This window comes from Acanthochromis polyacanthus, chromosome 4 (assembly GCF_021347895.1).
Source record: "Acanthochromis polyacanthus isolate Apoly-LR-REF ecotype Palm Island chromosome 4, KAUST_Apoly_ChrSc, whole genome shotgun sequence".
Classification (NCBI taxonomy): Eukaryota; Metazoa; Chordata; class Actinopteri; family Pomacentridae; genus Acanthochromis; species Acanthochromis polyacanthus.
In genome coordinates, this window is record NC_067116.1 from 40520137 (window position 1) to 40806709 (window position 286573).

The 286573-nt window shown below is 40.3% G+C and overlaps 14 protein-coding genes across 33 annotated transcripts; 10 read left to right on the forward strand and 4 right to left on the reverse strand.

Moving 5' to 3' along the window:
• Positions 1 to 1673: 1673 nt before the first annotated feature.
• ssbp3b (single stranded DNA binding protein 3b) lies at positions 1674 to 18032 on the reverse strand. Its single transcript, XM_022216667.2, is given in 19 exon segments — positions 1674 to 3120; positions 3341 to 3442; positions 3533 to 3561; positions 3745 to 3823; positions 4900 to 4964; positions 5056 to 5110; positions 5223 to 5258; positions 5527 to 5575; positions 5669 to 5733; positions 5911 to 5984; positions 6085 to 6148; positions 6249 to 6311; positions 6559 to 6633; positions 7805 to 7894; positions 16700 to 16784; positions 16874 to 16925; positions 16928 to 16934; positions 17075 to 17147; positions 17847 to 18032. Coding segments are annotated over 19 exon segments (1149 nt in total). The 5' UTR covers positions 17903 to 18032; the 3' UTR covers positions 1674 to 3090.
• An 83-nt stretch (positions 18033 to 18115) lies between these two features.
• Positions 18116 to 30331, forward strand: acot11b (acyl-CoA thioesterase 11b). Its single transcript, XM_022216666.2, has 16 exons — positions 18116 to 19694; positions 20765 to 20976; positions 22781 to 22850; positions 23254 to 23314; positions 23407 to 23508; positions 23600 to 23735; positions 23820 to 23973; positions 25433 to 25552; positions 25669 to 25807; positions 25953 to 26008; positions 26532 to 26598; positions 26708 to 26791; positions 27134 to 27267; positions 27842 to 27973; positions 29207 to 29333; positions 29467 to 30331. Exons 2-16 carry the CDS (start codon positions 20787 to 20789, stop codon positions 29662 to 29664), a joined length of 1770 nt encoding a protein of 589 aa, XP_022072358.2. The 5' UTR covers positions 18116 to 19694; positions 20765 to 20786; the 3' UTR covers positions 29665 to 30331.
• Positions 30332 to 33290: 2959 nt separating this feature from the next.
• Positions 33291 to 63787, forward strand: tnni3k (TNNI3 interacting kinase). 3 transcript variants are annotated; one of them, XM_022210110.2, is made up of 27 exons: positions 33291 to 33496; positions 33571 to 33738; positions 33820 to 33912; positions 43941 to 44049; positions 44167 to 44252; positions 44530 to 44627; positions 44906 to 45016; positions 45095 to 45193; positions 45284 to 45422; positions 46646 to 46790; positions 46876 to 46980; positions 47085 to 47179; positions 47286 to 47435; positions 47520 to 47603; positions 47679 to 47735; positions 48503 to 48595; positions 48673 to 48730; positions 48824 to 49018; positions 51101 to 51205; positions 51293 to 51345; positions 53536 to 53588; positions 54140 to 54272; positions 55702 to 55811; positions 60582 to 60641; positions 60743 to 60912; positions 62249 to 62328; positions 63388 to 63787. In XM_022210110.2, exons 1-27 carry the CDS (start codon positions 33424 to 33426, stop codon positions 63465 to 63467), a joined length of 2802 nt encoding a protein of 933 aa, XP_022065802.1. In that variant the 5' UTR covers positions 33291 to 33423; the 3' UTR covers positions 63468 to 63787. The 3 variants fall into 3 exon arrangements, with proteins under 3 accessions (XP_022065802.1, XP_022065801.1, XP_051803588.1); XM_051947628.1 differs by lacking the exons at positions 33291 to 33496; positions 33571 to 33738; positions 33820 to 33912 and adding an exon at positions 37233 to 37406; XM_022210109.2 differs by lacking the exons at positions 43941 to 44049; positions 44167 to 44252; positions 44530 to 44627; ... (19 more) ...; positions 62249 to 62328; positions 63388 to 63787 and adding an exon at positions 34614 to 36869.
• Positions 63788 to 63900: 113 nt separating this feature from the next.
• On the reverse strand, positions 63901 to 98905 carry erich3 (glutamate-rich 3). 4 transcript variants are annotated; one of them, XM_022210103.2, is made up of 17 exons: positions 98775 to 98905; positions 92060 to 92125; positions 91766 to 91838; positions 82545 to 82788; positions 80026 to 80119; positions 78185 to 78310; positions 78015 to 78086; positions 77662 to 77790; positions 74002 to 74160; positions 73718 to 73924; positions 72906 to 73086; positions 72598 to 72784; positions 70835 to 71067; positions 70593 to 70736; positions 70095 to 70466; positions 68113 to 68244; positions 63901 to 68021 (listed from the first exon to the last, which is right to left on the reverse strand). In XM_022210103.2, exons 4-17 carry the CDS (start codon positions 82562 to 82564, stop codon positions 64690 to 64692), a joined length of 5388 nt encoding a protein of 1795 aa, XP_022065795.2. In that variant the 5' UTR covers positions 82565 to 82788; positions 91766 to 91838; positions 92060 to 92125; positions 98775 to 98905; the 3' UTR covers positions 63901 to 64689. The 4 variants fall into 4 exon arrangements, with proteins under 4 accessions (XP_022065795.2, XP_022065793.2, XP_022065792.2 ...); XM_022210101.2 differs by having other exon boundaries at positions 98757 to 98899; XM_051946700.1 differs by lacking the exons at positions 63901 to 68021; positions 68113 to 68244 and having other exon boundaries at positions 68382 to 70466; positions 98757 to 98899.
• On the forward strand, positions 96354 to 103451 carry LOC110962205 (LIM/homeobox protein Lhx8). Of its 4 annotated transcripts, XM_022210113.2 has the most exons (9): positions 96354 to 96571; positions 97224 to 97301; positions 97737 to 97862; positions 98041 to 98162; positions 98763 to 98983; positions 99134 to 99237; positions 100123 to 100218; positions 101332 to 101521; positions 102892 to 103451. In XM_022210113.2, the coding sequence occupies exons 1-9, from the start codon at positions 96488 to 96490 to the stop codon at positions 102966 to 102968; spliced, it is 1098 nt and encodes a 365-aa protein (XP_022065805.1). In that variant the 5' UTR covers positions 96354 to 96487; the 3' UTR covers positions 102969 to 103451. The 4 variants fall into 4 exon arrangements, with proteins under 4 accessions (XP_022065805.1, XP_051802661.1, XP_022065803.1 ...); XM_051946701.1 differs by lacking the exon at positions 97224 to 97301 and having other exon boundaries at positions 96355 to 96571; positions 98766 to 98983; XM_022210111.2 differs by lacking the exon at positions 97224 to 97301 and having other exon boundaries at positions 96357 to 96571.
• slc44a5b (solute carrier family 44 member 5b) lies at positions 102874 to 142836 on the reverse strand. Of its 5 annotated transcripts, XM_022210106.2 has the most exons (24): positions 142577 to 142836; positions 128350 to 128398; positions 120973 to 121046; positions 119164 to 119248; positions 118800 to 118884; positions 118552 to 118665; positions 117530 to 117590; positions 117303 to 117426; positions 116745 to 116777; positions 115569 to 115652; positions 114110 to 114222; positions 113840 to 113971; positions 113512 to 113611; positions 113333 to 113425; positions 112948 to 113035; positions 112024 to 112286; positions 111159 to 111253; positions 110956 to 111059; positions 110763 to 110836; positions 110391 to 110461; positions 108824 to 108912; positions 108195 to 108279; positions 106332 to 106443; positions 102874 to 102969 (listed from the first exon to the last, which is right to left on the reverse strand). In XM_022210106.2, the coding sequence occupies exons 1-23, from the start codon at positions 142611 to 142613 to the stop codon at positions 106346 to 106348; spliced, it is 2151 nt and encodes a 716-aa protein (XP_022065798.1). In that variant the 5' UTR covers positions 142614 to 142836; the 3' UTR covers positions 102874 to 102969; positions 106332 to 106345. The 5 variants fall into 5 exon arrangements, with proteins under 5 accessions (XP_022065798.1, XP_022065797.1, XP_022065800.1 ...); XM_022210105.2 differs by lacking the exon at positions 102874 to 102969 and having other exon boundaries at positions 103541 to 106443; XM_022210104.2 differs by lacking the exons at positions 102874 to 102969; positions 106332 to 106443 and adding an exon at positions 106549 to 107891 and having other exon boundaries at positions 142577 to 142829.
• Positions 142837 to 143226: 390 nt separating this feature from the next.
• LOC110962213 (alpha-N-acetylgalactosaminide alpha-2,6-sialyltransferase 5-like) lies at positions 143227 to 177645 on the forward strand. Of its 2 annotated transcripts, none has more exons than XM_022210128.2 (5): positions 143227 to 143477; positions 158136 to 158336; positions 169630 to 170039; positions 175268 to 175375; positions 176789 to 177645. In XM_022210128.2, the coding sequence occupies exons 1-5, from the start codon at positions 143469 to 143471 to the stop codon at positions 177030 to 177032; spliced, it is 972 nt and encodes a 323-aa protein (XP_022065820.1). In that variant the 5' UTR covers positions 143227 to 143468; the 3' UTR covers positions 177033 to 177645. The 2 variants fall into 2 exon arrangements, with proteins under 2 accessions (XP_022065820.1, XP_022065819.1); XM_022210127.2 differs by lacking the exon at positions 143227 to 143477 and adding an exon at positions 157417 to 157619.
• Positions 177646 to 196339: 18694 nt separating this feature from the next.
• ptgfr (prostaglandin F receptor (FP)) lies at positions 196340 to 203743 on the forward strand. The gene is made up of 3 exons (XM_022210122.2): positions 196340 to 196885; positions 197236 to 198044; positions 199393 to 203743. Exons 2-3 carry the CDS (start codon positions 197250 to 197252, stop codon positions 199693 to 199695), a joined length of 1098 nt encoding a protein of 365 aa, XP_022065814.1. The 5' UTR covers positions 196340 to 196885; positions 197236 to 197249; the 3' UTR covers positions 199696 to 203743.
• A 122-nt stretch (positions 203744 to 203865) lies between these two features.
• On the forward strand, positions 203866 to 210642 carry btf3l4 (basic transcription factor 3-like 4). Of its 2 annotated transcripts, none has more exons than XM_022210120.2 (6): positions 203866 to 203990; positions 204411 to 204472; positions 205951 to 206064; positions 206192 to 206393; positions 210003 to 210062; positions 210286 to 210642. In XM_022210120.2, the coding sequence occupies exons 2-6, from the start codon at positions 204419 to 204421 to the stop codon at positions 210330 to 210332; spliced, it is 477 nt and encodes a 158-aa protein (XP_022065812.1). In that variant the 5' UTR covers positions 203866 to 203990; positions 204411 to 204418; the 3' UTR covers positions 210333 to 210642. The 2 variants fall into 2 exon arrangements, with proteins under 2 accessions (XP_022065812.1, XP_022065813.1); XM_022210121.2 differs by lacking the exon at positions 203866 to 203990 and adding an exon at positions 204059 to 204176.
• A 132-nt stretch (positions 210643 to 210774) lies between these two features.
• zfyve9b (zinc finger, FYVE domain containing 9b) lies at positions 210775 to 222129 on the forward strand. Of its 3 annotated transcripts, XM_022210114.2 has the most exons (16): positions 210779 to 211112; positions 212582 to 213318; positions 213426 to 213525; positions 213632 to 213834; positions 215121 to 215232; positions 216019 to 216141; positions 216378 to 216533; positions 216684 to 216908; positions 216994 to 217076; positions 217191 to 217295; positions 217376 to 217526; positions 218472 to 218552; positions 218803 to 218965; positions 219743 to 219848; positions 220467 to 220646; positions 221449 to 222129. In XM_022210114.2, exons 1-16 carry the CDS (start codon positions 211049 to 211051, stop codon positions 221608 to 221610), a joined length of 2751 nt encoding a protein of 916 aa, XP_022065806.2. In that variant the 5' UTR covers positions 210779 to 211048; the 3' UTR covers positions 221611 to 222129. The 3 variants fall into 3 exon arrangements, 2 of the variants coding, with proteins under 2 accessions (XP_022065806.2, XP_051802656.1); XR_007941254.1 differs by lacking the exon at positions 221449 to 222129 and having other exon boundaries at positions 210775 to 211112; positions 218712 to 218965; positions 220467 to 220486; XM_051946696.1 differs by lacking the exons at positions 210779 to 211112; positions 213426 to 213525 and having other exon boundaries at positions 213199 to 213318.
• A 1536-nt stretch (positions 222130 to 223665) lies between these two features.
• Positions 223666 to 242402, reverse strand: elovl1b (ELOVL fatty acid elongase 1b). 3 transcript variants are annotated; one of them, XM_022210117.2, is made up of 9 exons: positions 242263 to 242402; positions 230339 to 230413; positions 226992 to 227092; positions 226707 to 226897; positions 225787 to 225867; positions 225618 to 225674; positions 225416 to 225521; positions 224905 to 225041; positions 223666 to 224525 (listed from the first exon to the last, which is right to left on the reverse strand). In XM_022210117.2, the coding sequence occupies exons 3-9, from the start codon at positions 227059 to 227061 to the stop codon at positions 224190 to 224192; spliced, it is 978 nt and encodes a 325-aa protein (XP_022065809.1). In that variant the 5' UTR covers positions 227062 to 227092; positions 230339 to 230413; positions 242263 to 242402; the 3' UTR covers positions 223666 to 224189. The 3 variants fall into 3 exon arrangements, with proteins under 3 accessions (XP_022065809.1, XP_022065810.1, XP_022065811.1); XM_022210118.2 differs by lacking the exon at positions 242263 to 242402 and adding an exon at positions 230618 to 230773; XM_022210119.2 differs by lacking the exon at positions 230339 to 230413 and having other exon boundaries at positions 242263 to 242401.
• A 6372-nt stretch (positions 242403 to 248774) lies between these two features.
• mob3c (MOB kinase activator 3C) lies at positions 248775 to 255857 on the forward strand. Of its 2 annotated transcripts, XM_022210124.2 has the most exons (5): positions 248775 to 248913; positions 249378 to 249561; positions 252385 to 252960; positions 254422 to 254624; positions 255452 to 255857. In XM_022210124.2, exons 3-5 carry the CDS (start codon positions 252543 to 252545, stop codon positions 255479 to 255481), a joined length of 651 nt encoding a protein of 216 aa, XP_022065816.1. In that variant the 5' UTR covers positions 248775 to 248913; positions 249378 to 249561; positions 252385 to 252542; the 3' UTR covers positions 255482 to 255857. The 2 variants fall into 2 exon arrangements, with proteins under 2 accessions (XP_022065816.1, XP_022065818.1); XM_022210126.2 differs by lacking the exons at positions 248775 to 248913; positions 255452 to 255857 and having other exon boundaries at positions 249204 to 249561; positions 252385 to 252956; positions 254422 to 254603.
• A 1586-nt stretch (positions 255858 to 257443) lies between these two features.
• On the forward strand, positions 257444 to 268224 carry mknk1 (MAPK interacting serine/threonine kinase 1). The gene is made up of 14 exons (XM_022210123.2): positions 257444 to 257566; positions 258202 to 258264; positions 258811 to 258913; positions 259016 to 259114; positions 259223 to 259320; positions 259720 to 259799; positions 259895 to 259968; positions 260089 to 260193; positions 260292 to 260347; positions 260459 to 260554; positions 261219 to 261413; positions 263883 to 264047; positions 265817 to 265860; positions 266335 to 268224. Exons 2-14 carry the CDS (start codon positions 258211 to 258213, stop codon positions 266552 to 266554), a joined length of 1389 nt encoding a protein of 462 aa, XP_022065815.2. The 5' UTR covers positions 257444 to 257566; positions 258202 to 258210; the 3' UTR covers positions 266555 to 268224.
• Positions 268225 to 268293: 69 nt separating this feature from the next.
• Positions 268294 to 272186, forward strand: LOC127533695 (transmembrane protein 275-like). Its single transcript, XM_051947396.1, has 2 exons — positions 268294 to 268715; positions 269557 to 272186. Exon 2 carries the CDS (start codon positions 269607 to 269609, stop codon positions 270198 to 270200), a length of 594 nt encoding a protein of 197 aa, XP_051803356.1. The 5' UTR covers positions 268294 to 268715; positions 269557 to 269606; the 3' UTR covers positions 270201 to 272186.
• Positions 272187 to 286573: the final 14387 nt, after the last annotated feature.

The window sequence follows — 286573 nt, forward strand, 5'->3', positions numbered from 1 at the left end:
ACTTTACATTTTACTGTTTCCTGTAATGAAGTATTGTTACACTGCTGTATTGGTACTTGTACTTAAGTGTATAAATGTGTAAAATCTTGTAAATCCAGTTCTATTTTCTTTCCTTTTAGGTTGTAAAGTTCATTTGTAAAGTTAGTGTCTTGAATACTTTGCATTTTCAGACACACACTCCTATGACACGGACAAATTCGCAAACCTGTCTCAAGTCAGACAGTCAGGACAAGGCCACGCTGGGGAAAATATGAAGTTTTGGCCTAGCTTTTGCAGTGGAGTAGAGATCCATAAGGTTACATTACCCAAAGAAGCCCCATGTGACCACCAGTTATCCCCCCGAAGCCTCTCGGATCTATTCTGCCGTTCAGATGTCTGTGACTGTTCTACCTGCCAAGTATGGATTTGTTGTCATCCAGTCAGTGTGCAGTCGATGCAGGTGAAGGAAAATACAACACGTTCCCTGACAAGAAGCCGCATGTAGTAGAAGAGGAGGTCCTAAACAGAGTAATATGCATTTGCAGATGTCTTTTGATTGTGCATTTTTGCAGATATATAACAAAATAGCCCCTAGGAAAGTAGAAAAGAATCTCAAAAACACTGTAAGTGCAGAACTAAATATTTTGTGGAGCAGAAATTGGACATGTGAAACGCTGAATCCGTTTCCTCTGTTTTAAAGGATCCCTCATGCTCCAGGATTTCCTCTTGTTATGTCGTGACTGTGGGCTACAGCTCCCCCTGGCTTCACCGTAGGAACTAAGTGATTCCATCAGAGGTCTGGTGAGGCTTTGAAACCTCCGTTCAACAGTCGAATTATTTAGAGATTCTGTGCTGGTAGCAAGTTCGCTGTATATTTTCAGTTTCAGATGGATCAATGTGGAATTTTGATATTATACTCTCAGAATGGACTGATACTGTTGCTAATTATTGCCAATCGTGAAAGGTGGATAGCCGATATTTGACCCAGTATACGTTAAGTGTAAAGTTTTAACAGCATGTGACAACAGAGAACTTGTCATTCATAACTAGGCTTCTTCAATAAAAAGGGTGGCTACAAGTGACTGTGAAATGGAAACAGGAGCGAATAAATTAGGATGTTCTTGACCGAGTTGATCGGTTTGTCTCCTGCAGTTACATCTGCTGTTCTTCTCTATTTTCCTAATTATTCAATGCTCAATCACTTCATTGTCCAGTAAGGTTCATATCCTTAAGCATTATTATTGTTTATTAGATTGTTTCAGATTAATCTGTGGCTGCCTTCTAACTTAGCCGCTAGCCGTTAGCATTGCCTTAGCCACTGTGAAAGTGGCTAATTTCCTGGTTTGTGGCAACGGCTTGTGTTTGTTGTTCAGTTTTTGCTGCTTGAGAGACATTTCTGAGACTACAGAGTGACGCACCGCATTTAACTTATCTATGATCGGCCAATAAAAACGATACTTACTAAAAGAAAGTATAGCGCAACGGCGTGGAATGTACCACTCCAAATGGAGGGGTGCAACAGTCAAGAAATGTTCGCCTTTGTTACACTTACATTCAGGAAAAAGCCAACTATCGGCCACGGTAATCGACCAGGTGGACAATCAATCTTTAAAGATTAATTTGACAATACAACCCGAATCACTCTAATGTACAAAGAATCTACAGTGAGAATAAAAACGAGCCACACAGTGAGGTAAGTTATTGTAAAATTATATTAACAAGCAATCTTTCCTCAATTTGAAATAAAAAAATATCAGCAAATAAAGGCAACATAGGACAGATGTGTATAATGCGTAATGTTCACAGGAGAAAAAAAATAAATGAAACAAAAAAAATTCTCATCACATTTACAAGACTGCTGCTAAGTTTATAATGATGCCTACTAAAATCAGTTTAGAAAGCTTTGACTAACTCTGAATAACTGGGGCAATATACGTAGTCAAAGTTTGTATCAAAATATAAAAAATATGCGGGCGGGCAAGGGAGGGGGGAGCAGGGCCAAAAGGGACGACCAATGACTCGGGGAGGGAAATATGAACAACCAATATGTATGAGAGATTAAAATGGACAACTCATCCCACGGCCGTTTCATCATAAATCAACCAAATCGGAAAGAACACAGAAGGCTACGACGATGATGAGCACAGAGTGTTAAGCACAGGCAGGTAAAGAGATATACACCACATCTTAAAGCAGGTGTTCACACAGAGAAGAGCAGCACTAGGTAGTATGTTGTACACAGATTCTCAGCACTCATGCACTCACTTCTTATGCCGAAGTCTGGCTTTCCCCCTTGACAGCGCGCAGCAACAGCAGTCCAGCTGTTTAAATGGAAACAGCCGAGAGTGCAGAGTAGCATAGCCGTCAACAATAAGAGATTGGGATTGATCAAATGGGATCATTATGACATTGTAAGAACCGTCAGAGGTCGCCACAATAAAAGCCATATTACTTTCACATATTTTTGACTCTAAAAAATCTCTTTAAATAGAAGGGTGGGCGTTGGGAAGGATGGTACATTAGTCGTAAAGGTGGCCACGGAGTAAAAGGCAAAATCTGGAGTCCCGTGTCGACTGACTTTCGTGACACAGTATGCATGGCGATGAGTAAAATGACAAAGACAAAGACTTTCCAAGCTCACAATGCATATGCACACTCTCCAGTGTTTTTAAGTGACAGAAGCGGATATTTCCTGCGCGTCTTGCACCACAAAGCAATCATTAAAAAGTACAAGAGGTAAACTTCAACCATTTTTTTTTTCTCGTCGCTCTAGGGCTGAGGAGGTTGAGGGGGACAGAGGGGTTAAAGGGAGGAGGGAGATTCTGCTAAGAACATAAAACGTGTCATGTATGCATTTCAGTAGCTGGTTTCGTCACACTTGGGGCTGTGATAAAATGGAGAAATTGTCCTTCATTTTTTTTTTTTTTTTTTGAGCAAGGAGCAGTAGTCGCCAGCCGTTTTGAGTTTTCTCCAATCAGCATTCTGGCATTAGTGTGTGGAACCAAAATGGCGCCTGTCCCTGATTCGGTGCTGATGTGTTTTGGCCATGTCCTACAGCGAGTTCAGATCCTCGGAATGATGGCAAATAATGTCGGGCGGGTTGGAAGGGGGTCACACGCTCATCGTCATGGTTGGAGAGTACTACGGGAGCACAGAGAAGAGAAGATTAAAGCTCATATCAACACCTTTTCCACACCGGCCGCTCCTCGGTCAAACGGCCAGCTTTCTCTCCACAGTGCTACTGTAGCCGGCAACGCTAATGCGCTGCGACTGTGGTTTCACTGTGCGGTCAGCTACTTCCGGATTCATCACAGCGCTGCTACAGCCACTGCGATGTTAGACGAGGAGAAAAAGGACTTACGTTCTCGCTCTGAAAGGAGTGGAGGAAGTTTCCACTCAGCTCCCCGTCATCCCTCGGGGTCCCAGGAGGATTGCTAATGCCACTTAAATTGTTTGGGGAATTCTGGAAACATGAAACGCAGAGTGTTTTCTTTCAGATGTCTCACTTTATCTGCGATAAAGCTCTAAATGCAAAAGACACTCAGCAATTTACCTTGTTCATGCCATCCATATCGCCAGAGCCTGCAAATGAAATAAGAGTGTTTGTACTCCGTGATCAACAGAAACCTATTTTTATCCGGTGGCTCTTTCTAAAAATCGAACAACGGAGTGCAATGTGAGGATATAGTGTCAAGGCTTTAATGTGCGTTTCTGTTTAATTTCTGTGTTGTGTTAGCTGAATGTATCGTAAGTGGGTAGTGTTACCTAGTGATCCATTCATGTGGTGTGGTTCCATCCCCGCCATGGCCCCCAGGGGCCCATCAGAGCCGGGGCCCATAGGGAACTGGACAGGAAAAAAGTCACATGGACTCATTTATCAAAGCGCCACAGTAGAGTTGGTGCAGGATAACATTAAGGACCACAGAACTGACAATAAAAATTCCCAGAAATCTAATTACTAAACAGTACATCTATTTATTCGTGCTATTATAAAACTCAGCCTCTCTGTCTACGGAAAATTCTTGCTCTGATCATTTTAGTTCCAAGAGTGTGACTGAAACCAAAGCTTCTGGTATCAAATAACACAAACAGAATCCGGCATAACAAGTGGATTTGTTGTGCTTCTGTAAAAACCTTTCCTCCACATTCCCAGGTGAAAAGTGCAACCAGGGAATGGTGCTTTAGAAAATCGAGACATACCACATTTGCATGTTTGAAATTGTTTTCATGCAGTCACACTCCATCCGTGCAACAAGGAGTCAAATGTCCCCACATTAACAATTTCATAAGTCCTAAAAAATTACACAAGCTTTTTGAGGCTGTTTTTGAAAAAGAAGGCGCCTCGTGTTTTCGGTGGCAGTTTTCTTCCCCTCAGCAGCAGCTTTAAAGAGCATGCACTGATCAGCTTCATGTCTATTGGATTTTACACGCAGCAACTGTGAGGAAAACACATTCATCATTTAATAGGCAGTTCAGAGGAATAAAAATACAAAGCCAAATCTGTTCCTGTTCTCACCAGGTCCAGTAACTTTATCATGTGGTCGACACCAGTGTGCACAGAGAAATTATAATAAATTTGTTTTACAAAAAAGCAGCAAAAAAACAAACAAAGGCACGTATTAAGAAGAGGAAAATTCAGTTGTTTGGCTACTCACAGAAGCTTTTCAGAATGATACGCTGAGCTCACAACACAGACCACAGCCAAGGAACCGCATTCAATTCACACCGATTCTTAGGTGCATTATTAACACAACATGCTTGAAACAGAACCATAGGCTGTGGACTAGCTGCATTGTAACTACCATAGAAATATTCTAACTTTATTTTAAGTGCATTAATAGTACTTCTGCTTAACCGAATCACTGCAACAGCCACCACTGAATTCCAGCAGCATGAAGAGAAACACGAAGCAGCACTCACATTATTTCTGTTGCCGGGTCCAGTGTTGATCATGGTGTACAAATTGTCACCAGAGTTGTTTGAGTCTAGAAAACACAGCAAATATGCATATAACTGGTACAGGCTAATGCATGAGAAGGCTGATTTTAAACATTTTTAGGTTAGGGGAGCACTAACCTGCAGGGCTGGGCATGATGGGAGTTCCTGGAGGACCTCCACCTCCGGATGCCCCCTTTGGAGATGCAAAATAAAGACATATTAGAAATGTGCATACACAGTTTTCCATTTTCTAAGCTGAAATTTCTGCAGTTTGTGTAAGTTAAGACACCAGGGTTTGTTCTCACCCCGTACGCGCCAGGAGAGGGTGATGAGTAAGGCATCTGAAACCAAACACACAAACATTACAGACCAGAAATGGAAGCGCAAACCCTTTCTACACCTCAAACTGTCATCATTCATCATTTGATCACCCTAATACCATTATGGCAGTCTGTCCAGCTGACTGTGGAAACCATGACACATAATACTACAATTACATCCCAGTCTAGAACCGTGGAACTCAGCAGACCTCTGCAGCTCTTAACAGGAGATCTGGCTGCAACCTGAACCAGGATTTCTCTGGTGTGTTTTTTGTGCTTTAGTACTCACAGAGTTGGCATTGTTGGGATTGGGCCATGGCCGACCTGTCCCCGGGCCCCTGGATAGTAAGAGCAGTGGAAATCTTACTTAGCTTTTACGTTTTAGTTGAAATCAATGAAAGAGAAAATGTATAAATGAACAGAAGGCTCACATGTTCACTCCTGGCATACCAGGACCCATGGTGTTGTGTGGAGGCCTCATCCCACCACCAAAGTTCTGAGAAGGAAACCAAACATCAGAAACTCACAAACAGATTTTGAAGACTTCAGGGTAAAAAGGGAAATCCTGTAAACAACTAATGCAAAATTAACTTAGCTTTCATAAATAAGACCTGTTGATCATCAGAATCATGAATCCAACAGTGACTTATTCTGTATAAATGAATCAGCCTACCTGAGGACCAGGCCCCATCGGCCCCATGCCTCGAGGGCCACTCATTCTCTGCATCGGCCCCAAGTTAGGATGGCCTGGAGGGACAAAGACAATATACATGAGCACAAAAGCAGATAATTTGTATAATGTCTTATTTATAAAGACAGTTAAAGTGATTTTAGTGCTGAAATGCACCCTGTGGTCGTGTGGGGTCCATGTTGGGCAGCATGGGATGAGGACCCGGTCCTCCACCTGGTGGCTGCAGGGAATAAAACACAAACATCCAATTAAACTGCATTTCTAAACTACATTCAGTGTATTCTGCATCTCTTTGCTGTGCATATGAGTGTGAGCTTTACCTGGTTGGCCATCCTTATTGGGGGACCTCTGGGGCCTCCAGCGAACCGAGGCGACATGAAGGACTACAACATAAACACAGTTACACCATGAAATTTCAATAAAAGTACAACATACATCTCTTAAAGTGCAGTGCTTTTTTCAGTTTCATGTTGTGTGAATATTCAAAGCAGCATAAAGCAGACGAATGCCAAAGCATGAAGCATCAGCACTGAGAACCAGAGTTCCCAAATGATCGCAGATAGCAAAACCAGAGAGAAAGAGACAGAGAGAGAGAGAGAAGAGAAGAGAGAGAGAGAGAGACAGTGTTACCTGACTGTGAGGTCCCATCATACTGTTAGGGGGAGGAGGCTGAGGGTGAGGAGAGCCCTGGGGACCAGGAGGACCCTGTGGCATCACACAAAATGAAGAGGCAAGAAGGAGGATATAAGAGGGACAGAGGGGAGGATGAGACAGAGAGAAAGAGGGAGCAAGAAGTGACAAGAGAAAGAAGCAGGGTTACTGCAGGGCAGAGGAGGAGGCAGTCGGAGAGCAAGAACCAAAGTGTGGCGCCAAAAAAAAAAAAAGTAAAAATCTACACAAATATGACAGATCATTTTCCATCTACCGAACAGTAAAAGAGTGAGACTGAGCAGAGAAGAATAAGCAAATGACAGCCTTGAATGAGAGAAAAGAGACAGAGAGATGGAGAGGATGTGTGCTCTTTTGCCTGTCAGTCAAGACATTAAGAAGCCTGCTGCATGCAGCATGTTATCAGTGCTAATTTCCCTGAATTAACAGCATCAATTAAGCTCTATGCAATTAGCTTTATAACAACACTAAACACCGGCACTGTGCCGCTAATGTTGCTGATCTGACAGAGAGAGAGAGGGGTCTAATTGAGCCTCCTCAAACAGCTTCTGGTATGGAAAGTATGAGTGTGTGCGCATAAATGTCAAAATATCTTTTCTGATATTAACATGACTACACAATGAGTCACGGCTCTGTGGCTTCTGCTTCATAATAAACTGGCGGACTTGTGGTGAATATTTTGGTCTAATGGAGGCAGAGCAGCATCACAATTGTACGTCATTTGTAACGAGTCTGGTCCACACAGTTTCCTGCGAGGAGTTTATCATCACAAGATATTGATTTACAGTAGGTGCTGCACCTTTCGATTTCTCCATTAGGGAAAATGGCCGGGCCACGCCTGCCTGTTTACAGCACAGGAGGGGCCCAGGCAGACACAATGTCTGTGATGTTTACTACAAGTTACTGAGCAGAGCAGAGAACAACACACACACAAAAGCAATACAGACACCAATGACGAGACCTGCAGCTCCAGAACACACAAAACCTCACAGCATTATCAAAAACTAAAGCCTACAGCAGTGCAGGTAGTAAAATATGATACTGGTTAATTTATCCGTCCAGAGGAAATGAGTTTATTAAATTTGATATGATAATGAAATAACTGTTGACATTACTGATCATGTGAAAATAATAAATGTCAGCTGGAGCTAATTTTAGAGTATTTCCTAATAAAAACAGACAGTTAGGAGTGTAGAGGTAAACTAACCTGGAAAAAGCCAGGCGGCATTGGTCCTCCTGGCATGCCCTCACCTGGGGGTATCCCACCCATCACAGGGCTGGGGGCAGCTGCTGCACTCTGAGAGAGAAGAAAAGGCAAAAGAGCAACATTATAACCTCTCACTGTGCTGCACAACACAAACTGACTGCGAATACTTTCAGCCTCTTTCAAAACACAAATGCAAGGAACAGGAAGAGAATCTTGTTAAACATTTACTTTGTCACTTCTTGACCAACAAGAAGAGCAGATGAGGAATCGGATTCTGAAACTAAGCCTGTGTGTCTGTCAATCAGAATGGGATAATGTGTGCTACATGATCTGGTTTCATGACCTGTGTCCAGACCCATGATGTTTAAACATCATTTAAACAACTGAAACGCCCCCTCTAAGACCTCCACAGGGCATTAACATGGTCCTTATTGAAGTCTGAGCCCTGCTGATCCAGGATCCAGTGGATCAGATAAGTATCAGTTGGATGCACTGAGTCAGTGGCTCCAAAGTGCTGCTGCACAGCAGGGGCTAGCTGGGCAGATTTCCTGCTCAAACCGCAGCCCTAATTCACTAATGTGCCATTTGCTTCGGTCACACGCTCCTAATTGACTGCGTTTTTCTTCCCTGTAGCAGAGGCAATCTGAGATGAGCTAATGTCTTCGGAGCTGTGGGGTGTTAAGCTTCCACACAACAGCCACAGAAAAGAGAGAAGCGCCTTTCGTCCCATTTGTTGCCAACGGGACTAAATGCTCACACGGTGGTGTTCGTGCAGGCAAACAATCATGACTACAAGAATAAATGCATCTGCATCCGCACTTGCACACAGCTCCAGAGCCCCACTGTTCCAGACATCACTGGTCAATAGCCGACACACTCCCTTTTATCGACTGCACCTTCCCTAATTATATCTGCTCGGGCTGCCACTGCAGGGCCACCGTGAAATACCTCAGCGAGGAGAGAAGTGAGACCACAGGGAACGGTCACATCTCATCAGGCCTCACCACACCACCAGGACACAGGCTGCATAAATCCCACTTCTTTACTGGGCGGTGTCATAGGATGGTGTCGAAAATTCAGCTAGGTGCAAAGACTGAGAAATCACCAAGCGTTCCTAGCATCTGGGGTTTCCTTAAACCGTCAGTAGCTACAGAAATCTAAGTATAGACCTGCTCTCAGCAGCTCCTCAGACCACAGAAATGCATCCTCCCTTGTCTTGATCGGCTACTCTCACTACCAAGTCCATTCCATTAGAAATGTTTCCTCTCAGAAGCTGTACAACAACCTTAAATTGGGCCCTTAAAGGCATCACTTAGTCTGGTTAATCCCTGATTAACAACACATGCGAATGTATACAGAATTGTTTTTAACACAGACTCAGAGTTAACATAAATCCCACAGTTTACTGTTAATACTACATTTCCCAGCTTTGTGAGGATTTAACAGAAACAATTCTCAAATTTACATAGACGTAAAAGAGAGATTTTATGAATTTCCCCACTTTTTGCCTCATTTCTTTGAGCAGCGATTCAACAAGGTGACAAACTATTTCCTCCATGTTTCTTGACCATACTGGCATGATAATATGACACAGTTACTGCAGATCTGTAGGCAGGGACTTCAGGATGCCTCATAATAATATAGACACCCTTTGAGTACAGTGAATTCATTGTCATGTTCAGAAACCAGTTTGTGATGATAAAAGCTTTGCGACATGTTATCCTGCTGAAAGGAGCAGAGTGGCCATAAAGGGACGGACATGGTCAGGAACAAGACTGAGGTACGCTTTGCTTATAAAGTAATAACGTTCCTGAAATGTGGCAACAAAATATCACCCACATCAACCTGGATTGTTCATGCAAGGCAGGGTGGATCCATATTTTCATGTTGAAGCCACATTCTGACATCTAAATGTCGCAGCAGACATCGAGGCCAGGCAGCAGATTTCCAATCTTCCACTACTTTTTAACAAAAACAGCGCACATACCCAGAAACCATAAAATGTGAGCTCACAAATCGGCATGCAGTAATACTGGTCTGCCATGCTGTTTAGCAAAGGACAAGAGGCACAGTGCTCGCTCAGTGATGACAGTTTGCACTTCTCTCTCACATTTCACCTCATGTAGGTGCAGAAGCGTCCAAAGCAAACACCAGCATTTTGTTTTAGTAAAACCTACACGTCCTCTTTGGTCATTCTTACTGATAAAAACCAGTGTTTCTACATTGTATTATAAAGCGTGTGTCCATATTTAAGCTTTCAAATATGTAGCATCATGATGATGCTGTGAAGATAGATGTCGCATTTTTACATATATTCATTAGGCTTCTTATCTCCGCTTGACATATGTAAATATTTGTGCTGCTGATCATATGACCAGCGATCGAATACATACACACTCGGTAACATTCGCATGATGCAAATGACTGCATCTCTGACTGCTGTCGTTCTATATTTATCTGCATATTGTCAACAGCACAGGTGAGCAGTTTACAGAGCTCTGAACAGAAAGAATCTATGCTTAGAATCTAAGATTTATTAATAGAATTTACAGGATTTCTATCATCTGCTAAATTATCTCATCAAGATATTTAAAAACACCAAAGCAGAAAAGGGTAAATATAAAATTTGCATAGTCTTTGCCTCAAAATATTGCTGAATATTTTCTTTGCGTTTAGTCTGGTGCCAAAATTGGCCCCAAGACTGAGAGCTTATACTGAGCAAAACTATTGTTGCACAGAAAAATATAACAGAATCAAGCTTTGTTTTCAAACACATGGATATAAATGGATAAAATGCAGCTTTTTCTATGATTTTGGCCGTTTATCCACCTGCAAATGCAGATTTTCTTTGTTTAAATGAGATAAATTTGTGCAATGGCAGATGTGGTCCAAACTGTACTGCAATTATTTGTGTATTCATTCATTTAATTTTTACAAATTTCCACCTAAATGTAATTTATTTTGCACTATATCATGTCAGAATAAGGCCACACAAACGATTCTCAGCTTCTGTAGCCTACCAGAACTTGATTGGCCAACAGGGCTTTAGGGTGAGTGTTACATCATCACCGACTGGTGGTTTGGCACGCTCTACAAATATCTTCAATTGTGTTTTTGCATTTTCATGTGGACAGAGATGTGTTTAAAACTCGGCCCAAGTGCACCAGAGCTTCATGAGAGATTCTTTACGAGAACGCTTTTAAAACACACCGTGCACGTGGGGACTAGGCCTCCCTGCACACATAAAACACAACCCGTTTTGCAAGATTCTAACTGCTCGGACGAGTCATCCATGAGCAAGTCAAACAAGAATGATGTCAGGATCCCACCCTGTCTGACACCATTTTTGACAAGAGCCATCAGCTGACCTAACCTGCATGGCCTGACGGGTGAATATCATGCAAGTCCTCTTACATTTATTTAATAAAAAAAATGCAACTGATTCCATCAAAAGTGTAACAGAGGAAGCACATGAACACAGTCAAACTATGAGTGATAAAAACCGGAAGGGGTTTCTTCAATAGAAGTAATGAACTGTATTGGTGCTATGCTTGCATATTTTAACCCTTTCTACTCTGCAGGTCCCTGAGCTGGGACCAGACTGATATTAAAGCGCAATCCATTTTTAGAAGGTTTCCGAGTGCGTCACATTCAATGAAGAGACCGCCTGCTACTACCGCGATTAAAATGGAGGCTGCATTGTTGAGCTTTATTTATGTCGCATGGAGGAGAATTTTTAGAGCAGGTTTAGCAACATCAGTATTTCCTGACTCGTTATAAGGTTAGTATTCACTCTCAAATTTACAGTTTTGACTAGTCAGAAGTAAAAATTCAAATTTCTGCAGGAGTTTTCCCACATCTCGGTCTTTCTGAATTACGGACAAATAAAAACTTACTGTATTTAAACATTCTTGCAAGTGTTTCTTATCATAGAGATAAAGGCTGATCACTTTTGCACAGCTGTAAAGTCGTGTCTGGATTTGGACATTTCAAAAGTTTACTAGCTTGAGATGCATGCTCTGTATTATCATTCCTATTTTACTGTTTTGTGCTATTTGCTGTATTTTGGTTTATGACAGGAAATAACTGCGCTCAGACCGCTCAGGCACAGTACCACGAACTAGGAAGCCAGTAAAATGAGTTACAAGAAGAGGAACGACTTTTGTTTAGCTTATTTAGATTCAAGCATTGTGGTCAGCTCTCTTTGTGTTTTTACATAGTTTTCTTAAAACACTGCACGCTTCACCAGACATCAAATAAAGTAACCGCTTTCTGTAAACTTTTTTTCATTTGTTTTGCTTTGAAGCACATTTTGGTCATTGGGTAACACTTCTATTTATACTGCTGACCTCTTTTCAAAATTCTAGATAACTACTCCTTTGCATCTTCCTGGAAAGCAAACTCGCCTCAAAATGATCCATTTTCTTTAAACAAAGAAGATCATTTATGCATACTTGAATTTTCATGTCTTAAAGTTCAAAGAATGCCTCTGAAAATTATAGTCTTTGATTATATATTCATAAAATGTCATCATACAACATCTGAAAGTCACAGTTGTGATTTACATGTTTTGAAGTTGGCATTTTCAGCATATGCAGGATTTCTAGTCCTAATCAAAAGTCAATCTGCTTGATGTACCTAATTATTGAATATTCACAAAGCCTGCATCTGATTATATTGTGCCGTGTAGTTGTTGTTGTTGTTTTTTGTCCTTGCTTGCTATGAGCAGATGATGCAAGAAAGGTCTAAAAAATGTACAATCACAATACAAATGAATTACAAACAGAGCTCCATTACAACCTTAAAACTACATGCGCCAGAGATACAGATACACTAATAAAGCTGTGTTTCTGACTTCACTGTTATGTGCTACCAGTGATTTAAAAACAAGTTGCGTTATTATTCTCAATTAGTGCATTAACTAAAATAAATCCAGAAAGACATTGATGCTCATTCTAATAGCAAACATGATATGAATTGCAAGAAAGTCCGTGTTGTATTTTCATTGCAAAAAACTGGAGGCAGGTGTTACTCGGTTTATTACAGACAAAGGCTGATCTACAGTCAGATTGGTTTATGCTCATACAATCCCGCTGTCTGGCCCCTTCATACTGAAATAGCAACTGCAGTTTGTTGTGTTCCTCTACACTTCAGCAGCCCATTCCTGGAATGAAGCCTGCAAAGAAATAATGAAGTAAAACAAAGCCGTATTTAAGGCATTGACTCCAAAGCTGTAAAATGTTGTCAGCGATCTTGTAGAAGAGCAGAAACTGTTTGCCAGACTGAAAAGCTACGTGCATGGCGAGTTCACAGGCATGCTGTCTCAGATCTTTATCATGTCCCTCTAAAGCCCACAGCTGTGCTTGCTGGACTGTCCCAAAACAGCCTGATGCTGCTTTTAAAATGAGCCACGTCTCTCCACAGATTCTCTGGTACCGGAAAGGGGCAGATGTCTCAGCGCTGCCCCAGGCTACGAGGCTCTTGTCTGGGGCCTTCCCTACAACTTCCCAGGGGACCTTCTTTAAGGCAGACTACCACCAACCCCCCTCACTCATCATGAATCAGCACGTGTACATGCGCATATTCAAAAGCGCACAAGAAAACCCAGCCAAACTATCCCCCCTCCACCCCGAATGCTTGAATAACGAAAGGTTACAAAAGGCCAGAGCAGCAGCGGATGTGCTTCTTCTACACAAACAAAGAAAGCAAGGGGAACAAGGGGAGACGAGGGTGAGGATGACCAAGAGGTTGACTGGGGTGACTGTTGGGAGAGAGATGCAAACAAAAAAAGAAGAGAAAAACATTTTAAAGTGGATGAAGGAGGAATGATGTAGGTGTTTAGGCCGACGCTCGGACCACCCAACTGCTGCTCTTAACAGCCTCACTTCTTCCACTGAAACCGACGCTCAAAAGAAACCAACCTCTATGTTTAGCTTGTAAATGTTTAACCATCAATCAACATCATAAAACTGGCTCTGGATCCTGATTGGACGCTCTCTCCCTCTTCCAGTTACTTCTAGCAGGTCTCTTCCACATCTCCCCAACCCCCTCCTCTTTATATTCCCTCGGCGGTGGTGGATGCTGGGCATATGCCACAGTGCCACTCCCCTTTTCCCCCTCTATTTCTTCCAACCTGCCCCCTCAGATCCATGACAGCCATCAATCAGCCGCTGACGCCATAGCGACAGGGCCCTCAGGGAGTGTTCGTCAAGGCCCGGTTTGAATACGCCGGGGCTTTACGAGCGCTGCCGGCTAACAGGGCGGCACTCACCTCCCCCACACCTAGACAAAAGGCTGGGGTCTGAGGACTAGCACTGTCCACACACTTCTCTGACCCCCAGTAAACACAAAAGAGAGCCAACATTAGCGCGAAAGGCGACTACAAGATGTCAGGGAGAGCCAACCGCACTGAAACTCTCAACAACAGCAGCACACTGCCCAGACTGACATTTCACTGTTCCCTCATTTGCTTAATGTTTTCCATGTAAAAGAAAATGGCCTCAGTCAAAGCAGAGGATGCAATTTAACAGCCTGTTTTGTGTTCTTTTCATTCTCTCAAAACCAGTCCGTAGGCGGTTTGTTGCCCAACCTAATACGATGAGAAATCAGGAAAATGATTACACGTCTTTGTTTAAAAAATAAGACATTTTTAAGACCTGCTTGCAAAGTCTTTCTAAAACTGATTTGCAAACCTGTGACCGTTTCACACAACCACACAATACAGAAACACAGCCCACCTAAACAAGCAATCAGTTACTACGAAGTAGGTGAGTTGAGGCTGGTCGTCACACAAAATGTGCTCTTCCTTTGTCTGGATGAGTTGGAATAATAAGGAATGTGTTTAGTGAAAGGGCAGAGCCTCGCTGTAGCCGCTCTCCTGGCTCCCAGGTCACCTGCCGGATCAGGAGGCCCGTTACCCTGACAACCCTATCTGCCAAGAGCAGGACCAACATCTCCGTTTTAACCCTGTCCTGCCTGACGCACAAGAAACCCGCCAACAAACTGGGCATCAAAAATTCCAAAAAGGACTCCTTAACCTCTTATGCCTTTCCTGCGCTGATACAGCAAAACCTAAATAGTCTTTTATTCCTTTATTTCCATCAGCTACATAAAAGGTTTGTCTAATCTTTTCAGATGAGGCCAGAAAACACTGCTGGCTTCATCAATTCTGTCATTCAGACAAAGCTTACTTTTATGTTCATGTTTCTTGTGGCTTCATTCAGACATTCCCCTAAAATTAAGAGTCAAGATACGTGTGATCTGTGCCAAACCTGCAAGCTTAGACAGTGTGTCATAATTCATATTGACGCATCAATAAACAAACAATTATGTCTAAGCTAATAGCAAGTTTATCAAATTGTCCAAATAACTAATAGCTTGGCTTATCTATGATTTCTTAAAAACATTCTGTCCACGTCTGGCAATATTTTAACTACAAGTTTAAGAAGATCAAAATAAAAAGATCCCAACAGCTTTGACCCAGTTCAAGATTTAAACCTACGGAAGGCTGCTATCTAACAAATGATTTAACTCAGATGAATTAAAGAAAAGTACACAGTGTTACTTGCTGTTTCATCCTGTCTCCATGTTGGGATAATTTGTGACTAAATAATGAAGTTAAGCTGCTGTGATACGTGCGTAAATGCATGCAACACTCTCACTGAGTGGCATTACACTCACCTCTTAGTCTCTGTCCTTTATCGCAGGAAAGTTTTATTTGATATGGAAATTTCAGATGGCATGCATGTGAAAATGCAGAGCAAAACGAACGAGAAAAGTGTGCGTATCTGTTACTGCAACGACATAAACTTCAGACTTGTGCGGACTTGAAAGTGACACTAAAATGTTACTACAATCTGACATGGTACGATCACGGTCTCGAGTTTTATAGAAAAGTCAGCGGGGTGCTCATTCATGAAGCCGACACGTTTCCAAATTGGCAAATTAAAGGAAACGAGTGCATGTCTGAAAGGGGCTAAAGAGACAAAAGAATGCAAACAGCAGAAGCCACTGACACTTTCTTTGATTTACATGAGGTTCTTTTTGAATGCTGACTGGAATGAAAATGCCACTATCTCCAAAATCATCATCAAGATGCAAAACACCTCACACTATGCAAATAAGGAAGCGCTATCAACGAGAGGAGCAACGCACATTCAAACGACACACATGTCCTGAGTGACATTTCATAAATTCGGGACGCAAAGCTTCCTCCACACTCCGTCAGTTTTAAATCCATTAGGATTATGTCACTGCAGGTAATACGTTCCAACATGTACTCGAGCTGCCCCACATTCGGGCAGCGGAAGATCTTTGTCAAAAATCAAGCTGTGCGTAAAAACTCCCTGATATCGTGCAGAAAACACAGTCGGTTCTTTTTCTTCTCCACAACTGAGGCAGGGAGCTCGGAGAAGGGGGAGCGCACTCGACAGGTCTGACTCAGGAGGACATGCTGACATCAGCATCATTTTCCCAGAAGCCCATAAAGCTCATTGTTGGGCGCATCGTTCGACCCACCAACAGATCAAGATAACTGGCCGTAAATTCAGCAGCAAGGGGAAAAAAAGCATTAAAAAATTGCACTAGACTGTTAAACACAAGTACGAGGTGCTGCAACACAACACGACCTGCATCTTGAAAGCTATGTGCAAACAAGGCAAGGCAAAAAAGAGGAAAAATCAACAAGGTATAAGAATCTTAATCATGATCATTCTGCAGGTATGGTGAGAAATTTTGTCCGGACTTGAGAAAACAGAAAAGACTACGCATGCCAACGACAAAGTTCTGACTCATCGCACAACCTGAGCCTTATTGACACCACTTCTTGAGAAAAAAACCTTAGTGTCTTCTTTGGAAGAAGATGTGTGCAACAGTTCCCATGTAAGCACTACTCACGTAATCATGGAAGGCTTTCGCTTCGCTGGAGTGGTCACATGTCTCTCTCCTCTCCGGTGCAGCACAATACAAGTCCCAGAATACACTGTGGACAGGAGAGGAGGTCATGAAGCAAACACAACCACACAAACAGCTCCTGCACGTTACATTGCATTACAGGCAGATGACACTTACCACCACCAGGAATGTAGGAATCCAGGGGGTTCTCCGAGTGTTATGTTTTTTCCCATCGGATCTAGAAAAGTGGAATTTGTGTCAATTAAATACAGTCTCATGTTATTGTCCCAAATGTAGCACGTTTAAATAAATATCAAGTGTGAAAAAATAGGGGTGGTGTGCTAAAATGGTTGAACTTTTACCCCAAATTCCACATACCTCTGATAAAAAGGTCTGTGCAGACTTCTGTGCTCCTATGTGTAACAAATACTCATAGACGTATAGAGCCAACCTGTGTGAGACAAAAAAGACATAATTATGGGTTTAACTGAGTAGCAAGAACGTAAATCGCCAAACATCAGGTTAAATCTTCTAGTACGAGAACACTGAGTGACTAGAGTCGCTTACAGGCCCTCTGAACAATGGCTGCCAAATAGCCTTTGCCAAAATAATTAAATGGGGACTGGTAACCAAGCCAAGCCTGGTGAGGATTCACTACAATTATAAAGGTTAAACCAAAGTGCTGAAGCAGCAGTATAAATTAAAGATGTGAAATATTAAAAAACAGCAGCAGTCTGTTATGTGTTAGCTTGGTACAGTGTCTTGGTGGCACTGATGGGGCTGAGGGAAATAAAAACGGAGCCTATCCAGAGAGCGCAACAGAGAAAACAATGTACTGTAGCGCGGCGGTGTTATTGTTTTCTCCTCTCCGAGCTCCCAGGCTCAAAAACCCGCACAAATAAGAGCCAACCGCCGCTTAAAACACAGCCAAACTGCAGTCGGACTCGCTCGGGGATGTGTGGAAACGACAGCACGGCAGCAGAAACACAGTTCAGAGGAGGAATGGCGAGCAGACAAGGCGGTTCATTCAATTCCATTCTCGGTAGGAGGAAATCGCCTCTTGCTAGCCTGTCCAGCGAACAACAGAGAGCGTTGAGAGAGCAACTTACGAGGCGAAAAAATACACGATAATAAACGTTTCTGAGCTTACTTTTCTCGTGCCTGGCCGTCCGACGGCACCGGGGTGCCCTTGCCTTTAGGGAACATTGTTTTGTGTGGGAGGACGCCCGCCTTCTCTTTCTTTTTTCGCTATTTCATCTGTCAGATCATCGCGGCCGCGACCCTCTCGCACTCCAACCGCACTCCTCCTCAACCCGACGACTCAACCGAGCCTGGTCCGGGGGGAAGAGGCGGGGCCACGACTGACTGACGAGCCCAGCGGCCAATCAGAACCCGATGATGTCCTTAAGGTCGGCCTCTCTGTGCTTTCACTTTACTGTTTTGACGTCGGTACCTGCGATATCAATGAGCCTGATTTAATGAACAAATTAATAGACCCCTTGTTAATTGTTTGCTTATATCGATTCTGATTTATTCAGTGCAAACGGTCTGTTCTGATGAAGTGTTTTCAGAATCAGAATCAGCTTTATACACCAAATATGTGTGCACATAAAAGGAATTTGACTCCAGTTTTCCTTTGCTCTTAAAATATTTACACAAAAACACATACATATAAATTAAAGCAAGTTTAACAAAAAACAGTAATGTTAAAGTACTTTGTGCAGCTATTTGTGTAAAAATGAACCAAAGTTTAAAGCAAATTATGCAGATATTGATGATACCGGAATAAATACACTTTATATGCATGAAGTAAAACATTTAATACATTTTAACAATATAAGGAAATTCAGATAAGAAATGATGTATAAGAAAAAAATATATTGTGCATGTCTTACATCATCTTCAAAATATGGAACTCTGAAAAGAGTTTCTTTACTTTTTGTTGTTCATTTTATTTTATTTCCTTTTATTTATTTACATTGAAATGAAGCTTCGTTCGTCTAAATAAAAATTGACTGAGTATAGATTTTATTAGGTATATTTGACTATTATTTTTGACACATCTCCCTTAATTATCAACTAAAAAATAGAAAAAATAATTAGGTCTGGCCAAATCAGAACCAAAATAAAGACATGTGAGTTGCATGTGATGAAAACAAGCCTTGTCAAAAAGCAAACAAATTATTTCAGATTTTCTCAACCCTGAATATGTCGAGTACCTCAAAAGGGAATTGTTACTTGTCAGGAAAATTCACAGAAGAATTGAGGATTTGTGGTGAATCAAGGTTTCTCTCTGTCTGTTTTTTTGGTTGACCAGTGGAGTGCGTTAAAATAATACTTAAACGCTTTATTTTGCTCCCCTTCTTCTTCTTTTTTCAATTTTTACAGATGGTACTAATTTTAGTAGGTATATTTAACCAGTATATGGTGAAGCATCTTCCATAAATTTTGGCAATAAGTTGTAAAAATAAATAAATAAATAGGTTTTTGCCACATCAGAACCAAAATATTAAAAAGTAATTGGATAAAATAAGTCCTGTAATTTAGCAAACAATATTTTTTTTTCAAATAACAAAAAAACTCAAGCTTGTGTAGGTTTAAGTCCTCACAAATGGATTATTTATGACCGAGAAAATTCCTAAAATTAATAAAGAAAATGAGTCTGCAGTTTGAAAAAATAATAATAAAAAAGCAGTCACTCTTGGATTCATAAAGTATTCTGAAATTATTAAATGACGCCACAGACTTTTATTTTGCTGCCAGTCGTCGCCCCTTACCATGAGTTTGCGGTAATACCACCTTAAAAGCAGCTCGCCCTGCAGGGGCTGGTCTCGTCCCTCCAGTGGTGGAACTTGTTGTGAGTGTTTTTTCAGTTGGAGAGGAATGGCAGAAATGAGCAGAGCCTCGGTCCGGGTCGCATGTTGCTCCTTCAGCCGGTTTTAATGTTGAAGGGGACGCAGGATTCAAGCTTCAGCTGCTGCACAAACTTTGAACCTCAGTAAGACTTTCTGTGCTTGTTTGTTTGTCACACTCCCGATGTGTTTACTGGTGACGACTTCCACAGGATATGCGGCAGACCTCCATTGAAGTACCGGTAGTCCCTGTAGCATTTTTATAATTAACTGTCAGCAGTTCAGGGTGGATGTAGTGTTATTTTTAACATTTTTAAAGGTCACTGCGGCCTCTGGTAATGATAACAGGTGACGATGCCATGAATGACCCCATTTATGCCTGGAAATACTACAGACAAGTCTCAGCCTGCACTATTTACAGTAAAACTATGTAAATTTGCATAATTGTACAGTGTTTCCATCAAATGCTCCGAGGCTGTCATTACATAAAGTTACATTTCAGATCCTGATCCTGTACTTGGAGGTGAAGGGTGAAGGAAAAAAGGTTGAGCAATTCTTCAAACTACAAACAGATTATTTAAAGCTCATTTTCAGGTCTTATGCTGCAATTTAACAGCAGTTTTCAGAGTTGTAGTGGACAAATTGTAGACTTAGTGACCTTAAAAATGTTAGATATGCGAGGTATTAATCAGATTTGACTTTGAATTCCTTTCAAAAGTTTGGGGTCACCCAGACAATTTCAGGTTTTCCATGAAAACTCACACTTTTATTCATGTGCTAACATAATTGCACAAGGGTTTTCTAATCATCAATGAGCCTTTCAACACCATCAGCTAACACAATGTAACAACACAGGAGTGATGGTTGCTGGAAATGTTCCTCTGTACCCCTATGGAGATATTCCATTAAAAATCAGCAGTTTCCAGCTAGAATAGTCACTTACCAATGTCTACACTGTATTTCTGATTGATTCAGTGTTATCTTCATTGATAAAAACTGCTCTTCTTTCAAAAATAAGGACATTTCTAAGTGACCTCAAACCTTTGAACAGTAATGTATGTGCTGTACATTTATGTGAATGTTTATTTGAATTACACAACAATGAAAGAAAACTTCGCTGTGATGTGATATATTTAGTTTTCATTTCAATATTGCTGCACCAGGGACGCAAATTGAAGCATCCAGTGTTTTGATTTATCTGTAACTTATTTTTCAGTCTTTCCATATAGTTGTGAGTTATGACGACAGAGCAGAAAGATGTCGACGCCACGCTGGACCCTCTGTTCATCCAGGAGAGCGGGGAAGCGTACAGAAACCCCACCGAAGTGCAGATGAGTCAAATCGTGCTGCCCTGCCACGCAAACCACTGCGGGGAGCTGAGTGCCGGACAGCTGCTCAAGTGGATGGACTCCACGGCCTGCTTATCGGGTAGGACAGGCTCAGAAATGTCTCACGTTTGCAGTTGGTTATCCAAAGCAACTCGTGACAAATCCCCATTGAATCCACAAACAAAAACTCCGTGGTTGCTTTCAACAACGTAAACCCAGCTTTATGGCAAGTTGTTCATGATGTAAAATAACTGCACATGCACCATGGTTGGAACATGAGCCAGAATACAGACATATGCATGGTAAGAATTCAGTACTGATCAAATATATGCAAGTCTTTGTTTTGTAATCACATCACAGCTCCATACATTCCTTGATCTACTAAAGTTCACGCACAGATATGCGCGTTCACTTTCACCTCGCTTCACGGCAAATTTCACACAGATTTATAACCCACATCTCTGAAGTTTCTGCAGTAAACCATTAGGATAGAATAGATTAGAATATATCTTTATTGTTATTGCAGGGAAATGAGTCTGTCTTTTAGTGCATAATTAATCTAATCTAATGCGTGCACAGATAGCAAGAAAAACACTAGTAGAGCGCAGTACTCTGCCAAGGCTGTTCATATGGCATTGTCAGAAATGCAGCCTATTTTTTTGCAGAAATGCAGCATCTTTTATTATTTATTGATGATCAGAAATCATGGCAACATAGAATGTAGCCATTTAATATGGATGTACCCACAAACAAAATGGCTTTGCGCTGAGCACAGATGTGCGTTATGCATGTGTACGTTATGTACGGATACCGAATCGCGTGATCTAAATATGTAGCAGGTGGCAGAAATTGATGGGACTTGGAAACACCCCACAATTTAATCAACTGTTCCTTGTATCATTTCCGACGGATACGTCCCGATAAATTTGCAGCGGTCGATTTGTTGTAGGATGGCAGTCATGTGATCATCAGCAGGAAGTTCACTTGTTGTCATGGTTACAGTGACACTGTGCCGCTATCTCACAATGATGCAGAAATCTTTAACAAATCCGTGAATCCAGACTATAAGCCACAGCACTGCCAAAATCTAAAGAGGTGGTCCATGTGTCATTTCTGACCTTCCCTGAAGATTTCATCCAAATCCGTTATTTTTATTTTGAGTAATGCTGTGCACAGACAAACGTACACCGATCATCACATAACTCTGCTGCATTTCTTGGCGGAGTAATTAGTAGGTGCTCAGGTCCAGAAAGTTGTTTTTTCAGATGCTTTTCCAGCATGTAGATCTACAAAGACGCCAGCTTTTCAGTGCTTTGCCAAAGTGCTCAAAGTCCAAGAGCAAAAAGAGCGGAATAGACCCATCTTTAAGTTTCTGCAACTAACAAGTGCATGTAGAAACAGCTGAAAATGTAATCTAAGATTTGCAGTTATTTCATTGTACACTGCATTTCAGTTATCACAGTTGTTTACCTGATTTAGTCTTGGCCTTAATTAGTTCTGTCCTCAGGTTTGACCCCTGAAGATGTACCTTGACACTCAGCTGTGATTGTGTTATCTACAGCCATAAAAATCGCTTTAGTTCAAACTGGGGCAAGCTGTTGTTTGTGTGCTCCTCATTTGTGCAGCAATAGTGGGCCAAAGGCAAACCTCAGACATGCTAGATCAAATTTGACCCTTTTCATATTCAAATACTTCAACATGCCAAGAAAAGATAACACAAATGTATTGATAAATTTTGCTGTTGCACAAAAGAAAAATGTAAATCAGGTTTGATGTTTTCTGTTTGATACATTTTTCCTGTATACTTTCACATTTAAACATATTTACAGGTTTACTGTGCTTGTTTTGCAGATAAATTGTGATGAACTACCTAACCTTTCTTTGTGTAATCTCTCCTGTCCCAGCTGAGAGACATGCAGGTTGTTCATGCATCACTGCATCGGTGGATGACATCAATTTTGAACACACTATTGGGTGAAGTATTAACCTTTGTGTTGCTCTGTTAAGGTGTAACATTAACTGAGTATTGTATGCAAAGACAATAAGGGAAAGAGGGGTGATTTTTCTTTGGCTAACATGAAGACAACTTTCACCAAAGCTTGATGGATAAATGCTACTAAAGTCTCTTTTTTTCTTCCAAAAAACAGTTTATGTATGAAATAAATGCATCTATTGAAAAGCTGTAAGCGTTTTAAAACCGTTCTCGGTGCTTCATGAGAATGTTGGGAATATTTGTTTCATTACTAAACAATAAAATGTACACATTGATGCCTAAACTTGTCTTGGTGTTGACTGAGCATTATGTCTCATGCTGTGTTGGGTATAATCACTGCTGCATGTTGACAGTAAAGAGAAGATCTGTGTGTGTCTCCTGCAGGGTGGGGAAGGTGGTCAACATCATAGCGAAGGTCAACAGGGCCTTTACATCCAGTATGGAGGTTGGTGGATGTTGTTTTGTGATTCCTGCATAGTGAATCTTGACATATTTCCAGGAAGAATGTATTAAATGTGGTGATTCTTTTCATTTCAGGTGGGAATACTGGTGACATGTGAGGACCTTTACACTGACAGGCAGTGGAAGGTTTGCCACGCCTTCGCCACCTTTGTTGCCAGACGAACTGAAGCTGGGAAGGTAAGGTGAAGGCACCAAAATACGGGAAGAAATGCATTTTAGCAAAGCTGCTTCCACATATTCTGGGTTCGTGTGCGCTTTGTGCTCACAGGTCCAGCTGAAGCAGGTGATTCCTCACACACAAATGGAGCAGATGGAGTACAGCCTGGCAGCCGAGCGGAGGAGGATGAGGCTCATCCACGCTGAGATTATCACAGACCTACTGAGCAGCAGCACGGCTCAGCTGGGTACACAGAGACGAGGCTTCACAGCACACAGCTCTTGAAGATCAGATTGATTGAAGCTCCTTGTTTTTGTTGCTCTGTCGCCAGGAGAGTGTCAGGAGTATCAGGACGCTGTGCCAGCCGAGCGGACACGAGTTGAGAGCGTGGAGCTGGTGCTGCCGCCTCACGCCAACCACCAAGTCAGCACGTTTGGGGGCCAGATCATGGCCTGGATGGAGAATGTGGCGACAATCGCAGCATGGTGTGCAAACAGCATTTACATGTTCACAGATTAAATAGCAATTAATAAAGCTTTAAAGGCAGTTTAATGCCAAGAGGAAGATGAGAAGATTGATACCGTATCTCTGCTGTAAACATGAAGCAATAGCGAGCAAACATTTAGTGTAGCTTTACATAAAGACTGGAAATTATGGAACCATTTTTCAATTGTTATAACGTTGCTCTCATCAAACATTATGTTGTATTTGAATACCAATAATGATCTTAGATTCACTATTAGGTTACCAGCAATCCTTCAAAAAGCAAAGTACTAGCAGCAAAATTGTGGGTAATTTGCAGCAAAGACATCAGTTTGCTAAACACGTTGCCAGTGTTGGTCACTGTTGGTGAACTTCCAGCAACATTCCACCAATACTTAAAACTTTGCCACTACTTACAAACACATTCACTGTTGGTTTGCCTCCACAGTTTGCCAAAAGTGCAAAGCTTCTATTAACCTTCTGGTCACTAGTATGCCAGTAGTGGCAAACATTTGTGTTTTTTGTTTTCCATAAGTAGCGTTTCAGGCATTATGTTGCCACACATTTCCAGCAAGATCTTAACTTCATATGCAAATTACAGTAAGGGTGCACCTCTGACTCACTTTGTAGAGAACCTTTTGCAGGTTTGCAGCAAGTTTGCAGCAAATTCACATTTTAGGGAGTTTTTATAATCTGTTCAGAGTGATTTTCTTAGAACTTTCACGGTGGTTAGCAGTGTTGCCTCACAAGTACCAGGTTGTGGATTTGTGGGTTTGGTCGGATGTTCTCCTCGTGCCTCCATTAATTTCCTCTGACCTGCTCTCACAGTCCAGAGACATGCGTGGTAGGTTAAATGGTGATTCCAAGTTGACCACAAGTATGGCGATGAACACGAATATCTCTCTGTGTTTGCTCTGTGATACACTGATAACCAGCACTGTGTCTTGGCTAGTGTCACTGGGATACTATCCAACCTCCTCCGGGACCTTCTGAAGGTTATAAAAGGGTTAGCTAATGGATAAAGTTTTCCACAAAGTGAGCCAGAAATCTACTGCAAGTTTTTCACAAGAATAATTTGCAAATGAAAAGATGACCTTGATGCAAACCTGCAGCCACTTTGCCAAAGCTGCACCACTGCTGTCTCCCAGAAACCTGGAAAACTGTAAATATCATTTTTGCCATTAATGCTATCTATGGAAAACACAAACTGACTGACTGATTTGAACCTGTTAGCAGGAGTTTAAGCCCAGAGACTCCAGGAAGCGTGAGCGCTAACTGACTGTTGGCTGTGGCTTCGTGTTGACCACACAGCTATGCGACTGTTGTCAATCTTCTCATCTTATTCTCAGAAAGACAGTGAATAAGTAAGTCTCCAAAAGATAACACTGTGTTCCTTGTATTCTAAGAAAAAAATGACACCAAACAAGCATGCTGCTGTTTTCTCACTATATTATGACCTAGTCGCTTGTGCAACGCTCATCCGACCCTGAGGACCATCGACATGTTCCATTTCCGAGGCCCGTCTCACATTGGAGACCGACTGGTGGTGAAAGCTATTGTTAACAATGCCTTCAAGCACAGGTGAGCCTCCACAGTATCACAAAAGAAATCCACTAGGATACTAACGTTCATGATGTAGAAGTGTATCTGTGCATGTCTTTCTGTGAACCAACATGTGCGTATGTGGTGTGTTCCAGCATGGAGGTGGGAGTGTGTGCTGAGGCCTACCAGGGTGGAGAGCCTCTGCGCCATATAAATAGTGCCTTTATGACCTTTGAGGTGCTGGACAGTGACAGGAAACCACGCACGTTGCCACGACTACGACCTGAGCCTGTGGTTAGTATCTAAGTGCACTATTTTTGCCTTTTCAGAGGCCAGAGAGTGCAAAAATACACTTTAAAGCTTTTCCAATAAAGTTCACGTAAGATAAGTCTTTTTTTTTTGAGGATTTCAGTGTCTGATTTTTTCCATTTTTTTACAGGATGGAAAAAGACGTTATCAAGAAGCTATTGCCAGGAAGAAGATTCGTCTTGACAGGTGAGTTTCTTCCATTAAACCATCAGGGAGAGTTATTTATTGATTATCAATGGGCTGATGTTGGTTTATTGCAGATATGTTTCCCATTTTGGAGCCCCTCAGAAATGTTTTCCTTTGAAGCAAAATGATGATCATCAAACCCACACGCAGCATTAACCATTACAAAAGCAACCAATTTGCTGAAAAACATATGTTCATATATAAAAATACAATTATCCAATCTTATGTAGCATAAAGCACTGGATGCAGCATTAAAACTGTGTCATTATTGCACTGTTTTCCTAGTGTCGTGCAACAGAATTCACTGTCCACAACAGTTTGCTGCAGCAAATGACTTGGCAGAGCAACATATCACAGCTTTGCAGACTTTGCTTCAGAGTCTGTCAAGCATAAAAACTTCATTGTTCGACTGTAAAACACCCTGCCTCCAGTATAATCTTCTGAGCAAAAGTGTTCAGGTTGGTTGGGTCTGTCTTTGGCGCCTGATGGTTCATTATACCACTGCTCTGCTTCATGTTTACAGGAAATACATTATCACCTGCAAACAAACTGAAGTGCCCTTGTCTGTACCCTGGGACCCCAGTAACCAGGTATTTTGTTGTTTTCTTTTAACGGAGGCACACAAACCTAGCAAAGCTGATGAGATATCCTCACTATATTAAAGTTTATGAGTTCAGTCGATCCTTTGTTTTTTTTCAGATGTACCTGAGCTACAACAACGTATCGGCACTGAAACTAATGGATACCAGGAACAACTGGGTATTAACTTCTGAGAAAAATAAGGTCAGCATTGTTTGTGTTTCTTACCGGGATATAGCTCGCTAAATAGTTGCAGCTGTTAGGGTTTCCTGCGTGCATTTGGGTTTGTATTATTTTGAACTGGTGAGCCAGTTCAGTCACAGTGGGGTGCTCAAAATGTGGGCCATGTTGATTTAATGAAGTTGTATAATAATGCAGAAGATGTCACAAAGCTTGGACATTATAAGAGCCATTCTTAAAATGTGTAAAATTACGGCATCTATCATCTCCTGTGCAACCAAATCTGACATGCACATGTTTAACACCTGGATTGAATCGTATTTGTAGATACTGAACCTCCTGTTTGTGGTTTTCTTTCATCCCTAGGTCAGACTGTACACGCTGGAGGAAAACCACATGCTGTGTTTTAAGGTGGAAATGTACGTCAGCGTCCCCGCAGAGCAGACATTCCACCTACTGTCAGATCTGAGGAGGAGAAAGGAGTGGGATCGGCATTATGAGTCAGTAACACGCACATATTTGGCATTTGGCATCATCTGACTCAGTGCACCTTACAGCAGAATGAGCCTAAATTCCTCCAGAGTGTTATATTATTAGGTAAAGTTTGATCCAATGTTATTTCCATCTAGTTTCTACCATGCAAGCAATGCGGCTTTATTAAAAATAATGTTGGTTCATTGGTCAAACAGTTGAATTGAATCCCAAGAAATAATCTAACCTACAATGATAAGCATTGATTTATCGTGAATTTTGTGTTAGATGTTTATAACAAATTTGAACTTTTTCTGCATTTGTGTTTTCATTGGGATTATTATTAAACTTTTTAATAAAAAAATTACCTGACCAAAATGATTTATATCTATTGAAGCAACCTCACAGTACACTTAGCATTTTGTAATGGAGCAAAAGCAGATAAGAACAATGTGGCCCTTTGATGGCATATGGTGAAAAAAACACCCATTTATCTGAGCTGTATATCAAATACAACTGAGTTCAGTGATGCTATGCTACGCGCTACATCTCTAGAATCTGTTGTATGTTTCTTACATGTTGATTACTGTGCTTTAACTGCAGGGAGTGTGATCTGATCAACCAGGCGGACGAGGACGACACCCTTTATCGTGTAGCTACACCTTCCATCAAAAAAGGAGGCAAAGGGCAGGACTTTATCTTGCTGGCGTCTAGAAGGAAACCGTGTGATTCCAGGTGCTGTGAGGTTAACTCGCTTTGGGGTCATTCCAGCTCAAATCATCACATTTTCAAAACATCAACCATCTCTGATTTTGTAACGTTTTTACAGCATAAAATCTACATATTTTTAAAGATATTTTTGGTATTTTTAGCTTGATATAATTAATGAAGGCTTTCCGAGACTTCTTTTTTTTTTAATTGGCCTGTTGACAGACTTTCAACTCGTTTTTCTTGCATTGAAATTTGATGCTATGTTTGACAATAATTCAGGAAAGGGAAAAGCCTGATTTTTTTTTTTAAATTTCTCATCTTGTTATTGATGCAAAATCTACAATACTGAGCAACCAAATCAAATTGTCTCTGATTATAGGTTAGTTAAAATATGAAAAAATGGAAAAATAATTGTGAAAAATCCCATCCTTGAGCTCAAATTAACCAAAAAAAAATAAAAATCACCATGCAAAAGTCAACTAGCAATATTTTCTGAAAATGACAAATGCCTCTATTTAGAAAAATTATGATTTTTTTTCTGTTCTAATTGGATTAGGTTATCTAGCAGTATTGCTGTTTCTGTGGTACAGCTTGTAATACCTACTCAGTCACTTCTGAGGATTCAACTGAAACACGTTTCTATTTTGCTTGTGGCCAAGTATTTCATATTAAAAACTATTCTTTATGTTTTATTTTGTGTCATTGTGGCATCCAACTGCATGTAGTTCAGAAAATATTACAATTTGACTTCTGCAGTATCTTTTTTTTGTTAATGTAATGATGAAGCTTTACATGACTGCTTCAGTTTTTCTTCATATTTCAACTCATCCATAATCAGAGGTTATTTATTAAATCTACTTCTCCAATATGTAAATTCTGAATCACTGACATGATGGAGAATAACAAAAAGAATTTCTAGCTTATATCTTTAATAAGTCCTGAGATATTGTCCTCCCAATATATCCTCAAATTTCGATGTGCGAAACAACGTACTGAAAGTGGGTTGCCGTGTAATTGTTAAAAATCCACGATATACCAGCCAATTTCCTGGATAACATTGTCACTATTCATGATTTGAGATGGAATAACCCTTTTAGATTTTGCAGCTTTCTTTATTCTAACAGTACCTCTTATGCTCTTTGGTTTCTTTTCCTTCCTTATGCCATGCTGTATGCAGCCATGTATGCGTTGCATTACAATCCTGCTGCTTGCTTTTTCATTAAATCTCCTGATTCTATCCACTTCTGTCCCTCTCAGCGACCCGTATCTGATCGCTCTGCGTTCTGTCACTTTGCCCACTCACCCGCCCACTGAGGACTACACCAGGGGAGAGGTGCTCTGTGCTGGCTTCGCCATCTGGGAGGAGTCCAGCACGCTCACCAAGGTTGGCCAAATGAGAGGGACTCGCCATCACGCGCTACTTTTAGCTGCACTGCATGTCACACCAGCACTCGCAACTATTCACACCTGCAGGACTCAGGCAAAGAAATACATCACTTCTGTGTTTTTCCTTTCAGATCACCTACTACAACCAGGCTACACCGGGCGTCCTCCCCTACATCTCCACAGACATCGCTGGACTCTCCTCAGGCTTCTACAGCGGTTTTTCTGCCTGCAGCCAATTCCTGGAGGCCAACAAGGACAGTCCGGCTGCTCGGCCGCCTTCTGCATCCTACAACAGTCCTACCACTCTGTACCTGCAAGAGGAAATGTAGCATCAATAGGAACGTATAGCGTCACCTCGCGGTTTTCATCTTGTGTTGTGGAGGAGGTTTGCACTAATTGAATGTAACTGTGCAATTGTGAGATTACACAGAGCAATGGATTTGTAATTTCAGAGGTTATTTTTTTAAAGAACTTGCCCCTTGTTTGCAGCAGGGAGATTAACAGGTATGCAGGAAGCACAATGTTTCTGAGGCGCTCTTGGATTTTAAGCCTCTTAAGTTTTATTAGAGCTGATATATTATGGAAAACCTTCTGTGCAATACTAGTTTATAGAGAAATGGATCATGTTTTGATACATAATTTGAAATATTTAATACGACTTTTGTCTTGAGATGTCTTTAATGATATTGCCAGTATTTCAATAAACTAAAATGAGGATAAAACTACTTTTAAGCTGAGATGTTTGAACCTTTTTTTGTAGTTAATATTGTGTCACCTTGAATAAAATCTAAACTATTTGACTAAACATTAAAATAAAAGAACTCTAATGTGTATATTTACTGTATAATGATGGTGTTTGTTTTGGGATGATTATGTTTAGTTTTGCAGAAATTTACTTGAACTGATTGTATAGTATTTGGACATTGAATGGCCAGAAATCTTTCATGAGAAACTGTCTTGATCTGACTGAAAGAATAAACACAATAGACCAGTGGATTATGCTCATTTGGGCTGTCATGTTGGTGCTCACTCTCCCCCTCTTCTGCATTCCCACCATTCCTTACTCATTTTTTGTGAAGAAAAAAGCAAAGCAAAACACAGCTTGCAGTTGTATCCCACTGCAACGTGTGATTTCAGTGTTGTAAGAGATGCAGAAGGCCAGCAGAGGAGAGACAAAAAGAATTGAACAGTCTGGTGTAAGCTTTTTCTGGCTGCCTTAGAGGTTTAAAGAAGTTAGTAGGTGTGATTGCTTTCCAGGTGTTGCGTTTGCTCCACAGCCATCTCGTTATGCTTCCCAGGCAGCAAAATACGGAGGAAAGGATAGTGGCAGAAGGCATTTATGTCAAAAAAGGTTGCATTTTAATGAAGTAATGTGCAGTTCCTTATGAAGGCCTAAGTCGGTAAAGCAAACTGCCACCGGAGAGCCTTCAGCACTGCACAATCTCAAGCCATCCTCTTTTTCATACTCCTTTTCTGTAGTATAAATGGAGTGAACCTCTGCCAGACATCCTAACCTGTCTGTCCCTGCTGGCTCTTAATGCTGTAATGAGAACAACCCTCCATCTTCTCCCAGAATATGTGCTCCCCGTGGTTGTTGAGGCTTAACAGGCAGGTTAAAAAGCTCCTTATCTTCATGCAGTCGTCACTTGTAGAGCGTCATCTGTGCACTACTGGATGGATGATGTGTGTTTTTCCTGAGTGCATCATCGAGTTCATGAACGTTGCAAAAATGTTTTCAACCAAAGCATCACCTGAGAGACATAAAAATCATTGTTAAAGTCATGCTGAAGATCTGGAATTAAACAGGCAGTTACAGCAAAATATATTGTGTGTTGGAAAAACATTTAAATTAAAGAGACGAATGTATGAAACAACAGGTTTCCTTATGAGTATTTCATTTATTATTGTACAGCGAAGCAGCAGGGATACATGTAACATTAAGGTTGACATAGTTACCTTCATGGAGGCTCATTGCCGCCTCATTGGTGCTTCGCTTCAGCACCAATGAGGCGGCAAAGCGGCTTTTTTGGCAGCCAACCAATCCCTAGATATTTCCACTTAGTGTTGTCATGGAGATTTAGGGCTCCATCTGGGTTTGTTTTTTTTCTTAAAACACAGCAACAGGCATGTGAAAGGGAATGCATTTTGCAACAATATCTAATTTAATGCAGCCTAGTCTTGGTCTGTTACCGTGGTAACATGAAGAGCTCTCACTATGTTTACATACTTGGATATTGCTAATCAACGCAGCTGATATCATAGATTAATCAACTTAACAGGATGCAACCAGACAGCAAGTGCAGCTCCTCTTGATGTTTGTCATCAGCGAGCTGGTTCGTTGTAAGTCTGTTTGTGTCTGCAAACTACAGAGCAGCAAAAACCACAACAACAATATTAGCTGCACAGAGCTGCAGCTCCCACTGAGCTCACTGCTGCATCTGGTAATTCAGGGCTTTAAAGACCAGAGGAAGAGTTCAGATTCTGCAGATAGACAAAGGTTATATTTGACTGATTTGGAGAATCATATTCTATATAGTTTTTTTTGTTGTTAAAATGAGTATAAATAGATGGAATTACTTATTAGGGAAACCTCAAAATTATCAAGACTTTATAAAAGACAAAAGATTAAAAATTAAATAGATGCCTGGTAGTCTGGTCAATTGACAGAATATTAATGTATGTAGGTCCTAATCTAAATATCTAAATTAGAAAGGATAATATGCATGATTAATGATATTGTAGGGACTTAACACTAAAATTTAAATTATTAAGGTAAAATTGTATAATTAATAATTTAGGGGTTTAATCTACACATTAAATTATTTAGGAAAATTTGTATAAATTTAGGTACATTTATATAAATAACTGATTTTGATGTAATTCTGGGAATTTAATGTTGTTATTTAAATGAGTCAGACAAATTTGCATAATTCATAGTTTTATTGGGTCCTAATATTAACATTTTATTGAGTCATGTAAATTTGCATAATTATTAAAATTAGGAGCTTAACCTCAACATTTACATTTTCAAGTAAATATGCATAAATATAAGTATCTTAATAGTTACACCTTAATATTTCGATTTTTCTGACACATTTGCACATTAAAACTATTTAAGAGTCTTAATGTTAATATTGTGGGGCTTTGAACTTAATATCTACAATAAGTCAGTAAATTTGCAGAATTAACAATACAGTTACTCAATCATAATATTTAGTTAGTCAGAAAAATTTGCAGAATTACACTATTGTAAATTTTTATTTTTTAGTTTAATAGCTAAATTAGTCAGGTAAATGTACATTTTCTATACATTTTGTTGTGCTTTAACTGTATTATTGAAATTATTTGGGTAAAATTATTTCACAAATAACATTTAGGGGTCTTTACCCTAATATTTTAACTTGTTTGGTTAAGCTGTGTTTCCAATCTTCTTCTTTTTTTGGATGGGAAAACACTTTGGCTGATCACCTGTTATTTTAAATGAGCAATACTAGCATTAACAAGGGAGACTTGACTTGATCACCATGAGTGTTGTAAAGTGCTCTATAAATAAACTTTGATTGATTGATTGATTGATTGATAATTCACAATTATTTATGCTTTTATTGCATGAATGTCAAATCAAAAATATTGTCAAAGCATCAAAGATAGTGTAATAGCAAAAACTAAGAAAAAACGCTTATCTGTGGAGTAACGGTTACACTATTAAATTGAATAATTAAATTAATAATATGATAAAACAAAATAATTTAAATAACTATGCTTTAGTTTTACATTTATCTGAGACAGAATTCTACCCTTAAATGAAGATTTTTTTAAAGATAAAAAAAAACATATTTTATAGTGGCTTTGGTAAAAGTATTTTCCATAAATATGTAGCATAAATCTATAATTTTCTAACTTTTATTATTCCTGCTGTTGAGCTTCCTGACTCCCTGTGACGTTGTACGTAAAGCTGATCACGTGACCAAACCCGGACGCAACAGACCGCCTGACAGAAAGCGAAGCTCCGATGTAAACACAAGCGTTAAAACGGAATTTATCAGTCTTCATAGCAGCTGTATTTAATCAACATTGGAGGCGACAGAATGAACCAAGGCTGTTTAAGAAAACTACAGACTGCAACAAGAGAAAAACTCCGAAAACTCAACTCTCTGCGCGGTGAGTTGAATATTTGATGTGACTGAGTGATGCTCATGTGGTTCAGTCTCAGTAAGTTTCTGCTTCACCCGCAGGGCGACAGGTGCAGCCAGGTGAGTTCTGGGATGTTGTGGTTGTTTCTGCTGCGGACAGAAGTCAGAAAGAATCATACGAGCTGCAGATCAGAGAGAAAACTGACAGAAAGGAGCTTCCACTTGGAGTTCAGTACAAGGTTTTCTCAGATCCTCCTGGTCCTAAAATAGGTGAGTGAGTCCTCAGATTATTACTGAACAACCATAGTAAAGCATATTATTATTAATGTAATTATATATTGTGTTTTCAAGGTAATGGAGGCTCCACTCTGTACGCTTTGCAGCAGCTGAATGACATCTATGGAAAATGTCTGAGCAGACTGAGAGTCATCCTCATCCATGCAGGTTGTTCTTTTTCTTCTTTGTTTTTGAATTTAGTTGCTTTTAAACCTTCAGGAATTGTCTAATACATGCAGAGCTGCACGACTGGAACAGTTTCATGCTATTTTAAAGATATGATAAGATAATTCCTTTATTTCTCCCCACACCATGGGACATTCACATTATTAGAGCAGCATACGTAGCAATAAACGTATTATTAGAAATAAAATAATAATAAAATCGTAGTAATAATAATATTATTTACATATGTACATATATTTACTTCTAGTTATTTAGCTAAATGCTTTCTTGATTAACATTTAAGCCACAGGCAGTTTTTTATTAAACTTTAAAATGAAAATATTCCCAGGTTGTGTCAGAAAGAGATGCAAAACCGTGAGGCCCAAATGAACTCTGTGGATGAGAAACACTTGGGAGCGTTTTGAAATACAGAAAGTCACTTTTTCTTTATCATCAGGCATTGACATTTGTACTTTTGCATAATTAAAATTGTAAATTATAGCATAAACACAGACATTGATACTGATGTCGCTGAATCTGTTTTAACAACACCTTCAGTTATAGCTTGGAGACGTCCAGTTGCTTTTTAACTGAATCTCCCAGGATTAATACGATCTGGATGATTGAGAATCTATGCAAACAAACTACAAAGCCACACAATTGTTGTCCCTTGCCCTCATTTTTCCATCCTCTTGTTCTTCCAGGAGGCTTCAGTCAGCGTTTGCCCAGCGCCAGCGCTCTTGGAAAGATCTTCATGGCCTTTCCACTGGGTGAACCCATTTATCAGATGCTGGAGCTCAAACTGGCCATGTACGTGGATTTCCCGTCACAGATGAAGCCTGGCGTCCTGGTGACCTGCGCAGACGACATCGAGCTCTACAGTATATCTGAGGAAGAGAGTGTAAAGTTTGACAAACCCGGTTTTACAGCTTTAGCTCATCCTTCCCCACTGCATGTAGGAACCACACACGGCGTGTTTGTGTTGGATCCACATAAAAAGTCTTCTTCCTCTGAAATGGAGACGACTTCCTGTCTGCACTTTCTGCACAAGCCGAGCCTCAACAAGATGAGAAACAGTGGAGCTGTTTGTAAAAGGCAGAGTGGATCGTTTTCTGTGTCCGATGAGGAATTTGTCTACACAGATAGCACCTATTATTTTGACTTTGATACTTCAAAGTCTCTTCTAAATCTGCTGAAAGAGTTGGGACCTTTAGACTGTGAGATAGACGCATACGGAGACTTTCTTCAAGCTCTGGGCTCCAAAGCCACAATAGATTACACCAATAACACAGCTAACGTCACTAAAGAAGAGAGCAGTCTGGTGGAAATCCGACAAAAGATCTTCCATCACCTCAAAGGAACGCTGCTGAACGTGATTCTCCTCAACAACTCAAAGTTTTACCACATTGGAACCACGTCAGAGTATCTCTTTCACCTCACCGAGGACGTGGAACTGAGGGCCGAGCTTGGCCTCCTGAATTCTGCCTTCAGTTTATGTGAAACCTCTGAAACCCTTGGCTGCTGCGTTATGTACAGCGTCCTCGATCCCAGTTGCTCGGTGGGAACTGGATCAGTGGTGGAGTTTTCCAGACTGGGAGAGGAAGCGTCCGTCGGCTCGGGCTCCATCGTGAGCGGCTGCTGGGTCGGTCCGGGCCTCTCGGTGCCTGATGGAGCCTTCATGCACTCTTTATGCGTGAACCACCAGGATAAAATCAGGTTTGTTACCGTCTTCTTTGGGATAAACGACAACCTGAAGCGCAGTGTGGACACTCCTGCTTCAATGGATGAGCTGAAACTTTGCGGTGTCGGCCTTTCACAGTGTCTGTCACGCTGGGAGATCAAGAGCGAAGCCCTGAGGTTCTCTGGTGATGCTTCCAGCTGTAATTTGTGGAACGCTTGTTTCTTTCCTGTTTGCTCTGACCAACAAAGCTCATTCTCAGTGTCTCTTAAGATGCTGCAGGCCGTCCTGAGTGGTTCTGCCAACCCTTTACCCAAAGACACGAAGCTCATGTCAATGCAGGAGTGTCTGCAGAGTAAGAACCTGGAGCAGATGCTGAAGCTCAGGAAGGGACTTTACACTGACATCACTCAGAGAAGATTCAGCAGCTAAAAGAGACATTTTAACAGAGGTTTGGATCAAAGTTTTATATTGTCAGTTTGATTACAATAAATCGTTGGTGTACTGTGTGATCATTCAGTGTTCAGTAGATTTTGTTTTGCTTATCAGGACTGTAAGCTTTTGTCAGCTTTGTAAAGATCAGGATTTTGTCATCCTGTTAAATGCGATACTGCCTTTTGTTTTTTTTTGGAAGTTTAATGTGTTTTTTTCTGATTTTAAAATTGATACATTTTGATATTGTTTCGAGTCTTTCCTTTGTTTTTTGTTGTTTCTTTCACATTACACTCTAGCATTTAAGAGGTGCTTTGTTTTGTTGTTTTTTTCTGAGGGCAAGAAAACGAGTGTCTAAAAGGGCAGCATCCATCCAATGAATACAAAAGCAAACATTAAAAGTTGCAAAACTACAAGAATTGAATGGAAAAAATAGCTTAAATGGAATTTGAATGCACAAGTGTTGAGCAAATCTGACGTGGAACTCATGTTTAAAAACAAAATCCCATTCCAGCTATTGATCTGCTACAAATAATAATATGTGGATGGATGGATGGATTTTTTTATATGTAAAGGAGATATATATATATATATATATATATATATATATATATATGAAGACAAAATAAAACTAATTACAGAAAAGAAATTTAAATATCAGCATGAGAAAATTGTTGAAAGGAACAAAGCAAATTAGGCCAAATGTTGAAGTTGATCAATGCATTCATGCATTATCTTGGCATTTCCACTGTCTTTGATTTGTCAAATGTAGGAATTTAATGCAATTTAATACAAATAAGTGTTATTCAGAACAACTATGTAAGACAAATAAAGATTTCAAGTAAGATCAGGTACACAAACTTGTGATTTTCAACAGTGTTCGACCTGTTAAACTGGTAAATATGCCAACTCATACCATCGTTAACATAATTAAATGCTGCATTGCAGTGCAAAAAATCCTGGGTTGAATGTTGATGTTATCAGTTTTCTCCACATTTTTCTTTTTCATCGTCTTCTATGAAAAATGCATGACAGAAAATGATCCAAACCGATCCACTGTTTTCCCCTCTCAGACCATCCTGCACTCTCTCCTGCATCAGATTTCTTTCCGGGACACTGCAGGACACTGACCACCTGGTTTGTTTAATACTGTAAATACACACAAGAGAGTGAGATCAGTTGTCATAGTTGTTAGGCATTCCACTCGGAGGGGTTTATTTTTAGCCCACAGCCATGATCCCCCTTTATCTGGACCAGAGCAATTGTGGCAGAGTGTGAGATTGTGTTTCTGACTTACTCCTGCTCACCAAACTACACAGCACAAACAGAAGGAGAAGGAGCTACTCGATGGGAAATTACAAATCGAGGCCGTCCCAGACGTGTACGGGTAATGACTGTGTGATGAGAGTTTTTTAGTTTTATGTGTATCCACAAGAGAATGAGGTTTACACTGAAGCAGGGAAGTTGAGGCGGATGAGTTTTAATTTTAGCTGTCATCAGTCTGGGCCACAAGTTGTATAAGCTTTAAATCATACATAGTAGTGCTTCAGTATCTATATACTAGCTAATATCTGTAAGTAAATTGTGGAATATTTGTGTCAAATGGCAAGTAAGTAATGCAAATCAAATTATGAAATGGTTGTCATTGTTCTTAAGCTGTAAAAGTATTATTTTATGATATAAAGTAGTCTTTCACTGCAATGTTGAACCCGTGCAGAGAGCAAACAGGAGAAAAGGCTGAGGCAGAAAAGGTGATTTAATTCGGCAGAAAATAAACTCAGGAGAATATGAGGGAGGGAGCTCAGGAAACTAAGTAAGGAAGGGGTGATGGGGAGGGGGTGACAGAACCGGGAATCAGCGGTCCAGCCGATGTCCAGCGAGATGTGGGTCGGCGGCAGAGAGCGGACAGGAGGTTCCGATTCCAGGGGGGGAGCACGGGCCGGTTGTAATGGGTGATGGGCAGGTTGAGCACAGGTGGAGCAGAGACCTTCCAAGGCAGGGGGAGAGATCCAGGTGGGGGTTTGGGGAGGACCAGGAGGGGAGGTCTGGGTGGACAAGAGATCCGGGGTTCCAGAAGGCAGGGCTGGGTCGGGGACACCGGGTAGCTGCCTCGGAGAACTAGGCAGAGAAGAGAACACGGTTAGAGTCAGAATTTTTCCACAAGATAAAGTACAAGGTTGGCTAGAGGAACTGACTGAAGAATCAGCGTTTACGATCTAGCAGGGTATAGACTGTGTGACCAGATTTAATGTGAGGATGATGATGACCAGGTGTGCCTAACCGCAGCTGCCCAGAGTTCTGTGGATGAGACTGATTAGATATGGTCAGCAGCTTTGAAGGACAGCTCCACTTGAGACCGAGGGAAAGGGACAGAGAGAGAGAGGAAAGAGGAGGTCAGGTGGGGGCTCTGACAATATACCCACCCCCCTCCCCCCCTCCTACGTGCGCCTCCCGGCGCACGACAAGGCGGCCTGGGTTCTCGCGATGGAAATCCCTAATCAGGGTGGGGTCCAGGATCTGCTGCCGGGGAATCCACGTCCTTTCCTCAGGTCCATAGCCCTCCCATTCAACCAGGTATTGTATGCCCCAGTTTCTTAGAAGGGACTCGGAGGGGGAGGTCTTTGGCGCGGAGCCAAACCCGTTCTCCTGGAGCGTATATAGGAACCTCAGAACGGTGACGGTTGGCCTGATCCTGCATCCTACGGGAGGCCCGGAGCAAGGCGGCACACCAGCAGGGATGAGCGGCTACAGAGGGAACTGTGATTTCTTCCTCAAGCTCCGGGAACGGGGGGGCTGGTATCCGTGCACACAGTGAAAGGGACACAGTCCGGTGGAGGCGTATTATGTGCGTACTTCACCCAGGGGAGTTGGGAACTCCAGGCTCTAGGGTTCTGAGATGTTATACATCGGAGGGCGGCTTCCATCTCTTGGTTCAGCCGCTCCATCTGGCTGTTACTCTGCGGGTGAAACCCTGAGGAGAGGTTGACCATGGCCCTGAGTGCTGAACAGAAGGCTTTCCATACTTGTGAAGTGAATTGTGGTCCGCGATCCGAAACGATGTCTACCGGGATGCCGTGAGCTCGGATGACGTGAACGACGAGGAGGTCGGCCGTTTCTCTGGCTGTGGGGAGTTTGGACGAGGACAGGAAGTGTGCTGCCTTGGAAAAACAATCGACACTTGTCAGGATGACTGTTTCCATTGGATAGTGGCAGCCCGGTAACAAAATCCAGTGCAATGTGGAACCACGGTCGTGGACCACGGGATGGGCAGGCGTTGCAAGAGTCCAGCATTGGGTTGTGTGGGAGTCTTGTTTCGGGCACAGATGCAGCAGGCGGCCACGAACCTCCGGGTGTCCTGATCCATGGAGGGCCACCAGAACCGCCGACGCAGAACCGCTAGTGTCCTGGAGACCCCTGGGTGGCAGGAGAGCTGGCTGGAGTGGGCCCACTGCAGAACGTGTTGCGTCTGGGACAAAAAGGGAATCGGGGGGCGCCTCCCGGATCTGGTTGCTGCTCCTGGGCTTGGTGGACAGTGGATTCAATTTTCCAGGTTAACCCAGCCAGGAACCGGGAGGGCAGGATAGGTTCCGGTGCCGATTGGCCCTCTTTGGCATGTATGCAGGACAGGGCAACCGGTTTGACGTTCCGGGATCTAGGACAGTAAGACAGAGAGAAGTTGAATCGGCCAAAGAAGAGGGCCCACCTGGCCTGTCTGGAGTTTGAGCGTTTGACTGACTGGATATACTGTAGATTCTTGTGATCAGTCCAAACGAGAAATGGCTGCTCGGCCCCCTCCAGCCATTGTCTCCACTCCTCCAACGCTAGTTTCACTGCTAGAAGCTCCCGGTTGCCGATGTCATAGTTCCTCTCTGCAGCCTACAGCTTCTTGGAAAAGAAGGCGCCTGGATGGAGTTTTCCATCTCCTGGTGCCCGCTGAGAGAGCACCGCTCCTGCTCCGGTATCCGAGGCATCCACCTCAAGGCTGGGATCCGGCTGGACGAGAATGGGGGCGGAGGTGAAACGCTTCTTCAGCTCCCCGAAGGCTGCCTCCATTTCAGGGGTCCAAGAAAACATCCATGCCATAGAGGCGAGTGACGTTAGGGGAGCCGCTATGCGGCTGTAGTTGTGGATGAAATTGGCGAACCTGAGGAACTGCTGCAACTGCTTACTGGTCCTCGGGTCGCGGCCACTCCTCCACCACGCCACCTTCGCTGGATCCATCCTGATATCCCCCGCAGAAATGATGTAACCCGGGAAGGAGACCGTCATTACGTGCCGATGGTGCTCCTCCAGGCTGCGGAAGAAGATCAGGATGTCATCCAGGTAAACAAAGACTGACCGATTCAGGACATCCCAGAGGACGTCATTTACTAGGTGCTAGAAGACGGCAGGGGGGTTGGTGAGGCCAAAGGGCATTAGGAGATACTCCTAATGCCCGAGCGGGGTGTTAAATGCCGTCTTCCATTCATCCCCCTCTCTGATGCGGACCAGGTGATAGGCGTTCCTGAGGTCTAACTTTGTGAAAACTGTGGCTCCGTGCAGGGGGGTGAACAGAGCTGATGAGGGGGATAGGATATTTGTTCTTGATCATGATGTTATTCACCCCCCGGTAATCAATGCAGGGACGGAGGCAGGTGATGTTCGTGGGGAACCACGAGGAGCACCCTCGTGGTTTGTGGGGAACCACGAGGAGCACCCTGCACCGACGGGGGAGGAGGATGGCTGGATTAGTCCAGCGGCTCGAAAGTCCCGGATGTATTCTTCCATTGCGGCATGTTCTGGCTTAGACAGGTTGTAGAGCTGCACCGCTGGGTAGGGTGGCTCCTTTCATGAGTTTGATGGCGCAGTCATAGGGTCAGTGTGGGCGGAGAAACAGGGCCCGATCCTTATCGAAGACAGTAACTATGTCATGATATTCGGGGGGCACGTTGGACAGATCTACAGGCTAAGACGGGGCAACCGGAACTGGATTACCGGGGGGTGGAGCGGAGTGCAAGCAGGAGCGGTGGCATTTGGGACTCCAAGTCACAATCTGACCCTGGGACCAGTCGATGTGGGGGTTATTGCGTTGGAGCCAGGGATAACCGAGGACGAGGGGAGTGTAGAGGTTTGGGAGCCCACAGAATGATAGCCGCTCCTGATGGTTGTCGGATAGTAGGATAGGGATGGGGGCGGTCCGGAGACGGACATGGGCCAACTGCCGACCATTCAGGGCTCGTGAGAACAACGGATTGGGGAGCGGCTCCGTGGGAATCTCCATCTGGGTGGCTAATGTTTCATCTATGAAACCCCCCTCCGGTCCTGAGTCCACGAGGGCGGAGACGGTGAGCTGCTGGTTTCCCCAGGATTGCGTAGTAGGGACCCGTAGTTGTAGAAGGGGGGAGCACAGAGAGGTCTGGCTCACCAGGATTTCCCCAGTCATTGGTGAGCCGGAGCTTTTCCCAGTTTGGCCGGGCAGCCTGCAGCATAGTGGCCGGACTCCCCACAATAGAAGCAGGCGTCCTTCCTGCGGCGTTCTGCTTTCTCCTCCTCGGAGAGACGGGCCCGGCCAAGCTGCATAGGTTCGTCCTCTGATTGAGCAGAAGTGTGAAATGGGGGGTGGAGACCGGAGAGAAGGAGGTATACGGGGAAATGGATTGGCTCTTGGACTGAGGCTATGTGGGCAGGGGCGTGTCTGGGGAGGGGGGCGTGACTGGGAGGACAGGGGAAGCCTTTCTCCCAGCGGTGCTCCCTGATATGGTTATCCAGGCGTATTGCCAGCTTGATCAGCGCATCCAGATTGGTGGACTCATCCCTGAGGGTCTCGTTGAGCCCCCTCTGGAATGCCTCCTGCAGGGCGGCGTCATTCCAGCCGCTCTCCGCCACGAGGGTCCGGAAGTCGACCGCGTATTCGGCTGCGCTCCGGACTCCCCGGAGTTCTGTGGGTGAGATTGATTAGAAATGGCCGGCAGCTGTGGAGGACAGGTCCACTGGAGGGAGGGAAGGAGAGAGTGAGGGGAGGAGACAGAGAGAAGAAAGAGGGGGTCAGGTGGGGGCTGAGGCAGGGGTGGAGGAGGGGGCCCTGACAATTATGGAATATTTGTACAAGTAGCAAGTAATAAGCAATGGAAGTCAAATTAATAAATGGTTCTTTTTATTCTTCAACTTAAATCTGCTGTTTTATGATACAAATTAGTGCTCAATGCAATGTAATACAGATGTTTAGACCTGATTTAGGCAAGAGTTTCAGTTTGGCAGATAGAACAGCTGAGCACACTCAACGCATTTATTCCACAATGGAAATCCAATTTTCTTCAGAAAGTTCTTCAAAACTCTGTTGCAGAAGTTCCCATAAATGTGTGGTTCTTGTAGGTTGCTTTGCTTTCACTGTTCTGTCCAGTTCATCCCAAATGAGATCCATGGGGCTTAAGTATGGAGACTTTGCTGACCACTCCATGTTTTCAAGCTACCAACCTGTTTTTGTTTCCTAAGGTAGTTCTGGCAGAGCTTGGACTGATGTTTTGGGTCGTTGTCTTGCTGGAGGAGGAACCTCTGACCAACTAGGAACATACCAGAAGGTTCTGCATGGAGCTGCAGAATGCTGTGGTAGCTGTTTTGGTTCAGGGTTCCTCTCATTCTGTACAAGTCACCAACCCTGGATCCAGCAAAACAGCCCCAGACCATCACGCTTCCTCCTCCATGTTAGACAGCTGATGTCCCACACTGAGGAACCATTCTTTCTCCTACTTAACGGCGTACAAAAATCCTGCTGATGAACCAAAGACTTAAAATACTGATTCATCAGTCCATAACACCTTCTTACAGTCTTCAGTAGTTCATTGGCAGTGTTTCATAGCCCAGGCAAGCCTCTTTCTTATTTTGATGTCTTTGCAGTGGTTTTCTTGCTGCAACTCCACCTGTCAAGCCTGCAACTCCAAGTCTTCTCTTCACAGTTGAAACTGAGACTTCTTACTATGACCATTTGATTTGATTTGATTTATTTGGATCCCCATTAGCTATGGCAATGCCGAAGCTATTCTTCCTGGGGTCCACTATTAAGCTGTGCTGGAAGCTGTTGTGATGTGAGCCACCTGTCACCGAGCTGTTGTCTCAGCTTTGGGTCTTGTAGACATCTTCCTTTCAGAGTTTCCTCCAGTTTCTGAGTCTTTTGATGGTGAAGAAAACTGGACTCGCTAACACCTGGACTTTCTTCGCAGTTTCTGTGTAGTAAACACCTACATTTTTAAGTGTTTTGATGACCTGTTCTCTCTTCTATTGTTAATTGCCTTTTCCTCGTCATTTTTAAAGCAACACTCTACTTTATGCAGTACAATACTGTTCAAATAATGCTCTGCAGGGTATGGTGCCATGGTGTGTTCCAACACTAGTTTTATGCAGACAGAGGGGGTTGTAAGTAATCTAAAAAAGTTGGGACACCTGTAGGATTTGGTAGCACCAACTTTCAAGGTTTGATCAGCCTCCATTGCTGCAGAACAGTTTGAAGTTGTTAATCCATTTCTTGTTCCCTGAAAAAGGTCTTTTTGTATAATTCTAAACTGTAAATCATTTTTCAGTTTTGATTAACCTTACATTTTTTTTTAACCTCTGGCAGTTCACCACTTACCTTTGCACCATTTCAAACTATTTACTGGACTTAAACTACATGAATTTCTATAAAAAACCTGGAAGAATTGTGGCGTCCTAAAATTTAATTATCTAATATTTCTGGAAATGTATTGGAATAAGGAATGGAAATCTAATTTTTCAGTTGTTCTTAAGCTTTAAATATATTGCTTCATGATACAAATTAGTATAATACAGATGTTTACACCCAATTTAAGGAAATATGTGAAGTAAACTGGAATATTTCTGCAAGTAGGTCGTAATAAGCGATGGAAATCAGTTACTAAGTTGTTCTTATTCTGTCTGTGATGTTGTGAAGATGAGTGGAAGAAGAAAGTTGGAGAATCGTACTCTGTGATCGTGGAGAAGCTGGACGATGACTTCCAGCTTAAAGACAGCGAGCTGGCGGATCTCAAACTTGCTTTCAGGTGAAAAACACTTCCCGAGTCATTGCACAAACCTACATTTAATCTGTGCTGTGTCTCTACCCGCTTTGATCACTCCTCTGTGTCTGTTGGGCTTGTGTTGGTTTTTCTGTGGCCCAGCTCTGACGAGGCTTTTCAGAAGGTGAACGTGAGCTACCGAACGGAGAAGGGGCTGTCGCTGCTGCACCTCTGCTGTGTGTGTGGAGGTATGCATGGCTACGGGGGGTCTATTAATAACTCCTCGACAAAATGTGGCAGCGCAGGGAAGGATTACTGTGGACTGACTGATGGTATTGTCTTTGTGGCCTCTCTGCTGATCCACATACAAGCAAAGTGTAGAATTTAAATAAAGAGCAGGTCAAATACAGAAATGCATGTGAAAGTTGCAACATAAGTTTAGTTATTTACCATATTTTATTCAGATGAAGACAGATGTTTTCTTGAGCGAACATTTACTGGTACATTTGACTTCTTTGTGTCCAGGGAACAAGACCCACATACGAACCCTGATGGTCAAAGGCCTGCGTCCGTCCAGACTGACCAGAAATGGATTTACTGCTCTCCATCTGGCTGCTTATAAGGTGAAGCAGCAACAAAACACACATTTCTAAATTGATTTCTGTGTCCAATCCGTGTCCTTTTCTTGCTTGTGTTGTCATCTAGATGAGAGCTTTCTAAGGTTTTACCACATGGTGGAGTGCAAGTACATACGAAAGGAAGTGTGCCGGTTTTAGCTGCTTAATTGTCATGCTGCTGCAGTGCAATCAGGGCCTGCGAGGATGAGGCTGGTGTGAGTTAGATATTAAAACTCCAGGATCTGTGGATGTCTGTCTATGTCTGGCTTTTTTATGCACCACAGGACAACGCTGAGCTGGTGACTGCTCTCCTGCACGGAGGCTCAGATGTGCAGCAGGTGGGATACGGAGCCCTCACCGCCCTGCATGTTGCCACGCTGGCTGGGCATCATGAGGTGAGAGAAAATTTACAAGCAGCGATGCATCAAGCTGTTTTCTGCACGTTAATATTTTCTTATTCCCCCCCCCTTCAGGCTGCAGATATTCTCCTACAGCATGGAGCTTATGTCAACGTCCAGGATGCTGTGTTTTTCACCCCGCTGCATATTGCTTCCTACAGCGGTCACGGGCAGGTAAATTGCTCTTACTGTGGACTTGACTGATCGAAATAAACTTAATTTGACACTTCTCATGTTCTTTCTTTGTTGTTTTCTGATGTTTAGTTGGTGAAGCTGCTGCTGAAGTTTGGTGCAGATGTGAATTCAAGTGGTGAGGTTGGCGACCGGCCTCTGCATCTGGCTGCAGCCAAAGGTCTTCTAGGGATCATCAAACTGCTGATGGCTGAAGGGAGCAAAGCTAATGGTGAGTGCTTTCCTGCATTCAGTTAAGATTCATTTTAGTTTATGGCCTTTAGCCCTCCTGTTGTCCTCATTTATGGGCACCAAAAAATATTGTTTCCTTGTCTGAAAAAAATCCACAAATTCAGCACAAAAAATAATTCCCCAAATTTCTGAAAATTTGCAAAATCTTCAGGAAGAAAATTCCAATAATTCCTTAAAAGTTTCCGTAAAGAGTTTTATTTTTTTAAAAATACCCCAAATTTGGGAAGAAAATTCTTGTAAATATTTTCAAAAAGTGAATAAAATCTTCCAAAAAAAATCCTAAAAATATCTAAAATGATTCCATATATATCAGTAAAACTTCTAATATTTTCTTTAATCCTCTGATGCACAGTGTGAGTAAGGAGATACCCATTTTCCATCGGATTTGGGTCACTTTTGACCCATGTTGTGCATCAAAGGGTTAAGAACATTCACAGAAAAATCAACCAAAATCCAGTGAAATTCGCTGGATTTTGGTTGATTTTTATGTGAATGTTCTTAAGAAACATTTTAACATTTCTTTATTTCCTTAAGTTTTTACCATAAGTTGAGAAAAAATCTAGCTAAAGTCCAGATTTGTTGGCTGACTGTCACCCTTGTCTACATTTTAAAGCTCCCATTGGTGCCAATCAATTAGGGGTGAAAAATCAGCCACTTAAGGTGAAAAATAAAGGTTTTATGGCTGGTAGAATTTCGTAATTGAAAAAAACTGACATTTTTTGACCAAATTTGCACCATCGTGTCATTGGTTTGTATTATTGTCTCACAGCAGGGTCGTACTATCAAAGACCAGATATACATATTAATGAACCTGCAACATTTCAGGACTCTAGCTGCACGATTTCTCAAATTATGGCACTTCAAACATTGCAGAAGTTGATTGGCACAAAAAAACAACAAAAATCAACATGACCCCAACTTCTTTTAGGATTTTTAACTCAAAAACTATTGTTACCTATGACTCCAGATTTTACACATGATCAACTCAATCAATGTTCACCCTTCTTTAAAAAAATGTATTAAAAAATCCGTCAAACTGAAGATGGTCATTCATGGGGCATTCGGTGAACCAAGGCGGAATGACCCAAATACTTTACATCCAGTATCTAAACCTACTTATTTCCTTCTTCAAGAGCCACGTAGAAGCTAATTAACTTCTGATCACTGTGGGAATTATTGTTTTTTTCTTCCTTTTCTCACCAGTAAATGCCCAAGACAATGAAGATCACGTTCCTCTCCACTTCTGCGCCCGCTTCGGACACCATGAGGTCGTCCATTTTCTTCTGCAGAGCAGCTCCGATGTGCAGCCTCACTCTGTTAACATCTACGGGGACACACCGTTACACCTGTAAATGCTTTACTGTCAGAAACCCTCTCGAGGTGTTTTTGGTAGATGATACGAAGCTGACATAATGAGTGTTGTGTTCCATCAGGGCCTGCTATAACGGCAAATTCGCAGCAGTGAAGGAGATAGTACAGTTCTCTGGCACAGAAAGTCTTTCTAAGGAGAACATTTTCAGTGAAACAGCACTTCACAGGTATTTTCTAGCTTTATTTGTAATCTGCACAGATGTATATATCTCTATTGACTTGTGAACCCTGTTGCTCTGATGTGATGATGAATTTATACGTTACCCAACAGTGCATGCACCTACGGCAAAGACCTGGACATGGTGAAGTTCTTACTGAGCCAGAACACTATGAGCATCAACCATCAGGGCAGAGACGGACACACAGGTGACTTTTTACACACTTTACAAAAGAACCGCTCTGTTTTCTTATGCAGCTGAACCCTGCTGTGGGTTTCATTTTGACTTGTGAGTCTGCTGTGACCTTTTTTTAGCTCTGCACAGCGCCTGTTTCCACGGCCACATCCGCCTGGTGCAGTTCCTGCTGGACAACGGTGCAGACATGAACCTCGTCGCCTGCGATCCCAGCAGGTCCAGTGGAGAGAAAGACGAGCAGACGTGCCTCATGTGGGCTTACGAGAAAGGTCTGTTTCTATGAACGTGAGCTTTTCTGACAGGAAAGATCAGTAAAACCCTGTTAAAATTCTCTCATTAATTGCATCTCCCAGGCCATGATGCCATCGTCACTTTGCTAAAACACTACAAGCGTCCAGATGACTCCCCCTGCAATGAGTACTCCCAGCCAGGAGGGGGTGAGTCACCACTCTACAGATAATAACCTGGAATATAATCCCCTTTTAACATGTCTGAATGTGCATCTCTTCCAGATGGGTCCTACGTTTCTGTCCCGTCTCCTCTCGGAAAGATCAAAAGCATGACTAAAGGTAGCGAGCTGGAGCGAAGCGCAGCAGATTTCCCCACAACGCTGTCAGCTGAGATGACAGCAGCCACAGAGTCTGTTGTCAGGGGAAGGGGCTTAGCTGCTCGTGATCACACTTGACTGCTGTGTTTTCCTGTGAAACTGGGGGCGTCGGTGTGAAGCACAGATATGACCTGAAACCTGAGAAACTGTTTATATGGATTGATTAAAAAAGACGCAGGTTTAAACCTTGAAGATGTGAAAGCTTGTGCAAAATATACAAAACAACGACGCTACCTGGCTCAAAGAATGCACTAGAAAAGAGCAAGCACCTCCTCTCATATAGAGGAACATGGAGCATCGCTGACATTTGCATCATTTTTGTAAAAAGCCTAAAACTAATGTATCGTTAATGACAGTATTTTTACTACAGGTGCCAGATGTGCTATTGAAGGCATTTGGGCAACTGCCTTCAGACTAATTTAACTAGTACACAATGCATGCAATTTGTCTATGTTGTGCTTCTAAAACAAAATGTAAAGTTAAGTGATGATTTAAACTTTTGTGGTGGTTATCAGCAAGTCTGATGTAGCCTAAAAATCTAACTACTGAATGTAACAAAGCAATATTAACATAGAATATTTTCATGGCATTTTTTTCTGACTGACATTTTTGTCTATAAGGTCTGAACTTTAAAAAAAAATCTAGTATATGTTGCATGCAGTTTCTCTATGTTGTGCTTTAAAAACAAAATGAAAATATAAAGTGATTTTTTTTAAACTTTCCTTTCAGAGAAAGCAGAAGTTCTCGTGCTCAGGGCCAGCCTCCCGTCTCACTTCCACCTTCAGCTGTCTGAGCTGGAGTTCAATGAAATTATTGGATCAGGTAAGTCCATTTTTAAAGTTTTTTTTCCTTTCAACTAATTCAAATATTACTGATTCCTGTGTGTATTTCCTACACAGGCTCCTTCGGAAGAGTCTACAGAGGCAAATGCAGGAACAAAATCGTCGCCATAAAACGGTATTTCTTCATTTCTGCATCCTTTCTCTGTTAGTAGAAAACCGATCAAAACAGGAAACTGATCTCTCCTTCAATCCTCACTCACCCCTGCAGCTACCGAGCCAACACGTACTGCTCAAAGTCGGACGTGGACATGTTCTGCAGGGAGGTTTCCATCCTCTGCCGCCTCAACCATCCCTGCATCATCCAGTTTGTGGGAGCGTGTCTGGACGACCCCAGCCAGTTCGCCATCGTCACCCAGTACGTCTCCGGAGGATCGTTGTTCTCGCTGCTGCACGAGCAGAAGAGGTGAGGAGGTTCACATTAACACTCAGTTACACCCACACGAGCACACAGTTGAGTTTCTGTCATTTCAGAGAACATTAGAGGACATTTTTACCCTGAAATGTAATGATTGACATTATTGGTCCTTACAACGTGACGGTATGTTCCACAACATGAATAAAACAAGTACAAACCAAAATGCCCAATCTACAGTGCTTTCCTGTCATGTTTTACTTCTTATTTCCTTTCTTATTTTCCTTCTTGGGTGCCTTAGTTCAGAAATACAGCTTTTAGTCTCAAATTGCTTTCTCAGTTAAGGCTGCAAAAAAGTTCAATTCAATTACCACAAACGTTACAGAGTCAAGAGGCTTTAAAGCACGGGTGTCAAACATGCGGCCCGCGGGCTAAAGCCAGCCATCCAGAGGGTCCAATCCGGCCCGTGGGACGACTTTGTAAAAATTATAGGGAAGACATTAACTATAAATTGTATTTTTGTAAAATTATAGATGTAAAATAATTTCTACACCACGCCAATTTGTTGTTTTTTTTGTCTGACTTTTGTCATTTGTCTCATGTTTTTGTTATTTTGTTTCTCGTTTTTGTCGTTTTGTATTTCCTTTTGTCTCGCTTGTGTTTATTGTCTTATTTTTGAGTTTTGTTTTATTCAATGTTTTGTATTGTTTTTGTCGTTTCATGTATTTTTTTTTGTCTGGCTTGTGTTGTAAATCTGCTTTTTTGTTTTTTTCTTGCTGTTGTTATTTTTAGTCTTGTTTGTGTCTCACTTTTGTCTATTTTTTGTCACTTTGCAACTGTTTTGTCTAATTTTTTGTCTATTTTTTGTTTTGTTCCATGTCATTTGTCTCATTTTTTGTCGTTTTATGTCTCATTTTTTTCATTTTGCGTCTGATTTTTGGAATATTTTGTCTTTTTTTGTCTGGCTTTCATCATTTTGATCATAAAATAAAATACTACATCATTCAGTTCCAGATATCTGTGACTAAATGTTTTGTGCCTTTATAGACTCTCTGTGATCTGGAGGTTGTAATGTGTAAATATAATGTTGCTGAAATTGAATTTATTTTTATTAAGAAATGTCAGGTTGTTGATGATGCTTTGTAAAAAGATAATTCCTTAAATGTGAACATTTCAGAATGTATTTTTTTGCACTAAATCAAAGGAAAAATTTGGAGTTGTGGTTATTTATTCATAGGTTATTATGCTCTGATTTTACTGGTCTGGCCCATTTGAGATGAAATTGGACTGAATGTGGCTTCTGATCTGAAATGAGTTTGACACCCCTGCTCTAAAGTGTTTAAAACAAATCTCAAGGTTTGGCTGAAGTCAACGCAAAATTGTCACCACCAACGATTACCTTTGATTGAATATTTTCACTGACTGACTTTTAAGTACTGTTTTAACTGCTTTGTGGTTGTTTTCTTTTTTTGTACCTGCCCAGTGACAACAGATGCAAATTAGCTGCCAGCTATCTCTGGTGCAAGTATTTTAAATTGTGCACCGTCCCTGCTAAAGTAAAAAAAAACCAAACAAAAAAAACTTTTTAAATGAATAAACTACACTTATTATGTCCCCATCACCAGTATGGATGTCAAACTATACATACAGCCTCAGGAGCCAACCAAAAACAAGCAAACCAAAGAGATAATGTATGATAATTATGTGTTGCATGGTCATTTGTGTTGTGCTGTATTTAGTCTTACATCCCCTTTTACCCCTATTTCTAAAGTAACACACATCACTGCACCAGAAAGTCTAAATTCTGGTGCATGAAGGTGTCTTTAAGTACTTAAATGCTGATAAATGAGATCTAAAAAGAGGTCAAACTCCTTAAAGTAGTTACTTGGTGCCTGAAAAGCACATGTTTGCACATCACAGCTCACTGTTTCAGGTCTCATCGTCCTCCTTGGAAGCATCCCCTCACCAATCTCTCCCCCTCATTGATCCAGATGAAGTGTTCCGCTAACTGTGTGGCCAGGTGTTGTCTTTATAGACTGTCCTATTGATCTGTGTAAAGTGCTGCGTGTGATTGGCAGGGGCCATTGATCCGGCACTAAGTGGTTGCTGCTTTAATGATGTGTCAATGGACAGGCTTATCGACCTGCAGTCCAAGCTCATCATCGCCATCGACGTGGCCAAGGGCATGGAGTACCTGCACAACCTCACCCAGCCCATCATCCACAGGGACCTCAACAGGTGGGAGCTGCTGTAATGACATGTGTGGTGGAATGGTGGTGGCTAACTGTGGTCATTACAAATAATAACACATGTCTTCCTTCTCAGTCACAATATTCTGCTTTATGAGGATGGGCACGCAGTGGTGGCTGATTTTGGAGGTAAGGAAAAAAAAAAACTCACTGCAGGGTTTTATTGGCTCTACAAGGAAAAGGAAAAGTGCATCAACCAACTTTTAGTAAACTGAATAAAATGTAAGTGGTGTACCTGCTGTGTGAGCAACATCCACTTGAATGAATGAACGAATGATAATCTTTAAATCTACTGGTTATAATACACTCGCAATAACAGCTTGAAAAATGCCTCAGCATCTTTCTGTATGACAGTGCTAGTAATGACTAAGTCGGGCTTTTCAAGGAGAAATAAGTAAACGTTTATAGAAGGAAAAATTTGTTGATTTGAATGAACACAATCATTTGACGTATCCCATACAAACTAAAGAAACTGCTCTCTTAGCACTAACTATATGGAAAGCATGCCATTTTAAAACATTTTTCATCAAAAATATACTGGCAATATGTAAACAACTTGACACTGAAAGAGTTACAGTCCAGATAATGAAAAAATATGTGTCGTTATGATCTGGACTCACTGAATGTGAAAAATAATATCAACATATATTAATAGCATGGCAGTTGTAGACTCTGATATTGCTGTCTTCATGGTCCGAAGGGCTGAACTTTAAAAAAAAATCGTACACTTTTTTTATTTTAAAGGTCCAGATGTGTATGTTTTATTGACAATAGCAATGCATCACGATCAATCTCAATCACAGTTTTTCTGCAAATCACTAACATGTCCCAGCCTGTGACAATCAAAAGAAAAAGAAACCCACCACAGTGGCTTTTAAGCAGCGACCTCTGGTGCTGGACAATGTAATTCAATTCAGTTCCGTTTTATTTATTCAGCACCAATTCACTACATATGTCATCTCAAGGAAAATCACACAATAATGTGAAGACCTTACAAAATTATAGAGAGCCACCCGACAAATCCAGATGATTCCCTTTGATCAAGCTCTGTAGTGACAGCGGGAAGAAAATATTCCCATTTAACAGGAAGAAACCTGCAGAACCAGGCTCAGGGAGGGCAAACAGTCGACTAAAATGAGGCCAACGTGAAGTGTCAAGAACCGCAATTCCTCAAACGGCCACTTGAGGCTCCAAAAGTGAGTCAATCCTCATAGATCTCCATGTAAAGTGTCCAACTTTACAGCAGAAACAACATGTTTACAACCTCAAGCAAAAAAACTATTTTATCTCAGTAGCCACCTTCCCTATTCTTAACAACTGTACGGTAGTGTACATTTCATAGAACTTGCCTGTTTTAAGCGATTAAGACTTAAACTAATGGTACGTGTCCACAGGGGCATTTTTTCTTGCGTGGAAATGCACTGCATCTAAATATCACTCACTTGATGAGTGTGCACTAGTGGGTCACTGGGCGGGTGGTCATGACACCCTACAGACCTTCAGTCCAGTGGAAGCATCGGACCAACATGGCAGCTCAGTCGCAAACTTTCTCTTTTATTTCGAAAACAGTTCAGCCAAAAGTATTTCTGAAAGAATCTGAGGCGAGAAATAAGCTATGTCCTCATTTTAGTTCAACAATGGCTAGTTTAGACATTTTACATGAGTTTCACAAGGTCTTGGAAGTCAAGTCTACTATGCAAATGAGCTACAAGCTACTCCGAGGTGAAGCACTACAGCGTCGCTCGAAACGCACTGCAACACAACCAGCATGCAACGTAATGGACACATAGACAATGAATGGGATGGGAGAAATTGACAGGTCATGTGGACACGTAGCTTTATGCACAATTAAAGGCATGACTAGGAGTTCAGGGGAGTCAAGCTCTGCAGAAAATGCTGTAGCTAAAACAGTGACCCTACTGACCTTTAAAACCACTGATCACCTCCATCTTTATACACAAATCGAATCAGATTTTCTCCGATAGGAAGTTTATAAAAACTCAAACCAGGATAAATGGAAGAAGATGGATGATGGATGGATGGATGGATGGTCATCTGATGCAGCATTGAAGTCATGGGACAGTAATGTTCAAAAATCCCGAAAAGAAGATAGCAAGACAACTCGCATCGCAGTCCTTTGTGAAAGCAGACACATCCTGATGTAACATGACCAAGCAGTTTATTGTAAAATGGCATCAGCTAGTTTAACAACCTTTCTGAAGCTGATTTTAGTAATATCTAATATATTTATTACCATGCTTCATTACACTCAAGTCTTTAAACTGTTTGACTTTTGACTGCCCTTTTCTTCCTCTGCAGAGTCCAGATTTCTTCAGTCGGTTGATGAGGATAACATGACCAAGCAGCCAGGGGTCAGTCAAAGTTTGCTCCTTTTGATTTATTTGATGACACGCACAAAACCTTATGCTGAGAGTTTTCTGTCCAAATGACTCTCACGCCATCTGCAGCATCCATAAACGAATAAGTCACTTAGGAAAAAAAAGCATGCACTCTTATTTCATGGGAGTTCAAGCCAGAGCTTCTTCTGGCACCTGCCATCAATTACCCGCCAGCTAACAAAGAAAACTGCCTTCATGCAGATTTTGTTTGAATGTGCTGACTCAATGCTACACAGAGTGCTTGGCCTGCACTTTGATGTTAAGTGTGTTATATCTCTTGGGAGCTGCCTGTTGTGACGAACTACTCGCCCTTGCTGGGACGCAGTGTTTGTCAGTAATTGGGCTTCATTCTGAGTGTGTGTTTCTGTATGTGTGTCTTGGTGAAGGCCTGATTTACTTAATATCTTAAAATTATAACAATCTTATTGCTTCTTAAAGCCGGATCTGCAAACCAAATTCACTTTTATGGCAGTTTTTGCCACTCAAACATCTGACTATCTTTGTTTTTCTGTCTGTTTGTGCAGAACTTGCGCTGGATGGCTCCTGAGGTGTTCACTCAGTGCACTCGCTACTCAGTGAAGGCCGACATGTTCAGCTACGCCCTCTGTCTGTGGGAGCTGCTCACCGGAGAGATTCCCTTCGCTCATCTAAAACCTGGTCATTATTCATCCAGTCAGTCCATGAAAAACATACCTGAGGCATAGAAGTTGTATATTAGCTCGAACTTATAAGAGTTTTAATGTCCAGATTGTCCGGATGATGTTGCAGAGGTGTTTCTATTGCAACATGAAGAAATCTGAGACAAATTTCTGATATTTGACACCAACATTGATGATACATTCAGTAAATAAAGCAGGTTGAGGATACGTTTAGATATTTGCAGTTGTGATCAAAAGTTTACATACACTTGTAAAGACCACGGCAGTCTTGAATTTCCAATACCTCCTGTAAGTCTTAATTTTCTATCCACAACTTTCTGGTTGTATCTTTGACCTCTTCTCTGGACAGTGAAGTTTAACTAAATTAGTTTCTGCTATTACAGTCCACAGCTTGTTTATGGGATTTAAATCGGGACTTTATGGAATCCAGTCTAAAACCTGAATTCTCGTCTGATTTAGCCATTTCTTTACCACTTTTGATGTGTGTTCGGGGTCATTGTCCTGTTCAAACACCAAACTGTTTCCAAGAACCAAAATTCTGGCTGATGATTTAAGGTATTCCGAAAGAATCTATAGGTGATCATTTTTCTTTATTTTAGTTGCTTTTATAGATCTGTGCTGATGTTCTCAAATGTATCTACTGTAGTGTTTATTAATGAGCCTGATGAGTGTATCAAATGGGCCCTGTTTAATTTAGTTTGGAGAAGTAAGAAGATGCAGTCTATCGTAATCACTCAGGAGAAGGTATGAGGTCATGCCACTAAGAAAATTTGAACATGAACTTTCTACATCACCAAAACTGTTTTGTTAACTTATTGTATGCATATTTTTGACCCAGCAGATTTTGTCGTATTTCCAGAAGACCTATAATAAATATATGGAAGAACCAAAACGTATGATATTTTTTGTGACAAAGACATGTGTTTCAATAATTCTGGCATAGAATTTAAGAGTTACAGGAGTCATTGTAACCACAAGACTGCCATTATATACATGGTCTATACAAGGACTTCCATAATGCTCGTAATGCTTACTAGCAGGAAACAATAAGCACACATACATTTACCTTAAATTGAAAACAAATACAACATAAACTAGAAGTTTTACCAAACTTGGACCGCCCGGTGACAAAGATGACCCCTGTGACCTTGAAAATGAGGTCACGGTCACCAAATGCGAACTTGACCTGTGTCTTATTATGGTACACCTGTCTACCAAATATGGTGAGGCTACATCAATATTTTATGGAGTTATCGCGCAGAAACCAAAGTGTTACAGACAAACACGCAAGCAAGCAAGACCATGCAGGTGAAAACAATACCTTCCGGCAAAACGCAGTTTTTGCCGGGCGCTAATAAAATACAAGAACATCAACACATCAATGAGGCTGTCAGGCAACTAAATCGAAAACATTCTTCTGTTCTCAGCTGCTGCAGCAGCAGATATGGCTTATCACCACATCCGTCCTCCTATTGGCTACTCCATCCCCAAACCCATCTCTGCACTTTTGATGAGAGGCTGGAACTCCTGCCCAGAGGTAAACGACAGGTTTTTTTTTTCTTTCTGAAAATCATTTTAACTTGTTCATCAGAATGGGCAACTCTGATAAAAAAGTTGTTCTAAATTTTAGAGAGTCGTACACAAAGTAGTTGCACCACACAGCGTATACTCAAATCCTTCATTGTATTAAACTGTAAAAATATTCATATAATCATCCATGTCATTAGCTGTACGACATACTGAAGCTCTGAGAGGCAAGTGATGCTGAGTCAGCTGCTACTCTGGTGCACATGCAGCAGTAATGAATGAGAGAGGCCGATCCCCAGATGATACATTATTGCATGGCTGTTCACATTTAGGAGCTCACAGGACCTGGTTGATCCTCCCTCTGTGCTGTGATTCTCATAATTAGCTCAGGATGTTTTTTTCTTGGCCTCATTAAGATATATTATTACAGGGCAGAGCATGCTGACACATTTCTCCCTGAGCGGTACATCTATGTACTGTTTTTCTGTTTACCAGGGCGCTTGTTCATGGATATGTCTCCCTTTGTGATCGACAAGAGCCACACTTGGCTACCACAAGATTTTATGTGCATGCAAGAGAATTATCTGTTGACATCTGGTAAAGATTGAGAGTCACAGATTTGACATCAGATAAATATTTGCCCACAGTGAGCAGAAATATATTTGGATTAGAGAAGTTGAGGCCAATAACCCCAAGGACATTTACCCTATTCTCAAGCATGGTGGTGGTAGTATCATGCACTAAGTTGTTTTGCTGCCAATGGAATTAGTGCTTTACACAAAGTAAACAGAATAATAAAAGAGGATTTCTTTCAGGAAAAACCTGAAATCTTCAGGTAGAAGGTTGAGTCTTGGATGCAGTTGGGTATTACAAGACAGTGACCCCAAACATGCATCAAAAGTGGTAAAGAAATGCCTAAATCATGAGAAAATTGAAGTTATTCTGACCTTCTAAAAGTCATAACTTATACCCCACCAAAATCCCGTGGACTGTGTAAAAAAACAAAAGGCCATTAACTCTAAGATCACCAAACCTACCGTCAAGCATGGTGCAATTCAACTTTATTTGTTTAGCAACTTTCACACACACATGACAAAGAGAAAAAAATTATGCCAAAACTATGATTAAAACTCAAACACATATTTAAAAAAAAAGATTTAACGGTAATAAAATATATTGTGTTCAGGGGGTTGAGGGAATTTATTGAAGTCTTCTTGGGCTCACACGGTAAATCATTTAAAATAGAATCTTGATAATCAGTCTAAGGAAACTGCAGAATGACAGAAGAACCAACAATATCTCCCATTTTCTCCTTTAATGAGTCGACTCTTCTGGTGCTTTCAGACCAAAGAACTACAGACTTCACAACCTGCTCAAACTCTTTGTACAGGACCTCACCACACGAGTCAAGAAGGTTTCCTTCTCATTTCTACTCTGAAGCGCACCTTCTCCTGCTCAAACTGCTGACAAATGTTTCTGCTGCTCTAAAGTCTGGTCTCCAGAACTTCCTAAAAACTCTAAGTCTCTTCTGCTGCAGGTTGCTTTGTAGAAATGTGACAGAAAACCTCACTAAACCACATGGAGGGGCCTCAAGATAGTCGTCCAAATGAAACCGTACAAAAACCAAACTTGCACAACCCAAACACTATCACTGCACACATTAGCACCATGTGCTAACTGTGGCTAAAGAGCCACATTTACCAAGACAACTATCCAATACAAAGCCCTAAAACACACCAAGAAAAACAAAGATGATTTTACTGCTGGAAGCTGCAAGCCAACGCCTAAAGAACAAACTAAAGCAACGGAACCAAACCCAGTTCAGTGAAGAGAAGCAGAGGAAATGTTTGACTGCAGACATAAAGCAGGAAGACACTGAGCTGCTCAGGTGTTCCTGATTACACCAAGCAGCCACCTGGACAGCCAATAGGAACACAGCTTACTGGAAGTCCAGAGGGCTGGCTTAGTGAAATAAATTTAGTTTAAATTTGAAGCAGAAAGTTAACAAAGAAAGTTGAAAATCACCTTCTGAAACCTGAAATCTCTGAGTTTTCACACAAAGAACGCCTGAACATGTCAAACTGGTTCCATAGTAGAACCTTCACTGTAAAAACGTATGGTGTGTTGCTCAAAAAACATTACAACCGGCTGTCTAGGGTCGCCGAGGAGCAACACAAAAACAGGATAAACACTGGTTTCCAGGGGTTAGGAGACTATTTATTTGAAAGAGTAAGTTTACAACAACACAACATGTGTGCATGTTCAGCCCGGTCTCACGGGGATTCGTGAAACTGTCACGTCAGTTTTTGTTTCGGTTTCGTGCGCACCAACACGATGTCATGTTTTTCGTGCCGCTCACCACGAGCGAAACCCGCTGTGGTAATCACATCTGAAAGTGGTTTATACCGGCGGATTCATGACGATCTAAGCTGTCCATTGGCGTTTGCGGCCGCCGCTGCGGCTGCCGGACATTCTTTAAATTCCTATGCAAATTAGGCGGATTCATAAGCTGTCCATCGGCATTTGCGGCCGCGGCCACGGCCGCCAGACATCCGGCCGCAGCAGCGGCCGCGATGGCGGCCGCAAACGCCGATAGTCAGCTTAAATCGTCATGAATCCGCCTAATTTGCATAGGAATTTAAAGAATGTCCAGCGGCCGCAGCGGCGGCTGCAGTGGCGGCCGCAAACGCCGATGGACAGCTTAGATCGTCATGAATCCGCCGGTATAAACCACTTTCAGATGTGATCCGGCCGCTGTTGTGGCCGGATGTCCGGCGGCCGCAATGGCGGCGGCGGCGGCGGCAAACGCCGATGGACAGCTTAGATCGTCATGAATCCGCCTAATTTGCATAGGAATTTAAAGAATGTCCGGCGGCCGCAGGGGCGGCTGCAGCGGCGGCCGCAAACGCCGATGGACAGCTTAGATCGTCATGAATCCGCCGGTATAAACCACTTTCAGATGTGATTACCACAGCGGGTTTCGCTCGTGGTGAGCGGCACGAAAAACATGACATCGTGTTGGTGCGCACGAAACCGAAACAAAAACTGACGTGACAGTTTCACGAATCCCCGTGAGACCGTGTTGGCATGTTATGCTTTTGCATGTGAAGAATGCAAAAAGAGGAGGTGCTCTAGGAAGTCCACGGTACCAGACCCCCCGGCCTGTTCGATGGCCACGTCTGGACCATGGACCTGCAGCACAATAAATGAATCTGAATCCATGTTTTTGAAACAAGAACATCTGCCCACTGTGAAAGATTATTGAGAGCAGCTTTTTGTGATTTCTATGCACAACACTATGATGTTTGCTGAGCTGTGCACTATTAAATAACTTAAGAATATGGAATATTGCTACTGTTTATTATTGTCTTCAAGTTTACTATTAAATATATAGAGTGATACTTACTGTATTTTAAAATTTGCATTACTGCACAGAACATTTAAGATTATTTTGCCACAGATTGTTGTTCACTGTGATGTGCTGGGTAGTACTCATTCTGATTTAGACTGATTAGTATACAGAACCCTGTGATGTTTATGGTTTACAGCTGAGAACTAGTTGCTAAAAGTACAGAATATTATTTCTTATTTTAGGTTTGATAATTATCAGTAAACATTCTAAGAAGTGGAAATTGACAGGGTTGTAAATAGTGCTGTTCTTGTACAATATTGCCACTTAATTGCCCTCAGGATACTGTTGTTGAGCTTACCAGTTTTACATAAAAGGCAGACGCTACAGCTAATGATGCTGTAATTCACATAAACGAGGAAACAAGTCCATCATAATTTGAATTTTAACAGTGCAAAATGAAAAGGTTAATACAGCTTTCCTATTGCGTTAAAGAGCAAAAGAAAAAAACATGAAAAATACTTTGTAAAAACGAGGGGTCGGTTGCAGCTTTCCTTTTTTCTTACAACTTTTCGGTGGCCCCCCCACTAAACTGAATCTGGATCCGCCCCTGACCCCAAGAACACCAAACCTACTATCTAGCATGGTGGTAGCAGTATCATGCGCTGGGGCTGTTTTGCTACCTGTGGAACTTGTGCTTTACACAAAGTAAATGGAGTAATAAAGTAGGATTACCTTCAGGAAAAAAATAGCCAGAAGAATAATGAATAAGGAGGATTACCTCCTGGAAAAACAGGAACAGCAAACCTACTGTTCAGCATGGTGGTGGCAGTATTATGTGCTGAGACCGTTTTGCTGCCGTTGAAACTGGTGTTTTACACAAAACAATTGGACGAATGAAGAAAGAGGATTTGCTTCAGATAAACAACTGTGTGGTTTGAAATTGCAAAATGTTCTCCTTAATCACCACAAAGTCACCACACTCATGCGTCTAGGAAAAAAAACACAAAAACTGCTGTGAAGTGCTTTTCTTCTTCTGTAAAGCAGTAATTACTTGATTGCTCTCAAACACTACGAACCAAAAAGTAGAGCAAATTAGAGTCCAAAATGAGAGGGCTTATAAAAGTTTGTGTTTTCTTAATATTTCCCCTTTTTCTCCCTTGGTTTTGTTTATTGAAAGGCACACAGAGGCCAGCCGCTGTCTGAGGATGTGATGTATAATTGAGCAGCTCTGGGGTGGCTGTGTTTGTTCTTTTACAGCGAGGCAGCAGATCTAAGGCCGGCTTTTTGAAGTGGAGTTCACCTTTGCTTCATGTGTGGGTGGACTCAAATAAGGCAGAATATACAGGGAGTGTTGGAGACAATACACCTGTGTTTTGTGTGTTTTGGGATGTACCTGATGCATCTGAAGTGATTATTGTTTGCTTTTAGGACAGGCCTGAGTTCTCTGAAGTGGTTTCCAACCTGGAGGAGTGCCTGTGCAATGTGGAGGTAAAATAACATTTCACATATTCCTTAATATCAGCTGCTTCAACAATGGAATACTTGGAATATAAAATGTTCTGTATTGTGGTGATATTTCTGTGCCACAGCTGATGTCTCCAGCCTCCAGTAACAGCAGTGGCTCCCTGTCGCCCTCCTCGTCCTCCGACTGTCTGCTGGGTCGAGGAGGACCCGGTCGGAGCCACGTTGCCGCCCTTCGCTCTCGATTTGAGCTTGAATACGCTCTCAACACTCGCGCCTACGCCTTCTGGACTCAGAGGTGAGAGAGTTGGAGAAGATGAAGGTCAAGAGGCTGAGGATAATTTACCACACAAAGGATCACAGCTGCCTCTCGTCTTAATCGCCTTTAGTTGGTTTGCCGCTCCAGTCGGAGGCCATCAGTGGTCAAAGCTTCCTCCTCGGCAGGATCCATCGTCTCCATTTACAGTCCATCCTCTTCAAACTGCGTTATTGATCTTGGCCTAGGTCACGGAGGTTTGGCATGAAGGTGGGGTGGTGTGAGGACGCAGAGGAGGAAGCTTCCCCTGGGTGTCTCCAGTGCCAGGTTCCTCTTCTTTAGCATTTGACCCTGCTCTTGGCTTTACTGCTCAATGCAGCAGCCTTATTTTCAGCACATAGTCGATGGCTGCCAATATTTAGAACGAAGTCCCGTCGCTGCTCTTCAACAGAAGCTTAGAAATGCTGTAAACAAACACACCTGATCTACATGAGGCCAAAGGTTTGGAGGTTCATTTTTATGTCATTCCTTTTCTCCATTTTCAACAGGTGGTTAAAAAAACAGCAGTTTGCATCATGAACTCCTGCTTTCAATTTTACAGGGGGCACTATGGAGCCATTTTGCCACACGTGTGCTCAACGCCCATAAAATATCAAATTTTTCGCCAGTCCTGATGTACATGCAGAGTTTGATGCGTTTTGGGGTATGTTTAGGCCGCCAAAGTGGAGTTTGAAAAGACGGGAAAAGAGTTTAGAAGAAGAAAAAGAAACCCTAGGGTTTCAATGGGGTCCTTTGGCACAGTCAGTGCTCGGACCCTAATAAAATATGCATGGCGTTCTGAGCGGGGGGGGCCTCTATTAGACGCTGGCTTTGTGCCTCTGCACTGCGACTGCCTGGTAACAGTCCCTAAGAACCCAGTAACAGGAGGTGCTGTCATTACAGTGCAGTATTGACTTTGGTGTTGCTCCATCAAAAGTTGACTCTGTGCCTAATTTAACCAAAAAAAAGCACATTTCAACCACATAAATAGTACATTTATTGCACTAAATGTTCCAATTTTGAGCATCATGGTTAGACTCCCTGTAAACAAATATCCGTGATCCCTTCTAACAATCATTTACTCTTATTTTAAGTGCAGTTTTGTCTGTCGTTGCTCCTTTAAATGTGTCATCAATTTTGTATACAGTACTCCTGCAGGGAAAGGGAAAGCAGGCTGGCATCGGGTCAGGTATTACATATTGAGTTTCTTCTGCTTGTGTCTCATCTGTCTTTCCCCATGTAAACGTAGCAGTATGTATATTCCTGGACAAGTATTGTTTTGCAGCAGGTGAATAAATGAATGAATGAGGGCTGAGGTTGTTCATTTTTAAATTTTCAGCGAGCGTCGGCGAGCATCTGGAGGCCTCACACTGGAGGAGCTGAGGAGGAGCATGCAGTTCTCGCCCATTGATCGGAATGGTTTGTAGAGCAGTTTGGAGTTATTGTTTTTAATTCTCAAACTTGTTTTGCATCAAGTACTGGTCTTACAGTAAGAATTTAAAGGATTAGACTGATGTTATTCTGTATTTTTCTTATTCTTAACAAAACCCAGGAAAGACCAGAGCCCACAATGAAGTGTCTGTCAGAGTCTATGCAGATGGCGACAAGTCACTTAGAAAACCCAACAAAAAGTGTCACACTAAGGTGTTGTGCCACCATGTGCTGCCAGAACAGCTTCAGTGTGTCTTGGCATTAATTCTCTGGAACTCTTTTCTTGTTTTAACGATGGCGGAGGAGAACGCCGTCTAACACGTCGGTCCAAAATCACCCATAGAAGTTCAAATGAGCTGAAATTTGATGATTTCAAGGCTGTAGCATATGATTTATCAAACCTTTCAGTGACCCTTCATGCCCGGTGGATGGAAGAGACCGCTCCCATCCAGACAGAAATGTTTTACTGTAGGATAAAGGTGATCATTTAGAACAACCCTATATTAATTTGCCAGCCAAATGCCCCCCCAAAAGCATCACAGAGCCACCATATCACCTCACTTTCCTGTAATTTGTCATCCATCTGTATACACAATTACAAACTTTTTTTTTTAAATGACAGTCTTGTTTGTAGTTCCTCAAACAGGAGTTAAAGATGCACTTATTCTGGACTATTTTCAGTTGTGGATGAACATACATTTAGAACTCTAGCAAGGAGAACATGGAGTGGGATTAACTTTTTTGACTCCTAGGGATGTGAATTATTGCATATATTTGTAGGGTCCTAACAACTGCATTTAAACTTGTTAAATCCATAACAATATTATGTTTTTATAGGATGCACTTTGGCTCATCATGTGTAGTTTTAAACGTGATATGACGGATGCTGACTCGACTTAACCATCATTTGTTAGAATTAATTTATTACATTCGTTTACAGTAGGATTAATGCAGAATATCACCAGCTGATGCTTTAGGTGTCAGGAGTAGTAATGTCATAGTTGTCAGTATTATTTATTGTGACTGATGTCACTGTCTGTTTTTCAGGGTACGTTTCTGATCCAATGAGCACCATGAGATTAAGTTCTTCCTTCAGCAGCAGCGGCAGCTTCGAGGACAGTAACTGAACCCGTTTTAAGCTCCAAACCTTTTTTTTTTAAATTTCCATATAACTGGCATTTTGTGAATTCATTTTAGGTAAAACCGAAGTAGGAGACTAATAAATAAATAGAGAAAGATATTACTAACCGACCTTAATGCGCATTGTAACCCTAAAAATCGTATGTTGGATTTATTTATTTACTGCAGTATGTTAAAAAAAAAAAAAAAAAAAAAAAAAAAAAAAAGGGGTGTATTTTCTTGAGGCTTTTACATCTTGTAAGGATTTTGTGTGACAAATTTTGTTTTTATGTATGTGCTTTGCAATAAAGTACAGAATGATCATGAATTCAACTGTGAACATCCATCCATCCATTCTCTATACACCGCTTTATCCTCACTAGGGTCGGGGGGGGGGTGCTGGAACCTATCCAACATGTGCCAAAAAAAGCAGAAAGTCACTGTCCATGCTCTTTTTGTTTTATTTTTAACTGCCTTAATAACACAAGCTTTCAGTCACTGACAGATACCAAAGGAAAGAGTGAAGCCTCACAAGCAAATAACATTTAAACAATATAACAAGTGATAAGTATATATTCTTTGAAGTAGAGGTAGTGTTAGCAGCAGGATTTAACATTTCACGGATACTACTGTTAACCAAACTAGCGCTCCTGTTGTTCCACTGCAGTTTTTCTACACTCATTACATTCTAGCCCGGACCGAAATCGTCATTAACATAGACACAGTTCAGTTACAGATCACTGATGGAAGCTGAAGTATCCAGTCAGTGGGAATGTAAAGAGCAGCAGGGCCAAAGTGAACTTGCGGGAGTCCAACAGCTATGAATTATTCAATCATTTGTGAGCACGAGTGGAGAAGTATCCATTTACAGGTAACAGGTGAATGCAGCCGCACTCGATACCTCACTCAAACTATCCCTCTTTGTTAGCAACAATAGGAAGAGATGGTCTATTGTAAACATTTGATGCAGCAGTCGAAACTCATTACTCAGCTTCTTTTTCTAATGACTGAAGGATGAAGCCTATTTATAAAGCCTTTGTCATGTAAACACAGAAACCTAAGAGCTTCTTTTAAGTTACTTTTGGAAAAACACTTCATGAGCGCTACAAGTGCTGCTGCTCTATTAAAGTCTGATTGTCTATGCAAGTTGAGTTTTTTCTTTCAAATATTCACTTTTAAATATATGTCTTTGTAAAAGTGAAAATAAAAAGGAATAATGCCTCACTACCTCTAATGTCCACTCTCAGTCCTCGCAGGCGTCAGTAACGGATACGAGCTCGGACTGAACAGAGTTTCGTCCACTGAGAAACTGCTCAGTCGGTCTTTGCTGAGGGTGTGTTTGATGTCTTGGATCAGCTGAATGTCTCTTCTGTCTCTGCTGAGTGTCCCATCAGACACTTTGGTTTGGGTTTCTCCACCGTGGGACTCCTCTAGGCTTCCATCGTCCGACTTTGATGATGTAAAATTGGTTATTTCTGTAACTTCTCGACTCGGTTCACCTGGTTTTTCCGATGTTTCGTCGATATCTTTTGCTCCTTCAGGACTCTTTGAATCTTGATGCTCTTCTTGTTTGACACACAGTTGGAGATCTTTCATCTCAGGGTCATTTTCTGGGGTTTTCTCATCGGTTTGGTTCTCAGGAACACTCTCAGGTTTGCCGCTGACCCCTGAGTGATGACTACCTGAGATACTTTCCACTTTGGTTTCAGAGAAACCATTTTCTTCACTGATTCCTTGCATTGGTGCATCTTGAGCCTCTTGAATAGATCCCCTGTTTTCTTTGTGCTCTTCTGACCTCACGTCTTGCCTGTTTTCAGATTCTATGTCACTTTGTTCAGTCCCTGTGGTTGGCATTATCTTCTTCTCTACTTGTGGTGCATCTTTGACAGCTACATCCTCAAATGGCTCATCTCCAGCGTGGATGCTGTCCAGATCCGACTCCACAGCTTCCACTTTGGTTTCGTCCGTCGGCTCCGTTTTATCTTTGAGCTTCTGCTCTTCATCTTCAGACATCCTTGCCATCTCACCTGGACTCTCTGATCTTTGCAGCTCTGAAGATTGCGTCTCTTCTTTATTAGATTTTGATCCTTCGGCGTCTGAAGTCTCCTCCCTCAGATCTTTTAAAGGTTCAATGAACGTCTCAAAGTACTTGGACGTTTGATGCATGTTCACCCAGTTTGTGACCAGATCTGAGTTGTCTTCTTTCGCTAAGACCTCTGGAATGTCTTTATTCAAGGTGGCACTCTGTTCTGCTTTATCTGCCTCCCCGTTTTGGGCTTGAGGTTTGAGCAGAACACTTGCTCCTTCCTCCGAGGCCTTGCTCGCCTCCTCGGTGTCGGCTCCGTTTTCTACATCAGCAGCAGAGACGTCTGAAACACCGGCTGGATTTTCATCACTGTGGGGGTCTTTCTCAGTTTCAAACTTTGCAACTGGCTCCTTGTTCTGTTCATCTAAGTGTTGGGCAGTATCATCTAAATCAACAGCCACTGGAGCAGAAGTTTGTTCCAGATCTTCTGAACATGCTGCTACAACTGTCACCTCATTGATGATATTCTGGACATTGTTGATCTTTTCGATCAAGCCTGACTCTTTATTTTCATTACCAACATCGGACTTGTTGCCATTTTCATCTTTTTCTGTCTTCTCTATGCCTGTTTGGTCATCTAATTTAGGATCTTCTTTTATTTCCACAACAGATGTTTCTGGTTCCGACTCATTTTTAGTTAATTCATCCTGCTTTTCTGCACTTTCATCCTCTTTCTGAGCTTCAGTTTCTACCAGATTAACATCAGGATCAACCTCGCCGGCCTCATCTTTTTCAGACTCCACAGTTACTTCTTTTCTATCTATGATCTCGTCTTCAGTATGTTCCTCTCTTTGTCTTACTCCTTCACCGTTCTCTGCTGCTTTCAAGTCGTCTCCCTCATCCTCACGAGGTTTGCTCTCAGCTCCAGTGGAAATCTCCCCATTTTCAGCATCAATTTCTCCCTTTTCACTGCTGTTACTCGCTCTCTCAGGCTCTCTCTTCACATTTTCAGCCTCTTTCACATCGTTTAGCACTTCTTCCGTTGTTTTAGTCCCATCTGCTGCTTCACCGTCACCTACATCCTCTGACTCAACTACATTTTCAGGAGATTTTTTCCCATTATCTTTATCTAAGTCTGCATCTTCACTCTTCTCGAGTTCTTCTGTAATGGTAGATTTTTCTCCTTCTTCTCCTACAGTCTTATCTCTTTTCTCTTCACATTCGTCACCATTTTCACCCTCCTTGGTTTCACTCTGCTCTGCTTTGTGCTCGGACTTTCCTGCCTCATCGTTTTTGTCTTCGACAGCTGTGTTTGTCTCACTTCTGTCTTCACCCTCATTAGCTGTGTCAGCTCCCTTTTCTTCAGATTGTAGCTCATCATTTTTATTCTCGACACATTCACTAGTCTCATCTTTTTCTGTCTTTTCTGGTTCTTCCACCTTCTCTTCATTTGCGACTGTATCCTCCTCAACCACGGTTTTCTCGGCTTCATTTTGCTTTCCTTCAATATTTGTGCCACTATCAGCTCCCTCTGCAGTGATGTCCTTTTTGTCTATCGTTTCATCTGCCTTACTTTCATCTTTACCCTCTTCCTCTGCTCTGCTTGTTTCATCCTCATCTCTTTCCTCTGTATTTTCATCCTTCTCTGTTTTATCTGGATGAATATGAGTTTGTTCTTCCTTTTCAGATTTCTGCTCCTCTACCTTTTCATCTATTTCCGCAGAGTTTTCCATCCTCTCTTCTCCCTCACATCTTTCTTGTGGAGTGTCATCCTGGCTAGCCTCTGTTACTCCTTTCAGATCATCTTCCTCTGTATTTTCCGTACTTGTTTCTACTGTTTTTTCCACTATGGTGTCTCCGCTCCCCTCTGGCGAGCTGCTCGAATCTTCTGCTGTAACTTCAGTTTCTGATGCTGCAGCTCCGTCCTCGCCGTCTTCCTGCCGCCTCTCCTCTGTGTCGGCTACAGGTGCCTCTTCACGGCTGAGGGCCTCTTGCTCCTCTGAGGACTCCGCTTTCATCTCCATTGTCTCGCTTGCTGTCATCGCCTCCGCCTCCGCATTATCTGCTGTCTCATCAGCCTTTTTATTCGGCTCTGATACCGATGACTCATCCTCTTCTCCGCTTTTTCCCCCTTGCCCCGTCTCGTCGTGCTGAATGTCAGTTTTCCCCTCCTCGCCTTCATCTTCCTCTGCAGCCTCAACATCAGGGGGTTCAGTCGGCGTTTCTTCAAGCGGATCTGCGGTCTTGTCATCTTGTGCCGCGTTCTCTTCGCTTACAGGATGCAGAGATTCGCCTGCATCCTCTGATTTCTCCTCCTCTGCAGCCTTTTCATCCTCCTCAACCTCGCTGACCTTCTCATCTTTGGTGTCATCACTGTTCTCCTGAGGCTCTTCATCTTTCTGCTCTTTTGTTTCAGACGTCTCTTCTTGCTCCTGTGCCACCTCACCTTCACTTGTCTCACTTTCCTCAAGTTTTGTCGGTTCTACGAGGGTCTGCGGTTGATCTGTAAATGTGACAACTTTCTCGGGAACTGCATCTGCAAAATACAAATTTGATCGAGTTTACAAAGACAGAAGTGGTATTTTATGTAGTTTGCAGATTCATAACATTAAAAAAAAAACTGGCACCTTTGTTGTCTTGTTTGGGGCCTTTATCTGAGGAATCATCTTCTTCAGTGCTGGTGTCGCTCAGTTCAGGCTCAGAGCTGCACTGCGACTCCTTCAATATGGCTTCTGCCAGCTTCTCCTGCACAGATTTGGCTTGTGACAGACAAAGACACATGGCACGTGCAGTTATGTGAGTTTCTGTGAGCTGGTCATGTGGACGAATGGTGTCCAAAAGTTACAATGAACACAGCAATGTGCAATGCAAATGAAATGACAAAGAAACCAGAAAATGATGCAACGTACACCCATAAAGACATATTTATTTCGTCCTTGCAGGTGCAAACATAATGCAGCAACACAACATGCAAAATCATGATCAACATGCACAGAAAAAGAAGTACACAACCAACATGGAAACATGATGCAAAATTCAACAGCTTCCTATTTTAAACCTACTTTAATGTAACTTCAGAAAACCACTTGTGAAAGTAACTTTGACTGAGGAAATACATTTCCTCCAACTCTACTTTCATTAATGGCAGATTTTCTAACGTGTGCAAGTTATTTGCAAACTTGCAGAAGCAGATTTGTTTGGGTAAACGCTGTACATGAATATGCAGCAGCTCTTCACTGCTGCATATTTTGAGCTTTTTGAAATACTGTACAGTATGCAAATGTTTTTTTCCCTTATTGGCCACTTGTTTGCTTTTGTCAGATTGCAGTTTCTCCCCCTGAGAGCTCTTCCCTTTGTTTGTTGAGCTGTATTTTGAAATGCTTATTTCATTTTAAACAAAACTACACAAAGCAGCTTTAAGACAAACTTTATGAAAACAGGCTGTTTAACCCTCTGAACTCCAAGGGGTTTCTGAGCATTTTTTGCTCCTGTTTCATTTTTACTCACTGTGGGTTCATTTTCACTGCAAATATAAAGTCGTACAACTCTGTGGAAACATGATTAAAATACTGGAAAAAATGATTATGGCTCTGCATACTACAGATATTTTACATTTTACAGCCTGTACAAAATGGGCATTTTCCACACTACTGTGCTGAATGTTTCTTCTAACTTGTTCACATCTTGCACCTCTCTTTGCCGTTTTTGTACCATGCTGCATGTATTGTATTGATCAAGTATTTTGCTCTCAGTCTCCTTAATTTGTTTCCATATTTACTTCCTCTCTATTCTGTTTAACACAGCCTGCAGTTCAACCGAACAGTCCCGGATTTTCTGTCAGTAGCAGGGAAATCTTTTTTTTTTTTTACAGAAACTGGTGGAAATTATTTGTTTTTGGCCAATAAAATAAATAGATTTTAATGAAATATCACAATTTTAAGCTTAGCTATGGTTAAGCTTTCTAAAGGAACCGCACATCACACATGACTGGTGAAAGGACTGTTGAAATTTCAAAAATGTGACGATTTCGTTTCACGCTTTGATCAACTGTGTGGTTGTGATAATTTTTTTTAAAAAAAGTAAAATGCTTTTAAAAACCACAACCAGGTTTTATGGTTCAGAGGATGAAGCCTGAAACCACCGTCATAAACAACGCAAACAAAAGTACAATCCAACTACTGTTTTATGATTATTATGAGTAACAACATTTTGAAGCTGCTTCTAAATACAGCTGAAAATTATCATCAATAATTCCTCAAAGCCTCATCAATAAAAATTAATGAGGCTGAAAATCACAACACAAATAAGAAACATTAGAAAGAACACAAAGACACAAGCAATTTTTCCACTATTAAGATGTAAAAACATGATATTATTACTTAAAAATCTCAAGCTGACAATACCGCAGCACTGTGATTGTAATTATTTAGCTTTAATCAGGGTTATATTAACGTGTTGCTCAAATTACATACAAACATTCACACACCTGCTCCTGACTGATTCAGATAAATACAGCGCTGTTCGAGATAACAGTGGAAAACTTCCATACATGATGGATTTTTTCACTCAGGTGAAACCTCCACAGCTGTATCGGTTGGTCTGTACTCACCTCTCTCCTGTTCCTCCTCAGGTTTGTTCTCCTCTATGGTTTTCTCAGCATCTTTGCCTCCTGAAGTGTCATCGCTCTGTCGGTTTTCGTTCCCTGAGGGGACGCTGGTGTCAGAGATGTCGATCTCTGTGCTGTCACCGGCACTGTCCTGAACATCCGACTCTTTGACCACAGCAGATTCTCCCTCAGTGACGGCGGCTTCTTCTGGATTTGGTTCGTCTTTTTCATCTGGTGGAGCAGCAGCTTCCTCTGGATCGACTTCTTTAGGTCGCTCTGCCTTTTCTTCCTCGTTGGTGCCTTTTGTGTCTTCAGCGTCGCTTTCCTCCTGATCGCTGCCGGAGGAGCTGGAGCCCGAACGAGACTTTATGTCTTCTGCGCAAGAAAAATCCAGCATTTTAAATTCCAAAGTAAAGAAAAGGTGGTTGTATACAGAAAACATGCTGCAATGAGGTTCCTTTTGTTTCCTAATTTACGATAACAAACTTTACGTTCACCCACCATCCTTTTCATCGTCTTCAGTCTCAGAGACTTCTTTCTCTGTAGCCTGTTTTTCAGTTTCGATGGCTGGAGATGGAGATTTCTCTTCTTTCACATCATCTTCTGCAGGAGCTTCATCATCTGCTTCAAAGTCTTCTTCATAATCTTAAGTGGAGAGAAAAATAGAAGTCCATGATTTGTAAAAGATGTACAAATCTTTAACTACAAGGCAGTCTTGTTTTAGTTTGTTTCTGTGATTGTACCATTTCTGACTCTGTCCTCCTCAGGTGCTGTTTCTTCTTCGACTTGGGTCTCCATGTCTTGTGGCTGACTGGTTTCACACTCTGACTGGGAGGCAGCGTCCTCACCGGTCCTCTCCGCCTCCATCTCTGGTGCATCTTTTGGGCTGTTGACTGATTCTTCTCGTTCTACGTTCTCTCTGACCCTCTTGGGTGGAGGAGTCGGCTTTTTGTCCAGACCCATTGCTATGATGCACCTGAAAATTTTTTGCAAGAAGTCACAACTGTCACAGGGACTTAAAAAATATTTGACATGTTAGGAAATACTTTCTTTCTTGCTTAAATAGGAACATCAATCAACATCACATCGATAGCTGCTGGAGAGGGAGCAATGCTTGGAGCAATGCTTGTTATCATCCTAAAATTGTAAGTAGAATATTCACCGACTCCCTTTCAACTCTGTTTTGGTCTCCAACTCTAGGATGAAATATCTGCCAGTGAAATGCACCACTGTGTTCATCACCTTTTGTTTGGGGATGATTAAGAGGTGTAAATTAACCCTTAAAAAGCAAACACCGGGTATACTCGTTCACGCTTACTTGTACACACAGCCCAAACCGAACATTCTCGGCTCAAACACGTGTGACTTGTTCATGATTGCTAATTAACATAAAATATGCACACACCCATATGTTTAAGTCGACCAATGGTAAGATATAAACATTGGCCCCAAATTTGCTTATTTCAAACAATAAAGCCGTATGAGCCGTTATAACGAAGCCGCAATTACGACGCTCTTATCGGGGTTGCATACCGGCCGAAATTCAATATGGCGAACGTCTACGACAATGCGACCTCGCAAGACTTGATCAATATTTTTATGGATTAGGTGGTTTTAGTATATGTACTTTTCCAGAAACATGGCCTTGTAAAGGTTAAGTTTTCAGTGGTTTTCACTAAAAACATCTGCTTGCTACGTCCAAACTACAAGGAGTGAGAAAGATCTAAAACATTACAACTTTTGTAAGATTATTGTTGAGACGTTTTTGCCTTTATTTGCTTTGTACGGTAAAGATAGACTGCAGATGTAGGAAGAAACAGCTACTGATGGCATGTGTGCCCATTTGTTGTTCACCCTCACTGCTTTTAAAAGAAAACTGAGTAACAAACCGAAATTCTTGCTAAAGCACCAAAGTTATGACAAAAAACAGCAGAATAGAGAGCTAATTATCTGTTGGTTCACCACTACAACTGATCCACTGGTAATAAAACACAATTATTATCACCGATTTGAACATAAAACTGCAATCCCTAGATGGGTAGCTTAGCTTAGCATAAAATCTAGGTTGAAAAATGTCTAAAAAAACTTACCAGGAGCACCTATAAAGCTAAAAGAAAGGCATGCCTCCATCTCCAGCACGTTTTTGTGGGACTATTTCATGGCTGGACACAGTAACTTGGAATAACATTAAGGTCATGGCACCTTTCCAAAAAAAACTGGTGAACTTTTAATGTGATGGTTGGCAGTTTTTGCATTTGGCAGCTTTTGACAGAGTCATAGGTGCTCTTAGTCTTTATGCTAATGTCTGTATTTTCCTAGTTATCATACAGAAATTAAAGTAGTATCAACCCCCTTATCAAACTCTTGGCAAGAAGCCAAACACATGTTTCTCAAAATGTTGAACTATTCCTTTTTATTGACATTTGACTGTTTCTGTGGTGTTTATATTGAACAGTTCCTGTCTTCTGTCAGAGACATGGTGCTCCTTCACAGGTGTCTATCTTACTTGTAGCAGGGAGACGCTCCCTCTATGCCGGAGAAACCAAAGTGTCCATGTCTGCCGCCGAGTCGGGAGCCTTTCCTGTGTTTGAACTCGCAGCAGGAGCTCAGCCGCTCCACTTGCAGCCCGTTCAGGAAGAAGGTCAAGCTGAAGGGAAAACCTCTGTGCCTCCTTGAAATAAACTGGAAAGCCTCTGATGGAGAGATTGAGAGACAAAAAAGGCATCCTAAATCCGGTGAGGCACCGCTACACGTCTCTAAATGTGGTTTGTCTCACTCGTATCGAGCAAACGCAACCCGGCGTCACACACTGACCTCCCTCGAGCAGCTTTCCCTTGAAGACACACAGGTTTTCTCCTCCACAGTGCTGCTGGAACACTTTGACCTCGTCCCTCATGTCGGTCATTTCATGGGAGAGATGCACTGATTTGCCAAAGTACACCATGTTAACAACCACTCTGCTCTGGTGAACTGAGCTCCTCAGCAGTGGAGGGTCCTGGATGGAAAAGAGAAGGCAAGCTGAGGTCAGTTTATCAATTTCATGCAGTTTGGGATTATTTCAACTTCTTAAATACCAAATTTGACAAGACTGATTCACACAGGAGGTTGTTATCTAGATCCAGATTAAGTTTACGTTGTAAATAAAATGCAAACTCTCCTGTCAATTACATTTTCTTATTCATGTCTCACCTCTGGACTTTTCCTAATTAACTACAATGCAAGTCTGTTGACAGTTTCTCAAATAATTTATCAAATTTTTCTAGGAAATTGTCAACAGAATTACAATTAATGTTCATGTGTAACCCAAGTTAAAAGGAAAACTTGCAAAAGGAGAAAATATTTTCAAATTCTGGTGTTTCTTCTAAATTTCTGCCTACTGTAGCTGTACCACTAATCTGTTTCTACATTATTTAATAGTATAAAGTTGTTCGTTGATCCTCTACATGGTCAATATTTGCTTTATGGCATTTCCAAATACATGCACACAATACAGATTTATACACATATAACACAACCCTCAACTGATATGTCTTACAAGGAATTTACTCAGTGCTCCTAAAACATTTAAAAAGGCTGCAGGTCGCATTTTGAGGAAACTGTTATTGCCAGAGGAAACACATACGTACCTCTGTGACGTCTCCACTGGAGGCTGTGGTCGGTCGCAGTCTGCGGCCTCTGACGGTGCTGCTGCGACTGACTTTGACACCTCTCTCTTTCCTCTTGGTGGTCGGAGGCACCGGGGTGACAAAGTTGTTGATGACGGGGAGGCAGTAGGGCGAGATGCCGTGTGAGGCCTCTGCTGTGGGAAAACGTCTGCGGGACTCTTTGTCCATCTGGGAGGGGAGTTAATGAATCTGTACATGTTGGTCTCATTTTAACATTAAATAATAAACCAGCGTGTCAGACTCACAGTGCAGTTGAATGACTGGTTGTTCTCATGTGAGGACTCCAGGAGTCTGTACGGGGAGCTGCGTCTGATGGAAGCCGTGGTGCTGTTGCTGTGGATCGGCTTCAGGCGGATCGGTCGCTGCATCTTCCCCGGAGCAGTGTTTGGTCGAGACGAGCTCGGCTACGAAACATACAACGACCACACATTCTGCCAATTACAGGGTATCACTGACTATCAGATTGTTTTTATATCACTAGTGACATATTAATGGCCAAATAATAACATAATTGCATATGTGTAATTACATTTACAGACAGCCTTTCCACTCTGTGCGATTATGTGGTTCATTGCATTTAATGCTACTTATTAAAGCAGGAAAAGTATAATAAAGGAAGCATGTTTAAGGTGAACATCACATATCTTTAATTTTCCATTGCAGGGTTTTTCTTGCAGAGGAAAACAGGTTCATGCAAAGGCTAAAGCAAACTCAGCCCTCAGCGTTGAAATCCCAAGAACTCAAGAATAATTTCAGTTTTTAACCAGTTCTGTTAAATGTGTTTTCATTTACTGGTGCATAATAGAACAAGACGACATGGTCATCAATATCCCCCGCCACATGTGATGTCTATGAGTCTATATCCAAAATAGTGATAAAGGGCCATAACTCTGTTAAATATTATCGCACAGGTCTCGTTTTCGAACTTGTTCAAGGTGTCCATGGTGTGAAGCTACACACTAAATTTCGTAATCCTAGCCGTAATAGTTTCCGAGAAAAGCTGTCCCCTTCATCTCAGACGGACGGACGGACGGAGGCCAAACCTATATCCCCCTTTTCCACTTCGTGGAGGCGGGGGATAATAATGAAAAAGTAGATGACGCACACATTGCCTTGAGTGTACAACGATAGATTGCACTTGTGTGCAATCATGCTTCAAAGTTCCATTGTGAGTCAGACAAAAACCTGAACTGTGTATATTTTTTGTTTTTAAGAGCAGCATGTACTATATCCTAGCTATATTCAGTGTGATGGAGTTTTAATGCCATTTCATTTGCTGCATTAGTAATTTATACCAATTTACAGATTATACATTTGCTTTTTTTTGCTTCTACAGTATCCTAATTTCCAGTTGCAAATCTTTAAAGTTTCCTTTTAAATTTTGTTAAATTTGTGATAAATGACAGCTAAAATAGATGAGTGCAAAATCGACATGAATTATCCTGCTATCTTCACATTTTCCCATCGATGTATTTCAAACAAGGCTCGGCCTGCTGAGGTGTGAGATGTTCGTAGACTTTAGAAGAAGGAGATTTCACAGAGATCAAGGACAGGATTACCGGCTCTGTTTACTCTGGCATCAGGGTCTGTGGCTTTTTCTGTTTAAAGATAACAAGCAGCAAATCCCACGACTTCACCCTCGTCTGCATACAGCTGCTGAGGCAGCTCTTCAAGCTCAAGTGTCAGTGTAAATAAACACGGCAGCTATCAGCATGTACAGGTAATTATGACATAACAGACAGACATTCATAACCTGAAAGAATGTCTGAGGTTTCACTCGACTGTGAAGCTCGTGTCTGTTCACATAGTTACTAATCAAACATGCAATTTCTACTGATTTAACTGTGACAAAAACGTCTAAATATATTATTTATGATTTTGCTAAAGCGATCCAGAAGGTATTGCCACAAAGAATGTATTTGTTGATAATAAAAAATTCCCGTGTGAAAAATAGTGCAAAAAATACACCAACAGGCCAAATGTGAAAGCTGCAGTTAAATAGGAAGCTTGGCCTTTTTAGCAGTAATCTAATTCTCATGTCTGTATGACAACAAAGCCTATACTTGTGCAAACAGTCACCTAGCACAGCTTAGCTTAGCATAAAGACTGGAAACAGACAGAAAGAGTGAGCCTGGTTCTGGTTAAAGAGCACAATTCTAGCAATCATGATCCACTACAAACAGTCAGTGCACCAGAAAACCCACCACTGGCTGATTTTACACGTATGAAGAACAATATAAAATGTGTGTGCAGACTCTGTCAACCAGGTGATGGAGATGTGCATCAAGAATCAAAAACAAGTCCAGTTCCCTTATACTGAAGCAATAAGGAATATACAATATGCTAATAAGCAAGATTTGAAACTGCTAGTAGACAGAGTTTTATTTCTTTTGCAAAGAACCAAATTAGCTGCTCTACTTGCTTCCACTCTTACTGATGAGGCTGATAGAACAAGCTGCTAGGTGTAGCTTCATACTGACTGTGCAGACATGACAGTAGTATCAGTTAATTGTTAACTGTTACCTTGGCTGTATGTAAATTTCAGCATTTGGAACACAAACCAAGCCTAGCCGCGCTAGACAACCCACGGCAACGAATTTAATTCTCTGCCAGGGTCGGTCTAGTTACCCTCCATAAGGCTCGAGGCTGGATGCTCCTAAAACTGGCTGATGAATCACCATGAAGTGTAGAGTCAGAAGGCGGGCGTAACTAAGTGACGACAGAGGCGCGACGATTCTGACAGAAACAACCGGAAACAACTAGCCTAGCCGTGCTAGACAACCCACGGCAACGAATTTAATTCTCTGCCAGGGTCGACAACAAAAACGACAACAGTCGTTGAGCTCCATTAGCACAGACTCTGAATAATCTTTCTGTTAACATGTCTGTAATATACTTGAGCTTCACCCATTGACTGTATAAATAAGGCTTCACCGAACTCCCGCATCCTCTGATTTCCGGCGCTCTAGGAGCCTATTCGTTGCGCTGATTGGTTGCATACCTACCCAATTGCTGCAGAGTGATTTGACAGACAACCTTTTAGCCCGCCTCCCTCCCTGTCGAGCGTGCCTAGACCCTTGTGCCTTCAGAACATGGGTCTAGCGTGGCTAGGCTAACACAAACCCTGATATCTCACACATCAGCTGTCTGATTTTTACCAAAGCTGAACAGACGATACATTTTGACACGGTGAATTTCAGGAAACAAATCAATAATAAATACTTTTACAGATGAGGGGCCCAAATAATTAAAATAAAACGTCATATTTTATCTTGTCAAGCTCAGGTTGTCCACCGACTGGCTCGTCTAATACAGGCCACTCAACAAAAGACCAAGTTTTTGATCTCAGACATGCAAAAAGTATTTAAAACGCTGTGGCAAGACCTTAAAAAGGCTATTTCATGCTCACAAACCATCAAATTTGGTCGAGTTAAAACTATTCTGCAGACAAAAGTGGGTCAAAATTCCTCCAGGGCAACGTAAAAGACTGATCACAAGCTATCCTAAATGTTTAACTGCAATTGTTGCTGCTAAAAGTTTCCCAACCAGGCAATAGGTGTAGGGGGGCAATTACTTCTCACAGGGGTGATATAATGGCTTAAACATTGTATTTTGTGTTGCGTGGGTTATCTCTGTCTAATACTAAATAAATATAAACATTAGTTTGCTGATCTGGAACATTGAAGGGTGAGAAATATCCAAAAATAGAAGACATCTGGCAAATATTTTTTCCACAGCAGAGACCACTAGTGCCATTTTTAACTGTGTTTGATGGAGACAATGTGATTAAAGGTGAGATTTCCAACATCAAACTGCACCGTCTGCATACCCAGGTTAAAAGTGTGATATTACAGTAAAGTCCAGGCAAACTGCTGGTTAAACAGGATGTTCTTTTTTTAACTCACAGACTCGGAGGATTCAGAGTGCTCCCCCTCCGGCCCAGAGTGCTGCTTCCGGATGCCTCTTGCACCGGTGGGAGGACGTGGAGACAGGATGCGGATAATGTCCTCCTCATACCTTTTAGAGCGCTCCACCTTCCAAACAAAACCATTTATTTTATACTGTACAGATGAGGAGTTCAGATAAATCTGCACAAAATGATTTATAATGAATGCTTCATTTAGACTTGATGCTGCATCAGAGGCCCTGAAGAGTGTTTATATTCTCATCATTAACGGTTTTCCTGTTTCATGTAATTCAAGAGTCATTCATTTACACAATAGGGCAGCAGAACAGTGTTTATATGCAAATCATGTACCTTGATCTTATGCACTCTTTCCCTCCTTGCAAACTCCTCCAGCTTCCTTTTGATCTCTATTTGGTGGAGACGCTGTGATGGAGATCCACAGGACAAATTAGCATCATTTAATATGCGAGGAGAATGACAGACTAGCAGACAGCGTTTCGTTTCGACTGTTTAACTCCCACCTCCATCTCCAGCACCTTGTGGAAAATGGCCTGGGCCAGACATTCTCGAACGTGCCTCTGATGGGCTCTCTGGATCAGTTTGTGTCTGTACTCTTTGTCTGGAACGATCCGCCCACTTCTGGTGATCTAATAATGACAATGGTGTCAGGAAGGTTCAGACAAGAGGAGTTTTGAAAGATAGATGACAATATAACAGCGGTATTGTGGGAAGAATTACAAAATCTGACACGTGAATTTAATTTTATTGCTGCTTTTACACAGTTTCAAATCACTGTTGTGCTTCGGGAGAAACTTTTTGACGATCTCGGCAAACTGAAGTTGAACTGAACTACGTTTCTGTCACAGTTGGTGATATTCTGACAAAGACTGATTAAAATAGCAAAAAAACACCTTAATTAGATTTTAAAAAAATACATGTTTCAAGTCAGTTTTCACTGTACATCATCATGGATTTCGTTTAGAAATATAGATATCAAAAATCGAAACCCCCCAAGCATTACCCTTTTCCCTTACAGACAGATTGACATTTTCTACTTTCACTAAACTTTTTGATTAATATTTCTGTGTTTTGTCTCATTTTATACTGTTTCAAATTCACATTATCTGAATATAAACAAATATTAACAAAATGTAGCATTTTCTAATCAATTTATGAGAGAAATATCTCTTTATACAGAAGGAAAATTCAGGAAAATTCATGTACCAATAAAAATCTAAACACATGCAACAAGGCTCTCAGGTATTAATTCCTTTTTACTAGGGATGCTCGATAACACCTGCCTACCGATATCAGTCAATATTGCTCAGTATCGCTATTGTTTTTTTTTTGCCAATCATGAAAACCGATAAAATAACACCTGGATTTCGCCGGCATTTACCAGCACACAAATGATCACATCATCAAACTGTGTCCTGAAGAGTGTAAACAAGTGTGGCTGCAGTAACAAGCTATCAGTGCCTGACTCACAATATGTCCGGTTTGGAAGTATTCCCAAGCCCGTATATATCGGTATCGGTTATCGGAATCAGAAATTGACAATATCGACATATCGGTTACTGGCATAAAAGTCAATATCAGACATCCCTACTTTTTATATGAACTATCCTCAATATAAAATTGTCCCTTCCGAGTCAACACACAAATATCATTTTTCAACCCATTCTAACAATATCCTAAATATTGATGGTGACATGTCTCTCGCTTATCCTCCAGTACCTACAGCTACAGCTGGTCAAAGTGAAGCAAGTTTGACTCCTTTTGCTATATTTTTTACTGTCAAATAAAGGTGCAAAATATGCAGTATTTCTCTCAGGATTTGGGGAAACATGGATTCTGACATGCCAAAATGATTGTGGTAAAACCACAGAAACATATGCAAATAGGTCTATATGTTTTCATTATATTTGCAAGTTGCTTCCAGGTTTTATTCATGTTTAAATGTACCAACATATGAGGCTTATTTTGTGTAATCTTAGACCGATCGTGAGGGAAGATGCCACTTATGAGATCTTGCATCAAAAACCTGAATGCCCAAACCGTTCTTCCCTGAAGTCAGCTTTGACACTAAATTATTTGTAGATTTTCTATTTCTACTGAACTTTTCAAACAATATTTCTCTATATTTAGTCTCTGTAAAAGCTTTTTCAAATACACACATGAATCTGGATATTATGGTTTAAAAACAAACACATTTTGAACTATTTATTCAAACATCAGAATTTGACTAACTTCTGTGTGAGTGCAGAATCTAACTATTTTTTAGGCTATTAAACTCACAACAACAAATATTAATATGACCTCAAAGGCCACTTTAAACCAGCATCATCACTGTTTGACGCACCAGTCCTGCTCTCTGCAGATGCCTCCTGATCCGAGTGTTGCTGAAATATCCGGCGAGATGTTTGTCCGTCAGACTGTTGTAGGCTGAAATAAGTCTGTGGAAAACACAACCAACACAAGCACAAAACAGAAAGTGATTGAAACCCATTCACGTTTGACCACAACTTCACTTCATGAAGAACATTCAGACTCTGACCCTTGTGTTGTCCTGCAGGTCAAAATTGACCCATTTTAAAGTTTAAAAATGGGGAATATATATATATATATATATATATATATATATATATATATATATATATATTTTCACAGTGAAAACTTCTACATCTTCAATATTTTTGGGAAATTTTTGAAATTTTTTTTGGTGGAAAAAAGAAATGTTAAAAAAAAGTTTCTTTAAGAACATTCAGAAAAAATCGACCAAAATCCAGTGATTTTCGCTGGATTTTGGTTGATTTTTTTTCTGAATGTTCTTAAAGAAAATATTAGAAGTTTTACTGATAAATATGGAATCACTTTAGATATTTTTAGGATTTTTTTTGCAAGATTTTTTATTTATTCTTTGAAAATATTTATAATTTAATTTTTAAATTTTTATTTCTTGCCAAATTTGGGGATTTTTTTTTTTTAAATAAAACTTTCAAGGGACATTTTTAAGGATTTTTCCTGAAGATTTTGCAATTTTTTATAAATTTGGGGAATATTTTGCTGATTTTTTTTTTTTTTTAACCGAAAGGAACAATATTTTTTGGTGCATGTAAATGAGGACAACAGGAGGGTTAAACCTCCGTCTTGACTGCAGCTAACAGAAACCCACAATCCTAATCAGATGTTTTACTCGGACGCAGCTCCACATTTGTTTGTTGGCTGTTGTTCTTCTTGTCCTCATTAACAAGACATCAACTCTTCCACAGACCAGCCTGTTTCTTTTTCCAACACAGGTTTGATTTCCAGCAGCATTTGTGCGCGACACAACAGGATCTTACAATTATAGATTCTGTTACAGGTGTCTGATTACACGCAGGAATTAGAAGGGATGGCACACTTGACCCAGGCCGCCTCCTCTTCGTGTCCATGGCCTGTTTTGCGTCTGGAGCTCTTCAGCTTTGGCTGCAAGTTTCTCTCTGAATCGCAAACAGTGATGTTAAACTATCGGGTGTCATTTTAGACGTGACTTCCTGTGACACACTGACGCTTTGACAGGGCACATGGCACCACGGCTTACCTTCTTTTCTGACTCATTTAGTGTAATTTTACAGCTAAGAACAATTTGTAGTCCAGCACATCTCTGTACCACCCCAAAGCCATATTTATAATGGTATGCTGTGAAGCACTGTACCTTCATCCAATAATTGCAGCTTACTACAGTTTGCCATATTACAATTTCGATAATATTTAGATTAATTGCTCATTGGTAGTGTCATACATTGTACTTCCTCATTGCATTGTTATGAAAGAATTGGCTTCTAACATCATTAAAAACATCAAGTATAACTGAACATGTGTGTTTATCCAAGCTTAAAGGTCTTAATACCTTCCCACAAAACAAATTTACAAGTGTTATGTCTATATGAGCAACAAAATGGAATTCAAATATCAAAAACACAAGGAAAAAGAAAAGATTGAACTTTATATATTAAGCTCTATCCTAGCTTATAAAACCATTTTGCATCTTGAAAAACCCTTGTCAGTCATATATCATTATACTATTGCATTGTAGTTCTACAATATATAGAACTGAATGTAGGCCTTCAAAAAAGAAAATAACTTCACGATATCAAAACCACAGTGCAATAAATAAAAGTGCTGTGTTCAAAAACTTGCATATTAACAAGAAATTGCACTTATACAATCAAAAGTACAAGAAATCATTATGCAGGAGAATGATCCCTGATAGTCATATTTCATTTTACTATTATTTTAATACAGCAATATGCAAGCAGCACATCAATATTACACGTTGGAAAGTAGTGTAGGTGGTGACTATACTGGTCTACACTAGTTAATCTGTTGTTTTAGCTAGTTATTACAACTATTAATTCACTTTTTCTGTATTACTTATCCACTTTAATCATGTATGCATTGTATTTGTCTGTCTATTCCTACTGCTTATCCATAAATTTTAGTAAATTTTTTTTCTCAAACCTTTTCAGGTCCACTCAATACTTTAATTAATTTGTATTTTACTTTTTTTGTTTTATTTTTTAAAGATAAATTGAAGTAGACTTGGCAATACACCCATAATACGGTTTTGTGGCACTTTTAACTTTTAGCTAGCTGTTTGTGGGCTAATCTAGGAGTAGCATTAGCATCGATTTAATTTTTATAATTAACCGCAAGTGGTGAGTATTGCAGTATTAATAAGTTAACTTTACGGTTTTCTGCATAATTAGATAAACAAATACGAGGCTAAACAATTAGGTAACATAATTCAAAGCTAAAAAAAATCACGCATATTGAATGTAAAGCAGTTTACCGGCACCCCCCTCCTCTCCTGGATATAAAATATTAAGTTGCTCCTACCCGGGGTTTAGGTGACTCATGGCGCCAAGCTCGGACTCTCCAGCCGGTGTTTGCGGCTCGCAGGGCCGCAGAGAGACGCTCGGTGCCCGCCGGAAGAAAAACGAGACAGTTGGAGTCAGAAAGTGAGGCGATGAATTTGGAGCTGAAGGACTGAAGCTTCACTTCTGCTCCCAGGAGCTGATGACACTCTGCGGTTACCATGGAGATCACGTGACCAGGCCGGTCTCCACTTACACACTAAAAGCTGCAAACACTCAACTTATTATTTATCACACACTCCTTAGTAATCAAAACAAAACTTCAAAACACTGGTCATGTTATCGTCTGTAAAATCAACTTTCACTTCTGGATAATATTTTTCTTTGTCTATCCAACAATTTGTTGATATTTTACAGATTGTCACTTTTTTTCTTGTCTTTTTTAGTTACAGTTACATGGTGAACTCTCAAACATTAGACTGCAATATTTACAATAGTTTTCCTATATTTACATCAGCAACAATAGCATTATTTTGCTGATATTTGCCACTATTTGGATGAAAATTGGTATATGTTAAGGGCTGAAAAAACAAAGTTACATGTTACCACAGAAAAACTGTAAATAATGTCCATATAACAAAACAAAAAGCATTTTTATGTGTAGTCATTTGTTCTTTTCCTAATCTGACTGTGTTTATGGTGCAAAATATAATTATTTTACATGTATTTGCTGCTCATTCAGTGAAAAATTATAGATGTATATTGTAAAAAAAATAACATTTTTATATATTTTTTAAAATATTTTTCTGTTTTGGAAAATTACAGACAATATCTAGTAAAATATCAGGAAAAGCATGTTGACTGTGAAAAAGAAAAATCAAAACCAAACAAAAAATAGACAAACGGCACACAAAGCACCCACATAATTACATTATTCTACTGTTCCCTGCACAGCTGTTGAACAAACAGCTGTTGCTGAGCATTTTTCTAAATATTTGAACTAGATCTTGTGTAACACTTAATCATGTAAGAGTAGCTAATTTTAAATTAAATAAACAGTTATTTCTCATTAGTTTTAACTGTTAATCCATAGTTTTGGCGAGTTATTTACAAGTATCTATTCACTTTTTCTCCATTACTTATCTATTTTAATTATCTGTGCGTACTTTATTTTTGGCTGTTTATTCCCACTGCATATCGATTAATGTTAATTATCTATAAACATTTTTCTTCTCAAACTTGTTCACGTCCATTCAGTTGTTTAATTAAATTGCAATTTCAGTTTTTTTCAGATGAGTTGCGCTAAAGTTTCCATAAAGGGCAAGTAAATCAAAGGTGTCAGTAAGTACAACATGGGAGCAAATGCAAATACTGACATTTGACCGATCAGGTAACCAGCCAGTCACTCACTTACATTTAGTTTTCCCACTAAAATGTTCAATCACCTGCAAAAATTGTTTATAAAAGAAACCACAGCTGTCTTCTAAACTTGGTGTGTTGTCACCAATCATCTCATACAAACACATAAAAACAGCTGTCAGGTGTCAAACTATGTTATCTCCATAAACACACACACATGTATTTTTATATTTAAAGTAAATTACAAAAGTAAAGCTGGCAGATAGTGATGATTACAATCCCTGGAGATTTATAAGTCTCTAACAGAGTCCTGCTGACATAGGCAAGGCTGTTGTGTTTGTGATTGTGTACTTCTGGTAAATTAACTGTGTAGAGCTCTTATACATATGTTGATTTTGGCATTTTTCCCCCCCATAAAATCAAATGTAAAAGTGGCTCTAAAACCTAACGATGCCTCTCTAAAATATACAGTATGTCTTTGCTTTCACTGAGTGGCAGCTACAATCACATTACATCACCATTTTATGATTTTTAAAGATGATTATTGGAAGTATTACTGAGAATATAACCTATACAGTGAGAAAGCACACAGATTTCACCTCTAAAAGTCAGTCCCAGTTAAACAGGGTGAGCTTAGACTGTAGGTCCTCTGAGGCCCTCTTGTGGAAAAATAAAAAAAATGAAGGTTTATTGACAGGATGAAGCATCATTTTTACATCATATTTTAGTATATGGCCTCTTATTTATTACTGATCTTCCAACATCTTATAGCTTAAACACTGCGTAACACAATATATCAGAGTCTGAACTGTTTAACATGAACTCATTTCTCTAATCCCTTGAAGTGGTCGGTCAGTTCCAGTGTTGACCAGTGAGGGGAGCCATGTTTCTTTCTCAAGATATGACAAATCTGAGAAGTCTTTCTACCTGAGATTATACTGATCATCACAAGAGGAGGAGAGGATTGTTCTGTGCCGTTTCCTGTTGGTGCACTGTCCTGTATTTTTAACACAGTCTGTATAATACATCAACTTTATACAGGAAGGTCAGCGGTTAAAATTGGCTGCTGAACAGCATCGCTGCAGTTGGAGAATGTTCAGCATCTTCATCAAGGACACTTCTGTATGATGCTTAATGGACACAGGCCCAAACAGGTTTTCTTGCCACAAAGAAATGGCTGAAAAAGTTTCAGCAAAGGATATTCTAAGCATTGTTCCCTGAAATTCTCCAACAATCTGATTTTTACCTGCCTTTTAACCAAAAATCCCCAAACTGGCTGTGTTTTTACTCAAATAAGAGCCAAAAACTAGAAGAGATGAGCAGTTATTCAGTATAAATCACAAGGAAAGGAGTCAGCAGCTTCATTTTGATTCCGGATATGTGTGCTTTTGAAAGATTGTGAAACTTCCATGTGGGTGTATACAAGAATTACTGGCAAGTGGCAGATGAATGGAAAAAGAAATCTGAAAGCACCTGCAGCCAGAACAGCTTCAATAAGCTATGGCATTGATTCTGCAAGTCTCTGAAACTCTACTGGAGGGATGCACACCATTATTCCAAAAAATCTTCCTTCAGTGTAGAGAGCTCTGTCCATTATGTCTCTCATGGTGACTGCAATGATGCCACTCACTTCGTGGTCAATCCATCTCAAATTATCTAATTTCTAAAACAATTCCTTCTCAACCATCTCTGATTTGCCTGAAATGTATATAGCACAAAATTTAGATCCATAAAGATATTCGTGACGTTTTTACATCGATATGTCAAATATTATTTTGAGATAACATTTTTTAATAGTTGCCTGCAGACCCACGTTCAACATATTTTTCCCACATTGAAATTCAAGGTTGTTTGAACAACAATCGGAACTATTAAAGACAAAAGCCTGAAATGATCCGAAGTTCAGAATCTGCTAAATTAGACAAGCACATCAAATAATCTCTGATTCATCTTTGAGCACACATTAAAACAATTGCAACGCAGAAGTTAATTGATAATATTTTCTGAATCATATGTAGCTGTGCGTGAGAAGAATGCATTCTATATGAAAACGGCATACAGAATGCTTTTGAATATGGTCTACTTGCAATGAACAAGAAGAGTTTTTTAATTTTCATAACTAATTAAGCAGGAATGACAAGTTGTACCTTAAAAACAAAACTGTAGCTGGGTAGTCTAATCCAAGTTGAGCAGAGAGTTCAAAATAATTTATCCAGTATAGCACGGTCTGAAAGGCTTTTATCCTTCAGGGGATGCAGTTTAGTGATCGAGTGCATACTTTGCATGTAAGAGGTCCTGGATTGAATTGCCAGCATCTTCAAGTTTATCTTGAAATTCTCCAAGGGGATGAGTAAAGTATCTATTTATCTAATACTTCCTGAGATATTGCTATTCAGATGTAGCCTGAAATTTCAATGTGTGAAAAAATGTGTTGAAAGTCCAACTGCACTTATCCATATGTAAATGTCACTATGTCATAATGTACATATCCATATGTAGATTTATCAGGCCTGGTATATTGTCTCTGTGACACCTTCTTTATTATATCTTTATTTTTTAGTCCTGTTGTGCTTCTTTCTGCCTTAATTGTATCCAACTGCTGTAACGTGTGAAATTCTCCAGTGAGTGATCAATAAAGTTGATCTTATCTTAATGAGCAATTTTTTAAATGATTATCTTGGAAAGTACTTGACACATGATTCTAAACTCTTATAGATACAATTTTAAATATCCATGGTTTAGGATTGTAAAAAAGTCTAAATTAAATGATAGATGGTTCAGCAGAAGAAACCTGATGAACTGAGATTAAACAAACCCATTCAGTGACTCGTTGTGTTCTATAACTGTCATCCTAGAAGAGGCCATTCCCATCAGTGTAGAGGTGTTTCATCACAGGATAACGATGATCAATCAGAACAACTGAAGGGCTTGGAAGCAGAGCCGTCTAATCCACTTTCTGTAGTTTTTGAGAAAAATGGGTTCAAAGTTTTGCCTTTTCAAGAATGGTCTGATGCTCGAAGCGCCACTGTAATGCTCTATTTGGATTGTGGGTTAGACACAAAATCGAGACCATAAAGTATTACAGAAATTATATAAAACCCAGTTTGGTTTTTTTGTGGGTTAGATCACTCCGTTTCTAAACTCCTCAACTTTATTTGGATGCATAGCCACCCTTGGGGACAAGTGGACCCAAACCCTGCTGGCTCGATGCCCTCCACTGGAGCCCCTCATCATTCTCTTGGTTCACTCACTCAGAATATGGTGAATGATGACTCTTCTGATTATATCACTTCTTTGCACAACGGTGCTCACCAGCACTGATGGTTTTTGTACTACTGATCTTTCAAATGTACATTAGTTTCTGCCATATGGTGAGTATAGACTGCAGCCCTATTATAAAAATTGTCACTGAACTGTTCTCACTGACAGTCCAATCACACCCTGCACTGACAATTTTAGTCATCTAAGGAAGAGCTGCTCTTCTGTTTAATTACATGAATGCACAAGCAAATCAAATGTGGATGAGTGACTACAATTTCCAACCCCTTTCACTGAGGTTTTTCTCACAGATCTAAATGCAGATGTCACTTAAGTCATTGCTCCTTCTTAGAAAACCAGCTAGTGGAGTGTTTGTGACTGAAGCTCCTGCCATCCGTGCCCCAACAATGAACGCTCTTTTAGAAACACTTAGGTCTTTTCCTCCTGCTATCTTTATACCAAACCTACTGTCGCTGCTCAGGATTTCCACATCTGGATGTTAATTGCTTAACTGAATCATGTAGTTCACGTGTGTGTAAGCATCTTAATTTGTTGTGTTTCTCTGCTAATTTGTCACCTGTCTGTGTGTATGTATACATGCATGTAGGGTCAATGTAGCTGCTGAAATGCTGCGGTATTACATGAATTCGTCTTTTATCAAGACAATTAGCATCTGCACTCGTTCTCTGATACACTTAAAGCCTGAAGAAAAAGAACAAGAACACGGGAAGAAAAGCGGAATGAGATAAAATAGATACAGTGTCTATGCAAACTTTTCAACACCCTTAAAAGTTTCCCCCGTTTGTTGCTTGTCAACATTGAATCATGGTTAATATAATTTGGCTTTTTGGACAAGAATTTACAAAAAAAGGACTTTAATTTTAAAGCTAAAACAGACCATTAAAAACTCAAACTGCTGCCTGAGTTTTGGAACAGTAAAAGCTTTACAGTAAAGTGGTAAAATGAAAGTCACTGTTGAAAAACTTCAGTCTCTGAACTCTAATCTAGATTTAACAGACGCCTATTTCAACAGTGGCTTTCTCTTTGCCACTCTCCCATAAAACTTTCACCGGTGAAGAACAGTCTCTCTCATCTCAGCTGCTGAACCTTGTAAGTAATTCAAAGGAATCATAGGTGTCTTGGTGGCCTCCCTCACTAGTCTCCTTCTTGTACAGTCACTCAGTTATTGAGGACGGCGCCTATTTACACGTGTGTTAGATTTCTTTCATTTCTTAATGATGGATTTAACTACTCTAAGAGATATTCAGTGATTAGCAATAATTTTTTTATCATCATAGTGTAGTTATATCCAGGAGTACTAATTCACCAGAGACTGGACCCTTCAGATACAGGCAGATGAGCTCAACTTTCACTTTTTTTGACTGTGACTTCCAGCACCAATTGGCTGCACCTGAGTTGAATTAGGCTAGTTGCTTTAAAGGAGGTAAATACTCATGAATATTACGTATGTCACTTATTTTAAATTTCACGTTTTTAATAAATTGACATTATATGGGACAAATCTGTTTTCATTCAGACTTGGAAGAGTCTCATTTTGGAATTTTTTTGTCAAAAAATCTAAATTAAATTGTCCGTGGTTCAATACTGAAAAGCAATAAAGAAGGGAATGTTTTTGTAGACACCATCTTTAAACTAACACATACAAGACAAACAAATCTAGTGAAGACGTTCTCTGTATTGCCCTACACACGCAACAAACACTATCATGAAGTTTGCAGATGATACAACATCTTTGCACTGAACCACAATACTTCTGCGTATGGAGACAAGGCGAGAAACCAAACAGCCTGGTGTTGAAAAGAAGCAACAGACTGCAGTGGACTTCAAGCGAACAAGGAGAACAAACCTCAGCCAATCTCCATCAACAATGAGACTGTGGAGAATATCTCCAGTTTCATATTTCTGGGGACACACATCACAGAAGACCACACAATCACTGGTCGGCTGAGGAGAACCTGTGTGCTGCAGAGTCTCCTGGTTCTACATGTGAACAGTGGAGAGCATCACAGGTTCACAAAGAAGAACCACAAGGCTGTGCGAAAGGTTCCTAACAACAGCCCAGAACATCATTAGGACAGCTGTCAGCTACAGAGAGCATCTACCGGGCCTGGAGCAGGAACAGAGCCTTCAACCTCAACTCTGACCCACCACCTCCTCCAGCCTCTCTCGTCCGGCAGGTGTTACAAGACAAATGTACAACCCGACTAAAAAAAAAAAAAAACAGCTTTTCCACCCTCGCTGTTGAACATTTCCAGATTCCCCACCCCCCAACTCTCACAGCCGCACACTACAGGAGAACCGCTGAGTGGACGGTTACCAGCATTTACACTTTACTCAATAATATCTGCCTTCCCTGCTGACACATTTCAAGGAGTGACCTTTTACATATGTATTAAGTTCAAATATCCTCTGTTGGTTTTATTTTTTTGACGATTTCTGTTGTGTCGTATTGTTCTCCTCCACTTTCAGATAATGGCAATAAAACGTTTAGTTGTGTTTAATACAGTCTGCCAATATAAGATGACAAAATATTCAAATGTTTGAAGATCCTTTGTGACAGTTTCTTCATAGTTTAATTGAATTTGACGGTGGACACTGACTAGCTGTGATTTAACTATACAGTACATACAAAATAGAGTACAGTAATAACACTAATACTAATATTAACATTAATACTACTAATACTGGAAATTTGTTAATGCTACACAGTTTGGAGGAAACATCCAGAAAAAATGCAAATGTGCATCGATTTAAAATACAAGTATGAAGATACAGGCAGTTTTTGAAAGCAGTTAAAGGAAAAGAGTTTAAGTTATATTATAAATATCATATATAGTTTTTCCTATCCATGGTTCCTAGATGAAGTCTTTTACTCTTTATCACCTGGACACCAACTTACATATGGATGTTTGCTATGATGAGGCTGTATATAAGCTGCAAAAATAAATAAAAAACATTATAAGATGTATTATTAATAGTAATATCTGTGTGCATTGCGAGCAGTGAATTGTGTATTACACAGATACACTTAAAATAAGACATTTTATACTTGCATTCAACTTGCAATAACACTAAGTTTCAACTGCATACTTACATTTTTATTATATTTTCTTACAAAATGCACATTTTATGCTTATAGTTTTTCTACTTATATTTATAGAACATATGTTTATCTATGTATTTTTTTTGCACTATTTATATTTCCAAGACTTTGAATGGGAGCGACTGTAAGCAATTTCCCCTTGGGCATGAATAAAGTTTTCCTCATTTGGATTCAAATTTAGTCTTTAGATAAGAGTTAAAATAACTACCAGAGGAATTTTGCAAAATTGGCATGAGTATCAAATATTAAAAGGTTATTACAGTTTTCTCATACATTGGGGGAAAAAACCCCAAAACAACAGAATCCAGTAGCATCCACACACGAGTTTGCTTTTTGTGGCATTAGTCTTAATGCATAACGGCAGAGGGACCACAGGTTGAGGCCACAATACCTGCTTATGTTAAATCTTAAAAAGTTGAGACCAAACCCAAAAATGCCAACATGTTCACTCTCAGATAGTCCTACTGATCATCAGAGCTGCTTCACTGATAACGTTTCCAGGTACAGATGTGCACTGCTGCAGGTCTCTCTCACACTCACCAGTGGACAAGCTAAAGTGAAGGTGAGCGATTCCTGTTCAGACATTCGCTACCTGTCAACCTGCTGGAACTGAGACGGATATGCCTTCAACGCTCACAATAAACACAGTAATCAAGGCAGACATTTCCCCGCCACTAAATACCTAATGCTCGACGTAGGTCTTGAAATAACAATTAGCGTAAATGGGAGAGGGGGTGATTATAAATTCCATTCAGGAAAGGGTCCTGGCTGTAAGCTGGGAGGTGGCAGGGAGATCTCGGGGGAGTCATGCGGCTCTGAGTTGGGAGGAGGTGGAGGGAGGTGAGGGGGCGGCAGTTTTTGCAATCAGCGTTAAATAGAGCAGTTTTGTGCCTGTGTGATTGTCAAGTGGGCCATTACTCACTGATAAGAGCACTTTTTCCTTATGTGGCTCTGATTGGGCTGAGCATGCTGCTCCCTCTCGCATGCTGTCCCAGTGCAATCAGGCCCCTCTTTCACCGCACTGCCATTTTCACTGCTGTGATTTCCAACCCAAACCTCCTCCACCCCACTTTTGCCTCCCCAACTTCCCCCCTCCACGGCCTCCTCCTCCCCTCCCCTCCTCCTCCTCCTCCTCCCCCCTTCAGATTCGATGAGGACCCATTTACAGCAAGGAGAAAAAGGTCACGCCAAACTCGTTGTGTCAATTGTAAACCACCCCAATTTGGGCTGATTTCAATGAAATAAACGAGCAGTTGCAGCCCCAAAGAAAGCAAAGGTCCATGTGGAAAGGAGCACATTAGGAGGTTTTTGGCCGAGACAGGGTCAAACGCTCACCAGTCTCTCTCATTCCTTGTTCTTACTGTATTTGGGTATGATGTGTCTTCTTAAATGAAACTTTTACAAGAAAATAACAATAATAAAATCAATCAGGGTGTAGAAATATGCCATGTGGTGCTAATTTGGCATCCTCTAAGACTGAAAGAAACAGAATCCATGCTTACTTTTGTTATTCACAGCATTCACTCCTGATGTTGACATGGTAACTCTTCACTTTGCCACAAATTGGGAACCGGACTGAAACGACAAATTACTGTACTCTTAAATGAAACTTCTACAACAGAAGAATGAGGAAATATTACTCTGGATGTAGAAATAAATATATCACATGGTGCAGAATTTGCATGTTGTGAGGTTTCTGTAAGGACAAAAGAGGCATCATTAAGTATGTTAAAGGCTCAGTGAGAATGATTTCTGTCTGTTCTCTGTTCAAGCACTTAGAAATTTACCTAATTTACCTTTACGTTTAGTTGACACTGACTTGTTGAAATGGTGACTTTTCCCCTTGTCAAGAACTTCCACATCTGAGAAGGAATAAAATACAGAAATGGAAATTACTATAGTCATAGATTAAACTTGCACATGATAAAAATCACTTTAAAAGACACTACTGATGCAGAAATGTTTCACATGCTGCCAATTTTGCATGTTGCAAGGATAAAAGAAACAAAAAATATGTTTAGTTTTGATATCAAAGGTTTTTGATAATGTTAAGTATTTTTAAAAAGGCTAAAGCACGGGTTAGTTAGAATGTTTTGTTGGCACTGACTTATTGAAATGAGAGCTTTTAGTTTGGCCACAAACCTGACTTTTGGACTAAACAAAATACAGATATTACTGTATGGGGTGTGCTCTATGTCTTCTTAAAACGCTTACAAGACAATAAAAATGAAACATCCTTCTGGACGTAGAAATACACCACAAAGTGCCAATTTTGCATCTTTTACGTTGAAAGAAAGGAAATCCAAGCTTAGTTTTGGTATTTGCTCGAGATGTTCGATATTGGCTTTTATCACCAATAACAGACATGATGATGGTGTCCAACTCTAAATTTCTGATTACGATATCAACCAACACCAGTACCGGTATATGTGGGCTATTTAACTAATTTTAGGTAACATCACATATCTTCTGTCGTGGAATTAACACATCCTGCCTAATTTTGTTGTGATGCCCCACTGGATGCATTTCCAAATCCAACAAGGCTTTCCAAATGTAAACACTGTCTGTGCAAAATAAGAAAACTATTTCAACTTAAGTTATGGAAAAAAATGCCATTTATATATAATTTAATTGTCTCAAACAACAGTTGGCACTCTCCCTCCATGAGTCCATAGTTTGATTGTGTCATTTGCATTTCCAGGCATTACTTTATCAGTTTTCATGATAGGCAAAAAAAAAGATAACTATATTGACCAATAATACATTTTTATGCTGATATCGGTGGGACGATATTATCGGACATCCCTAGCATTTACAGCATTCATTGTTGTTTGGAGGTATCATTAGGTACATTAAACAGCCCAGTCACAGCTCAGTGAGAATGACATTTTGTCTGTTCTTTGTTTAGTACTTACATAGCTATGTTAACCTGTGTGTTCTGTTGATGTTAGCATATTAAAATTATATTTCAACATTGCTAGATTGTACCAAAAAAAGGATGGTTTATACGTTATGCATGAACAAATATAAATCCCAGTTTATGCCAAAAAGTAACTCACATACAAAGAAATATGCATTTAACTGAACTTCTTGAAGACATAATATTCCAAATCTGCGACCTAAAAATTGAACCTGATAACTATTTTGTCACCGTCCTGGATGCCACAGTAATTACTGACCTAATTCCTACCTCTCCTACGAGACGGATTATTTATAGATCAAAGTGTATATACCGCGGCGGCCTCACAGCCAGATGTAAAGCAGTGAAGCTGTAGAACAAGTTTGTGAGGATGTTGACAGACGAGGCGTTGTTTTTGTCTGGTCCACATGGCATAAAACATTTAAGAAGTCGGCCGTGCAGCTCTGAAAACGAAAGCATGCAACTGTTGCACACTCAGATGTCCATCTTTCCTAACATCTGCGCTCAGATCAGATACTGTACGGACAGTAGGAGTAGCTGGAGTTAGAAACATGCCTGAGAATGAGTTTGTCGCTTTAAAGTTGGCCTTCTTGGCATCATTTCTGTCTTCTTAACCTTTGGCCTCTGCAAAATAAAGCAGTTTTTCAGATCTTCCCCTGCTGTGTTCACAGACGTCTCACATGCTGCTTTAGTGAAACGTCTGCAGCACGCACTGTTTGAGCTGCGTTATCTGATAAGGAGCATTCATCTCCACCAGGTGGAACAGGACACATCTCGATGGAGGCACGCTAACTCTTTTATCCCTCTGCGATGGTGTGATACGGACGAAAGGCTCATGCCGGTGCAGGTCCAACTGTTATCCGAAACAGCAGCGGACAGAAAATAGCCTTTTCTTTTCTTTTTTTTGTGCTGAGCCGAGTGTGTGTGTGCCTTTCAAGTGGAAGAGGGGTGTGAGGGGTGAGGACGGGTGGGATATTGTGGGGGAAAGGGTTGAGAGGGTGAACGAGTGAGCAGAAAAAGACAATAAGTGAGCGGCTGTGTGTTTTCTGTCAAGTAACTGCAGCCCTTCTAATCTAAAGTATCTGCATTACCTCCTAAAGAGAACACAAAGTGCCTCCTTTCACTGGTATAATTTGCATACACACTTAAAGCAGTGGGCTACCTGATTTTCCTTCTTTCTACTTTGTTGTAAAAACACTAATTGCATACTTTAAAGTGCTTTGTTTTTTCCGTTATACGCCATTCTTTATTTCTACTTCACTAAGTTTCCAAGACAAATCATTTTCTTTGCTTTTTTCGACAACTAACGAGGTGAGAAAGTTTCGTCTTGCAAGCCATCAAGCTGTTAAATGCTCAGGAGTCAGCTGATTATCAGTTTGGCATATAGTGTTCAATAATAGTGATCCTGTTTGAAGCTTTGATGACAGGGTGGGGAGATGTTCCACTGTGTGCTGATTGTTTTGTACAAGCATATGTGTAATCATTTTTGAATTTACTTTGTGCAATTTATTGGGTTTTATTTTTAAATGTGTGTATTTTTGTGCTGAACAATGTAAACTACCTATTTGGGAACAAAAAAAGATTAAATGTTTGCTCATGAAAATAGATTTTGTCGTGGTTATAGATTAAATCAACCAGCATCGTTTCTTCTTCTACTTAAAAAAGGGGCTCCTAATTCATGAAGGTAGGATTTCTCATGGAGTCTTTTGTATTAGATCACATTACATTAAACACACAGCTGAGTATAAGCACCGTTTAGACTCACAACGAACCAACAGTGAACGTTAAAGCTGGATATATTAAGAGTCTTTATGTTCAGGAAAGTTAACTCAAATCAGCTGACACGCAGAGCACCTCATGAGACTCCTGGGGCTGCAGGAGTCTGAGGTGCTCTGCATGTCAGCTGATTTGTTCTTCCAACATGAAGATCAGCTGAAGTGAGTCCTGCAGTTTAAAGAGCTCCATTATTTTAATTTATATCATGTTCACATGATGCATATTCACTAATAGGCTGTGTTTAAGTAGATCAATAAACACAAATATAACAGCAGAAGCTGCGGTTTTTTGTAGCTGAGCGCCAGCTGATCCAGCAGTGTTCAACCTGAGGTTCAGGATTTCATTTAGGGCCGCAGGAAAAATATACAGATGTGGTGGTGATTATTAAAATGAAAGCAAAGCTGGAACCTGCAACCTAAAATAAGGATGATTTCCCTCTCCAATTTAACTAAAATGCCTTCGTACGAAATTACAGATTCCTTTTTTAAATTCTGGGCTGCAGAAATGATTCAGATTATCCCTTTAAACTGGTGAAAACAACTGGAAACACAGCGTAAAGAGGCTCTCAAACTGGAACTTTAAAACGTTGATAAAATCAGATATTTAAAGCTCTTCAGATCAAAACTGGTGACAATAAGGGAGAGAAAACCAGCAGATTTAAGTGCTGCTGTCCTTTAATAAACTGAGCACATTATCAGGAAGCAAACTCATGGGTGGAAGAAATGTTCAAGAATTATAATATACAACAAAATAATATTCCAATTAAGCCAAAGTAGAGACACAGCATGATAGAATTATTCAGTTGCAAGTCCTGCGTAAAGATTATGCTTCAGTGAAAGCATAGAAATATTAGCAGTAAAATGCACTTAATCTATAAATAATAAATATTATGAAAGAATGGCTCATTTTAGAGGGTCTTAATAGAAAGTATTTAATATAAATCGTTTTTTTGGTTGATCATTTTGATTGATTACAGAATATTATTGTATTAAAATATTTTTTAATGCAGTGAACACAGACAGCTGGTTGTTTTAGTGCTGATTTTACAGACTTTATTCTTGTGCTGTAGTTTCTTCTGCAGAAATATGCTGTATGTTATTAGAAAATGACATGGTTGGCATGTAGGGGCTCAGTGTGAGAACTAATCAGTGATATTGTAGCGCAGAAGCATAAGCTATAATAATTAAAATACTCAAACTTCAAGGGGCTCCAAATTACGGGGCCTTCTGGTACTTTCGCCGCTTATTAGTTGAACTGCATTATGTTTGAACAGAAATGGCAATAATACGTGCCTTTAGGAGAAAAACACAAGAATAGAACTGCGACAGACTTTTAATTTCTTGCGTAAAACTCTCACAACAAGCGTATTATTGAAAAGGGAGGCGCGGCTATAAGGACTAGAAGTGATGAATTATGATCCGCCCTCTGGAAACAGCTCAGGAGGAAGACTGGGTGACACACAGAGAGGAATCCTGGAGGAGAAAGAAAGAATAGCAGTGCGTAAAAGTGGAAGAAGCTGGACGCAGACATGCGCTGGAAAAGTGAAGTCAAAGTAGAGTGTTGCATAGTGAACGACACTGACAGCGGATCTCTGCTGTCCAACGATGAAGAGGTGAGTGGAAAAGACGAGCTGAAACTTCTGATCAGCGTTTTGACTTAAATATTAGTGGAAGCTGCTTCGCCCAAATGGAAGCGGAGCGGGCTTCAGTGCGCCATCAGGAGCCCGGCCTCTGAAGCTGACAGCTCAGTATTTTCACAATTTGAAGAAATGTCAAAGAAAATTAGCCCTCCCCGAATTCTGCAATTAAAAACTCAAGTAGTTAATGAGACCTCTTCACCTTTTGGTTGCCCCGGGAAGACGTTTGTGGCGAACTCAGCCTTTTTAATTGCTGTTATTAAATAAATCAATCCCCCCCATTTTTTTCTCTCTTCGAGACGTCGCGCTGGTTTTCTGATTGACGCGTAAAATTGGTGTGTTGGTTTGGTTTTTTAACCGCAGCATAAAGCGGCGGGGCAAAAAAAAAATAGGGGAAAAAAATCCACAGCTCAAGAACATAATGCGCATAGGATAAGTAGCCTGTTAGTTCAAGTGTTGTCTGTTTTTGTAAGTAATGACTATCCTTCTCTTTTAAATGTCATTTTGGTAATCGCCGGCGTTGTCATGGTGAAAAATGAAAGGCATGATATTTATGGGGAAGGCGCAGGGGGCATTTAAGGCAGCTGCCTCAGAGTGACAGAACCGGCATCCTCTTCCCGCCGCACAGCTTCTCGTCATGTGTGAGGATTGCAAAGGAGACGAAGAGCTGCTGGGCAAATGCACTGAGGACAGGAGAGACATAATGGTAGGAGGAATGGAAATGTTGTGGCTGCTTTATTGTCCGGTGAGCATTTTTGGGTGCAGGGACTTTTAAAAAATGGCTGTGGACTGGGAAAATTGCGCATTTTGGAGAGAAAATTACGCATGTTCCAAATGGAAACACTCCACATTAACTTCTAAACAAAGATTCAATCTGAAGCCACGCTTTGTTGTTTATCGTAGCTAATATCTCCCGGTTTGACGTTTTAAACCTCTGCTCGACTGCGGCTTCTCTTCTTCAAAAAAGTTTCCACCAAAAGAGCAGAAGAAAGTGATTATTGTACATTTTCTAGAGACGGAGAAGCTGAGAGTTCAGCGACATGTAAAGCGAGTTCAAACACATTATTGTAGCCGTGCTGCAGGTTAAGGGTTGGATGCGTTCCTGTGCGCAATTTTCTAACCGCAGGTCTGATCTCTTCAGGGTGCGCCGGTGGAAGTTTTGGATGACGATGCGGCGTCCCTACAGGCGATGGCATCTGCGCCTCTGCTGGGGAGAACAGTGTGTGCGAGCTGCAGCGAGGAAATAGTGGATAAATATTTATTAAAGGTAAAAGATTGCACTTTTTTCCCCCCATTTGGTGCGTTTTTGTGCGCCTTTTTATTGTTTAACTTACTTTCCTCCATCTTCCTCTACAGTTTGAATTTAATTCGTTTTAATGTGCACATTCATTTGGCTCACCTTTGAACTGATTGACTTTCGCCAATTTGTCATATCTTTGCTTTAGGTTAACGACTTGTGCTGGCATGTGCGCTGTCTCTCCTGCAGCGTGTGCCAGACTTCGCTTGGCAGCCACACGAGCTGCTACATCAAAGAAAAGGAGGTTTTCTGTAAACTCGATTACTTTCGGTAGGTGCATCGATTTGTATTTGTGCTCAACAAACGAAAAAATGAAGCTACTTCAACGAAATTGCTGCAGGAAATTAACAAAACATGATCCGCTGGATCAGATGGCTGCAACTGACACCCGGAAAATGATTAGAATCATAAATGTGATGAATAAAAATCACACTAAATGCAACAAAAAAAATCCATTATTTTCTTGCATTTATTTAATTTTAATGTTTTATTTGCAATCACTTGGTCAATAAATGCTTCATTAATAAAACATTCCAAATTGTAATTTTCAGTTTTTTTCATCATGCCATAAAAAAGTTCGAAAGACAGACTGATATGGAGGATTTTATTAGATAATATAGGAGAAATGCGTAAAATATTTCCTGAGGTGGAGACTGAAGATTATAATTTTAACTTTAACAGGGCCTTTATCCAATCATACTTTTAAAACGCACATTTCGGAGAGCTTTCTTGCAGCGATTTAGACTCATTTTTAGACTGATTCTGTTGGAAAACACGGGCCTAAAATAAAATTCCTAATTAAGACATTAAGGTAAAACCGTCAGGCAGCTCTCTGGGCGCCTCTTTGCTCACTAAGACCTCTACCTGCAGAAGGTACGGCACCTGGTGCGCCTGCTGCGGCCGGAACATCCACTCCACAGACTGGGTCCGCCGGGCCAAGGGCAACGTCTATCACCTGGCCTGCTTCGCCTGCTTCTCCTGTAAAAGGCAGCTGTCCACCGGGGAGGAGTTCGCTCTGGTGGAGGGGAAGGTGCTCTGCAGGGTCCACTACGACTGCATGCTGGACAACCTGAAGAGGGCCGTGGAGAAAGGTGAGGCTGGAGTCCCCTTCTCCAAAAAAAAAATAAAAAAATACCCGGAGACACACATACATGGTTGATTTTTTAATATTGCTTTAACTGTAAAATGTGAACATCGCTGCCATGTTTTCGGTATTAATCTGAGAAAGTGATTCTGTGCAGGCAACAGTGTTAACATGGAGGGAGCTGTACCCACCGAGCAGGAGGTCAACCAGCCCAAACCCTCCAAGAGAGCTCGGACCAGCTTCACTGCCGACCAGCTGCAGGTCAGCTTCATCCACCAGCATCTTTTAGAACATGTTTTAACTTCATATATCTGTCAATTTCATGTATTTATAATGGTAAGGATAGAAGAATAGAGCAAGGAGTCACTGTAATTCTAGAATTATAGATTTCTGCTCCAATCAAAATGTCTCCTCATTTTGCTGAGAAAACATTGAATTCTGTCATTTTTGGCCTAAAAATCTGTTCAACAAAAAGATGATGGAAAAAAAAAAATAAGTATGCTGGGGTTGCTTTTGATGCACCTCTTCCTTAACATAATTTTTTTTCTGAATTTGTTTGAGCAGAAAGAGGAAATCAAAACACTTTAATTCAAAAAATGTTGACAATATGTGTAAAGTTATGTTTTAAATGTAGCTCCAATATTCACATGTGCAAAAATCAACAATAGATTGGACTGGATTGCACTTAAATCATCTATGTAATTCACAGTGAGGGTCTTAAAGTCTTTTTAAAAAAGAACACATAATTAAAGGTAAAACTAAACAGTTTGAGTTGAATAAACTAGATACATTTAGTTTTCATTTTATTGAAACAAATACTGCACAAAAGGTGCATCTTTAGCAAAAAACCCTGGTTTTTAATTTTTTTTGACAGATTTGATCTATTAATAATGATGATTTATATGCACATGGCTAATAACATTTTTTCCTTTTGTTTGCTGTTTAACTAACATTATATTACAAATAGATGATTTTGATCTATATAGAAAAAGAGAGTTGTCCAAAATTGATTGTATTTTCTATCACCTGAAGTCATTTTATTGACATACTGAGTCTATCTCTTATGATCTGCAGGTGAATCATGTCTTTCCTCACACAGGGCAACACACAAACCCGTTTGGTTTTTTTCTACCTGTGCACATGCAGGTGATGCAGGCTCAGTTTGCTCAGGACAACAACCCAGACGCCCAAACGCTGCAGAAACTGGCGGAGCAGACGGGCCTCAGTCGAAGAGTCATACAGGTCAGCATGGAGGAGAAAACAGATGACGTATTTAGACAGATGTAATGTAGTTAGAACGCTGTTTGTGGTTGAAGTTGCATTTGCAGCCTGTGGAAATCTGGACAAAAGGATTTTGTTTATCGTAGCATATTTATACAAAGCTTTATGTGTGGTCTGTTTAAGAAAGTTTTATTTGCAAATGTAGTGAATTTTTAAAAAACTCAGTTACTTTTGCACAAACAAATTAAATGAAGTTACAAAAGTGTGTACTAAGAGAAAAAGCTCTAGTTACATTTATAAAGCTCACAACTTTATATTCAGACGTAAAACATGGTTTCAGCTGCATGTGATGCATCTTACACAGAGTGTGACCATTTGGAAAAGCATCTTAGACAGATTTGTTCCTCAGCTATTCTTTGTACGTCTTCAGTCTATAGAACAATGGCAGGATGGAAGAGTGGAGCTTTTATTTACTAGAATTCTAGATTTAACTGTAGATTTTCTCCTCCAGTATAACTTTCTCCCCAATTTTGCTGAGAAAACAATGATTTTTTTTTTTTTTTTTACTTTTTGGTCAAAAACTGCCCAATTTAAAGAAAAGAAAAAATTAAACCAGTTGGGTTTGTTGTTGATGCACCTCTTTTGTTAATTTGTTTAGGAAGAAAAAAATGGAGAAATCAAAATCATTCAGAATAAAATATTGACAGTATTTATTTCCAGCAAACAGTGCTGATATTCAGATATTTCACTTACCAATTCAGAGTCACATTACATCCGTTACTGTAATTCACAGTGAGGGTCTCAGAAGCAGCTTCATCTTTCATCCACTGAATGTAGCCGTTTGGAGAAAACACATCTTGGACAGTTTTGTTCCTGCACTGACTCCGTCTCCTTTAGGTTACCTGTAGTTTCTCCAGTGAGGACTGTGCACAATTCAAGAATAAAAACAACAAAAACTATAACAATGAGGGGGAAAAAACACAACTGCAAGGCTCCAAAAGTGCTTTTACTCACCAGGACACAATGTGACTCAACAAAAACAGGGATGATTTGTTTGACTTGCTGGCGTCACGCTGTTTTGTGACAGTGGATGCTTCTATCACGTCGTGTGGTTTGTTTGTCCCGTTAACTCAGGTCTGGTTCCAGAACTGTCGAGCTCGCCACAAGAAGCACGTGAGCCCCAACCACACCTCCAGCACGCCCATGACCTCCATGCAGCCCAACCGCCTGTCCCAGCCCACCCCGACCCCCGAGGAGCTGCAGTACACGGCCTACGGAGGCCCGGAGGGGTCAATGCTCTCTGCGCTACACTCCTTCATAGACAGTAAGACCTTTTATGAATTCTTACGGTTGTATTTTGCACTTTACATTCTTTAAAAGCTGAGATTTAACATGATATATTTCTGTTTAGACAGATTAATTACCCCAATCAAACACAGAGTCATATACCAAAGAAAATGTTTCATGAGTTGACATTAAGAGCCAAAGATTATCCCCATCTTTTGAGAGTATTTGAAATGATTACTCCAGCAGTGCATCTGTTGTATATCAAATATTTAGATTAGTTAGAGGTCTGAGGAAGCTTGTCCACTCTCTCCTGTTGTATTTGTAGCAACTAAATATCACTTAGATCAAAATATATCATAAACATAATATGTGTAAAATTGCTTTTTAATAGTTTGTGCAATATCAATTTTCACACCGTGTAGCATTTCATTTCCTGTGGAATATTTCAGTATAATGTACAAAATGTCATTATCTTGTGTAAGATTTTTGATTTCATGTGAAACATTGTCAGTGTAACAGACATTTTCATTTTGCTTTTAAGTGAAATATTTCATTATCATGTGTGATATTATTTATTACCTCAGCATCATCACCAGCATAACTCTTTATTGTTCTAACTGTATTTTAGTTGACTCATTTTATTTTCAGTTGTGTGTCATACTTCTGTCTTATTGCATTTCTTCTGTCATTTGTTTTTTTCTGAGCAATACCTGGCACAAGATGTTCCTTCTGGAATGAAAAGTTTTGTCTTAACTAAACGTTTGTAAATTCAGAAGCCATAGGTAGCAAAATAGAAGACAGAATTGTTTTAATCCCAAAGGAATCTCTTGAATTTCGAAATATTGTCTATTGTATTTAGATGTATCATCTACATTCTGGTATGAATGTAGGCAATGAAGAATACGAGCTCTGTGTGTTTGTTGATGCTCTGATGCTGTGTTTGAGTAACATTAAGAAAATCAAGTTAAAGGAGGGATAAAGGAATAGAGATTTAAAAAATAACATGAATCAGTGAGGAAGACACTATTTAGGTGCTAAAAAAATATAATGTAAATTTTCCCCTTTGAATAATAATATTAAACTTCTAAGTAGCATTAGTTGTCCATAAACTTGTGCTGAGAATGATATTACTACTTAAAATTATGAGGTTTTTATGTCATTTTGCTGGTGGTGCTCTTTTTGCATTTTTAGCACTAAACAAATCTTGCAGAAATATGATATTCAAAATGCTATTTTCCTGAAAAACCGCTTCCACACATCAGGAGTTCAGGACAGGATATAGAGCAGCTTTACATAATTGAATTAAACATACCTCCTTAATTAAATCGTGGCATACAGAGATGTTTGTTTATGAAGATAACTGATGACTTACTGTCACACCTGTGTTCTGTCTTTGCGTTTCTGCAGTACACTCTCCTCCCTCCATGTTTCAACCGCTGCTGCCGGCCCACGCCATGACCTCGCTGCCCGTGTCTCACGCCTGAGCTGCACACAGAAACACACTCACATGCACACATCTACAAACGGCACCCTCAGACTTCACCAATGTTCGTCAGTCATCAGCAGCTGCAGAATTCCATGGTAAAAAAAATAACTGGATTCTCAGTGAACCATACAACCATTTCTGTCTTCTTACACTGCCAGTAACTCCTCACCACATGTTTATATTTCTGTTAATCGAATTCTGGATGGTTTCTAACTTACAGTCCTAAGTGTACTGTACGACGTGGAAATGGAAAGGTCTCGGTGTACCTCATAGGATCGTGACGCATGACATCATAGATTTATATTTGTTTGTGTAGTTGGTGACAAAGTTTGACCGTGCTACTCTACGTGAAAGCTACCAGACCCAAAACAACACCTCCACATGAAGATGAACTTGAACTTGTATGTATAGCAGTGTTGGAATTTAATTTATTGTACGTGTACGTCTGTTTTGAGAATAAATGTCTAATTTCACAAACCTGGGAGACGAGTGAATGACGTATTTTACACAGCAGCCGACATGTGCACCTGACCTTCAAACCTAGCAAGATCATGCCAGTTTATCAAAGTGTGCATGGTAGAAAAACAATTTATTGATAAAAGCACAAGTAAAACAAATGAAATTCTGAATGGTGTACAAATATATGGGAGATTCTTTCTACTAAAAACACAACTTGACAGTATAAATAAATATCAGGCACATGTTTATGTTGTTGACTTTCTGGATAAATGAGCCTGGAGTGCTGCTCATCTTTCTATCAACTGCATTTTTTGACTTTAAAGAGCTTGTGGTAAGAAAACTGACTCACATTTTATCAAGAGAGAAGCTTAACTTGTGTCTGCTTGTTGACTGTGGTTGACCAAAAGAATCTAATTTCCAGACATGGGAGGGAGTGAGAGGCATATAAAAACACTGTTTTTATCAGATCTCAGGTATTCCCAGATGGGAAAGAAACCAAACCTGAGCTACATGTACAAAGAGACAGAAAATTCAACCGGGAGCGTGGTAGTGTGTCAGTATAAAAAAACAACAGGGCACATTGGTAATATGCCCCACTGAGCACTCCATGCATCACTTGTATTCTTTCACATACACAAGCTGAGTTGTTCTGCTTTTATTGAGTGCTACGTCGGGCATGTTCCAGCCTGTTCAGCTCAAATGGGGGCAAAAGGTGTAGAAGTCTGCCGTCACTCCCAGGTACCATGAGGGCTTGTTCTCAGGGTTGACAAACACGGCACAAAGACTCGCAAACATGAGTCACGTCACCCAAAGTGATGCAGGAATCCATTTTCAAAACAAAACATAATTAAAGGTCTAAATGTAAAATACAAGGACACAGAATGAATATGTCAACCCCTCATACACACTGATCAGCTACAACATTAAAACCACCTGCATAATACTGTTTAGGTTCCTCTTGTGCAGCAAAAATAGCCCTGATTCACCTGGGCAGGACCAAAGTGCCTCTGTGGGTGTCCTGGCACATCTTGGCAGTGGATCATTTGGGTTCTGTTTGTTGCAGTGTGGGACCTCCACGGACAAAGCTTGTTTGTAAGCATCCCACCAGATGCTCACTTAGATTTGGATTTCGGAGGCCGGGCCATGTTCCTTGAACTGACTCTGAGCAGTTTTTGGGGTGTGGCAGGGCGCAAAGTGCTGCTGGGGGAGGTAGAGAGCTGTTGCCATGGAAGCGACAGTGTTCAGGTGGGTGCAACATGTCAAAGTGATAACTTCATGGACACCAGGACCAAAGGATTTCCAGCAGAACATTGCATAACGACGACATGGTCACTTCACTTGTCAGTGGTTTCCATATTGTGGCTGAAACAGTGCATCTGTTTTTGCAAAGAAACTTCACTGCAAGAGAAAAATCTTCACTAGCTTATCAAATACTTCATTAGACTGTAACACAACTCTACTTTTCACATTATACTGTCAGCCTGATGGTAACACATACAACTGAGCAAACTGACCCACAGCTTCTTTTTGATGCAACAAGAAGACCTAAAACCTGTAACGCTGTTTTGAACCAAGTTCAGAATTCCAACAAGAAACTTTGTGTTTTGTTATAACACCAGAAGGATGACTCAGAAATCAAAGCCTCATCATCTGCAGGTTGTAGTTCAGAGAAACTTATCAAACCACTCCAGCAGCTTCACAGCAACAGAAATACTTTCACTCTGCTTCTACTTGTCAGCTGTATGTTTGCAGTTGGTCACAGATTTAAATATATTGTGCTGTGGCTGAAAACCATTAGATTACATTAGTGAATTCCATTTGAGCTGAATGCAGCCAGTGATCTCTGTGAAGGAAGCTGCCTTTAAAATCAACGGGGGATGACTGTTTAATATTAATGACATGTATTTCTAAAGTATCACTTAGGAGCAACCAATCACCACATTTCACACACTATAATGTTATTATAGCTGTCAATGGGGTCAGTACGTTGCCCTCTGAGTTACATACTGTATCCATGTGCCCACATCAGCAGCAGGTCAGAAACCACAGAAACATCACATACATAACACAAAGGTTTTGGCTGAGCACAGAATAATCTGCTGCTGTGCACAAACCTGCCACTGTCTTCTAAACACAAAACATGCTGAAATTTACCCTTTTAGTCCTGCACCAAAGCAGGCATTTGGAAAAGCTAAAGATTTTCATCACTGGCTGCTAAACCATCCCATTATAAGAACTTATTAAAAATATATGGAAGGATCTTCAAATATTATCTGCATAGCTGCAATATTAAATTACAATCACTCAATGTGACAAACTAAGAAAAAGGCACTTAAAGGTGAAGCACTTCAAGCTGCGATGACAGTTAAATATAAAAACCGAGGACACCAAGTGACGAATGTGATTCTCAATGTGAGACACTCAAAGGCTGTGATAACACACAGTGGAGCTGATACCTCAACAACCACACATGTATGACATCTGGCACCACCAAGTGCTAGAAACTGGCAACTACAAGACATTAAAGAAGAACCAAAGCTGAGGTTACCAGTTTCACTAAAGACAGACTTCACTTGTTCCAATAGGAACTTAATGCGTAGTGTGACTGTGGCTGTAAAACAAACCACAAACCATCAGTTATAACCGCACACGTAAAAATTATTTACAATAACCTGGCGTGACTTTGAACACCTGCTACTCTAAGACTTTTAAACAAACTGACATCTGGAGTAAACTCTCAAATCCACAAATTAGTGTGTGAGTGAATCAGATTATTAGTCCCTTATCTCATTATAGTGTACAGCTGCAACTTGTGTACACTTTAAGTTTGGCAAAGCGTTTATGGCCACAGGGGCTTGTACCGTGGCTCTGTGTTAACCTTCAGTCTTTCTCCTTCTCCCACCTCTCTGCTCGTCTCTACTTCCTCCTGTTCTTCTTGTTGAGGATCCTCCTCAAGCTTTTGTTCATGTAGAAGGGCCGGTGTGGAGAGCCGTCATTCACCTCCAGATCCCACACTAGGAGGCAGCAGCAGCACAAGTTAAAAAAAAAAAAAAAAAACACATCACAGTTGCAATCATCATTTATCCAATGAAAACCTTTCAAAACAGACTGGACAATACTTCAACCATTCATGTTTATTCGAAAACAAAGATTCACATTTTCATTGGATTCATTAATAAAAAAAATTCTCCTATACAAAAAGAACACTGAATAACCTCCAGACAGATGTGTGTATTATACTTAGTATTAAAACAGCACAACATCTGAACCATCCAATAAAAAGTTTACCAAAAATGGCTTTGACATCCTTTTATAAACTGTATCGCAAAGGTTCCTGGTGTTAGGTCTAAAACCACTGAATAAGAGGAACATTTTTTTGAGATTTTTTTTCACAACTAGGCACATAAACTAGTGGCTGCATTCAGAAGATTCCTGAAAACTGTCAGGTTGTGTTCAGATTTTAAGCAAAAAACATAAAATGCCTTCTTTTTTTTTTTTTTTTAAAGTCTTGACCTCCCACAAAGTCTCAGTCAGGTTTACAGTACATCTATGAGCAGAACGAAAACGGGAATGACTGTGCATCCGATGTAAAATATGAGACACCTGTTCTTGCTAAGTGCAGAATACACACTATTTTTGGATCTGTGTGTTTGTGTTAGTATAAATAGGGTGGATTAAAGCAACCTAGAAAACCCCATGGTAAACATCAACAGCCAGCAAAATAATCATGCTACACAGAAGAAATAAATCACATGGTTCTTTCCCCGTATGTGAAAGTGCATACAAAACATGATTTTACACTAGAAGACCAAAGTGCGACAAGAGGGTGCCCCATAAGTCCACCACTATTTTTGTTATGGTGATGCCTTATGCCGTAGTCCATCAGTGGCATCTGTACATTTTAAGGTCCTCATGTTTGTTTGGGTAAAAATGCTCGACTCATTGTTATCTCAGCCTGTGCATCCGTCCTGCGAGTTGACATGTACCCTCTCAGTAAGGCAGAGGTCAGCAGAGAATACAGAGAAGGAAAAAAAAAAAAAAAAAAAAGAGAAACTTGAACAGAAGCATAGCAGAAAAAAAAGGCAAGTATCTGAGTTGGCTCAAGAAATGAAGTGAACAGAAGTCTTTTTTTTTCCCCCAGTTCCCCATGCCTTTTTCTGTGAGGACCTGAAGTAACCGCATGTCCTTTTCATGTCCAGGTCATCCCTGACCCGACTGGGATGCATCCAGATTTGATGTTTAGCCCTACAGTACTCGCTCTCAAACGTCCAGACTCCCACACATACAGAAGATATGGAGAAGTGAGTCAAGAGAGTCAAAAGTTTAGTAAAACGGCTGCACATCGCTCAGGAGGCAGCGCTCGTTTTGGCAACCTCCTCGCCTTTGCGCAGGATCTTGTGCAAGCCGGGAGACATGTAGTAGGGCCTGGAGGAAGAACCATCGTTCCTCTCCAGGTCTTCGCCTGGTCCCAGCAGAGGAGGAGGATGTGCACAAAGAGCAGACAGAGCAGAGAATGACAGAAACGAAGAGAGAGGAAAGCAAAGATTTAGTGGAGGTCAGTGAACAAAGAGCATGCAGGAATTAAAGAGAGCTGAAACAGTGAATGAGCAGGAATAATTCACAGTCAGAATTTAGAACTAGTTTTGAAGCTGAGAGAGTTATATTCAACTGCGGGCATGCTGCGAAACATTTGATCATAGCAGTGTTCAGTAGCGCTCATATTCTCACTGCGGAATGTAAACCGCTGAAAAACCAGAATACTTACAAAAGCACAGGAACAACGTGTCCACACACATGGCATAGACATTAAAAAAGCCATGTGCAATCATGTAGGATCCAAATATCACCGTCTGAAAGAGTCCACAGGTCACAGTTAGAATGTTTCCTAACTTCGGTCGAGTATTTCAGTTTTATTGTGCAACAATAAAACCCTGCATGCCAGCAAACACTTAAAACATCAAGAAGAAAATGAACGGCTGAGTCATAAATCTATCAACAGAGCTCATTAGCCTGCAGGAACACAAGAAAGCTTAAATGGAGTTTAGCAACTTTTTACAACCAAGAAAAAAATGGCTCTTAAAAATGTTAGGAAATAGATTAGGAACAGAATGACAGACAAAATATTCTATTGTTACATTATAGGAGAACAGCAGGAAAGATAATTCTGATATACTTGTATAACTAATGCTCCAACTACACATTAGTCATTCTCTAGAATTGTTTTAAACTACATACAAATAAAAGAACACTTATTGGTACTAACTGAGTGATTTGTAACTGTAAGATGATTTATAGGAGGGTTCTGAACAAAACTAAGCTCCACCTTTCTCAGCCTGAATCAGACTCTGTTACAATTACTAATCACAGCAGACGGCTCACATTTGAATTTCTTACCAGAAGAGGGACCCAGTAGTAATTTAGGGACGGCACCTCCTCTTGAAAAACTGGTATTTTACGTGAGAAGAAGAAAAATGCTAGAACACCTGAAAGATTTTAAAAAATGACAACAGTTAAAAGCAGAGCTATAGACTCAGTTAGACATTGTGTAAGAACCCTTAAAGGCTTCAAAACAAGATTACCATCCATCAGCAAGCTAATTAAACTCCTCTCTGTGCATCTAAAATACATATTTACAAGTTTTGTTTTATTGAAGAGAATCCCGTCATGCCTAAAAATGGCTATGATGTAACTCAACACCACAGTTTCCTTTAGACTGTGTGAATTTATGAAGTTCTTGCGTCTCTCTCCAACCACCTCTCCTCCTACTTCCTGCAGATCCAGAACACCAGCTCACCTTTGACTCCGCTCAAACACAGAAAAATTAGTCTACACTACACAACGGGAAGTTGAAAGTGGACTGGAGGTATTCAGCCATACATGTTAGAACTGGAAGCTGATTCTGTAGAAAAATAACAATACAGAAATCCTCATCCTCCAAGATGTCAGGATTGGTTTCTTAGGTTTGTGACATATGAAACCCTGGTTGTTTAAATCTGTAATGTGTGACTGTCACTGCAGATTCAAGGTGGAAATGCTCAGCCATGATGTTAACTGCTTATGTTGATCATGATACACAAAAAAAACATACTTTAACCAGAGTAGTCTTTAAAGGTGGTACAAGAACACACACAAACCTGTTTTGGTACGTTTAAATTCATTGACACTAAATTAGTGAAACCTAAAACAAACAGCAGTTATGCAGTGTAATTTTTGTACAGGTATGCTTCAGGAAAACACTATAATTAGAGACAGACATGCTATAAGAGAGAAACACGGCACTGAAAGAGTCCAAAACAGAAAAAGGAAGAAATACCGCAGTTAACGGCTGGATAACACACGTCCCATTAGTTATCCCAAAATGTCGACTGTGTGCTTTATAACATTTGAATGGGGAAACATCCAGAATCCAAATGTGTTGCTGGACTGACTCAAGCACAGCGTGGTGGGAGTCTAACCCGAATCAAAAAACACTTCTTAAACATTGTTTTGGGATAAAGTCACCAAACTTTTTAAGCTGCACATCTGGCAGGTTATTCTCGCCAAGCAGGTTTTCTGTCTCTGACCACTGATGTCACAGTGAAGGCTCTCTCCATTCATTTAGACAATCACCTGGTCTTGTTGGTCTGAAATAACTCCTCAGGGCTGATACCAAGATGGTTCGGATGGCGAGACACGCCTGTAAGGACTTAGTTAGGGCTTATGCTTAATTTAAGATCTCATAAACTGAACTGAATTTAGGGTACTCTAAAATTAAGTCAGCCAGCTTCTAGGATGTAAATTTCAACTTGCAATGACACAAAACTAATATGCAAAACAGACTGTGCGCATGGCAAAAATAACTAAGAGCGAGGTGATGCATCATCCTTCATATATCCAGGAAGATATCTCATCCTGCCTCTTCTACAGTTTTTTATCTATGCTACTGTTTGTCACTTCAGAGTGCAGCAGACGTGAAACTCACCAACACTTCCTGAAATAAGCAGTTTTCCCAAGAACAGCAGAAAGTCTGTCACCTTGTCCAGGACAGCCACCCTTCAGAGGAAGAAGTGGATCGCAGATAGGAGAGAAATGGAAAGGAAACTGTCATGCACTGAAAGACAGAGATCTAAGTGTGTGCAGTCACCTTTAAGCATGACAGTAAGGAGGTTAATTTGCAAAAATGTGCAGTTGCAGGAAACACATGATGTATGCAGTAAATCCACCTTTTAGCCACAAAATTTCTGATTTTTTAATAGAAAACACCTAATTTTACTGCAGAGGAATGCTACTTGATGGCAGAGTGTGCTCAGAGCCATGGTCAGTGTACGTCACAGACATTTGACAAAGATCTTACCGAACAACATTCCTCATCAAGAGGAAGAAAGCATCCTTGGAAGAGGTGCAAAAGTTCTTCCCATATATTGCTATCTGTTGGTGAAGACAAAGTAAACAGTTTGTAATTAAACACTCAGTTATGGTCAATTAATAGCAAAACAGTAAACATGCATGCAATAAACTGAACAACGGTGTTACTGGACATGACCCACCATAATGTATGCATTTCTGTTTATAAACTTGATGAAACGCTCCAGGCACCAGAAGCAGCATTTGAGGCAGCAAAGCAAGAACCGAGAGCAGGCATTTTGAGAACCTGGGAAAATATCATCAGATTCATCAACATGAAGTTTAAAGTAAAGACTAAAGTTCAGTAAAAGCTTAAACATCAGTGTCTTTAAGGGTTGCAGCTTGCCTTTCAGTTTCTGATCCAGGTATTCAAGAACAATTCGGACCATCTGCACCACAGCAAGGATTAGAGAACCGAAGGCCAGAGAACCTGTGTGATAGCTGGGACGAGAAAATAGATAAATATTAGACCTAAACGAATATAAAGCCTGGCAGTTTCTTTGTAGCTTTTACTGAAATTTTCAGGCTACAGGAAACACTTGTGCCACATTCAGTTGTAACTTAGCCCGTGTACAATGGTAGACTGTTGCCCCAAAATACTGGACCTCCTGCTAGAAAAAATGAAACAAACAAAAAAAATCTACATCTGACTCTAAATGTAGCAAAGTACAAGCAAAGCACTCAGGGAGCGTAGTACACTGCCAAGGCTGTTCATTATCCAATATGGCACTGTCAGAAATGCAGCATTTTTTTTTTAAAGAGAGGCAGAATTTGCTTATTAGGTATTGATGATCAGAAATCATGGCAACCCAGAATGTGTCTATTTAATACAGATGTTACCCACAAACAAAATGACCTTGTGTATTATGAATGTGTATGTTATGTACAGATACTGAATTATGTGACCTAAATATGTAGCGGGCAGCGGGAATGGATGGGACTCTGAAACACCCCCACAATTTAATCAACTGTTTCTTGTGTCACTTCTGACAGATAAGTTCCGGTAAGTCCACAGGAGGTAGATTTGCAGTAGGATCACAATCATGTGATCGTCACCAGGCAGCTGACGATCACTTGTTGTCACAGTTACAGAGACAGTTTTTGAGTAGAGTTGCCAACAGACGGACGGACAAATCAACAGCGATCGTCACAAAACTCCACCGTAGTCCTTGGCGGAGTATTAACTTGTGTCAGCGCTTGCAGCTACCCACCGTATGGCTCTGCTGAACGAGGAGTACAGCGGACAGGCAGGGATGTCATCTGGCTTCTTCAGGGCCCAGTAATAGGAGGCGAAGGCCCCAGCCAGAGTGCACTGACCCAGGGCGATGGTGAAGTTCACCAGCCAGAGGAACACAAACAGGTTACACAGATGGAGGACTAAGATGTAGCGGTGGTACATGCTCTCCCCACCGTAGAAGGCGAACATGCACTGTGACCCGGGGCACACTTTGGTAATATTGGACTTGTTGAAGGTCTGAAATGAAACAACACATTGAACACAATTCGCTTATTTAAAATTGGAAATGTATTGTGATACAGGCTTCATTTGCAACACAGCAGAGTAACAAACATAAAATGATACTAAAGTGCTTATTAAACAACTCGGTGACAGAAAAAAGTTAAAAACTGGTGTCACTTTTCTCCTCTCGTCTTTTCCACTACCTCGCCTCTGCTTTGCATGTAAATGAATGCCTCCCAAATGTATGGCTTTGAAGTAATCCTGCATTTATTAAACGCTGAATGACCACATGGCACACAAATCCTTTTAGACGCTCACATTAACTTGCACAAACCCAGGAGGGGAGCGTGATTGATTAATAGCATCTGTCAAATAAGTGTTTGTAGCTGTTGGCTACTTATTCACCTATATTCACATTAGAGTATCTAATCAATTTGTATTCATATATTTCACTTTTGGGCAGTAAAAAAGCTATTAAACTCAGTTTGATTGATTACAGTCGAGTGTGATAAAACAAAACGGGGCCGAGAAATATCACACAGTAACAAAAACAATGAATCAATGGCATCAGTGTTTTTCTGAAAACAAGAAACAGAAAAATAAACACACATTTCAGGCAGATGAAGTATTTCTTCAGCAAAATTTCCGTCATTATGTCAGAGATTGTGCGACTAACCTGAGGATTGCATGTGAGGTTTGCATACATGCATTTATCGTCAGCAGGTGCGACCTTGTAGACTGCGTTGCCAGATGATGCCAAGAAGCTGAGAGGAGATTAGTTAAGTGCAACACAAAGGGAAATTGCATTCACACAAGAATCTCTGGCTTGAGATAAAATGAAGCCAGCCTTGTTTTGCTACTTGAGCTACACAGTATACAATATTCTCCAACCACAGTAGTGCCTTATGATCTGTTTACTTGTCTCGATCTTGTGGTAAATCCTAATGAAACTGATGCAATGTTTCTACAGAAAAACTACCACAGATTGCATCAAAGTAGCAGCGCTCCTCTACTTGTCTGGATGAAACGCTTCTTCGGCGCCTCAGCACTTAAAAGGATACACTGCTGTGACCGCCCAGTAAGCAATGCAGATGGCCAGAAGGAAAAAGGTGATGACAGGGTAGAACAGAGTGGACATGATGTAGCTGATGGCCCTAGAAACAAGATCAAATATTGCACGCATGACTCCAAGAGTGAACACCGTTCAATTAACAGAGCTTCTGTCCATTTTTCAACTTACTTGCTCCCTTCTTTCAGTAAAGCAATAGCGATGCGTAGCCTGGACCTCAGAAATATCAGCATGACGACAATGACGGCCTCAATCACAGACAGCGAGATCACTACAAGACAAAAGTCATTCCAACATGTCATTTTAGCATGCAGAAAAGTTGGATCCAAGAGAACAAACGTGTTTATTTAAATCATCGTCATCTGCTGTGGCAGCATAGGAAAATTCCTCTCCAAACAGAACATCAAAAAACAAGCAGCTGACATATTAAGCAACATGTAGCTCACATTATTTAAAAGGAAAGTATTAAATAAAAGTCTGACAGTGGTAGATGACATACTGAAAATGAGCCACGTCTGGCTGCGCTGAAGGTAAATGCTGAAGTCTGTGTGGAAGCCAATATCAGTGATGGTGACATTAGAGCCTGGCTTCCCGATCAGAGAACTGTACTCCCAGTAACAGTGCCAGATACCTGAGAGAAACGATGACAGAACTGAGATAAGTCTAAAATCTAGTAGAGTTTGGACAAGAGAGAACTGTTCACTGCAAGGTTGGTGAAAAAGTCACATGTCAGTAGGTGCACAGCAGTGAACGGTCTGTGCATACTCACCGTAGCCAACGGCAATGATTACGCCGAAGATAATGAGCCACAACAGGACACCAGCAGTGAAGCGCAGGAGCATGATGAAGACCAAACTGACCACCATGGTTATCACCAGACCACTGCAACAACACAAACACATAGTTATGCTAAAAACAGTACAGTCTTTGTAAACCGTTTGGTTCCTTTGATGACATATTTGGAGAAAGAAATATCTTATTCTTTTTGAAACGATGCCTACGGATAAAGGTGGTACGCTAAAATAAAGTAGACATTCTGGAATTATTTTCACAATTCAAAGTGTCACATAGAGAACGTTAATGCATTTATCTCACTGACATCTAGAGTCTGGATCTTTCTTTGCAATTAAAGCGTGTGGTGTCATCATGCCAGCATCCAGAGACCTATAAACCCTCAGAAGAAAAAGCAATCAATGCTGAATGAAGGGACTTAAAGAGAAGGGCTCCTAATGACTTGAAGTAGTAGTTCCACTACAAAGAAAATAATCTGCAAGTTGCATAGATTTCAAAGGACTTTCAATTTGTCCACAACTAGCCGCCCAAACATATTCTACAAACAGCAGACTGCTGGAACACCAATTGTTGGTGTCAAAGTGGATGCACTGCTGGAAAGACAATGCGCTAATTTAACCTGCATTGAGGTGTGTGAGGAAAATGCTACAGTTTGGGGTTTTTTTTCCCCACTGCTTCAGAGACTGAGCAGCTTGGAGATATCGATTGAATCATTAATTATGCATCATATCAACAACTGCTTCAAGATAACACCAGCACATCTGTCTGAAAGTTTAAATTGAACCACAAGTGAACCTTTCAATGGGATAATGATCCTAAGCACACCAGCAAATCCACCAAGGAGAGGCTCAAAAGAAGGGCTTTGGAATGGTTTAGTCAAGAAAAAAGGGCCAGACTTGACATCTCATTAAAATGTTGTGGGGGGGATTTGAATGAACGGTACAGCAAGAAAAGCCTCAAACATCTCGAAGCTGCAGGAATTAGAAGAGTGGTCAAAACTTTTAGAAATGTGATGTGAAGGATGGCAGATAATTATGCAAAATGTTTATCAATCTGCTAATATTAGCTTTTGAGGACATTTTTTGTTGGATAAATGATGATGATGATGAATAAGCTTGTTTTTCTTGTGGTGTCGTTCAAGCATTCTGCTTTATCTGTAGGCACAGTTTCAAAGATTAAACGTTTGCTTGACCAAATATGTCAGAAAACCAACACTTTAAATCAAATATATTTACTTTCAGATGACCGTACTCACTGACCAGTAAAAAAAAAAAAAAACACACACAAAAATAGGAATTATTGGACATAAAGGTTAAAATGCAGATGGTGTTAAATCATGAATTTCACTGACAGAGTTTTCTCTTCCTACAGAGGAGCACATAATTCTTAATACGAATAATTAATGAAACATGAAAATTGCAGGAAGCTTTTCTTACATGAGGATCCAGATCCAGGAATTTGCATAATCCTCAAAGATCTTCATGCCAACCTCTTTGGCATTCAGCAGACTCGCAATACCTCTGCGATGGAGTATCGAGGTGAAGTGGGAAAAGTGGGAAGAAGTGACAAAAAAGATTTAATACCACAGAGAGGAACTGTGGCAGGTTTATGTTACTGCCTGTCTAAGCTTACTCGGGCTTCTCAAAAACATTTTGACACTTGATTCATCTTTAATCTTCTCGCTGTAAAGTGAAGAAGAATACAATTTCAAAGTGCTTTTGATAATCCCAGCTCTACAAGCTAATTATCAGTATCAGAGGGTCTGGAAATTAATGTTAAGCTTCATGTCAATGAGCCACAAAACAGAATTAGTGTGACTGAAGTGCTATTATGCAGTAGGTCCTATAGTATGGTGGTAAATGGTACAGCAGCGTGTTACTGAATGCGCTACAGAGGAGCAACTAGTGGTATAGCACATTGTAATGGATGTGTTGCATCAAAAACCCATCTATTTCTGTTTGTGATAATCAGAGAGACAATTACAGACTATAAGCTTGTGATGGATAAACTCAATTTTAGAGCCCAGTTTACAACACTGATGGTTCAGCTCAGTTCAGTAAAAAGCCTGATTTGTTTAAACAGTAGAAAAAGGTATACATAAACTATAAGACTGGTAGCAAAGTCAGAACTTGACTGGTGCAAAGTTTTACTGTCCTCTGACTCAGATAAATGTCTGCAGTCCCAACTGAGGAGGTACAGAGGACAAGATAACTTTGCTATGGGACAAACAGAACACTAAAAGCTGCTCTGCAAGCAGCGTAATGAGGTCTAATCCAGCTCCATAAAGGTCACAGTCAATACAAAGGAGCTTGGATTGCATCCAGCATCTATACCAGGGGAACAATTCTAATGACCACCAGGGGGCACCACGTCACTCTCTGCTTTCTATTGTATTTGACACAGACTGCATTGGGACTCACAAAACAGAAGTTGAGTTGATGCTTTGAGGTAGATAAGCCACAAACAACTGCAATAATCTCTCCTAATTCCCATCCACGGTTGTAGGTGAAGGAATGAATTCTTCTTGATGAACAGTGCATCAGGGTTAGTCTACATGAAGCTACTAGCAGAGGCAAAGCGAAAAAGCTGAAATAAATAATCATTTTTAAGACCTTTCCGCTTTTTCCTGCATGGCAGTTACTTGGCTACAAAAGAAAAGCAGTAAATTACATTATTTTTCCAGGTAGTTTCCTGAAGAAAAAAAACAATCATCACAGCAAACGCAGAATCATGTATGTCTGTAGAATCAGCTCGTTTAAATACATGATTTCTCTGCTACTGCAGCGCATTAACATGCTGATAGTGTACATATACAAAGCAGCTGTCATAAGCTTGCAGATACCCCTAAAGTTCTAGTCTTGAACTTGAAGGTGAGCTACATCTTCATGCACTATACATGCACATGACTCTGAATGTGACTGGACACATTTCCGGGCATCAGACGAGCCCACTTGTCCTACCCTGTAATATTTGTCCAGAGCTCTCTGGGTGCAGAGTTGGCATCCCTATTGACAGCATAACAGTTTCAAAACACTTTACTCTAGAGGGCTTATTTCTGTGCCTAGGAGCATGCCAATTCCCAAATTAACGTGTGTGACTTTTCTACGGTTATAATTTAACTGGTTAAAAAATGAGGGTAAAGATTCGGATTGTAAAGAAGCAGGTCTTACATGGCAGCATCTTTGAGGTCGTTGACGCTTCTCTTGTTATTGTCACCGTCTTTGAAGATGGTCTGATTGGCTACAGTTAAAATTCCATCTCTTCTAATGAAATCAGGGAAGCACCGCTGAAGGACTAAAACACATTTGTGAACATTTTTGTTTGAATTAAGTGACTTGGCAAACAAATAATGAGCTATTCTGCGTTGCTATGTTTACAGTTACTCAGATACACTTACAAGGTCTGCTTGGCACAATCATAGATGGGCAGTCTTCATCTCGTATGACTTCTCCAGTTGACTGAGAGGGAAACAAAGGAGACAATGATTGAAATTATCAAAAGCGAGTGATTTTACAGTGACCATTCACTTGTGACAATCTTTATTACGGAGACAGAATGGAACGCCTTTTCCATTAAGTTAAGTGATCGCTTGTTTTGTTCAAATCTGTCATGTGTGCCGGGAATTTTCTGAAAGCCTTGTGTGCTTTTCTGCCTTTTAAAAGCACTGTGAAACTACCTCGAATTTATTTTAGTATCGGTTTTCATATACGAAGATTACACTTAATTTCAGATGTCTCGTATAAAGCTACCATTAATGTTCATTTACCAGACAGCTAAATCGAGTATTTTTACTAAACTCATGCATTTCAGAAGGTTTTAGAAAAAGAAAGCAGCTCCTATTTTCCGAAAAACATCTGAATCACTTGTGGAGATTATAGCTTTGGTGTTTTCATTACTATTATTGTTATTATTAAAGTCGCTAATCCTCACCAAGACGGCAGATGTGACGGAGTTTGGATGAATCCTGTTTGATGCAACACTCCCATAGTGGAGATGAAGTGGGAGGGGAAAACTATGATTCAGTCCAAACGCTGTCACAGAGCTGTAAGGCGCTCCCACACAACACCTCACTTTGATTCTTACACGCCATCATGCCAACGTCATCACCACTGAACTGCTGCCAGTCGACAGAACGGAGCTGTGATGTGCATGAGCGGCTGCTAGCTCACTTCCGCCCGTCTCTTGTAGCCCTTTCAAACAGGCTCTTTGTCGTAATGGATGCACAGACAGAACTGGTGAAATTATTTCCATGGAAAATTATATTTGGTGAAAAAGTGTGTCTGTAATAGTAAAGGAGAGGCTGGAACTTTGAAGAAAAATACATGCCCCGGTGAACAAGCAACAGCGATTCGGGTTTCTGTCCACGTTTCTAGTTTAAAAAAAACAACACACAACAGGCAATCAACCGCTATCTCTCACCTTACTGCCAATCTCAAAGCCCGGCTTACAGAATTGCTTGTAATATTCCCAATTTTTGGTATTCCTTGCATCCAGAAGAGTGGCAAATCTGTCAGGGCACTTGGAGACACAGAGCTGCAGAAAGCAACACATCCTCTTAATGAGAAAGCCCATCAATCTTGCATAATCATGCGTGGCGAAAAAGTTGGAGAGCAACATAAAGCAGTGCACAATGCACCACGAGGAGGACGCCTCATTCAGTCTCTTACCTGGGTTGTAGGGCACTGGAGGTTAATTAAAACTGCAGGATTGGCACATTTCAACATGTTGAAGTAGAATAATATGGCTTTGTTTCTGTGGAGACAAAAGATGAGGACAGAGACGGAAGACAGATTAGACAGATCCAAAAGTGCATTGCTATGCAGTGTTTTATCAGAAAGCATTTAACACAGACACAGTGTACTGTGCAGCAAAACTTGCCAGAATTAATCACAAAATCGTCTCCTTGTAGTGTATTGTGGTCAGACTCTATTGTGAGCGTAAAGATAACAATGGAAAGCTGATGGGCAAATTGGACAACATGATTATTTCGCAGTATAACTTAAGAAGCCGATTTTTTTTTCCCCCACTCACGCATTGGGGGTGTCCTGCTGGCCGCAGAACTGGCCGTGGCTGTCGGTTGGATAGACGACCTTCCTGGGGTCACCATGAATCCAGGCTGCGAACACACAACAACGGCTTTTAGAAGACAGATAGATTAAACCTTTATTAATCCCACAGTGGGGAAATTTACAAAGACACTACTTTTAGTATGTTCAGCCTTACTAAACATGTATACTCAGGTCTGACACTTCTTTTTTCTACTGAAACACATGAACTCACTGGTCCACTCATTACAATCCTTTGCAGACTCTTTGTGGTCCTTAATGACACGTTATCAGTCCTCAGTCAGCCTCGTGTGTGCGTACATCTAACCACTGGTCTATTATTTAATGTAACTGAGAAAATGAGAGACAGCTGGAGCAAAGAAATTCCTATGCATATATTAATAGGATTTCAGAATTTTGTGAGTGCATAAAGTCAGGGCCATGCATAGTCTCTCTATGTACTAACCAAGGAAACTAACACAATTAACAAGACGACAATGGAGACTTATGTGGAGGATTGCCGGAATGCATACTAATTGAGAGAAAAACTTCATCCAATTTAATTTGTTTGCTTCTGTTTTTGAGATAAGAGCAGTATCACAATACTAAGCAATTCTTGTGTTTCATTAACTGGCATAACCTTAACAACACATTGTTTAGGCCTTTCACCTTCCTGGTCGATGAAGGATCGTGCTGAACGTGAGGCGGCACAATAAAGACCATCTACAAGTAAAGGTGATGAAACTGAAAATTTATGAAAAAACCCCCCGCATTTTTCAGCTGACTACAGACAAGTCAGTGTCTATTTGAAGTCACATCCATTGTCATGGCTCCTGCTCTTTTTAAATAATTGGGAAACAGTAAGTCCTTCCATGCCCAGATTGAGACGTGACTCCACTGACAACAAGCTGGCAAAAGACGGCACTTTAGTGACAGCACTGGGACTTCATTTCCCCCCTACTCTGTGATGTATATCACACATCTGTGTGAAACAAGGGGAAAAGAAATTTGCGGTTATGTGCGCTGGATATAACAGAAGGCGTGGTATATATATTTGCACGAGGAGGAATGAAGAAAAGTAGCAACAAGGTAGGCTTCCGAGTAAAAAGCAGAAAGGAAGAAGATGTTAAATGGAACCAGGAAATAACTGGATGAAAAGACAAAGAAAAAAATAAAGAAAAAGGAAATAATAGCTCATGGGGAGGTTTACTACGTGCCGTTAGTTGCAGACAAAGTGGATTCTCTGTCACACTAAAGAAAACAGCTACAAGACATTTAGGCCAGGGGAGTCATTAGTCACCTAGTCAAAACCTGACTGGGACATAAACCAGATTTACACGACCAGAGTGTGCTGCAGGTTGCGGCTCAAGTCCTACTTATTATAAGAAAAGCCCATTCTCTGCTGGAGCTGCGTTTCTCGACTCCCCCACACTTTTCACAAACAGACATTTTGTTGGATAACCCACCAAGAAATTATGAACAAGTCAAACAAACAACAACAAAAAACAGCTTGTTTTCTCTGGTGCATCCTGTGGAGATACGCAGCCGGTTTTGTGTGTGGTAAATTGAGATTTTGTCAAATTACTGTCAGACAAAGCCTCACAAGCGGAGCACATGTTTCGCATTCACCTTGCTTTTCACAATATCAGCGGGAGATTTTGCTTTGTTCAATCTGGAAGAATCAGGGAAAAGTCAGCAATTCACTTTTCCAGACCGGAGCCAAACCCATCACCAGTGCTGCACGTGTTATGAAAGTTTGCGTGATGTAATCAGTGGTACAATGTGAGAAACTCACCCACGGTACCCAGAGCGATGTAGCCAAGGATGACAACGACAAAGATAACGCAGCAAACCACATCGGTGCAGCTCCTGGAGAGAAATAAAAAAACACATGAGAATAAACGTGACATATTGAATCCAAAATTACAACAGAGAAATACATTTATTTATGAATGGTTAGCTGTTGGGTGCACATTTAGCAACATTAGCAAATAGATTAATCATGCATGCCTGAGAAGATTTGGGAATTTGCTTCACCTCGAGGAGAAATAAATGTGCATTGTGTATTTAACCATGTCATTTTTGGTAATCATGATATAGCTGCTGGATGGAAAATGAGCTTCAGCTCTATGACTAGATGCAGTTCTGGCTTCTAGGCATGACAAAGCGTCATCTGTATGTTTTCAAAGAAACTGCAGTAGAGCTCTACTGACTTCTTGATGAGACTCTGAGTCCCCCCCAAGAGTTAAGTGTCCCACAGGCACGGAGACAGCTATTTGAAGATCCCCTCTCACTCCACAGAAGCCTTACTCTGCTGGTTTAAAACAGCATCTCTGAGTTTTTCTTTGTGACTCTATTCACGGGCTCAGTGTCTTCCCATAACAAGCTTTTTCCCCTCTTTTCTGCTCTGAGAAAAGCTGTCCATCCTATTCAAAACTATTCAGACTGTAGGTACGAGTCACGAGTGAAGCCAGTCCGCTGTGCCTGGTAGTACCATACAGGGGACACGTGTAGCCTCCTCCTTGCAGCATATGCTAGCAAAACTGACTCGAGACACTCATCTCCCCCAGCTTTCAAGAGGCTGAAGGTCGGAGATGTGACAGCTTTTCCTCTGTGTAGTTCTTCGAACAGTGGACTGTCCTTGTTTTGTATGCTGTATGCTTCCATGGCTGCATACAGACACCATTGCTCCTCAGCCTCCAAATACCATTTCACAATTACCTAGCAGACGCTCAAGACAGACTAGAAAGGAGATGCACACACAATACATCAGCCACGTAGGAACTCATACAAATAGTGATGTAAATAGGCACTAATGCATTTACATTAAGACGTAAACAAGTATATTAAATGCATTTTTTGCTCGGAAACAAATGTAACTATTTAGACTGTATGCTCCGTTTAGCCTCTCAGATTTAGGGTCAGCTGTGTAATTCAAGCTTGCGCTGTAAATTATCCTGGACTGTTTGCAAGTGCAGCTGCAATTAAGAGATAATTTTTATGGCCCTGCATTAATAACTGCAGTAAAGCTTGCAATCTATGCTAACAGGCCGCTCTGGTAGATTGGTTTGCTGAACTTAGCAATACAGGCAACTGGAAATCGTTTGTGTCCCAGCAGGGCTGCTACTGCTCCTCGTTTCTCATTTCGGAATAGGATGGCTCCATTATCGCCTCTATTATCTGAATTACACCAAAACTGAGGATATTTGCAAATTCAAAATGTGATTTTGCCACTCATAACGTGGAACATTTGGAGTTTATGATAATTGACCCATGGACCATCTGTAACTGCCAGCAAACATCTCGACTAGAAAACGCTTGACGACGAAAGACTGAAAGTAGAGCAGCAATAATTAACTAATTAATGGATTCTTTTACCGACAGAAAAAAAGACAGGCAAAAACTTGTTGGTTACAACTTTGCGTGTAGTCTTTTTCCCTCAGAAATAACAGCATGGATGTTGGTCAATTAAACAAAACATCCTGTGGAGTTTCTAGTCAGTTATTTTCTGCTTTTTGATTCAATGTTTGCTCATTTTCCATTAAAAAATAAATTCCTGCACTTCTATGGAAAGAGTACAGCCAAGTCTAGAAGTAGAGAAAACAGTTTAAAAAAAAAGAAGAAAAAAAGGTTGTATTTAGAATAACAAGTGCGTACCACCACAAATTTTACAGAAAACAACCTAAAGTTGAATTTCTTTGTTTATTTTACAGAAATTTTAAATATCAGGAAACATGCAAAACATTGTTCAAGTGCTCATGGCAAAATAAATGCTGTCTCTACATATTATAGATATTTCACTACTTTCATTTGTTCCCATGCTTGTCTCCTCTCTAAACACCCTGCAGTCCAGCCAAACTTTTATATTTCTGTCTTGTAACTGTGCATCGTGACTTCTCAGTTCAGTTTTTGGGTTTTTACAGGAATTGTTTAAAGCAAACATAAAAGACACATGCAGAACCAAATCGCTTGGATGAAATGTCTTAAATCAAGTTTAGGCTTGGTTCATTTTATTGACTGAACAGCACTGTTTTTCAGTTGATAAGGAAAAATGCTGCATCTTTGTAGATTTTTCAAAAAAAAAAAAAGATGATTTTTAAACCCACTAGCGATTTCTTTTGGGTTCAGAGGGTTAATTAAGATTCATAACTATCATTAAGATGATTAACAGAGAAATTAATTGGAAGATTAATCGATAATGGATAATTGTTAGATTTAACTTTAAGAGCGGTCGGTTGGTATTGTAGAAATGTATGGAATAAAGCAAATTCATTACAACATTTTGTATGTGTATGGGGCTTAAGCCTTCATAAAACGAATGACCTAGAAATAAAAATTACCCTGAACATTTATACATAAATTCCTTTCCAGTAGACAAGAAACGGGTGAAGATTTAAGTTCCTTGGATTTGGGTAGCAGTTGCATCTGCTTGCTGATCATCCTCTCTTCTTCCTGAAACATTTTTTTTCATTTAATTAGATACGTGTGAATTAATAAATATCTAATTACTTAATCAGTGAATCTGTGAATTAACGGATAAGAGCTTTTCAGAAGAGGGAGCACATTTTGATTAACAATGATCTCAAAAGTGTGAGCTGACCACTGAGAAACAGATCACTCTTCAACGTAGGAAACAGTAATAATATAAAATAAAATAATAGACACAGGAATGACATGGAAAGAAGTAAATAAGGAGTTGCCATGTGAAATAAGCTTGGCGACTTGTGACACATATCAAGGTGAAAATGTTTTTCTGGAGGCAGAGCAATTATGTCTCGCAGATAACGGAGAAACAAAGGAAGCTAAAATGGGCACAGCTCTAAGTGAAGACAGCCACAGTTTTACACCGACAGTGGATATGATGTGGATAAAGACAACCTGCTACACTAGCTGCAAAACTGTTGGCGAGATTGTGTGTGTGTTATTAACAAAGGGAGACAAGGGAGTATCATTTCACTTCATTCAAAAAGAGCAGTCTGCGTTGCTATGGTGATTGTTGCATCTTATCTTTGAATTCCTTTTCATCCTTCAACTGGTAAATAAGTTAGCTATCACTCAGCCACACATCCGAGGTGATCAGAGGGGAAGATATGAGAGCTGGGAGTCTTAAGATGGAGCTGCCTCTCCTCTGCTTTAATGTGACTGTTACTGTAGATCTGTTGCGTTTTCCAACTCCCTCGTATAGACTCGGCCGCATTTTTTTTTTTTTTTTTAAAGACAAAGTGCAAACACAGCACCACAGTGCTTAAACAAAGTCACCTTTGAAGCATGCAAAGGTCAGCACTGACAGGAAGTTGACAAGGTGAGGAGAGTGAAAACAATTCTCCTTCATTGTCTTATCTCGGGGAAACAGTTAAACAAAATCTATGTGGATTCCTGCTTGGCCTCACTCCCAAACTTTGGATCTCTTTAGATGTCACTTCCACGTACTTACTCAGGGACCGAGCATTGCCCTGCTTGTGTACTGTGTTGGCAGGCAGTGCTGCTTTGAAAGAATAAAAGGGAGAGGAAAAAAATCGGTACTGGAAGCTTTGTCAGTGCAATGGAAAACTTTTGTGTCAGTGTTATATTTGCAACGCTGATATTCTGCAGGAGCCAAGGTGACACAGATGGCACAAGTGCCACAGAATAGCGTGGGTGCCATTGTGGTGTGAATCTGCCAGACTGTCCCTGCTCTGTAACAGACACTTACAGGAAAAGGAGCCAGATTTGCACACAAAAGGAATATTTCACACGGTCATGAGAGCCATGAGGAACAATTGCCCAAGTGAGCAGTTTCCCTGACAAGCACAAGGCTCCTTTAGGTGAGTTTTCACACATGCTGGATTTATACTTAAGGTGCACATTTACACCTAATCACACTCTGAGGGAACACTATAAAAAGGAATGATTACATTGTTGTGCAGTTGTGTATACTTTCAACACTGATTGCCTCTCTGTCAGTTTACAGCCATAGCCAAACAAAATTATCACGACACCACGTCCTCTTCTGTATGGCCTTTTGAGGACTGCTCAATAACCAGATACAGCTTCTTCATTTAGGCTTTGAGCTTGCATGAAAACAAGACGACCACAGAGTTGGTTGTCTCTCCGTTCTCATTAAGAAAAGCCTCTGGGCCACAGAAACATCAAAGTATCCTTGGTGCCTTCACCCAGCTGTAGCAGCGAAATGGGCTGGAGAGGGTGGGGATAAAGAGACACAGGAGGACTGAAACATGCCTTCACAGCAGCCTGCCAAACTGACATCGAACATAAAAGAGATTAGAGCCTACATTACCTCAGCAAATGACTAAACCATCAAGAAAAGCCTATGGTGACACCCTCAAGAGGTTTTGCTTTATTGCTCAAGTCTGCTCTCCATTGTACTATGAAATCAGGTAGTCATAAAATGGAAAATTCATTTTAAAAATCCTCCTTATTGATATTCCAAAGGCAAAACCAACCAACTCAAAGTTTACAGTTCTGGATTCCTAAATGGAAATGATCACATCTACACATCACATCATTTTAGACTTCTTACATCAGTTTGTAAGTTTGTCTAAACCAATGTAATGTGTTTTAACCAATCATACTTTATTTAACACGGAATTCAAGCTGCAATGAACACTGAAACAAATAAATGCTGCAATGCAGAATATAAGTTATATTGCACATCTGGTGACAAGGGTTGGTTTTCTTTTTTTAATTGTCATTAGTTTATTTAACTTGCTTCATGATATGTGTACTTAAATGCTGCTCCTCAGCTATACGTAAACGACCGACAGATTTCAAAGACAGAAATTTGTAGAGAAAACTCTTATTTCCTCATTGGCATTGTTTTATTTTTTGTTATATTATTATTATCATCATTTTTTATTTCACTTAACTCAGTCACAGCCTATGTAAATGTTAAAACAGTGATTGTTCTATGCCAATTAAAAAACATAATATATGCATGTGGAAACAAATCATATATCCAAGTCCTCATCCTTGCATTAGAAGATAGAACATCTATTACACAGTAAATATTAAACTGAGGGTTGACAAATCTAATCAATGCAAACAACAATGACTTCTAACATGTGTAGAGTTATAGCCATCATCAGGAGATAAGTTGCTGCTGGTCGCAAAACAAGAGGCATTTAAATCTCCCTACTATAGCAGGGAATGTGCGATTTAGGCATGTCACAGCACCAGAAATGTGTTAGTTGGTACTATTACCGCTGAAAGGTTGCTGACCTCTTGGCCAGGTCACCCTTGTGAAAGAGATCTTGATCTCAATGGGTTTTTTCTTTTACCTGGTTAAATAAAGGTTAAATAAATAAAAACGCTACAAATGTCAGTAACAAATTCGATACAAAAAAGAAAGAACATTTTTAAAAATGTAGATTAAAATTTCAGAATATACTGCAATACAGCTTAACAGTCTGAATGACAGCATCTACGAACACTGTGAGCAGCACCAAGCTCAAATTCCAAACTACCGTTATTCTAATTCAAACACTAACATTAGCCTTTATGAATGTTTTGCATAGAGCATTTTTACAACATACGCAGCTGTCGCAATTCACAAACAATACAGCCCCTTTTAGACCTCAACTCTTCTCCATTACTCTAACAACAACTGAACATCTCAGTTTAATTTCTATAGTACAATTTTGGACACTTTGCTGTAGAAGTTGCGATGACATCTCACTTTCAGCAGATCGGTCAGAACTGCATGCAGTCACAACAATAGACAGTAAGTGAATTGGGGAATGCTTTTATCACATTTCAGCACCAATATTGGCCCAAAAAATATAATCACAGAGAGCACAAAAGACAAACTTTGCAAGCCGACGACCTCATTCACATTGCACTACAATTTCATCACATCTATTAGGTTAAGAACTGAAACGTCTCTCAAGATAAAGCTTTGCTGCGATGGGAACATGACCTGAACAGCTCAGATTAATCAGACCCACCAATAATGAATGTTTCTTTAAAACAAAAGTTAACAGAAACTGAAGCTCAGTTTGTTGTTTCCAGTTGTTTGTAGGAGTGTTTTCTCTGAGTTTATTAAAAGCTACAGCATCATACAGCAGCCATGTGGGCGTTTCCAGAGCAGGACAGTTGAGCTCCTTTTCACACATGGAAAAGCAGAATAGCACAGGTAACGTAATTTATTACCCATAACTATAAATATGGGGACAGGTTCAGAACAGGTCACAGTGTGTTCACTTCAGACAGCGCTTGTCTCATACAGAGTCATAGTTCATAGGTTGCAGTTAAAATCATTTGTTACAGGACGGGTGTCCTGAGGTTAAGTCCTCAGCTCCATCGCAGTCATATTTTTATCTTTCTGTTCATAAAGTCCCACAGCAGTTTGATTATCATCACATGTGTTTCACTTCCAGTAATTAGGGAAGTCATAAATAAATTAGGTTGTTATTTGGACAATTTGACAAACTTGCAATGAGTTTAGATTTAGTCATTTGTTTATTATTGCATTGTAGTGTGTTAATCATGTATGTCCAATCAGAATATGAATATTTAGACAACATGTTCATTATTATAGCTAACAACTGAAATAAATAATGAAATAGATTAGTTATTATGCAATGTCTGCAGTACCTACAGTGTCTATGGTACCTTTGTTTTTTTGGCACCTTAGAAAAACAAGTACTGTCTTGTTTTCAGAATTTTGGCATCGACTTGGTACCGAAGTATCGACTCTTCTGACTTTCCTAAGGTAGGCTACATCCGTTCACTGTATCTGGCTAGCAACATGTGTGTCATTGGGTTAACTGCAGCCACCAGCTTGACTTATGGCCATTGATCTGCGTGGTGGAGTGGAGAGAGCTGCCAGCGCTCAAACCTCGATCTTTATTAATGTAGTGTGACAAATAATCAATCTGTCACCACCCGGACAGGGGTGGGTGCCAAAAAGATTATACAATGAGCAAAATCAATAGACATGCAAGAGTCAGATGTTTGGGAGGTCAGTTCACACAAATTACAAAACATATTTCTAAAAAAAGAGACAGATTTCTGCTTCCACTCTAATACAAGGCAGGAGAATTTAAAAAAAAAAAAAAAAAACAACCCTCATTTTCTTTCTGGTATGAACGGGCTCCTGTGAGTGATGCTTAAATGCATCTCAAATGTGTTTTGTGAAGTTATTTGACATGCAAGAAGTGCAGCTGTTGCGTACCTGTTCTGAACAGGCCCACTGAAGTTTGGGTCAAACTTGCGTGGTTCACCTGTAAGACAAAGAGTATGGATATATTAGTTGACAAGTAACAGTCAAAAGAAACGTTTCAAATTCAAGACAGAGTACATATACAAAGCATAGAAGCATAGCAACAGGAAACAGCACTAATTATTTGAAACAAGCTAGACTGTGGCCTTAAAAAAATACTTCATTACACCATATACAAACAAGACGACATGGTCATCAATATCCCCCGCCACATGTGATGTCTGTGAGTCTATATCCAAAATAGTGATCAAGGGCCATAACTCTGTTAAATATTATTGCACAGGTCTCATTTTCGAACTTGATCAAGGTGTCCATGGTGTGAAGCTACGCACTAAATTTCGTAATCTTAGCTGTAATAGTTTCCGAGAAAAGCTGTCCCCTTCATGTCGGACGGACGGAGGCCAAACCTATATCCCCCTTTTCCACTTCATGGAGGCGGGGGATAATAAAGCGTCACAAGTTCAGCTGGTGTCCAAACTAACTAACTAGGCCATTTCACAGTACTATTTTCCTAAAGAAGCACCACACTAAGCAAGAGCTGGAAAAGCCAAAACAATGTTGCTAACATGGAAATATAATAAATTACTTTAACAAGTCTTAATCCAAACAGCTTATCTGGGTCACAGTGAGGATTCCCCATTTGACCCAGCAGGGTAGTAAGTAGTTGCAAACACCATCAGTCACCCAAGAGGCCAACTCTGACTGTGTGCACTTGTCGGTACGAGACAGGCCATGCATTTTATCATCGGCTGCTTCTTTGGTCCCCAAGTCGTTTCTGCAACTGGTTGAAACTAAGTATGACGTGTTGCTGAGGAGCTATTAATCAGCACACACGAAGCGTAATATCTCCAAGCAGCTGGGGCAGACTTTGGGGCAGCATGAGTGGGCCTATCTCCCATCTGTCCATTTCCCAAACCGATCCTGTTGAGAGATGAACAAGCCAGTCTTGCTTCTAAAAGTGTGAGAAATGAGTACACTGCACTACGCACATGCAAATATGCTGGGCCTGTTCTGAATGCACAAACAAAACACCTGAAATAAGCATGACACATTTTTATTTTTTGATCACCAAATCCAACAAAGTCAATAAATTAATCTCAGTAGCGAGTGTTATCTGTAAATGGCCTAGCTTAAGCCTCCAAAGGAAAACAAATAAAAGGTAATTACAAAAGAATTGATCGTAATCTTTCGTTACGATAAAATAGAAATTCTGCAAAGCAGCTCATGGTTATACAGATGTAAATCAGAGTGCTTCTTGACAGAGTTCTATGTGTAGACTGAGAAACAAATTCCTCTGTTCATGTCCATTAAGTATCAACACTGTAATGCCTTACACAACAATTAAGTGATTGGTGAACATTTGGTTTCGATGGAACAATAAATCAAACCGCCGTCCTCTTCCCTCTTCCTACTACTTTCGCTTGTATACAAAAAGCAGCAGGGATGAAAAAAGCTGCATCACACATTTAAGGTTTTGTTGTGTCGGGAGAAAAAGCATTATGACATTTTTCACACATTATTTTACCACAGAAAATGGATATTCCATTTTGAGAAACAAACTACAGCCATGCTCCTGCCTGCCTGAAACTAAAACAGTGAACTGAGGATTTACAGTTCAGAGATTCACTTGTCAAATGTAAAACTTACAAATGTACACTATTATTCGTTATTTTTGTTTTACTACAGAAAATACATTGTTTGATTTTAAAACAGCAGGAAATGCAACTTCTTGTGCTGTGATGTTAACGCCGGGGTAGGCAGTACTTTTTTTGGCATCACTGGGCAAAAAGGTCACACTAACCTCTACTAACCATACTGTAATTGGAGTGGTTTTAAGAGGAACTTAGACTTCTGCGACTCCTCTTGCCTGAATTTTCAGGTTTTTGAAAATTCACAGGGATTTTTCACTGATCAGAGATCATCATATAAATGAAAACAAAATGAGCAGTGAAAACAGGATGTTGTGGGTTAGACTGAGGACTTTCACAGGGGAGACCGAGGTTTGAATCCTGAGTGACGCCATGAATGAACATTGACTTTTAGCTTGACTATCTTTGCATGTTTAAAAACACACGCTTGTGTTGTTAGCAAGAGAGGAGGGTGGTAGATTTTCAAATTCACTTCTTCTGAACTTTGGAGATTTCCCCCAAAGCAGCTGTAATACCAATCTGAGGCTATACACAAGGACAGTGTGTTTCACAGTGTAGCTTTCTACTGCATGCCACCAGAGAAAGTATTATGTTAATGTGCCATCTGCAGTCTGGGCATTGCAGGTAAGGTCACTATAACATGAAATAACAAGATCGTTAACTGTCAAGGTAACTGCCATCGCTTGGGGTCACGTCTGTGAAAATAATCACGCTAACCAGAAGCTCCAGGTGAACTTTGTCAATTTTAAATTCAGACTGGAATTCTCTGCCTTCCACTGTGAGCATTTCAGCATTATATCTGTTTGCTTTTTTCTTTACTTAGCGCTCTGAGTGCAGTAACACAGCAGCACACTTTCCTCCATGGACGTCATGTTTGTTTACTACTGCTGACATGGACATAGTCTGCTTAGCTTTAACTAGCTTATATCTCCCCCTTGAGGACTGAAATTGATCATATCCACTGCAGGACTGCATGCTGAGTAGGCTCACCGGAGTAGCGCATTTGCACCGACTGGACCAGGCATTGCTATTTCATCTAACAGACATCAGGAAAATTCATTTTTGACTTACACATACAGTTCAGAGCTGTGTAAAGGTTTCAGGCACTTTGTACATTTAAGACATGAAGCTTTATTGTCATTGCAAGGGTACAATGAAATTTAGATGCTTATCCCTCAAGTAATATCATCGGGGCGGTGTTGGATACGTCCTAGATACATTCTTCAGCATGACAATGAGCCCAAAGTTCTGCACTGTATATACTACCTTTTAAAGACAAAGTACTGAAAAGCCTCAGCGTTACCTGTAACCTCAGGTTCACAAGCCCTTCACCAGTTTCCTACAACAGCACTGTGGCAGTCTGATGGATAGAAATGCCGATTCTCTGGACCAACAGCAAAATGATGGGATTGTTGCAAGTGAGCAAAAATTCTGCTCACTGACAATCCAAAAGGTGTCCTTAAGCTGCACTGTCAGCAGCAGAAAAAAAGCACAAGACCAGAAATGTACTCGCGTTGTCAGATTTCCTTTTCTGTTCATTGTGATAAAGTGCACATTTAAGAGGAGCAAGAAAAAAGCCAAAGGTTACAGCTCAGCCTCAATCGATTGGCTGGACTCATGATCACACAGGACTATGTAGAACTACTGAATCATTAGGACATTCCTTAGAAGCAGTGTGGGTGTGATTATGACCATTTCGGCTTCTTTGTCACAAATGCAGTGTGAGCCGTTCACCTTTCTGTTATTTGACATTAGAATCTTAATGTATTTTTTTCTTCTGTCCTTGCTGTTAAAAATCTTAGTTTAGAGCCATCTGTTTAGCCGTCAGTAAAAGTCACTCACTTGAGTTGTGTTTTAGCTCTAAAAAATGGGAGATGTTCTGGGTTAACTGTGTGAATTTCTCTGCCAAGGACACAATGTCACAAGACCAGGTGCTCACTGCAGCATTTGCAGAGCACTGGCCTTGAATAGAGGAGGACGCTTCTCTGTATTTTAACTAAGTAGTCTACAATGCTGTCAACAGAGCTCAAAGAGAAATGCACAAAGTATGCGTCACACACACAATAGGTATACTGTGAAAGATTGAGACAGTCGCTGATCAGCTTTTTTTCTGTAGTTTCACACGCTGAGAGACAATGAATCATGCTGCTTACTGGCCAACAATCACCAGAAACCCAAAGTGAGTCAAACAGAAAATTAAGATCAATCGATACTCTTCAGACTACAATCTGGCTCTTTTAAAGTCAGCAGCTCTTCATGACATACTGACAGAACTAAACTACTCCTCCGTGTTTTGCCTTAAGTCGCCTCCAATAGTTTTATATCTCAGCGGTTGTTGCTACAGCTTCATGGCCAGGAGGCCGATCACATTAACTGACATCAGAGCTAATTAGAAGTACAACTGCTGGGGGTTAGTGTAGCTACAGCTACCAGACTGGGCCTAATGCAAGCTGATTATAAAAAGATTTTAAAAACTCATTTCACTGGTGACTCCTGAGGTGTAAATATCCAAAACACATGTCGGTCTCAACAGCGTGGGTACTATTGTTGTGAAAACAGGTTGGTCCATATGGTGAGCGAAAGCTGAACCACACTGAGATCAAGGAGAGTCAGTGGTGAGAGGACAGATTGTGGAGCAGTGAAAGTCAGGGGGCACAGTTTTTTTTAGTCATGGCTGTAGTGTTTCGATCACCTTACTGTTTTGAGCTGTGTGAACAGTCAATATGCCAGTAAGACAACCAGGCAGTCAACTGATCAAAAAAAAAAGGGGGGGGGGGGGGGGGGGGGTCATTGCACGGGTCAAAATCCAGGATACGAGACGATACCGTGTGGTAGAGGGAATTCAAAAACAAGTGATTATGTAAGCATGATCCAGATGAACTTCACTGTACTGTGTGACAAAATATTGTGGAGGATTTCAAACCTCTTCATTTTAACACAGCAACATTCAGGTGATGAAGTATGTGCTTATTCACCAAAGCTAAATTTAGCTACAGCTGGTGTTCTTACTCACTACATGAGCCTGACTACCTCCACCAGGCTGTTGTACTTTCTTCTGACCTACAAAACAGATTTCAGAGAAGGGTTAAGAGAGAATGGTGAAAATAATCAGTGGTGCCGGGCCACCAGCAGACTCTGCATTAGACTACGGCTGTTTAGACTGCACTGCAGTCTGCCAGTGCAGGAGATGAGGCTGGTGGACTTAATGTGTGCTGCTGGCTGTAGTCAGGCTGAATGAGGGTTTGTAGTCAAAAACATTCGGAAAAAGCCTGGCAGGCATGCTACACTAGGACAGCTAGAGTCGCTGTTAGCTCCTCTGACGGCTCATCTCCTCTATTGACATAGTGTTGGGTAATGCCACTGTGTCCTGCTGTAGCTGACAGATATAAGCATAACACAACAATCAAAAGCTCTGAGGCAATAAGGTCGTATTGGGTGAAGAATTAGACATCAGGATCAGACAACGGCTTTGGCAGTAATCTTCGCTCCCTGATCCCATTTGCATTTGTGGCAAGTCTTCCATAGCAACAGGATCTCTGGATCAATTTGCAGGGGTGAGGACCTAACGCACATAAAAATGATTATAAAACTTCCTACTATTAAAATCAATCTAATGATAGCTCTCAAAGAAGAATAAAAGACACTGAACACCCCTCACTTTAAAGTCCATATTTCCTGTCAGATTCTGAAGTCTGTGCTAAGATTGACGGCAGAAAAGCAACTTCAGAGAGGCAGTGCTGGAAAAGAGCCAGACGCAACAACCCACCTTGGAGTGATAAAGCTTCAGGAGAGTGTCACGGAAGCAGTTCATCGCCTTGTATTTCGCAATTTAGAAGAAGACTAAATTGCACTCTTATCCCCTATGGTTCACTTTAGTAGTCTATTGAGAGGTTATGTGGACATTTACTGAACCACATCTATATCGATTGATTGAAATGGCATCAGTCTGTAGCACACCTTAAAATCAAAGTCAAGTACATTAAGCAGTGTTGCTAAATATAAAATGGGTAGGAGTATCCATCATACAGTACAGTACACCACACTCTCCAGAGTACAACTACTCCACTTTTTTTTTTCCACGTTTCCACAGCCCCCTTCCCAGAGTTTCCCAGCTCGTCTCCATAAACACATCCAGTACGTAGACACATCCACGCAGGCAGACACAGGCACCAGTGTCCCCTGGCTCCACTGTCCAACACAGGCCTCTTTCATACCGTGGTCAGGCAAACAGCTCGAACACTGCAGGTGCTCTACATGGGTTGGGTCAAAGGGGCCATTTGGAAAGGACATTTTTTTTGTTGTTTTCACTCCGTGTATTCATAAACATTTCCAAGACCTGGGGAGAGTGAAGTGCTGTGAGACTGCACTTCTGTCAAAGCTTTGTTGAGCTCACAAGAGTGTTAGATCCAACTACAAATAAATAAAAAAAGAGGGAGAAAGTTTAAAAATTCAGCATAATGATGCTGCACAGCAGGGTAAGCAAAAGTCTGTAAGTCTGAATGCTGCGTACAGTATATTCATTCATATTTGATGAAAGCACTGGCTTCTGCCAATCCATAGAGGAAAGCAGCATCAGTAATATGGCTTTTGGGGTTTTGTGTTTTCTTCTCGCCTGTATTTAAAAACTAGCTGTATTCAGGTTTCTCCTGCAACATCAATACGGTTCGCCGCATGGCACACTAGCAACAAAGCTGCTTAGGTGGATCCCTGCCATAAATATAAAGGATTGAACAGCTTTGATAGGATAAGAGACTGGGTAGAGATCCCAGGATAGCCTGTAAAGCAAGAGGACTGCTGTCAAGGTTTCCCAGTTGAATAAGTCAAGCATGCACCCATGGGGGTCACATGGGGTCATGGGAGAGGGCAGATGAACTGGGGACAGCATCTTCATACAAGTCTTTCAAAATTGCCTGGGAAAGAAAAATAGTCCATCTGTGAAAGAATCAAAGGATTTAATGCTCCAGATGCCTCCCTTTTTTTCCAAGTGTTAAAAATGAGGAGAGAAAATACACACATACACTGTCCATGTAGCACCACCACTCTCCTTTTCTCTGTCTACCCTCTATCGCCCGTCTGTATCCTGAAACATCTTTCTTGCCGTGCTTGTATTTTCCCCTCTCTGGAGAACAGCACAACATTTAAAGTGCTTGTCTCCTTATTGAGAAAAGACAACAACATCTCGATCTCTGGTTTAGGTTTACTTAGCCGAGTCCCTTGGGATGCTCTCAACTATTAGCAGATGGTTGCAGACTGTGTACTTGGCATATCTGACTCAGTAGTCCACTAAGTTAACTCCTATTAGTGCAGGAGCAGTACTTATTGCGCATATTTTCTGAGGAAAGCAAAGACAGCGAGCTGACATCCCTTCAGATATCGAGAATGGTGGGATCCGGGTAGGGATTCAACCCCCAGGAGATGAGTTAGCATCTGAGTGTCAGAAGCTGACAGCTAGGCCTGCTGCTCCAAGGAGAGAAGTAGCCGTATTGTGGCTGGGGCTTTGTGACCTTGGTTACTTGTGCGCAAGCCTCCAGGCATGTCAGTGGCAGCCCTGTGTTTCTGTGAAATGAGACTTGCTACTGCTACTCTAGATCAGCAGCAGGCTCAAGTGGTTTTGGCCAGGATTTATAAAGACTTAAACATAAGAGGATAGGACTTGATATCCAAATATGCAGTAAATTGAGGTGGAAAACACTTTCTTAACTCATATGCCATTCACATTTACATTAAGAGTTTCATATTGAGGAATCAAAGCAAGAGATGTCACTTGGGCATTTTTTTCTTTTACAGTTTCTCCTTACAGTTTCAAAGTCTGTGTTGGAATCTTTCACAACCAACTCATAACGAGGCAGATCACTCCATTAATATCACAAAAGTATGTAGACGCTAATCTGTGCTGGAAACAGGTTACTGTACATAATCTCACCCTGTAGGCAGGATGATTCGCATGTCTTAGCAAAACTTGATTCGAGGGCTCTGTAATGACTAAATGACTAATTAAGATGAAGATTATTTTCCTGCGTGGAAATCCTCAACTGACTTTACATATCAAAGTTTAACAAGATTTTTGTGATGCAGGATGTAACTGCGAGCCAAGATTCGTAGTAGCACAGAAGGAAGGATTTTGCAAATGTTCTCTACCACAATTTTATTTATTTTTTAAATTTTCCTTTATCAGCTGTATATTCTTACTTGACTTCTGAGGACAAACAGCCAGCTAACAGCTGAAGATCACAGGGAAGTAACGCTTCATACAAATAAAATTCAAGCTGGTCTGGTACCAACTGTCCATGAGGGGGGCTAATGGAGCTGTGACGACTGTCGATTAATCAATTAGTCAGCGGAAATAATCTTGATTGATAATTGGTCAGTCATTTTAAGTCATTTCTTAGCACGTTTTTAGCTTCTCAAGTAACAATTGGCTGAATGTCTGTGCCATATATGGCAGTTCATGATATGTTTTTTAGTTTGGGGCTGATGAACCAAATACAGCAATTTGAGAGTTTTCAAGGGTATTTTTTCTTCTTCAGATAATCTATTAATTGTGAACGTTACACATAAATCACCGAGTTAAAAATAAAAGTTAACTACTTGAGATATATAATTATACAAGTATATAGCACATAACCAATTTTGATTATCTGGTTGCTGCAGGTGCACAAGAAATGCTCACGCCACTAGTAAGGCAAATCATATTAATTAAATCATGTCATATTCTGCTTTAGGAAGGAGTATTACTTGGTTCTGCATCCTAAGGGAGAGCTAGCATCTTGATTCCGTAAATATTAATATCACTGCCTGGCTACACCAACAGGGTATCCTCTTCACATTAGCTTCTCAGCAGCATGCACACTCAGATCAGCAGCAAAGCCAGGAAAACCATTAAAGTCATAAAATCAAGCGAACATTTCAGGTGCAACACCAGACCCTCACCTGTACTGCAAATGTTTGTAACGACACAGTTTCAATAACGCTAGCTGCATTATTTGGCACATAGGGCACATCAAAAATGTTTTCGAGTCTGACTGTGCACCCGACACACTCAAGATTTACGTGTCTGGCATGAATGTAGCGGCCTCTCCTCTCACATTCCAGTGCATCTTTGGGTGGTGTTTCGTAAATCACTGTCAGTGTCACTTAGCCGTTCAGTCATAAACAAACACTGGCTGTATTTGTACTGCAAATTGGAAATTTAAAGTCTCCTAGCTGTCGCCAAGAAAGTCTCTCTACAGCTAAATGTCCCATTTTCGCAGACTTGAACAAATAACCATCCAGTGCTGTGCAGGAGTGAAGCTCTGAAATTATTTACTGACTCACCCTATCATTAGCGTGAATAATATACTTCAAACTTCCGAGCGCTGACACGGCTATCTCTTGAGAAAAGGCACATGAAATTAGTAGGAGAAGAACATAACCTTGTTAAAAATAATGAGCAGAAATGCCACAAAAACTAACAAATGTGCAGGAGCACTACAGAGTGAGCATCGGTCTTTATTTGAAGCAGATATTTGCAGAGGACAGTGACACTTAAAGAGACTATAATAGCACTTAGTCTTGGGTGCAAAATGGGCCATTCAGCCACAACCTTCTCTAACTGCAATTTCACAGGAAGAGGCTGTGAATGTTTTGATTCTAAAGCATTGCTCAAGCTTTCTGTCAAGGCTCTGCATCGGCTCTGTATAAAAATTCAGCGTTTAGGGAAGCTGCCCATGCGAGAAATTTGTTAATTAACAGTGTGCCCGACTCAACACTTTCTGTGCTGAATGGAACTCGTATCTACATTGTTACTTACAAACCTGTCACAGAATGACTATGAAGCTACGTTTCTACTTTTCTGACTGGCTGAACATTTCAGCAGTACAGTATAAGCCCACTGAACACTTGCTACATACTTAGAAACATTATATAATATGGTAGCCTGAGGAGTACACTTGAATCTGGATGTTGACCAAGTGGAGAAAAATTGAATGGGATTAATAGGACAGTACGTTTTTTTGGCTAGATGCTAATTCTTTACCCACTGATGTCTTTTCACATTTTTGTGCCTTTTTAAATTACAACATGCTAATTATATCAATTACAAAAAGAGTCTACAAGTGTAATAATTCTATGTTATGCTATAATCACCAATACTCTACCTCAAGTTCAGGTATTGATTTCCTACATTTATTAGAAAGGTATACTTTCAAGAGACTAAGTGGGCTTCCTGCTGAAAAAAGAAGTGAGATCACTGGCAATTCCTCCATAAAACATTCCTTGTGGCTGCTGTTCATTAAAAAATTGATGCCTCTGCTTTTTCTACTTCTGCTGAACTGGAAGTGATAGATTGAATAGCATTATCCCCTACTGGAATAAGTCAAACCAACCAGTAAACACAGCTAGAAAGACAGAAATGCAGGTTTTATTTTTACTTTTTTCAACACGCACTCCACATGTAACCCACACTTAAAACAAATGTGGGAAGCATTACTTTCCAATTTAACACGACAGAGTTATGGGGTGTAGTATTCCGACAAAGTTTATGTTGCCGTTTTCTGTTCAGCTGTGAGACTCCATGTTGCCCTTTTACCAAGCCAGCTGACGGAACAAACGCAGCAGGGAGCCAACAACATAAAGCAGCCGACCTAAACACTGGGAGGCACCATAACTCCATCTCATGCTCCGCTAGCAAGGCTGTTAGAGCAAAATTATGTTCCTTAATTAAACTGTCTCAATATATTCTCTAATTCCCCAGAGAGCAGCGCTTGAGCTAATGCAATAGAACATAACACAAGTATGGTCCACATTAGCTGATGCATCCATCTAAATAAACCATATACTAATAATGACACACTTGTTCTCCCTTGTGTTTCACTCCAAATGTGCACTAAGCTGTTTACTTACAACACTTCACATGTAATTTTGCCAGATCTATGGTACACTGTAAAGTACCGACTTGAACTCGCAAACAGGGAGTGATGAGGTTTGACGTCCCCAATGGTGAGTTGCATGTCTGCAGAGAGCAGTGAAAATCGGTTACAGCTGACAGGTTGCATTCTTGATTGGCAGAATGTTGGAGTCATGAGGTCTGAGGGACAAACCGGGTCGGGATGTGGGGGAAGAACAGGAAGACACAGTAGCTTTCCCCATCCACAGCTGTCAGGAGCAGACTTGACAATGCCTGCATTACTCTGAGACAGTGCAGCTCGTGTATCTACTGTACTCGACAGTTATTGAGGGCATAATGACTAATTTGAACAGAGACGGTGCGACGCATTTGTACCTAGGAATGATGTGAAGGACTGCTGACACTGACAAACGTAACATGAAAAAGGATGGATTGGCACAGAATGCTTATAAAGAGTATTCACTCCTTGGAAGCCTTCTCCTTTTATTGCTTTTCAACACCGAATGACTGTCAATTTAAATTAGGCTTTTTTGACAAGAATTCACACACACACAAAAAAAGACTCCTTCGGGTCAAAGTAAAGAGATTTCTACAAGGTTATTCCTTTTAATAAAAGTATAAACTGCATAAGTATTCACCTCCTTCGAGTCAGTATTTCATAGATTCACCTTTGGCTGCAATTACAGCATAGAGCTTGTGTGAACAGGTCTCAATCAGCCTTGCAAATTAAATTCAATTGACCAAATTTCCATGTTGAAAAGCAATAAAAGGGGAAAACTTCTAAATAGGGTGAATATTTTTAAAAGACACTGTACAATTTAGTTTTTTTCCTTTTAGCAAATATCACATAGTGGATCAGTGTATTGTTTAATCAAAGTTACATAAAATTAAATCAAACGACAAATCATTTTCTTTGTAGCATCAGTTATTGGTAATGTTTTTGAAGAATTTGGGTAGATCACTTAGGGTGGATTACATTAGCAAGATATCTATATAGTAGCCAAGGAAAAAAAACGTCAAACTGTGAAAGAAACAAAATATTTCTCTTTTAAATTGCTAACTGGAAGACTCCTAAATATAGAAACAATTCTTATTAGCAGTAGAAGTATTAAGGCCATCAGTCTGGTAAAAAATTGCCAGTGTGAGTCTCTCTTTGTTTCAGAAGAAAGACACTGCTGTCTGTGTGGCATCTGCTGTTGACAAGGGATTATATTGCTTTGATAAACAACATGATTACTAAGGCAGGCTAATGGACAGAAAATTTGCACATGGATTAAAAATAACCACCACACGCCTGGAGCAGAGAAAATGCCACAAGGAGAAAATAAATCCTTAAATCTGTTCAACAAAGGACAGCACGTTTAACCTTCATTTCAAACCTCAACACCTAGAATGTAAAATAAGATGGACAGAAGTGGATGGAAGACTGTTAGCTACTCCTATTGTGAGTCTTTACCTGGTAAACAATACAAAGCATATATAAAGCTAATATAAAGCTATTCTGATAGTATGCACCCAGTTGTCAATTCAACATCGATTTGTGCCCCCCAAAAAAAGGTTTATTTTGGTTAAAAAGTTATAGTGGATCAACCTTGAAATAGTTTCAGTGTTGAAAATATGTCAATCTACATTGTACTGTGGCTTCACTCTTTGTTTAATGGTTGAAATATATAACCACAAGTAAGTAATTAAATGATTAATTAGTACCAGATGGTTAACCAATTAGTTGATCAATAAAACTATGGCAGCTTTGTTGTTAGTGTGGACCCATGAAGTAGAAGTCATTCTTTCAACATTGATTAATGGTTAAAGAAGGTTGATTTGTTTTGTTTTTTGGTGGGGAAAAAAAAAATAAAAAATCAACGATGGATCTGCCTTTAAACAACTTAAACACAGTGTCATTCAGGATAAATAAAATTATTATGATTGACTGACTAGTTAACACCAAAGAGTTAACTGATTAGTTGATGTCAAAACAAAATTATGGTAGCTAGTCTGACAGTTTGGACCCACGTAGCAGAATTTGGTCATTCAACATTGATTTATGGTGAAAAAAAATGTAGATTTTTTTGGGTAAAAATCAACCTTTAAATACTTGAATTGCTGAAAACATGACACTGAAATGTGTTTTCAGTCTTAAATTGATAGTTGAAATACAGAATCATGTGTAATCAATCTAAGACTGTTTAAGGTAAAAATGACAAATTTAACTTCCTTGTAGTAAGCTGAGAATCTGCATTAATAACATGTAAACTAATCCATTAAAGTCCCTTTAAATCACAGCAAGAAGCACTATTGTTGTAAATGAGAACACTAAATGGTTCACTGACTCATGACAAAAAAAAAAAAAAATATGGCAGATATATTGATGAGTGCAGACCCACGTAGCAGAAGCTCTTCATTCAACGTTGATTTATGCGTGGAAGGGGTTGATTTTTGACTAAAATTAATGTTTAAATACCATAATTGTTGAAAATGTGCCTGGATAAACATTCAACTGTGGTTTGACTTTAAATTTAACGACTGAAATGTAATCATCCAAGAGAAGTTAGAGCAAAAATCCCAAAGTGTCCTTGCAGCATCTCAAAGTTGAAAATTTGCATTAGCGGATGGTAAACTATCTTCCTCAAGTTCATTTAAATAAGAGCAAAGACCATCTTCCAGGATAAATAGGAATAATGTAATTCATTGATTAGATATTGCCAAATGGTTAATCGATTAGTAGATGGATCAAGTTGATATTGTGGACCCATGTAGCAAAAACAGTTCATTCACCACTGATTAATGGTCATAAAAGGCTGGTTTTTGGTTAAAAGCCAATGCAGGATCAACCTTTCATTAGATTAAATGCTTAAAATCTATCACTGAATCGACACGGTTTGTTGTTCAAGCGTTAATTTGATGTGTAAAATGTATAATCATGTGTTATTATCTACGACAGATTAGAGCAAAAATACAAATGTTCCTACATTACCTCGGTTGCTCTTGTGGGATCACTTAAGCTGCTCGTATACGACAATAATCTGAGTAAGTACGGGCTTTGTGTTGTGTCAAAGCAACACAAAGCAACATGATGACAGCTTGTTGGGTACTGACAAAACATTTTTTTGTGTGTGATTTACTGAGATTTTAAACGACCCATAGCTTGATTAATCTATAATTACATGCAGTTATAACAAATCTGGAGCCGTGTCCTGCTGTCATCACGTTATACAGCAGTTTTCGGAGAACAAATAAATCGGCGTTCACAACAAAGACGAAGGAAAGTGAAGCCACATTCCTATTGTGGGCACTTTTCCACCAGGTAAACAACACGAGGCGAAAAAATATGATGTCACCTCGGCTAACTAACGCTAAGACGGCTAATTTTTCAGATTTTGTTAAACTCCCGATAAACGTCCGTGTACTTCTTCAAAATAAGCGTTAAAAATTATTTCCAACCGCTGCTGCGTATTTAACCGTTAAATAGCACCTCAATAGTTAGCAACTGACAAAGCAAGCTAGCTAACAAACGGAGCCGTTAAAACACAAAAAGGGGCTTAACTGTCATTCAGTGTTCAGAAATGCATCGTTAAACGTTGCTGTCATAACAGTACAGAGGGGGGAAATATTCCTGGCGTTTTACAACAAAGACCAAGCGACTCACCATAGTAAGAGGAGGGGATGTCCGTCTTTCTAGCCATGGCACTTGGTAGGACCGATGCAGCACCGTCGCCTTGGTTTTGGAGACCGCATATGAGAGTCGAGGTGAACCCCAGTTATTTTTAATGCCTCCCAGCAGTGCCGTCGTGGAATAAACACGGGAACCTGGAGGGGACTCGGGGCTCTTCGGTCTGAGGATGCTTCGGCCACGCAGCTGAGCGTCAGTCGTGTTTACAGCGCGACGTCATTAATTATTCCGAAACGGCCTTAAAGGGGCCGCCGAGCCGCTGCAGGAGCCGCAGCCGCCGGGACCGCTGCTGCCGCTGCTGATCACTGTCCCGTCTGCCTGTGTTAGGATGCAGTTTAAAACACATGTTGTTCATTTAGACATCTGACACCAGCAAGATTGAGCTCAACAGAAGAGCTGGTTCACTACTTTGTTCCTGCAGCAACAGCCCAGGCTGCTTCTTTATGACTGTGTTGATTATTAATACAGCCAGCTTTGCAGCCAGTATTTTTAGGCTCTGACATCTCTGTCCACGCTGAGCAGACTGGTGGAGAAACACTGACCTCAGCTGGGCTTTCTGTGACATTGCATGTGTCTCTTTGTGTCTGCTTGGGGGAATAAGAGGTAATGTTTCTTTATTGTACAGTACATATTAAGATGGCACACATCTCACTTGTGGATCTATCGAGCGGCACAAGGCATAAGATAAAATAAAAAGGAGAATAAAATAAAATATCTCAAACAAGAGAAATGTTAAAATCACAATTTCATGAAGGAAACAGTTCTGTAATTATAAGACTAAATGTGAAATCCTGAAAAAGGAAATTCTCTCAAGACCCTGAGGAAGACGATTGAAAAGCAGTGGTGACCGTGGTGGGTGACTTACCCCATGGCAAAGGTAAGTCAGCCCTATACTTATATTTTTACATATTACACATAGGGGTGATTTTCAAGTAATGAATATGTGATTGATGACTGTTCAAGCTGGAAACGGCTGATTTTTAATGGAATATCTCCATAGGGGTACAGAGGAACATTTCCATCAACCATCACTCCTGTGTTCTAATGCTACATTGTGTTAGCTGATGGTGTTGAAAGGCTCATTGATGATTAGAAAACGTTGGTGCAGTTATATTAGCACATGACTATAAATTAGAGTTTTCATGGAAAACATGAAATTGTCTGCGTGACCCCAAATGTTTGAATGGTAGTGTATATGTATGCATGTGTGTGTGTGTAACTAGTTAGAGTAAAAATGCAAATTTTCCTACATTACCTCGGTTGTTCTTGTATGATCCCCGTAGTTGCTCTTATATGGCAATCTGAGTAACTCTGGCCTTGGTGTTGTGTCAAAACAACATGATGGCAGCTTCCTGGGCACAGAGACAACATTTTAGTGGTTTACAGAGATTTTTAAATGATCTATAGCTTCATTAATCGATAATTAAATGCAGCTTTAACAAATCTGGAGCTGCGTCCTGTTGTCATCACATCATACATTTTTTTAGAGGACAAATAAATCGATGTTCACAATAAAGACGAAAGAAAGGAGAGCCAGTGTCACTGGTACTGTGCACACCTTCAAACTTGCTTATCTTGACTCATAGCTCGACACACTGAATCTTCTTTCTTTTTCAAAAAAAAAAAAAAAATGTCACTGCGCTCAGTAAAAAGGGTTTGAAAACTAGAAACAAGTGTTGAGATACTTTAACAAAGACTGACCTTACAATATTCTTGATTTAATTTGCATGTTGAAATTCCTTGGAGGGAGAAGAGTCTCAAACAGCTTCCGCACATTTTCACACGTAAAAGCTTAAAAAAAAAGTTTCAAATACTGGATGAACACAAGAATGTTTATCATGGACACATATTGCAAAAAACAAATATATATATATATATATGAAGATGGTGTACATTATTAATCTAGGAAACCAATGAAAATCACTGATGTCCATGTTCACTTCAAAACCATTTATTTTGTTTTCCTCAGACCAGTGAAATATAAACACTATAAAGATGAGCAAGGCTGCTATCATCCAAGAAAAGGTCTGAAATAAAAACCTACCATATGGATTATGGTGCTGGTGGTTTGCTACCCTTCAAATCTGAACAGACGCCTTAATGTCTGCTTCATCTCTATATTTACTGCCAACTGGTAAGGAGTTTGTCCCCTCCATGAAACAAACAAAGAGGTACAAAAAAACGCTTCTTTTAAGGAAAAATCTGTCAAGTGCAGTTTGAAATAATCACATTTGTGACTCAAGTCTAACTCAAGCCAAAATTGCATTATTTGAGTTGGGGAAAATACTTTGGAAAGAACAAATGTCATGTCAGTTCACCCACACAGATGTTTCCACTTGTTCTGGTTGATTAGACCTTTGCTTCGCAAGTTAGTAGTGCCATGCTGGAATCACACAGTCAATCAAGCACCGTCTTTACACCGAACAGTCCTGAGGAGGCTAATTAGGCAAAGCAAGCAGAAACACCTGTGTGAGTGGGCGTAGAGGGAAAATAATCTCTCAAATCTACCTCAAACTGAAAAACATGATCACACTTGCAAAGAAACCTTATATAAATAGTTATTTTTGACCAGAATATTTTCTTTAACTCAAATATAAAGCAGTCATATTTCACCTGCACTATATCATCAAAAATAGGAACATCAGAGTGATGCAAAAAAGGAGTTCATGCATTCGTTATCTCTAAAACTGGTATACTGTAACTTATTACCTCTTTGAAAAACCTCCAGCTGATCAGACTGCTGTGGTGAACCAATCAAAGTTTGTCTGTATAACCCTTTACAACAGCCCAAAGGGTGACCAAAGGCTTCACAGAAAAAAAAAACAAGAAAATAACTTAAAAACAATACAGTAACTTAAAGCTGGACAAAATGTATTGAAAATGTATTGTTTTTAACAGATAACTCCAAAAATAATAAATATGCTACAAAGCAGAGTGCTGAGTCAAGTCCTGTAACATTACCTATATTATGAACTGGTGGTATATAAACAAAAATCAATTGATTTAGATTGAATATTTTGAGTGATAAGCCATCTCAATCCATTATTTTAGAATAGATTATACTTTCATAGTCCCACAAGGGGAAATTTGCAACATCACAGCAGCAAAGTGACAGGAAGAAAAATCTATAAAACCTAAAAATCTATAAATTAAAACCATAAGATATATACACTGTAATATAAATAAGAAAAACTGAAGAACACAAGAATACTAACAACACAAATTTAAGAATATTTACACAAATGAATTGCACATTTTTTAGGTGTATTTGGACATGACAGTTTGCCAACTATCATTAAGTGACTGTGTGTGGTCCGTTGGCAGCAGTGATGGTTCTAGAGTCTGATACCAGCAGGAAGGAAGGACCAGCAGTAATGTTCCTTCACACACCTGTGTGGTTTTCCTGTTTGACCACTTATGTTCAAGTTGCCACTGAGCGATAAATTCTTTTACCTGAACCACATAACATCTGGCTATTTTGTTGCATCCAGCCGACCCTTGAAGTAGGATCATAACAAAAGCACTGGAGGAATCAAAGAGCATGATCCTCAGGGTGCTTTCAGGCTTCTCCGGGTGAGACAAAGCTCTGTCCAGATGACAGCATCCTCCACCCAGATGCCAGGCTGGTATGCGAGCTGCAATGGGTCCATCGATGAGCTCACTAGAGGGCAGAGATGGGCAAGGACCAGCCTCTCAAGTGCCTTCATCAGATGAGACGTCAGTGCCACCGACCTGCAGCTGCTGAGGTCCTTTTGGTGCGATGATTTGGGCACTGATCCCACGCAGGACGTCTTCCACAGCTGTGGTACTCTCCCCAGCTTCAGGCTCATGTTGAACATGCACTCAACTATCCTGCACAGGATTGGAGGAGCCTGGAGCTGATGTCGTCCAGACCTGCAGCTTTCTTCATCCTCTTGAGCTCGTTCTTCACCTGGGTTGATTGTGGTTGATTGTGTGACCTATAAGGAGTTTTCTTATTATTGTGTGTGATCCAGGTGTGCAGGGACTCACAATTGCAGATGTCCGTCAAGAGGAAATTTAACCAGCACATCGCATTTTCTGATTTATACTGTAAAAGGTGCAAATAAGCTGTAGTTGAAAGAAAACATTCTTTCACATAAATGGATTTACATTTCTGATGAAAGTTTACAGTCTACATTCTATCCACTAAAAATTGCTCATTGTTTCCTTTAACTAGTGTTCTAATTTCTGTAAAAATTAGTGGAAAAAAATTAGGTTTACTGCTCCTTTAGCACCGAGCATCTGACATCATTAAGTGCACGAATTAAAACATTTTTCTGCTGTAACCATTTGCTTCAAAAGTCTCATGACAAAGAAAATTCACATTTTACCTTTTGGTCAAGCATATATGCAGGTTATAAAAATGGAAACCTGAAGCTGACATTACTTCCTTGAAGTGCTGCAGTGCAAACTTCATTTAAAGGGAATTTAACGGTTTAGGTACATGTAACTTAAAACAGTGGCATTAATATTACTTAAGTTAATTTGGATTAACTTAATTCAGGGGTGTTTTACCAGCTGAAGTACTTTCTTAAACTTGGTTCAACAATTCTCCTTTTTTCAGTGTATATTTGTTTTGCTGTTAAATTGTTAAAATGTCGGGAAGGGATTTTTCGTTTTAAATGGAATAAGAATATTGAGTACAAGAAATCAAAAATAGAAAACAGAGGATTTCAGTGGAGCACTTCTGTTTCATAATTAGACTCACACACATAGACAGCCATTAATTACAGGTATTTAATGTCCACTGTAATGAGCCTGACCAGGAAGTGGCAGCAGAGACTGATAATTACATACAATAACTGTTAACTCAAAGGGCAGCAGCATGAATTTTTGACATATAATCATCACTTTATCTATGGCAGCTGAAACCGAAAGGCTCCAACCTGGATGTTACCTGAATTATAAGTGGCGAAACATTATCTCCTTTTAATGATGGGAAATTCTAAAAGTTAATAATGGATTAGAAATGGGACAGGTAATTTGTATTAAACGCTGACATCTGAAGAAGTGATGTCCCTTTTAGAGCTCTGTGGAGTAAAGTAATGGGAGCTCAGGTTGCCAGAGGCTGGTCATTAAGAAGGGATTGGCTTCCCTGGGACAGATCGTATGTTGATGTAGCAGGATCTCTGCCAGGAGCACACCGAGAGAATTAGAATCCATTTATTGCCAAGTGCAATACAGTAAATGTAGGGCAGTTTGTCTTTGTGACACAGGCCTGGGACAATGGTTTTTCAACCTATTATGGATTAGAACTGCTTAAAATGAAGAACAAAAGGATCCTTCTGGTGTGTCAGATGGAGGAGACGGTGAAATAACAGCAATATCAAAGAAAAGGACACGGCTGAAACACAATCCATGGATATATAAAAAAACATTTCTCTGGGAATTTAGAACATCTTTGAACTTCTGCTTATTGATGCCTGATGCCTTTGGGTTTTGATGCTATAAATAGATTGAAACCACAACCAGATGGACCCTAGATTTTTATAGCTCTGTTGGAAACATGGCGTCTGTGCATTAGAGCAGAATGGTTTTGGTGTACAATGTCAGTTTCTGTTCAAATATAGAAGACTTAGTAGGTTAAACAAGAACTAGGCTGACAGAGTAGGGGATGAGTGAGACATGCTCCTCTTTTCTCCAGATAATTTCCATTTTTAATGAACTGGGCAGAATTATGTTATCAGGTCAGGCAAGGCATTTGTTCGCTGCCAGCACTGAGGAGGGATTGAACGAGAAAAATAACACATTTCACATTTCAGTGAGTAAATTGTGCTCCCCACTACAAATAAACATATTTTGCAGAGCTGCCAGTCGCATGCATCTTTTTCAGTGTCATTCAGTGAAAATATGTATGCCAACAGCTTGCTTATTATATAATCATGAGGGCACACAATAGATGCAGTCACATTGGTTTGCAGCCTTTTTCCTCTTTATGAAACAAAAGGCAATTTCTTTCTCTATCTCAGTCATCCTTTTTGCAGTTTGGATAATGACTGAGTTTTTTTTTTTTTTAAATATATATAATCAGAGGCAGAAGGAGAAACCCTCAAAACAATCACCCTTTCTCTTTTTCATTCAGTGGCTACAATTGCTGCAGTCGCAATCAACCCTGCTGACTCCTAAAAAAATGAAATCCCCAAAGTTCCACCATGAAGGAAAAGAGTCCGTAACGGCTGACGCATCGCTGCATAAATGAGCATCAGACATACTGAGTGCACCAGGTGATTGGAAGTCTTTTTGTTTCAATCAATTGGATAAACACAGCAAATCTGAGACGCATATCGCTGAATGGGTAGCAGGAAATTGCTTCTGTGATCGGTGGGGATGCCAGCTGAGGAGTCAATGATCTGTTTGTAAGGCGGAGGCAATTCACAAAAAGAACGAAGATGTTTTGTTCCTTGGGTCTGAGAAAGCAGGACGTTTAAGTTGTATCTGCCTCCTGATGCTCTCTTTTTGTGTGATGACTTTATATCACAGCTCAAGTGTGCGGTTTTTGGTTGAACTAGAGACTGACGTATACAATAATGTCTGAATCTCCAAACCAACACATGCATGTTTGTTTTCTGCGTTCCTGATTAATATTACATTTAGATTTATACACAGATTCTTGGTATTCCTTGTTAGGCTATTATTGCAGTCTTAAATAGAGGTCATCATGTTACGTAGTGTCAGAATTAACACCTTAATCTGAACAAAAACATCTTTATCACATTACCTTTCACAGTAGTTTAGTTCCAGTATATTGCCCAACAGTTTTCAGGTGCAATATTTCACTGTCATGTATGATATTACTTTATTCCCTCAATATCACTGGCAGTATTACTTGTTACTTTTTCCATTCTACTTCTATTTTAGCTTACTCATTTTCATTATCAGTAATGTATTACTGATGTACTTATACCTTGTTGCTTTTCTATTAGGTAGAGCTTTTTTTATGTTATGCAATTTCCTTTGGGGATTAATAGAGTTTTATCTTATCTCACCATAAATGCTGTCTGTCATATTTAATAACATTTACCATGCAGTATATCAGCCTCCCTTTTAAAAAAAAAAAAAAAAAAAAAAAGCTACCTAAAACCATTCAAATTTATAGCAAGAGTCATAGAGTGGTTCAATTGCAAAAACTGTTTTAGCTGAAAGAAAATGATTTAATATTTAATACATAAACATGTTCAGAGCTGCTACAGTTCTGAGATGTCACCGTGGTAATTAAACTTCAAAATTCTAAGTGTCAAAGCTGTATTTGGCGCGCCCAAACAAACTGACCCAAATGTCTTCTGAGACATCTGGCTGCATAGTTAAACATGTTATACTCAGATGGCTCTTTTGGTTGGGAGGGTTCTTTCAGCTCCTCCATTTCTAGTTTTACTTTAGTTTCTTGAATGACACCTCGAGGCATGGACTCTTCAAGTTGGGGACAGTATAATGAGTAAAAACAAACCGCTTTGGCACAGCAAACAGGTGCAAACAGAGCATTTTTTTTCCAATCATCTATTGTATTTGGCTCAGCACAGGCAGACAGCCGTCTGGCGCCTCACTGGATGGGAGGTTGGAGTTAATTAAAAAGGTTTTGTTCCACAGACATTTGCCTCGCTCTTCTCGGTGTGTGCTCCCCAGAGCTGTGTTTCAAGATGCGTTTTGAGACCTCAGGGACACCTCTAATCAAAACACACAGGCTGCTAGCCACCTAATCCTCTGAATGCACAACGACAAGGTGCTTTATGAAGCACTGCTCCACTGTGATACAGATAATTTGGTGATTGCAATTATTCGAGTAGTGATATGCCCATATGGTGTCACAAAAAGGCAGAAAATAAAGGTCCTTAATGAAACAAAAGTGTGAAAGACATATCTATTAAAACACAATCTATATTCATTCAACTTGCAAGTAGTTCTTGCATATGTTCATAAAAAAAGTTACACTATTCTATACAGAGTATAATAGCAGCATATTAGACAAACTTGATAAGTTTCTCCTCGGGTGATTCCATCCATCAGTTCTCTTCCACCAATCCAGTGTTGGGTCACTGAGGTCCAGCTAACCTGATCCCCAGCAACAGCTTCCAGTTTTTCCTGGGAGATCCTGAGGCATTTCCGGGCCAGATGGGATACACAACCGTTCAAAAGTTTGGGGTCAGCCATTCGATTTCATGTTTTTATTTTTGATGTGCTAACAAAATTTCACAAGGGTTTTTCTAATAATTGATTAGCCTTCAACACAACGTACCATTAAAACACAGGAGTGATGGTTGCTAGAAATGTTCCTCTGTACTCCTATGGAGATATTCCATTAAAAATCAGTCGTTTCCAGCTAGAATTGTCATTTACCACATTGACAATGTCTAGACTGTATTACTGATTAATTTAATGTTGTCTTCATTGAAAAAAAAAGTTTTTCTTTCAAAAATAAGGACATTTCGAAGTGATTCCAAACTTTTGAATGGTAGTGTATACAATCCTTCCAGTTAGTTATGGGTCTACCACGGGGTCTCCTCCCAGTTAGCAGTGCCCGGCAAATCGAAAATGGAAGTCTCCCAGGAGGCATCTCTAACAGACCTGATAATCCAAACAGCCTCAGCTGACTGATTTCAATGAAAAGAAGCAACAAGTCTACTCTGAGTTCCCTCTAGATGTCCAATCTCATCACCTTATCTGTAAGGCTTAGACCATCCTACAGAGGAAACTCATTTTGGCTGCCTGTATCTCATTCTTTTGGTTACTATCCAGAGTTCATGATCATAGATGAGGTTTAGCACAAAGACAGACCAGTTAATCTTCACCACAACAGTCCAGTACAATGCTTGTATTCCTACTGACAATAAGAATTCGTCCGTCCATCTAACACTTGTGGAAAAGATCTTGAGACACTTTAACTCACTCAGTTGAGAGAGCAACTCACCCCCAACCCACAATGAGAAGTCCACTAGATTCCCACAGAGGATAGAGAATGATGGCCTCAGATTTGGAGGTGCTGAATCTCATCCTGTCCGCTTCCCACTGGGCTGCAAACCGCCTCAGCACACACTGAAGGATATGGACCGATGAAGCAAACAGAACCGCATCATCTGCAAAACAGCAGAGACTCTCAGTGATTCTACTTTAGTGTAGTTCAGAAGTCTTCAAGCTGGTTTTTACTGTAACACCAGCTTAATAAAATGACAGTACTTCAATATTAGCAGCTTATGTAGCACTGAAATTAAAATGTTATTGACAGATGTAAGATCAAAAAATGATTTGGCACAATTTTAGCAATTTCTAAATTAGTATCATATATTAGAGTTTACCTCTAATATTCAAACTAGGTAAATGTATATAACAAATAATACTGTAGGCTCTTAACTGCAACATTTAGACTAAATTTGCAACATTACAGTTACCTCTCTATTGAGAAGTACTTTGGCTCACTATCTAATATTTCAAATACAAAAACAATTGACTTGACTTCTATACATTTGATTTCAGAGCTGTTGCTATCAAAAGCATTGACTGTTATTACTAAAAGATTAAGCCATTAGACATATGACTCCTGGAGCAAATATAGCACAAATTGTCTCTAATAAAGGCTTTTATATTATTATAATTTCTGCAGTTAAGTGATATTAGTATGCTTATTGAACTATTTACATACCTCTCCCTCTGTGTAACTTACAGGTGTTGTATGTGAGTTCTACAACTTTTACTTTGAAAAACACTGTAGAAATAGAATATTTGTCTCCTAATCTATTCATATAACTTGCTTTCATGCTGTTGCTTCATGTTGTCCTGGTGTGTGTGTGTGTGCTACTTTGAGAACTGATTCTTCACCATTTTGGCCTGTAAGCCTTTATACCAGAGCACTGCACACATAATCCTTCACCACAGGCTGCATACAGCATGTTCTGTAGATGTGAGAGGTAAACCAAAGAGTAGCATGCTCCTCTTTGATAGCTCTCCAATATTTCACAAGAATAAAATAAAAGGACTTGGAGAAAATTACAAAAAATATAATGACTTTGTCTTGTTTCATATGCAGTCCCACTTTATGGCATCACATCACTCAATAACACGCATTGCATTGTGCTGCGTTATCTGATCTTGCTTTATGTGAATCCCTGAATCAGATTTCAGATTTTAAAAAATGTCAAAGCTAATTAGTGCACTGAGGCTTTTGTCTAAACTTGAATATATCTGGGCCAAGAACATAAAAGAGAAGACAAGCTGTTCCCACTGTAGCTTTAATGTAGCTTTTAAGTAGGCTACCCTGACTTCTTTTTCCTTTTTTTTTTTACAGCGTCTGGCTTGATTGCAATATTCTTTGTTGTTTTTCAGATAAATTACTTATCAAGTCCCATACAGCAAACTGATACCTTTCATTTTATGAAATGAGACTCGCTGAAGAACGACTGGAACATGAAAAACGAACACAACAATATCATCTCAGAGGACGTCTACAAAAACTCTTCCTGTCTAGATTACAGCCTTCAACAAATCTGTGTCCCGCACGGAGCGTTAGCTGCTCAAGTTGCCATGACAAATAAAAAAATAAAAAAATAGTTTGCCATCCTTAAATGGGATGTCCTAAAAAAATACATGAATGGCTACAAAACGTACCAGAAACGCTTTCTAGTTTATTCTGTATTATCCCTGACATTGCCAATATCCGATAACTTGGGAAATGTAATAGAGGCACTAAACAGAAAAGTTAAGGTTCCTCATTTTAGTTTTTGAAATATCTTGAGGCCGTTTCCTGAAAATAATCGGCGCTATTCTCTCATCAGCTTCAATTGTGCTTTCATCTTCAAAAGGTTGTCACTCACTGAAGTATTTAATTCATGATAGCAATAACAGAAAAAAAGCACATCACAGCTACCAAAATCACATTTCCTTTTATCATTGTCTATCATTGTGTAAGGAGCTGCTTCACTTGTGTTGATGTATTTAATTTAAACAAGTATAATCAAATATCCTTCATCAAAATGTAAGTCTTCCATCATAGACACATTCATGAATCACTCTGTGCTTTGTTCCATCTAAGAAATAAGATGCAAGGCGAAAAATACACAAATGCATGCATGTGTAGCATTGTACAGAAGAGGTACATGTGTCCATACAATAAAGCCATACCTCTCTGGGTCCAGTATTTCATCTACTGCACCTCAAATCTGAGAAAATTGAAGACATTCCAGTAGCAAACTGTAAAAGCTTCAACAACACTGACTTGGAGTTTCATCATTTCTACTTTTACCAACTATTGCACATTTTGACAACAAGAAACTACTGAAATTTATGAAATACAGATGCTTGAAAGGTTATTTAGATAGATTACAATTTTATCAGAGGGGACTTCCACAGTAAGCACACAAATTAATACATCTGTGAATAATATTATTCATTAGAAAAGCAGTGTAACCCAAGACTGAATGCTTCACAGCGCCAACTGAAGTTATCCGTGCTTGTTTGAAATCAATGAAAAATGCATGTTTTGTCACAAGTAAATGATTCATTTTACACAGAGCTTTGAGAATAGAATTAATTGCAGAGAATCCTCTGTCATCTATCCCATGTTCTGTACTCTGTGTGAGACGCTCTGCCTTCATGGAGACGATACAGAGTTCAGCGGCATAAAACGAATCGGCTTTAGTGCACCTTTGTGCCTGTATCAGCTGGAATTTTAAACAGTAGCCAAAAGAAAGCTGAGGTTATAGAAGTTGTGCAGCAGAATGGAAAACACTAACTCAGTGATGTCTCAGGCTGAACATTTGTATATTTAAAAATCCTTTTCCGGTGAAAATGACATTCTTTACCCTGTCAACGTGTCCACATGATGCACTTAATATGCTAGAATACACATCAAGCGTGATGCTAGGAGCCATAGCTGAAGATTTTCTCCTTGAAACTGCCGTGTGACGATGACAGTCTGAAAAACACAGAATCAGTTTCACATATAACAAACCTAAGGAACCAATCCTGTCATTATGCAAAGCGCAGATCGCTGCATCATTGTGCAGTGATATAGTTCAGCTATTTAAAAGGTCAGAAAGGAAACATAAAAAAAGACAAAACACAAAGAAAAAACAAGGCGCAGATTTAAAGACACCCTCCAGTGAAAATCAATTTACCTTGTTAATGTGTTTGTATGTTGTTTGTTACGTGCTGGAGGACAATTCAGGAGCAAATTGAGCAGTTCCACACTGAGAATGCAGTTTGCCAGTGACGGTCTGAAAAACACGGATCCAGACAGCCAGAGTTTCTTATCTAACAAATCTAAAGAACTAATCACATGAACTTGCAGACTGGAACTTTCTGTATCTTTATTCTCCTTCAAAATCGCCTTCCATTTCAAATATGTGTGGCTAAGTTACTTCACTACTACAACTTGTAGCACAGAGTAGTTTTACAGATTATGACTGTACATAATCTCATGTATGATTAAGGCTAGAAAAGGTATTTCCTGCTATGTAAAATTATTGAATTTATGAAATTACTATTTTTTGTCATTTTACAGATTTTTTTTGGCACCACAGCTGCCAGTGTTGTGACAAAATCTAACTGTCTGCCAAAAACTGATTACGTCTGGTCCAGAGCCGGCTTTTATCTGGATCAAACAGTCACGATGTGCAAATACAGATTGTTCTGTGTATCTGTGGTGATAGAAGATGTGTGTCTTGGTGAAACTTCTAAGTGGATATTTGCTAGCAGAGAAATGTTTGCAGCTTACAGCCTAATCAGGAATGAAATAGAAGATGATACTTTGATTCCAGCATATTCAATTTTGGCATTTTTTTCTCTTCTATGACTGAATATCTTTGGGGCTGTGGGCAAGTAAGACATCTTGGTCGTCTGGAAAATGCCAATCAACATTTCTCACCATTTTCTGACATTTAACAGACCAAAAAAGTAATCAATTAATAAATTTGTTGATTGATTCAGCAAATAAATAACAGATTAATCAATTAACAGTGAATAATAATCAGCTTTTTGCAGCATTATATTACCGGCAATATAAACAGCATTTTTTCCTCATGTTTAGGTGTATGTGTTTGGTGTATGTAACATTCTTATTTAGAATAATAAAGTAGTAAAATATTAAAGTTGTTGGAGTACGACTGTTTTGCTATATAATAATTTTGTTTTTGTTGCAATTTATGACTTTAACTGCAACATAAATGTTTGACAGTTCTACTATTCCCTAGAAGTGATAAATGTGACACAACAGTTATAGTTAATATAATACATCTAATTTCCTGACATAAAAACATTGTCCATCATTAATCAGCAGTGATGCTTAGCAGACAACAGCTAACAATTCAGGCTAGCTAGCTAGAGCTACACTGAGCTACTATAGCAGAACTTCTTAGTTTAACACAAAGTCAGCTAGCTACCCTTTAAGACAGATAATAATTACATTCTTTAACTGCTGGCTAGGTATTGTGCTACCGTCTTAGATGATGGTGTACAAGATTTATCAGAAATCCAGGCTACTCTGCCACATATTACTGCAAAGCTTGTTTTTGTGCACACTAATGCATAACCCTCCATATAACTGTCACATACGTAAAGAACAAAGAAAACTTTGCAAATCTCTATTCTTACAGAAAACAAACACACTAAATTTGTTCTGTCTAAATACCCCATCAGCATACCACAGAACAACTTCCTCTGATGTCCTCAGACCAGTGTAAGGAGAGCAGAAACTTTAGCACCGCGCTTTTTTTATATTTCTAACGACCACAACACTTCCGCATTCTGACAGTCATGTGACAACAACAACCAATCAGAATCATGGAAGGCTTAGAGGACAAGAAAACTGTAATTGCACAGAGACAAACATAGCTGCTCAAGCATGCAAATACGTGAAGAACGATTTAATATAAAACATTTTTGACTGCTTAGTGTGTAAACACAAACATGCGAACACTGTATCTGAATGTGTAAATGTTAGTGTAAATATTCAAAGCCCATTTTCGTATATTAAGCGTATGAATTTCCATAAAGCATTCTTTCAATGTTATATATTAATAAAGGTACAAACATTTTGTGTTCTGCAGTATTCTGAGGATGTTTTGGGGATGTGATTAAAAACATTTCCACAATGTTCCACAGTGACAGAGGATGGAGCATTTTAATACAATATTTACAACATAGGGTAAACTACGGAAAAAACTATTTAAAATAATTATACTTTAAATATTAATATAGTATATATTCAAAAAACATGACTGAGGTACTAAATTTAGAGGGTAACTTAATCATACCAGGCTAGAATTTTGTAATTATTATTGCTATAATCAGAATCACAAATATTGATCTCCAAAGAGAAATTGTTTGCATACCAGTTGTTCCCAGTAGAATAGAATAGACTTAAGCAGTACAAAAACATATAGACGAACATGAGTAGAAAAATATCTCCTAAAATATGTCCTACTAATATAAACATAAGTATAAAATGTAAAGTGTCTATTGTTCTAAGAAAAATAAAAAATATAAGAAAGCATGCAGTGTAATAAATAAGTTATATAACTAAATCCAAAAGCTTTGAAAAGAGGGGCATTTTATTTGTTTTACAAATTGATTTTGCATGTTTTGTACATGCACATGCTCTTTGGTTAACCCCAGCTGTTTTTGCTAGATGCATAAACTTAAAAATCCTGGGACTTTAAAGAAAAACACGACTAGAACTTTGCAGAACGTCATGGTTCCAGCAGCTGAACCCCATGTGAACTCGCGGATGAAAGCCGGGTTTGTTTAGGACCATGCGGAGCTCGGCGCTGTTGAATGAGGGCGTCCCTGTGGAGGGGAGCGCGTGTGGTGGAGGAGGAGGAGGGGAGGGAGGGAGGAAGAGTAGTGGAGCGACGCTGTCTCCGGATCATGATGCTCAGTGGTGCTGCCGCTCAAGTGTTGCATGCTGGAGACTCCCGACGCCCGGTACCGGTAGGATGAGGATGATGAAGATGATGATGATGAAGACTCGCTCTGCGCGTGGAAACGAGTGGAATTGAAGATGAAGATCAGAGTGGTAATTAAAGAATGAGAGCTGCAGGGAATGTGACTGTGCCTTTTGTAGCTTTAGTGCTGCTCAGAAGTGAGTTCAGCTACTGTGTGACCTAATTGCACTTTGTGGTACATCATTTACAGTATATTTATAGGACATTCATAAAGGATAATCCTGCAAGAGCTCATCCGTGGAAAGTTTTTTCCCCCTCTCTGTGTGTGAGCGAGGGTGTGGGCCAGTAATCAGGCTGTGACAGACACATCTGAACTGACTAACCTACTGCTATTTTTTGCACAGTGCATGTTGAGCCCGTGAAGTAGCACAGCTGACATTTCATTTGCAGCCTCACATGATGAGGGAAGCAGCAGCTGTTGTTGTTATTGCGTTGCCCTGGAAGCTGACATTTAATTAGCAGCAATTTCTTGACCGAAATCCTTATCCACAAGCTTCTTTGTTTTCACTTAAATCAAATGAATCTGCTCAATCCACCTCTGACTTGATGTTTTGTGGTGTTTGTTGTGTCTTCATGTGCCTCTCTAGTGCCAAGGGGTTAGTGGCATCATCGTCGTTACCATGGTTACCACCTTGATGCTGGTGTACAACAGCATCTCCGGTGACAGGTCCTCGTCAGCGTCTTCTCGCCGGTTGGATGCTCCGGCTCCGTCCACGAAGAGACCAGATAAGCCGCCGAAACTCCCGGTGTCAACTCTGGAGGGCTACGCAGGTGTCATGGATCACAAGGTAAATACGCAACATCTGTGCACTGCGAGACATCTGTCATGCTGCAGCATCATGCACAAAAATGGCATTGCAACTCATTTTCTGAAACGCTGAATAATTACATTACTGTCTGCAGCTCATAAAAGCTACTAAGAAGTAATCAGTAAAGGATCATCTGTGGTGATTAACAGTGACTGTACTGGTGTTTTCATCCCATTTGAGAAATAAATTCACTTTTAAAGAAATCAAAAAGGTTGGATCAAGGCTAAATATTCACAGAGAGCTCATTTAAACTTGATTGTGTGCTCCAACATCAAAAGTAGCAACACCTGAGGTAAGGAATCAGTGCATTATGGGCCTGCAAGGTGCCTGAGAGGGAAGTAGATTGAATTAGTGGAGCAAATAGCATGCTGGCAGGTTAAAAAAAAAAAAAGAAGAGAGTCTGACATGTTTTGAGAGGAAAGAAATAAGAGACAGCAGCACATGGTTCGAACCGAGGATTAAAAGAAAAAGAGCAAGACAGTCAGATTCAGTATCTTTGAAGAAATTATGCTTGCTCTGGTTCAATCATGGCATAACACAGTGGTGGTTATCCTTTAACTGTGCTTTTACCTTGTGAGTCAGCGAGGAATTTGAATCCACTCAGTGCATTTGGACAGACTGTATTTGTAATCAGCTGGGTATACGTGTCAAACACCAAATGCTAAAAAAAAAAAAAAAAAAATGTCCTTGCTGTGGCACTTTGCTTTTTTCCCCCAACAAACTGCACCTAATCTGTATTCTGCTGTCATTCAGGTAAAGCACAGAGACCAGCATGTAAATGCAGTGCTCAGGTATGCACTGGAAACAGCTTTTTGAAACTGGCCCGGTCGACTTGAATTCTGTCTTTGCTTGTGCTCACAGCTGAATCTAGATTTTTGGGTTGCAAGTTATTTTTCTCTTATTAGCAGCCTTAGTAAACTTCTCCAAGTAAGTTTAATTGAAATTGTGTAGCAATTTCTATTCAAAGAAGCTTCAGAATAAAACATGAGTCTGCTGTTAAAGCTTTATTTTTTTCCATCCAAGGCCTTTTAAACATCATTTAATCTCTTACGCCCCAAACCTAAAAGCTGAACTTTCCATTGTAGCACCAGCTCTAAAATATCGCAACAGTTTACTCCATTTCTTAATTCATAATTAATGCGTTCACTATGAAATATTCAGTGACAAAAGCACTTAAAACAGGATGGGTTTCTACCTAAGCAGTCAGTCAAGACATGGGCATTGCAATGTTTTCACCGTGTGAGTGCAATGAGTGCAGCTGTAAGGCAGAGGACTATTGCATTGCACAGTATTGCAGACGGCTCATTCAGATAGACTCCCTTTGGTAGGAAAGATATACAGCAGGAGTGGGAAGCACATTGCTCTGTTCCTGCAGCGCTGGAGAGGAAAGAGTTAGGAGAAAATAAAAAGTGGTGGATGAAGTTCACCTTAAGCTGGGAGCTTAAAGATCAATGAGATGAGAGAGGTTTGGAGAAGAGGTTTGATCCGGCAGAGGCCTGCAGGATTTCATCTCTGGCAGATTCAAAGTTCCTCCGAGATGTTGCAACCCTCATCAGATCTCCTTTAAAGTTGATGAAAAAGAAACATTCATGCACAGATTTCACAGGTGCTCTCGAGAGAAGCGAGAGGTAGCTGCTTCAGTTGAGCTGCAGGCACTTTATTACTCACAGCCGCCTGATCGTCCACGTCCTGACGGCTGATTGGTGATGGATCCACACTGCGACATTTTCATACTGCTTAGTGTCACTCTGCCCTCCTCTTCCTCCCTCTCATTGGGGGCTTCCAGCTCTGCTGCTGTTTCTGCTGCTGCTGCCTCTGACAAAGCCCAGGAATGACTAACCAGACCCGCTGTACGATCTGTTGAGTGGGTGGATCCGTCTGTACGTTTCATTCCAGGGTCATCTGAGGTCTCCTGCAGGCTGCTGGAGGGAGCCTTGGCTTTGATTCACACGCTCGTGCACACAATCCCATGCAAATGCCCAGACGTGCTGTTAAAAATTTTTATACCTTCATCAGGGTCAGAGATGCCTGGAAATACAAGGGCAGCTCTATCCTTCTGTGCCCGCTGAACCCTGTTTATGGCCTGGAATATCTGGTCTGCATGGGAAGTGATTTCACTGAGGTGGGGGGGGTCTGAGTCGGCTTTTGCTCATTTAAGCGTCACCCCGAGAGCTGGTGAAAACATACCAGCATGCGTTAATCACCACGGCTGTGCTGCTTGGTGTGGCTGACAGTTAAAGGCTAAAAGATTTCTCTCTTTTCTTTAAATTGCGAACTGAAAGCAGCAGCGATGAAACAGAAAAATCCATATAGTGCAAGATCAAAGTTGCAGAGCACATTTATGTGGTGTAGTTAGGGCAACAAGTCTCACTGCGTTTCCTTTCTCTGCCTTTTGCAATATGTGCAGGTTTCTGAGAGACGCCTGCTTCTGGTATGTTTGCTTTTTCTACCGCTGGTTACAGTAATTAGAGCTGCAGAGTTGAATAGATTCCTTCAAACACACACGCTCACACACAGTTGCTTCATCCTTCACTCCTCATCTTCCCTGATGTTTTGCCGATTCCAGTTAAAGAGATGTTGACCTTTGAAGAACTGTCGGCAGAATCAATCTGCATTGGCCTTTATGGGCTCTAATCACAAAGCCTGAATGTAGCTTGTGTGTCAGTGCAGCTTTATGATGTACCTACTTATTATGGGCAATACCTTTTCTGTGCTCTGTCAGCCTTTAAAAGCAGTCAGCCTTGGAGAAATAGGTGCCATTAGAAAGTCAAAAAGAAATCTCTCCGACCTACGCAGGCTCCTTTCTAAAGTTCACCGTGAAGCTGCCGTGTGTTGTGCAGAGGTAGCTCATAATAACAGACAACTTTGTGAGCAAAAAAACGAGCACAGGCGTACAATAAATAGCCCTGTGCTGAGCTTACTTCATGGATGAACTGCCAGGATATGCAAATTTTAATTCCGCTCAAAGTAAGGGAACAGTCCTGGCTGAGCAGGTTGTATTATCAGCTGTCACACTCAGAGGGATGTTACTTTGCCCGATTCATAGTCTAGCTTGTTGCTAATGAGATAAAACTTTATGCATCCTGAAGGAAATTCTTTTGCCAGATATTGCTCAGAAAAAACAAATGGCAGGACATAATAGATGCAGCACCGAAAAGTAAAAAGCAATAAGATCTTAGTACAGTGCACCTCTGAAAAAAATGAGGCAAAAGAAGGCTAGAATAGAACAGTAAAAAGGAATGCCAGCTAATATATGGAAGGGTAAAAAGTTATATTAAACATGATAATGACAATAATTTAAGGGAATATTATATTGCTCCTGAACAATGAAATGAAAATTAAATATTACACATGCTGACAGTGTTGTACATGAAGGGAAATATGGCACATGTAATCAAAATGAAATGTTTCACCTAAGAATGGAAAATGTGAATTATTGCACATGGAATTAAATATTACACATGATGCAGAAACAAATATTGTACAAACTATTGAGAAGTAATATTCTAGTGATGTTGATAATATTGTTTAGATCCAAATGTCCAATATTTCTTAAACACTGTGTTTCTTTATTAATTTACAACACCAAGAGACCACTCAATGGAAGAGATGAATGGAAAAAGCCTATAAAAGTCATGATTGTCATCTTTTTTACAGTCAGGTCGAACCAGGTGAGAATGTTTTTGGCATTTCTCTGTCAGTTTTCTTCGTTACGAGGTGTATTCTTCCCTAACTGTCCAGTCAGACCTTTGTCCGAGGCCGACTGGATTAAAAAGACGGGTGCTTTGATTATCTCAACCTTTATTCCCTCAATTTGGGAACAGACCGAGCTTTGGATTGCGCCCCAACTGTGTGTCAGGGGCTTAATGAGATGTCTGGAGGAGCCGTCAGGAGGATTTCTTTGTAATTAATTGGCTCTCTGAGAAAAGAAAGCAGCACCGATCACCTAACTCTCACACCACAGAACAGGTGCCACTTAATCTGCCTCTGCTCTCCGCTGAGCCATTAGCCTAATTCTGTGCACTTTGGAAAGTGTACAGTTTCTGTAGTGATGCGCTAAATATTTTTGGATCACAGCTGCATCTTCATCCACCGCCGCTCAGAGGACGGTTGGCGTTAAATGACAAAGCCGGCGATATTCTGCATCTTCCTTACTGTCAAAAAAATCCCATTAAAAGTCCAAAACCAGCTAATTAAGTGCTAGAAGAGGTATTGTCTGTGTAAAGCCCGATATAGCTTATGCCGCTGTGCAATCGAGCGCTGTTGTTATTCAAATTCTATCGCACTGAGTCACACTGCACTGGGTGACACGTTACTTCATTATGATGCCGACTCAGTTCAAATCTGCTGCTCAAAATACTATCATTTTTTCAAAACTGAAAGCATATTTTCTTGACCTATTTCTATAGATTTTAGCTTCTGCCAGAGATTTTCTGACTGATTGCTGGGACCCACAGACGATATGTATAATATGAATGCTTTGTTGGGGGAAAATATCTGAAATCACATCCTGGCTCGCTGAATAATAACTGCCTTTAACAGACACTTGATGCTTTTGTGAACGGTGAATCAAAATGTTGGACACATCAGGAACAGCATGTGACTTTCAGTGTTTTATTCTGTCCCACGCTTCAATTTTATGTGGAACACTTTGTTACGTGATGTTTCTGAACATCAGTGTGTTGTGTTGGATTGAATTTGTGTCTTTTATATTGTATTATAACTGACACTAGGGAGAGATGCTCCCATGAGGTTGTGCTATAAAAGTAACGCCAACTAAGTAACATCCACTTGAATACCAGGAACCCAAGTTTCCAGAATGTTTTATTGTAAGGAGACAATGAGTGTTGCACACTTCACCTGTCAGTGGTTTCAACCCTCGTGTCGTCGTGCGGGTCAAAATTGACCCGTTTTTAAGTTTGAAAATGTGGGGAAAAATATATATTTTCACAGTGAAACTTATAATGTCCACATTTTCAACATTTTTGGGAAATCTTTGACCATTTTTTGGTAGAAAAAAAGAAATGTTAAAATGTCTCTTAAGAACATTCACAAAAAAAAAAAAAATCAACCAAAATCCAGTGAATTTCGCTGGATTTTGGTTGATTTTTTTTGTGAATGTTCCTAAAGAAAATATTGGAAGTTTTACTGATATATATATATATATATATATATATACATATATGCAATCACCTTAGATATTTTTAGGATTTTTTTGGAATATTTTTACTAATTTTTTTTAAAAAAAATTTACAAGGATTTTCTTGCCAAATTTGGGGCCTTTTTTAAAATAAAACTTTAAATGGAAACTTTTAATGAATTATTTGAATTTTCTTCCTGAAGGTTTTGCAAATTTTCAGAAATTTGAGGAATTATTTTGCAGAATTTTGGGATTTTTTCAAACAAGGAAACAATATTTTTTGGTGCTCGTAAATGAAGACAGCAGGAGGATTGATGTTGTGGCTGATTTCATATATATGTGGAGTGATTTTTAGATACCCACAATACAGTATATATTATTTTTCACAAAAAAATGTTGATTTAGTTCCTAAAAACTCCTCTCATTGTGTTAAAGTTACATATTTAGATTTTTTTTTTTGCATTCAAATAACCCTTTTCAGCTTAAAATGGCTAAGTTGTATCTCTACATCATTGCATCCTCTAGAACAAAGACTCAAACATGGAGCCCGTGGGCCAAACAGAGGGTCTAATCCAGCCCGTGGTACGACTTTGTAAAGTGTCAAAATTGTAGAGAAGACATGAACTGCAAATTGTAAATTTGTAAAATTATAAATTTAAAATAATTTCCAGACCAACACAAGTTGTTTTGATCATACAGTAAAACACTCATTGGTTTTTTTGTCATTTTGTGTGTCATTTTTGGAATATTTTGTCTTGTTTTTGTTGTTTTTTTGTCTGACTTTTGTTGTTTTGTGTGTCATTTTTGTAATATTTTGTCTTGTTTTTGTTGTTTTTTTGTCTGACTTTTGTCGTTTTGGGTTTCCTTTTTGTCTCACTTGTGTTTTTTGACCTATTTTTTCATTTTGTGTTTTGCTTTATTATTTTGTGTCGTTTTGTGTAGTTTTTTTGTCTTGATTTTGTCCGTTGTGCATTGTTTTGTCCCTCGACTAATTTTTGTCTTGTTTTTTCTTTTTTTTTAATGTTGGTCTCATTTTTTCTCACTTTGTGTCTCGTTTTTGGCATTTTGCATCTCATTTTCTGGAATATTTTGTCTTGCTTTTGTTGTTTTTTTGTCTGACTTTTGTCATTTTGATCATAAAGTAAAATACTGTGTCATTCAGTTCCAGATACCTGCAACTAAATGTTTATTTTCTTTGTCAAAACGCTGTGATCTGGAAGTTGTAATGTGTAAATGATAAACTGAGGAATAATGTTGCTGGAATTGAACTTAGTTTTCTTAAATTTCAGGTTGTTCATGGCATTTTTAAAAAGATAATTCCTTAAATGTGAACATTTTCTGAATGTACTTTTTTGCACTAAAATAAAGGACAAACATGGAGTTGTTATTTATAGGTTATTATCCTCTGATTTTACTGGTCCAGCCCACTTGAGATGAAATGGGGCTGAATGTGGATCAGAACTAAAGTGAGCTTGACACCCCTGCTCTAGAAGCTCACCTACAGCTGTCCTCAAACACTGTAAAACTGCTCTGGGCTCTAGCTGTAATTTTAGAGCCTGCACATATGAACCAGAAAACAATTGGTTTATTTGTTTTTTTACGTATGAAACCCTGCAATTCTGAGGTAGAAATGGCAATGACTCCTTATTTTGCTACATAATGTGTTCTAGTATATAAAAAAGACTATATGATATAATAACATACATGTTAACAAGGTAATATAATTGATTTTCATCAAATCTCTGCCATTTTTCTTTACTTTTTGCCTTAATTCATGACTCCTCTCTGACCTCCAAATTGCTCAAAAAACATTGAAACATTTTCCCTTTAAATTTACGCTATCTGCCCTTTGTAAGCCGAATGGGTTTGTGGGCACCAGGCTGGAGGCACAATGGAAGCTCTTGTGCAATATTAGAGGCTGACTGATGGGATTTGCTCTTAAAGCAATCATGAACTTGGACTCCCCTGAGAAGTGTATAATCAAGATCATACTGATGAGTCTGGAGTCAGTGTGTGGGTGGCGGTACTTGACGGCGACTCCATCCGAGCTGCTGCTTCTTCTTCTGCCACTCTTTAACACGGCGGCTCTCATTAATCCCGTCGGCTTCACATCAAACTGCACGGAGCAGCCTCGTAAGGTTGAACCTATCGCTTTTTAGATCATGTTAATCAAGGAAAGTGTATTCCTTACGAGGTTATGTATTATTGATCAAGGTAGACAACCCTCCGTCTACGTGATAAAGTGCAGCCTACGAGTGTTTGAGGGAGTCACCGAGTGTTGGCTCCCAAATTAACAGACCACCAGGTTAATTCAAGGCTGATTATGAGTGAAACCCACCTGTAACATTTGATACATTACATTCATTTATTCATTCTTCCTTTCAGCCTCTCTGCAGCTGCCAGGCTCCTGAGATATTCTCCATCTGATTTTGAAAGCCCCGTTCACTGTGGTGCGGGCTTTATAAGTACCTATTTCCCAGCCATATCAAGCTGCCAGAAGCTCAGGGAGCTGGAGCTTCAGCATGGCTGTCAAGGACACTTTTATTACTTCACAGGCACTTTAAACTACGATACCATCCGTCCAACCTTCAATTGCCTTTTACTCGTTTAACACATTCCTGGATTGTTAAAATGATGAAAAGTTGCTTGGGAGTAATCACCTGGGCGGCACTAGAGTGAAAATGCTCTTTTTCTGTTGCATGTAGAAGAGGAAACAGCTAAAGGGGGACTGTGACTTTCACCAGTGACGGCATGGAGGGTGTGTTTGTGCAGTGAGGTGTGTAATTTGCTCCAACCTACCCGTTACTGAAGGAGGGGATGTCTGCTTACACAGTCCTAACAGGAAATAGTTTCTTTTAGGGGGAAGCGTGTTGGAGAATAGAAATTTCTGAATGTGTAGAGGCAGGTATTGTTTGTTTATGTGAGTTTGTATAGGCGGAATAATAACCGGTTTCGAAAGTGGGCTTTTTTTTTTTTGCAGATTCTTGCTGGAGAAACGTGATCGTGTTACATATTCGGGCGCCGCGATGATGTTTTATTGGCGTCCACTCATGCATTCACATACAGAGAGACAAACCCATGCACACGAGGCAGTCATTCAGTGTGGGGTCACAGAGATAGTGGAGGTGTATTATAAATATAGAAGTAGCAGCAGCACAGCCTGTGGCTCTGGTAATATCACCTGTATGCACGCACACACACACACGCACACGCACACGCACACGCACACGCACACGCACACGCACACATTCCCACCTCAGAAACTGATGGAGTGTGAAGCTCAGAGCACAGTTCAGAATGCCAATGTAGCTCTCTATTAAGGCTGGGAATAATTCATGTGAAGAGTCTCCGGGTTTCTGCTGTCGGAACGTTCAATTCGAGTTCACCTCCTTCTGCTTTGGAAACCCGGTTGGACACAACAGCACGAATGCTCCGTCCGTATAATTCAAACCAGCACAACAGCTCGACTCTTCGGCACTGCAGACCACCCTGACACGGCTGACATGAATTATCCTCAGTCTGGATTTTGTATGAGCGAGCGTGTTCTGTCCGATACACGCATCCCCTGTTCTCTGATATTTTAAATGAACATCGCTCCGAGGCTGTGTTTCCCTGAATTAATGTGTATGTGTGATACAAAATGGAAGTGCTGTGTAGAATAGCCTCTTCTGAACTGCCAGCCGCGATGATTCGCAGTGCATTTGAATAACAGCATACCTGACAGATACGAGAATCCACCCGAGTCTGCACTTTATTCAGGTCGATGGACGCAGATGAAAGAATAATTACGGTGTGTGAACTTCAATCTGGGTGCTTGTGAATGTATTTGACATAAAACTACTTTAACTTGTGAGTGTAAATGTCAAGAGAAAAAAAAACAGAATAAAAATCCACACTTTTGACTGCAGCGTCAGAGATGCTTTATATCAGGCTTGTGGAAAGTTGCCTTTCCATCGGTGTAAAATTTGCATTACACGGACTGTGCTTAAATGTTTCAGGGTTTAAGGCTTTCTCTCTCGGCAGCCAAGTTTCACGATCAAGACAAGGATCTCTGAGGATATTACTTACACCTGATGACAGGCTGCAGAATCATCTTTTGCTCGTTGCTACTTTATCTTTGTCAATCATACACAACTGACAGCCAGTCTAGACTGAATGTGCAAAGACAGACTGCTATAAAACTTTGCTTAGACAATCATAATCCCCAGAGGATACATTTGTCTACATTTTGGAGGTTGCCTCTAGCACCAGCATAAGGTTCAAATCTGTGGTTTCAGTATGGATTCACAACAAGCGTAGTTCATGTTCCCCTCAGACTAAATTATAGCCCTTAGATCAAAATTGGAATTTCTCAAATGCTTTAATTTGAATAAATCCCTGCAAAACCAACACTCCTATTAGCCTCAGCATAGTCTGACTCACCGGATGTAGACTTGGGGAATAAGCCTGCCGTTTCAGCCACAGATTTCATGTGAAAATCTTCTCCCCATCCGATGTCTGCCCTTTACTGGTTTCAAAAGCTCCCCAACCACAAGAAACAACAACCTCAGAGCTAGCAACCTTTACACAGAAAATGTCCAGTTTTACCAAAGATTTAGATTGTCCAATAAAGCCAGCAGTCCTGCCCTAATGAGTCTTTTTAATGACAACGTTGACCTTCCTATTTGCAGATGTCCCACCAATATTTTGCAGTGACACCATCGCTGCATGATTGTGTTTGGTTTAGAGAAACACATAGAAGTCAGAGTGTTTTCCCCATGCAAGGCTAGCCTCAGCAGTACTTAAATAATTAGCTACATCTTAATGCTAAACTGCAATGGTGCATATGCTAAACATTCAACCTGCTAAACATTTATAGCTTGGAAAATCCAAACTGAATCTCCATGTAATCTCCTATCTCCATGTTAGGAGATACAGGAGAATCAGTTTGGCATTGGGCGAATTGAATCGTGTTTCCCTCCCGGGACAGTTTGGTACGACCAATCATAGCACGGGAGGCGGGAGTTAATGCTGCGTCATCTTCAGCGCCTCGAAGATGATGCCGGAGAAGGAGGAGGGTGGCCAAAGCGAATCTTTTTGTGGTCTCTTGGCGTTTTGGATGGCGTTAGTCGTTGCCTCTTTTCACTTGACGTTTCCGACGATGAGGAGGCAGTGGATGGCTCGTTACTTTGGGCTTCTTGCCATTGTTTGTACAGAGGAAAATTCCGTTCCAAACGTGTGAGTAAATTTAAGCAACTTTTACACATACGCACCGACTTGGTTTGGCTCTGATTTAAAGTTATTCCTAACACCGCTAATCTTTCGTAAGGAGTCTTTTGTTGCGTAGCCTTTTCAAAAATAAGTGTTGTACTTGAGAGTACCCCATGTATTCGCAGATTTTTGTGACAAAAACGGCAGTAATCATTCACCGCGACGCTTTCTTGGCTGCATGCCATTGTTGTTTGGACTACATGGACTTCAAGGTCGATTTGTTTGTGCGTCACATCCGTGTTACGCTGATTGGTTCTTTCTCGTTCAAGCTGCATTCGTTAGCCCTTCCTTTTTGAAATCGTCTCCTGTCATCACAATGCCAGACTGCCTTTATTTGTATTTATATTAATACATAAATAAAGTCAGTCTGGATTTTCCAGGCAAAAACATTTACATGTTGCTAGCGTGAGCATACTAACGTGCAGACTCATAAGTTCAGCTCAAAGTACAACTGTGCTTAAGTGCAGCTTCACAGAGCTCCCAGCATGCCCAGCTCTTAAGGTGTTCCGGGAAAAAGAACCATCATTTTCACCATTTCTCCAGCTGTACACGTGGTAGCTGTAAGCTGCCTAGCCTCAGGCTCTTACTGAACTCTGAACAGCCTGTTATTTCCAGCTGTGCTCTCTCATGATTCATTAAGCCCCACAAAAGGTTTTTCTCAAGTTAAGTCATTTTCAACTCCATCTATTTGTGTCACCTTGCACAAATTTGCATCTAAAAATTTGCCTTCTGTCTCGTCACCTTCATGTTTTTATAGCCTTTGACAGCATGAAGGGGAAAATACTGATTGCTTGATTCAACTGTAATTACTCTGGAGCATTTTGTCAATGTCATCTTAGTGAAACTACGGTGATTTCTGACTTTTTTTTTTTACCTCCGCAGCCTCTCAAAATGCACTGCGGGACTTGTGCCTTGGTGACCAGCTCCGGTCAGCTGACTGGGAGCAAGAAAGGCGAAGAAATCGACCGATCCGAGTGCGTCATCCGTATGAACGATGCTCCCAGCGTAGGATATCAGCGGGATGTCGGCCGGCGGACAAGTCTGCGTGTTGTAGCTCACTCCAGCCTGCAGAGGGTGCTGCGAAGCCGACAGGAGCTGCTCAACGCCAGTCAAGACACCGTGTTCATCTTCTGGGGACCAAGCAGCTGCATGAAGCGGGACGGGAAAGGCCACGTTTACAACAACCTGAGGCTGTTAAACCAGCTGCTGCCCAAACTGAAAGTCTACATTATTTCCCGTTTCAAGATGCTGAAGTTTGATGAATTATTCAAGAAGGAAACCGGGATTGATAGGTAAATGCTGGAGCTTCGTCTTTGCGGGGCTGATTGTGGCGGGATGAGACATGAAGAGAAATGTAAAAACAAGAGCAGCACCGAATTAACTGGCTTTGGCTTTAGCAGGAAATTTGCAGCGAGGACAGAATACATTACACAGACTGCTCTGTACTTTTTCAAAGACCTTACATGTAGCTATAAGAATGAGTTCCAGCTTCAAACAATCACAGACTTATTAACAGGATGTAGATTAAGAATTGACATTCCACAAGCTCACTGTTGCTTCACTAATTTCAAGCTTAGGGAGAGTGGTTGTAAAGATTTTTCTCATGCATTTTCTTTCAATCTATTTGGACACTTTTACGAGCGCCTCCAGTCATTAAGAGCACAAAGCAGCCTGATCACTGAGCATAATCAGCAACAAAACCACCAATGTTTTGGAAGGTTAAAGGAGTCTCTACTCTCAGAAAGTGACAGAATAAGGTCTAGTATAGAGTGCCTAAAAAAGTGTTCACTTCCATTCAAAGTTTTCCTCTTTTATTGCTTTTCAACAGTTGATAATGGTCAGTTTTACTTGGACTTAATTAATTTGCACAAGAACTTTGAAAAAAAAAAGACTCTTTCATGTCAAAATGAAACAGATTTCTACAAATTAATACCAATTAATTAAAAAAACACAAAGTAAAATTAGCAATTGCGTAAGTTTTTAAGGCAGTACTGCTTCCGACAGATTCTACATGTGTGCCATATTGTTTTCATTTCCTAATGAAGGACTTTTAACTGTACTCCAAGGGATATTGACTGACTTGGAAAGTTTCTTGTATCTACGGGCCTTCCAGATACAGGTGTCTTTAAACTACAGTCATTCCAGACACATTCACTGCGCTCAGGTAATCTTTATTTCAGTAGTTGTGTGACTTCTTGCACCAAGTGGCTGCACTTGTGTTGCATCAATCACTTAATTAGGGTCCGAGCACCGAGGGTGCGAAGGACAGGCGGTGCCAGGGCACCGACTGTCCAAGGCACCAGCGGTGCCAAGGACCCTATTGAAACCCTAGGGTTTATTATTATTATTATTATTATTATTTTTTTTTTTTTTTTTTTCTCCCGTAAAGTAAATTGGCTTTTTGGCGGCCTTATCATACTCCAAAACGCGTGAAATTTGGCATGCACATCAGGACTGGCGAAAAATTTGATATTTTATGGGAGTTGCGCATGTGCGTGGCAAAATGGCTCTATAGCGCCACCTGCAAAGTTGAAAAAGTAGTCATTAGGCCAACTGCCACAATGTTTCATGTACAGCTACAATATTTGGTGGGCATATGCAGAACATCTGGACACACCAAAAAGTCAATTACAGCCACGCCCTAAACCCAACAGGAAGTCGGCCACCTTCAATTTGCTGTAAATTTTTCAAACTTAATCGCTCCTCGGGAAATGACTTGCCTTTTTGGCGGCCTTATCATGAACCAAAACGCGTGAAATTTGGCGTGCACATCAGGACTGGCGAAAAATTTGATATTTTATGGGAGTTGCGCATATGTGTGAAAAAATGGCTCTATAGCGCCACCTGCAAAATTGAAACAGTGGTCATTAGGCCAACTTCCACAATGTTTTATTTACAGCTACAATATTTGGTGGGCATATGCACCACATCAGGACACACCAAAAAGTCAATCACAGCCACACCCTAAACCCAACAGGAAGTCGGCCATCTTGAATTTGCTGTACATTTGTCAAAATTTATAGCTCCTAGTGGATAAGTCTGAGAGAACTGAAATTTGGCCAGTACATGCACCAGACCTTTCTGATGAAAAGTTATCAAAAACTCAACCAGAAGCCAAAAGGTGTGGCCATGGCGGAGCCTCAAACAACTGATCCTTCGCCATGAAACAGGAAGTGGTGTCTAATTCTTCTCAACATGCTCCAATCTGCCTGAAACTTTACATGTATGATGACAGTCCTGTCCTGATGTCATCCACATAGGGATATTCATTGACAGTCATAGCGCCACCTTGTGGTTTCAGGAAATAGACATCTTTTACACTTTCATGCCCTATTGTTACCCGGTTGATCATATTCACTTCAAATGCAGTGACAACAGCCTAAACACATTGATGATGCATCCCAGTGAAAATGGTGACTTGTCATCAAAGGGCGTGTCTGTGGCGGCCAAACCAATTTCGATGTTTCGCCATGAAAATTTAACGATTCATATCTCAGCTGAACAACATCCTATCTGCCTCAGACTTCACATGCTGGATACCAGGTCCAGTCTGAACACATCCACACTCATAAATTCTGAAAAAGTCATAGCGCCACCTGTTGGTAATAGTAAGTTTAAGGCCTTATATTTTCAGGTACAATGGCCCCAAACTTGGTGATATCATGCTGGAAATTGGTCAGTCGAGTCTTCACCTCTTGACAATCACACACTGTGAAGGGTGTGACATTTCATGTAACGCTGTTGCCGTAGCAACCAAATATCGCCATGAAAAACAAAGCCCTTTCTGACAGGTTAGGAATACTCCAATGCTCACAAAAATTACCACACACATCACCATTGACCCAAGGAACAACACTGTATGCATCTCGGCACTGCACATGCTATAGCGCCCCCTACAGTATTTTTAACAAACAGCCCCCCCAGCACGTTTCACCTACATCCATGAAATTTGGGAGGCTTATAGAGCACATCAGGACGCACAAAAAAGCCTCTTGGAGCCATGTCCTAAACCCAACAGGAAGTCGGCCATCTTGGATTAATTGTGAGATTTTTGATGATTTTTCTCATTTTTGAGAGTTAATACCTCCTAGGGGATAATTCCAGGAGACCTGAAATTTTGTCAGTCCACACAGCAGGACTTGGTGATGAAAAGTTATCAAAAGTTTAACCAGAAGCCAAATGGCGTGGCCATGGCGACCATCAGCGTTTTGATGCTTCGCCATGAAACATCAACTGCTGTATAACTCTCCTCTGCATGCTCCAATCTGCCTCAAACTTTCCATGTGTGATCACAATCCAATCCTGATCACATCTACAGGCCAACAGACACTCTCAGTCGCAGCGCCACCTGATGGAGGGACAGTAAATGCTGTATAACTGGCCTCTACATGATCAAATCAGCCTGAAACTTTTCATGAGTGATCAGAGTCCAACCCTCATCACATCCACTGTGTGAAATACACTCTGAGTTACAGCGCCACCTGGTGGATAGACAGGAAATGCTCTATAACTGCTCTGAACATGCTGCAGTCTGGCTGAAATTTTAAATGTATGATTGGACTCTGGTCCAGATGCGATTCAGAGGCCGACATACACTCTCAGTCACAGCGCCACCTGGTGGACGTGCGTGGATTCACGACCAGCGTGGATGCGAGGACCCGTCCATCGCTGCTTGCAGCTTTAATTTACATTTATTATTTTTTAATAACTGACATGACATTAGAGAGTCTTATTTTGTAAATTCTAATTAAAGCCAAACTGAACTGATCATGACTAAGTGTTGAAAAGCAATAAAAGGGGAAAATTCCAGGAGAGGTGAATACTTTCTATAGGCAATTTAAGATGCTACAAGACCACTACAAATGCTATGCCGTTTATAAGTTAAAGAGACCATAATGTGCTTGTTCCCCCTTTCTTTATTGAGGTATAGAGTTGGTTGTGCATGTAAAATGTCCACAACCTTACATAAGCCACAGTGCACTCCAAAGGGAAGTCTTCTTTCTTATAGAAAACACTGCTCATCATCGACTGAAACACCTTGTTTGAAGTCCAGGCTTTTCTTCCGTTTCTTATCTACATCACCATGTGGCACATTCACACAATTCCTGTCCAGCAAGAAAGTTTGGCCACATTCTAAAACAAAAAAGTACCAACTCTCTTGCACTCCGCCATTATTTCTTCATTTCTGTTATGGCTATGCCTCCCTACACACACTCCTAGATTTGAATTTACGTTACGTAACCAACATTACCTTGCTTTTGTCGGACCAGCTGACCAATCATGGGCTTTTCAAAGAGGCGAAAAGAGGTTCAATAGCATGTACAGTATGAGAAAGTATTGGTTTTTGTACCATTAAAGTATGTAAACATATTCTAGTAGACCCCAAAAATAAAATTAGAAATTTGCAATCGTGCAGAATATGGGTTCTTTAAGCTTCCATAAAGCAGTCAAACTGGTCCTAGAGTAGTAGAACTATAATTCCTCTTAAAAGTATTCACCCAACTTTGGAAGCTTTTTGCCTTTTATCTCCCCTGAACATTAAATCAAGGTCAATTTAATTTTGCTTTTTTGACAAGATTTTATTGTAAAAACTCGCTTATTTTGAATATTTAAATCAATAACATTCCTTTGTGGAAATCACCTTGACATGAAAGCGTCATCTTTTTGTTAAATCTTGTCAAAAAAAAGCCATATTCAACTGGCCGTGATTCAGTGCTGAAAAGCAACAGAAGAGAAAATTTTCCAAGGTGCGTTAATGCTTTTTGTAGGCTGTTCTTACACACAGAAGTCAGTTTTGTTTTTTAAAGAAGCAGGAGTAAGTAATGCTTTTCAAATTAAACTGTATTCATTTTTTTGTTTTGTTTTGACATAAACATATCTCAGATTACAAGGACATCAATGCCATATATACGTATGTATATTTAGAACATAGATACTGTAATATATTAACATACTGCAGAAACTGTGGAAGAAGCTACTTCAGAAAGGAAGTTTCACATAGAGGAAAATATGGTGCTTAATTTGGAACAAATTTCCACTAATCTGGCATACTAAGCAGGTATGTAATACAGGCAAATTTCTTTGCAATTTTCTTGCTTTTAACACGTGATAATTGTCTCTCTGCACATGCAGCACTTTGGAAAAGTGGTTGACTGAATATGAGCTTGCAAAAAAAAGAACCAAATAGATAAAAGACATTTCATTGACGTGAATCCAGCTATTCAGACTCATTTGCATGGGAACAATAGGCCCACAGAATGATAAGCGGATGTTGCATTGAATGGGAATCTAGTCACTTCAGCTTTCATGCAGTCAGAATAAATGTCTTATTTATGGGCATTTACTTTTCTATTCTGCACAATACATAGAAAATATTAATGAATTATGTACAAATGCAGCTTGTTTGCACCTTCCATGTGTGGTTGGTGGGAGGAATCTAGAAATCAAGCTCCACACAACACTTTTTTCGCTAAATGAGTGTGGTTTATACTTAAAATGTCGATCCTCTCCTGTCCTCCAGGAAGAGTTCCAACTCCTGGCTGAGTACCGGCTGGTTCACCATGGCCATCGCTCTGGAGCTGTGCGACCGGATCAACGTTTATGGCATGGTGCCCCCAGATTTCTGCAGGTACGGTTAGATAATTATTCTTTTTCCAAGTATTTAATTCAGCTTTGCACACATCGGAAATCAAATATAACACCTGCATCTTCCTGCTAAACCACATTCAGATGCTTCTATTTGCCAAGCTGGCCAGTCTTTCATTCCATATCAAAGGAATGAGATATCACTTTGATAATTTGCTCATGTTTTTGATTTTTTTTTTTAAAACTCTGCCATCAATTTTAAACATGCAGTACACGATTTTGGGCCACCTGTGACCTAATTACACGTCCAAAACAAAACAAGCTTTCATAAGAAGCCACTGGGCGACTGTAAGTCATGCATTCACTTTCCTTTTATCTCTAATTTTGCTCTCTACCAACTCCAGAGAGAAATAAAGGTATTTTTAGCTGCTAATGGCTCCACTATGTTCACTATCTTCTTACCAACTTTGCTTATCCACTCTTTGTTGTGTACAAAACATTCAACTGAGCTTTTTTTTGTTGCTTAAAATGGGTGCCTCCTGCAGCTGAAAATGAGGCATAATTTTCAGGTTTTTATACTGTTTTGTTGTATCGTTAATTATAGGGAAACAACATGGCACACTAGGAAAATTAACCAAGAAAACAAGCAGCAGGTATTTAAAAGATGCCAGTTTTTTTTCTACGATTATCCATGAGGACTTTTGGACTTTACGTCTCCTTAACATGCGGTTTCGTCTCTTAAATTCTACATCAAAAACACCATCTGACTTCTTTCTCCTCGGGACAGGTTCAATTTGTCACTTGCTGTTTCGAACAAGCGAGCCAACTAGTGCATGAAACAGACGCGACGCTGTCATCTCTCGTAGCTCCGCTCTGTGATTTACTGTGCGTTTCTACATGAAAATCTTATCTTGTGCATCTTTAACGACGCCTCCAACTTGTAATGACAATATAGCATTTACTCCCCGCAGTGACAACTTCGTGTCTATCTTATTGCAGCGCAGTCGGGCTGGTGACTGGCTGCGATTTCAGCGCCGCCGAAAACATTCGTCTTGACATTTTACGGAAACAAAACAAAAAAATGTCATTGAATAGTTTGGAGACACAAAGTACGGCTGATTTTTATGCCGATGTAACATTCAGGGTCACTCGGCTACAAGGATGCAAAGGACATTTTGAAATACACATGGCAGACTGAAGTGTCACACCATGTTCTTCCTCTGGTGTAACTGTGAATATCAGAGGAATAAGACGGTGCATAATGAACTCATCTTTGAGACCAGATTCTTCTGATCTTCCTGTTTCTCTTTGTTCCCGTCTCTCTTTATTCCCCACTGCGACTCGCTTCCTCTCCCTCTCTCCATCACATAATTATCCCCGTACCCTTTCCCTCCCTTCTCGTTTTTGACTTTCATGCCTTTTCATGCCTCACTCCTCTCTTTCCTCTCTCGCGCAGATCCTCCTCCCATCCCACCAAACCATATCATTACTACGAGCCCTCGGGGCCCGACGAGTGCTCCATGTATCTCTCCCACGAGAGGAGCCGACGAGGAAGCCACCACCGCTTCATCACCGAGAAGACGGTGTTTGCAAACTGGGCCCGAACCCTCAACATCCGCTTCTACCAGCCCGACTGGAAACCCGCCGCCGTCGTGTCCAACACAAACAGCTCGAACATCCCGGTTCCAGCTGGATCCTGAGACTCACTCCAGAGACCAGAGGAGTGGAATATGAGAGTGGACAGCTTCCAGTGTGCAGATTCTCCCCTCTTCTCTGGGCGGTGTAAACACATGAGACAGCGGTGGGACAGAACAAGCTGCTGCTTGTGGCTGTTAGCTGACCGTCTAAGCAGCTTGGCAGAATGGGATCATTGCATAACAGCAGCACAAAGCATCAACAGTGTTTTGGAAGTGTAACTCTAACAGGATGAATTTCATACTGGAATCAAAGCCATGGCTCAAGTGTGAGTCATTTTTTCCCCCCTTTCTTTTATTTTTAAACATCGCCTAGAGCCGCTTCAAAAACACTTGAGCTGTCAGAGAGGAGGCAGACAAAGAAAAAGCACAACCGCAGTATGGACAATCTGTTGTTGTTGATTAGAACTGAATACAGATTCTGTTGAGTATTGTGTTGGTGACATTTAGGATAATCAGAATAAGAATTTCCTGGGTGGTTTCTGTCTCGTAAAAATGGATATTTCATTTTAACAATAACAATACAGCAGTTAGAAATATCAACTCACTACACGTTCGAACACAAAATGTACAAAACATGTGACTGAACAGTTAAAATAAAGGAAGAATGTGTCTACAACATGCTAGCATGCTCATATTTGCAACGCCAATATGCTGAAGCCACACAGGTAACGATTTCCTCTGTTTAGCGTGTTACCATGGCAACATTTGTTAACAAGCACTAAAAACAAACTTCTGTCAAGGTTGATGGAGATGTAATTTGACTTGCATTCACGATAAAGACGCATTTATGATATGAATTGACCAAATGTGAACCAGAGTCCACTGATTATTGGTTTAACTCAAGATCACAATTTTTCCTATTCCAAGATGCATGACTGGGTTTAATTTTCTGCTTAAAAATTCTTCAGAATGGTTGGGCCATTTAAGGTTTTGATGCCAGGATTTCATCCCTGTCTGAAAGTAATGTGCTAAAATCTGCCACGTTCAAACCAAGAAAAATGGGCGAGTAAACATTCAAAGCAGTGAAGATCAGAAACAAGTTGGAACATGTAAAAATGTGACATATATTTAACTTAAGTTGCAAGTGTGTGACAGAAAATTGAGTAAGGTGAGTACAGCTGCTCTTTGTCCGTCCCTGAGATGTATTTTTAAAAAAAATTTGTAAATGTAATCCTCATGTTTAGATGCAATCCAGATTAACATGACTTGTTAATAAGGTCTTAATTTGTCCTCTCCAGCTCCCTGTACCAGATGACTCCTTATGAAGGCCCAATCAGCCCATGTGTCTGACACTGGCGGCCATGATTTCCTCCATTATTAAAGCCAAATGTCAGAACAAGCCCTCAAAGGCTTTTCTTCTGTCTACAGGGCGACTCGACCGCCGTATTACTGATACAAATGACTACGTCAAAGTGTGCCGAGCAGTCTCTTCAATCCTGACCCACAGGCTTCTGTCTCAGCCTTTCAGCATACAGGCTGGTTGTTCACAAAGGGATTATATTGAGCTATCCAGCCATATCTCTGGGGCGAGAGGAGCAGCATGACTGTTGCAGAATTCAGGATCCTGCTGAGGAGGTTGGTGCTGCAAAGAAGAAAAAAAACCACACTGATGGCTGCCTATTCCTGTGTTCATTCAGATTTTACCAGAAGCGCCTGCACTCAGGTGGAATCTTAATGTTGTAAAGCTCTCAGGTGCTTGGAGAAAAGCCCGTGCAGCGTTCGGGCGTCGTGCTAAGCGCGCTGGCTGCTGCTTAGATCTGCTGTGTGCACTGCACACCAATTACCGGCCCTTCAGGTAGAAAGGTTGGATTTTCAAGGCTTCAAAGGACAAGCTGGCTGCAAATGAGCCCGTCACCGCGATCTTAAACGCGTGCTCGAGGCAATATCATCATTCCCATTGACCTTGGAAACATTCACAGAAAACAAGGAGAGTGAGGAACCAGAAGAGGGATGCAGGCATTCGGGTCAAACTGAGTTGTGATGTGCGCAGCTGTATGTTAGCATTATAGAAATACGTTTTAGCTCGTACTTTTTGACTGAGTAAAAGGTATTTAAGCTTAAACATACCAGTTGAAGAGACGGATACCATTTTTTTTTAGCTAGTGAGCGCAGTCATGCAGAAACACCAGAAACAAGGGGAAGCAATTAGCCTGAATGTGTTAGAAAGTGACAAAATCCACCTATCAACACCCCTAAAGCTCACTAATTAACACCAGATGTTGTGTTTCAGCAAAGACTGAGGTGGGAAGAAACTGTTTTCATTCTTTACCGGGCTACTTTTGCCTTCCACAAAATACGACCGGCACATAACCTCCATTAAAACAGTGCATTCCTGTGATTAACGTATTTTACAGTGAGCCATGTTCACACTTTCTAAAATGGCAAACCATTTCTTTAAACCATTCTGGCTTCAGTCCACTGATGCAGAATTGATCCGATCACAAAATACACCATTAAATTCAACAATGAAAACCATGATGCTGTAATTCAGTGTTTCTAATCGGCAAGAAAACGTATGATGCGTCTTGCATTTCCAGTTTGACATTATTTTAACGTATTAGTTTCATCGGTGTCACAGTAAATATTTGATGCCCTCTTTATGATTTCTGTTTTAGTATAAAATAAGAACTATAAATATGATTTACAATAAATAAACAATGGTGGCACAAAGAGGACAGAAAGAATCTCAGGTCAGCACCCACTTTCCACGTGTGTGTCTATTTATTTAGAATGCAACTGTGCTAAATAGTGAGCCTATAAAAGACGATTTGCTATTAATACACCTGTCATTAGCTGGAAACTCTTTGGCGTGCAGATTGGGAATTTTAAATGCAGATTTACACCAGTTATAGTCTGAAGTCAGAGGCAGTGCAAAGCATAATAAACTCTTGTATTTTTCCTCCAGGAGTAAATCTCAACTAAATCCCCAAACTCCTAATTTCCTTTGCTGGTGTTCCGGTGTAGTCTGTGTTTAACACTCCCTGTGTGTCCGGCTGTAAATAAAGCTGCAGGATAAACTCACAGCTTCGTCTCCTTTAGAAGAAGCTTCCATTGTGGCACATATCACATATACTGTAACCATATACCTGCTGCTGATAAGCGCAGTGTCTGGGACTACTGCTCTAGTTACAGATCTGCCCTGCTCACGATAGCTCGGCTTTATCAGCAAACCTGCAAAATGCCGTCATCCTATAGCGCCAAAACAGTCCTGAGATAAGGAGTCATGAAAGATTCGAAGCGTATCAGCAGGTCGCACATTTCCAGCAACTTTTGCAAAGTCGAGTCTTCTCTCAAAGCTGGAATCCATTAAAACAAGTGGTTAAACTGAACATTGACGTGCAGAACAGCGCGAGTCTGCACTGACACCTGGTGGCTTCACCTGATTTCAGCGTTTTCTGCTCGAATCCATGAGCTGTAACAAATGCAAAAACATTTATGTCTCTGATAGAAGTGTAATGTCAGGTCGAGGTGCAGCACTTTAATAGAGTGCAAAAAGTACACATGAAAATGCATTTGAAACAAGATTACTGGCTTTGAATCCTGTTTAGAAAACATTAATTTAGCAGCAGATTGGATGGTGAGTGGTTCAATTCATGATGTCAATTCTGCTGTTTATCAACCACTAAAAAACACACACACACACAACTTAAGTGCTTGCTGCATCTAAATGAATAAATTTAATTAAACACCAGATGGAAATATTGAGTTGGAGTGTTTTTCCTCCCATTTTAATGAGGTTTACAAGATTGGCTTTTTAAATTTAAAGGTTAAACAAATAATAATTAATTATTGTAATCACTGTTTATTACTGAATACATTTAAATAAATAAAAAAACACCTGATGTCAGTCTTCTCTCTTCTAAAAGCAGAAGCTCCTTTTGTTGTTTGTAAAAGTCACAGGAATTGTCAGGTGAAACAAAGTGGAGGAAACAAGCAGCCAATGACCCAAATCAGACTCAGACCAGAGACGTGGTGGTTCCTGTTGAAACCAAACCACAAACCCACTGAAATACATTTCAAAAAATGAAGTTTAGGTTCAACTAAATCAGTCTATTTGAGTTATGATGACTCCTTGATAAGTTATGTTAAACCAACAAACTGTCAGGGGAATTAGCTTGACCTCTACTCAGAGCTCTTTTTAACTGACACAACCTTAAGATTGGTAGAGTTCACAAGGTTTAAGAATAATTACTTATGAAAAAAAATAAGTTGGTTTAAGATTAATTATTTATATTTTTTTAGAAAGGTTGGTTTAAATAGCATTTCCACAATATTTAAAAAATAAAAGTTTCATTCACCTAATTAACATAATTATGAACACAAGTTGGCAATTTTTTTTTTCAAAAAAGGTTGTTCCAGTGGTACTTAAATAGGGGGAAGACTTGAAATCCTAAACTGAAGGAGACAACAAATTTAAGCCAATTTCAGTAAGTTACCTCAACTTTAAATCAAGCAACATTTTACATTTTGTTTTTATTTCTCTTTTTTTTGTTTATTTTAACCGATCCTTGCTGCTATGTTGGTGAATAGTGGAACACTGATCACTTTATATTTTCTGTCTTGTTTGTAACTCGAGCAAATACCTGCCAGTCAGGTTCAACGTCTGTTTTACAATAGAATGCCAAATCCAGTCATTTTTCTACAAATATTCTGGGTACAATGGGTACAGATCTATCCATGAGTGCAAATAAAGTAACTCTGAACCCTGAATCTTAAGCAATGGAGAGGTACGAGTTTAAATTACACACAATAAGTTGGTGCAAAACAGTATTTATGTCAGACCTGGTTGCAAACCATCCAACCATGAATGTCAGTAAACCCCGTAAACACTTTCAGCTGAAACACTCCTATTGCACATACAAAAACCCAAATAACACACACTTTATCATTTCAAAGTATTTGTGGAAGTACTTCAGTTCTATTTGTAGCTTGCACATTTAGTTAACTTTGCATGTTCAGCATTGGGGTTTACTTTAAGTTGTTCTAACCTTATCTTTGTCTTGGGGTATCTGGTCTTCTGCTGCTGTGGTCATCTGGCTGGTTTCACGCTAAAGCTAGCATCATGGAAGCTCCAGGCTTTTATACCAGAGCTGCCTATCAGATCACACCAAGTGCTGAAACTTCAAGGGGTGAAAAGAGTTTATTTGATTTAAATATTCCTTCATTCAGTTGAATTGTGTTGGGTAACTATATATATATTTTGATATGTTCAGTATAATTCTTCTGATAAAGCCGACTAATTGTGGAATTTTGTGTTTCTTGTTGTTAGTTTAGATGTAAGTGTTTTATGTTTCACCTATTGTGTGTAACTGGTCTGATCAGTCAATATTTAAATCCCCATTTGTTCAGTATTTTAGGTTTGTTTGGAGTTGTTTGATCAATGCAGTTAGTTTGTGGAGGTATTTCGTTACTTATACGCTTAGTTGCATTCTTTTGACTTCTTTTCATTCATTCATCCATCATCTGTACACCGCTTAATCCTCAGTAGGGTTGTGGGGGGGCTGGAGCCCATCCCAGCCCACCTGAAGGCAGGAGACACCCCGGACAGGTCGCCCGTCCACCATAGGGCCACACAGAGACAAACAAGCACACTCTCAGTCACAGGACGGGACGCAAACTGGAAACCTTCTAACTGCAAGGTAACGGTGCTAACTACCCAGTCTTTGACTTTTGTAGCCCCACCTATAGCATTGGTTTTTTGTTTGCCATATTTTTGGGGTAAAATGTTCGTCCCTGTGTTTTGCAGCTTGGTGCGTCACAGTACCTTAAAAGTTTATCTAAATCATTCCATTTGGCAGTTATGCATTTAATTAAGTGGCAGAAATAAGTCCGTTGAATTTCTTTTCAGAGTGTGAAACAGAAAAACCACGAAGCCTACATTTGAGACAGCATGTGAAAACTGCCCTTTTAAAAGGGCAGAAAACATTGTTAACTTTTAAGTACTTGAGGCTCAAGTGATAAAATAAAAAAGTAATAAAAAAACATACCTCTACGGCCTTGGAATAATGTATAAAGTACCACGTACTATCTTTGTAAAACCATCATTTCAACAGTGCTGCAGCTGTTGGGAGTTTTTGTTCGACATTTGTCAGAAAAACTCTGATTCTGAGTCTTATGAGATTTTATTCACTTATAAAGTCAGGGTGACTTTTACTACAAAAATAAGACCCAGTGGAAGACGGCATTGTGGTGTCATGTTTAATTCAGCAGTTTTCATTCAACTGATTTTAAAAGTCTTTAAACACTAACAGCTGGTTGTGAAGGTTGACGTGTGAAATGCAGTTTGTATTTAAATCAACCAGGCAGCATCTGTCAAAATGGTTTTAAGCGGTTTCATATCAGAATAAAACATCTAAGCTGTCTGTTGTCTCCCAAAATGAACATCTTGAAACAAAAGACGTGTTCTGACTTAATTTGTTTCCACTGAAAATGAGATTGAGGTGTTTTTTTTTTTTTATAGCTTCACATTTGGTCGGTGCAGCCCACTGAGGCGCTTTATTACCCCGTTTTCATCACACATCATCATTTCACTTTTCGGCCTTTGCTCTGACGAGATCATTTCCAATAACTGCGTATTTGTTCTGCTTGAGTCTTCATGAGATTCGCACATCAATCAACATTTTCATTGAACTCATTTGGAACTAAACTTCACCATGATTTCTGTCATCTAAAATCATCCAAGAGTCATTTTTGTGCATCTTCAGGCTCATTTTATGCAAACTTAAGGATCTGTTGTTGCTGCATTCCTTTTCATAACCATTTTATATTGCAAGATGTAAGGACAGCACTTTTTAATGTCTTTTAGTAGTGGTTACGAAGAGCTAAATCAAAAAGAATTCATTCATTTCTTGAAAAACTTAAAATCTTTGTGTCACTTTCACCACATAATTACAAAACTAAATTCTGCAAACTCAGATATTTCGACCAATGTATGGTAATCTGCATGTACAGCTCTTGTCAAATTATTTGCATCCATCACAGAAATTCCAGGTTACAGTCCGTTCAATGAATTGCACAACACTCTGAGGTTGTCAGTCTTTTCATCCCAAACCCAGCAGATGGAGACTCAATAACAGATTTTTTCTGCTTTGCTCTGCTGCCAAGAGCTGCTTTGTTTATCCAGGTCTGCACTAACTGCAGCAGAACTGCCGGCGAAGGTTTTCCTGTTCATTAATAAGTCGCAGTAACTGACAATATGTGCCATCGGTCTCATTCACTGAGGACAACAGTGATGCTCCTCGCTAATTCCAGCTTAAATCTCATGATGAATCAGCGTGTTTGTTTCCCTCAAAGGGCCGTTATGTTCTCTGCAATTAACCTTTTACTTTCAAGGTCAAATGAGTAATTACTGAGAATTTTCCTTTTTATTATCTAAAGCACGAAAACACACACCAGGAGCTAGTTTTCTATCTTTACAAAGCACACAGCCTCTCTGCATTTGCTACGCTGTGTGTCGGACAGAATGAAAGCAAAGGGGGGAGAAAAACTGATGACAACAGCAGATGCACTTGGACGAGGTGCAGGAATTGTTAGATGAGACAGAGAAGAGTCAGCACGGAACAAAGACCCCGAGTGATGGAGTTCTGTTCTGAGAACACTGATTGTTCTGCAGGCTTAATGTTCAAACACCTCCTGGAAACGTACCGTCAGTTATCCTGCACAGTACGCTGCTTGTTATGTCAAGACAGCAAACTCAGTGCAAGGTCTATTACAGGCAAACTAAGGAACAGTACTGTTCAGGACAAAGACGTGAATACACAAAACACCTTTGTCACCTTTAGGTTTTATTGTCAGATCTATAAAATCTATAATTAATAGAACATTGTGAAACATTTTTGGTTAAATGTGACAAGAAATCTGTTGAAATATTTCAAGTTTTTCACCAGCTTTGATTACACCTCCTAAAAACTCATCTACTTGTCGGATAATTCAGAAAGTTCTCTAACGTAAACAAGAGGCATAGCTCCAGTTTTCATGAAGAACTGTATACTATTAAGCTTTTTATCACTGTCCACAAACACTCAAATGATTGAAGCAATTAAATGAAAAAAGAGAGGAAATCTTCAAGCTGCCTGCTTTTGCTTCAGGACAATACATCCAACCATGCAGTATAGGTGACTCTGAACTGTTGCCCCATGAACCTTAGTCACCTGACCTGCACCGTCTGATGTCTGTTTCCTAAACTGAAATCACATTCACATGGTCTCCACCTTCATAGTGATGACAAAGTTATGTGTATATACAAACAAAGACTAATAACTAAATAATTCAAGAGGGTACTTCAAAAGTTCTCGGACTCACTCAGAAACAACGGGCATGTCTCCCATTTTGGTTCATAACCACATAAAACCTTAAATCACTGTACACAAACAATCAAACTTTGAAACAATAAGAGGAAGAAACAAGAGGAAAACTTGGAACAAAAGAACTCAAAACTAGTGTACTAACAAGAAGACAAAATGATCGATTTTGAGATAAAGCTTGGAACTGTTTGTTGCTGCTCCACAGCAATGCATTCGTCACAAAGCATCAGGTGGTGGAAGAGGCCAAATGAGGCTTTGAAGTGTTGCCCCATGAACTTGACTAACCCAACGTGCAACCATCAAGACTTCAATCTGTCTCCCAAACTGAAATCCCACTTACATAGTTGCCATCTTCATAGAGATGATGAAGTCAAACATACATACAGATAAAGAAAAATAAATAAGTAATCTAAGAGGATACTTGAAAAGTTCTCGGTCTCAGCCAGAAATAAAGGGCATATCTCCCATTTTGGGACAGAACAGTATAGTGTAAAGCCTTATATCACTGTCAACAAAAACTCAAATATTTGAAGCAATCAAATAAAAAAGAAGAGGAAGGCTTCAAACTGGCTGTTGTTCCACCAGGACAATGCATCCATCCACATAGGAAATGTGGCTTTGAACTGTTAAAACATACACCTGAATCAACTTCCATTGCCCCAAACAGAAATCCCACTTGCACGGTCGCCATTTTCAAAGTGACAATGATGTCATGCATGCTGTTGAGGAGGAATAGCGAAGCTTAAACATCACTGGACCAATTGCATCGTTGTAAAAGGAAACTATGTTGAAATATGATGCAAGAACAATCTTTCTCCTATGACATTTTCTGGTGACACTGACACCAAGTATGTTTTTTAAGTACCGTCATGAGTGAGGCAAAACTACATATTTAACATATCTGTAAATTGCCATCCACCCCATCTCACTCACTGTAGCTTGAAATACTATAAAACTACTCGACGCTACACGGTGGCAAATTGGAATAGAGTAATAATTCAGTCATATGTGTTCAAACCAGTTCAATAGTTGTCAATGTTCAATGTTTGTGTGTGTGTGTGTGTGTGCGTGTTTGTATTCACAATGTTAGCAAGTACTTGGGTTTTAGTTATCATTGGGGCCCTTTGGTTGGTGCACAAATAAAAACAAATGCTCCTTCGATCCTTTCATAGGAAAAACAACCCTCTCTGTGCTTCATAGAAAAAAGCTCCCCTTACTTACGAATCCAAGATGCAGGATACACAGCAGGTCTGAAGAGTTGACGGTGAAGATGAAGCATCAGTAGCAGGCGAGATGCAACAGCGTCGTCCGTGTGTCCATGCAAGTTCAGCAGCGGGGTCCCTCCTCACAGCATTAGCAACAGGCTAATTAGCATGTACCGTCCTCCAGCAAAGTCCTCAGCTCTCCTGGTCCTCCTCAGTGAAAGTGGCGGCTGGTGTTTATAACTAATTGTCTCTAGCAGCAATACGTTCTTAAATGCCCACGATTGAGTTCATGCCTGGACTTTTTCAGGTAGAAAAAAACAATAACCGCGGCTGCACTTCACTTTGAACTTCGGTAGAGTGAGTCGCTAAACTAAAAGTTTCACAAAACAGAAATCTGCTAAATAATAGTTGTGCCAGTACTTAAACTATGCAAGTCTACAACTTTAATCACCTCAACATTAAACCTGATGTTCCCTGTTCGTCATCTGCTACTTTCTTCCATCGCATATGCACTCTTCACCTCCCTATTTCTCGCTCACATGTGCGCCATTTTTTTCTTCCTGTTTTTATCCCCGGACGCTCCAACAAGAAGTGTTCTGATTGGCTAAGAGTGCAGCTTTACCGGAAACCCTATTGGTTTACAATACATCACTCAAACACCTTAAAAATACAATGGCTGAGTAAACAGGACATTATACATTAAAAGAATCATGGAAAACGTAGTTCTTACTACTTACACATATCGTAAAACACAGTAAAACCTTGCCAGATCCCTACAATTTGAAGACTGGGTGGGTTGACGATCCTTCATTGTGGCCGGACATTTCCTTCACCGACATTTATTTTTACTTGATTGACACCCCTGGGCAGTTCACCCACGACATTTTGAGAGCTTACAAATCTCTGAAGGCATATGAGTACGTGAAGAGTGGACACGTGCTCCCCATTTTTTTATTACGACCTGGATTCTCCATACTGTATTTTGAAGAACAAAGTGATCCCTTCCCAACGTCTACGTGACAAGCCCCATCAACCCTGGGTGTGTGTGAAGAAATCAGAAGGGACTGTTTACTGTGAGCACTGTACATGTATGACAGGGTAAGATTATAATGTTAAAATCAATGTATTAATAGTTGCTTGGAATGTTATTGATTACATAAAATATTCTTTGAATATTTTCAAGATATTAATAAAAAAATAAGTAAAAAGAATTATCATTCCTGTAATAATATCATAAATATTCTAATTTTCCAATATTTTCCAATTTCATTAATTATGAAAGTACAATAGATATAGATAATTGAAAATAGGCTTAGATACATTTAAGTTTACTTTTGATATATACTTGGGGAAAAATAATCAATTTTGAACCAATTTAATTTATTAAATTTTAAAATACAAATTGATTATTGATTGCTTGAAATACTTTTTGAAGCTTTAAAATTATTTGTACAAAATATGTAAAACAACATTTTAAATACCTGGTGAAAATATCAATTTCTGACCTTTGATAACTAAATTTTAAAATTGCATGTGCCAGTAACACTCAAATGTGTTTTTAATGAGGCCATACAAATTGATTATTGATTAAATGAAATATTTGTTGAATATTTTATAAATATTTGTAGAAAATAGACAAAATTTGTATCGGATAAAACAAGTTCACAAGGACATATGTTAATATTAGACTTTTTTGCAGACTTGGAGAAGTGTGCAGTCATGTCGCAGCCCTCCTGTTCAAGGTTGATGCGGCTGTCCGAGCAGGTCTGACATCAAAGGCCTGTACAAGTGATGCCTGCAAGTGGGATGCTGCTTACATGAAGGAGGTAAGTGGTATTGTAATTCAATTATTTAATTTTTCCCCAGTTAAATATAGTGACTTTTTGATAATTCTCTGACACTTGCCAGGGTATCTTAATGTCTCAAGATTTAAAATTTTTGTAATGTTGGTTGTTAACATTTTTGCTGTTTCTTGAAAAGGACTCTGTATTAGTTAAATTCACAATTTTCACCAAGTGAAAGTTACTATCCATTATGCCTGCTCTATTCTGTGAATGTTACATTAATATCTGATCTAAATATTCACGATAATTTATAGATTCCGAATTACTAAATATCATTTACTTCACACCAATTATATTTCAGCTTCAACTGATTCCGATGTGCGAGTTTGACTTCAGCAGCGGCCAGAAGAAGACGAACCCCATCAAGACGACATCTGCCACCGGAACAGCACCACTACCTGACCTAGACCGCCTGAAGGCTCTGTATGCAGTCTGTCCTGATGCCGTCTTCTTCAAGACTTTACCGCCCCTGGATGAGGAGGCAACGGATACTGCAGAGGAAGACGAAGAGATAAGCTCATTCCTACCTCCTCTTACCAGCCTTGTGATTGAGGACAACATTGATGAGGAGCATTGGTGATCAAAAATAGAACAATTCTAAAAAACGATCACTAGACGCATACAGAAACAAATATGGTTACAAATATGAGGCTGCTGGCTTAAGGAGATGTTATTGAATATGCTTCATTCGACTTTAGTATACTTTCATCGCCTAAAAAGCGATCGGTAACACATGACAACACTGAACCAAACCGAAAGTGTAGGGATCGCTTCACGCGAAGGATGCGACACTAAATCAATATCTTTTGGTAAATAAGCTCAAAGTTGGACATACTAAACATGCTAAACTGTTGAATAGTTTACCTGAAGAAAAGTGGGAGCCACAAACACGATCTCTGCTGCTTACTGGGGTACAATTTTTCATGTTGATGGCCTGAAGCCACTGCCATCTTCTCTCTCCTGAAATCGGTATTCAATGAAATTTCAAGCCTGATCCTTTCTCAAAACGCTTTGTACAACCAACAACTACACATGATATTACCATTGTGATAAACACAAGTCCATTTTCATTCATGAAAAACGATAAATGTACGTATTTGCTTCAAACCCGATACCGTTCTCGTAGCAAGCCGTTATGTTACTGCCGGTTCTTGCCAACCGGCAGCCATCTTGTACCACGTGACCATAACAAATGACGTCACGCTGGCATTTCCTATTGGATTGATTGCCATCGAATTTGAGAGCGTAATATCTGCAAAGACATGATGTTAGAACTTTGGTGACCTTTTGACATTTGAAACTCTTTGAGAAGCTTATACCCCTCCCATGGCATGCTTTTTGGATTCTGCAACACCAATATATGGTCCTAGAATAATCACAGTAATGAAAGAAAGAATAATCACTGTAACAATCATTGCAGGTTTAGCAGCTGCAGTTAAGATTAGATTGGAAGCAACAATTCACAAAACACAAATACCTTCACATACTGTCACAACGAAAGTGATGCCACCACAAATTTCAACTTTCCTGATGCTCTCTTTATGAAAACTTTCTGTTTCTATAACGGTCACATCTTCAGTTCAGCCTGACAGTCTCACAGTTATGATGAATTACAGTCAATTACAAACTCTGCTCCCTCTGGTTTCACTGATGTCTGTTTTGAGGAGTTTTTAATGAAGTGTCATGGCCTTACATCTTCATGTTTTATCTGAGCATAAGGTATATTTGTATACACCCAGACAGCTAAGGATGATGTCTTTCTCTCACATTTACCAACTTCCACCACTTTGTACCAATTCTGCTTAACAAACTGAGGTAATTTTTTTGGTCAAGTTGGAAGAGATTGGGTAACACACAGAGATGAAAGCAATGGTAGAGGAGACAAGGACGGAGAGAATGTTTCTTACCTGTGAATCTTGGCTCAGGAGTGTTCTTGTGATTACATGGAGATGTGAAGAAGGAAACAACAGTGCTGCTGGCAAAAAGCCAGCATTATGGGTTATTTTCCCATTTTGCTCAATGTGCTCCTGGCTCCATCCGAACCCTACTGAGGCAGTCGGCCTATTATAACAGCCCCAGTGGATGCAGCCAACAAAAGAATGTGATTGAGCTCCCATGCCTGTGCTCGGCTTACATTGTGACCGGCCTCCTTCCTTCTCCGTTGTTTGCCGAGTGTGACAGCGCACTCGAAGGTGTAATGTCACCTGAGGCATCGGTTCTTACCTTGTCGGATAATTAGTCACCATTACCACATATGAAAGAAGCTGAACGACAGATTTTATTAACACTATAGGATGACAAGACACCCTGTTCTCACAATCAGAACAGACAGCAAGAAATCAACCAAGAAAAGGAGTAAATCTGTGTGAATGGCAAAGGAAAGCATATTTCTTCATCTATCTCTTCCTCTCTTTTAGTAGCTGCTCTAGAGGCTGTATTTTTACATGTCACTAGTCCTGCCTGATTATCTTGTCTGGATTTATAGTGTTTACATTGCATTTATTCTATTCAGTGACATGCCATAAACAAAAATAATGTTATATACAAAATATGAGTTTTTAATCACACATTTTACACATCATGTGTCATCAAGAGCATTTATTTAATTGATTTGCAGCATTTTTTGTCAAAAAGGACAAGAATCAACAGCATAGTGTTGTAAATCTCAGCTCAAATCATAGAATATCAGAATCTCAGATCCTTTACTTGACTTAAACTGAAGAGCTCTTCTACAGGGCACTTAAAATTATTAGTTATGACTCCAAACGTGTCCTTATTAACTACTTTAAGCTCTCATTAAATGGACAGAATGAGGCGAGGCTTCATCCTAGCTGGTGTAACCTTAGGTCAGCTGAGGTATTGGGGTGGTTGTCACTTTTTGCAGCATTTTTAATCATAATTTGTGATGTTAGATGCTGTAAACCAGCAAATAAACATCCATTTGGATTTCTTCTCTGCTTTTTGTGTTTATATGTGTAAATTCTCAGTCGTCCAGGTCACGGTGATCCCAAGAGCTTCAGCTGAAGTAGATAATAGTAGCTGGAAACTGAACTTCTCTTTTTGCTTCATGAAAATGTGCAATTCAAGAGGCTTGTTCAGTTTTAACTGACTGATGGGGATCAAGACGTATATTATCATTCAATTTCAGTTTTGGGTAGGTGGTTTCCTCTATTCTTCTCCATGCTCTCTTTCCACAGAATGTAAACATTACTCTTTTCAGTTGATTGACCCTTTTCCTTTACATGAAAGTGAGCTGCTGAGTCATGTCTTGAAGGATAAATGTTGCTCATTTGAAGGCAAAGATGCTCACATTCTGGACAGAAGACAGATTATGAGAGCAGTGAAAGAAATAAAATGCAACAGCAATTTCATGAGGTAAAATCCAATTCTTAATCATTATTAGAATGTTTCCATATTAGGAATGTTTGGTTTATAGCCTGAAATTTGACCCAGATGTCGTCTGATTCAGTTGTCTGGCACCACAGATAGCACTAACTGTTTGGTTGAGCTGCTCCAGGTGCTGATCTGACGTCAGCAGACAAACTCAATCTGTATACTAACCCCAGAGTCTATTATTAGCCTTAAGGATCTCTAACTGCAACATTCTGAGGACCTAATAAAAGAAACTGATGCTTTGTAGTGGAAGTTCATTCTTTCTACTATTTCAGTCATCCAGTAAATTTATGCTTCCCGGTACAACATTCAGTCCTTGTTGTGAGCAAAGAGGCGTGGAGTATGAATTCAAATTGGCTTCCTCGTCTGTCAAACTTTCCTTCCTGTCCAGACAAAAAAACACTCAGGCATATCCGGTCTGCACAGCAAGCTCTCCTCGTAGGCTCAAATCTGTGTAAACAGCCACAGCAGACAGATGGCTGTTTTCTGTCAGAGGAAAGGATCTCCAGAAACAAATTAAAAACTAACCAAGATACAATTTAAGGAGAGACGTGGCATGAGCAGAGTGAGCAGGCAACAGCAACACAAAAGAGAACAGTTGGAGATGATCTGCTTCACACTGAGCAAGGAAAAGGTGGTGTATGGAAGAAGGAAGATGTCGATGGCGAAATACAAACTGTCACTGCCTTTGTAAACTATCGATATTTCTTGCTGTATTTCTAGCTGTGAGGCAGTGATTTTGCATTTTACTAGCCTAGCCGCGCTAGACCCAGCTCTTAAGACACAAGGGTCTAGGAACACTCGACAGGGAGGGGGGCGGGCTAAAAGGTTGTTTTTCAAATCACTCTGCAGCAGTTGGGTAGGTATACAACCAATCAGCACAACGAATAGGCTGACGTAGTTCCTAGAGCGGCGGATTGTGGCTAAGTCCCATTAGCTTCCCAACCAGTGGAGCCAACTGGTATATTAAGGATTTGCCATATCCCGTCGGCATAAGTCCAAATACGTCTTTCTTCTCAATGAAACACTTCAGAGCCGTCCTTTGTTTATCTTTCAAGTTGAATTTTAGCTTCAAATCTTTAAGGGCTGTGGCCAAAGCCGAGTCGAAAGATAACTGTTTATTGTGCGCCGGTTGTTTCTGTCAGAATTGTCGCGCCTCTGTCGTCACTTAGTTACGCCCGCCTTCTGACTCTACACTTCATGGTGATTCATCCGGCCAGTTTTAGGAGCATCCAACCTCGAGCCTTATGGAGGGTAACTAGACCCACCCTGGCAGAGAATTAAATTTGTTGTCGTGGGTTGTCTAGCGCGGCTAGGCTAGAATTTTACATATCTAAGTCTGTTTCCAGGTCTTATACTGCTGCATAAGTGCAAAAAGTTGTAAAAATTGCTTTTGTGGCTGCAGAGAAACCCATGAGAAACCTCAGTGACGTAAAGATTTGGAAATCTAATGATGTACCATCACAAATAAATGACCCATCTTCTTATTTCTGACTGAGGCTGTTGGCTGAAAGCTACATTTTCAGCAATTAGATTGTTGTAGAAATTCTGCAAAGTACAAATGTCTTCTAGAGTACTTATTGCAGTATCACTGTGTGTCTTCGAAGCATCTCGTCAGAGAATGTAATAGACCTGCAGGTCCACTAAAGAAAACCATGTCAGTAATTAGCATCACCTCTCAGGGAGCTTCTTTTGTCACTGACGGTGGATAATGTAAGGAACAGTCAACAGGTGGCAGCTGTTTTTCCTGCTTACTAAAACTAAGGTATTACTAGACTACATAACATAACCTGAACCAAAACCATCATGGGTGTAGATGTTTAAAAAAATGGGAGGAACATATTAAGCAGGAGTCTTGGCATCCTCCTCCAGGATTTTTGGAGCCTCAAGCAATTAATTTTTCAGCCTTCTGGTGAATTTTAAGCACCAGCTTGTTGTTTTTCAGTCATGGTGGAAACGTCTTTCTTCATGTAAAACATAAAATTTCCCTAAATCTCTAAAAATATGTTAACTAACTTTGCTGCCTCTGTTTAATTTCGTGTTTTTGTTGTCTGCAGCTTTCTATGGGCTGCCTGGATTTATTCTTTGGGTTTGTTGAGTGGTGTATGCTTCTTTCCATTAAATTTTTTGTAACTTTGTGCAGTACTGTTTATGGTGCTGAATTAGGTTCCTTGTCAATTACCACATCTTCTTTTACATTTACATATTGACTCTTCTAGGAACTGGAAAGTCTATTACATGCTTCGGTGATATTGGATTGGGAATGCATATGGATCTCCACCATTGACTGTGCATATACACCACCAATAAGATTCAGATTGCAGAGTGGTTTTGAAGCTCAGCATGGCATGAATGGAGCTTAGACCAGCCATGAAAACATCTCTGGACCACAATCTGTCCTTAAGGCACCCATGCCATAAAGGGCAGTATGTCATGAATGAAGAGCCGCACAGACCAAAGCAGCTTTTTGTACCCAGCTGTAAGCCTGTTATTTTTTCCTATGAAGTTGGATATTGTAACATCAGAAAGGTCTGTGGTGATGGACTTGCTTTTGAAACCAGCCTCAGGTAGATAGGAAACTCTTTTGGTACTTCATGTTGGCTTCATTTTTGTACCACACAGGCTGCCATTCAAAGGCATAAAAGCAAAACATTTATAGATCCAGCTTCAAATGACTGCGTTCAGTGGAAATTCATCAGTTCCAGCTGGTTTTCAAGCAAAGTGACACTTCAGTCATGAACCAGTTCATCTCTTGTGAAATCCGATTTTTTGCCTGAAGTTAATTAAAAAACAAAGAGCTTCCATTGAAGTGGGAGGAAAACTCTTCTGCAACTCTCAGCTGTATGAAAATAAAATAAAAATGACATCAGAGAAAATATGACACTTCCACACAACTCATCCAAGTGTTATAGCCTTCCTACTGTCTTACTTCACTTTGGAGGGTGACTGGTGATCAGATAATGAAGCTCACCTTGGTCCTCAAAGCTGTAAAAGGTTACATACAATGCCAAAAAATATATTCACTGCCTTTGGAGATATTCCACTTTTATTGCTTTATAAAACTGAATCTTGGTCAATGCAGTTTAGAATTTTTTTTTACAAGAATTAACAAAAAAAGGACAAATGATAAAAAATCTAAATCATTCATAAACTTTTTTATTTTATTTTAGTCAGTCTCATGCATTTATTCCCTACATGCTACTTTCTTTGAACCACAAATTTCATTGTAAAGAATGCAGGTGCCAAGTTCTGAGTAAGAAAAATGCCTGCAGGGGTAAAAAATTACATTTCTGTTTGACTCTGCTGATTCAGTTTCAAGTCCAACAATATTATAGGAACGTACTGATGATTTGATTTGGTATTGGTAAGAATGGAAAAATCACTCTGTAATTTATTTACAAACTTCAAAGTAATAAAATGTTCTTTTTTGCAGGACATACTAGGATGGACCAACGCTCCCTAAAGCAGAACATCTAAGTTAATAAGAAGAGAAAAGTAATAAACTGATATGTGGTTGGCTGGACTCAACTGTGTCTTTCCACAGATTTTTTCTGCTTATTTGAGAACAAGGTTACATCAGTTTCTGTCTGTTTTGTACAGATTGAAGAAATATTGACAGACATTTTAGTCCCTGTTGACCTCTGATCTTATGGAGTGTCGCTCATAGCGCTATAAAAGGTCAGTTTTATGTTTAAGTCATTGTGTGTCTGCATCCAACTTGCACGTCTTGTGTTGCCAACTCCTACAAAATCAGTATTTTACTTTCTGCAAGATCAGGGTCAGTATAGAGCTCTGCGCTTTATTCAGTCAAAGAAGACTTTAGTCCCCTGACTTTTCCATTTATGAGATTTTTTTAAATTTAATTTATCCCTGCCTCTAGTCTGTCTACAATTCACAAGGTCATGATTTATTCCTCGCTCAAACCTGCCTGAAAAATCTGATTTATTTTTATGGCACATCAACAAAAATGACTTTCTGAGCATCTATTTGTACTTCAGTGGCTAAATCATTCACTGTCAAGACAAAGACAACAGCCCAGATGATGTGAAAATATTGATGACTGGAAAAAATATATATACTTCAAGGTTTTTGCAATTTCAGATATGAAAAAGAAAGTACACCCAGGACAAAAAAAATAAACTCACTCAAGGGCAAAGGGCCACACTGATGCACTAGACAGCTTCAATTTTGGAAATCAATACCCTCCCCAATGAACTAGCTGAGTCTCTTATTAGAGTAAAGCATGTCTCTCCTTGTAACACAGTTGGTGGATTTGATGTCTGCAAGCACTAAGCCTTGTCATTGGAAAAAACCAAAGGTGAAAAAGCATCTCTGCTTGAAATAAAAGGAGTCTGCTTCCAACATCACATCTTGTGGTTCAGTCTGTGCCATCAGAAAACTGTCCGACAAAGAAGCAAAAAAAAAATAATCTTAGTTTGACATGAGAAATCTGCTTAGTGGTAATGTTTGGCATTGGGTAATATATGGAAGATATGAAAGGTAATTATTGCTACTTTTAAACTAAAATATTCAGTGATTTAACAGAAATAAAAGGCTATTTTTCTTGTGAAAGTTGATTTTGGTGAAATGTCAGTGGATGCAGCTGAAAGTGCTGATAACTAAGCAACAGGATGCTTCAGCAGCAGACAGTGACATTTTTATACACATTGAGAGGAGGCTCAACGCAGCAGTGACACAGAGCTGAGGGCAAAAAGAAAACCTTTACACACGTAAATTCCAGTATTTGGAAGCATGCGTTTTATCGGGGTGTTTTTCCTGTAATTCCCAGCCAGTGTGTCGCCTCGCACAAAAATGAGGACACATGCTGTTTTTTTTAATATATTTTATTTTTCACAGAATGCGACAACTGTGGGGAGCCTCTAAGGTGCGTTAGAGTTTGGAGCTGATTCCTCGCAGCTCGTTTGTGCGTTCTCGCCAAGACTTGGCACCTGCCGGACGCGGACGGAACAGAGCACGGGAATACTGAGCTTCAGTGGCGTTTACTGGCTGGCTGACAAGACGTCACTTTCTTTAATTGATCATCACAAAAGACCGAGAGTGAGGAGGCTGCTGACTTATGGCGATTTTTCCGGGAAGAGACTAAACTTGAGGTAAGAAATAATCCTTTATTCAGAGCAGGAACTGGAATCAACAAAACAGCGACAGTTTGGGACATTAAGCAGCAACATTACTTAAATAACGGAAGTGTGGGATAGATTCATCTTTACTGATAGTATTTACCATCAGAAAATCAGTTTCTCCAGAGTTATGCCCATAACTAACATGGGCTTTGTCTTAAAATTACACTTTACTGTAACCACAAATCAATGAAATTATATGTTCTGATAAGGAGACTTCCTTCAAGTAAGTCTAAAAAACATGTTTAACCTCAAAAGTTTTATCACATATTAGCATTTTTGTTTCAATAAGTCATCCATCTTCCTTTTGTCCTCTATTTCAGATTTAATTCCAGTCATGTCAGCCAATGGGAGCTCAGAGAGCGGCTGCAGGTCAGAGGTCAAACCCTCCAACAACACCTGCAGCCAGAAGGAGCTCTCCGTCACCGCCTCCATCATCTCCATGACTGTTGGCATCTTCTCCAACAGCTTGGCTCTCTTCATCCTGGTCAAATCCTACAACCGCATCCGGATCAAGTCCAAGGCGTCCTTCCTGCTTATCGCCAGCAGCCTGGTGGTCACAGACCTGCTGGGTCACCTCATCAACGGCTCCCTGGTGCTTTTCGTCTACAGCTCCCAGAAGAAGTGGGAGACCTTTGACCCTCATCGCATCGTGTGCAGCGTCTTCGGCATGTGCATGGTGTTCTTCGGCCTGAGCCCCTTGTTCCTGGGCAGCATCATGGCGGTGGAGCGCTGCATCGGAGTCACCAGGCCCATCTTCCACTCCACGACGCTGGTTTCCCGCCACATGAAACGACTGCTGGGGCTCACCTGGCTGCTCGCTGCCCTGGTGGCCGTGCTGCCTGTGTTGCTGTGGAGGCCCTACAAGGTTCAGAGCTCCAGGAGTTGGTGCTTCTTCCCCATGGAGCAGCCCAAAGACTGGCTAGATGTGCTCCTGCCCCTGCTCTTCTCAATGCTGGGGCTTCTGGCGCTGCTGCTCTCTATCGTGTGCAATACACTAACGAGCTGTGCGCTGCTGCAGGCCAGACTGCGACACAGACATCACTGCAGGGGCACGCCATACCACATAGAGATGATCTGGCAGCTCCTGGGGATCATGCTGGTGTCCTGCGTTTGCTGGGGCCCATTATTGGTAAGAACTTCCCCTTAGTACAGCTCTGACTGACTTTACAAGAATAACAGAATACAGTAAATGATTTGACAACTTTAGCTGGACTTCAACTTGTTGAGCCCAGATAGACTTGTTGATAGACTTCAACAAGTTGAGCGGGCCACCAATGAAAAGGGGCTATAGTCCCTGATGCAGTGGCCTGGGTTTGATTCCTGCTCATGGCTCTTTGCTGCAAGTCTTATCCCTAAACCCTGCTGCATTCTTATCCCTACTCTCCTCTCTGCCTCTTCACTTACCTGTCAAATACAGCCAAAATGGTCAAAAAATAACTTAAAGATCAGGCTGATAAAGTTGTCGTATGACTGGTAAAAGTGCAAAACTAGCTTAGATTAACTGAACTTGAGAAAACAAACTTATTAAACATACTAAATTGAATCAATTTGTTACACAGACAAATAAAATAACTATCCAAAACTAAATCTACCTTAGTTTGATAACCTGAACTTGAGAAAACAAATTCGACAAACTTAAGGTATTAAGTTAAAACGAGTTACTTACAATGACAAATACTAGTATTTGCTTTCCTTTTTTGTTATATGTAATTGTCTAAGTTCAAAGCATTTCTTCATGTAATAATAATAATCCCTTTCTGCTTAAACAGTGACTCAGATGCAACTCGAAAATGTTTCTTTAGAATTTATCTTCAGCTTCAAGGTGGAAATGCTCAGCCTTTACAGTGACTCATTGTCTAACTCATTCTAGCATATAAAAACACCATATTAACACATTATTTAAGGTTAAGACTAGATTTTCATTAGAGGAATTCTTTTGAAGAAGTAAATATCTGTTGAGTTTTTAGACGATACGTATTTTCACACTTTATAATAAGAATTATTCTAATCTGGACAGGGCAATTTTTTTTCACTTTAGTCAACTTTTCCACTTAAAGCATGAGATTATCATGTAAAATAATCATTGCACATTTGTTTAAAATCAATGAATATGTTGTTAGCGAGAGGTGTGAAGCTTCATGATAGATTAACTCCGTTTAAAACACGTCATATAAGCAGCTCTAAAGACTCTTCTAACTATGGCAATGAAATATCATTTAAATGAATTCTTTGCATATTTTGCAAGGACACTGCAGAAAAAGTGTTTTCAATCAAAGTTTAATGTTCTCTAAATACACAGACTGGCATGAATTATGCACAATAACAGTGTTTCTCTCCCTTCAGTGCATTTCAGTGCATGCAAACAGAGCTACAGTTTTTCAGCATTTATTCTATTCGTTTGTCTGTATTGCAGCTTCTATCTCCATTTTGCTGCTGCGCTTCTTAAGTTATCATTCTGTGGACACTCCACCTTGCAGATCCACGTCATCATCCTGAGCACCAGAGCCAGAGACGAGTCCACGTCCTTCAGCCTGCTGACCGTGGTTCGCATGGCCACGTGGAACCAGATCCTGGACCCGTGGGTCTACATCCTGCTGAGGAAAGCCGTCCTGAGGAAAATCTTCCTGTTGTGTCACAGCTGCTGGGACTCAAAGTCTCATAACCTGCACCGCTGGCAGCACAGTATGCTCTGCAGCTCAGTGGAGAAGAGCAACCCGTCCGACTGCCGCTGCCTCAGCAGGATGCCTCTGCCAAACGCTGCCATTAAATCCATCGCCTGAACCTGGACTGAAGGGTTCAATCTGACAAAAAGGAGGCTGTGAAGGAGAGGAATACTGCACAATTACATGAAGAAGGGTCTGTTGTCATGTCACCTTTGCAAAAATAATCACCATAGACTCACAGTTTTGTGATGCATTCTGTAATGTGGGATTCACTGTTTTTTTTGAAGGTCTCTGCCACCCAAAATGAGTACTTTTTATTCCAACCAAATGAACTCGCACAACTGTGGTTCTTTGCATAATGTGGGATTAACTCTTGTTCCACCCAAATAGTACTTTCTAACAAGCAAATTTTTTGTTTTACAGTTCTTTATCACCCAAAATACTACAGTCTATCCAAGCACCTTTGTTTTAAAAGTTATCTTTTCCACCAAAGAAGTACTTTTTTAATGAACAAATTATGGCTTTGAAAGTCCATACCACCAAAAATACTGCTGTCTGTCCAAGTACTTAGAGTTTTAAAGGTTTATTGCAACCATATAGTACTTTTGTAAAGATCAAATTATGATTTAAAGGTTTATTCCACCCAAAATACTACTTTCTGTCCAAGTACTTACAGTTTTAAAGGTTTATTCTACCTGAATAGTGATTTCAAACACACAGATCATGTTTTTATTTTTAAAGTTGATACCACCCAAAATGCTACTTTCTAGCTTTAAAGGATTATTTCACTCAAATAGTACTTTTGAACAAGTAAGTTATGGTTTTCAGAGTCTACACCACTCAAAACTGTTTTGCAGTTTTAAAGGTGCAATCAAACAGAACTTTTTATGCATTATCCCATATCACCCAGAAATACTACTTTCTATCCAAGCAGAGTTCATTGGGGTTCATTGCAACCAAACAGTATTTTTCTAAAGATCAAATTGTGATTTAAAGGTTTATTCCACCTAAAAACATAGTTTCTGTCCAAGTACTTAAAGTTTAGAAGATTTATTTCACCTGGATAATAATTTCAAACAAGCAAATCACGATGTTAAAAGTCTATACCACCCAAAATACTATTTTCTGTGCAAATCTTTATAGTTTTTAAAGTTCATTCCACCCAAATAGTACCATTCTAAAGGTAAAGGTTATGGTTTTAAAGGTTTATTCCATTCAAATAGTACTATTTAAACATAGCAAAAAGACACATTCAAGAGTAAACAGACATGAGTAAGGTACAGGTATGTTCACTAAAAACACAGGGCTTCAGTGGATTAGAAAAACTTTGTAATAAGGCGCATTTGTAAGTTATGGTTTTTAAAAGTCAACACCACCTGGAATACTATTGTCTGTTCAAGTAAATACAGTTTTAAAGGTGCAATCAAATAATACTTTATATTTTACAATTCTACATATCTCAAAATTCTACAGTCTGTCCAAACACATCTAATTTAAAAAGGTTTATTCCACTTTAGTGTTTGTTAAAGAACAAATTATGGCTTTAGACGTCCATATTACCCAAAATACTGTGTGTCTGAAGACAGAGTTTAAAAGATTGATTTCACCCAAATAATGCTTTCTAACAAATTAATTTTAAAAATGTATACCACCCAAAATACCACTTTCCGCTAATGTAATTTTTTCATCCAAATAGTACTTTTTTTTTTTAAAAAGTTATGGTTTTAAAAGTCTATAACACCCAGAATATTGGTGTCTGTTTATGGCACCCAAATAGTACTTTTTAACAGGAAAATTATGTTTAAAAAAAAAAAAAAGTCTACATCAAGCAAAACATTTGTATCTGTGAAAATATTTTTTATTTCACCCAAATGACCTGAACAGGTTTGTGGTACGTTGTGTATTGTGGCTTTAACTTTTTGTTCTTTACTTTCTGCATCAGCGGTTCAAAATAAAATCTGTCTGACATTTTCAAGCTCAGAATAAAAAGGGCCACAAATCAATGTCAGGTACTCTTAAAATCATCTTTTCTTTTTTGGAAAAGTTGCAGTTTTTGTTCTGAATACTGCTGACATTTTCAAATGGCAGCTCCAACATTGTTTTGTACTGATATTTATTGAATATGTTACGCTGCATGTTCACCTCACATGTGCACAGGTGATGTGATGCGAATTCTGTTGTGAGGATTCATTTCTCTGGATTATGATAGAAACACTTTCCAGCAGCAGAGTGGGGAGTATGATGTAAAATAACTCAATCTGCAGAAATATTTACCTATAAATGACGCATGCTGTTTTAAACAACATTAAAATAATGACTGGAATCCACTGTGGGGCTTTGTGTAGCCAGAATAGTGCCGCTTTTCTGTGTAATCATGACAGAAGGTCATCTCAGTGGTCTGCTGGTAGCTACATTATTACTTTGTACATGGGAGATTTTGCATCAGCGCTTCTGTATCGTGTTGCTGTTTTTCAGAAAATGTTTCCATTGTGGTTGCCTTGACCTGTGTAATAAAAGTGGAAAAACAAAATAATATTCTGCTCTAATAAGTAGCAGTCGTATTATCCAGGAGATTTGTTAGCATCTGCTTGGCTGAAGTGTGGAACCCGAATCATCATAACCTTAATTCTAATTAGTCCTGATGCATCTTATAAGGTTGATATAATTCAAAAGTACATTAAAATTTGCAACAGAGTTAGACACCCTTTTCTTCTCCTACTGGCCTGTGGGTTTAATAAATAATTTTGCAACTTTAGTGTTAAATAGATTTTCTTTTACTTCACTATTTAAAGACATAACATGTGGGACATACTGGGAAACAATTATTGGGAAATGTAATCATTTTTACATTAGTTTTAACGATGTTCCTTAAACCCTGGCTTGAAAGGGAAGCAATAAGGGGGAGGAAATTGATGATAAACCAAGATCCAGTAGAGCTGTGTGTTTATTAGTGCACTGAATTTAAAAAATAATATTGCAATGTGGGAAGATTCTGCAAATGGCAGAGAGCTCTATTCAACCCTAAAGGTACTTTGTAACTTACAGTTTTACATATCTATTCCACCCAAAACACCACTGTTTGTCTAAGTATTTGGCATTTTCAAGGTTCATCCCATCCAAAATACCTCTTTCTGTCCAAATACTTACAATTCAGAGAGTGTACTCCATTCAAATACTGCTTTCTAACAAGCAAATTATGTCTTAAAATATCTGTACCACTAAAAATACTGCTGTCTGTCCAAGTACGATTACAAAGGTTTACTCCACCCAATATCTCTCTCTCTGTCCAAGCATTTAAAGCTTTAAAAGGTTTATTCTACCCTAATAGTACTCTCTAACAAGTAAATTATAATTTCAAAAGTCACCCGGCACATTACTGAACATGTCCAAGTACAGTTAGTTTAAAAGGTTTTATCCACCCAATAAAATAGATCTTCCTACAGGGTAGATTATGGTTTTAAAGGTTTGTTCCATCCAAAATATCACTTCCTGTTCAAACTTTTATAGTTTAAAAGGTTGATTTAATCCGAGAAATACTTTATAAAGAATGAGTTGCAGAATGAAGGTTTAATCCAACTAAATAGTATGCTGCATTTGAAAAATAGCTGGCCTAGAAAAATTGGTTTGTTTCAAGTGAAAAAGTTTTTTCCATGTCATCTGGCCAAAAAGGAGTTAATGAAAAACAAGGATCCTACAGTCGCTGTCCTAAAAATGCAGCCTCTACCTCCTGTAACATGTATTGGTTGGCATATTTAGTGTATTTATTGGTGTATTTATGTGTATTTTCTGGTACAATTGTAGTATATTTGTTGTATTTGTTGGTGTATTTTCTATTGTACATATTAATATATTTATTGGTGTATTTGTTTCTGTAATTATAGCTATATTTGTTGGTGTACTTGTTGATATATTTATTGGTGTATTTGCTGGTGTATTCATCTGTGTATTTGTTGTCATACGTTTTGGTGTATTTGTTTCTGTAATTATAGATATATTTGTTGGTGTACTTACTGCTGTACTTGTTGGTGCATTTGTTGCAGTAATTATAGATATATTTGTTGCTGTATTTATTGCTGTACTTGTTAGTGTATTTGTTGTATTTGTTGCTGTAATTATAGGTATATTTGTTGGTGCATTTATTCCTCTACTTGTTGGTGTATTTATTGTATTTTTTGGTGTACTTGTTGCTGTAATTAGGTATATTCGTTGGTATATTTATTGCTGTACTTGTTAGTGTATTTGTCGCATTTGTTGCTGTACTTCCTAAAGCCTCCTGCAGGTGGCAGCAGAGCGTCGGGCTCCTGCGGCTGTTTGGCACCGAAGAAAAAGAAAATCCCATATGAGTGTGACGTAACCTCTTCCTCATAGCCTCCATCTTTCAGCACCGCATGACTCTGTGGACCTCTGAGCAGGTTTGTAGCTGCTGAAAGCGGGTTTGTGTGGACTGTTTGTCTGCGGGCCGTATGGGTGTCGGTGTGTGTTCGAAGCGGAGCGGCGGCGCGGAGCCGTGTTCCGGTGTGTGTGGAGTGTATTCGGCCCCGTGTTGTGTTTTCATCTGCAGCTGCTATCAGCACGTAGAGCAGACTGTCTGCTCACAGGTCTGACTTACTAATACATGAGCTGCATCCAAATATCTGTTTAACATCTCTAGTAGCTCCTCTTCTTGATAAAAGCTTTTTTTCTGGTGTTGTTTTGCTATAAAGCTGAATTCTGTGGAACTCCTGGTTAGCTTGTTTTGTTGCTAATGTTGAAACAGCAGCATGCTAGATGTTTAGGCTGGTTGACAGAACTTCTGTTTATTTTTCGTCCTTATCTACATTTTTCTTTTGCAGGTAAGAACATGAATCAAGAAAAACTGGCCAAACTTCAAGCCCAGGTGCGGATAGGAGGAAAGGTGAGCTAACATCCACACTGTGTTTTGATTGTGAAGGTGTGATGCTGAGTTTGTGCAGTGCTGGCAGGTGACTATTTATTTTTACAGCTAATTAACAGTAAATCTGCTCCTTGTTTTCTGGGTTAATAGGTTTGTCTGTGGTAGAGCTGAAAGTAATTATTGATTAGATTCAACTTTATCATCTTCATTAGCATCCAACCAGAAGTGCAAAAGAAGCAGCAAAGTGTTTCATGGACGGTGTATAAACAGTATGTTACAGATGTGTCATTGTTGATTAGTCAGGTGATCATTTTTCAAATTTATTTTCTGCATTAACTGATGAGCTGTTTGGTCTACAAAATTCTGAAAAACGTTAATGTCTTCCCCAAGATTCAGGAGGTTTATTGTGAAATGCGCCAGAAAACCATGAGAAATCCTCCTTAAGCAATTAGACACAATCTAAGAAACACTGCTGCAAATTCTAAATAAATCAGCATACTTAAACCAACTGTAGCAGTGGTTGTAAAGTGCACTGCACATTATTGTAAACCTTGGTTTGAATAAAGTGGTTGTGGCAGTGATGAGGTGATTATAAAGTAGAAAGAATTGCTAAGAAGACAGTAATAACAATAAAACTGATATGAACAATATTTAAGAAGACACAGTACCTCACAGTCAGGGTTCATCAACAGCAGAGAACAGGTGGGTCTCTAGCATTGCTTTGAACACCTTTACTGAGCAAGCTTGCCAAATGTCAAAGTCATTCTGACATTTGACAAGATGTCTTGCTTTCTCCACAACCAAAACATAGTTCGTTTACTGTCATAGAAGCATAAAGAGACCAGAAAATATTCACATTCGAAAAGCTGGAATCAGAGAGTTTACACTTTTTTCCCTGTAAAATATTACTCAAACTGATTGTCAAACTAGCTGGTGATTCATTTAATCATTCGCAACTAATTGATTAAACAATCAGTCATTGCAGCTGGAATATCAGTGCAGTGATTAGATGATTAATCAAGTTTTTTATGGGAATAAAAGTAATCAGTAAGTGATTTGTCAAGCAGAAATACCATACAGTGTGTTGTCCCCAAGTTCCCTTTGAGTCATTTCATCTCAGATCTTCTGCTCGACCATCTCTGATTGTCTTAAATGTTTTTAAAATGTAAACAAACAACAAATATTTGAGTCTGCTGTCAAAATGTGTTGTCAGACCCATTTAAAGTTATTTAGCAGCATAACATGAAACAAAAGCAGCCGTAGCATTCAGACTGAATGTCTGTCAACAAAACAAGCAACGCAATTCACTTAATAGACGGCGGCACTCAGCTGTTTATCAGACTGCAAACAAAAGTGATTCATAAGAACCTGGTATTGAAGGATTAAAATGCAATTGTGCATCTATTGGCCCTGTGACTTCGTTTTTCTTCTAGAACTCTGACTTTTTTTAAGCTAGATTCAAGTGTCTGTGCAGGATCTTATGTCCACTGTGGTTTCAGGGCTCTGCGCGCAGGAAGAAGAAGGTGGTGCACAGAACTGCAACCGCTGATGACAAAAAGCTTCAGAGTTCACTAAAGAAGTTGGCTGTGAACAATATTGCTGGAATTGAGGAGGTAAACTGGTTCATCTGCTGTCCATAAGTGGTCATTTAGACCAGACTGCCTTCAGATTTTCCACATTTACGTGTTTAATCTAAACATTTAGTCACATCCTTCAGACCTGAGTGTTTTCTCTCCTCAGGTGAACATGATCAAGGACGATGGAAGTGTGATCCACTTCAACAACCCCAAAGTTCAGGCGTCTCTGTCCGCCAACACCTTCGCCATCACGGGACACGCCGAGACCAAGCAGCTGACGGAGATGCTCCCAGGCATCCTCAGCCAGCTGGGAGCCGACAGCCTCAGCAGCCTGCGCAAACTGGCCGAACAGTTCCCCCGACAAGGTGGGTGTTTCTGCAACTATCTGAGCTTCGGCATTTTAAAATCATGTGAAAATATTAGGAGTTGTTGTGTGTCAAAAAGGCGTTACAAAACTAATAAAAGAAACCAGAATTTTGCTCTTTAGGAATCATTTTTGCATGCAGCATTGTCTTGTTTACTAACTTAGCTTGCTTGTGACTGAAGGAGAAGAAAGTAGGGATTTCAGAATTTCCCTTTCAGTCAGCAATCCTATTCAGTCACCCTGTGTGGGTGAGAAATATTTATATGTGACACTTTAGTTTGATTGCACTTTAATTCTTCAGAAAAACTAAACTCTTGGAGCAGCTCTTCTGTGGTTTAGATGATTATGAGGTTCGTATTCACTTACAATAAATTCAGAAAGCATTTTACGATTTGCACACTGTATAGATTTGATTTTAAATTTAGAAAACTGTCCTTTTTTTCCATTAGTTCACTCAGCAACTCACAAGCAACAGTGAACACATGCAAAACTGACCCCGGAAGGTCCTAATGACCTGTTCTGATAAACTAAATCTCTCTCACACACAATAAACAGCAATATCTCCCTTTCAGTTTGTCCCGCTGTTTAAAACCCCACAAAGTCAATACAATAGAACAAGAGAATTATGCTCAATGGTCACTCACTCAGGCACGCACACGCGGCCACATGGCCAAGTTTACTCACGGTCCGTGTTCAGTCCGAAACGACAACGCGTTGCAACGCTGTTTGGTCCACAAAACATTGAGTGCGGTGAAAAAGCGCTCACAGAAACATCGAGTGTGGTAAAACGGCTTCACAAAAACACTGTGTGGTAAAACGGCTTCACAAAAACACTGTGTGGTAAAACGGCTTCACAAAAACACTGAGTGTGGTAAAATAGCCTTCACAAAAACATTGAGTGCGGTGAAACGTTCCAATCTGACGGGCGCTAGCCGCCGGGCTAGCATTAGCCACGCTAGCCTCCTATCGAGCTGCTCGCACACTGGTCCCGCAGTCGGTCCTCCCGCTCACCGTCTGACAGCTGGGCTTGTGGGTCCTCAGCCCCGTTCTCCAAGCCTCCCGCTTGGGCTGCTGAGTCTGGCTTCGTCCAAGCCAGAAGAATCCACGCCGCCACGCTCTGCCTCCTGCTCCGCTGAGAGACCAAAAAAGCCACCTGGCGTCTGATGAACGCAGTCATGTCACCTGTTTGGGGCGGCTGCTCCGCCTGGTCAAAAATACTCGCCCAGACACACTCACAACCAATCAAACAACAGCATGCAGCCAGAGTAAAACAAGGCACGGTTACCTATAATAATAATCCCATTACCACCCAGCTGGATTCAAGTGGTCCTATAGGCTTTAAGTCAGAACTTTGGCAGATGAGATTTGTCCTGAAGCAGCTCTGTCTCCTGAAAAATGATGTTCCTCTATAACTAGACTGCCTTCTTTATTACATTACAAGGGAATTGCACCACTTAACTGACACTGCCTACCCAAATGATCACGTTAACCCAGAAAATGGAGGGGAACTTCAAACGTACTGTAAAGACATGTATTTTAAAACAAAGCATGATATTTTCCTACCCTGAACAAGCTTTACATGTGACAGGGTCAGTTCCAACCCAAAGTATATTCTTCCAAACCTAACCAAACACTGAGTGAAAAAGAAAAGTAAACGACAAATTAAAACAAAACTGACGTCTAAGAATAATGGCCCCAGATGGGATGTGAGCCCTGGACTCCTGGGGGAAAATTCTGTTGCTGATTTCTGCCTCCATCCTTTTTCATGCAGATTTTGTGGCTGTTTCACACTTGAAGCCTTGAAGTCCAGTTGTTTCTACTGAAACTCCTGAGATTACCTGAATGATTGAGAATATGCACAGATGTAAATGAGAATGCAGTTTTATTGTACATTGATGGAATTTTTGAGAGAATTTGAAACTGCTCCGGTGTTGGTTGTTTGCTTTGAGTCGCTGTCATGCTAAATTGTGAAAGTGTTACTTCTCTCTCAGGTTGCCGCTCTCTGTTCCTCTGTGTATTTGGTTGTTTTTCATACATAACAAACCCACAAATGCCATCAGCTTGCAAGGTGGAGCTTTCCAGATCTATACTCTTCTTTTAAATCAGTTCCTGTTTTTCCTTGTGCAGTGGAGTTGTACAGTGTTTGAGCAAAGTTGTAGGTGAGCTGGTGTGCTTGAGATGCAGAAACTGAGTAGGAGTAAAGGCTGAAAGTGACTGTGGCTCTTTAGATCAGCACATTTAATGTATATTTGTTGCATATTTTTGTAGATTTTTAACTTCACTTTTTAAATTTGTCAGGTGAATCTGTATGATTAATGATGCTGTAACATCTCAGCTGTTAAAACGTTTGGGGTCACCCAGACAATTTCAGTTTTTCATGAAAACTCACACTTTTATTCATGTGCTAACATAATTCCACAATGGTTTTCTAATCATCAATGAGCCTTTCAACACCATTAGCTAACACAATGTAGCATTAGAACACAGGACTGATGGATGGTGGAAATGTTCCTCTGTACCCCTATGGAGATATTCCATTAAAAAGTTCCAGCTAGAATAGTCATTTACCATATTAGCAATGTCTAGACTGGATTTCCGATCAATTTAATCTTATATCATTTAAATGAAATGCTTTTCTTTCAACAATAAGGACATTTCTAAGTTACCCCAAACTTTTGAATGGTGGTGTATATCAGTTAGGTTCTGTAATTGATAAAACTGTAGGCTATAATATTACATTAGTTAAGTTATTCTCCATGATTAATAACACTTTAGCACATCAGCTTTAAAATGCAGTCAACTAGAGTAGTATTTTGTATCAATGTTGTCAAATTTTAACCTGAATATATAAGTTCTTCAGGTAAAATCACACCATAAACAACACTATAAGGTCTTACCCTAATACCTAAGCAGTCATAATCTTGATGCAGCAGCTTAGAATGATGACTTGACATTCTAGAGGAAGCAACTATGCAGTGTTGCATCTACACTACTTTAAAGGATGAAGTGATTGCTTTTATTTTGAAAAAAGAAATGCAACTTTGAGGCATGGATGAGTTTAATAGTGACCAGAGAGGGGCTTTAAATTCTGTTGCAGTAAGCTATAGGTTCTAGTCCTTGTCCATGGCAAAGATGTTCTTGCTCAATTGCTCTGATAAATCTGATATGTGTTTGAAAATATCTACTGCAACTCGATTTTCTTAAGAAGATGGAGCAAGTGATGGAAAGACTGAACCAAAGACTAATGTAAACATACTAACCAGTCATTAGTTATTGTGATATCTTCTTTTATATCTGAACTAAAGACCTTTCCGCTGTTTGTTCTGGTAAATGATTTTGGTCAGGTGCTTCCAACTTTTATTGATCCCTGAGTGGAAATTGCTTACAGTTGCTCCCATTTAAGTTCTCATTAATTTAAGCAGAAGAAAATAATTGAAGATGAGTAGAAAATTATAAGCGTAAAATGTAAAAACAAAAAAAAAAAAAAAAAAAAAAGTACATTGAACAGCAAAAATAAAGATGTAAGTAGTAATAACTAGATGTGGTTGTGTTGCCTACAGGAAATTAGAAATGTCAATAATGTGTTTTTCCTCTGTTTCTTTCGTCTCAGCTCTCGACAGCAAGGCTCCTAAGGCAGAGGACATTGAGGAAGAGGATGATGATGTTCCAGGTATGAACTGGAAGCATAAAAGTCCACATTTACTTGTAATTTACTAAACTGCACACATTTAAACAAATTCTCATAAAGGCATGACAGAATCTTGTCAGTTTTCTACAACAATTCTTGAAAAACTTCATTAAATCGAGCACATTCTTTAGAATTAATAGAAACTGCAGCATCATGCACTGTTTTCCTTAAAAGTGAACTTGACATTTGTGCTTTTGTCCTGCAGATCTGGTGGAGAACTTCGACGAAGCGTCGAAGAACGAGGCGAACTGACGCGTACAAGGTTCATGTGCACATGGACTGGACTGCAAAGAAGCTAGAAAACCCCCCCTTGTGTTTTTAAGTCTAGCTATCTCAGACATATCAGACACTATCCCTGAAAATCCCAGAGACTTTTCTATTTTGCAATGACCACGGATGTCCCAGTCCGACTGACTTGTGTACTTAAAAAGAAAAGATAAACGGTTAAATCCCTTCAGCCACATTGTCAGTCATCATCAGGATCACGGTGGTCATCAAATCAAGTCTTAAGACATTTTTTTTGTTCTTTATGAAACAAAATAAAGGCGATTAACATTTTGTACATGGTGCTGTGGTCATTGAGAAAATGTTGCTGATTTTTCACGGTGTTTTCTGCATGGAAACGATGCACTGATTCTGCTGAAACACTTCATGACAGCTTGTGCAGATGGTTGGGTTTTCATATCTGGCGTCATAGCTGCCTCGTCTTGGCTTGCGCGCCGTCCTGCGGGGCTTCTGGAGACGGGAGGCGAACTGGGGAGGGACGTTTCTGCACACCTCCTGAGTTTCTTCAAAGAGCTGCAGAGAGAGAGACACGGGGGAGGAGGGGAGATCACACAGAAAAGAGAAAAGAGAGAGTGTGAGGGGGGAGAAGAGAAGAGAAGGGAGGCGAAATCATCCCATCCTCCGCTTGCGAGCAAAGGCACCGCTGCTTGGATCCGTCTTCTCCTCGGATGTAACCGGATAAAATGCTGAAGTTTTTCTCTGCGCGGGATGACGAGAACGAAAGCCTTCTGGGAGCAATAACTGAGGGTAAGAAACTGCGTTGATCTCAGCCGGGGTGGGGATGATTTTTTTCTCCTCATCTGCTGTCTGCGCGTTACCAGAGGGTGATGATGATGCTGCGCGTCTGTTTGTCACAGAAAAACGCTGATCCAGCATTTGGTTGCGCGCATAGACCGCATCATCTCGAATGTGTGTGTGTGCGTGCGTGTGTGTGTTGCGCACATTGACGCGCTGTCCGGAGAGCCCCGAGGAGCCTCCGGTGGAAAAACATGAGCTCGGTGAAGAGTCCTGTCCGAGCTGATGTAACGGAGGATGCGGGCTGAGTGTCGCATTGCCGCTGGCCTCGGTTGCCTGCGAGGGGATTAAACATTTGCACGTGTGCCGGACTGCGTCACTGTCCCGGGAAGCGAAGCGCTCAGTGAAGCGGATCGGTGCAGCCCCGCCACCCGCTGCTAAGCTGCTTCGAGGGGGGAAATCTCGCCTCTGTAGCCCCCGCTGCATTAACGACGCCACCCGCCTTTATTTATTTCTCTGGTGGGGGGGATGAAATCACCTGCAATGCAGTTTAATCAGGAAAATGAATTTTACCACATTTTACGCACCATCCTTCTCATCAAATATCCTCTCATGTACCCAAACCACACACACACATCTGAGCAGGAATTGATGAGTCCTCTTGCAGGAGTTATAACTATTCATGAATCACTGGCAGGAGCTCAATGGAACATCAACTCTGCACGCATTAACACCCTTTTGCATTGCCTGCTGCTAATTCACTGGGAAGGACACTGAAGCAGTAATTGGCTGCAATTACAGGGGACATTTGCTCTCAGTGCAGAACATCATGTGGAAATCATGCATGGAGTCATTTCAAATGGCTTAATTGTGTGCATTTAAACACACATAGTGGGCTCGGTTGAACATGTAGTGGCACACATGCAGTCATAACACTGATCTAGATTGAAATGAACTGTTTTGCTATCTTTTATCACACTTATCACTGCATTTTTGTGTGCCTTCCAGCAATGGTTTGGATCAGAACACCTGCAACATTCAAGCCTTTAATGTGAAATGCTACACAGAGCCAATTAAACACAGAACCACTATTGAACTTTTTCTTCTCTGGGGAACCATTAGCTGTGTGGTATCATCAATCTTATCCACAGCCGCCACTGGCTGAGCATCAATACTTGTTCAAAACAAAGCACCTTTTAAAAAAAACAAAACAAAACAAAACTGCACTTTCTGTGATGTGATCTGCTCAGACACACCCCTCAAGGGCGTTCAGTGATGACTGAAGGCTGTGAGGTGCTGTTAGAAGTGCGCAGATGAATTATCACATTGTACTTAATGGCCACTTAGCTCATGTGAACACAGCTATTCCAGCTAATGAGTCTTTATCCATGAGCATGCATGCATCACGCCTGTGTAAGTGTGTGCACGCTTTGACAGAAACAGAGACACTGATGATATCATTATGCTCCTCCTCGAAACAGATGAAGGAGACAATCCGTCTCTGCAGGACACCAAGCACCACTGGCTCAACAGGCCCTGCCTCCTGGTGCTCAAAGACGGGGATGTGTCGAAACCAGGACAAATCAGAGCAGAATCTCCTTCCAAAGCCGCCTCGGATGCAACAATCAGAAGCACATGTGAGCAGAAACCGTATGAGTATCCCACCAAAACAGCTTCACACTCCCAGCTGGAGGAAGGCAGCTGCACTGTGACCGCCATCTCGACATGGGGTGAGCGGGAGGCGTCCTCCAGCCCTCTGGTGCTGAGCCCTGCAGAGGCAGCCTGGCCTGAGGACGAGGAGGAGAAGCCCCAGGTTCTCCCATCGAAGGAGGACTCGGTGATTGAGGAGAAGGAGGTGGAGGAAAGTGGGCAGCAAGAGCAAACCTGCAGCTCGGAGGCGACTGCAGCACCTTCATCTGAGGAGACCTGTGGAAAGGAGCTGCAGAGCCAGACGAAGACGACCAGACCTAAAGGAGGAGATGAAACCAGCAAGGCCCAGGCAGCCAGTGGAGGAGGAGCGATGGCCGAGTGTGCAGCTTCTCCTGTGGATCCTGATAATGAGAGCAGCCCTGTCGGCATCCTGTCCAAGGAACGAGGCTCCATCCTGGGGGATGTCGCTCCGGTGTGGGTCCCTGATGCTGAAGCTCAGGTCTGCATGAAGTGTGGGGTCAAGTTCACGTTCACCAAGAGGAGGCACCACTGCCGCGCATGTGGGAAGGTGAGTAAAAATGTAGAAGTTTGTAGTCAGCGTAAGCAATTTTGAGGTGAACTTTAACTTGTGTGTGTCCTTCTGTGGTGTGTGCATGTGCATGTGTGTGTCGTCAGGTTTTTTGTTCACTTTGCTCCAATCTGAAGTTCAGACTTACACATCTGGATGGCAAGGAGGGACGGGTTTGTGTTTCCTGTCATTCAACCCTCATCAAAAGTGAGCACACACTTTTCACTGTTGCTGCTGTTCAAAGTCACAGTTCTTTAAAAAGAAAAGAAAAAAGACACTTATGCATGACTAAATCTCACCTGTTCTCTTTCAGGGACGCCTCCGAGGGGGAAGAGGAGGGTGTGGTTTGCGGATGAAATCCTGGCCAATAAGCAGTCAGAGTCTGCTCCGACCACGCCGGTGAGGGGGCCGACGTTCTCCCCGCTGATGAGGCGGGCGCTGGGAGGACCGGGTAGAAGTCCTGTGGGTTCACCACAGCTCAGGAGAACCTCCAGGCCACACGGGACGTCCATCAGTGTAGGTTCACCCAAAGACACTGTGTAGGGATGTCCGATGATATCGACCCACCAATACTACTGGACCAGTATTGGCTTAAAAATGCAATATCGGTCAATATTGTTATCGGGTTTTTTTGCCTATTATGAACAAAGATAAAAATAATGCCTGGATTTCACCTCCATTTACCGGACTCATAGAGAGAGGCAGAGTGTGAGCTGTTGTTTGAAACAATAAAAGAAAAAATGACATAAATATGGAATTTTTTCCATAACTTAATTGGAAGTAATTTTCTTATTTTGCACAGACAATGTTTACATTTGAAACCCTTGCTTCATTTGAGAATGCATCCTATGGGGCGTCAGTAAAATTAGGCATGACGTGTTAATTCCACAACAGGAGATTTGTGATGTTACCAAAAAGTAGTTAAATAGCTCACATACATTGGGATCAATAGATATTGGAATCAGAAATTGGGAGTTGGACAATATCGGCATATCGGTTGTTGGCAAAAAGTCAATATCAGACATCCTTACTGCTGTGATATAGATTTAATAAAAATATAAAAACCTATGAGTCTGATATGTGCTGGGAGTGGAGCTGGAGTCAAACTGGATAACTCTTCACTTTTCTGCCAGAATGACAGCTAAAACACTTTTATCTAAGCAATACTATCAACATCTTTTGCAAAATTGTGCTTATTGTTAGTTCTGTTTTCACCTTGTGCTTTTTGTACTCGTCTAATATTGTGGGAGTTTTTTTTCAAATATCAACAATTTTTACACAGTTTTTGTAAATACCAGTATTTTTAATCTTATTTCTATTTCTTCAACTAACTATCTATCTATCTATCTATCTATCTATCTATCTATCTATCTATCTATCTATCTATCTATCTATCTATTTATCGTTGGTGCAATATCGGTTTCCATATCATGTGTAGCATTTCATTTTCATGTGCAATATGTCGTTCCTCAGGTGCAATTTTTCATTTTCATCTCATAAGTGGAATTTTGCCATTATAATATGCAATGTCACTTATTACCTCAATATAACTGCCAGCATTATTTTTTATTCTTCTTCTCTGGCCTTATTTTAGCTGTCAGTAATATGGCGTACTTAAATGTTATTGCTTTTGTACTTTTTAGACACTACATTTTTTATGAGCAATAGCTGGCACTAAAATTTCCTTTGGTATTTAAAAAGTCTTATCTTATCTTATCTTATCTTATCTTATCTTATCTTATCTTATCTTATCTTATCTTATCTTGTCTTATCTTATCTTATCTTATCTTATCTTCGTCCAGGAGGCCTGTGGTCCTTACGGCTGGGGAACCACAGCTTTAGTGAGCAGCTCTGCCAACCTCATCCCCCTGGACGGCCTCCCACCCATCCTCACCTCCACAGGAGTCAAAGGAGGTAAGGTGAACTCCAATTTGCAGCTTGAAAGTGAGAGTCAAACAAAAGGTGACTGATTGTTATTCACAGTAGTGCAGATGCAACTATTATCCTGAGCTTGACATGTAGTTTGGCAGTTTTTTGGGGTATTTCATCACCTTGTACACTGCGCATGGTGCAGATATAGAAGGAGATTTGTAAGGAAATGAGTTTTTGTGCTTAATCACACAGGACAGGGTGGTTTTGGTGCAAAAGAAATGAAGTGACAGCAGCAGCTATGGATCAGATTCCTACAGAAATTCCACCCAGACTTCCACTCTGTAACTATTCTGCTAAATTCTTGTTCAAATACTACATTCGGCTTCGTGCAGCTGCTCCTCCTCATGCACATGATCCTGTGCTTTGCTCATTTTTGTGACTGTATCACTAAATTAAAACCAGGCAGCCCCCAGATGTGAATGCACCATAAATACGTGTTGAATCTTCTGACTTACTACTGACTAATGCTGTTACTCTAAGTAATAACGCGGCTCTCGTCTTGCCTGGTTAAACAGGGGCGTGTAAGAATAACAGCATTAATAAAAGCCGCCTGTCTTCGCCTCTTATTTAATGCCTCACTTAGACAATAGTTATTCATCTTCGCGCGGCTATGAATTCATTTTCAAATATGAATCTTTAATGAAGCTAGACTTTTTTTTGTGAAGCAGCAGATTAGGAAAGAGTTTAAAAGCGTTTGGCTCATTTCAGCAGTTGTGGATTAATCTGAAGGCTCTGTGACTTTATTTATGTATATTTTTCCCTCCTCAGATTACACTGTGGAGGAGCAGCCGTCTGAGATGCTGCTTATTCAGGAGCTGGAGAGCGGCAGACCCAAACCTCTGGTGTTTGTCCTCAATGCCAACCTGCTTGCTATGGTCAAGCTGGTCAACTGTATGAGTCTTCTTTCTTTCTCTTGATAAATACAACGATAAGATGTGCAGAGAGCAGGTTATACGTAACTAAAATGAATATTAGGTCTTAAAATTAGTTCATTTAAACAGAAAACATCACTTTTGTATATTATACGTGAGATATTTTCACATACCTCATCTCTTTTTGGAGAATTCTTCCAGCAAATTGTCCTTTCCTTGCAGATCAACAAAGTGGTATCCTTCACTGTGTTTTAGATGTGAACAGGAAGTGCTGGTGCGTGACAACAAAGGGGATGCACGCCGTGGGGCAGGTGGAGGTGGTGGTGCTGCTGCAGTGCCTCCCCGAAGAGAAAAGCTTCCCCAAAGACATCTTCAGCCACTTCATCCAGCTGTACAGGGACACACTGACAGGTCAGAGCCACACACTTAAAGAAACCTCTGCATGAGGCACAGATTAAACAACTCCCGTCTCCGTGCACCGACCGTTATCTCTCTCCGAACGTTTTTTTCTTTTTCACTCTTATCTTTACACATCTGTCCTTCTGGTCTGTGTGTCTGCAGGGAAGGTTGTGAAACACTTGTCGCTGTCCCTGTTTGGCAGCAGATTCTTAGGCAGCGAGGAGCATGCAGGCTTCCTGTACGTTCGCTCCACTCTGCAGTCGCTTCAAGGTCTACCTCTGCCCAACCAGCCCTACCTCTTTGGCCTGCTGGTGCACAGAGCGGAGGTGGCCTGGGCCAAAGCTTTCCCCCTGCGCCTCATGCTGCGGCTCGGGGCTGAGTACCGATGTAAGGCAGATAAAGTGATGAAATATTGCAGCCATAATGCCACAGATTTGCTCATCAGTTACCCCACTATACATCTGTTTTCCAGTCTACCCGTGTCCCCTGTACAGCGTGCGTTTCAGGAAGCCTTTGTTTGGGGAAATTGGTCACACCATCATGAGACTACTAGTGGTGAGAGCCTCATCTTTGGTGGCATTAAGACACCAAATTTCCAATCATCAGTAGACGTTTGGAGTAACTTTTACCAGACTTGTCATCTGGATGTTGATGCTTTTTTTTTTTTAGGATTTTAGGAATTACCGTTACAGCCTTCCAATGGTGCCGGGGCTCACTGTGGATCTAGAAGCTCAGAGGACGCTCATAAAGATACCGACCACCGGGTATAACGAGGCAAGTCTCACACAGTTAATACTGCATGTGTTTTTAATCAGGCATCATCCCTCTTACTCTACCCGTGTGTCTCACTTTAGCTAATGAAGGCTCTGAATAAGTCCAATGAGCATGTGCTGGCCATCGGGGCGTGTTTCAATGAGACTGCAGACTCCCACCTCATCTGTGTGCAGGCAGACGACGGCCAGTATCAGACACAAGCCATCAGCATCCACAATCAGCCACGCAAAGGTGACGTCAGGACACTGCACAGGACATCCACATAGCACAAACTGAGGTCATGTGATTGTCGCTTTCATGACTGACTGGCAAGATGTACATTTTGAGCTTTTATTTAACTTTGATACAAATGTACATATTATGTAATATTAATTTGCAGCCAAACATTTGCATTTTAAAAGCCTTTAAAATAAAATAAAGCATAGTAAAGCAAAAAAAATGGGTTAAAAAAGCAGAATTAAATTAAGTTAAATATGTTACTAGATATTTTAAATATTTGGTAATAAATAATATTGCAGAATATTCAAATTGCCAAACAAGTCATACAAAAATTGTATGTATTTTATATAAAATTATATATATATATATATATATATATATATATATATATATATATATATAATGCAATATAAATAAAACATGTGTAATATGTAAGTAAAGAAATATAAATTATATATATAGTAGACATAATATTTAGCAATGTTTTTAATTGTATGCCTTTTCAGTAGCTAGATTTTAAATAGATGCCATAGATGAAGTGCAGCCAAATGCCCTGTAAACCCACCGAATTTTCTTCCGTGTCTGAATGTGCCCAAACCTATTAATCATGGCATAATGTGGTTCATTAAACTGCATAAGAATAATGCCCAAGATGTCAGGATGTTTACATTTTGAACCATCGTACACGAGGGAATGACAGATTTTAATGTTTTACTTGATTTAAACCTGAAGTGAATTTAATTCATGCAGTAGGAGGAGCAGGGTAAACATGACGCTGAGCAAAACATATTTTATTTGACAGCTGACTATCAGGAAACATTAAAGAGAATCAAAGAGCCACTTTCAGTTACATAACACTAGATGGCACTAGGTGTTAGTGTTTGCCTTGTCACTGTTAAGACTGATTCTGTCAAAGCTGACACCACAACTTTCTGTATTTTTTTCTCTTCATCACAGTGACCGGATCCTGCTTTTTTATATTCAGTAGTGCACTGAAGGCCTCTGCAGGATACCTGGCCAAGTCCAGCATCGTAGAAGGTAGAGATCCGCTCAGAGGAGACGCCAGGTCCACCTTCACTGTCAGCTTCCTGCTCACGGGAAGACTCACTGTTTACATTTATCTAAGTAGAGCATCACAACCGGTTCATTCAGAACGTGTTGATCTTTGTATGTGTGTGTCTGTGTACATTTTAACAGCCTGTTTGTCTAGGCGTGTCGGTGCATGTGGGAGTGAGTGTGTGTGTGTCTGTTTGTGTGTTCCTCCTGTATCGCTGTCCCCTCTCCGCAGACGGCCTCATGGTGCAGATCACCGTGGAAACCATGGCGGAGCTCCGCCGGTCGCTACGGGAGATGAAAGACTACACCGTCACCTGCGGACGGCTCGACCAATCAGAGAGCCAGGAGCTTGTTTGCGTGCAGTGGGTGGAGGAGAAGTGCACTGTGAATAAAGGGTGAGTGTGTTTGAAGTCCAGGGCCCTTTGGTGTTTTAGAACAATGCAACATTCAAAGGACAGATCCTGAAAATGCAAATGTCCTATTGTTAGTAGACGATGGTTCGAAAACAAAAATAAATGGGAAAACAAAAATAACTGAATGTTTAACCCTTAGATGCATAAGTGGCTCAAAAATGATTGAGTGAGGTTGTTTCCTTGCAATATCTTTGAAATGAAATCATTTAATATTCCAGCTATTTCTCCAAAATCATGTGTTTGGTTTAATTCTATTAAAAATTTGAAGTTGCCTCTAATACTTTTAAAGAAATTATGATATTTGTAGTACTACCTCAAGCTCTCTATCACTGATAATGTCACACTAGAGGTGATGCAGTGCACAAGCTTGGAAGGACAGAGAGCAGCAACAGCTGGAGAAAAAGAGCAGAAAAATGTCAGCAAAATGGATCTCGACATTCTTCTACTGCTGTTCTGTGTGATATTCCTCTTTTTCAATTATGGAAATGCTCAAAATCTGTTATAAAGTGAAAACTGAACATGTTCCATACATGAAAGCATTCTTATATCAACTAAAATACAATACAAAAAATAATCCAAAGTATTGTTCTCAACCAAAATGACAAAAACTCATTGACTCTTATACAGGTCATTTTTGACCCACTTATGTAAGAGTGAAGGGTCCAATCAGTCGAGCATCTACGGGTTAAGAGGTGAGCAGAATTACTGTCAGCTCTCAAAAGTACAGGCTTTAAATACATTTTTTTTGTGTATTTTTAGTGTCATAAGTCCCATCGATGGGAAGTCTATGGAGTCTATCATCAGTACCAAGATGTTCCAGAAATCAGAGTACAAAGAAAATGGGAAGATCATCCGCTGGACAGAAGTACGTACAATAATCTGCTAAAATTTGAATTATTCTCATCAGTGTTTTAAATAAACATCTATCACTATTACACATGCTGGATAGCTGGATTATGTAGATTATGTTTGTTGCCTGAATATAGATAAAGAAAAGGGGCCAAAGTTTTAGAACAATTTCTCCTCGACCATCTCTGATTCACTTAAAAGTTTTACAGCAGAAATATGGATATTTAGAAAGATATTTGCAAGACTGTAGCTTGATGTATTACATTCTTTGGAATAATTTTCTTTTGGAGAAATTACCTGTCAACCCACTTTTTTCCACACTGAAATTTGAGGTTTTAACAGTAAAATCTCCAGAACTATTCAAGATTAAAGCCTGAACTTTTCACTGTTATTTCTCATCATGCTAATGATTCAGAATCTGCAATATTGTACAAGTACAGTGAATAATTTATCATCTAGAGTAGTTGAAATATGAAAAACACTCAAGAAAAGTTCCATCTTCAAGCTCACATTAACAAAAAGAAAGGATAAAAAAAAAAAGTCAGCTTGTGAGGTTGTGGTACATGCCCTGATCTGCTCAGCATTTTTCTTTCTAAGTCCATCTGAAGCAGCTAAATTTCTCTGTCTGCTGCAGGTGTTCTTCCTGCAGAGGGCCGATCATCCCAAAGGAGCAGTGACTGACTCTGCTGAACACAACCGGCTGACGGAGCGCATCGCCCGGGCGTTCTGCTTGGCGCTGTGTCCTCACCTGAAGCTGCTGAAAGAGGACGGGATGGCCAAACTGGGGCTGCGTGTCACATTCGACTCTCAAGAGGTCAGAAAAGATCAACAGAATTTAAAGTCAGTGAGATGTGTTGACGCAAAACATTTCTACCAATACATCAAGCTGGAATCCTTCAGATTTCATGCATTTGTTGAGCTCTGGCTTTTTCTTTTATCTGTTCTCCCTGCAAAATAGTTTTAATGCGACAGAAATGTGTAATTTTTGGGAGAACAGCATGAAAAATGTAGTAGATAGACATATACAAAAAGCAAAACAGAGCTAAAGTTAATCACTTTAAACTATGTTGTGTAAAGGAACAAAATATAGTTTATTTCCCTAAAGTAATCTCCAGCTGGACAGTTTTCATAGCATTCTGTGCAGATTATTTAAAAGCAGTGTGTAATTTCTGCAGTTTTATGTCTGATTATTATATAGACTCTATGAAAACTAGAGGTAGAAATTGTGTGCATTGAGGGCATAAAATGACAATACAACCTTTCACCCTACTGCAGTTTAACTGCAAGCCTTTAAAATTTAAAGTCTTTTTCTCAACTTCACTGCTTGTGTAGTTGCTGCTCTCTGCTCCTTTATCGATCATTCTTTTCCATTAATAATTAAGTTCTTTTTACTGAGCAGTAAAATGTGAGGTTTTTATGCTAAGGAATAATGTTAGCATAAAAGCTAATCCGTTAAAACTTTAGGAAATTCGTTAGCGTGGATTTCAGTTAATAGTTTTCTCCAGGGATTCTTAAAAGTTTCAGATGTTGGTGGAATAATGACAAGCAGTAAAGTTTATATTCTTAAAGTGTGCAACTGCAGTTACACTCATTAGCGGTTCATTTTGGAATTCCAGGTGGGATTTGTGGCCGGCAGCAACGGGCAGCCGCTCCCAGCTCAGTACCTCAACGCCCTGGACAGCGTGCTGATCCCCGTCATCCACAGCAGGGGGCGCAAGAGGGGCGACGAGTCCATAGTGATGGAGCTCATCTTCTACATCTTGGAGAACATCACTTAGAGAAGCCAAGCTCCAGTTTCATTCTGACCACAGCGCCGTCTCCAGCACTCCTCATCAGTGAGGTTACAGGCCAATAAAAGCATTCCAAGGGCAAACCGGATCCCATCCGAGGTCTGCATCCATCTCATCCATCCACCACTAGAGAGAAACGATCAGACTCTTATTGGCTTTCTGATCTACCCGGCCGCAGACAATCTGCATGAAACGTACGACGGACCACGAGATCAGCGTGCAGCTCTTTGCACTGTAGTAGCAACTTCATAGCTTGTTTATCATCCATGTCACAACGTTCAATACCTGTTCCTATACAGAGAATACCTTTAAAGTGGGCGCTGGGTTCAGCCCCACGACCTTAAAGCAAAGAGAAAAAGAGAATGACTTGAAGTACTGTATGTAGTAGATCTGTAGCGATTTGATGCACACTGAATGAATGCCTAAAGAATGTTTTCATACTGGATGTATTTTAATCGACTGCTCATGAAATGTAATGTCAGCTTGGAATTAAACTTGCAACAATGACCGAGTTACCGCCTGAGACTTTCTGTAGAACTTAACCATAACTGCATATCAGAGAGAAAAAGTTTTACCTCCATTTTATTTTTCGAATGAAGCTCTTAGACTCAACACATTCCTACAAATCAGTGGCTCCCAACCTTTCTACCTTGTGACCCAAAAATGTCTACTTGTCACGAGTTTATTATGGCTACAGAGGATTTTCTCAGATTGCACAAATTAAGAATGACATTAAGAAGCCTGATGGTACAAAAACATCCTCTGTCGCAAGAAAATTCCGATTAAAGCACAAGCCTTAGTCTTATTCATGAATTATCCCAGGGCTCCTTACGATTATTTTAGGACTCCTTTTGGTCCTAACCCCCATATCGGGAGTACAGATAAAATATTCTATATCTTCCACTGGTTAAAACAGATCTCAAATAGATACTTCCTTTAGATAAGATCCATTTCAAAAAGCCAACTTAAAGGATGATTCCAGTTGTGTAAATAAAGAGAAAGCCATTATTCCTTTCAGCATTTCCATCAAACACTTACCACCATTTTACATGCTGATAGCAGCATTATTTAGCTTGTGTTTGCACCCTGAATACAACTAAAGAAAATGGCAATTCCATCTAAAATCATATTTTCAGAACAATTTCTGCATAACTAACTCTGATATGCCTGGAAGTTTTACAGCATAATACATGAATATTTATAAAGATATTCGTTAGATTTGTGCATGATTTATCACATACTTCAAGATAAAATTTTTCAAACATTGTCCATCAACCCCGTTTCAACACGTTTTGGGCTGTTTGAACAATGTCCCAGGAACTATTAAAATTTAAAAACTTGAATCTTTCATCGTTATGTCAGTGTTTAAGAATCTGTCATTTTGTACAAATAATCTCCGATTTAGGGGAGTTGAAATATGAAAAATAATTGAAATCGCCATGAAAAGCGCCATCTCTGAGCACAGATTACCCAAAAAAAAAAAAAAACTAATAATGTAGAAATTGCAAATTATATTTTCTGAACCACACGTAGTTTCATGTCACAATTAAAACAAAACATCTAAAATATTTAACTTTTGATCAAAAAGTTCTTTTCATTGCATTTTCATCACTGATTGACCTGGTGTGGCAAGTTGTACCACAAAAACAAAAATATTTCTTGAAATGTATCTAAGAAAATTCTTTTCACCCCATTATGGGCATATTTTTCATCTTCGGACTGAGAAAATGCAATCCCATTTCTGAGTCTAATGAAGCAACTGATGCTTGAGTAGATCCAGTGTGCAGGATGCGTCTTTCTGCCTCATGCCATGAATCTTTTTAAAACAAAGAAGAATGGATCTCTTGTTTGCATCCTACTTGCGGCACATACTTGGGATAGCCAAGACAAGAGGCACAAGCAAGCAATGCAAATGCTTTTCTTCTTTGTTGCAACATCTGAACCAAAAAACCCGAAAATGCAAGCTGAGAACGTTTTCAGAAAGTTGTAGTGACAATTTATTCTGAAGAAAGTGAAATTAGAGATGCAAAATGTAAAACAAGATAATTTAAAATTGAATTTATTGGCATTTTAATTTTAAATACACAATCTAACTAAATTTAGAAAGTCTAGAGCATACCAATACAATTAGTTTTTTGTTGTTTTTGCTGTAAAACTATTTACAAAATGTATTTTCAAGTTTGATAGAAACTGTACAGTCATCTGTCCACAGGGGGGGGTCAGGAGGACACAGAGGTCAAAATAAACAGTGAAGGCAAACGGGGAGAAAAGGCCATCAGAGTGATACTGAAGTAGGAGGTTGTTTGCAACATCAGTGAAGATAACACTTAGGTCAAAACATCTTCTCTTCATACATTGTGTTCCATAAATGGCTGCCCAATGCAAAGAAACAAACAAAACCAACCAACCGAATGTGGGGCCCCCAGCTGTGGAAAATCATTGACCACATCGCTCTCCCAAGTTTTGAATACAAAACTAAAAACAGGACAAGAAACAGCCAAAATTATCTTTGGAATCCATAGTAGTTTCAACAGGTCATACTTCTTGGGCGTTTCCTTCCAGAGTTCCTAGGCCTTCTTCATCTTCCCCATGTGAGTGCTGCCGTTCTCGTGGTGGGCAGAACCGTTGCTGGTGCTGTTGGTGGTTCCGTGGCCGACGCCATTGCTGGTGCCGTTCTCATGTTTGCCATTCGTGTATATAGCTTTGCCGTTCTGGCACTGCTTAATGTCCTGCTTTGGCAACCGCTTACCCTTCACATAAGCCTGGATCCAGAAGTTGGAGAACAGCACGAAGAAGAAGGTTCCGTACATCCAGACAAGGTGGATGATCATGGGGAACTGGTAGTCGCAGCTGTCCATGAAGTAATACTGGGTGGCGTGGACAGATACCAGGACAAACTGGGTCTGTTGGGGACAAAACAAATCAGGAGTCAACCAAGTGCATGATGAATATAAAAGTAGAGGAATTTGTCTTGAATCCTAGCAAATGGAAGGATTTTTCATTTCTTCCCATTGCCGCCAATTGGTTGCTCAAAGGGGCTCTAATGGAAACTTTAGTTTTGTTGAGTTTCTTTGAGACAACTCATGCTGTGAATTGGCACTATATAAATACAATTTAAAACATTAAAGCTGATTAATTTGGTATTTAAAATAAACACATTGACAGAACCGGAATAGTTCAAGACTTGAATACTGTGTTCGCATTCAAGCTCCATCATACGGTCTTGGAGTGGATGAATTGAGTAAAGGACATGTATACTACTTGTGAAAAGGGTATATGTACCAGCTGAATGGCAGTCATGTATTTCTTCCACCATAAAAACTTCTGGAACCTTGGTCCGGCAGCAGCGAGACCGTAGTAGAAATACATGATGACGTGGACGGAGGAATTCACCATGGCATGGAAAGATCCCATTCCACCTGGAGCAAAAAAACAAAAAAAGGCATACGTCATTAGACTGATGCCTATCACCACATACAAGAACTTCTGACCTTGTCACAGCCACACACTGCCAAAACCATTAAAGTTTTACGCAGACACTCTTGGTTAATCATTTTCCTATGACTAAATAGAAATCTTTACTTTCCAGTCGCCCTGTACAACGTTTCTCAAAGGACTTTTAACAAGACCAAATAAAACCATACGAAGCAAACTGTGGCAAAGTGTACAGTTCAAAGTGTACAAGATTGGTATGAAGAATGAGGTAATTATACTAGACCTCCTGCCTGCTTCAGCCCCCTGTTAATCATTTAAAAACCCCTGACAACTTCAGATTTTGTTAATGAGTACTCACCGGGAGCGTAGGTGACTCCCCACCACCAGGTCCAGGGCATGAACGAGTGGTGGAAGATATGTAGGAATGTAATCTGGCCGTGCTTTTTCCTCAAAACAAAGAACATCTAAGAGAAAGTGGATGTTGATTAGTTAAAGCCAAGCTGCACTGACCAAAAAGCAACCGATGCGCCACAGCATCAAGTAACTTTGACTGGACTTACTGTGTCCATCAGCTCGATAATCTTTGAGAACCAGAAGAGCCAAGCCACTTGGACCATCTAGAGAGGACAACAGACTTAAATTAGCATAAGTCTCAATTGCAAAAAAGTGCCAAGCTGCTAAATAGTCATATCATTGAACACTAATCACTGCAGAATTATGGGAACTTACTCGTAGGGCTTCAGGACTGTTTGAGGTATCGATTGCGTCACATCTCCAGGTATACGTTGTGGCCCATCCAGACATCATGAACTGAAAAAGACAAGCAATTGTAATGGTTATTCACCATAGGATCATTACCAAAAATAATAATCCATACTAGAAGTTCACCAACACGTTTATTCAAGATTGATACCTAAACGATTATTAGCCATTTGCAACGACGGTAAGAAATATCCATTTGTGCTCAAATTTGAAATGATGGTATCAAACTTCCCAATAACACAAAATACAGCGCCATAGTTTACTGAAATGGCTTTTATCGATGTTTTACATATATTTAACTAAAAAGGAACTTTAGATATTGATACACTGCATAGACGCCCACTCTTATGCAGATGACACCCTAACGTATTTATCTAAAAAGCCACATGAAACCAATCAGTTGGTCAAACTTCAAGCACGTCATAAGGACATAACGGCCTGGATGACTTGTAATTTTCTCAGAAACACTATCTAACCAGACAGTTACTCTGTATGGCGGTACAGCAATAAAACTGAACTGAGTAGGCTATTTGTAATAATGTGTAATCAATCAGATTACAGTGGGTTGGACATTACTCGAGTCCACAGATAACGAGACGCCTACATCAGAGCAAAGTAGCTCTGAATTTTAATTATAGGATCCAGAAATCACCCAGGCTAATACTTGGTCAAGTCCTTATGTTACAGACACAAATTCTATCAAATCTACTGGAATTTAGCAACATCCATGGAGAAAAGAAGTCTAGTATTAGCCGTCTATGCATTTCACTGCGCAATAAACTATGTATAACTGCGTTTGTGATAAATGAAGGTCTTGAATCTTCAATCAAGTATAAAATGTGCAGTGAATTTCTTTGACAGTTTTATCTCTGGTGACAGATTCTTACCTCATACACAATGAATATCGACAGTGCCACGAGCAGAAAGTTGTAGACTATCATGGCCTCCTTGAGCTGGAAGGGCTTGCGATTGGCCATAATGCGAGGTCCCAGGTACAGTACAAAGAAAAGGTAGCACAGCAATATTGCCGTCATGGGAATAGGACTCTGCATGAGGGGATAACTCTTCAGCCGTGGATCTAGAAGGCGCGAATGAATAAAATTACACTTAAACGGGGGGGGGGGGGGAGCATACAAAACAAAGTTTTTGTATTTGTCAGATTGGTAACGTACCGATTCCTGCCAAGAGGAAGTCATAGATATCCATGGCGTGTGAGCCAAACTCCTGAATCTCCTGAAGCATGTTGGCGTTCTTACTGGTGTGACCCAATTATCTGAAAAACACAACAAAAAATTAAAAACCCAATAGGCTCAATGTTAGTTTTATTTCATCAACATCAAACGCTAAGAATCCTTCCACCTCTCCATGACAGTAATTGACAGACAATATTTTGACAAGTGCTGAAAGTCAGAAAGCAAAACAAAATTCATTTAAGACATTTTTTGATGCATTTGTGAAATTAAAATGTACCAGTCTCGTTCCCCATCTGTTCTTATTCATTTTCTGTGGAAACATTATTGTGTGACATAACAGACAGGCAGTTAATTTTTATTTCCTAGACAGCAACATTTCCAGAGACATCAAATGAAGTAACAGTTCAGTGTTCTCCTTCCAGACACGCGTCAATTACATAACATGGAAAAAATAAAAATCACATGCCCTTCATTTTATGCCTGTGCCTCGGTGGAGTTCACCCGTGACCAATAAATGCCTTCAAGGAGGAGCATTTTGTGACATTTAACGATTCAGCAAGACTGAAATGCAATTACTGAGACAGAGCAGCTCATCCCTCACCAAACAAACACTCCGAAGACAGAAAAAAAAAAAAAAAAATCCCAGGATGCTTTGCCCCTGGCTCGAACCACTCATCAGACATGGCCTGATATCAGAGAGGAGGTGCTTCACGGAGCTGGGAGGGCATCCCTCATCCCACACTGTCTCTGGCTGTTTGAGTGCAGGAAACGAGTTAAGACACAACAACCCAAATTGTTCTTTCAACTAAACCCAACTGCGAACAATAGAGAAAGTTTCTGATCACTGAAGCAACAGAACAAACGCTCGGACCTTGATATCAAAGCTAATTAAACAAACAAGTGTTTCTTTCTGGTATGTGGTAAGATTTGTTGGAAGACTGCCACTAAGCATTTCACATATGGAAAGTGTTGTGACATGCAGTCTGCACACAGGAATGCCACAATGAGCTTTAGAGATATGTGTAATTTCTGTTGACTGAAGGCTTATCATATCAAGAGTAAACTGCAGAGCGTATTCACAAAAGTCGAGGACACGCAGGGCGCGGTCTGCTCTCGCCACAGTGGACCCAGAGGGAGTCATTGTTTGATGTACAATCTTAAACACTCCAAGTTTTCACTGCCCAAAGGCTAAAGAGCAGCCAATCCTTAAGCTAATATCATTAAAAGCTAATAATTTCAGCCTGTGGAATGAAGGTCAAAGCTCATGTGCTGTAGGTGGTGCTTGGAAAAAATAAACGGGATACAGCACAGGAAAGGTTTAATGTAGGATACAGCTATGGGCTTTTCCAAACAATGACTTAGATTAACTTTAGTTTTGATATTAGTTTTTTGATACTGCAGAGAGCTACTGAAAATCGGACTCACTGGCTACTTTAAGGTCAATGACCGTGAAACATTTTTAAACTGACACTGATGGCACAAAAAAAAAAAAAAAGCAGTCGTTGCCATTTTTGCACAATCCCAAATCAGCCGTCTCAAACTTTAACCTTCTTTGTGACTCCAAAAAGTAGAATTTCTAACAAACTTCAACTTAAAAGGCCTGACTGTTTAGCATAAGCTTTGTAAAAGTTGAAACTGGCGAGCAGCAGTACAGGCCCACAGGCAAGACAGATTACATCTCACTGACTGGGCATTCCTCCTTTCATAGATACCCCCCCAGTTTCAGTTTTTCAGCTGTTAACCGCAGGCCTTCTGTCAACACCACAGTATCTTTTCTGTTGATTTTCTTGTTAAGCTTCCAGGTGAGCGAGTCCTGCATTCCTGACCAATTTGTGACAGCCATCCTATCTGACTAAACTTCCTTCTGTTGTCATGACGGAGCCGCGAGTCTCATCTACTTGTAGGACTCGCTGCTGTCACCAGAAGTGCAAAAAAAGCCGCTGCGGCTGTATAACAGATCAGATACATGGCATTTCAGAAAACTCTTACACAAAAAGCTGTGGTTGTTTTTGAATCGACGATGAGGCATTTGGTCAGGCGCCTCACATTTCAACAAGAGTACCATCGTGTCTGTTGGGTAGACTCTGTCTTGTTCTGAGGAAAAATGCTGAACAGTTAAATTGATTAGATCATAAATCTAGTTGGGTTAGTGACAATACCTTGGTGGTTGCAAGTACAGTGAACAGGAATCGTGTAGTGGCAGTTTGACCATGTCACATTGCTTAAATTAAGAGTTTGTCAGTAGAAATTTAAAGCCAATATTCTCTCTATAAGTGATCAAATGCAACTTCTTCACCAAATTATGTTGCAGACACTATAACTATGCACAAGTTCAAAACAGAAAAGTCCTATGAACATGCAATGTGCATGTGACTGTCTTTAGAGTGGATTTTTTTCAAATTTTATTTAATAAAAGTGATTGCACAAGTCAGGAGGGCAGTCTTGTGATCATGACAACAATAAACAAGAAAAAAAAAAAGACAACATGTCTCAATCCTGAAACCCAGATAAAGATGGAAGATCAAAGAAAACGAAGCCCCTTCCACTCCAGCTCAGTAAAACCATTTCACAGGACCCAGCAGCAGCAGCTACTGAACCTCGCTGCCCTGACACTATTGTACCATTTATTGTAGCTGGTTGTAAATGAACTCACACACACACACACACACACACAATGACACCACTTATAACTGCCTTTAATTTCCACCAATTAAAAGGTTATGCATCACCACAGAATTTGAACGAGCAGTATATACTGTAAACTGATGCTCAAGATCATTAATTTTCCATTGTTCAGACGTTTTTAGATGTTTTTCTCTATTAGAGATGCAGTTCAGATGTAGATACATGACCAGTTAAGCACCAGTTTACCTCCTTAGCAGAAGTAATTTGCAGCCCAGAACTACATTTAATCCGTTTGTTCAACCAAACTCAAATAAAAGTTGTGTCAAACTCCAGTTCTGCATGCCTGAACATCCCCCCATTCATTGTTAGGCAACACTGAGAGCTAAAGTGGCTGGTTTACGTCTACCAAGGTGACATACAGTGGAAACATTCCCTTAGAGAGCCATGTCAATGAATCATAGAGATGGAAAAAGGGAGCTCACACTCATGAGTTAGGAGTTAATTATGAACAAAATGGACCAGATATGGAGGAGGGGGAGAAAAGCCAGCAGCCAGGAAGCCATTTGTAAAATGAATTATCCGCTATGAAAAGAACATTTTATCGAAAAAAATAAAACACCAAAAGAACAGGAAAGAAGCTGGACATGTGAGCAGACTTCACACACGTTGGTTCACCTTCTATGTCAAATTCAGCAACTTACCTCGTGGAACAAGAACCGTTTCCTCTTTTAAAAGTCAGCAAAAAGTGGATTCTTCTTACACACCTCCTCCGTAAACTGTAAAAGGGCAGGCGGGCATCGGTAGCAGCCAAAAAAAAAAGGAAGAAGAAAAAGGGGAAAAGCAGCAGCAGCGAAGGGAGGGAAAGACAGAAAGAGAGAGAGAGAGATGTGAGAATGAGAAAGTAAACTGACAGTGTGACTGGTACAGCAGTCTTCCAAATCTCCACCCTCCCTGACTCACACAGTGGATGAATAACTCACAGAAGGAGAGGGAGGGAAGAAGGCTGAGCCACAGAGTCAGAGGGAGTTGTGTACGTTCAGGAGGGAGTCTGGTCTCTATTTAAACCCGCGCTACAAAATACCACCGACTGAAATGCGACTGGTTGCTTTTCGACCGACGCCCTCGACTTCCACAAGCGACGTTTCACCACACCCTCCAACTCGCCGAAACACTCTGGAGTCGCCCAGGAAAGTTTTCTCTCAGGGGTGGGCTGATAATATTATTCACAGGGAGCAGGGCGAGAGATCACTGGCCACTCTGTTATCATGAAAGGGCCCATTGTTGCTTGCCTGTACTGGCCCGCTACCCAACCAACACCCATAAAGCAAAACTGGCTTCCATTTTCTATTTTCTGTGTTGTGGGACTATCAGTAGCCGTAAGTGTTTCCAATTAAATCCACTTTCCTGGTTTTTCTACTCCAAATCTAAGCCTGCATGTCAGGAGTGGAACACATGATGGCCTCATACAGACTAAAATCTAAAACAGGCGTCACACAACTCTGATGTTTACTCAGGCTTGGATTGTAAAGCAGATTGCAGACTTTAAAAAAAAAAAAAAAAGAGAGATTGCTACAAAGGGGAAGACATGAGTCATAGGATAATGCTTAAAATTCTTCCAAGCGAGGTTGTGTAAGAAGGTTTTGCTGTCCCCGATAGGAAATCACTTACTCTGATCTCACTGCCACGCCCTGGTACTCGAAAGAGGAACAAAACATTGCAACAATGCTAATAGGTGCCAGTTACATTTTCTGCTGAGGAAAGTCTTGACAGGCTGCTATGAAGGGAAAAGACAGGGCTAAACCCCACTGTTGTATTTGTCATTTCCTCAAAAACCCCAATTAGTTATTAATGTGATCTTGTCAAAACTATAATGGTTCAAACCTTTAGTTCTCAAGATCAAGTGATAAATTTGTCATCTTTCTGCATGAGAACATCTGCTTGATACACATGCACATGCTATTTAAATTCAGTTTTAGGAGGCCGATAAGTGAAGTCAATGCCGCAACAAGAGGTGTAGTAGTTCCAACAATCAGTGTTGCAGCCTCTGATGGCCATTAGTTAAACTTGACCTATCATATCAGACCCTCGAAAGTCTGCCACCAGTGATCTTTTCATGTAAATGCCCTCTTCAGTGTTCTACTGTATCTGACAGGGCAGGTTTTACCTGTAACTCAGTGGAGGGGATATAGGGGATGGTGGTGGTGGTGGCAGCACTCCAATGCACTTCAGCCCCTCCTCCAAATACCAAAACACACCTGACAACAAAATTCATCATCTGCAGCTGCAGCCGCTGACAGAGCCATTTCAAATATGATCGTAATCTTGTTCCGTGAAACCAACACCCCTTTACCACTGCGAAAAATTGAAGACGGAAGGATGTGGAAATGCCATTTATGGTGGTTAACTGAAGTCGTTTCTTCTGTCATTGCTTACTGACTTGTGTAATGTGATAATCATCAATAATGACCTCATTCAGACAAAGTCCGCTTTGGAACGGAAGAGATTCAATCAAAAAATAAACTATAAGCAGCTACGCATGAAAAAAATAACAGCAACCTCTTGAAATAAGCCTTATTTTTAATCATCCACTGTGTAAATGATAAGAGAAGCTTACTTTGGTCATGCTTTAGTAGAGAACAAGTGGATATCTACAATTTCATCTTAAAATGTCTTAAAGAGGAGTTCAACTTTGCTAGATATAGTTTAAGCATCTTTGAAACACAAATGCTGAGGTTTAATTCAGTCCTAGCAAATTATTTTTAGACTGAAAATTACTAATGCAAAAACCTGTGTGCAGCAAAAGCATTATAGAAGCAAACACAAGTCTCCTAGAATTTTCACCAGCATGTCACACACTGGTGTGACGAGTCTGACTCTGCGGCCAAGGCTGTCAGTGCACACATCCCAGGTCAAGCTATGCAGAGGGAAAATCTTCCGTTGCTGTGTGTAAGGACAGGCAACAAATTATCTGGCTCTGAAAAGGTCATGTACTTTTTTTTTTTTTTAGAATTCCAGTTCAAAGTTGGGGTTGCTTATGTATTTTATGCAAGTAATGTTTGACATACAACTAACAGAATTCTAGAGTTTTACACCTGTCAATATTTGGATTTGAAAATGCGTTTTTTGTTGCCCCGAGCTGTCCCACTACCCCTACAACTGTGTACATACCTTTTGCATTTAGACAAGAGTATGCAGTAAGTCTTAAAGTCGCCACAAGGCAACCACCTCCTTTGAAATGTTAGTGTTACAAGGAGTTAACTAGCAGAGCCGGTCCACACCTTTCTGAGTGCAAATTCTGCCAAGGGGCCCCCTTATCTGACCTGTGTAAACAATTTTTCATGGAATCACAAGTGACACCCCAGTGCTCCCAATATGACACTACCTCCTTTAAAACTTCATTAGCTGGACTGAGAGTAAGCGCACCTGTAACATCAATCCATAGTTTCTATCTTGCATTAGTCCAAACTTACAGCTAAACCTTAACTAATGGCCTAGATCATTATTTTCGTGTTGAGTGCCATCACGCCCGTATATTGTGTGTCACCACAGATGTTGCTGCAGGAGAAGTGCAAGTTTCATGCACGCTCATATGAATGCAGTTTCGCCCACAATGTGGTTATATTTTCTGAGCTGCAGTTTGAGAAAGCAGCTGGAATTTTTCATTTGTGATTAATAGCTGCATTTCACTCTCCCTTCTGTCAAAGATAAAGTCATAGAACATCTCTGGGAGTGGCTGACAAGCGGCTAAGACAAAGTGGTGTGCTGCTCTGTCAGGTTACCAAAAGTCTAGAGAGACACACTGCAAGCAGGCACTTCAGCTTAACAGGCATTGTTATTTACTGACATAAAAACACAAGTTTACAACTGCTGTTCATGTAATTGACACTAATTGGAACTTTTTTATACTAATTACGAATATAAAAAGTAAAATGACCGACTGCGTAAGTATTCACACCCTTCAATTTAGTAGTTAAGAGATGCAGCTTATTCACCTAATTCAACACAGATGTAGTCACTTAGTGCTAGAGGCCACACAATTAGTTAGTCCAGTCATTGGTGAATTAGTGTTACTGGTTGTGACTACACCATGAAGACAAAAGAACACTCCAAGAAAGTCTCTGAAAAGGTTACTGAAAAGCAGAAGTCAGTGGATGCATACAAGAAAATTTCAAAGTTACGGAATATCCTTTGAAGTAGGGCTGGCCCGAATAGTGGTTTCTGGTCTCCAAATATTCGGGCCCTATTAAAGACGAATATCCGAATATTCGTTCCGCCCTCGACGTCAGACAGGGTGGAGGCGGCCTGAATATTCGGATCCATTCGTCTGGTGTCCCGAACGCAAATTTTGCACACTGCCATCGTTGTCTTCAGTTAAACTGAAAAATTCCCAAACAGCGGAGGTCTTTCGCATCTTGTCTTGTGTTTCTGCAACGAAGTGAAGCGTGACGTCAGAGTGGGCAGCCATCCGGCCATTTGGGTGATGGTAACAAACATGAATGGATGAGCCGAGATGCGCCAAACACAGTGGGATGAGCCGAAGTGGGCCGAAGGCAAAGGGAAGAGACGAGCTCCTCCCCCCTCCGATTTTCGTCATGGGGGGAGGAAGGGGTGATCACACAGACATATGTGTATATGTTATAGATATATGTGTATACATTTATGTGATCACAAGATGGGATGAGCCAATGTAGGCCGAAGGCGGAGGGAAGACAGTAACGCCGAATATTCGTTCCGCCCAATAACGTCCCGGGGGTGGGGGTGGGGGGGATGTATTTACCAAAATTAATATCTGAACGAATATTCGGGTCCACCCCTACTTTGAAGTACAAGTACACATTCCTTCATTAAGAAATGGAAGGAATGTGGCACGCACAAATCTGCCCAGAGCAGGCTGTCCTGTTCTTTGGTCTGATGAGACCAATATTCTGCTTTTTGGACAGATTAGACACCATGTTTGGCAAAACCAAACACTGCACGGCATCACATCATCCCCACTGTGAAAGGTGGTGGTGGCAGCATCATGATGTAGGGATGTTTCTTAACAGCAGGTCCTGGATGCCTTCAAACGTAGAGGGCAAAATGAATGCAGAAAAGTTGGGGAAATCCCAGAGGACAACCTGAAGCAATCTGGAAAAAAAAAAAACCAAAAAAACAAAAATGCAAGTTGGAAGGAGACTTGTCTTCTAGTAAGACAATGCCCTGCAGCATACAACCAAAGCTACACAGAAACAGTTTAAAGAAAACAAGCTGAATGTTGAGGAGTGGCAGAGTCAGAGTCCAAACCATAATCCCACTGAGAATTTGTGGCTGGAGTTGAAAAGGGTTGTCCGCTCATGATCTCTGACCAAGTTTAAGCTCGATGCTGCACTTTGCACTAAGGTGCACTTTGCAGAAAAGCATTTTGACTTGGACACGAAAGTCTTTTTATTGGAAATTCTTGTCCAAAATGTAAAAGAAAATTGATTCAATGCAGAAAAGCAATAAGAGAGGAAAACTACCAGAGGGGGTGAATACCTTTTATAGGTACTGTGTACACTACATGCCACTGTTGCATCATTTTTGAGACATAACAGCTGAGCATACCAAGTTGTTACATAAAATCGGCTAAATGAATGCAAGTCTCACATGGGAAAAACAAGAACACACATTCCAGTCAAGTCTCCTGGAAGACAGACTACTTAGAAAACAAAGACATCTTAGTAATCTCCCTGTGCCCCTGGGGGTGGAACCCACCTCCAGAGCAATCACCTGGGGCCCAGGTCCTCCCAGTCAAGTTATGTTGAACAGAACTGTGTGCCAAGATAACACCAAAGATAAATGAGATGCCTTTAGAAGACAAGCAGACTTCATTCCACGCTGGTTACTACTCAGTCTCATCCTGGCTCACTCGGCTGCTTTGTCATCCAAAGGAAGCAAACAACCAAAATAAAAAAAAACAACTCGATCATTATTTCATTCAAAGCACGCCGAGGTTATAGACAGGTATGCGCAATGACATATTTGCCAAAGCAGGAAAAGTCACACAAGGACTACTTTGGCTACTATTGCACGGCAAGGAGGATCAAACTATACCTTTATTCAGCAATATTGAACATCTGGGAAATAAAATACAAACTTCTTCAAAATTTTTTGGGTTTTTAAAAATAGTTTAAACCTTTGTTCTGCGGTTAGTTCATTTAGTTGAAATGCTACTTGCCTGAGCGATCAGATGTTTACTCTGAAAATTACCTCAATTATTATTAAATAAGTGCTTACTGCAAGCATGGATTTCATTCTGCACAGAAATTAATCAAACCAAAAAGCAAAAAACTTCATCCCTTCAGTAACTTTCACACCAATTCCTGAGGACCTTTCAACCACTTCTGTCTAAGTTATCTTCAACAAACATAAGCTGCCTTTTTTTAAAATAATAAAATAAGATGGACTTTACTCTGCAGCACCGTCTCCTGCTGCAAAAGTAAAATTGCACTGGCTTATACAATCAGATGAAGTGTTTATGCTTATGATTGTATTCATAATAACCTTCATAAACTTCAATGCACCAGGGTTTCCAGGTATGCAAGGTAGATGTTTGGAATGATGAAAATGAACACCGGTGACTTTAAAAACAACATCAGCACAATACACCCATTTAAAAAGAATTTAAGAAAACAAACTTTTGGAACCAAATGCTTAAGTCGTAGTAACTGGCACCCCCCCCAGCACTGGAATGTTGCTGAACTTGCCCCAGGACTGACATGCTTACACCACCTTGTCTTCATTGTGTTTGGGTGTGTGTAGGTGGTGGTGGTGGTGGTGGTGGTGGGGGGAATAGTATCACCCCTACCTGCCACTATTCAGACGACGGCTCAACACTGGTCTCATACTCTTCACGCCCCTCCCTCTCCGTCCCCTCTGCAGGTCTCACCTACCAACGACTCGGATTTCTGGAACTTTCCACAGACAACAATGGTGCACCGGGTCCTCACGAACAAGCAACAGTTTATGGAAAAGCAAGTGCAGCTCGGCATGACTGAAAACAAATGTGCGTGCAAGTTGACACACTGAGGAACAAAGGGGGCTGACAATTTGCAAAACTACTGCAAAGTCAATTGCTTAGAAACTATTAACTTAGATCTGAGTAGGTGCAGGAAACATCGAAGTGCAATTAATGAAATAAAGGTTGGGTGTTTCTGGTTTGGAGATTTGCACATCAATAATCATAAATTAATGGGTTTTCTGAAAGACTTTGGTGCCCTGTATGGAAGCTTTGAGACAGTCTTATTAAGCTCATCATCCTTGACAGCTGATTTTCTATCTGCCAGTCACTTATTTCCTACTTGGCAGTAAAACACGCTGCAGGTGTCTTAATCTCCTGCAGGTTAATCGGGGATAACCAATCATCTTCAGCACTGATGAACTCACAGAGAGTCATTGCAAATATCTGCAAACCACTCAAAAAAAAAAAAAAAAAAAAACAAGCCACATGAAGGTTACCTCCCAAAAAAACAACTCTGAAAAACAATAACTGCTTATTGTGTAGTTTCCCCAAAACAGGATGGCCTCTAGTTTAATTTGGGCCAATACAATGTCTTTTCACTACAAAGCTGTGTAGAACGCTCCACATTTTCCATTCATTTGGCCTACAGATTGTTTACACAATGAAAACACTGAAGTGATGTCCAAACCTGCAAAATTAAGAACCATGCAACAGAGATACTTTGCATCGAGGTGTAGCACCCAAGCTCTGTGCAACAACATTTAAGTGTTGACTGAAATCTTAGAGTGAATGTCAATGAAACACATGCCCACAGCACAGAGTATTAATTCACTGGGATTAACAAAAGACTTGCTAAAAACAAGCCAACACTTGAAACTCCTAAAGCCCAACCTCCTTCTGATGTCTGAATGTGCCCGACAACGAAGATTCTCAATTTACATGAGATCACTCTAAAAAACTGCAACAGAATTAAAGGGTTTAGGTGGTAAACACTGAACTCTGAATGATGCACATGTGGCAGAAATGTAGGTCAGTGTATGGTTATTGGTTTTCTGTCTGTGCTACCAAACTATGACCAGTTGTTCCCCATCACCACCACCCTATGTTTCCCCCAGTGATTTTCCACCACCTTTCCTATTCAAGGTGCCCTTACAGATATCAAATGTGAGAACGTGCACGAATCCTTCATAACAACTCTAGATTTAATAGACCAACACGTGTAAACAGACCTGGTAGACAGGTTGGGATTATGCAAGACTTGAACATGACTGGAATGACACTCACCATGTCTGGCAAGAATACCTAAGAGGCCACTATGACATGAACTTGACTTAAAGTACATGTATTTAAAGCTTTAAAACTGTTACGAGTATCAGCAGCCACTTTCTGACGTGAATCTTTTACAACAGAGAAAGTGACAACCCATCTGAGCCGTTTTCTATCGTACACTTTTTAAATTACAGCATTCCTGCAATTTGACCTTTGGTCTAATTTTCCAAATGATGTTCAAAATGACAATTATAAGAGAAACAGACCTTACTTGTGGAGAAATTGCTCCCTGGAGATGCATGCAAGCATGCGGAAATTAAAAAACACGGTGGATTTAAAAAGCATTCACCCCCCCTTGGAAGGTTTCCCCTTTTCATTGAATCATGGTTAATTTAGACTGAAGTCAACTGGAAGAAAGTTTTTTTGGTTTGCTGAGACCAAAACAGAGCTGATTGGTTATCCAATTGGATGCCACCATGTTTGGCAGATATAAAACTCTGTGCATCATCACGAACACACCATTCCCACTATGAGGCATGGAGGTGGCAGCATCATGATGAGGGGATGCTTCTCTGCAGCTGGCCCTGGAGGGATAAAAATGAATGCGGTCTACAAGGAAACTGCAACTTCAAAGAAGATTTACTTTCTAGCAAGAAAATTCCTGAAGCAAACAGCCAGAGCTACACAGAAACGGTTTGTAGTGGCCAAGTCATAGCCCAAACCAATCCTTAGCTAGGGCCGTTTGATGAGGCGAGTTGGTCCAGGTGTTTTGCTTTTTTTAAATTCTTGTCAATTAATATAAATTTGACCACCACTCAGTGTTGAAAAGCAGTAAAAGGAGAAAACTTCTAAATAGGGGGTGAATACTTTTGACACTGAAAACCAGCAGAGATATAATTTAAGGGTCATTAATGTAAAAAAAAAACAAAAAAAAAACAGGAATGCTGATCAACATACACAACCAGCTATCTCTGACTAAAACATACTGAAGGACATAAGGACAATACTTAGACTAGCTGCAGAAACTGACCAACTTCCTATCCTTGTACTGTTTAGACAACATATTAAAGCATGTTATAGCTTTAAAGATATTAAATGTCATTTTAATGCCTTATATAGACTAAACTGGTGCACATTTAGCCACCATCTACAACTAAAAACTGAGTTTTGGAAGTAACTCTGGTCCAAATCTGTTATGTTTTGCTACTTAAGAAGTGGACAGAGAACCAACAACGGTAGTTTCGTGAACAGACTAGACACATACTTAAGTCTGTACAAAGGCTACAGCGGGATTAGGTCACGCGAGTTCAAACTTAATTATGATGGAAATTATAGTCACACCTCAAACAAACCAAACAAAGAAAAACAACATCACAGCAGATGTTTTTAACCAGACAAGATGACGGGCATTTTTTAGGCCCTAATGAACAGCTTTACATTTCTTCCCCCAGACTAATTTTTTTTCTATTAGTAGGTGATACTTAACAGACACTCATAGCATTTGACCAAATAAAATGCTGAATGTCAGGTATGGTGGCATCTCCACCCATGATGAAAAACAACTCAAAAAGTATGACAAACTCCTGTGTGCAACATTAGGCATTCAGCACTTTGTTCAAACACAATCAGATGCTACTTTAATCTGTTTAAACAGTAACCTTTTCTTGCCAGTGGAGCATTTAGTCTGATTACTTGTTGCTGTAAGTCGTTTCAGTCCATTACTGTGGGGGTAGAATCCGTGTATTTGCTGAAACAAATAGTGACTTCCAAGTTTTTGGAAGATAATCTTTTAAAAAGTTAACCAAGAACAGTCCGATCCAGATCAACATGAAGACTCTCCTCAATCTAGTTCAAACACGGAACAGACGGCCATCATTGGAGGATCATAAAATGTCAAATGTATCCCTTAGTGCTCCAGTGAATTAAGAAACTAAGCAGAAATATGGTTTTCTGATGAGTATCCCTCAAACAGAAAATGTGTTTGGGAACATGCGGTATGGGAAAATAAAAGACATTTTCCTCTACCTTGCAAAACACTTTACTACAGCTGCTGAGCGACCAACAGGAGTAGACTGTGAAGCATAAACACACCCTGCTCGGCCTTCAAATAGACTCAGAAGTCTTTGCCATTTCTACTGGCTGAAGATTCTACTTTAAACAATCGACTGTCTTCGGCCTGCGTCGAGGCCTTCAGAGCCGGTGTTGACACTGGAAGTCGATGAAGCGATAACAGAATGTGACGCCGGAGCGCTAACAGTCTCACACAGTGTTTACATTACTATCAGAGATTCACCTGGACTGGTTGACCTTCAGGTTCTGCGTCTCCAGCTCACGATTGTTAGTTACGTTCAGTGTTTGCATTGTCAACAGGCAGTTAGTGATCCACGGGCTACCTCAGCGGACAGTCACCTGGAAACACGAGCTCCAATATGTGGCAGCTGGTCAACAAATAGCGAGCTTCATTTCCATGTAGAAAGATCATTGGGTCATCTAGAACATATAGCATTTTCAATTTCTGTGAAACCACTGCGATTTAATTTAATGTCTCAACTTTGTGAAGCTTGAGAGATGCACTAAATAAAGTACAGCAGATTTACCTTAACATAATTAAGGTTTATTGCCACTACAAGTTAGGCTATTTATTTCCTCAGTTAATTAGTTTGACTATAAAATATCAGAAAATCCTAAATAACAACACAGCCTGAAATCTAGACAACATTACCTATTCAAAAAAAAATGTATTCTTGGGTTTGAGAAACAGGAAGTGGGTGCCGTTTACCTTTTCTGATCACAAAGTAACACATAGTCAATCAATACTGAAATCAAATAACTTGGTACAGCTGTAAAGTTAACATGCACTAGATCCAAAATTGCAGAAGCTTAAGTGACCACAAATCATGCTTGTTTCATAAAAAAAAAAAAAAACAACAAAACTTATAAATGCAACCTCAACAGTTTTTCCTTCCCATTATAAGTTGCATAATCGAGGTGCAGTTCTCCGTCTTTCTCTAACAAATTAAACACGAGTAAAACCATCAAGCAACTAGGGCTGAAACTAAAAATTATCTCCATTGATCATTTTCTCAATTAGTTGTTGCTGTTTGGTCTATAAAAGGTCAAAAAACGATGGAAAATGTCAATCTGTGTTTCCCAAAGCCCAATACCACGTCCTTAAATGTTTTGCTTTGCCCACAACCCAAAGACATTCAGTTTAGTGCCACTGAAAAGGAAAAAAAGAATCAGAGAATGAGCCATTTTTCAAAATGTTGTGCCATTAAAAAAAAAGTTAAATTATCAAATTCAATTAAGATATTTTAACTTGAATTTAACTATAAATCAACTAAAGCAGAAATCAGAGTTGAAATTGCTCATAATATTATATTGAAGCAATTACTAAGATTATCATCCATGCAACCCATCAAATAAATGTTTAAAAGGTTTGTCTCAGATCAGTACATTTGCTGCATTTAATTAAATGGTGGAATCGGGCCATGAATAAACTTTTAGACTGTAAGGCAATGGAATGATTCTGTAAGCTTTTGTGAAATACTAATTCTCAGGATCCCATTTTAACGATATCACTGGTCCAGAAAGACAAACAGAAGTACCAAACCAAGCTAAAAGGTGTGCATAACTGTGCTTGTCCTCTGTTTTAGAGTTAAACATCACCTGCATCTGCACATGAGGGCTGCAGTCAAACCTGCTGCTGACAGTTACAGCAGTTCGCCAACAGGTGAGTTTCACTTTTGATCAACTCATCTGCAGCCACATGTTCGAATCCACGGCCTAACCTGCACGCACACACACACCTTTTCATCCTCTTTATCCTTTTTATTCACATGTATGACACCTGCAAACAACACAAGCATGACAGTCAACATCCCCTTCCGCCTTCACAGTGACAATAATGGAGGGTATCCGGCTGTCAGGGAGGTCTGATTCCGCAGCACCAGTGCAAACACGATGCCATCAACAGTTCACACAATTGAATTAAAACAACTAAATCGACTTTGATGCAAACTGAACAGTAGAGAGCGCACGATTTCAACGGATGCACATTTTGGCACAGCTGCGAACATGAGGTCAGGGGTGACGCCTAACTTTAATGTTTGAGTAAAAATTCAGCAGCTGCTCTTGATTTGCACCCATAATCTTAGCATTTCTGTCTAAGATCTTGTAGTTATAAAGACAATCCACTAATTTCACCAATAAAACGGTTAACTTGGAGATGACGTGGATGAATTGGCACCGAGAGCGCCCCACTCCTTCCCCTCCCCAAAAAATTACGCACCTGAAAGCAACCCAGAAATCATTCAGAAATCAGCATTTCATCAAGTGTTAAAAAGTGCGAAAGCAGTCTGAGAAGCTTTTACTCACTTTTCTGCCGTAACAAAGCTGCTGAGAGCGTCGAAAAGCTGCCTGAGAAACGTGCACCGACGCGTGTGTGAAGTTCGCTCTGCTTCCTCTTCTTTTCGGCCTAAATCTCGCGCATGACCCAGCCCTTTGATGGAGCTGGAAGAAGGTGGAGTCATCTCAGCTCTGCTCTGCTCTGCTCTCACTTGATGTGGACGTCATCAGCTGACTGCTTCTAGTGTCACCCGTCACCAATCCGAAATCAAAGAAGCTCGGAGGCAGGAACAGGTTGGTTTGCAGCCCTCATGTGCAGAAGAAAGTCATTTTTTTATCTCCTAAACTGAGGCCAATGAAAGTCTAAAAGACAGGCGAGGTTTGTCTTTGGGTATTAGTATGTTCTTACTGGGCTAAGGTGAGTTTTGAAAATATCTGAAAATGTCGAATCTGCAGCTATCATTTGAATGCATTGTAAATTTAAAAAAAATAGGGCCCTATTACCACCACTAGACTATCTGCAAGGTAAAAATCTAATTTAATGATTTTGTTCAACCTTATAAAGATTATTTGGATGTGTTAGGTTGACATAGTTATGCTACTAATTGCATCAACTTAACTTTGTGTGTAATTTAAGCTCAATTTCTTTGCATTAGTTGATATAAAACTAAATTTAGGCTTGATAAGTGAATGGGGTTCAGTGTTTCAAGTCCCTTCCTCTGACTTAATGTGCCAGGGCAATATCAAATGGATAAGACTGGTTATTAAAAATATATTTTAATTGTAGTTAATGATATTGTTTCACTAACTCACATGACTTTAGTTGGTTGAACATAATTTCAGTTGAAATTTTCATAACTCAAAAAGACAGGTGCAAACTGTTGCATTATTTTTTTCTTTAGAGTGCAGTAAACCCCAATTGCAAAAGGCCTGAACAATGTCCATCCATCATCTATGCACTGCTTCATCCTCATTAGGGTCGTGGGGGGCTGCAGCTGACTTAGAGTGAAGGCAGAGGACATCGGGACAGGTCACCAGTCTGTCACAGGGTTACACACAGAGACAAACAATCACACTGATATTCACACCTACGGACAATTTAGAGTTACCAATTAACCTCAGTATATTTTTGGACTGTGGGAGGAAGCTGGAGAACCTGGAGAAAACCCACGCATGCACAGGGAGAACATGCAAACTCCATGCAGAAAGATCCTGGGAAGGCTGGGACCCAAACCGGGGATCTTCCAGCTGCAAGACGACAGTGCTAAGCAGCCACTGTGTAGTCCCCAAAACAATGTGCAAAAGAAAAAATAATTAAACGTAGAATTAATGTCTTTAGAACACTTTAAAAGATATTACCAGCAAATCAGATCCCGTATATTTTGACAAGCGAAAGATAATTATTATAATAATAATAATCATAATTATAACTCCACAGTCATGTATGTATGTATATATATGTGTCTCTGTGTGTGTGTGTGTGTGTGTGTGTGTGTGTGTGTGTGTGTGTGTGTGTGTGTGTGTGTGTGTGTGTGTGTGTGTGTGTGTGTGTGTGTAATAGTTGAATAGTGAAATGGCTACAAATAGCTACCTGGAGTATTTGTTGATGTGGTAATATTAAAACATGACTTCTCATCTTAATTCCAGCAAGCTATCTGATACTAAAAAAAACTAATTTTTCATCCTCAAAAACATTTTTTCTCATCACAATGACCAAGAGCAGTGCCTCATTTTAAAAATACGCAGCTGTCATAAAGAGACACTATCACATTTATATGTTTTCCAAAGATGATGTTTTGTTTGAGGAGTTTTTCGTTCAGTTTGTTTAGTTGAGAGCACAAGTTTTGAGCGTTTATTTTATTTTTTTACATTCGAGCTTAAGCAACTGCAAAAGAAACAAGAATAATATCCAGAATGATTTCCATTTTCTTTATTGATATGCAGAAAAACAATTTTTAAGTTTTTTTCCTACAGTAGAATTAATATGAAGAAGTGACACTCTGAGATCTAGGCCAAGTGAGCTCATCCCGCTGTCTTTCTGCGCTCACACCGTCTTCCACATTAATATCATATTGGCATCAAAACCAGTTCTCAAACTGTGTGCCCTGGATTTAGCCTTATCTGTAATTATTTACCCAGATAGAATCATATAAAGGTGTGCCTGGCAATGAAAACATTTGAGTCAAACCTGACTGTAACTTTTACAGAGCAGCTCAGTGGCACGCCGGCCAAAGGACAATATTGCACCACTGCATATTTTTGTACACCTCGACCTTTTGCACTGATATTGGTGCACATGCCTTTTTTAAAACATGGCTTTCGTGCAAACTCTGTTTAGAAAAGATGCGAGTAATTCCTACATTCACATGAGTGTATTCTTTAAATAAAGTTAGTCATGGCACCATGTAGAGGAAGACTGAGCTTGGAATTTCATTGCACTGGTTTCTTGTTTCTTGTTGCATATGACAATAAAAGCACTTGGATCATTTGAATCTTATAGGCTATGGAGGCTAATTTAATTATTTTTTTAATTATGTTTTAATTATTATTTCATTTAATTGTTATTATTTGTTAGTGCTCTCGAAATTTTATTGAATGCCAATTTAAGTACACTGGAAGAAAAAAAATAATTCCAGTTTTTAAAAAAAAGGTAAAATCTGAAGAAAAATGTTAAAAAGAGATTATTAAAGTAACAGCAAATAGTAGTAAAATAATACCTGATTTAAATAATAATAACAGCTGATTTTAATACAGTAAGACAGTGTTGTTTGTTTTATCACACACTGAGAAAGAAACAATAATTTTTTGTAAAGATACACATTTTTGATGCTGCATGCTTTACAATTTTGTCCTGTTATAGAATAGAATTTATTTATTGTCAATCCAAATTTGCAAGCATCTTTTGCACAGTCAACATATAAGTTATTACCTTAATTCACTGTGATTTCCCTAAATATTATCTGTAATTTAACAGGAGTAAGAAAATCTGTAAAATAACAGTAAATTGTATTAAAAAACAGTTAAAAAGATATTTATACTCTAGGAGAAAAGACAGGTATCATCTCAAAAGTTTAAACATTTTGTAGTTCTCTTTTTTAATTCAACTGCTCTGTTATTAAATTGTTAATTTTTAACTTCTATTGCACTTGTCGTCTGCTTCCCCCTTTAGTGTTAATAAATACATCAGGTTTATGATCAAGGCTTGTATTTGTGTTGATGCGCCAGAGGAAAATATTACAAAAAAAACAACTAAAATTTCTGTACTGAGCAATTATGAGATTTGACTGTTTTTCAAGGGAAAACAAGTTCGCTCCAGGGCTTTTCATGAAACATTCAGGGCCTAACGACCTCATGCTGTAATAAACCCCTAAATCATCGCTCTAAAAGCTACAAATATCTGGTTAGAAGCTCTGTTGAGTAACCAGCCTTCACTTTTTACTGCTTCTACAGTGTTTAACTCCCAGCAGGCGCATAGAAGGATGAAAAAGTGACTTAATTTTTGTTGTTCTCATCCAACAGAACGCGATGCTTAGAGAAGATAAAGCTCTGTATGTACACATCTGTCAAACAGCAGCATGTTTTACACGCCGTAAACCATTCCTCCGGTCAGGTATGTGGCAGTTTATGTAACACGGTTTCAAATTCAAAAAAGGGGATCTGATGCTGCTTCTGTCCAGCTAATCCAACACTCACTGGCTCTTCAAATAAAGGAAGTGGACAGTTTTGAAAATCTTGTGACTGGGAGTTTTTAAGGCAGGATAACATAGAAGATGGAGGAGGTGCAATGACCCCGCAGCAAAGCTGTAACACAATGTGTCAAACACCTGCTCCGCTTGTGCGATTGTTAAATCATCCACCTGTAAAACACTAAAGTGCTGCTTTAATGGCACGGTCCTCTCTGTAGCTGAGGCCTCGAAGTGAACTTCCAAGAAAGAGACCTTCTAAACCATCTCTCAGACTCCTTTAGTTACACAAGACAACATGTTTTTTTTTCATCACAGGACATGGAAATACACACAAAATCTCTTTATAGTGAATCAGAGAAAGCTTAAACAGAGTGTAAATCTTGAAAAGTGACAGAGTCTTGCATATTTGTGCCTATATTCAGAGAATTGGTGCATTAAAATTATTTATTTTAGCAGAGAAATAGACACAACAGTCACTATTTAAACTTATGACTTAAATTATTAAGAGTTACAAGAGAGATTTTTTGCTGCATTTTCTACTCGTTTGCAGGTGTTTTATTGAATTTGTGCTGCCAGTTTGACAGTCAGGCAGCCTGGTTTTGGTGAATAATGACAGAGTACAGCGCTGAGTGACAGTCGGAGGTGGAAAAAACATGGCCTGACTGGTTCCACTTCCCCTTGTGTCACATTTCTGTGTGATGACAGTAACACTCAGAGAAAAAAAAAACTAGAGCAGAGGGCATCAGAGGCTTCACACGTGTCTCTGTGATTCACCCATTGTTTCCTGTGTGTGTAACACTGTTGGAATTTTCTTTCTGAAAAACGTGAATAGCATAGTAAATACATCATGAAACATCAGGTAGGAATTCACTGGAGTCAGTGAATATTTTGAGATTAACTGAAGATAAAAATAACATCCTATAACTATTAATTACAGTCAATAAAACTGAAATTTTGTGAATGTTCTAGCATAAAATGATGTGTTAAATGAACAAACCTCTGAAGTTTACACAACTCATTCAATTATATTATCATATCAGCAGATTACTCAGCATTTTATTGAGTTATTGAGGTAAAAGGTATCAGAGACATGGTGGAAACACATGTTTAATGAAGTCAGTTTCTTTGATTATATTGGAAACAATGAATGACATTAACTGGATTCTGTTCCTTCCCTGTTATACTGAAGTCAAAGGGAGCAACTTAATGTGTTTTCTGGAAATAAATCAATAATATATAGTTTATTTTCCAACTTAGGAAATGAACCAAGACACAGGCCACATTAGTTCCACTGAAGATGTCAGTTAAGCTTAAACAAATATCATGAACCATTTCTATACAAGAGCGATACAGAAATGGTTAACCGTTATATATTTTGCTTATTTTCTTTTACCTTCACTTCATGCTCTCATATTCTGTGCTGTCATATTGTATACCACTTTATTGAATATCCGTGCTGCTGTAACAACCTAAAGTCATCAAAGTCTAAGAAGATATCAGAATATTTTGAATTAAACAGCCAAACTAAGACAAATAACTTTGTGAGATAAGCTCTTTACAGTTTGACTCTTATTTGATAGCTTTGTTATGATGCCATGTCGACTTCTTAACTCCTTCTAACTGTTTCAGTTGAGTTTTGAAAGCCAATACCAATAGATTTCCGTTACCAAAGCACTTTAACAGTCAGTCTCAGTCGCGGTGGTGTAATCTGACCACTTCCACTAACCACTGAGCTACTTTCTTTATACATCGAGCAGCCTCAGCATTAAAACCTGCTTAATATTGCACAAGTCTGCCTTGTGCTGCCAGAACAGCTCTGAGCTGTTGGGAATGTCCTGTGGTGTGTGACGTCCGGACATTAGTAGTGGATGTTTTGGGTTCTATGGGTGGTAGCATTGGATCAGAGTGGATCAGATCAAATTAGGATTTGGGGATTTTGGAAGCTAGGTCAGCATTCTGTGCTCTTGGTCGTGTTCCTCAAGCCGTTCTGTAGCAGTTCTTGTGGCTGGGTGTATAGTCCAGCTGGAGAAGGATGCTGCCATGTTGGGTACGTTTGATCTGCACCAATGGTTAGTTCAGTTGGTGTGTGTCGATGTCAAGTGAAAGTGTGTGTCAGGACCCAAAGTTTCCCAACAGGACATTGCATTGCAACAAAAAAGGTGAAATTTCTTCACTTTATCTGTGGTTTTAACGTTGTGGTTGCTGAGTATTACAGAGAATATAGAAATTTTTATGCAAGCTTCATGCATTTTCACTAAAACAACAACCAATACCAGCAATTACTGACAAAAATCAAAAATTTCTCATTGCCTCACTGTGTAAATAGTTTTGATGTGTGCATTTTTAAAAATATATATATTTCAAAGGGCTATGACTGTATTTTTCACCCGCAATTGATTAGTAGCTCAGAAAGTTGTTATTACAGTGACTCCAAGTGGACATGTTGGGTTACTGCAACTCAGATCTACTTTTCAGTCCAAAATCCTTTTTCTTATTTTAAATCAAAGTTTCCAGGCAGCACTAAATGATAATGCAAAATGCAGAATTATGCTAAAGTGAAACTTAATAACATGTATGGATACATATGCGTACATATATAGAGTAACTTTAATAACTCCAATCATGCAGTTAGGTTTAGGCCTTGTTTGTTTGTCTGATCCTCCTGCAGAAACAGGACAAAGTGAAACAGGAGATGCTATCTAATTCTATAGCCTTCCTATGGCTCCACTTTTATCCCTCCCAAACTTGGGGGAATCATTTTACAAGAGTGTAGACGGCTTCTTTTTCCAGTTTGGGTGTCATTATGCAGCGGAGGAGCAGACAGCCTCTGGACTTTAGTGGCGCCCATTCACTAAAAGACAAAGGGAACAGTGAGGGCAGCCATCCTAAGAACAGTGAGCCCCCGAGGGCAGCGAGGGAGCTCAGAGTTTCAGCCGAACATGCCCTGTTTGCTCACGATTTAAATGCAGATTCAGTGTTTTGAAGAGACGTTGTGGTGAGTAGCCGTTTTTCTATTTAAGGTTATGCTCCGAGTTCAGCGCTGACATCTTTAAAAGGCCAGGAATTTAAATCATATGTTATTGAGACTCAACGGGGGAAAAAAATGGGTTTCATGGGCTGCCAAGCATCCAGAAATGTTTGTGGCGATTGCTCTGTCTTATATGTGGCTTAAGAGAAGGGGTTGTTTTCTCAGGACCTTTACCAGAGGGCTGGGCTTTGGTGGGACAAGTGGGCTGGCTGCAGGATGACAAGGAAGGAAAAAAAAACTGGAAAAGAGGGAGGGCAGAGTCAGGGGGTTTGGGAAGGCCTTTCTGAGCCCCTCTTCTTTCAATTTATAGGTCCTCCACACACACACCCACATCCAGACACACATAGACAAAGTCAGGATGTGACATCATCCACAGGAAGAGAAGCCAAACAGTTTTTTCTGTCTTTTTTTTTTTACTGTGTTGTCTGAAGCTGGAGCCTCTCGGACTGTTTGTGAACAACAGAGAGGGAGAAGACCGAGAGGAGCTGGAGGGGGGCTGGAAGCTGACCTCCACAAGGAGTTTAAAGTCAAGCGATCTGGGGCGCCTGGATCCTCCCTGAACTCCCCACAACTTTCCACCACATTCCAGACGCTCCGCTGTAGGATCTCAGCCAGGTACAGTGCAGCAGAACGCTTTTTCCATTCTCTAATCTCTTGCAGTTTTTTAAATCTTGCTCCTTTGTGTCTGTACAAGCAGTTCTTTCCTTTCTCATTTTCTGTGTCAAGACTTTGCAGTGTCAGAGGCAAAAATCCATAACAAGCAGTCAAATATGTGTGGAGGGTCTGCCAGCCTCAGTACGTGATCAGACATGCTTCAGTGTGAGGCTGTTGAGGCTTGCAAAGAGTCACAAAGTCATTTCTTCTGACAAGCTGTCACCTTTTGTTTATTACAGCCTTCAAGGCTACTCATGTTTTACGTTTGACTGGAACAGTTTCTTCCTGAGCCGAGGAGCGAATAAAACTGTGTGAGCCTCCCTCAGAAGCCCTTTTGTTATGGACCCATTTATAGCTATCTCATGACCACGTATTCATGCTTCCCCAGTGGTGCGTTCTGAGCTGAAATCAGGCAGAAAAGGCAGATAATCACTGCTGTTTCCTTTTTTAAAATCATCCCCATTTTCCAGAATTAACACCAAACAGAATCTAGTCAACCAGCAGCTCAGCAGGCATGACAGAAGTCTGTGAAAGTTCAGTTTTGACAGTGAAAAGTTCACAACAAACACCCATACCGGTGCTTAGCTTACAGTAGAATGGGATGATTTTGGAGAAACACAAACTTCTGCTAATTTGAGTGAAGAGAAACAACCACAGGAAATGGTGAGACCAGTTCGAAATGGGACTCGGGACAGACACAAATGCGGATATAGTATCATGTTGCAACTGCAGTCACTTGAATGTGACTTCAGTGACAAATCTGCAGAGGCGACACGTGCAATAATCAAGATTTATCACATGCTCATACATTATGCAAAGTGTCTGTTCCTCGAGGCTGTGCAGGAACAATAAGACACTATGAAAGAACATTCCTTAAAAACAGCTGAAAATGGGAAAAGAAGGAGGGAGAGATGCTGATGCTAATCCTGCAAAGGTCTGAATAGAAAATTCATCCATGTGTTGCCAACGTAACAGAAACAATAAAGCCTCCTGTGAATCGGTGACATATGGAGACTTTTTTTTGTAAACTTCCATTTTATTGTCCTGTAATAATCTACTCAGTGAATATTCATATGCTTGATCATTACTGCTTTACCGCCACAACAAAAACAATGAATCACATTATCATTTGGTGAGGTGATGCTCCCAATAAGAGCACATTACCTGCCAGATGGGTAACAGCTTGGCAAAAAAAAATGAAATCTATTTTTAATATCCACTCCATAAAAGAAGGATTTAGTGTTTTTATGCACAAATTGAAGGTTTTTCTGTAATGCAGCGCTGCTTCTGAATAATAAGACCATTTCGCTGAGGACCTCTCACGGAGCTGTTTAGTATTTAGTGAGTCACAGCGTGCCATTCATCTTCTCAATTAAGCCTGACTCTATTGGCCTGACTTTTCCTACAGCTGACTGAAATCTGTTGCTATTTTTGTTGATGAACATCTTGTGATAAGTTCATTTTGGTCCCACAGAGCAGCCGAGTCAATCAAGCCGCATATCGCTTTGCTCTCCGTTGGGGAGGGATGCAGGTTTCTATTCCTGGAGCTTACAGAGATGCATTCATTTTATTTATTTTTTAAATGTTCTTATTTATTTCAGACATGCCAAAGTATCATGATGACAGAAGAGAAAACAAAACAACCAACCAAATCCAAAACCTACAATAATGTCTGAAAACAACACCTTTACTCTCGCATATTACTATATTTTTTTTAAGAAGTCTCTTTTTTGTAGAGTTCTTACATTGTTTTATGGACTATTAAGTCAGTTTACTCCACAAACAGATCAACATCTTCTCTTCATGGGGCTTTGGGCAAATGGCTTCCTGATATACAAATTTCTTCTTTATTCATAATTTCCAGTGTTGCTTCTGAACAGCTGTTTTATGCTATCAGGAAGCAACTTATTGTTTGTTTTGAACATTATTTCCACAGTGCTAAATTCAACTAAATTCATACATTTCAAATGATGCATTGTTTTGTAAAACAATATATCAGTGTGTTCATTATATCCCACATTATGCACTATTCTTATAGGTTTTTTTGGGTAATATTTTTACTGGATATAATGCAGTATTATTTGTGTTTCGCTCATAGGGAATCCAAAGGCAGCTTTGGATTGCTGGGTTTTCTGTTCTCTGTTTATAATTTCTAAACTCTTTACATTACTATGCTAAGAACTGTGAGATGACATAGGCTGTAGGTTTGCGCTATTTAAATAAAATTGAACTGAATCGTAGCTCGAGCGTGGTAAAACAGTGAGCAGTATAATGTAGATGAATCTCTTGGATACAGAATATGTCTTGTCCTTGTGCCAACTTTGCTCTTCTATACTTTGACATTTCAACTGACTTTGTTTAAATCCTACTACACAGCAAAAGTAAAGTTGAGTTTATTTATTTATTTATTGTTTATTTAATAGGGACCAGTGTATACAATAAACATGTATAACACTATGACATTTATAGCCAGAGCTAATTTGCAAAGTCCGTCCCTAGAAGGGCTTTTACAGAAGAGAGAAAGAGAAAAACAAACAAAACAACAACAACAACATTAATACAAAAACAAATACATTTTGATCAATCTAAAAATGGTTGCAGACCAGTTTGTACTATAGAAATGATATTCCATAATTATAGGCCTGGTTTTTGACGGTTTTATGGCAGATTTTCGTGTGTTTTTATAGTTTAACTTTTGATATTGTGGTTGCCTGGTGAGCAAACAAAGCAGCAGATTGACAGGGAAGGAAAAAGCCTGATTTCTGTTGTTTTTTTTTCCCACAGAGACCAACTGAAACCAAGAACTCTCTGCAATCTCTACATGACAGACGTTGACCCCCAGTGACCTGATTTCAGCCTCGCTCCTCTGGAAGGCGTCTTTTATCCAACTCTTATTCTGGAGAGCCTGTCCTTCCCTTATCTGAAGGGAAACGTCTGAGTCGATGGCGTTGTGTCTCGGACAAGTGTTCAGCAAAGACAAAACCTTCAGGCCGAGGAAGCGTTTCGAGCCGGGCACGCAGCGCTTCGAACTCTACAAGAAGGCCCAGGCCTCGCTCAAGTCGGGCCTGGACCTGAGGAAGGTGGTGCAGCTGCCGGAGGGGGAGAACCTCAACGACTGGATCGCGGTTCACGTTGTGGATTTCTTCAACAGGATCAACCTGATCTACGGCACCGTGAGCGAGTACTGCACCGAGCGCACGTGTCCCATCATGTCAGGGGGACTGAGGTACGAGTACAGGTGGCAGGACGGCGACGACTACAAGAAGCCCACCAAGCTGCCGGCGCTGAAGTACATGAACCTGATGATGGACTGGATCGAGTCGCTCATCAACAACGAGGACATCTTCCCCACCAGAGTAGGTGTGTGTGAGGAGTCTCCAAATGAAGCCATCAGACTATTATCGTAACCGAATACATGACTGAGGGTTGATGTTTTAGTGCCAATCTGGAGAGCAGCACTGTTCTCCTTCATTAAGCTCTCAGATGAGATGATTAAGTTCAGTCAGAGGTTAATTACACAATAAGCTTGACATTTAAAGGAGACCGAGTGGGCGACAGTGGCGTTATTTTACCTCAACGACAGATCTGATAGCCCACGTTTATTAGAGGTTCATGAGAGAGTTTCATGCATAATGGAGCAGAGAGCTCCGTGTTTGATCCCAGCTAGAGCCACTTTTTGCATGAATTTTTTAGAGGAGCTCTGGTTTCGCTCCATCGTGTAGAGACACGCAGGCCAGGTGAGATGAAATGTCAGAGTTTCCCACAGACGTCGATGAGTTTCTGCTATTTGTTAGTCACTGGGAATTCGTCGGTAATGCTTCTCCGTCTTTGGCAAGTGAATTCACATCCCCCATGAAACAGTAAAACCTGCAGCAATCTGCCCTAGTATAGTGATTGCTAACCTTGGTGCACATCATTTCTATTTTGTTAAAGAAGTGGAGCCGCTTGACAATCTCTCCATGAACCTCCTTGCTAACTGTAGGGGCAAAGGCTGTATCCATGCACTGTAAGAAATAAATCCATAAAATAGAAGAAAAAGTACTCAAAAGCTAATTACCTGGACTTTATTCTGGAATGTAAAAGAAAAACTGGATATTTTCAGTATCTTAATCATAAATCTATTGTTTAAAAAAAAGGTTTAAATAAATAAATGGGACATTTTAGCTATCTTAATCATACGTCTAGTGTAAAAACAAAAAGTAAAAATAGAATTGCATTTTCAGTATTTTAATCAAAAACCTACTGTAAAAAAAAGACGATCATCTTCAGTATCTCAATCATAAGAGTATCGTAAAGTAAATAAAAAAAGAAAACAAAGAAAGAAAAAAGAAGTAGGACATTTTCAGTATTTTAGCCATAAGTCAACTGTAAGAAAAGAAAAGAAAAAAAAGGACATGTTCAGTATTTTAACCACAAGTCTATAGAAACATGACATTTTGGCACGTTTAGAACCATTGCTCTGCTGCATATTTACTCAGAAATGTCAAAAAGTGGGTATTTCTACTCAGGACCTATAGATCTATTTATCCAGTGAGGCCATTTTGCATGTAGAACATTGAGTTTCGCAAATATTAACCAATAAAGTGGAGTATTGTATTACAGATGATAACTTTTTTTGTTATGTCCACTTTTATTAACCCAGCAGCTGGAAAGAAGTTAAGTCTAGAATCACTTCCTCTCACTCAAGTGTTGATATTGTTATTGAGAAGTGATCATAATAACATATATATTTAATATTACATTACTATTGTTTTAAATCTACTACTAGTAGTGGTTTTTCTGGTACAGGTCCTTTAATTTCCTTCTCCCTCTTTTCTCTAGGTGTGCCGTTCCCCAAGAACTTCCAGCAGGTGTGCAAGAAGATCCTGAGCCGCCTCTTCAGAGTGTTTGTGCATGTTTACATCCATCACTTCGACAGCATCTGCAGCATGGGCGCCGAGGCCCACATCAATACCTGCTACAAACACTACTACTACTTCATCTCGGAGTTCAACCTCATCGATCACTCCGAACTGGAGCCCCTGGTGAGGCATCAGAGACCTCAGATGTGTGAGGGTGAAGCGAGGGAGCACTTAAAACAGAATCGGATGGGTGTTTTTCTTGTCGGTATCAATCTCACAACTGTCAGTCTAGCAGAGAAAATCAGCCCTAACCTTGTTGTGTGCATGCTTGGGTGGGTTAAGCTTCATCTTCAAGTCAATGTGTTTTCCCTGCACCGAGAAAATTAATGCAATTTCCAGCACAGGCTACAAAATCACTCTGCCTCACTCTGGGGACGTGAACCGTGTTCCTCCTAAGATAGTCATTTTCCATGCGACTCTGAGAATGGAATTAGTTTTCACTTGTTCCCCTCAATTTTCCACGATGAAAGCAGCTCATTAATGGCTTTGGGGAAAATGATTTCAAGCAACAAACCTTAGAAGAGAATTTGCTGACTTTGTGCAGTCGTGTAATGAGGAAGAGTTTGTGTAGTTGTTGCTATTTTCCAACAAAGGTACCTGTATCACGTGGGAGCAGATGGAAAATGGTGCTCCTAGAGTCAATAAAAGGGTCCAGTTATCGTCATTATGAAGGCTGGGTTGTGTAATTCCTCCTGCAAAATGAAATGGGGATGAAGCGTTCACGTCAGCACACTCTAGAAAAAGATAAATCAAATAGACCCTGTTTTAACGTCCCACCTTCAGTTCCCAAGGCAGCTCTTTTAGCTGTTGGTCTTGTAGGAAGTGCAGCTTTCTTTCTTGTACTTACAGATAATGTTCTCGTATTGAAAGTGTAATTGCACTTCAGACCATCTCGTCATACTGTGTAGATTTGATGTGTTAACTTCTTCTTTGTTTTCTTCTTCCTGCAGAAAGAGATGACAGAGAAGATTTGCCATTAAACAAAGACCACATGGACAAAGGAGTTTACATTCTGAAGTTATCTGAGCCCTATGAGAAAACGGAAAAAAGAACAATTTTATATACATTTGTATGAGCAGTTTTCTGAGTCCATTAACTCAACACACTTGTTCCAATGATGGAGCTGCACCTTCACAGAAGTTTTACGGCCACGATGGTGCTGTGATGTAATCTTTATAGTTTCTTGTGTTGTTTTATAAAACTACGTCATCCTTTTTCTTTTTTTCTTTGAGCATGTATATTTGTGTGATCTCAGTGTTTTGATACGCAGTACTGATTGTGATGACTGTGAGTTTGTGTTTGATATGTTTTTCTAGTTTTTATCAAAGGGCATAAAAATTCAAATTATGGACATTAGGTCATGTCTGTTTTCATTTTCTGTGTAAACACTGCGCCAGATGTGAAAAGATGTGGGTAAAACTGACAAATTGCAGCAGAAGTAGGCTGGATAAAGTGCAAAAAATACAATAATAATGAGAAGAATGATGAAATATTGCAGGTATGTGGCGTGAGCTGTAACTAATGTCAGCACTGACCTGTCAGACCTCTTAAGTGTGTGTGTGTGTGTGTGTGTGTGTGTGTGTGTGTGTGTGTGTGTGTGTGTGTGTGTGTGTGTGTGTGTGTGTGTGTGTGTGTGTGTGTGTGTGTGTGTGTTTGTGTAAATAAAGGCCATGATCATGCAGAAAAAATCCTCCCTACGTGGATTGAGGCGTGGTGGCGAGTCCAGCCAAGTGACGTAAAATTGTTTGACTCACTCTGGACCAATGGGAGAAGCAGAAACGCAGAAGGGCGGGGCAAAGGTCTATTTATCTGTTTTCCCGCCCGCGACGTCACCGGCTGTCTGGCTCATAGATATGAACATAGACATGAAGAGTAGACACGCCAGCGCGCTGTAGCAGTCGGCAAAGCGACGTGCTTACGTGGCGGCCATCTTGGAGGGGGCAAAGTTCCCATTCAAAGCAATGCATGTACATTGCAAATAAATCATAATTTGCTCATTTCTCAACCGATTTTCGTGTGGTCTACTTTATTGTCAACGTCAAAACATGTGCTATTGATAGAGAATATTTAATCTGAAAAAAAAAACACTGAAAAGGGCTTCCTACAAATGTAGCCTGCAATTTTAGTTATCTTATTCTTTAGGTCCAGAGGCCAGGGAATCTTTTCAGTTCAGCCATTACATATATAAATGTAAATACTTAGATGTGTACAAAATGTTTTGAGATCAAAATAATGTATTTATTTATGAATATTAATTTATTATTTATTTATATATATCTCTAGGCTGTTATATATACACATAACAGGGAACTAGACTAGAACAGGATAGAGTTTATTTACATTTACAATAAACAACACAATTACAATAAACAACAGAATTATTATTATTATTCAATATTATTTATTTATTTATCTCTCTCTCTAGGCTGCTATATAGTTGCAGCAAACCCCTCTCTCCTCAGAGCTGCTTCCCACTTCTTCCTCAACTCAGTCTTTGGGAAACCTACATGGAGTAAAGTAGACAGAGAAGTAAATAAGTATGTACACAACAACATATTTATAAAGAAATCATGCTAAGAAATTAGAATACCACTACTGCTGCTTGTACTTTTCGTATTACTACTACTGCTTGTACAACACATACAGCTGCTATTAATCGTCTGGTATTTGGTTGTCCAGCTGTTAGCTCGTGTTAGTGTTTTGCTAGTGGCTAACTAGTTAGCTCTCATAGACTCTCAACAATAATGAAAAACGAGGAAAAAATATTCTTACTTGTGGAAAGTTATTCCAAGTTTCCTTGTCTTGATCGTCCGACGTAGTGTGCAATTGTATGCAGCACAGTGAGCCGGAATTCTTCTTGTTTTAGTTTTCGTGCCATTGACATCAATGGAAAACACTGAAACTTTGCCCCCACTAGCTTAGTGTCTCCGTAGGCACACCGCTCAGAGGGGGCGTGTCGTATCTACTCTTCATATCTATGGTCTGGCTGGTAACGGCTAGCAATGGGAGCTTACATCAGCCGTCAGGGGCTTTGACAGAAGGGATTTGGCTGGTTTGAAGTCCAGGTTTGAGGATTTATTTTTCCTTTCTCTTCGTATTTTAGCACCACTTGACAGGGTTTTTATATTCAAACCAGCAAATGGACGTTATCCCGGTAGAACGAGGTAGCTAGCTGAGGCTAACGACAATAACATAAGGTCGGTTGGGACAAGCAGCAGTTAACGTTGACTGTAGCCTTTTCTAATGCTCTGCTAATCTCTTATATTTTATTTCATCTCGGTAATGGTGGATTTTTTTGCAACAAACTCACTAATGTTAAGTAACTCCGTGGCTACTCTGTGTGCTAGCATTTGGTAACACACACACAACGTTAGGTATCATCGCTAAATGCTAACGTATTTAATACAATTCTAATGTTTTTCTAGTTATCGCATACCCAACACCAACACTGACTAAATTACAACAAACTGTACTGTGCTTGAACCTTCTACGGACATTCAGTCACTCGCTACCCGCATCCAAACAAAATGAGAGTCACAAAAAGAGGAAGCCTCTTATGGAAACGGCTCTGGGTGATTTATGGACTCCATAGCTCAAATTCCTTCATTCACCGCCGCTTTGAGGAGCCTTGTTATTATGTTTATTTATGTCTCTGCAGTCTGTTGCTGACTAACTGCCTGTATTTGTGATGTGCTCTCAGTTGGCAGACATGGTGAGGCACAGAGTGATGACGGAGCTGCAAGTCTTCCAGCACTCTCTCCAGGTACGAGCTGCTCTGTTTTCACTGCTGACTTCAAAACCTTCCACTTCCTGAAGAAGATCAGATAAGATCAGGCTGCCAGAAAGTAGCCACCCTTCTGTCAAGGTTATTTACACTGAAACATGGAAATTTCATCACCCTCCATGAGTCATGCTGGTTGTGTAAATGCTTCTGGTAATGTCCAGGGTTAGATAAGGCCTGTCGCTTTGTTTCCTGTATTCTCATCAGGCTCCCGGTTTGGCAGGATGCCACAGGGGAAGATGATAACTAAAGTAGTAAAAGTAGCAGTACAACCATGTAATTACAGAGGGTCATTTTTCTCAGAACAAGTTTATTATTAATCGTAACTTTATTTATAGAAATCTGCTTTTTCTATGTAATTTTTTTTAGAAGTTGACTGACTTCTGTTTTTCAGTGGTGGACAATCTGACAAAAAAATGAGAGAATCTTGTGTAGTTTCTCGTGTTTTCTTTGCTTTCTACAAGCACCTGATCTCTGTGGCTAGTCTCGCGCTTTCCCTCCCATGAGGCCTCCTCCTCTCTGTTACAGGGGAACTCCCTGGCTGTGGGCCAAGTAGGGCAAAAGTGTGGGGGAATTCAGGAGAATGGGATCAGCACAGAGGACAGGCAGCACCTTTCCCAAGGCCCAACAGGTACTACAGATATCATATTTCAGCTCTACCGCTGTGTAAATGTGCGGTGCGTACTGTTTTAATCTAATTTGGTTGCATACCGACTCTTCCGTGCTGCTGCAGAGATCGAGAAAAGCCAGCCAGTGAACATCCCAGATGCAGGTAAAAGAAAGAAGAAGAAAAGAACCAGAGCGACAGACAGCTCCACAGGCACTTTTGATGGTAATTAAGCTGAAATGATTGTGACACACAAACATGCAGCATTTACAAAAGCAGGCAGATGTTGTTTTTAGTCTGACTGCACTCTAAAATGTTTCATGTTTTTCTCAGATCTCTACAAACTCACAGATGAGGTGCTCGGTCAGGGGGCTTATGCTAAAGTCCAAGGATGTGTAAGCCTGCAAAATGGACAAGAGTTTGCTGTGAAGGTGAGTCAGCATATAAATGTAGTTTTAACATTTTAAAACTTGATTTAAACAGGGCTGAACATGCATACTCTTATGCAGCAACATTTTGCTTACAGTTGTTGTAATAAAGGATGAAGAGAATGATGAAAAAACACTCTTTATTTTCTGCATTTACTAGTGCTGGTCATTACGGTGGTATCCGAATATTTATTTTGCGATCCAAATATTCAGATCCCTCCCCCCAATCAGACGTTATGATCCGATTCAGATATTCGTCATTAATCAGGGCCGAATATCCGGAGCCCAGAAATTGCTATTGGGGCCAGCCCTGACTTTTATAGATCGATAGATGGATTAAAACTTTATGGATTTGTACTGATTCTGCAATTAAACATGGCTTCTGTGGTTTGTCTTTCAAAGATCATAGAAAAGAGTGCCGGGCATAGTCGCAGCAGAGTCTTTCGGGAGGTGGAGACTCTCTATCAGTGCCAAGGAAACAAGTGAGCGCATTTAATCTGAACATGTTTTTTGAACAAACTTAAAAGCAGCACAGAATGAAAAAGCATCTAATCAGTTCAAAATATCTTTCATCCAGGAATGTTTTGGAATTGATCCAGTTCTTTGAGGACAACTCTTGCTTTTATTTGGTTTTTGAAAAGCTGCGTGGAGGTAAGGACGAACGAATGACTCGACAGATACAACATCTGCATGCACACACACAGCCTTTTTAGGTGACTCATTCTAAGTACACAAAAAATGCTGCTAGAGATTATTTATCTCTTCCCACAGGCTCCATTCTTACACATATCCAGAACAGAAAGCACTTTGATGAACTCGAGGCCAGTAAGGTAGTCAGGGACATTGCCCAAGCTCTTGACTTCCTACACACAAAAGGTGAGGCAACATCCAAACAGATATTTATGTAAAGTCCAAAAAAAATGTTGGGTCTGCTTTTTTTTGACTTGTCATGGTGACAATGCAAATTTCTTCAGGCATTGCCCACAGAGACCTTAAGCTGGAGAACATACTCTGTGAATACACTGATCGGGTAAGTGGCTCTTAAAGCTTCAGAAAGACATATGTTTTCTCTACAGGTATGTAATAATAACATACTTTATCAGAGTAAAATAATATGCATTTGCTTCTTCTTCCTACTCAGGTCTCGCCAGTAAAAATCTGTGACTTTGATCTGGGAAGTGGAGTGAAGCTCAGCAGTGCCTGCACTCCCATAACAACTCCAGAGCTCACTACACCCGTAAGCATCAAATTCTAGATTCATAGCCGAGTACAGATGCGAAACATTCCACACAAAACTAATCAGGTTTTCTGCAGGGCATTAAAAAGCATTAATAGTCATTAAGTTGATTTTGCAAAAATTAAGGCCTTAAATGGCATTAAAAGTCATTGAATTTGATTCTCAGTGGTATTAAAAATTCTTTCTGTAGTTTTCAAGAACATATTTGACTATAATAATATATAGTTATAGGCTGTGATTTGTCAGATATGTGCATCTGCGTAAACATGCTGAACCACTGCGATAATCGTTCCAGCCAATCTGGCACAATTGACAAGAACTGCATGTTTGGAAAGTGGCCGACAGGCTGGAGGAGAGCTGGGAAATGGGGAAACGCAAATTCCAGCAAAAAATGGCTAGAAAACGTTGAATTCAGAGAATGACTACAGCCTGATCAGGGGTGGTTTTCAGAATTCAGAAAGAGTGAAATGTAAGAACAGTTTTTATATAAAAATCATCTTTTCCAAAAAACAAACCTGTGTAATTTGTTGAGTTCACGGTCATGACGATAAAATTTTTACAGTATAGCATTAAAAAGCATTAGATTTGACTGGCTGATTTCTGCAGAAACCCTGCTAATCTAACTGACTAAACTTCTCTGCTTTTGATCTCCTTCCTCTCTCAGTGTGGCTCGGCAGAATACATGGCACCAGAAGTAGTGGAAGTGTTCACTGATGAGGCTTCCTTCTACGACAAGCGCTGTGACCTGTGGAGCCTCGGGGTCATCCTCTACATCCTGCTGAGCGGCAGCCCTCCATTCACGGGTCACTGTGGCACCGACTGTGGCTGGGACCGAGGGGAAACCTGCAGGACGTGCCAGGTAGCCTCACCCAAACACCCTCTACGTTCACTTTGTGTCAGTCTCATCGAAATGACTCCTAAGTATTCATGTCTGCGGTGTTTGCAGCACAGAGGTTCAGATTCTTTACTGCTTGGAAATAACAGAGTGACAGCTTCTTTTATTTCTTGCTTTCGGTATTAATTTTACTGCTTTCTTGAGTGGTTCTTAAGATCCGGCTCTTTCACGTCGGCACTCCATAGCAAATGGTTCATTGAAAGAAACAGAAATTGTTAGCTTTGAAAATCCATTTGCTGTAACGTTCACTCAATTTTCTCTGCTTTTCATTTTCTTCTGTGAAGGGAAACTGAATAACAGTGAGTTTTGGGGGTTTTTTTCGGACGAAATCGGAGATTTTTAGATTGAATTTATAGTACAGGTAACTTTTAATGTTTTTTTTTGCTGTTTTCTGACTTGATAAAGAAAAAGGAGGGTAATTAAAATAATCCTAATTGCAGTCATACCTTAATGATAGCAGAATTAGTTGAAGACTGGCAGTGTAAATTATAGTTGCACGCCGAAAAAATGCATAAAAACTGTAACCAAAGCTTTGATGTAAAATCAGGCATCAAAAATTAAGCAGGAAGAGAGGGAGAGGTTGTTATGCAAGACCTCAAGGTGGATTGAGGCCAAGCATGTGGTGTGCATACGATATAATTACAGTATTAACAAGATACTATATCAGCTGTAAATACTGTCCTGCCTGCTGCACACAGCCGGAGTTGCTCAGCAGTAATCATAGTAGGCCGACATGTGTTTTTTTTGCTTGTTCTTATCTAATCCAAATGTGTCAGCATGCAGTCATCAGCAGCTTTCATTTTAGATGGCGCTGACCTACTGGCTCTGTGATTCAAATGTTTGCGTAGAGGATGTCACCTCGGGGGCAGATCAGACTGCTTAAAGCTGTTGTTTGTTTCAGCCTCCATCAAACTGCTGAACTGCAGTGTGAAACGTTACAACAGCCTGTAGACTTTAATGTGTTTTTATATTTTTAACCATCAAGTTTTTCTGTTACACCGTTTCAAAGCTACTAAACAAGTAAAGCACATTGAAACAACCAAGAGGCTGAAGACTCATTAACACCATCGCAGGGATAGTAACGTCACTCCTCTCTCAGGGAGACAGGATCATAACCCTGTAGATTATTCTGAAGGTTATTCCTTGACTGCAGCGCAAAATGGAACCTCCAAGTTCAGAGCAAATCCTGGGTTCCCTGTGGAGCCATTTAGATCAGCAAAAATTATAACGGCTGTCGATTACTAAATATCAGCTACTAAGAAGGTTGTTTATCCAATATCGCTTCATAAAATTGCTTTATAAATAAAAAAATAAACCAGTGCTGCTCCCTTCCTGGGCTTAATTAAAGCCAAGAGACCAAATTATAAATAGAACATGCAAGAACATACAGAGCTGTAGCAAAGTGTAATGGTGGCAGCTTTCATATAAATACTGTCACTACTGTCTAAAACACTTGAAAGTTCAGCCTGTACAAGTGTTTTCATTACTGCTAAATTAAGGAAAGCCCTGTTTTAATGTTAAAGTGCTGCCTAGCTTTCAGATTTTCACCGGGTTGTCAGTATAGTAGGATCTGTTTTACGCCGATACTCATCACTTGTAGGATGATACTTGTTCAATTGAAGTTTAAACGCCAGCAATATCTGGCCACAAGCTCTGGAAAAGATAATAGATTGTGCTTTTTGGTGTATCTTTTGTGTGTTTTTTAGGTTTTTATGTAGTTAAAATATTAAGTTAAATCTATCCTCGTATATTTTTGTATAATTCTTCTATGTCTACACTACTGTTCAAAAGTTTGGGGTCACCCAGACAGTTTCATGTTTTCCATGAAAACTCACACTTTTATCCATGTGCTAACATAATTGTACGTCAATGAGCCTTTCAACACCCTTAGCTAACTCAATGTAGCATTAGAACACAGGAGTGATGGTTGCTGGAAATGTTCCTCTGTACCTCTATGGAGATATTCCATTAAAAAGCAGCCGTTTCCAGCTAGAATAGCCATTTACCACATTATCAATGTCTACATTGGATTTATCATTCATTTATTTGTATCTACATTGAAAAAAAACTGCTTTATTAAAAAAAAAAAAAGATATTTCTAAGTGACCCCAAACTTTTGAACAGTAGTGTGTGTGTGTGTGTGTGTGTGTGTGTGTGTGTGTGTGCGTGTGTGCGTGTGTGCGTGTGTGCGTGTGTGCGTGCGTGCGTGCGTGCGTGCGTGCGTGCGTGCGTGCGTGCGTGCGTGCGTGCGTGCGTGCGTGCGTGCGTGCGTGCGTGCGTGCGTGCGGCAACAAACTGCCCCAGACAAATTTCCCCTCAGGGATAATAAAGTTTGCTCCACTCTGCCCCTCTGCATCACTACGGTTACATGACAAAGACACAGAGAGCTGAACGGTTTAACAGAATGCTCGATGTCTGATCGTCTCCCCTCAGAGTCATCTGTTTGAGAGCATCCAGCAGGGCAAGTACGAGTTTCCAGACAAGGACTGGGCACACATCACAGAGGGAGCCAAGGATCTCATATCCAAGCTGTTGGTTCGAGACTCCACTCTGCGCCTCAGTGCTGCTCAGGTCCTCAAGCATCCCTGGGTGCAGGGGGTGGGTATCATTAGATCTGTGCACTAATATACAGTGCATCCGGAAAGTATTCACAGCGCGTTACCTTTTCCACATTTTGTTATGTTACAGTCTTATACCAAATCGGATTCAATTCATTTTTTCCCTTAAAATTCTACACACAACACCCCATAATGACAACATGAAAAAAGTTTTTTTGAGATTCTTGAAAATTTATTAAAAATAAAAAACTAAGAGACCACATGTACATAAGTATTCACAGCCTTTGCTTAATACTTTGTTGATGCACCTTTGGCAGCAATTACAGCCTCAAGTCTTTTTGAATATGATGCCACAAGCTTGGCACACCTATCTTTGGGCAGTTTTGCCCATTCCTCTTTGCAACACCTCTCAAGCTCCATCAAGTTGGATGGGGAGCGCCGGTGCACAGCCATTTTCAGATCTCTCCAGAGATGCTCAATTGGATTCAAGTCCGGGCTCTGGCTGGGCCACTCAAGGACATTCACAGAGTTGTCCTGAAGCCACTTCTTTGCTATCTTGGCTGTGTGCTTAGGGTCGTTGTCCTGCTGAAAGATGAACCGCCGCCCCAGTTTGAGGTCAAGAGCGCTCTGGAGCAGGTTTTCATCCAGGATGTCTCTGTACATTGCTGCATTCATCTTCCCCTCTATCTTGACTAGTTTCCCAGTTCCTGCTGCTGAAAAACATCCCCACAGCATGATGCTACCGCCACCATGCTTCACTGTAGGGATGGTATTGGCCTGGTGATGAGCAGTGCCTGGTTTCCTCCAAACAAAACGCCTAGCATTCACACCAAAGAGTTCAATCTTTGTCTCATCAGACCAGAGAATTTTTTTGCTGATGGTCTGAGAGTCCTTCAGGTGCCTTTTGGCAAACTCCAGGCGGGCTGCCATGTGCCTTTTACTAAGAAGTGGCTTCCGTCTGGCCACTCTACCAAACAGGCCTGATTTGTGGATTGCTGCAGAGATGGTTGTCCTTCTGGAAGGTTCTCCTCTCTCCACAGAGGAACGCTGGAGCTCTGACAAAGTGACCATGGGGTTCTTAGTCACCTCTCTGACTAAGGCCCTTCTCCCCCGATTGCTCAGTTTAGATGGCCGGCCGGCTCTAGGAAGAGTCCTGGTGGTTCCAAATGTCTTCCATTTACGGATGATGGAGGCCACCGTGCTCATTGGGACCTTCAAAGCAGCAGAAATTTTTCTGTACCCTTCCCCAGACTTGTGCCTCGTCACAATCCTGTTTCGGAGGTCTACAGACAATTCCTTTGACTTCATGCTTGGTTTATGCTCTGACATGCACTGCCAACTGTGGAACCTTATATAGACAGGTGTGTGCCTTTCCAAATCATGTCCAATCAACTGAATTTGCCACAGGTGGACTCCAATTAAGCAGTAGAAGCGTCTCAAGGATGATCAGTGGAAACAGGATGCACATGAGCTCAATTTAGAGCTTCATGGCAAAGGCTGTGAATACTTATGTACATGTAATTTCTTTGTTTTTTATTTTTAATAAATTTGCAAGACTCTCAAAAAAACTTTTTTCATTTTGTCATTATGGGGTGTTATGTGTAGAATTTTAAGGGAAAAAAATAATTGAATCCGATTTGGAATAAGGCTGTAACATAACAAAATGTGGAAAAAGTGAAACGCTGTGAATACTTTCTGGATGCACTGTAGCAGCCCTACTACTGTACAATCTGCTGCTTTGACTAATGCTTCAAAAACATATCGAAAGCTGTGACTAAATTATTCCTATTCGTGTTTGTTTTTGTACAGAATGCACCAGAGAGAGGTCTTCCAACTCCTCATGTTCTACAGAGGTTTGTGTTATAGCTACAAAAACATTGCACAAGTATTTCAGAGGGGGTTTTTTTAAGAAAAAAAAGAAGTAAAATTAAAGAAATAGACTGAATGAAAATATATTATTTGCATTTTTGGAATGGGAGAGTAGAGCTAGACCTTTATTTATCAGCAGCTGTTTTAATATGAGTAGTTTTTCTTAGCAAAAAATATTAAAGTTTCAGCTTCTATAATGTGGGAATTTAGAATATATGCTGCTTTTATTTGTTTTTGTGATAGTTTAGCTCAGTTATTTGGGCTTTGAACTGGTGGTTTACAAGACAGAAGTCAAGACAAGTGATTTAAAAACCTCATTTTGAGCTGAAGCTCACTGTAAAGGGTGTTTTATCGTGTTGTTTAGGCCAGTGCTTCAGTGAAAACAGGCAGGATTGAGATAAATAACCACTGAAATGTGGAAATATGTGTGAGATCTTCTGCCTCCTTTGTTCTTGTAGAAACAGCAGCACCAAAGACTTGACCCAGTTTGCAGCAGAAGCCATCGCCTTCAACCGGCAGCTATCGCAGCACGACGAGCAGCAGGAGGACGTGGGAGCCATCGTCTGCTCCATGAGGCTTTCTCCTCCCTCCAACTCCCGGCTGGCTCGGAGAAGAGCTCAGTCCAACGCTCTGCGCACCAGGGACTTCACGCCGGCTTCAGACGACCTCGCGGCCTGAAGAAACGTGTTTTCCCGACTGATTTGAACCTCTGCCTGCTCCTCGTGTGTGTGTTTTTGGTTTCACAGGAATCAGGAACTGTTTCTGGTGTTGAAGCTCTTCTCCACGGCCAGTAATTTTATCTTATCGACGAGACAGAGCTTCAGCACCAGAGGGGCAGTTTATCCTGCTGCCTCTTAATTGAAATAAGTGAAAAGTGGCGACATTTTAAGCTAAGAATTTAGAAATTCACATGTAGTTCTCACAGATTTATTTATGGAATATGAAGCCCCCAAAACAACAGAAATGACTCTTAATGCAAGCAGTTTATAGTGCGGTACATATCATCAGAACAGCACTTTAGAGGTTCAGGCAGCTTCTGCTGTCTTAATGCAATATCATCTAATCTTAGTAGATTTTATATTTTTCTTATTGTCCAGCTGTGAATTGGGATTTTTATTTAATAGCTCTTAAGTCTCTGTGGAAAGGGATGAGTATTTTTATTTATTTTTTATTTTTTTCCTTTGCTCAGGCGTGTCTGTGTATGTGACTTGATGTGTGTGGATGAAGATTAGAGGAGACTGTCCCTGGAAATGGGCTTTTTCCTGTTCAGTCATTCTCGTCTAACTACCTGAGAGCGTAGGTGGAACCTTTAGAAAGTTGTGGAGTGAGAATGCATCTGGAAGTTCTTCTTATTTCTCGCTTTCACTTCAACACGAGCTACCTTGTGCACTTATGTACTTTAAAATAAGTCTCTCATTCAGTTTACCTCAACGAGAGACTATTTTCCGGAGAACCTGACGAGTGTTACTCAACAATAGTTAGTTTAGTTTATCTAGAGCAGTATTGATCATTTCAGAGGTTGTAACTTCCACAAATACCCGGTTAGCTTCTTGTTGTCTTTGTGATTTGGTATCTCGGAAGGTTTTGGGACTGAATGATTTAAAATGTGAGAATTGCGTTTGTTGTATGTAGTTAATGAGACTGAAAGGGATTTATGAATATTTGTTACACTCGATAGTGAGAAAAAGGATTCTCTGCAGCGATTAGAGGGATTTATTTTTATAACAGTATTTGTATATGGTTCGGTTTTTGTCTTTTTTGGTTCCGTGAATGTGCCAATGGGAAGAATGATGGACTCTCCAAGCCATCAATGTTCTGATATTTACTTTTTTGATGGAAACATTTTTACTTTTTTTTTTCATTTTTTTTTTTTTCCATTGAGGGCCCAGTCTGTGTTTGAATGGGGTCTCTGAAGTCAGTTCTGTTTCCCCCTTTTTACCCCGTTAACTTTATGTGCTGCCCGCCTTAACGGTACGTCCCCTCGTTTCACACTGTTGCCATGGACACCCCATCCCTATAGCAACTAAGGGCCTTCATAGGCTGGCAGGAATCGGCAGAGGTTTGCTTGGAGCGAACACACACATTAGGAAACAAGCACTTGCAATGTAAAAGCCCTCCCACTCCCATTATGAATCATAAAAGAACGTGTTTGTTTCACCCCATCTACTTGTAATGGCATCAAATGAGATACAGTAATCGGTGTGCAATTATGGAGTCCCACTGAAATTTGTCAAAGCTCTTATGGGGTCCTATGCACAAAGCTCTCCTGTGTGTGTGTGTGTTGGGGGGGGGGGCATATTTCCACTGGCATGCTGTGTTCTCAATAAAAAAAGATCTTTAATATCTTCTCTTGGGACAGTTTGTTTCATGTCTTTTACTCCAATTCAGAGTAAATTTGCTTTTTCTCAGTCGTTGCGCAACAGCATCTTTCTGACAGCTGCTGTATCCTTGTTTAGACTTTCTGTGAAAGCAGAGAAGCGTGTGAAGATAGAATCTTTTATATCGTCTTAAAAACGCCCAAACTACAAAGTTTTAGCATAAAGAATTAGGAATCAGGGAGATCCAAGGTCACCTGCCCTGTGTCTTTGTGTTCTCTCTGATAATCTAATAGCATCCTCAGTGTGACTTCAGCTCAGTTACTTCACAGCTCTGCTGTGATTGGACGGTTTGTTTGAATGGAGCTCTGCAGCGCAACCAGCGGTCGATGTTCAGCAGCAGCGGTTCACTCTGCTGTTCACCTGCTGGAGGAGCAGACCGGACAACTCAGAGGCTCCCGAGCAACACGATGGACGGACGAAACACTGCAAGTCTCCAAGCAGGATTACAGATCTAATCTAAGGTAGAATAAACTCCAAACCAAACCTAACAGTGTTGAGGCAGAGTTGTTTTTTTCTCTACGTTTGCCAGCAGTGATTATAATGTGACACTGAGGACTTAGAGTTACTTAGGTGTTGTTGTCTTAACTGTTCAATCCTAATTTTAAAGCACTTTATCAGTGCTAGGATGCAAAATGTTTTAGCTGACTTGTTGAATTAGGAGAAAATCTGTAAAATAAAATTGAAATTTTGTCATTAGGAGTGCAGGAAAAATGGATGAATACTGTAACACTCAAAAGCAGTTAAGCCAACAGTAAATATTTGGAAAAAAATGTTTTTTTTTACCTGACTTAAATACAATAAAAATGTAATTATATGATCACATATTTTTAAAAAGATGATTTAAATTTTTGTTATAAATATTTGTAAAAATACAGACTTGATGTAAAATACTTAAATCCTTTTTCCCAATTAAAAGAAATAAACAAGAGGGTTAGGGTTAAAATCCCTATTAGTTAAAATACAGATTTTTGATGTGGACGTTGCATATATTTTTTTTTACATTTATAGTTCTTTCCTACAATTTTAGTAGTTATTTTTAACAAAACAGGAAAAATCAGTAAAACAATAGTTCACAACATCCAACATGTATAGTAATGCTTTTTACTGTGACTTCAGTAGATATTATCTGTAATTTAGCAAAACATGGAAACTGTAAAATAAATCTAGCGTAGACTAAAGAAAATTGTTCTTAAGGTCTTTGAAAACAAAGAAATGTTTCCAGATTTCAATGTCAGAAACATTGAAAGAGTTAAACAAAAACAGTGCAGCTTCTAAAGTGTCAGGTTTGCTCTCCCTCTCCAGCTCCCTCTTCATCATCTCTGTCTTCAGTCTCCCTGAGTTCTCCATCAGACATGGTTCTACCAGAAAAGCCCTCCAGAACTTCTGCTCCTAACAAGCTCCAGGAGCAGCGGGCCCTGCGGCACCAGAACCTTCCCTCCCCGGCCCTCTGCTGCGCCTGTGGACTCTGCATCATGCTGGCCGGCATCAACATCACCCTGGTGGGAGCTTTCGCCTTCAGCACCTTCATCCCCACTGCCAACCCCCCCATCATCATCGGGCCTCTGCTCCTGCTGCTAGCGCTGGCTTTCTTCTCGGCCTGCTGCGTGGTCAGCAGGAGGCCTCCGGCCCACATGGCCAGCCGGGCCAAAGGAGGCGAGAAGTGGGGGCTGATGAGGATGGGGACGGCGGCTTTCGAGATGGAGACGAGCGAACACACCCTGCAGGACACGACGGCCGTCCAGCTCAGCCCCACCAACACCCCCAGCTCCTCCCACAAGTCCAGCTCCAGCCATGGAGATCCTGCTGCTGCTCTGCCTTCCTGCCAGGATGGAGCCGCAGAGCTGCTCATATCAGAGACGTCTGATATGAGAGTCACTGCAGATAAACCGACCCTGACCTCTGACACCAAGAAACCCCCTTCCACACAGAACTCCTCTGCTGCGTAACGTGGACTTTCTGCTACCTGTCTGAGCATCTGATCATTGTTTCCGTTTATGGTCTGTTACAGCATCACCTGCCTGAATGGAGCTGCAGGGGTGAGCTGATTAGTCAGTAACTACAACTGCTTTAGTCATTTTCAGCAAAAAAGTCAAATGTTTGTCAGTTCTGACTCTTCAGATGCAAAGTTTTCTTGCTGTTTTTGTCAAACGTGATGCTCAGCTGATTAATGCATTGGCCTATGAAATATCATTACAATTATTTTACTTTTTTCTTACAATTTGCAGATAAAATTATCAATAAATTAGTAGAAATTTCACAGAGCTGCAGATTTGATGCTTTTTTTTTAATCACATATGACCATCAACTGATTTTTTTTAAAACAAGACCTGTGAAATTATAATCTACATTTCTCACTGTTTCCTGCCATTTTGCAGACAAAATGATAAATAATTTAATAGAAATCTCACAAAGCTGCAGAGCTGATGCTTTTTCTTGTCACACATGACCATAAAATGGTGATTTTTTTTGACAAAACAAGACCTACTGTGAAATTACAATTATAACTTCTCACTGTTTTCTGCTGTTTTGCAGATAAAGTGATGAATCAAAATCTTAGAGAGCTGCAGATATGATGTTTCTCGTCACAGACGACCATAAAGTCAATATTTTTGACATTTTTTAGAAAAACAAAGCTTACTGTGTAATTATATCAGCATGTTTTGCTATTTCATAACATTTTTTTTCTGGGAAAATGATGAATTATTTAATAGAAATACAAAGGAGTCTGCAGATTTTATTATTATCTTTGTCACATATGACCATAAAGTGAATTTTTGGGGAGAAATCAGGACTTACTGTGACTTTATAACTCATATTTTTAACTATTTTCTGCCATTTTGCAAACAAAATTCTGAATCAGTTAATAGAAATTTCACATAGCTGCAGATGGGATGCTTTTATCTATCTCACATGACTGTGAAGTGAATACTTTGGCTTTTTTTTTTTAACATACACAACTCACTGTGAAATTATAACTGATATTTTTCACCATTTTTTGCCAGTTCGCAAACAAAATGATCAATCAATTATCTGAAATTTCACAGAACTGCAGATCTGATGCTTTTCTTTGTCACGTACGACCATGAAGTGAATATTTTTTGGTGTTTTTTTGTAACAAAACAAGACTTACATTGAAATTATATCAGCATGTTTTGCTATTTTCCAACATTTTTCTGGCAAAAAATATGAATTGATTAATATAAACCTTGCAGTGCTTCAAATTTCCTGATATTTTTATTATTTTATTGTCAGATATGATCGTAAAGTGAATATTTTGGGATTTTATTTTGGCAAAACAAGACTGACTGTTAATATATTCTGCTACTTTTCAGACAAAATAGTTTACAGACGCAATGCTTGACTCCCTGTAGATGTAGTGTGTGATTTACAGGACTGATTGGTATTTTTTAAATATGAGACTACAGATAAAAGGCGCTGATAGAGAGCCATCCAGCCTGTAGACTAAAATGTATTGTGCAGAACCTTCAGTGTGTGAAGTTACTACGTGTTCATTTCTCTGTTCCAGGACTCGTGTCGCCTTGCCAAGGAACAGAAACAAGGAAAGGGGATGATACCTTAATCCAAGTGCCTGTTTGTGTCACTCTTGTTGTATAAAAATATCCAGTTAAGGCAGATTATCCCGTATTCACGGCCTGTGGATTGACTGTGGTCAGTGTTTGCCACCTTAAACGTGGTGGAAACAGGATGAGTTTGTCCAGCTGAGCTCCTCTGAGTCCTAAAAGCTGTTCCTGTGTAAGCTGCTAAGTCTCAGCCACAGTTTTCTCACAACTATTATTCTTTTTCCTGCTTGCATCAGCTGCTGTGAATACCGGTGTAACCTTGAGATGTGTTCCTCTGTGCCTGTGTTGTAGCGTCATGATCATAAGAGTAACGGCAGATGTTGCATTTTTCTAAATAAAGGTGAAATTCTACTGGAGTGTATTGTGTTTCTGGCTAGAGGCTGCACTAAATTAGAGGGTCTCTTTGGGACTAATCATCAGAAACAAACAGTGAAGCATGCACAGACACAAGGCCATAAGGAAAGCAGCATTAGCTCATGCACGTGAGGCTGCAGAAGAAAGCACAGGCGCTCAGGTTGCGAAGATAATTCATTTGTTATCGGAGTAACGCCAGCAGCGACAGTGCAAACAGCTCCTTCCTGACACGCTGCCCATCACTTGGCATCTGACCCAACAGCTGTCGGCAAAAGGCGAGAGCCCTGTTTACTCATCATTATACATCTGCTGTCCACAAACACAGCAAGACACACACTGTGATCCCCGCTCACTAAACTCAAACCGCTGGAGAAGATAACGCCCGCAGGGATCAGCGGGTTCACTGGGTTTCTGTCGTTGCCTGCACGTCAGAAATACTACTGAAAGCGTGTTTATGAAGAGGATGAAAGGTCTCGGTAACCTGAACTCATTTTACTGAACTAGTAATGAGGTCATGCTGCTCTGAGACGACGCCACAGTGGAATTAATCCTGCAACCGTGTGATGCAGCACTCTAAAAATATTCCATTTACTGTGTGTCATTTGTATTTTTGATCATTTTCCTCCACTTTAAGTGTAAGTTTCACTAAAAAACAAACGTAAGTAAGGCAGCACAATGGTTATATTTCAGGACTTGGCATCTGATATTGATTCTGTCTTGTTCATAGTCACCAAAAGAAACAATTTAGTCAATTTATGAGTGATGCATTTAGTCCTTTATTAAATTTAGGTGCCATTAATGCTTACATTTTTAATGAGACACTTAAGAGGAGCATCTTATTGTGATCACTGACTGGCAGAGGGAAATGCAACTCCAGTACTAGGGGCAGCTTTGCAGAAAGTTGCTGCAGAAATCTAGCCTAGCCGCGCTAGACCCAGCTCTTAAGACACAAGGGTCTAGGAACTCTCGACAGGGAGGGAGGCGGGCTAAAAGGTTGTCTTTCAAATCACTCTGCAGCAATTGGGTAGGTATACAACCAATCAGTGCAACGAATAGGCTCCTAGAGTGCCGGAAATCAGAGGATGCGGTAGTTCGGTGAAGCCTTATTTATACAGTCAATGGGTGAAGCTCAAGTATATTACAGACATGTTAACAGAAAGATTATTCAGAGTCGGTGCTAATGGAGCTCAACGACTGTTGTCGTTTTTGTCGACCTTGGCAGAGAATTAAATTCGTTGCCCTGGGTTGTCTAGCGCGGCTAGGCTAGCAGAAATCAAGTATCAGTTCAAAATTGTTCTCCAGCTCCTCGACTATGAAGCAGCAAGAGGAAGCATTTAGACAGATTTATGAACTCTTTAGTGTTCAGCGGTTTGTAGCTGCAATAAACCATGTTCCACGGAGTGTAACCTTCCATCACCATTTTATTTATTTATTTATTCATTCATTAAAGTGCAGCTCCACTGATCCCAGTTTGGTGTTCTTGTCTTGTTTTCCGTGTACAGGACTGGATCGTTTCTAAACCTTATGCTGGCTCCATCTGCATCCCTGAGTCACCTGCCGGGACATGAAGCAGCTTCTGGGACTGAGCAAAGACCAGAAACCCTCTTAGGGATCAGAGCTGTAGGATCACCGGAGTCCACATGGATGAAAGATTCCCACAGAAAGTGAGTGGTATCTTCTCGTATCCGAAAGAAGACAGCAGCCTCTGGAGGTACGCGGGTCAAAACCTCTATCAAAAGAAGCAGAACTGTGGGTAGTTTCTCAATGAAAGTAAACTTCATCCTCGTACTTTACTGCCTGCATAAATCAACTGCAAATTCCTCTTTTTGTTTGACAAAATATCGTGCAACAACTTGAAAGTGCCCCAACTCTAATTTCTGCGTATCATAAACTCAGTGAAGGAAGCTTTAATCGAGCTCTGCTGTAACTGTCAGTGGTGATGTGAAGAAATGATAAGAATTAGGAAGTAAACGTTATGTCACCACTTATCAGGCCTCTTGATGGTGAAAGTTTAGTACTGACAAATGACATTCTGGGGACTGGAAACCGCTAAACTAACAAACAGTTTCCATCAGGCATATGGGTTCTGTAAAGCGTCTTGATCTGTAATTGGCGCTGTTTAAATAAAATTGAATTGAATTGAATTATGACCAGCTACAACAATAAAACGCTATTTAGGCTAAGAACCGATTAATCAGTATCACCTTAAAATATAATATTTAGAATGAAATATCAGCTACAGTTACATGAGTTATTTTATGTTAACTTTTGATGCTTTTTAGTTTGCAGATGATACTTGTTCTTATATTAATAAAACAATATATAAATACTAGGGCTGTCAAAATAAAAGCACTATCGTGGATTAATCCATTATAATGATTAATCTAATTAAACATTTTAATGCAATTAACGCAACTGCAGGGCTCGGTTGATTTGTTGGCTGGCTGATTAAATCACCATCGGCCGGAGTTTTGCTGATTAAATGCCAATATATTCTCAATTTTCATAAAACAGTAAATGCTGTTAAGTGTTGGAGTCGCGCAGGATGATGTCCTTGCACCGTTGAAGCTACAGCCAGGAAACATTACAGCAGTGAGCTGAGACGACTTACTCCTGTAATGTTTTAGCCCCCTCAGCAGTTGTCATTTATCTGATTAGGTGGAATTAAGACATCAGAGAGGAGAGAGGGGAGGGGTTACAGGGGGTAATATTGAATAAGTTTGATCTTTGTTTAGTGTTTCTTTGGGTTATTGTATGTTTTTTGTATCAGACTGTTAATTGCATTTATGTATTTTAAGGATAAAGGATGTTTAATGTGTATTTTTAATAAAAGTGTGGGCAGGTCAGTGATGTATATAAGAGCCAGGTGGACAATCAGTGTGGTGTGTGAGAAGGAGGGGTTCAGGCTGAAGCTCTGCTCTGCAACTGCCATCATTGGCTGCACCTGGATGACACTTTTGTCTGTTTTTTTGGTGAGGTGCTTTGCTGTACATGAAAACTAGTAAGAACTGGAGCTCTGGAACAAAAGTCCTTGCTGTTTGGCTGCTTTCTATGGTGCCATCATGCTTTGCCTTTAATGCCATTTGGTTCATCCGAATTGTAGAGGTTTATCACCACTAAAACCCTACAGAGACCAAAGAAGAAGTTATTTTATTCACTGTATATTTCCTAAATTAATCGGCCGATTAATCAGTTATCAGAATCTTTTCTGCCAAATACTGAAATTGGCATCGGCCTCAAAACCTCCATGTCGGTCGGGCCTTACTAAACAGCATGTTGGCCCTCTTTGTGGGAAATTTGAAAACAAAATCCCCAAGACAGAACAGTCCACTGACATCCAGTAATATGCACACTCTGCAGGAAGGAGTTTTCTTTTCACTGAAGCACTTCCGGCTTAAAGTCTCACATTAACGTGAAGCATGCGTTAGTCGGGGATTCTGACATGAATCTGTAAAGGTGTTTAAGAAACACCTTAAGTGTTCTTCTTTCTTGAGTTGGTTTGCGCATACAAAATGAAACTCGGTTAATTTTTTATTTGATATATAATCGTGATTAATCTAAATTAATCCACACAACCCTGTGATTGGCCTTATTAAAAATTTTAATCATTTGACAGCATTAATTAATAATAATGGTAATAGTGAATACATAAAGGATAAAAGAGAATGAAACGAACAATAAAATTAAATTGATTCGTTCTCTGCATGAACATCTTTGACAGCATTTGAGGAATTCTCAGGAAAAAACAGAAAGCTAACGTGAACAATAATAAAAAGGAAACTGTGAAAATGTTCTCATGTGGAAAGCAGAACAAGTCTGAGGTCTTGACCTTCCTGAACCCTGCAGCTTTAGACTCTCATTGGAGTTCACACCGACAAACAAACTGCTGTTAGAAAAAACACTGCACAAGGTTTCTGTACTCTGCAACATCAACACAACCAACAGAACAGACACAGGAAGTCTGTTACAAAAGCAAACAGTCTTGGCAATGTGAATGAATTTTCCCAACCAAGGCAACATATCATGCTACTGTAAGAGATCGCAGTGCAAATCCAGTTGTAGTGAACAGAAAAAAACTGAGTATTTCTTATTGGAATCTGTTTTAACATACTGAATTCACACCAGCCTCTTGTTCTTCAGATTATTCATACTTATATCATCATGTATCAAATATTACTGGGGGTAAAATGTCTTTAATAATTGATAAATCTATGAAATAGCTGTAATTTCTCCCTCCCTCTTTATTTCATTCCAGCTTACTCATTAAAGTAATGATTTGTGAATTTAATAATGTTGGTGCTGAAGGCTCATAATCACACAAGTGTCACTGAGAGCTGAATGATTCACAAAAGGCTGCGGCTCTGACTATTACTTTTATGCAAATAGCTCCCATTAGAAGCGAGAGTTTCATGTTGGCTGGGCGCACAATGAAGTGGAACAACGTGCGGCAGTTCAATAAATGATTGTTCGTGGAGCTTCATCACTCGATTCAAAGATAAGAAATGAACCCCAGAGAATTCAGCAGGACTGACTTTAGATATCTGATCTAATGTCTCCGCCTTGTGGAGAGAAAAGAGGAAGCACAAGAAGTGTCCCTGCTTTATACTTAAATCTCCTAGTTTTTATTGATGTTTATTGAATGTTAGAAACCTTGATAATTTATATACAAAAAGGCTGAGTTATATTTAATGTCATGCCTTGTATTAGATCAATAAAAGTACACTGTTAAACTAACAGTACATCCAAGTTTAAAGAAGATATTCCAGAGTTTGCATTACTGTGCCTTGACTCTAGAGGTCAGTATCGTCGTTCACACCGTGTTTCTGATTCAGGTGGAGATGCTTCATGAAGCTTATGCTCATTTAGAAGTACAGAAGCACGCAGGAGTTGTTTTGATTTGGGCTCCGGCTTTGATGTTGTGATGAACATCCATTTATTTAAAATTGCACCCAACAGTGCTGAAATGTCAGGATTTTACACCTTTGTCCATCTTTCGAATCTTGGACCCATGAAATCTTTAAAAGTACAGATTTTTGTTTCTTTAAAATTGCACCTACAAGACTTAAAAAGACTACTGCAACCATTTTTAAAGCTATTTAGTGCTATTTAGTTATGGAAGGAAAAAGAAAGGTCAGGTTCCACTACGCGGATATGAATGAGATTGATTAGTATTTAGCAAGGGAAGAATCCAAGAACCTTTGGATTTGTTGGGTTTTTCTGTATAATTTCCCTATGTGCATTAAAGGACTTGTGTTATAAATTGGCACTATAGAAACAAAATTTAATTAAATCATCATTATTTCAAAACAACAACAAACGTAGAAGCACGCACTACTTTAGGGCAAGTGAAGATACCAGTTAAATAGAAAGTGTAGACTGAGTGTAGATAGTCATTCTTATATGCATATTCACTTTGCAGAGTATTTTTCTTCCAATTAGAAAAAAAGAACAAATGTAAATTTGCTTCTTTGCGGAAAGAAAATCAATCAGACAGCAGAATTTTACACATATCTTAAGGCACAGCTTTCAAAAGTTTATAATGGGGCACTATCAACTCGCATATTACACTTCTAAATAGAAACGGGGAAACAGAACAAATAAGAAACATTATGAAACAGTAAATCATGTGTTATGAGATTATTTGGAACTATATTTGACTATGGTAATAAAGAATTGAACTGCTTCCTTACTATTACATTTCTTAATGGGAATTTTCCTTGAAGTTACACTGAATTCCTTTAATCTGTTTCTTTGTAGGAGTGTGAGCATTTAACAGTGTGTGGTCCCTGAATGCATCACGGCCTCTAACTGAAACTTGGCGGCTGCACTGCTCCGTCCTTGGGCCTCCTCCCGCCTGCAGCTCAGAGGGACGCTGTGATCCTCCTGCGGCCCTGAACCTCGAACACTTTGTCTGCCTTGAAAAACACATTTCCCACAGGTAATACACCGCCACGCTCCCCCAAATAAGCAGGAGATAGAACAATAGCAAGGTTGCCGCGTCTTTGACCTCATGTTTGAACGTAATCAACGGCAGGTGAGCGACCCAAACACACCCAACTTCTTCTAGGCAAGCACAGCGTCTACCTGTAAGCCATTTCTCTTTCCATCCCACCTCTGCTGTTGGGCATAACAGGAGTTTAATATCCCACCTCTTGAAAATGAAGTGCCATTAATTTTATCCGTCTTTCCAGTTTGCAAAGTGTCCTTCCAAACAGCGGCCGGCTCCATCTAATTCCTAATGACTGTTGTGAGTGCTGACTCCGCTATTGTAAAACAAATGATATCTCTGTCCTGTTGGAATAATCCTAATCTATTTGAAAGGAAGGGGGCCGTATTAAAATGACAAAAGAGGGAGGGAGGATATTTCCATCTTGTGATAAATGTGCAAATGTCCACCAAAGCTGAATCAGACGCCACGTTTTAATGGCCTGATTGCTCGTTCATTTCTCGCCTCATTCTCTAGCAGCCCTGCTCCCTTCCTTTTTTAAAGCGGCACTGGTCATATTTTGTCCCAGATTAGTATAGACGCCGGTTGACAGTTGCCTCTGCTCAAGGTATTTAGAAGACATAATTCATTCATAGATGTAGAAGTGCTCCCATTTGTCATCCCCGTTTCTTATGCTCCACAGTCGCTCGTTCCTCTGGGTGGTGCTGGTGGTGGAGCGTCAGGGGAGACGAGGGGTCGGGCCAGTTTTCAGCTGATGTATTAGCTGGCATATGCAAGCAATGAATTATCAAGGAGGAGGAGAAAAAAAAGGGGGAGTCAATTATCCACTCCTGAAGAGGGGGCCCGGGCCTGAGTGGCCTAGGGGCCCCTTTCCATATTTACCAAATCATTTTTGCAAGAGAAGGTGCGCTGGGGGAACCTGGAGAGGAGACGGTGAGCAGACAGCGCTCCGATTCGACCCTCGTCACTTTCCTTCCTCCTGCACATGCTCAGTGGCGCCTCCCCAAGTTGTAACAAGGACAAGGAGGCAGCGACGTGTTGGAGCAGTGTGGTAATAATCCATTTTATACACACACCGACTCCTCAAAACTGATTTGGGCTGAGCTGGAATAGCCACGCCGTGACCGTCAGCCATTTTGCCCGTGTCCCAATTCTCTCTCTCCCCCCCGACTCCCCATCGAAATCAAAATGGGGGCCCCTGATTGACTGTGCCGCTCCGACTAATAGAGTGGATATGGTAAATGAAATACCCGCCACTTTCATTCCAAAGTCTCTTACCCCCTGTGTCCCCAGTCACTTTGCCTTGACATATTTTTAGAGATTGAGCGTTCTATCCTGTTTTTGATGAGGACGGCATCGCCTTCGGAGCGGCCGGGACCCTCGGACACGAGCCGGACCGAGCTGACGGGGGCCCCCGGTGACCTGACGGGGGCCGACACTTAGGGAAATGAGGCGGTTAGACAGCATTACGAGTGGGCTGATAGCTCGGTAATGGGTTTTAACTTTGGAATTTAACACAGAAGCCCGTCGGGGATGGGTTTGATGTGAAGGCGGACAGGTGAGGTTCCTCCAGCATAAAGAAGGCAACTCTCAGGGGGCACCGGTTTGGTTGAGAAAAGAGGGAAAGGGAAAGAACAGTGGAAAGATGATGGTTCTAAAAATAAACCACAAGCAGACAGTGATCCTCTTTAACGCAAGGAAATCAAGAGGAAGGTTTCAGCAGATGAGTGACTTTTGTTTTTGGGGCCTGCTGCACTTCCTTTTGGGCTTTCTTCCGATTCGAGTGAAAAATGATCTCTTTCGTTCGATGTTTTATGGCTCAGTTGCAGACATTACCAACTTTCTAAAACAATGAACACTTTCCAGTTCCTTTGTTCCTGTTTAGGAAGGTTTATAATTTTGCACGCTGCATGCTCACATCTTCCCAGCTGCCTTGAGTCTTAAGTAAGGGCGTCTATATTTAGTGCGTAACGATAAACTCTTAAGTTATAAGACATAGGCTAATGCGTAAGGGTGTTAAAACCAGTGGGATAGTTTAGTGGAGATTAAGGGACGTATCAAAGACTTGCGTAAAGCTCCATCAAGAGCTGTGCAGCTGTTTGGTGGGCATCTGCACATGCTTCTCGCAGAAAAAAAAAGGGGGGCAGGAGTGACTTACAGAGCTTTGGCAGCCAGTGAGTGACTGATAATGTCTCCACATCACTCCCATTACTCCTCTTGGCTGCGAAAACGAATGGTCCACTTTACTGCTGCCGTGGACCTCGCAAGTTCTGTTCAGGAGGAAGATTTAGAACGGCGTTATGGCCGTCCAGCGGAGGGCCGAGACAACTCACAGGAGAGGATGAAATGGATGAGGCGGGGTAGAATGATGATGGCGGTTTCGCTCGTTTTTTTCTCCCTCACGCTTGGTTAGGGGGAGATGAATCACGCTCGGCCTCCGCGTGAGGGTTATGGAGGGAAAAAGAAAGGTCAGGTTTCCATGGCGGGATTTTTTCAGTAGAGCAGATGAGGAAGGTTGGTAATACAAATCAAGTCAAGAGGCTTCACGGTGTGTTTTTCGGCTCCGTGTCCTGCAGGCATCTCTTTTCATGACACTCCAGAGAGCACACAACCTCATCAGACTTGGTCCAGAAGTGATTTCTGGTTTATTAGAAGTGTGTGTGTGTGTGTGTGTGTGTGTGTGTGTGTGTGTGTGTGTGTGCGCGCGAACTAGTGGAGATCTCATTTCTGTTTATTTCTCACACAAAAACCGCCAACGCTGCTTTAATCAGCATCTGTCAGGGAATTCATTATGCCACTTTCACTGGCTCAAATGAACATAAAGCCTGTCTTCAAAAAAACTAAAAAAAAAACAGAAAAATAACAGCCCCTTTCACTTCCAGAGGTGTGGATGATCGCTGCAGCGGGCTTAAGTGACAGGTAAATTGCAGGTTAAGTGGAGAACACAGTCTTTTAACAAGAGACTCCAGGCTCCTGCAAATCCTCCTTAGTCTTTAATCTGAATACAAAAGGCAGGGGCGGGGGGATTAAATCTGACCCCTCAATGTTCTGTTTGTTCCAGACTCCACTCAAGGGCCTGCTGCAGCCAACACGAGGAGAACCGGGGTTTGCATTTTCCTTTGTGTTGTGTGGCGGCATTTTAAAACGACACCGTCCACAACGCTGCCTGCTGTAACCTCCCCGAGACAAAGACGGGCCTGGAGTCACCTCAGTCTCCTCTCTTATCAAACTTTAGCTCAAGATGTTGTTGGAATTCAACTGTTTATTTAATTGTGGATGAAGTGCCACAACGCTGCACTATTATCACAGTTCTGCCGTGGAGGAAAAAAACAAATCCTTCTTTATTTAGTAGCAATGACGGTTGGAAAGAGGAGAAGGGGCCGGGGTGAGGCAGACGGTTAGGGCTTGCAAGAGAGAAAGGCGCTTTGGGTTGTCAACGTTTTAGAGGCTTAGAGTCAAACCTATCCGGGCTCAGGAGAGAGGAGTCTGGGTGTTAGGCAGGCAGAATGACTCCTGATAGAAGGAGTTTGCGGCTCAAGTCGAGAGGAATCGTCTTGGCTCCCGGATGAGGCGAGGACTAATTGATTCTCTGAAGTTTCCTGTCGCAGAGCCCGATTACAGGTATGACCGGATTAAAAAAGGAGAGGGGAAAAAAACAAGGGATCTGGAGGAGGGAAATGGTAAAAATCAAAGAGAAAAGAAGATGAGGGCTGCCATAGACGGATCAGCATCGCTTATACGCATTGATGTGCCTGCTTTTGTGTGTTTTGTTTGTGTGTGTGTGCGGCTACGCTCATGTGTACACACACTGCTGCAGCTGTGTTTGATCTCAGTACTCAGTGGCAATCATCAGGTCACATTGCAAGGCCCCTTTCTCCGGTGTGTTGCACAGGAGCACATTGTGTTGTAGCAGCATGCTTCCCCTAATCACTCACTTCTGGTTAACACGTCTCAAAGCCAGAGGCATGTGTCTCGCCTGCCCATAACAGTCCCTGACAAGATTGAGTACTGAGGCATGTGGGAGCCATAGCGAGGCGAGCTCTGAGAGAGAAGCCTTCAGGAGAAGGAGAGTTAGGACGCATATCTAGACCTAAGCTGTCATGCGTGCGGCTGTAATGGCTTGTTTAGTGGCAAAGTCCAATCTAGGGCCCCAGAGAGCCATTATTCCTGGACTATCGATCGGGCCCTACGGCCACCACAGCTCGGGCCCCTGTCCCTGATCCTGTTCAGTAATAAGCGTACTCATGTCAACGTGGTAATTATCATTGATCTGTAGCCGCTGTGACAGGGCAGCGGCCCCTTACCGTGATTCATACCCGGTGTGGGACCGGTGGACTTGAGGCCCCGAATCACCTCCAGCTCATTGTGGCATGAAGCTTGTGGTGGCACTGCCAAGACACGTCCTGGAAACAGACGAGTTCCGAGATGGATTCCGATGTTTTTGGAGTTTTGCTGCGGCTTTGTGGGTGGCAGGTTTTATACAGGAGGGAGAATCAAGCTCTGCATCCAAGAACTATTCGACAAGTTGCCTGCAGAATGTTAATTAAACGTATCTTTCTTCGCTAAAGTCGTTCTCTCCATCTCCTCACTCTTTGTTGTTTCTTCAGCCAGAATGCCTTCACCTCCTCCCAGAGAAAGCAATCACTGTTCCTTTGCATCTTTGTGTTAACCTGCGGCACAGTGACACAAGCAAAGCCCAGTGTGTTGTTTATGTCAGGAAAACACAATTTGTGTCTTTTTTTTTTACAGTCATGACTTTATGGATCATTGTCTTTGATCCAGACTGAAAAATCTCCGTTACATTCGGTTGGATCGCCATGAACTGTTGTTCAGACATTCGTAGTCCCAGAGGATGAAACATAAAGACTTCAGTGATCCCGTGACTTAATGCCTAACATCAGCAGCTGGTCTAACTATTAATTTATTTGCTAAAATACTTTTAACATTTACCTTTTAAGCTAAATTTGCATTTTGTGCTAATTTTAGCAGTTGATTTGTTCTAGAAATGTTCTGAGAAAGTTCAGATATTTGTAAAGCTGTGTAGATATTTGCAGTCCGAAGTTTTCTTTTTGTTTCTTGCCATTATGTTCTCAAAACCAAATATTGCACTGAGAGTTTTCTCCCTTTGTTATTATGTGTTTTATAGATTCTATAATGTGTTCTTGTAACAACATCTTTAGAACACTGCCGGCAGAATGTTCCATCTTTGTTCATGAGTCATATTATAGGAGTATTTTTTTTTAAAATAAAGATAATCTGAGGGCTCGAAAACGTCCAGAAAACATTTTTGGAATGTTTTAATTTGAGAACGCTTTCCTTTTGTTATCACAGGATGTAATTCACATTCCTGACAATGTCCTTGTTTGTAGTGCACTTTTAACCTGAGAGGAACATGACTGGAAATGAAAAATACTCTTAAAATGTTCTTTGAGCATTAGATCAAAACTTTGAAAGAGTTTTAGAGCTTGTAGGTCATGTTAGTCAGTGTCGTTTGAACATTTCCCGTTAGCTGGGACGGTGTCATTGTTTTCGGTTTCTTTGACTTTAACTCAAATATATCCACTAACAGACGACAAAACTATGCAATCTGCTGTTTATGGTAGTTCTGCTTGACTTTTTTGGCCCAGCTTTCAGACTATCTCTGATTGAATCTAATTGTACAACACGTTCACGGTAAAACCCCTGCTGGAGTGACGGAGGTGGGTGAGGACAGGGGACAGAATTGGAGAGACAGGCCGGTGCAGGGAAATAGAGAGATGGTGGGGGTTTCAAGGCAGGCAATCAGTTTTCTTTTTGTGAGCGCTGGAGCGGGACTTGTGTCACCTGCAGACCAAACCCCATTTCCTCTGATTAAGTCCTTTGAAATATTCCATTTGTCAGTGTCACGGCCTCGGCGTGTTGCGGCGGCGTGCAGCCAGCCATGTCTGTTGACTGTGTCATTCTCCAATTTACATCAGACACTGACAACATCATCATCATGTCCCTAATGTCCTCTTGGCTTGCTCTTGCTCAACCCTTTGCTTTTTTTTTTTTTTCCTGATGCACCATCTCTTGCTGTCTGGATCCACTTGTGATTTCCTGAGCAGAGTGAAACCCCAACAGTTTGGATGAATCAGGGGACTCTCTGCCCAAACCTTAAGGGAGTTTTCCTTTTCAAAGTGCTGTATTTTTAAAAAAATCTGTGTCTGGAGTATCAACAGCTAACATCACTCAGCCCTCAAACTCTCATGCGTGTGATCTAACCCCATTAACAGCCAATGTCTTTTCAGAAACAGAGCTGGCATGGTTCAGGGAGGATGGAAATTTCAATCTCCCCTCTATCATTTTCCCTATCATTACTCCATTCACAGCCATTTCTCTCCATCCTGAGTCCCGAGAGGGAGCGGAGCGGCTGAAAAGGAGGGCATCGTGCTCTCTGTGCCCAACTCTAATATGAGTAGAGCAAAAAAAAGGAAAAAGAGAGAGAAGGGGGGTGTTTATACATTATTAGGGGTCTATTATAAGGCAGCTATCACATTCTACCTCTTCTCTCCCTTTTCCTTTCATTCCCTCACTCTCCTGACAGGTAGCGGGCGGGCTGCCTTGATGACTAGACTCAATCACCTGTGACAGTTTTGATTTGATGTCACTCTCCGGGTCGCTCTATTTGTTTGAGCAGTTAAGAGGTAATTGTGTGACATTGGCGGTGGAAGACGTGCTTTGGCGGCGCACCCGCTGAACCGAGGGGACGAGTCGAGGGAGTGTGGCAATAATAAATGAGGGCTATTTTCCTTCAGCATTCCCAGACTCTGTGTATGTGTGTGTCAGTGTGTGCAGCTGATGGGGAGAAACAAGACGGGGCGATGAGCCCCTCTACCCTGAGGGAATTCAACTGTGAGATGCACATTGAGGTCGCCTGCACCCACTCTGATCATCACTTTCACTGGTCTGAACAGAATTGTTTCTGTGCATTTGTTCTTTTCTTCTTCTTTCAGAGATGAGTTTAGGTGTCACTCTGAGGAACTTCTGAGTTCTAAAAACACTGACAAGTGATGCAGTGTTGCTTGAGCCTCTAGATAGGTGTCGAATTGATTTAAACAACGTGTTGAATCACTATGAGTCAATGAAGAAGCACAACTGCACCATTAAATGTGCATGTTCTTGCAGCATCGCTTTGTTCATTACACTTAGCGCGGTGGTGCATGAGAATTGCAAACAAAACAGCTCAACTAGAAAACAGGCAATAGTGTCAATAATTCAGAAATCAGCAAAAGCCTCACTTAAACTGTTGCTTTGTTTTGAAATATTTACTAACCACAGTGTGATTCCAGGACAGGAAGTGGAAGAAGGTCGAGAGATGTTTAGAGTCTTCAGTAACACTGTCAGCAACAATGAGTCCAAGTTAAACTTTAAAAGTAACTTCATAGCTGTGTTGTTTAGAGTTCATTCCTCCTATAGGAAAAAGTGCAGTGTTGTGCTAAATACAGTTTTTCACTTTCAAAGCCCTTGATAATTTGTATGGTTGGAAAATATGAGTATTGGTAAAAAAAAAAAAAAAAAAAACTAGTTATTTACCTTGTTAAAATGTCCATATGAAGGTTTTTATGTGTAAGAAGATGCTGATGCCACCTTGTAACTGCACTGATCTCAAAATACTGATTCAGATTTTGTTTTAGCCTTCAGGGTTTCATAAATTACAAACTGAAGGAAACAATCAAGGCATCTATCTATCCATCTATCCATCATGTTACGGTGAAAGGTGGATGTATATAAAAGGACTTCATAGAGTTACGCACTCTAGAGGAAGCAACAGCGTGGAGAAAATTATAATTCTATTGAAGAAAAACTTCTAAATGTAATTTTGAAACAAAGACATGAGTTTTTAGGGGTTCAATCAATGACCAGATAGTTCCTTTAAGCTTAGATTACCATAAAGACTGAAAATTGGGAGAAACACCCACCATGACTCCATCTATCAGTAACAAAAATACGTTATTTGTATCAAAAGTTGGTTAAAAAACAACAACAACAGATCATTTAAAATTAGGAGTGACCGTGATAACATTACAAGCTGCCATCTTTTATATCATCATCACTCATACTGATTGACTTATCCTGAATAGTTCTCCATGAAATGTGCTTGAAGGAAGTATAGAGATGTCAATAAAGGAATATAAATACAATATTTCATAAAACTTAAAGACTTAAGGTACATTTCTGGATAGATTTTTGTTTTCTGGCAGCTTCAGGTCAAGACTAGATGGCAGCAAAAGACACAAACCCTACACCTACACGGAGACCAGCATGATAACCACTGTGGCTTTTGTACAACCACACTGGCAGCAAAGTTCTTTCTGTATTCACTGAGTCTTCAACTCCGTCCGGCTTTGAATGCCAGAGATAATCTAGAATCCTTCTTTTCTTATGTAGAAGAAGCCGAGAGAAATTGTGGCTGAAG

What these genes read in the sequence shown, in the direction of transcription:
- acot11b (XM_022216666.2), top strand. Translation starts at nt 20,787, where the DNA reads ATGACGACAGAGCAGAAAGATGTCGACGCCACGCTGGACCCTCTGTTC. An exon ending in CCTTTACATCCAGTATGGAG is followed by an intron (nt 23,315 to 23,406) that starts GTTGGTGGATGT and finishes TTTTCATTTCAG; the next exon opens with GTGGGAATACTGGTGACATG. An exon ending in AGGAAACCGTGTGATTCCAG is followed by an intron (nt 27,974 to 29,206) that starts GTGCTGTGAGGT and finishes TGTCCCTCTCAG; the next exon opens with CGACCCGTATCTGATCGCTC.
- tnni3k (XM_022210110.2), top strand. Translation starts at nt 33,424, where the DNA reads ATGAACCAAGGCTGTTTAAGAAAACTACAGACTGCAACAAGAGAAAAA. An exon ending in CCTACAGCGGTCACGGGCAG is followed by an intron (nt 45,194 to 45,283) that starts GTAAATTGCTCT and finishes TCTGATGTTTAG; the next exon opens with TTGGTGAAGCTGCTGCTGAA. An exon ending in CATGTGGGCTTACGAGAAAG is followed by an intron (nt 47,436 to 47,519) that starts GTCTGTTTCTAT and finishes TGCATCTCCCAG; the next exon opens with GCCATGATGCCATCGTCACT.
- erich3 (XM_022210103.2), bottom strand. Translation starts at nt 82,564, where the DNA reads ATGAGTCACCTAAACCCCGG. An exon ending in ATCTGCAGAGAGCAGGACTG is followed by an intron (nt 78,311 to 80,025) that starts GTGCGTCAAACA and finishes TGTCATTATTAG; the next exon opens with ATCACCAGAAGTGGGCGGAT. An exon ending in ACCAGTCATTCAACTGCACT is followed by an intron (nt 73,925 to 74,001) that starts GTGAGTCTGACA and finishes CTCCCCTCCCAG; the next exon opens with ATGGACAAAGAGTCCCGCAG.
- LOC110962205 (XM_022210113.2), top strand. Translation starts at nt 96,488, where the DNA reads ATGCGCTGGAAAAGTGAAGTCAAAGTAGAGTGTTGCATAGTGAACGAC. An exon ending in TGGATAAATATTTATTAAAG is followed by an intron (nt 97,863 to 98,040) that starts GTAAAAGATTGC and finishes TCTTTGCTTTAG; the next exon opens with GTTAACGACTTGTGCTGGCA. An exon ending in TCACTGCCGACCAGCTGCAG is followed by an intron (nt 99,238 to 100,122) that starts GTCAGCTTCATC and finishes GTGCACATGCAG; the next exon opens with GTGATGCAGGCTCAGTTTGC.
- slc44a5b (XM_022210104.2), bottom strand. Translation starts at nt 142,613, where the DNA reads ATGGCTAGAAAGACGGACATCCCCTCCTCTTACTATG. An exon ending in AGTGGGCCTGTTCAGAACAG is followed by an intron (nt 121,047 to 128,349) that starts GTACGCAACAGC and finishes ATTTCTCTCCAG; the next exon opens with GAGCTGCACCGATGTGGTTT. An exon ending in TCCAGTGCCCTACAACCCAG is followed by an intron (nt 118,666 to 118,799) that starts GTAAGAGACTGA and finishes TGCTTTCTGCAG; the next exon opens with CTCTGTGTCTCCAAGTGCCC.
- LOC110962213 (XM_022210127.2), top strand. An exon ending in CAGGTGTCATGGATCACAAG is followed by an intron (nt 158,337 to 169,629) that starts GTAAATACGCAA and finishes TTACCTCCGCAG; the next exon opens with CCTCTCAAAATGCACTGCGG. An exon ending in AAGGAAACCGGGATTGATAG is followed by an intron (nt 170,040 to 175,267) that starts GTAAATGCTGGA and finishes CCTGTCCTCCAG; the next exon opens with GAAGAGTTCCAACTCCTGGC.
- ptgfr (XM_022210122.2), top strand. Translation starts at nt 197,250, where the DNA reads ATGTCAGCCAATGGGAGCTCAGAGAGCGGCTGCAGGTCAGAGGTCAAA. An exon ending in TTTGCTGGGGCCCATTATTG is followed by an intron (nt 198,045 to 199,392) that starts GTAAGAACTTCC and finishes TCCACCTTGCAG; the next exon opens with ATCCACGTCATCATCCTGAG.
- btf3l4 (XM_022210120.2), top strand. Translation starts at nt 204,419, where the DNA reads ATGAATCAAGAAAAACTGGCCAAACTTCAAGCCCAGGTGCGGATAGGA. An exon ending in CGAACAGTTCCCCCGACAAG is followed by an intron (nt 206,394 to 210,002) that starts GTGGGTGTTTCT and finishes CTTTCGTCTCAG; the next exon opens with CTCTCGACAGCAAGGCTCCT. An exon ending in AGAGGATGATGATGTTCCAG is followed by an intron (nt 210,063 to 210,285) that starts GTATGAACTGGA and finishes TTTGTCCTGCAG; the next exon opens with ATCTGGTGGAGAACTTCGAC.
- zfyve9b (XM_022210114.2), top strand. Translation starts at nt 211,049, where the DNA reads ATGCTGAAGTTTTTCTCTGCGCGGGATGACGAGAACGAAAGCCTTCTG. An exon ending in GTACAGGGACACACTGACAG is followed by an intron (nt 216,534 to 216,683) that starts GTCAGAGCCACA and finishes GTGTGTCTGCAG; the next exon opens with GGAAGGTTGTGAAACACTTG. An exon ending in CCACAATCAGCCACGCAAAG is followed by an intron (nt 217,527 to 218,471) that starts GTGACGTCAGGA and finishes TCTTCATCACAG; the next exon opens with TGACCGGATCCTGCTTTTTT.
- elovl1b (XM_022210117.2), bottom strand. Translation starts at nt 227,061, where the DNA reads ATGCTTCAGGAGATTCAGGAGTTTGGCTCACACGCCATGGATATCTAT. An exon ending in TTATCGAGCTGATGGACACA is followed by an intron (nt 225,522 to 225,617) that starts GTAAGTCCAGTC and finishes ACTTTCTCTTAG; the next exon opens with ATGTTCTTTGTTTTGAGGAA. An exon ending in GGGAGTCACCTACGCTCCCG is followed by an intron (nt 225,042 to 225,415) that starts GTGAGTACTCAT and finishes TTTTTGCTCCAG; the next exon opens with GTGGAATGGGATCTTTCCAT.
- mob3c (XM_022210124.2), top strand. Translation starts at nt 252,543, where the DNA reads ATGGCGTTGTGTCTCGGACAAGTGTTCAGCAAAGACAAAACCTTCAGG. An exon ending in CATCTTCCCCACCAGAGTAG is followed by an intron (nt 252,961 to 254,421) that starts GTGTGTGTGAGG and finishes TCTTTTCTCTAG; the next exon opens with GTGTGCCGTTCCCCAAGAAC. An exon ending in ACTCCGAACTGGAGCCCCTG is followed by an intron (nt 254,625 to 255,451) that starts GTGAGGCATCAG and finishes TTCTTCCTGCAG; the next exon opens with AAAGAGATGACAGAGAAGAT.
- mknk1 (XM_022210123.2), top strand. Translation starts at nt 258,211, where the DNA reads ATGGTGAGGCACAGAGTGATGACGGAGCTGCAAGTCTTCCAGCACTCT. An exon ending in GACAAGAGTTTGCTGTGAAG is followed by an intron (nt 259,321 to 259,719) that starts GTGAGTCAGCAT and finishes TGTCTTTCAAAG; the next exon opens with ATCATAGAAAAGAGTGCCGG. An exon ending in TGACTTCCTACACACAAAAG is followed by an intron (nt 260,194 to 260,291) that starts GTGAGGCAACAT and finishes AAATTTCTTCAG; the next exon opens with GCATTGCCCACAGAGACCTT.
- LOC127533695 (XM_051947396.1), top strand. Translation starts at nt 269,607, where the DNA reads ATGGTTCTACCAGAAAAGCCCTCCAGAACTTCTGCTCCTAACAAGCTC.